At 36.9% G+C, this 288358-nt stretch overlaps 1 protein-coding gene and 2 pseudogenes across 6 annotated transcripts; 1 reads left to right on the forward strand and 2 right to left on the reverse strand.

Moving 5' to 3' along the window:
* Positions 1-62274: 62274 nt before the first annotated feature.
* On the forward strand, positions 62275-230322 carry ASXL3 (ASXL transcriptional regulator 3). Of its 4 annotated transcripts, XM_079109312.1 has the most exons (12): positions 62275-62460; positions 95123-95205; positions 128793-128901; positions 130118-130226; positions 146359-146480; positions 157265-157382; positions 158346-158465; positions 168992-169155; positions 210298-210394; positions 212464-212569; positions 217002-218961; positions 222147-230322. In XM_079109312.1, exons 1-12 carry the CDS (start codon positions 62407-62409, stop codon positions 225864-225866), a joined length of 6762 nt encoding a protein of 2253 aa, XP_078965438.1. In that variant the 5' UTR covers positions 62275-62406; the 3' UTR covers positions 225867-230322. The 4 variants fall into 4 exon arrangements, with proteins under 4 accessions (XP_078965438.1, XP_078965435.1, XP_078965436.1 ...); XM_079109309.1 differs by lacking the exons at positions 62275-62460; positions 95123-95205 and adding an exon at positions 123783-125775; XM_079109310.1 differs by lacking the exons at positions 62275-62460; positions 95123-95205; positions 128793-128901; ... (1 more) ...; positions 146359-146480; positions 157265-157382 and adding an exon at positions 157408-157746.
* Positions 230323-243392: 13070 nt separating this feature from the next.
* LOC306642836 (large ribosomal subunit protein uL23-like) lies at positions 243393-243937 on the reverse strand (annotated as a pseudogene). The gene has a single exon. The product of its transcript is annotated as a large ribosomal subunit protein uL23-like (transcript).
* Positions 243938-250673: 6736 nt separating this feature from the next.
* Positions 250674-251179, reverse strand: LOC306642893 (small ribosomal subunit protein eS24-like; annotated as a pseudogene). The gene has a single exon. The product of its transcript is annotated as a small ribosomal subunit protein eS24-like (transcript).
* Between the last annotated feature and the right edge of the window lie 37179 nt (positions 251180-288358).

Here is a 288358-nt window from a genome sequence, read left to right on the forward strand (position 1 = left end):
CTTGTCTTGAAAATTTGAAGAATGAAATCCACAGACAATAACAGAAGGCAAGAATGAAAGGAGTAGGATTTATGTAAGTGAGAAGAAAAGAGATAACTCCTGCAACATGAGAGGGAACCTAATAGCAGGTTTTCCCCTTAAATGTCAATATAGCTTCTAGATAGGGACAATGATCAAAATCAGTCCTAAATAGGTATTGGAAAAATGTTAAGGCTACAGGTTAAAAATCAATGTTAAACAAGTGTTTAAAAAGTACCATAGGGATTGACTCAGTCATGACCTTCTAAATGGCTGTGTCCTTTAGTCCTTAAATTCCAACTTTCCTCTAACTTCCATTAGGATCTGCCCCCACTTTCATTTTCTAGTAGCTCCAGGACAAAGGAATTGGTTGGAATGTTTCTACAGATGAACCTTGTGGAGTGGTCTTTACAGTTGAACAAAAAACTTAATTGGATTTTTATCTTGACCCCCTGACCATTTTATTATCTATTCTATCTTATTCATCAGGTCTTCTTGGACAGTTAAACTTTTATTATTATGCAATGTCCCAAATTGTCCTTGTTTACTTGTTCTAAAATATGCTATGTCTAAAATTAGTACTGCTACTTTCACTAACTTTTGCTTACTGTTATAATAGTGTATCCATCATTTTACTTTTCTATTTGCTTCCTTGTATTGAAGCAAGTTTTTGTAAATAACATAGATCAATATTATCCTCCTCACCTCTGATACTGAAAGTCTCTGACTTTGTGTGGGAATATTTAGTCCACTCATATTTATAGTTATTGATATAGCTGGATTAAAATGTACCATGTGTGTAGGCTTTTCTTTATTAATTAAAATTATTTTTATATTCCCCTCATTTTTTTCCATCTCTAGTTTTAATAGAGCATTTTTTATCCTTTTACTTATTTTTATTTTTTTTTATTTTGGTACTGGGAATTTAACCTGGGGCACGTTACCACTAAACTGCATCCCAAACCCTTTTAAAATATTTTTATTTTGAGACAAAACCTCATTAAGTTGCTTAGAATTCACTAAGTTGCTGAGGTTATCCTTAAATTTGTGACCCTCCTATCTCAGCCTCCCAAGATCCTGAGATTACAGACACGCATCGCTGCTTGTGGCTGTAATAGAGCATTTTGTGTGACTTATGTTTTATCCTCTCTTAGAATCTGAGGGGGCTGTGTTTACTATTTGCTGTAGGTAGATGCCAGAGGTTCCAACTTTTCTAGTGCCCTTGTTTTTTTCTCCCTTCTTGTGTCTGTGTCCCCAATACCAATTCAATAAAGAAGTCAAAGTTTTGAGAAAGACGAAAAAGAAGTTTTATTGCTTTGCTAGCAAAGGAGAAACCAGGGGACTCCTAACACAGAGGCTGCGATTCTGCCCATCAAGGGGAAAAGAGGGTTTTTAGAGAAGTACATTCCAGGTGTGTCCTGATGATACCGCTGTTTACCGGTAATAATCTTGCTTCCTCAGGTGTTAAAGTATAACACCAGAGAAGCAAGCCCAGGCAAGCGTAGAGTAGGAAGTAAGAAGCTTTATTAAAGAAAAGTACAATCAGACTTCTTCCGGGTAGAAGAAGGGGACCCAAAGGCGGAATCCCTCGGATTGAACAAATCTTGTCCTTTTTATAGTTTTACTCTCCTGTTCTTTCCCCCTTATCTCTTTCCTTCCCGCCTACAAGATTAGCCCGGTTTTACATAAAGTGAGAAGTGATGGGCAGGGGGAGGACCAAGGTGATTCAGACAGGTAAGGCCCACAGGGCATTAATTAGCATCTCCTTGCCTGTAGTCCCTGACAAGGGCAGGTAAATTTGGTTATCAATGGGCTCTGCAGGTCCTTGACATTCCATTCTCCCAGGGTGATCTCCAACTTTCAGAGGCAGATGGCTTTCACGGCCCCCATTTCCTAGATCTGACCTGATCCCCCGTTTCTACACTAACTGCCCGTCCCCAATTCTGGCTTCACTGACAGGGGTGGGGATAGAGTAGTGAGGTGCTGGTGTAATTCACTAGTTAATTTGGGTGATAGTCATTTCTTAGATCTTCTGGTACTGATCCCGAATCTGAATTACTTTATTCCTGTGGTGGATGTGGTCTCGAGAACAGATAACCTGGCCTAGGATGAGAAAGAAGGATAATCATGCTTCCCCCAAGGTTAGGGAGGAGTTAGGGAGAAGAGGGGGAAAATGTCCATTTAAAAATAAGGCTCAGTGGTAGAGCAATAAGGGCTAACTTCGAAGCATTAAGTGAACCACTGTTACATCTGGGTTTCCCTAAGAATTCTTTCTTAAACAGATTTTGTGTCTTCTAGTTCTTTTGGTTGCAACACATGGAATTATATTGTAGCCTTGTTGATGTGGTGAGACAGTGAAGTCTTTTAAAATATCTTGATCAAATTGAAGTTCCAGTGGGCCTGAATCCTTTCAAAATTGTGTGTGTGTGTGTGTGTGTGTGTGTGTATGTGTATTTCTTCTTTGGGAGAAACAGAAAGGTTAAAGTGTGCTGAGTTTTACTAATTGCCCTTTCCCCTTTCAGATAAGCCCTGGGAAAGTATTTTCCCTTAGAGAGGCCTTTTAGTGGAGAACACTCTGATTATATTTTGTAAGGAAAAATGCAGCTCAGCTCAGGACCCGCAGTAGCTCCAGCCCTTCCGACGGAACTGGCGCTCCATACGCCCGGTCTCAGTTGCGGCTCAACAATAGCTCCCAGAAATCCACGCTGGACACAGGGCCTCACGCAAGAGACTTTATTACGCAGACAACTAGCGCGTCCGCTCCGGGGTTGTAAAAGAAGGGAAAGAGAGACATGGCGTGGACGCTTCTCCCAGATATTGGAATCTCCTGGGCTGGAAGGAACCAATAGCAGAGGAGAATACTTGCAAGCTGACTGATGAACCAATAGCTAGCTAGCATGTTCAGACGGACAAGCTAGGATGTAACATGGGAAGCAGGAAATGGCTGTAGCGTAGGCCGGAAATTCCTGCAACGTAAGGTGTGGGCAGAGCAACTTTCAGACTGGCAAGTTAGGTTGTGGTGCAATGGAAGGTGCTGGAGATCGGCTTTGTATTACATATTTCAAAATGGAGTGCTGGCAATATAGCACATCACGCAAAGTGCCTGACTTGCATGCCAGAGGCCTGAGTTCGAGTCCCCAACATTGTGGGATTGTGGTAATAACAAACAAAATGGATACTTCCTCCCTCTCCCTGTCAGAAACAGAGGGGATTTTTGTTCCATCTTCACTATAAGCACCTGGAAAACTTCCTGGAGGTAAACCATGGAAGTATGGGGGCCCCCAAAATTTCTCACTCTCCAACTAGTTCATCCTCAACTTCCAGCAATTCATCAAAATGGTCATTTAAGTGTTGCTACCAGATTACAGCTCCAGAGGCTTTCTCTCCAGCTAAGGCAGATCTCAACTGTGGTTCAGTGTTCACTTCTGTCCAAATTTCAAAGTGGTGGTTTGCCTCTTGACTCCAATTTTTTGATTTGTCTAAGAAAAGTCATTGATTTTCCGTATATTCAGATTTTGTCTTATTCTAAGGGTGAGACTGACAATTTTGAAGGTCTTATCAGAGCAGAGGTCTGAAATTTTAATTCTTTACATTTTTAGTCCATGATTGTGTTACAGAGCGAGAGCCTTCTCAGAAACAAGTTCTCATTCAAACCCTGATTCTTGTAGCCAGGTCAGAAAGATTTCAGGCAAGTTGCTCAGAGTAACAGAAATGAATTTATTGAAGGGATAGGAAAGGGGAAGGGGACACTCTCAAGTAAGAGAGTGGGTACTCTCAGAGAGGAGAGGGACAATGTGCTCTAGTTTTATTCCCCAATTCCTGAGAAATTTCCAGAGTTCTGCTCAACTCCAACTCTTGACTTTTGACTGACAGCAGGGTGACATCAAACTTTCAAGTTCCCCCTATAATATAAAGCTGCTACCCCGCCCTTTCTGCTGGGGTCATTTCCCTGCCTCCCAACTACTTGTCAGTCTGTGAAAATCCTAGCTAGTTATTGGTTCATCAGTCAGCTTGCAAGTATCCTTCTCCGTTATTGGTCCCCTGTTAGCGTGGCAGAATTCAACTGATAGCTCCCCCGCCATCTTTTCTCATGCTTTCTCTCTCCTACTCACTTTCTTTCTCTCTCCTCCTCGCTTTTCACACTCTCCCTTGCACGCGCCCTTTCTCTTTTCCTCTCGTTTTCTCTCTTACCCTGCAGGGAGACACTCTGTTTGCTTAATAAACCCTCTTACGTCAATTCCCGTGTCCGGCGTGGTTTTCTGGGTTCTGACACCCACTGTCATGGCAGCTCTAGCAGGTCACTGTGACCCATGCTGACCGGTTCTAATTAAATTCTTAACCGTACATTCTTACAGATTTTATGGTTAGGAGGAACTATGCTTCTCTCCCAGAGTTGCAGGATCTGGTCACAAAAATCTCCTGGGTTCCTCCCATCAACATTATCTTGGGCCTGCATTTCTCCTGCAATGAACAGATAATTTGCTGAGGAATGTGACATATCCTGTTCACTGAGGCCAGGTAGGGCTGCAGTTAAATTTCTTCTTGGAAAAGAAAGCATGTGGGGGTCAGCACAGTGGGCCGGCCCATTTTATAGAATTATTCTCTTAGTCTTGTGTTTCCACCATCCTCATCTCTTTGCTCCCTAACAATTGAGGCAACACATTCTTACAGTTTCTGTTTAGCTGAAAACCTCTTCATTTCGCCTCCACAGAGGTATGCTGAAGAGTACTTTTCCTGGATAAGGAATTCCAAGTTGGCAACTTTTCTTTTTATCCTTTACCTGAGTCAATCTATTGTGCTCCCTTTTGAATCTCATCTTTCCTCCTTTGAAGGTCATGTGCCCTCAACCCCTTGTTGCTTTTAGAATTTTCTCTTGGTTTTTACTGTCCAACTGTTTTATTGTGATATATCTTGGATAGACTTTATCTTTTTAGTTATCCTTGTATGGATTTGTAGAGAGTTTTGAAGATACTCAATGATGGCTTTTTAAAATATTGCTTCTGATACATTCTCCTTTCTGTCTTGAGTTCTTATTGCATAGTCATCTCTTTGTGTATTAGTTTGGGTTTCCATTGATCTAGGCCTCATTTTAGTAATCCTGTATTCTGCTATTTGTAATCTGCTTTTAAACCTATTAGTTACATTTCTATTTTTAGTTATTATATTGTAAATTCTATAATTTCAGTTGTGTATTTTCTTTTCCTTCTACACTCCAATTTTCTAGTGAAACTTTGAAGATTTTAATGTACTTTTTTACAGTTTTTACCCTATTTTCCTGAATATATTAATTACAGTTATTTAAAAGTCTGCCTATTTACTTCAATATCTGGATTTTTTTTTTTTTTTTTTTTTTTTTTTGTGCTAATGATTGAACTCAAGGGCACTCAACCACTGAACCACATCCCCAGCCCTATTTTGTATTTTATTTGCAGACAAGGTCTCACTGAGTTGCTTAGCACCTCACTTTTGCTGAGGCTGGCTTTGAACTCCTGATCCTCTTGCCTCAAACTCCCTTATCCCCTAGGATTATAGATGCGCCAAAGCACCCAGCCTGGATTATTTTTATTTTTTTATTATTGTCTATTTCTCCTTGGATGTCTGGTCATATGGTTTTGTCTTGGAATATCTAATATCTGTTAAATATTTTGGATGCTATTATGTCCTTAAGAGTATTGGCCCCTTTATCCCTTTTAATTCTAGTCAAATGGTGTGTGTATATATATATATATATTTTTTTTTTTTAAATGGAAATGCAGGAGCACTCTACCACCAAGTTACAGCTCTAGTCCTTTACATTTTTATTTTTTTGAGACAGCCTCACTAAATTGCTGAGGCTAGCCTCATACTGTTGCTGAAAACTTGAACCTTGTCCCCGATGCTAAAGGTTTTGAGAAAAAAGAAAAAAGGTTTATTGCCTTGCTAGCAAAGGAGAAACACAAGGGACTCCTGTCCCAGAGGCTGTGATTCTGCTCATCAGCAAGAACAGGGGACTTTTAAAGAGAAGACTCAAGGGCTACATTCCACGTGTTCTCTGTTGGAGTTGTAATTCACTTGTTAATCTAGGAGATAATCATTTCTGAGATCTTCTGGTACCATCCCCAAAGTCTCCATTACTTCCTTCCAAAGATGGGTGTGTACTCAGGGACAGATAACTCTGCCTAGGATGGGGAAGAAAGGTAATCCTGTTTCCCCTGAGATTAGGGAGGGGGAGAGATTCAGGAGGAGCAAGAAAGAGAAAGAAGCATGTCCATTTAAAAAAATCTCTCTCCCTCTGCTTCCTGATGATGCAAGCTGCTTCCCTCCGTCACACTCTTCTGCCATGATGTTCTGCCTCACCTCAAGTCCTGAGGAATGGAGCCAGCCTTCTATGAACTAAGACCTCTGAAACCGTGAGCCCTCAAGTAAACCTTTTATCCTCTACTATTGTGCTGGCCAGATCCTTTTAGTCACAGCAGTGAAATAGCTGACTTAAACAGAAACTGGTATCGAGAAGTGGGGTCATTGCTGTGACTAACTTGACCATGTGGTTCAGAAGTTTTTGGAGCTTCCTGGAATTGGTGGGAGGAATTTTGAGATACTTAGCAATACAAGCTGGAAATGCTTTAGACTGTTGTAAGTGGATACTAGTGGCTGATTCTGGTGGGAGCTCAGAAGACCAGAATGGCAATAGGACTGTGGTCAGTGAAGACAGGGCTCAAGAGGACTCAGAAAAGGAGGACTCCATTGGAATTTGGACTAGAGGTCATTCGTGTTACGTTTTGGCTGAGAAGTTGTCTGAATTTTGCCCGTGTCCAGAGACTTTCTGTGAGGCTGATTTTAGAAGTGATGGACTTCTTAATCTGGTGGAAGAAATGTCTAGGCAGCATAGCATTCAGGAAGTGGCCTGGATATTGCTGGTGGCTTTTAGCCAAATTTATTGTGATAATCAGGAGCAGAAAAGAGAGCAGAAAGATTTGGAAAAAATGAACTTGAAAGGCAGGAGTAAAACTAGGGCTAAGAAAGTTGCAGCTGTTAGAGACACTACTGCCACTAAAGGAATGCTAAAGACTTTTCCTAGAGACAATAAAAAAGGTAGCTGGAGGCCATCTCAGGAACTGGCAAGACCACACCCATCTCAAACTCAAGGGAATAAAGGTGGAAATTCTCTTGAGAAGAGGCCAGTGGGGCACCCTTCTTTCACAAGGGGGCCTAGGAAGTTTTATCAATGTGCTCATCCACCCAGACCCTCAGAGGCTGCTGCAGCAAGGGTTCCTGGAGGCTTGGCTATTGTTCGAGATGGCGGCAGACTTTGGTGTCAACCACATGGTGCTGGTTCTGCAGGAATGCAGGATGCTGGAGTTAGGGGATCGAGGAGGCTTCCACCTAGATTTCAAAGGAAAGTCTGGGAGGCCAGGCAAAGTGCAGCAGGGCTGAAGTCCCTGCAGGCACCCCCTGAGAAGTCAAAGTGTGGAGATGTGAGAAGGAAGTCAAAGCTGTGGTGGAAACCCCTGAGATTAAGAAATGCCAGTAACATGGGACATCATCCTAAGAAAACTGCAGGGAAACAAGCAGAGACAAACCAACAGGAAGGCCGTTTAGGCTGCAACAAACAAGGCCACAGGGATGGAGCTACACAAGCCATTTATAGAGAACATCAAGATGCCACGTGCCCCAGGTGCCCCAGGTGCCCCAGGTGCCGGACATGGAGCTACAGGACCTGTTGGTCCAGCTGGATTTTGGTCTTGCTTTGGTCCTATCCCTTCTTTCAATGCCTCTATTTTTGTAAATGGAAATGTTTACTCAGTTCCTTTATAGGTTGGATATTTGTAAGTTACTTTTAATTTTATAGGAGCTCACAATTTGAGAGTGCCTGAGCCTGAGGGAAGACTGTGGCTTGAACTTTGAGCAATCTTGGAACTATAGGGACTCTTGAAAATGGACTAAATGTATTTTGAATTGTCAGATGAGTGTGAGCTTTTGGGAGCCAGGGGTGAAATGTTATGGTTTGGATGTGAGGTTTCCCCCAAAGCTCACGTGTGAGACAATGCAGGAAGATTCAGAGGAGAAATGATTGGGTCTTAAGAGTCCTAACCCAATCAGTGAATTAATCCCAGATGGGATTCATTGAAATGGTAGGGTGTGCAAGGAGCAGATTGGAATTTGGGTGTGACTCTTAGGCATACATTTTGTATCTGGAGAGTGGAAACTCTCTGTCCCTCTGCTTCCTGATGATGCAAGCTGCTTCCCTCTGCCACACTCTTCTGCCATGATGTTCTGCCTCTGGCCTTCTGTGGACTAAGACCTCTGAAACCACGAGCCCGCAAATGAACCTATTCTGTTCTACTATTGTGCTGGTCAGATCCTTTTAGTCAATGAAATAGCTGAGTAAAACAGTAGCTTTACAATAGGGCTCAATATTGAATCGTAGGATTCCTTAAACATTACTTGGTATCTCAGGTTAGGTGGTTACAATTCTTTTTTCTTTACCTGTATCTAGCGGAATTAGCTTGTCTATGTCTACAAAGTCTTTAGATTTTAATAGAAATTGTAATAAATCTATAACATTTAAAGGACTGATATAATTGCTATGTTGAATCCTTAAGCCTTGAAAATAATGCCTTTCTTATTTACTGTAGTCTTTTATAATTAATTTCATCGGTGTTTTGTGGTTTTGAGGGTAAGGATGTTGTTACATACACAAACTAAGCATTTCATATTTAATGTATATTATAAATAATGTTGGGTTTTACTTTCCAATTTTATATTCCAAGTTTTCACAAATACGATTGATTGAGATATTAAATTAATACTCTGCAACCTTACCTTAAATAAATAATTGCTTTAAAAAATTTAAAAAAATAAAAAATCAATTGTAGTGGCAGAGCAGCAAGGGTTATATTCCAAGCATAAAGTGGACCACCATTAAAAATTTTTGTGATCCTCCTGCCTCGGCTTCCTGAGATGCTGAGATTACAGGCATGCACAATCATGCCCCACCTTCTTGAGCCTTTCAATGAGGTTACATTTGTATTCACTTGGGCCCATTCTGCTTATTAGACTCAGGCCTCTAAGCACTATAAAATGACAAAAAATTCTTTGTTCCTTTTAGATTTTTGGTTTAATGTTTATTTTTCGGCAACTGAAGAGATACAGAATTATGTAAATGTTTAGAAGGAAGCTGTAAGGAAAAATGCAGCTCGGCTTGGGACTTGGCAGTTCCAGCCCCCTCCCGCTGAACTGCCGCTCCGCCCGCCCGTCTCAGTTGCAGCTCGACAATAGCTCCCAGAAAAATCCACGATGGACACAGGGCCTCACGCAAGAGACTTTATTATGCGGACAACTAGCCCAACCGCTCCAGGGTGAAAAGAAAGGAAAAGAGAAAGATGGTGTGGAGGCTTCTCCCAATATTGGAATCTCACGGGCTGGAAGGAACCAATAGCGGAGGAGAATACTTGCAAACTGACTGGTGAACCAGTGCTAGCTAGCATGTTAGGACTTAACGTGGGAAGCAGGAAAATGGCTGTAGGGTAGGCGGGAAATTCCTGTAACAGAAGAGGCAGGTGGAGCACAGATTGACAAGTGGTTGGGAGGCGGGGAGAAATGACTGCACCTGGAAGTGCGGAATATCGGTTTTGTATTACAGAAGCCACTTCTGTATGGGAGTCTGCGCATTTCTGCTTTTGTCTCTCCAATCTTGTGTGTTGACTGAAATCATATCCTTCTCTGCAGAAGCACCCTGCCCTACCATGCCAGGAATTCCAGCACATAGCACTAGCCTCCTCAAACTGCAGCAGTCCTGTTCTGTTCACTGGAGCCTTTTCACCTGAAAGGTCTGTTTCCTGAGATTACACAGTTTAGCTCTGGTTTTCATTTTAGCTCATGGGCTTCTCACCTCACCGGGCTTTGAAACTCTGCAAGTGCGCCATGTTTTCAGCTCTACTAGTGTCCATTTAGGGCACTTCAGCTAATTTGATGACCCAAGGCTTTACTATTTCCCTGGAAGGACTTGCCTGCTGGAGAAACCTGTACCTGCTGTGTACCAACCCAGTGCAGGGGAAGAAGCAAAAGCAGAACTGGATCTACTCCTTCTCTCATTTGACCTCCCACAATAACTTCAAGCTGCCTCCTATCCTGGCTGAAGTCCGGAACTGACCCCTTCCTAAACATAATTTCAGAACAACCCTCACCACCACCCTTGAAGAATCATTCCTTTCTTCTTTTCTTCATGTTTTCCCTGTCTTCTGTAGTTGCTCTTAAAGGAGACAGACAACTATTATGCCATTTTAGTATCTCCACTAGAAAACCAATCTAGAACTCCTCTTAAGTTAATTATACTAGCTTATTTTTGTAGTCATTTTATTAGTTTATAGGTTCACTCACATTACTATCTAAAGATAATTAAATCTCACTACCTAGCAATGAAATCACTTTAAAAATACATTCTCTATAAAGATAAAAAACAAATGCTAATCACAATCGATAATATAACAATTCTTATTTTTAATTCATGTTTTACTTCTTGAGCCATATTCTGGAAGTGCTATCTACCCAATCCCTACAAATAGTGGACTTAAATTTCTGAGGAGTAGGACCCAAGAACTGATCTGTTTAACAAGACTCTTCTCCTAAGATTTTGATTTATGTTACACTTTGAGAATCACTATTCTGAGTCTCTGATATACACATATTTCTTTTCCAACATGTTCACTCAAATGTAAATGCAAAAAAATGTTATTAACATCATTGTCATAATTAATTTAAAATGATTAATGAACTTGACTTCAGTTTTCCTGGTTTAATTATTTGCTAATGACACCAGTTTAATTAATTGTTCATGTCAACAAATATATGATTCCTGTTTTCATAGATTTTCATAATCCCATCCAGAAAAGCAGATCTTTTATCAGTGCATGGCACAGCTCACCTGTCACCATTTTTATTACACTGATCTGCTAATTTGATACTCTTTATATAGTGCTCTATTCAGTTCTGCTTTCAGCCTTTTCATTTGCAAGTTTCTCTAGTCTAAATATTTTCAAAGGATTTATTTCTAGTAAATTTCACCTAATGCATACACAAGCATCATTTCCACTTGTGAAAAGAGATAACTTCAGTAATGCAGATAAACACATGTTTGTCATAGGATAGCAAGTGGAGACTGTGGAGTTAGATTTATTTTTAATATTCTCCCTGGGGAATCTATTCCTTAGATGTTAGGCCTTTTTCCCCCCATCCCTAGAAAAAAAAGTTCTCATTAAGTTTCCCAAGACAACTGAAGTAAACAGTTTGTTGCTTCCAGGTCCTTAAATTTTTTTCTTTAGAGAGTGGAAGGGCTTTATTCAGTGATTCTGCTGAGGTGTTTGGCATCTCTATAGAGAAGAGTAAAGTAACCCAAACATTTTACATCTCTGGGGCATCCTGATGAAATGTATTAATTTGTGTGCTTGTTTGGTTAGTCTTTATAACATGTCTGGTTTGTTCACTATTGTACAGCTGGCCATAGTACAGTCTGCACCATTGTAGGTACCTGATCAACATATCTGGAATCTCTGATTTTAGGGTAAGAATTTTAGAGGTAATTTCACTGTCATCATCCCTATTTACAGCATAAAGGCAAGTTGTCATTTCCTGCTGAATTTCAAGAATGTAGCAAATCGCATCTTAACCTGAAATTTGTATGCAAAATAAACTACTGATTATTTTTCCTTTCTTCTTTTTAACTGCCATAATTTTGGCTCAGAGTCCCTGTTCTACTAGGTTGGTGGGAAATTTCCATCTTCTCACAGGGCCATTTTCACTAGGTCAGCAACCAAACTATGAACTTCACAGAGCACTCAGAACTGAAAGGCAGAGTTGGAGAAGAGAAGTTTTAAAGGCATAAATGATTGCCAACATATGAATAAAATGCATCTCCCCCAAAAGTTCATTGACGTATAACCTCACATATCTGGGAAAGACATCTGGCTTCAAGATGGCAGGCTAAGCACATGAAGAAACTGAGAACAGATGAAATCTAGATATTAAAAAAAAAAAAAATCCAATCCTGCATTCGTAATAAAGTTTAAAGCAAATAACTACCTCAGAAAGAAACTGTAAAACTTCCATATACACAGAAAAGTAAAGAGAACAAAGAACATGTAATCAGGCAAATAATAGACAAAATGTTTTTAAAAAAGAAAAAGACAGTCTCATAAATATGAAACATCAAGTAAGATGGCAGGAATAAGTTCAAATAAATTAACAATAACAATAAATTGGGTTTAAGTATGTTCGCTCTTTGTATTTAATCTATCTACATTTGATTTTCTAGACACATGCCTAAAGCAAAGGGAAATAGGATTATCAAAAATAAAGAAGTAGGAAAAAAGTCTAGCAAATGCTAACAAAAGGAAAATGGTTAGACTCTATTAACAGTCAGAATTTGAGGCACAAAGCATTAAAAGGATCAAAGAGAGGTATTTCCTTTTGACAAAATGAATACTTCTCAAAACAATGTAATGGTCAGAAGCCTTACAAAATAACTAAACTGGTTGAGTTTGATAAGAATATAGCCCCTATCACACACCTCCAACCTGTTTCACACTGTACAATGTAGTAAGAGCTACAAATTAAACTTCATGGTGGTAAGCCAAACCCTCCCCAACCCCCAAAACCAACAAATATCGAAAACAAAAACAAAACAACAAAAAAAACTAAAATGACAAACCTAGTTGTACTGAGAGATTTTTAAATATCTCAGATTAATGGACATAAGGAAAGTAAAACACTAGAAATCTTAGATCCAAATAAGTGTAGAATTATTTGCTCGAATAAAGATACTCTTTTAAACATTCAAGAATTTAAAAAGAATTTTAAGTGTGTACCAGCATCATAATAAACTTCATCAAATTTCCAAAACATTAGAGACAATATAAAATATGCATTGTTTGTCCTGAACAAAATGCGATAAATATAAAAGTAGATTAGGGAAAATGAATGCCAAACATCTTGCCAAATAACAGTGCTGTCCAGTGAACTTGGAAATAATAAGTCATGAAGTCATGAGTCAAAGAGGACATCAAAGTGGGAATTGTTAATGTTTAGAAGTTAATGACAACTAAGCACTGATACATCAGCACATGTGGGATATTGCAGCTCAGGCAAAAATGCAGAGCTGAAATATATTGAGTAGAAAACAAAAAAATGAACTATATAAACTGTTTTCATCTGATTAGTAGAATGGTTGTGATAGTTTTTGCTCCCAAGCTAACACTGACATCAAGAGACATTTAGAGATGAAAGACAACCCTTTTAGTTGAGTATAGAGCTTAGGCATTTTCTAATGGAGTGAGTACCATTCAGGCAGGTGGAGTATCAATGTGCTGTAGAGAGACATTACAGGAATGACAGGTCAGTTGGGTTGGGGGAATATATCAAGCTCTGGAAGAGTTCTAAACTCCAAAATAAAGGGAGCAACCCCAAAAATTCATTCATACCGCATGTCCCCTCCCTCTCTAAATTTTGCACAGAAAGCAGGAATGGAAAAGGTGTTGAAAGCAGAGGGAAATTCCTGTGCACTGATGTGGTGATTGCCTTCTAAGGCCCTGACTGAGTTGAATTCAAAGGTGAACTAGATGACCTGAAAACCCAGGTACTCTGTCCCCGTTCTAACAGTGACTACATGGAGAGGCAGGTACGGAGAGGTTGGGTGTTGGGAACATAATTGGAGAAACCAATCTGATTAAAACTAAGGAATAACACCAACTCAACTTGACTCTAAGATTAATCTGAATAATCATTCCTTCATCTTTACTCTCATAGGACTTGTACTATCTGAGGAAAACACACACATAAAATCTTCCACTTCAATATCCTTTGTTCTTGTATACATAATACCTGAACTAAAATAAAAATTTATGAGACATGAAATTTTCCCTCAGTTCTTCAGATATGGTTTCCAGTTGTTCTTTGTGCATATTTAAAACACCCCTTTTAAATCTTCATCTAGTGAATCCAGTGTAGGCATCTGCAGGTAGTTTCGGTTAACTGCATTTTCCATCCCCTGAGTATGGACAATGTATCTTCTTGTTTTTCTGTATTCCTCATAAGTCTTTTGAACATTGAACATTTGAACTGTTTGTTATTGTTATTGTTTTGATTCTTGCTGTTTGCATGTTAAATTCTTTTAAATTGGGATTCTCCTTAATGTGTGGCCACCAAAGTGTGCTCAATTAGGTTAATGGTTAAATAACAATTAACAGAGACATCTTTAAAAGTCTGAGGTAGTGATTTTTTCAAATTTTGCCCAAAGTGCCTACATGATGTGGGGGACATTATTTTTTATTTACTTATTTATTTAAGTTTATATGCAGTGCTGAGACTTGAACCCAGTGCTTCACACATGCTAGGCAAGCACTCTACCACTGAGCTCCAGCTGCAGCCCCAGGACATTATTTTATTATTCAGGTAGATGCTATACAAGTCCACCTAACTTTCATTTCCTATTTATGCAGAACTTCAATTTCAAATAGAGGTGTGTTGGGGTCTTTAGCCCCCTTGCTCTTCTCGACCAGCGACAAGGGAAGGGGGCACTCCCCAACAAGGCCAGACTGCGAAAGGTAGGGCCGGCTGACCACCCACACCCAGCCCTCCGGGGGAGGACAATCAAATGTGCCAGGTAGACCAGTCACAGCAGGAACTCATTTATTGAGGAAGTCACACAGCTTTTATGTAGGGTGGAGGCTAGGCAGGGACCAATCAGTTTAAAGGTCAGCAAGGCAGGGGGAGTGGTTCACGCAGGTGAGAATCCCATAAGACCATATGGCAAGCAGGAGCTGATCACGTTTGCGGAACTGTTGTTAACCAATCCCTGACGGCGGTCCGATTTATCATCATTAACTATTGAAACCGCCTTTAAGGCCCTGATCTTGCTCACTCGCCAGGGAGTAAGGAGTCAGCCTGAGTTAGTTAATGTGTCATTAGTCCAACAGAGGTGAGAACTTCTGGCAAACTCTAGTCTTTCATGGCATGCCAACAGACCTAGGGAGCACATGACCTTCCAGATTTTAGGAATATGTCAGAGCTTTTTAGTCAACTGTGTACATCTTATTCCCGAGCTTTGTCTTTTAAAGATTTGGATCGATTTGTTGTTTATTCTAATTGTTATTGTCACCTGAGGCCACTGGAATATTAACAAATTGTGGCTGAATGATTTGACACACATCTTTAGGAAAAGGACTGTTTACAGCTCTGTGTCAGGTCAAATAATTATAAGCCATGTTGGTGGGATTGCTCCGGAGACTGCCAGATTGGTCAAATAAAGACAGTTATCTGCGAATGAGGCATTCAAAGATATCTAGTGCTTTTCTTTCCCTTTGGTAGACTGCAAGGTTGTTTCATGATCACCAGGGAAGGCCATTCACCATGATTTTGGAGTTGTTGTTTTTCGCAGCATGTGGTTGATGCAAGAGTTGGAGGACTAGAAGAGTCAAATAGTACAATGCTCACTGTTCTTATCAAATTTCAGCTAAGTTTCTTGAATAAACCATTCCTAGGTTGTTGAATGTCTTTGGTTAATTTCTACAGGTTAATTTGTCTTTGGTTAATTTCTAGAGTTGACTTTGACAATTTTTACCAATGTTACCAATGCTTTTATGTAGGAGAGGATTGTTGGAGGTCCTTGCTAAGTCATTCCTGTTGACATTGGCAAAATATTCTTAGATTTGATACCAGAAAGCATGATCTATAAAATGAAAAACTGGTAAGTTGGACCTCATCTACATGAAATCATTTCTCTGTGGAAGACTATTAAGGAAACAATAGAACAAGTCTGTGTAGGAAATATCTGCATATTACACATCTGTCACAGGACTTACACATAGAATATATGAAGAATTCTCAAACTTCAACTTTAAAAAATGAATATCCAAATTAGAAAGTGGGGGGAAAAATTGAACTATTTCAGCAAAGAGGATATATAGGTTAAAAATAAATACATTAAAATATTCAACCTCATTAGCCACTAGATAATAAAAAACTAAATTCACATTGAAAAAGTAATTCACAACTATCTGAATATCCAAAGTAGAAAATGGTAGTAATAACAAATATTGGTGAGGACACGGCACACCAGATTTCTTATCTATCACTGGTGGGAATACAAAACATTACAGGCACTCTGGAAAACAGTCTGGCAGTTTATCTTAAATCTAAAAATTGACTTACCAAACATTCCAGTCATTGCACATTTGTACAAATATACCACAAAAATGAACTAAGGGGCTGGGGAGATAGCTCAGTTGGTAGAGCGCTTGCCTTGCAAGTACAAGGTTCTGAGTTCAATCCCTGGCACCGCAAAAAAAAAAAAAAAAGAAAAAAGAAAAGAAAAGAAAAAGAAATGAACTTAGATCTAGACAGAACCTTGTACATAGGTGTTCACAGTAACTTTATTATAGTAGCCATAAGCCAGAAAATATCTGAATGTCCTTCAGTGGGCGAATGGTTAATGAAGCATAGTATGTCCACACAAAGGAATACTCCTTAGGAATAAAAAGGAACAAACTATTGAAGCATGCCATAAGTTGTATGAACCTGAAGAAAATGATAGTGAAAAAGTCATTTTGAGATTCCATCCATTGAACATCTCACTCACAAAATAATAATCACAGTGATGGAGGAAAAATCAGTGATTACTAGGACTAGGCTAGGCAGACACAAGTCAGTGCACCTATAAAAAAGTAGAAAGGAGAAATCTGCTGATGGTGCAATCATGTATCTTGACTGGGGTGATGGTTACCCACAGCTACCCTTGTGATAGAATTGCATCCTCTCCTCCCCCACATGAACCAGTGCTTATATAACAGTGAGACCTGAATAAACTGTGTGGATTGTACTGACAATGATGAAAAATTACAATTTGTTATTTGAATAGAGCAACGTGTTAAAAGAAAAGTGCATTATGACTGGTGAGGATTATTAATTACCTGCTAAAAACTCATTTCTCTAGTGTCAAAACCTAGATTTTAATCCAGTCACTTACACAAGCAGCTTAAGTATATTCCTCTTCATCTTTTTTGAGTTTGAATAGCTAATCAAATGTAAGGAAAAATTGTGGGTTGTGACTTTTGGGAAACCATTGTCGACTTCCCTTTTAGTCGTTTCTCCTGCCTCTCAGGAGGACATGAGTGGATCTCACCAGTGGTAATCTTGGGACTGTGGGGAAAATTCAAGCAAAAATAGAAAACAGAAACCTTCTTTTTATATCCACTAGCTGCTGAACCAATCCCAGAAACTGGTTTACTCTAGACTTCTGATTACCTCAGAAATATAAGCTCCTGTGTATTTAGTCCACTGTAGCTGAGTCGTGCTTTTTAGTAGCTCAATTCAATTCCAAACTGAGACGTTAACAAAAATGGCTTATCCATGCAGTATAAAGATGGATCAGTAAGCAGTTCTTTCAAGGTAATACTCTTTGTTAATACACTGAAGGGGAAATTATATGATTATTTTAATGATGTGGACAAATAATTTTATAAAGTCTAACACATTAATATTAACAACTCTAAATGAGAAATAGAACATTTTTTCTTAATCCATTAAAATCATCTATGCATACATCATATTTAATAATGAAATGTTAGAAACATGCCTCCTCTCTCCTTGCCAGTCAACCTATAATAAAGCACTGATAATTTGCAAAAGCCAGAGTCATAATATTGGTTTCTAAGTGATTCAGGCACCAAGCACTTGCTAGGTAACATTAGTGAAAGAACACACCTGGTAATTAAAGAATTGATCAGAGACAACAGAAATTTCTTAAAACTTTGAAGGAAGGATTCAATCAAGGAAATATGCAGATTTATACATGTTTCAACAACATCTCTGGAAGCCAGATGATGATAAAATATCTTGAAAATATTAGAAGAAAAAACTTGAACATGCATATTGAGATTCAGCCAACTCATTCAAATACTAGAACATGATTTTTTTAAACCCCCAGTGTCCCTGGCTCTTTGCGGTTCCAAAATATTTGTCACCGCCTGCAGCAACAACCTGCACGGGTCTTATGGGTGGTGGAGTGGAAACTGAGGCACTTCTATCTTTCTCCTTAGTGCACTGCTTCCCTGCCCATCTACGAGGATAGAGGAAATGAGGTCTACTTGCTTTGAGAGGAGAGAGAGACACTTTGTTTCTTGCTTGTTCATTTATAGAGGGTAGAGGAAATGAGGTTTACTTGCTTTGAGAGGAGAGAGAGAGAGAGACCCCGCTTAACAGAAAGAAAGAAATCTTGCTTAAGAGAGAAACTTTGAAAGAAAGACAGGCTTTCCTCCGTTCCGTGATCTGCCTTCCGCTGCTGCCCCTACTCGCTGCTGTGTTCTTTCTTCTCCTGCTTTTTTGCTAATGGCTGCTGTCCATGTTTTTCCCTCTGGCTGCTTCTAATGGCTGCTATGGCGTGTCTTCTTCTCTGGCTACTGCTGCGCCCGCGTGTCTTTCCCTCTGGCTGCTTCTAATGGCTGCTATGTCTCTGTCTCGCTCTGCCTACGCTTATATCACCTCCAGGATACGGAGAGCAGGGCCACACCTCTTACGCAAAGATTAGGCAAGACGCTGGAGCAGGCAATTAGTGCTCGAGAACACATGCACATACATTGTGTGCATGGACGAGAAAATCACCTGAGTGTGCTTATGTCAATTAACCTCCTCGCTGCCGATGTGATCAGGCGCCATCCCGGCACCGCCAACATGGCACAGCCCCCAATACCCAGAAATTCAAAATCTCAGTTTTTTTAAAAAAAAGACTCACTTTAAAAATAGTTTTGGAAACAGAAACAAGATGTATCCCATTTGTTTACAATACAAATAAATTAAAAAATAAAATTAAAATAAAAAATAGTTTTGGAGAACATTTTAAATAGTACTTTTAAAGTATAACATTTAATAAATCTATGAGATGCTATAAAAGATATAAAAGAACAAATTAAATATGTCATCAAAGTTTGCAGTTTTCTTTAAAAACATAGTGAGGACCTGAGAAAAGAATATATATCCCCATTGTCCCCAAATTAAAATCTAGATAACAAATTTATAAGGAGGAGGAAGGGTAAATGAGAAAGTAACGTGAATAAGCTATTGTTAGAGATAAGATTTAGATAACATTTGAAAAGAAGTAAAATAAGATTTAAGGGAGACACAGAAAACAGAATAATATAATAAACTGGAATCTTAAAATTAGATACAAACACATAGCAAACTAGATTATAAATTATCTAACTTCACTATTGACATGTTTTCAGACTGTATTTTAAACATAACAAATCAAGATACATGCTGTTATAAGAGAGACCTCAAAAATAAAGGCGTGAAAAGATGTATACATTTTTAAAAAGTGAAAGCATTCTATCAGATAAATGGTAACCAAAAACCATATGGTTTAGGTAAGTTACCTTTAGGAAATTGTACCCAAAACATAGTAATCTGTACAAAACAAGGTATACCCTACTCTGTCCCTAGTTTTTTGCCTCAAGATGTTTTCTGAGGTGTAACTCAAAGGAGGAGACGCAAAGCAGGGTCTTACTAGGTGGCTGTCACAGAGCTTAGTTTGGGAAGCAGAGGTAGCTGGAAATTGTAAGACACAGTAACAAAGACAAGGGAATGACACAGGAAAAGAGCTCCAGATGCCTCAATTCTGTTCAAAGAATGACCAGAAAGGTGTAAGCCATACACTTATCCCATGATGCTCAAATGGAGCTGGATAGGATAGCATTCCCACAGCCAAAATACGGGATCTGCAGAGAACCTCTGAAAACTTCAGAAGAGACCCCTTAAGAGTCAGGCATTAGTAGGGGGCTAAATTAGCTGCAGAAAAAACACTACTATAAATGCACCTTTTTTTTTTTTTTTTTTTTTTTGCGGTACTAGGGATCGAACTCAGGGCCTTGTCATTGCAAAGCAAGCACTCTACCAGGTGAGCTATCTCCCCAGCCCCTAAATGCACCTTAAGAATCTTTTTTAAATTAATTTTTTATTTGTTCTAATTTGTTGTACACAACAGTAGAATGCATTTATACATTTTGATAGATCATATGTAAATGGAGTGTAATCTCTCATTTTTCTGATTATACATACTATAGGATCACGTTGGTCATGCATATATGTACATGAGGTAATAATGTTTGTTTCATTCTACTATCATTCCTTCCCCCATACCCCTTCCTCTCCCTTCATTCCCCTTTACCTAATATAAAGTAACTTGTTAAGAAACTTAAAAACAAACTTTCAATGATAAACTAAAAAATCCAATCTGCCCTACATCTGTTTAAGGAATTGAATTCATAAGTAAATCAGCTATCACAAAAAGACTCCATCCCAGATGGTAAATTCTAACCAACATGTCATGTGGAATAATACTAGTCCTACACAAAATCTTACAGAAAATAGAGGAAGAACACATGTCAAGTTACTTAATGAGAAAGCATTAACTTGAAGCACAAAGCAGAAAAATGTATTACAAAATAAAAAGAAAGAAAAATACAGAGCAATTGCTTTGATTAATAGTTAAAAGGCACTTACCATAAACAATGTTTTAGATCATCTCTTTTTTAAGTACCTAAGAGAGGTGATGTCTTGAAGGCAATGTACCATCATAGACTTCAGGAGGTGAAGGGCTACTGTGAAAATTGGTGATGAAAAAGACCAATCAACATTTTTGCAAAGGGCAAATGTGGAAGTTTGTGATCAAGAAATTGATGCCCTTAAAATTCTTGTTATCCCTGAACTGAAATGCTAATAATATTACACAAGTTATCTACATTGTTGCCTTAATGGACTTTACAGTCTTCAGAAAGGAGATCTAGTCTTCTAGAACTCTGTTCTGCTATCTTTTCCATAGCTTGCAATTGTATTTTATTTACTTTTTGCTTGCACTAGATCATTTTAACTCAAAGACTTAAAAAGCATAGAGATAATGTCATAAAGACATCTCCATTATAATGTTATCTTGAAATACTTAATGCAGTTGTTAGTTTATTTAGGCTTGAGAATTCTGTTCCCCATCTGATTTGTCATTTACCTAATCATGTTGTTAGAATATTGTAGCATCTGCTTCCAATAAAAGTTTCATGCAAAGTACTTTCATCATAATTCCTTATGGACAGAGGAGTGAGACTTAACCAAGTTTTAAAAAAATAGAAAAAATAGGTTGTTTAGTGTTTGTATGCTTGCCTGCTAATAAATATTTAATTGTGGCACAATTTGCCTGAAAATCGCTTTTATTATATCATGAAACCTAGCTGAAAGATTGTGGGGGAAGTCCCTAAAGCACTCAGGTGCCTCCGATGTTTGATGCCAAACTGGCTTGGATTGGCTGGGTTGATCTCCCTAAAATGAGAAGTAAGAAAGCAATCTTCTTACTGCTTTTTCCCCCCCTTGTCTTCCTTCCCCCTATTAATATTGCACAGACATTCTAAGTGCATCCATATAAATGTTCCAGTGTATTTAATCCTCATTAAGTAGGCTCTTAATGATTTTTCCAGCTCTAAACAACCACCTAAAAATAAATAGAGCATTTTGAAAATTCATCACTGGAGTCTCTCTTACTGGAATGATACAGTAGCCAAAAGATGTCTCAATATTTTTAAATAATTTAATTGAAATTTTAAAATATTTAAGCATTAGTAGAACCAATTTTAAAATGCTGATTAATTACAGCAATTATTTTTCAGTACCATTTGTGTAATCATCTGTTCATTCAAGCAAAAATCAAGAAAAAAGTTTGGTACATAAAAACACATACCATATCTTTTCCTTCTTTGCAACTGTATCCTTAGCAGCCAATAGAAGTTCCTTGGGGGGTTTTAAAACATCAATCAGTTCCACAGCTGGAGAGAGAGAGTATTTTCTTAGAGAACAATTTTAGCTAAAAGAAGAATAAGCTTTGTCATTTTTGAAAGCACACAACCAGTTAAGTTTAAGAAATTGCAAGAAACAGCTTTTCACTCACAACTGACTTGATTTGAACTGAAAGAGAGAGAGGTAAAGTAATCACTTACCTAAGTTCTTCACATCCTGGTTATACTCTGCACTACAAGACTGAACTCTGGTGATTGCCACCAAGCAAACTGGGCCCAGGGATGCTGTCTGTTCAGTTCTGAAAAAAAGCTTTACTCATAAACATAATAAACACAAACGCATATTGTCTAGCAACCTCCATTATAACTTTATCTTGAAATACTCATTATAGTTGTTATTACTAGTTCATTTAGGCAGAACACAGTAGTCTATTAATTGTATCTCCTTTGTATTTAAAAGGAAAATATAATTTTTTCAAAAGAGATAATTATTTGACATATCTAATAAAACTTGGTTCATGGAAATTTGTTTTTACCAGTATTTGAAATGGGGTTTCTTTCCCTATGTCACTGTCACAATATTTTGATGAATATGCAAAAGAATCAAGGGGATACTTTTAGTCAATTAACATAAATGTAAAAATGTACTATTGAACAAGGCTCATTCATTTTTTATTGGTTCATGCATATGAAAGAAAACTACCATGCTATATAACAATTGAGCTATTGCTCTTTTAAAAGTTAATATATCTGTGTGCAAAATGCATTCATTCGTGGCTGAAATATGAAGTAATAATTTGGTAATTAACATTTAATTTCACCCAAAGAATTGTTTTAAATAAACCATAGAGATTTCCCTCAGAAAAATCTATCAAATTTGGAAGCAAAGAATAATGTTTTATTTCTTTTGTAAGTTTTACTAGCTTCTATGTCTGAAAATGGAGAAAAAAACCATAAATTATAAAGATGGATTAATGCTAATAAAATCATTTAAAACTCTTATTTTGATTTTTATTGTATATATGTATATAAATGCATGACTAATGAGGACTCAAATGTACTTTGAAAGGACAGCTTGAGGTCTTCTTTATTACAGCTGTTTGCTCTTATTATTTATCTTGTGCTATTTGTTCTAATTCTAGTCTTTGAAATTATTCATTTTGCTCCAAATTTATTTGCCAGAATTCTAAAAATTCAAATGTGTCATTTTTATGTCATTTATTTAAAGTGATTTTTTTCTGTTAACAATAATAAAAATTTACTGAATTGGAAATAAGTTATACCAGTGATGAGTGTGGAAGCCAGTGGGGGAAAATTGGAGAAGTAGTAAGGGGCATAAAGAAGAAAAGTGTAAGTTGAGCAGCTACATGAAATGACTTAGGACATTTTAATTTTAACCTTCATAGATTCACTCCTGCCAGATAATTATCATTTCCTGATTTTACAAATAAGAGAACTAGAGGTCAAGAAGATCTCTTCATACTTGTTGAGCTCAAACATACAAAGTCAGGCCCCACTGACCCCAAGGTCTGTGAACTTGAGATGTGATCCGTTTTTATAGTCCAATAAAGGTGAGCCAGGACCTTTTCCAGTAGCAGCTGGAGAATAGATATAGAGGTGACCCAATAGGAGTTGCTGCTTGAGTGTCTTATTCTAGGGGTTTATATAATTCTTGGGTCAATGCTGTTGGTCCAAATTTTTGCTAACAAGGTCTTGGAAAAGTACCAGGGCTATTGGTCAGCCCTCGGGTTTGAACTATGTATTCTCCATTCAGGTCTCCCCTCAATTCTGTTTTCTCAATGCTGCAAAAGACTTGCATTCAGAACTAATCAAAGGAACAAAAAGAGATGGTAATCTGCAGTAACCTTTACAGATAATGGGTCAGGGCTGAAATATAAAGTAGATATATAGAGAGGTAGATTAAGAAGAGTCTTGACTAGCAAAATAAACCGTGTCATCTGTCTGCAAATCTCTAGCTCCTTGAGAGAGGATACCCCCTGGGACTCATTTATTATTTATTTGTGCATCATCACAACACCTAGCAGCATGTGTTACACATTGTATGCATTCTGTAATGTTTGTTGAATGAAAGTAGCAAGGAGAAGAGATAGTCATAATGTCTGATTTTAATGTCATATATTAGTGCTATGCACGTTGGTAAGTGTCTTTATAATCTCATGCCCTTTGGCTTCCACAGTAATGGTGACTTGAGAGATCTGTTTGCAGCTTTCAACTTTTGGGCTGGTTTTCTGTAGTAAACAAAAGTTCATTGTAATTATTTCTACCCACAGAAAACTTCTGACATTGAATGAGGAGGGCTTTTTTCCTCGCACCAAAGACCATTGCTTCAACTTTCCAGACACTAACTGGGTGTTCTACAATTTAATTCAATTCTACCACTAATTACCTGAAGTTAGCATTAGACCCCACAAATTAAGGACTCAGTCCCTCAAAACTACCTCCACTAGAGATATCAGTTCCAAGTCCTGAGCCACCAGGAATTCTGACCTTCTGACTATAAATCCAAAGGGTTCCCACAACTCTCTTCAGGTTCAGTCATTTTCTAGAACAGCTAACAGAATTCAGAAAAATGCTTACATTTACCAATTTATTATAAAAGATGAACATGATTCACTGGGTAAGGTACAGAAGGATCCTGAGCCTAGGAGCTTCTATCCCACAGAATTAGGGTGTGCCACCCTCCCTGAACAAGGATATATTCCCCAAACCAAAAGATTTCCAAACCTCATAATTTACACATTTTGTGGAGGTTTCAATATGTAGGCATGATGGATCATTAACAATCTCTAGCAGTTCTTTCTTCCCTGGAGGCTGGATGGAGTAGAACTGAATGTTCTTGGCTTCTGATCAAAGTTTGGTCTTTCTTGGATCAGGCCCCACCTGAATCTATGTAGGGTTCCACTGACAGTTGCTTCATTAGAACAAGAAAAGGATCCTATCACTCAAGAGATATCCATAGATTTAGGAGCTCTTTATCAGAAACCAAAAACATTTCTGTCATCACTAACACTTAGGAAATCACAAGGGTGTTAAGGGCTCTGTATTAGGAACTGAAGTCAAAGATCAAATATAGATTTCCTATTATGCCCCATCCATATATTAGTCAGTGCCAAGATTTTTCAGCTCTGGACTAAACTGTGAAACGTGAATGTCTGTAATATGAAAATTTCTTGAAGTCCATGACGACACTGGTACTTTCTTGACTTTTTACCCTGCACCCCTCAAATCTTGGGTATATTGAGCTGGATACTAAGCATTTGAATCAGGTTGACCATTCAAAGGCACACTAGCCATGTTTAAAATAATCCTATAGGTTATGTTCTCGCCAACAACCTCTATTTCCCTGCACCAATCCAGTGTAACCTCGATTTTTGAACTTTGGTTTGGTCTCCTTTCTCTGGTACCATGCATAAACATTGCCCTGAAGAAAATTTAGTTCTTATAGTTGAACCTCAGAACTCTCTGGGTCAGGGTTTAAGCTCACTCTTCAGTTTCTTCTGCTCTTTGGATATTCAAAACATGTAACCCAATTTCTATTCCTGGATCCAAAGTTCAGTCAATAAGGCCGGATACTCTTTTTGGGCCTATTCTAGCTCCTTAGGAAGAGGAATTAAATTCTCATGCTGCCTATGTAGGTAAACATCTTGAATCTTGTAATTAGATTGAATTCCACTGTTCTTTCTCACCATGGATTAAGCTCATCTTCACCTTTGGACTTAAATTCTCATTTTCCATCTTGTTCCCTTTTATCTCCTCAGGTTTGACTTTGACCGTTATGTCAGTTCCAATGATAGATATCAGGCTTTTCTCAGTCAGAATATTTCATTTTCTGTTGTTCAAACTCTGTGCCTTAACATACTATGGAACTATCTGGAAAACCAATTGACTCTAAATTCTGTGGGTTACCAAGTCAGAGAGTATGGTTAGCCAATTTTCCCAATAAAAACCTAGTAAAAGATATGGAGTAAGCTTTACCATTTTATAATCATAAGAATACAAGATTTTGCTCTAAAAAAGTAATTGAAGAATAGAGAAAATAATGGAAGTCCAGTGCTTTCTCTTTCCTCAGTTTATAATTGTTATTCTCAAATTTAAAAAGGACATAGGGGGCTGGGGAGATAGCTTAGTTTGTAGAGTGCTTGCCTTGCAAGTACAAGGCCCTGGGTTCAATCCCCAGCACCGCAAAAAAATAAATAAATAAATAAATAAAAATAAAAAGCACATAGAAGGGAGCTAGAGATATAATTTTGTGGTAGGACACTTGTCTTTGCATGACATTCTGGGTTCCATCCCCAGTACTACAAAATAAAACAAAAAACTCGAAAACATAAAAATACTAGAAGTTATCTTCCTCATGACTCTGTATTATCAAGTCAAATGTTAACACGAATGTTGTTATACATCTTTGTTCTCACTGGTCTCTCTCCAGGATTGCAGAAAATTGAAAAGAATTGAGTCAATGCAGTAGTTATTTATTTCTGTGAGGCTGGTACAAATTTATTCAAGTAGCAAAAGGTCTTTCAGTTCCATGGGGCACCAGAACTAAAGTATCTGAATACTTACCTGAAGGATTTCATCAAGTAAGACAGACTTACTTAAGAGAAAAAAATAGTAAGTTCATCCAAAGGAATCTTTTAGTTTGAATTCCAGAATATAATTGTGCCAAAGCATGTTACCATTCTTCAGTATTCAATTTATAACCATATATTTGTATATATCCATGTGTGTTTGTGTATATATATCTCTATGAATATTTCTTTATTGCCTAACGGGAATGTTATATATCTTTCTCCACTGAATAAATGCATATTTAGCTGTGTTTATAGAACAGAGAACATTTGGGCAGAAAAAAAGAAGGGTACTCAAGGGCAAGTGTGACTCTCTGACCTGAGATTTACAGCCTCCCCTTGATGTGGAGACAGTTATGCACGTAAATCTTTTTGCACTGAGAAGTGAATCTATTCCCTATGCTCTGTGTTAGGTGGGGGAAAGAGTGCTCAGCAAGAACAGATGTGGCCATTCGCTTAGTTGCCCAATGAAAACAAGTAATTGCCATGGTAACTAGAAAATACCATGTGGGACATGAACTGACCCCTAAGACTCAGGATGCTTTACGCTATAGGAATTGCATATGTATGCTTGCTTGTAATGTAGATTTCCTTCCTATGTGAGTGCTTCAGTGTTAAAACAGTTATTTCTTTTTCTCCCTCTTATACCCTCTAGCTTTACTTCCATCTGAAACTGAACAAACTAGTCCTTGATGTCAGAACTAGAAAAGGTACTATTAAAAGATGTAAATAAATGCTGAACTACCATGAAAAGATGAAAGAACTCCTACTTACAAACAGCTTGAGGAATAAAAAGCTCTGATTGTGTCTGAGAGCATTTTAGCTGCCCTTCAAAATGGTTACACACCGACCCAAGCTGTATTTTTTAATCATATTTATTTAATCCCTGTACCAACCATAAATTCTTTCAGCTGGAAAAGTAACAACAAAGCTGAATGAATAAAATGATTGCTGTAACTAATGGATGCGTACATATAATGTAGATACACTAAAGGTAAAACTAAGTAATTAAGCGTTTACAGTGTTTAGTACTTTTCCAGTTACAGGAATTTGTTATAAGCATAGGACTCTAACAGGATAATTACAGTGTCATTACTCTGAGGTTAATGTTCTCCATAACATGAACAATATCTAAAACTGAACTTTTGCATGTGGAAAACTGGTCAGGCTTTGCAAGAAAATTTCTCTGTGATGGAGAACAGGTTCCTGGGAGGTGAAACTGGTCAACTTCTGCAAGTTAGATTCATTTTCATTTGGTTTCCCTACCACCTGCAGAGTGTGGCCCACAGGAAAAGGAGAATGTGTGGTTAGTGAACACATTTGCTCTTCTCCTTAGCTCACTAGTTGAAAGAGCCTATTTTAATTTTTGTGTTCTTACCCTCTCCTATGTTAAAGAAAGTTGATGTTATCTGAAGTCTGAGTACTGATTGTCCAGTGACACTTAATTCTGGAAGGAAAAGAAACATGTTTGTTAGTAATACCATTAACTTTGATTCTGAAATGTGAAATCCATCTACTTTTTCTTGGAGATGTTTTGATTGAGATGCAATAGAAACTGCCCTGAACTAGGAATGGACTTTGGTTCTAGCTGCATGCCTCAAGATCCTGGGACCTTGCTTACAACATTCCCTGTAGTTTTGTATTGTGTAAAGTAAGGAAAAGATTATCACTAAAGGCTCTTTCAGTCCTAAGATGTAGCAATTATCCGAAACTAGTTTTTAATCAGTAAAGAAATTTCCATATCCTTTAAGAATTCAAAGCTTACAGGGCACTGTGGCACATGCCTGTAATTTCAGCAACTCAGGAGGCTGAGGCAGGAGGATCTCAAATATAAGACCAACCTCAGCAACTTGGCAAGGCCCTAAACAACTTAGCAAGACCCGTCTCAAAATAAAAAATAAAAAGGGCTAGGGATGTGGCTCAGTGGTTAAACACTCCTGGATTCAATCCCCAGTACCAAAAAGAGAATTAAAAGATCACTAATGTTATTCATCAAAGTAGTATAATAATCACAATATATTCTCAATAAGGTAATGGTTTCAAACAAATTTTTCCTAGAAGTTGAAATATTACTTCTCAAACTGAATGCCAAGTAGGAATTATGTCAAGAAGAATTGAAACAAGAATTATTGATATTATACTTTCATAGTCAATGAGAAGAAACATTATAATCTATATATTTAATAATTAAAAACAAATCATATATATAGAACATAATCAAATTTAAAATGTAAGCAATACATTGAAAGATATTTGCAACATGGTACACAAAGACATTCTATCTAGAATATATAAAGATTTCCTGCATATAAATAAGAAAAAGAAAAAAAATACAAATAGGAAATTCATGAGAGAAAGTCTGAGTATCAGAAAAAGTACAATTAATATAATGAAATCTGTTACTCATCATGCTGAAAAATGTTAAATGTTTGACATATATATTGGCTAATAAGTGAAGAAACTGAAATTTGTTCATAACTGGTGGTATACATTATTCAACACATTAATGGAATCTAACAAAATTGAAAATATGCATACTCTATGGCCCAATTTTCAAAATATCTACTCTAAGGCAAAAATACTATTTACATGTTATACAAAGACATGTATGTATATAAAATTGTTCATTGTAATATTTCTAATTAGCACAAAACAAATTATCAGTTGGAACATGAATTTTAAAATATTGTTTGTATAATCAGAAAATAATCGTTTCAACAAATATGTAAGAATATGGTTCTAACCAGGCAGGGTGGCACACACATGTAATCCCAGCTGTTCAGAAGGTTGAAGCAGGAGAATCACAAGTTCAAAGTCAGTCTCAGCAACTTGGTAAGGCCCGAAGCAATTTAGTGAGAACTATCTCTAAATAAAACATTTAAAAGGGCTGGGGATGTGGCTCAGTGGGTAAGCGTTCCTGGATTCAATCCCCAGTACCAAAAAATAATAAATAAATAAGCATCATTGTATATCACAGGAAACAGTTTACTGGCACTATGTGATGTTGTATCAGTCCAGTCCTGGATAATAATTACTCAGCCAAAGGAAAAGTGAATTGAATTGGGAGAATTTAAAGTATGATACAAAAGAATCTCTAGAGATATATGACATTTCCATTGTTTCAGAAAAGACCGAGAGAAAATATGGTGATCCTGTGTACATATTAGGGCACTGAAATGGCACTATATTTCCTGAACATTAAACCCTTCAAAATAATCTGAATAATATCTCTTAAAAGAACAAGGAAAACAAAAACAAAAACAAATCTTGTACTTTATTAACAATGATAAGGAGAGGGTAGGAGCCCATTCATTAGAGGACAGTTTTTTCTAAGCTTTCTGGCTTTGAGAGCTTACCCTCAAAAAATAATAAACCATTAAGCAAGCAGAGAAGGTGGGTGGGGAAGCCCAGCGATCGAGTTCTCAATGGGGCAAGATTTTTATTTTCCTGCTTATCTGAAACCAAAACCAATAATCTCATTATTTTTAATGTTTTAATGTGTTTCTCTGAACAGAATCAGTCCATTAACAGTCAGTACAATGATCTATGAAGGAGCCTGTTTTCAAATGCGAGTCTTAAAAGAGTAAACATAAGATCTCCTTAATTGAAGCCAGCCAGTGCATGACAAAACAAACCAGGATAAAATGAGGGGAGGGGAAAGTGGTAGGATTAGAGCAAAAAGGAAGGTGGGAAATAAAAATGAAATTCAGGTCAAATAGAAAGAGATGTTTTGGATAAGAATCCAAACAGAAAGGAAAGAAGCAGAAGTATCTGGGAAAGATAGGAGAGAAGGCCAACTACACTTGATTTTGTGGGAGTTTATAATTAGGGAAACTTACTTTTCTTAAATAGATGCAGCCAATGATAACACAGGAGCAGCCCAATTCAGGTGTAATCACATTTACAACAAAGAAATATTTTTTCCAAATTAATTCCTGAAGAATGGCAAAGAAGGAATTTCATGGAAGGGCAGAGGGGATGGGATTAGGAAAGTTGGTAGAATGAATCTAACATGACTTTCCTACATTCATAAATGAATAGACAACCAGTGTAACTCCACATCACGCACAGCCACAAGAATGGGATCCTAATTAGGATAAGTTATACTCCATGCATGGATAATATGTTAAAATACACTCTACTATCATGTATGTCTAAAAAGAAAACATTTAAAAATATATTAAAACAACAAAAAGAAGGAATTTCATTAAGATAAAATTTTGTCATGTATATCTAAAAAGAACAAATTTTTAAAAAGACTTAAATTTTAGTTTAAAGAGACCTCCCTCATATAAAAATGTGAGAACAAGGAACTCAAAAGCAAAAATTTCTGAAAGGGACCTCTCATGCTTTGTTAACTACAAAGTAAATACCTTTCTAACACTCTTGAAATTCAGATTTACTTGTGTTGGGTTTAAAGTGAAAAATTAAATATAGTTGAAGTGACTCAAAAACTTTGGAGGACTCAGGAAACACTTTCTCAATGGAATGAATTTATCCTGGAAGTACTCAATCGGATGTTTAAGAGAAAAAAAAAAAAAAAAGTAGATGGCATTTGAACATTTTGATTAATATAAGAGAAAAAACAAAAAAACAAAAAAAAAAAAAACAGGAGAAAATCTTTCCAGGTAGGGAATGAACACTTTTTAAAATATGTTTTAGATGTTGATAGACCTTTATTATTTTATTCATTTATTTATATATGGTGCTGAGAATTGAACCCAGTGCCTCACACATGCTAGGCAAGCGCTCCACCACTAAGCCTCAATCCCATCTCAGAAAGAATATTGAGAACAATTTTGCTGGCAGCTCTTTCTGAAGTCTGATTCAACAAATCAATGGAATGCTCCCTTTCCCCAAAAAAGTCCTTACACTTTAAAAATCGTTGTTCTAAGACAGTGATTTTCAAACTTGAACCTATAACATCTTCACGTGGAGAATTTATTAAAACACAGACTCATAGGGCCCACCCAAAACTTTTTAGCTCAAAATGTGTGAGGTGGGATCAGAAAATCCATTAGCAAGTGCTACCACTTCGGCTTTATTATCTTTCTTTGAGCACTACTGGTCTATAAGATACACACTGTTAACCACCGTCAATTTTATAAACAGAAATTCTAAGACTTTTACCTAGATATTTGAACAGGATTTTGATTTCTCCCTGTTTCCAGCCTTATACTTTATGGTGATGATGATACAGGAAACCAGGGATACCAAAGCAGAAAAGACTACAAATATCAGAAAAGAAGGATTTTTTTTTTTTTTTCTCATTGAAGGATATATCTCAATATTTCAATGAAAAAACAGGCCTCAGAGGTCAAGGGTATGTTCTGTTAAAGCAGACTTATTCACAAGACCCTACAGAAAGGCCTTCACCAAAAACGATTAGGAATTGCCATGGTATATCATGGCATATGATCATCCAGGCACAGGAGGGTCAAATGCCAAGGATGAATTGTGAGTTTACAGAAAATGTTTCCAGTTCACAGAGTTTAAATTGTTGTAGAAACAATGTGCTGGATTTCTCCAATATTCATCCTTGTAAAACATGTTGGAAATACCAACTCCAGAGAAAAAAACTACATTGCTCTCTATTCCAACCATTACAATTTATTAATCTGTGTGAAGACAAAGGACAAGAAACAAGGAACATCAGAAATGAAGGTCAAATAGGTAAGCAGTTAGATGTCCATTGCATCAAAGCTATACTGCAAACATCTGCCTATAGACATCCATTAGTGCTCCCTTTGTCTGAATTCTCCTTCACACTAGATTGTCAGTTTCCGGAAAACAGAGAGCATGTCTAAGTTGTCTTTAATATTTTACCATGACCATTACTAAGTTCTGATTTTGAGAAAGAAATCCTATTTGTGAAATATAAAGACGACCTCTTTTACTCAAACTCAGAAGGTATATGTTAACTTGGAGTACCATAAGCAATCCTATTTATTGTGGCACAATGTCAATCAAATGTCTCAACTTGGCTGATTGGTTAATTCAGAGTACTACTACTGAAAGTTTTCTGGTAAAATAGGGGAGAGTATTCATCTCTCTAGTTTTACATTCTCTGATCTTAAACTGTAATTATGGAATGGTTGAAAACACCAAGGGACCCAGGTAAGATAAAAAAGATAATATAAATCCAAAAGTGTATACTCTTTAGTCAGTTTTTCCATTGCTGTGACTAAAGGACCCAACCAGAACAATTGTAGAGGAAGAAAGTTTTATTTAGGCGCTCATGGTTTCAGAGGTCTCAATCCACAGATAGGATCCATTTTCCATTTCCTGAGGACTGCCCATTCAGAGAGTTTCAAAATGGAAAAAAAATCAAAACAAAACAAAACAAAAAAAACCTCTCTCTTAAAGCATTTGTGGGATTCCACAAAGTGATGGTGGAATATCTAGTTTTAAAATGTCAATATCAAAAAAAAAAAAAAAAATGTCAATATCAGGGCTGGGGTTGTAGCTCAGTGGTAGAGTGCTTACCTAGCATGTGTGAGGCAGTGGGTTCAATACTCATTAAAAAAAAAAATAAAAGTCAATATCGGATGTTTGTTTTATGCAAGTAGCAACAATTTTTCTTGAAATCACTTAAAAAATAAACTTTTTTTACACAAAAAACTTCATAGCGATACGATCTTATTTTATGTGATATAAACCCTCTTCAAATCCTGTTTTTCAATCTTTAAAACAAAAAGGAAAATCACTTCTTTGTTTATCTTAAAATGTTATTGTAACCATCAAAAGAGATAATGGACGTGAAAGTGCTAAGTAAACTTAAATAATATGCACATATGTACTGTGCAAGACATTTCTTGAAAGTAGGAAAGATAGCCATATGTTTCTTCTTATCTATAATTCATATTTAAAAAATAACACTTGTATTCCTACAGCTATATAATGCAATTTCTTTCTACTTTGGATACTCTTTGGATGTTTTCATTATTGTCACAGCAACATCATATACAATTTACATATGTTTTGAAGAAATTAGTGAAATCATTCTAGGTCAAAATAACAAGAGATAGGACTGGGGATATAGCTCAGTTGGTTGAGTGCTTGCCTGGCAAGCACAAGACCCTGGTTTCAATCCCCAACACTAAAAAAAAAAAAAAAAAAAAAAAAATTAAAAAAATAACAAGAGATAAAATAAAACTACCAATCTAATATTTAAAGAGATAAAGACACAGAAGAAAGGTTAATGACAGAAGTTTATATTTTCACTTGCAAGATTTCAAAATACTTGGCAAATGATAAGATTATCTATACCTTCCAATATTTATAGTATTTATTTTCTTCAAACTTGCCTCCATATAATGAACTAAGCCACTTACTTAACTTCCTAGTGCACTTCATTAAATTAACTCTAAAATGTCTTGTTAGAGGTAATTTAGACAAGAAAAAGCTCAATATTGTATTCATTAACATCCATTTATTTAAAGAGACTGGTGGATTTATCCATAGACTAACCCAGAATGCGTAGGAGAACTACAAAGACAAAGTAATACATCGATTTGGAGATGAGGCAAATACATTTGTTTTTAAAATCTGAATCACCTGGCCAATTAGCATAAAATCTGGCTGTGGCTCTGACTTTTGCAATCAAATGATTCTCAGTTCAATTTGCCAAAGGATGGTTTTGCCTGAAGCTCAGTATTCTGAATGTATAGCTACATTCAAATGTAATTCAAATAATGAAAGTGTGTGTTCTGTTTGAAACTGCCATGTGGCTGGTTGTATACAGAAGATACCATCATGACAAAAAGTTTCAGAAGTGAAGTGAACTACTCTAATATTTCTAGCTCAAAACAATTGCAGTGAAGCCATCTACAGTTCGTCATATATCAGAGATACTAACCCTTTAGCTGAGTTGTAAATTGTACATTTTTCTCCAGTTCACCATTTGTGCCTTTTTAAATATGCCTTTTTCTGGTTTTGCCACGGAAAAAGTATTGCTTTTTTTTTAATGTAGCAGACTACCAATTTTTAAAGATTACATCTGGATTTTGACTCATGTTTAGAAGCCTCTTTTATCCCCACATTATTGAAAAACATACATTTGTTTCATTTTACTATTTGTATGTAATTTTTATATTTAGGTCACTGATGCATTTGGGGATTTTTTTCCCCTTATGTGTGATACAAGGCATGAATCTTCATCTTTTCCAAAATGGATAACCAGTTATCTCAACATCATTTATTTAAAAGCTTATCTTTGCCCCAGCAATTTGTATGACATCTCCATCCCTTAAATTTCATATGTATCTTGGCCTGTTTCTGAAATTTTTGTTCTCCACTGGTCTGCTTATGGCTCAATTCCATACTGCTTTACAGAGATTATTTCACTTGTCTTTTCTTATGAGGCTAATTTCTTATCATTTTACTTTTTCATTGTCCTTCTAACTATTCTTTATTCTTGCATGATTATTTTTCCACGTTAAATTTTTTAAGTTTCCTGGCTACACAAAACTAGTTTGTTGTTACTTGAACTGTATAAAATGTACAAATTAATTTCAGGAGCATCGGCATCTTAGTGATGTTGACTAATCATATCAAAGAACAAGTGGATGGATTTTCTTTGTATAAATCCACATCTGTGACTTTTAAGAATGTTTTAAACTTCTCTTTATAGCTTTTGTCATTTCTTGTTAAATTTATTTTTAAGCCTTTATTTTCTTTAGGAATAGAAAACAGTTTTCACTACTATTTAAACTTCTGATTTTTATCTATGAAGGGTATTGATTTTTATACATTATATATTACCACCTTACTCATTTTAAAAATTTGACAGTATTATTGATTCTTGCCTGTTTTCTAGGTGTACTATTTTATCTTTTGCTAACAGAATCCTTTTAACTTCCTTTCTAATTCACATGGTTTTATTGATTTATTTAACTGACTTGGACAAAATCTGCAGTACAGTGTTAATAACTAGAGAGGGTGGTGGAAATATTTACCTTATTCCTGATATATAAACACACACACACACACATATATATATATATGCATATAAGTATATAAACACACACATGTATGCATATAAGTATATATACATATATACATACACAAACACAAATATGTCTGGAATATTATCTATTTTGCTATCCTAAAATAAATACCATTGCAATGGTATTTATTATATAGAGTATCTTCACAGATATTTTATTTACTGGTTTGCAGCTTTATTTTTTGTGCTATCTTCATGAGTTTTAATTATTTTTGAATTTGCTTCAAGAAATGCTGGGACATACACCATTCAATACACATTGTGCAGCACTATGATTATCTTTAGAGATTTGTTAGATTTCCTCTGGGAAACTAACTGGGCATGGTGCTTAATTGTAGAGAATTTTCTTAAAAACTTTAACTTTCTCTTCTACAGAAATTAGTGTGTTTAAACTTTCTATCTCTAATTGGACCAATTTCAATAAAAGTCATCTTCTAATCAATGTATTGATTTCAACTAGGTTCTAAAGTTTATTTACATAAAGTTCTTCAAAGTAACCTTTTTCAGTGTTCTTTAAAATGTTTCTTCTGCTTCAATATTGTTACCCTCATGTCATCTCTTTGTCTATGTTCTCTATTGTTTTACCTTGGTTAGAATTTGAAGATTTTGCTTTTCAAATACCAATATTTCTATATATTAGTTAGAGCTATCAATTTTCTGGGCTTCACCTCATTACTTTCTGCTTTTATTCTTATTATTTCTACCTTGTACTATATTTTGGTGTTCTTTATTCTTGATTTTCTAGTTTTGATTAGAGATTTAATGCACTTATTTTAACCTTTCATTTTTCCTGTTGTGATCTTAAGGCTATATTTTCAATATTTCCCATTAGGTCTGCTATGTAGTATTTCCATTTTTATAATTTAAAAAGATAATTCTATAATATTGGATTTTATTTCCCCTTTCACCCAGAAGTTGTTTCATAGAGGTTTTAAAATTTCTAGAAATGGAGGCTCTTTTGTGTTTTCAATTGTTAAAATTTATAGCTTTATCGCATGGAGATCTTGAGTGTTATTTAACACTTCCTTATGAAAAATAATGATAGATATTTGTTGACCTACTCTATGATTGACTTTTTCAAAACTTTTTGCTAGTTGGACTAATTTTATTCTCCTTTTTTATGGTGTAATATATATATATATCACATATATTCATTTATATGTATCATATATATATACACCAATTAATTGTGAATTGTATTTTGCAGTTCTTCTGTATATGACCATACCATATTCTTGTGTCACGAGTAATATGTTTAAAATCTCCTATTATTAGTAGTAGTATTCGTAAGCAAAAAATAACCAAAATGGGAGTAGGCCTCAATGGATCAGCAAGCTGTCTTTATTAAGCAGTAGTGGAATGGCACATTTTCAGGGGAGAAAATGGTAACTCATTACAAGCAGGGTCTGTTTTTTATAGGTTTTAATGAGAGTTAATCATAGCAGAATGTTTAGTGTGATTTAATCATTAGAGACTTGGGCATTCAGGAAACTAGTTGTGCAGGTTCAAAGTCTAAATCAGGAAAACAGTTGTAAAAGTTTGAAACCCATTGTTACTAGGAAGAAAGTCCAGAGCATAGAGCCCATTATTTGCCTTCTTTCTCCCTGGGGGTTGTTGTTCCATATCCTTCAGTATTTATTTTATCTTCCCATTTTCTTCTTCTTAAAGGTGGATGCTAAGTTATTTGAATTTTAAGTATTCTTGACAGTTATGTTTGTGTTGTAAAGTATGGCCTTTAGCAGTAAAACGTGTCTTCCTTTGTTACCATTGAATGGTTTTTGACTTGAATTCGACTTGACCCCACACTGGCAAGAAAGGCAGGGGGCACTTTATTACACCCAGTCACAGTGAAGGTCCAGGCTCCCGTGGGATCTCCACCAACACTGTGGAGGTGGAGAACCTCGGTTACACTTGGCATGGATGAGGGTCCCAGATCTCTACTCAACCTTTTCTGACACAACACTGGCTTGAGGGTAAGGAAAGAAACAAATGAAGGAAATAGAGGAGAGGCAACTCAACAGTAACACTGGTTTATTCAAGACAAACCCGTGGAGGGGGGCCCAGTGGAGAGTGGAACCCATCTTTCCCTTACACCCTGGGGGAGATATAGGTGAGTGAGACAGGGGGAGTTTTTGCGGTTAGGCCATTGCTAGGGCATTGCCAGGGAAGGGTCCCTGTTGTTTCACCTTCATAATGAACTTGGTGTTTTTAGGATTTCAGTCCCAGATAACAATTGCCTTTCTTATGACTGAGGGAGTATTGTCTGGGGTTAGGTGAGGCTGTCAGAGTGACCTCAAGGCAACTTGTTCAAAGATGGAGGATATGTTTCAAAATGGTGTAGCCTATGTCAAGGTCTATTTAACAAAGGGCAAGCAGGCTTGGGGCACCTCATTACACTCAGGGGATGGTGAGGATCCCCACATGGCCTTCAATGGGATAGGTCAGGGTAAAGTCACTTTCTTTTTTTCTTGGAGTATTAGGCAGGTACATCACAGTTATTGTCTAAAAGTGTTGTGTCTTGCTTGGTTGGCACTCTTCTGGTCCTTTAGCCGAAGAGAGCAGGCCTTTATTGAAATCTTTTTTTTTTTTTTTTTTTTTGGTGTGCTTTGTCATTTCTTGGTAGTCAGCTTCTCTAATACTGTCTGCGATGTATGAGGCAAAAAACAAAACCCAGGGAACTCATCATTATGTTGGTTCTTGTGTCCCAAAGTTCCTAGACAATCTGCCTCCTTCTCTCCATTTTCCAAAGTCTTCGGATGCCTGTTTATATATAATGCCTAGGGAATTAAGCTTTACTTACCAGGAAGAATTGAGAAACATATCTAATTTATGCTCCTTTTCCAGCAATGCAGTCTACCAGACCACTGTAATTCCAGTGGCTTGGGAGTCTACTATAATAAAGAGGTTTAGCATAAGCCTACATAGTAAGTTTTTAAAATATAAATATTTGAAATTAGATATATGTTCTCTTTCATTCATCTATTGTTGAGGTTTTTTGGTTTTGCTTTGTTTTGTCTTTTGGTACTGGGGAGTGAATCCAGGGCTGCTTAACCACTGAGCCACATTCCCAACCCCTTTTTGTATTTTACTTGGAGACAGTCTCACTGAGTTACTTAGGGCCTCGCTAAATTGCTGAGACTGACTTTGAACTCCCAATCCTCCTGCCTCAGACTCCCAAGCCACTGGAATTATAGGCGTGCTCTACCACACCGGGTGAATATTGAGATCTTGAGAATACAATAGCAGTGAAACTTTATTAAGTACTTCTGTGTTTGTCAAGCACTGTGTTAAGAGCTTCAGAAATACTATATTTAATCTGGAGAGGAAATGCGTAAGACAGGGGTCATTATTCTCACTTTACATTTAAGGAAACTGAGGCTCACGACAGCTCTTCCCCTTCCTTAGTTTACACAGATGGCAAATGGTGGCACTTGGCTCCAAATCCAGGTCAGAATCTGAAGTTGTTTTATTCAGTAACTCTGTAATTGTCCTTAGGAAATCATAATCTAGTGGATACAAATAAGCATATAAACCAGCTTGACAGTTCCACTGAAATATGAAGTTTGACTGAGTTAGTAGCTTTCATCATAATACTTTACAATCTTACGAAGTGTTAGTGCAATTATAATCCTGTTGTAATTAATCTTTTTCTTGGCGCTTTCTCTCATGTACTACAGGCACATTCATATCCACAGCCAAACCTGACTAAGGAAAGGGGTATGAAGCATCTCCTCTGTTATGACATCCAATGGGTATTGGAATAGTCCAACTCATGCTTGGGATTGTTACTGACATTTCAGTCCTTGTTCCTGATGCCAATCCAACAAAGAGGACACAATTTTCAGAAAATAAAAAGAAAAACAAATTTTATTGCTTTGCTAGCAAAGGAGACAAACAAAGGACTTCTGTCCCAAAGGCTATGTATGATTCTACCCAGTAGGGGGAACAGAAGGTTTTTTAAAGAATAATTCAAAGGTTACATTCCAGGTATGTCCTGATGGGTGGTAATTCACTTGTTAACTTAGTAGACATCTTAGATCTTCTGGAGCCGTCCTCCAAATCTGAATTGTTTCATTCCTATGGTGGGTGTATGTACTCAAGAACAGATAAATCTGTCTAGGACAGGGAAGAAAGGTAATCCTGTTTCCTTGAGATTAGGGAGGTGGAGAGAAGGGAAAAGAAAGAAACATGTCCTTTTTGGGGGAGGGGAGTGCTGGGGATTGAACCCAGGGCCTCATGCTTGCAAGGCAAGCACTCTACCAACTGAGCTACCTCCCCAGCCCAAGAAATATGTCCATTTTAAAAACAAGTCACAGTGACAAAGCGGCAAGAGCTATATTCTAAGCATAAAGTGGACGCCTGTCACAGGATCTAATGGCCTATCACAGATACTGGGCTCCTTCACACCCTCCTGCTGTTCTCCAATCAGACTTCTGAACTGAGAGCTAAAGGCGGACTGAACGTGGCCAGGCAAGCCCCACCTGCACACCTGACCGCTGGTTTCCGCATACCCCATCTCACTGCTATTGTCTTGATTCCTGGTTCTCAAAGGCTCCTGGCACAATGTTCTCCGGTGGCATGAATGACAATTCCTGTGAATGACAAGCCCCATTCTTCCTTGCCAGCCTCCCTTCCCACAGGGCTCCATCTGCTTTCTCTCTCTTCCTTGTGGGCAGATGTCCTGGAAAGACACCTTCCTGTGCCTTGATGCACAGTGAACATTTCTGACACAGATGTTGTCCAAAGCCTGTTGTACCTCCTGCTCCTCAGGAATGCCTGCATCATACCCAGACTCTCCAAGAGAAGGATGTGAGATTTTGTATGGAGGAGCCAGAAATACATATTAACTTATCAATATTTATAAGGGTTTTTTTTTTTTTTTTTTTTTTGGAAAAAAGAAGACAGAAAAATTTTTCTTTTCCTACAATTTAATACATAGAATGACACAGGTACATGTCGAAGACAATGTGAAGTGCCTTGAAGGAGAACGTTAGTTGTACAGGAAAGGGCTGGCAGTGACCTTCTAACTCAATCAGTGTCAAGTCTTTCAGTATACTAAGAAGTAGCCGTTTGATGAAATATGTGATTTTAAGTGGCAGAATCTTTATAAAAGTTTGTAAGGAAGTCAGGAGTAGTAATGAAACCTTCTGTACTGTATGTGTGTTTGAAGATTATATGACATAAAATTACTTTGAAAAGTCAGTTAAAAAACTGGACACGCCTGTAATGCACGCCTGCATGCCTGTAATCCCAGCTGCTCAAGAGGCTGAGACAGGAGGATTTCAAGTTCAAAACCAGCCTCAGCAATTTAGTGAGGCCCTAAGGAACGTATCAAGACCCTGTCTCAGCATGTAAAATTAAAAGGACTGGGGATGTGGCTTAGTGGTTAAGGGACCTTGGGTTCAATACCTGGTACCAAAAAAAAAAAAAAAAAAAAAAAAGGAAAAACAAAGAACAACAACAAAGTCAGCTTAAAGATAATTTGCATAGTGTTTTTTAACAAAAATTCATTTGTTCTAACTTTGCATATCTTGTTTTTAGTAATACATAGCTATCAGCAGTAGGTTATCTACAGGTATTCTTTATGTAGCTATATCTTTTTAAAAACAATTGAGAAAAAGTTGTTTCTTTAGGAGTCTTGTAGAATAAAAGAAGACAATAAAAATGTAAGTTCGAAATGTTACTACCATTATTCAATTTTTGTTCCCAAAATAATGTCTTTCAATTTTATAGAAAATATTTTCATCTTTAGCCAAATTTTAAAAGTTGGACACTATTTTATAACATGTTATTTTGCAAATGAAGAATTTCAGGAATTTCTTTTTTAACCAATTTGCTAAAATTATTAAAATCCAACATCTTTCAATTAATTTGCTTAAACAATTGATTGACATTGGGGAAGACAAATGTTTTATCTAAACTTCAACCAAAACCCTTGCATTGTTTTTGAGCATAGTTTAAAAGAAATACATATTATGATTTAGTAAGTGCATCAAAGAAACTTTTATACAATTAGTTTATGCAACTTTGTGAAATACCTTTTCCAACTCTACTATCCATCAGAAGCAAAACTTGAAGTAAGTCTAATTTAGAACAAAATAGCTTTGGTTCCAATTTAGTTAATTAATTTAGAATTATGAAAGCCTTCACGAAAAGTACTTTTTTTTAACCGTGCTCTCACAGAAATCTAATATTAATTGATATTTTAATGAGAAAAAAATATTTGGTATTGTTAGTAAATTAACCAAAATGAAAAATAACAATACTTAGTTTCTAAAACTTCCTTTATAATCTGTTTTTTAAGTGTTTGTGAAAGAATGGACATTTTTTTAAGCTGTCTATTTTATCTCAACTCCCTAAGGTCTCCCTCCCAGTGATGGGAACAAAGCCCTTAAAGCTGTTCCAGGAAACAGCCCCAAACAGAGAGTAAAAGAGTAATTGGAGCAAAATAGTATTCAGGCAGTTAAGACACCAGAATCTACGCCCTGTTGTAAAACATTGTGAAACATGTTGTATGTTATCAGCCAACTCAGACCCCCTTTGGAATTTCCCAGCAGCTTTGTTCCCCTTTTTCCTTTCATGTGCGACCCCTCCCGATGTGTGGTCTCTGCCTTTATAAACCTACAAGATTTTTTGCTCAGGACTCAACTCCTTGACTCCTGCGTGAGTCACCAGTTGGGTCCCAGGGCGCTGGAATAAACACCTCTTGCGGTTTGCATCAAGTGACACCTCCTACGGTTGATTGGGGTTGCCGTTGATCCATGGGACAGAGTTGGGGTTTCCTTTTTGGGGGCCTTACATTTGCTAACATGTAAACTTGCTACTGTACTAACACAGTATACAGTAGCATATAGATCATACAGGGAATTTTAGTTCATTATTTTAACTCTTTGGAATGTTGCTTAGGAAAATATATTGTAAGACCATGACACTGAATGTGCTCTCTACGTTTCTCTCTGAGACTGATGTACCCTGAAACTCCACAAAAATATGAAGAGGAGACCAAAAAAATAGGACTCCTCACCACTAAATCACAAACTTAAAGCTAGGCTATTAACACAAATACACAAATATTCTCACATAGAACAAGTGCAAAAGTAGCTCTATATTGACAATAACATTAAATCTAGATGTTACTGAAAGTTTGGTTCTTGTCCCCAAGGCCAATCAAATAAGGAGGACACAATTTTGAGAAAAAGGAAAAGGAAGGTGTGTTGATTTGCTAGCAAAGAAACTCCTACCCATCAGGAGGAACAGGAGGTTTCTAAAGAGGTGATTCAAAGGCTACATTCCAAGTGATCTCTGTCTGAGTTGTAATTCACTTGTTAATTTGGGAGACAATCATTTCTGAGATCTGGTACCATCCCCAAAGTCTGGATTACTTCATTCCTAAAGTGGGTATGTACTCAAGGACAGCTATCTCTGCCTGGGATGGAGAAGAAAGGTTTCCTCTGAGATTAGGGAGGGGGAGAGAATGGGAGGAGCAGGGAGAGGGGAAGAGAAAGAAACATGTCCAAAAAATGTATTTTTTGTTTGTTTGTTTTGCAGTGCTGGGGATTGGACCCAGGGCCTTAGTGCATGCTAGACAAGCACTCTACCAACTGAGCTATATCCCCAGCCCAAAAAGATGTCCATTTTAAAAATAAGTTGTAGGGGCAGAGCAGCAAAGGCTATATTCAAAGCATAAAGTAGACCACTCTTACACAGATAGACAACATGTGCTTATTCTTTCAGCTTTAATCTTCATTTAAATATGTTTCCCTTCAAGTTAAAATATTTGCAGCTTAAAGCTCTTTGTTGAATCCTCTAGAATGAAAAATAAATTTTCATTGTATTCCCTAAATACCACCTGTATTTAACAAGTAATTGTTGGGGTCCTGTTACATGAAGTCACTTAAAGGAAAAGAGATCTTTATGATATTTTTCACTTAAGTTTGTGTGTGTATATATTACCCAAACTTGGTTGTTGTTCCTTATGGCAATCCAATAACAAGGACATGGCTTTGAGAAAAAGGAAAAATAAGCTGTATTGCTAGCAAAGGAGAAACACAGGGAAATACTGTCTCAGAGGCTATGATTCTGCCCATCTGGGGGAAACAAAGTTTTTTTAAGAAGGTGATTCAAAGACTACATTACACATGCTCTCTGTCAGAGTTGTAATTCACTTGTTAATTTGGGAGATAGTCATTACTGAGATCTTCTGGTGCTAACTCCAAAGTATTTCTTTACAGTGGTGGGTGTGTGCTCAAGGTCAGTAACTCTGCCTAGGATGGGGAAGAAAGGTAAACCTGTTTTTCATGAGACTAGGGAGGGGAGAGATTAGGGAGGAGCAGGAACAGAGAAAAAGAAATAAGTAGATCTCTAAAATGACAACTACAGAACATTAAAGAAATTAAAGAAGACCTTAGAAGATGGAAAGATCTCCCATGTTCTTGGATAGGCAGAATTAATATTATCAAAATGGTCATACTTCCAAAGGCGCTATACAGATTTAAAGCAATTCCAATTAAAATCCCTATGACATTTCTCATAGAAACAGAGAAAGCCATCATGAAATTCATCTGGAAGAACAAAAGACCCAGAATAACCAAAGCAGTCCTGAGCAGGAAGATGCAGGAGGTATCACAATACCAGAACTTAAACTCTACTCTAGAGCAATAGTAACAAAAATGGCATGGTATTGACACCAAAATAGACAAATAGACAACAGGTATAGGATAGAAGACATGGAGACATACCCACATAAATACAGTTACCTCATACTAGACAAAGGTGCCAAAAACTTGCAATGGACAAAAGATAGTCTCTTCAACAAATGGTGCTGGAAAAACTGGAAATCCATATACAGTGAAATGAAATTAAACCCCTATCTCTCACTCTTTACAAAACTCAACTCAAAATGGATCAAAGATCTAGGAATTAGGCCTGAGATCCTTTATCAAACAGAAGAAAAAGTAGGCCCGAATCTCCATCATGTTGGTTTAGGGCCAGACTTCCTTGACAAGACCCCCATACCACAAGAAATAAAAACAAGAATCAATAAATAGGATAGATTCAAACTAAGAAGTTTTTTCTCAGCACAGGAAATAATCAATAATGTGAAAAGAGAGCCTATAGGGTGGGAGAAGATCTTTTCCACACACACTTCAGACAGAGCACTCATCTCCAAAGTTTATAAAGAACTTAAAAAACTTTACACCCAAAATATAAAGAACCCAATCAATAAATGGGCCAAGGAAATGGGCAGACATTTCACAGAAGAAGATAGACGGATGATCAACACATACATGAAAAAGTGCTCAGCATCCCTGATAATTAAAGAAATGCAAATTAAAACCACCCTAAGATTTCATCTTACTCCAATTCAAATGGCCTTTATCAAGAATACAAGCAATAATAAATGTTGGTGTGGATGTGGGAAAAAGGCACACTCATACACTGCTGGTGGAGTTGCAAATTGGTGCAGCCACTCTGGAAAGCAGTATGGAGATTCCTCAGAAAACTTGGAATGGACCCACCATTTGACCCAGCTATCCCACTCCTCGGTTTATACCCAAAGGACTTAAAATCAGTGTACTACAGTGATGCAGCCACATCAATAGCAGCTCAATTCACAATAGCTAGATTGTCGAACCAACTTAGATGCCCTTCAATTGATGAATGGATAAAGAAACTGTAGTATATATACACGATGGAATATTACTCAGTCATAAAGAAGAATGAAATTATGGCATTTGCTTGTAAATGGATGAAGTTGGAAAATATCATGCTAAGTGAAATAGGCCAAGCCCAAAAAACCGAAGGCCGAATGTTTTCTCTAAGTGGATGATGATATATAATGGGGGTAGTGAGCGGGTAGGGGGAAGAGAAGAATGAAGGAATCTTGGATGGTGTAGAGGAAAATAGGGTGGGAGGGGATGGAAAGATAGTAGAATGAAACAGACAGTATTGCCCTGTGTATATGTATGATTACATGAATGGTGTGAATCTACACTGTGTACAACCATAGAAATGAAAAGTTGTACCCCATTTGTGTACAGTGAATCAAAATTCAGTCTGTAAAAATAAAAAAGATTTTAATAAAAAAAAAAAAGTCACATTGGCAAAGCAGCAAGGGCTTTATTCCAAGCATAAAGTAAACCAACATTACACACACACACACACACACACACACACACACACACACACACATACATATACATGGTCCCTAATTATAACTACAGCACAGTGGAGTCTTCACTGAGTAAGAAATGTTTTAAAATTTTTGTTTTACTGTTAGTTTGTTTATCTATTTTACTATGACACAGTTTTAATATATTAGTTTTCTAACAGGATTTATTCATGGTGGAATATATTCTGTAGTTGCTACTTGTATGCATTATATTTTAATATTTTCTTTATCAATTTGTAAACAGAAGCCCAGATTTTTTTTTTAAAGATGAAAAACTCAAAGGGGTTGATGTTGAATAAAAAAAGAAAAAAGATGCTGAATACTGCTCACCATGGGAACCATCCAGAATACAAAAATGTACACAAATTTTTCAAAATACCCTTTCAAATCTTTGATGCCATTAAAGGTGAATTTTATGGGTCCCCCCACCTTGTACATATGCATAAAACTGAGAATAGAAGCTATTCTCAGTAAGGAGGCTTCTATACATATATCAAAGGATTTCGGTGACATTATAGTAACCAATAGAGTGGAGCTGGGGCAGTTTATGATGATTTTAGAATCTCAAGACATTTCCTTCTTATTATGAAATATTAATGCAACAGCTGACATGCTAACAAAATAATAAAGGAGCATATCTCATAGGAAAGAAATTTGGTGGCAGTGATTTGGACTCCAAAGTGGGTTTTATGACAGCTTTTTTTAGTTGTGTATTTAATGAAGAGAAGCAAGGTTTTCAGGGAAGACATCAGTGTGGCCTCTCATTAGTCGTGATTATCAGAGCGGGGAGGCGGCAGAGCATAGGTGGGGGCTGTCTTTACTTACCTTTAAACAGAAGTGATTTGTTTTGTAAAAACAAATGTGGACAAATGTGGATAGGTTTTTGTGTTTTGCTGTTAGATAATTTTGACTTGAAATTCTTCTTCTTCTTTTTTTTTTTTTTCTTTCTTTTTCCTCTTTTCTTTTTTTGGTACCGGGAATTGAATGTAGGGGCACTTAACCACTGAGCCACATCCCCCACCCTTTTTATTTTTTATTCAGAAACAGGGTCTTGCTAAATTGCTGAGGCTGGCTTTGAACGTGCAATCCTTCGGCCTCAGCCTCCAGAATTGCTGGGATTACAGGCAATTATTACCAACTGGACTTGAAATACTTGATGGAAGCAGGAACTGGAGGGCATGGTATTTTTATCAGGAAAGGAAAATAAAAATGCCTGATTGTGATCAGAGATACTTTCATCCACCCAGGGGTATAGTAGCACAAATTGCAAGAAAGCTGACTCCTAAGTAATGGGAGCTAGAAAGTGCTGGAATAAGTACTGCCGCTGAAGGTTGTCTTTTTTTTTTCTTTTCCTTTCGTTCTTCAAGTCACCGGTTCCCGGAGCTCCAGGGATGAGGATGATGAGCTGAGTGTCAAAAGTAGCCAATCATCCACTGGATACCAGAAAAGGACGACTTATTTCCAGTGTGCTCAAAACTACTCAGGCTACTAATTCAGCACAGGCTCACCTATGTCCTGGCTGTTCATTTTGTTTTCTTTTATACCAACAAGTCAATAAAGACCAATAATTTTTACAGTGTGTCCTTTGTGGTACTGGGCTTTGCCTAAGTTACTTAGAATATTTTCTCTTTATAAACAAGAATGTACATCTGAAAATGAACAGGCAGAGGTATAAGTCTGGAAAACTCCCATCGCACAGAGGCACATGTGTCCAAAACATTATATGAATCCAGTTTGTCTACCATTTAACTTCAAAGTTGACCTTGTAAGGAATCCCACGGAAACCACACCGGACATGGGAAATCATATAAGGGAGTTTATTAAGCAGAGTGTCTCCCTGCACAGTAAGAGAGAAAATGAGAGGAAAAGAGAAAGGACGTGTGCTAGAGAGAGTGGAAAGTAAGGAGGAGAAAGAAAGTGAATCAGGGGGAGAGAAAAGCAAGAGAGAAAAGATGTCAGGGTAGCTACCGTGAAGCAGTTGAATTCCACAAGGCTAACAGGGGACCAATAACAGAGAAGGATACTTGCAAGCTGACTGATGAACCAATAGCTAGCTAGGATGTTCACAGACTGACAGTAGTTGGGAGGCGGGGAAATGGCTGCAATGGAAAGGGCGGGGAGCAGCTTTGTACGTTAGGGACCTCATTAGCACAATGTTCTGAACATGAGAATTAACTACATCCATATATTAAGTAATAATATCTCAAGTGAAGGCATTTTGATGAAGAAAGAATAGAATTTCCAACACAGTGCTAGAGCAATTAGGTATGAACGTGCAAAAGAAAAAGAAAAAAAATCGACCTATACCTATGACTTTTACAAAAATTAATTCAAAATGGATCACGGCACAAAAGGTAAAATACAAAACTATAGAACATCAGAAAGAAACATGGAGGATATCTATGTGTTATCGAGTTTGGTGATGAATTTTTAGCTTTAACACAAAGAACAGAATTTGAAAAACAAAAAGGTGACTTGGTGGTACATACCTGTAATTCCAGCCACTCTGGAGGCTGAGGCAGGAGGATCTCAAGTTCAAAGCCAGCCTCAGCAATTTAATGAGGCCCTAACCAACTTAGTAAGATCTTGTCTCAAAATAAAAAATAAAAAAGGGCTGAGGATGTGGCTTAGTGGTTAAGCACCCCTGGATTCAATCCCTCATACAAATAAAGAAAAAAAGGGGTGCATTGGACTTAATTAAATTTAAATTTTCTGCTCTGAGAAAGATTCTATTAAGAAGAAAAAATACAAGTCACAGACCAGGAAACAATATTTGCAAAACATACATATGATAAAGGACTTATACCCAAAGTATGTTAAAAAAAAATCTCTCTCTTTTTTTTTTTTTTTGGCGGGGGTCACTGGGGATTGAACTCAGGGGCATTCAACCAAAGAACCACATCCCCAGCCCTATCTTGTATTTTATTTAGAGACAGGGTCTCACCGAGTTGCTTAGCCCTTCCCTTTTGCTGAGGCTGGCTTTGAACTCGCAATCCTCCTGCCGCAGCCTTCCTAATTGCTGAGATTACAGGTGCACGCCACCACGCAGAGCTAAAAAACAAAAACAAACTTAAAACTCAACAATAAAAAAGGAAAAAAATGGACAAAAGATTCGCACAAACTCAACAATCAGTCAAAGATCATACACAGATGGCAAATAAGCATATAAAAGTGTTCGGCATCACTTGTCTTTATGAAAATGCAAATTTAAACAATGAGATACTACTACATATCTATTTAGATGTCTAAAACCCAGAAAAACTGACAGTAACAATTTCTGGCAAAGATGCAAAATACATAGGGATTTTCATTCATGACTGGAGAGAATATAAAATTATACAGAATTCTTGAAAGACAGTTTGGCATTTTCTTACAAAGAGAAAAAGTACTTTTGCCATATGGCCCAACAATAGTATTTCTAAGTATTTACTCAATTGAGTTGAAAATTTATGTTCAGACAATAATAAAGTGTTTATAGCAGTGTTATTTATTCATAATTGGCAAAAATTAAGCAATCAAAATGCCTTTCAATAGATGAATGAAGAAACTGTGGTACATTCTTACAATGGAATATTATTCGGCAATAAAAAGGAAAGTTTCAAGCCAAGAGAAGATATGGAAGAAACTTAAAAGCATATTGCTCAGTGAATGAAGCCAGTGTGAATAAGTTAAATACCGTATGATTCCAATTATATGACATTCTGAAAAAGGCTAAAGTATAAAGACTGTAAACATCTAACTAACTCATTGTCATGGATCTGGGGAGGGACTGGTTTGAATTACATGAGCATTTTTTAGGATTTTTTAGGACAGTGAAACTACTAGGGATGATATTACATTGGTGGATACATCACATTACAGAACACAACGCAGAATGCAAACTGTCACAAAGGAATCAACCACATCATGGAAGGCAGTAGAGGGAAGCATTGTTGACCTAATTAACTTCAGTGTTTGTTTGTTTTCTGACCTAATTAACTTTGAAGATGAGTGGAATTTATAAGAATAAAAAGAAAAAAAAAATCTGTACCTAAGGACTGTGGTCTACTACTCAAGTTGTTTTTCCCCTCCCCCATGGGGATATTCCCTAACAATTCTGATATAGCTATGGGTGAATAACGGACTTGAAGGATTAGATAGAGGGAAGATGATGGGAGTCATTTTTTTCATTGCCAGTAAATAGAACTGGAGAATATCATGCTGAAGTGAAAATAAGTCAATTTCCAAAAACCAAGGGATGAATGTCTTCTCTGGTATGTGGAGCTAATTCACCATGGCGGTGGTCAGTAGGGAAGAATAGAAGTACTTTGGAATAGACAAAGAGGAATGAAGGGAAGGGAGGGGGAATGGGAACAGGATAGATAGAAGGATGAACTGGACATTACTATCCTATGTGCAGATATGATTACACGACCAATGTAACTCTACATCATGTACAACCAGAAGAGCGAGAAGTTACGCTCCATATACGTATAACAGATCAAAATACATTCTACTATCACATATAACTAATTAGAAGACATTTAAAAAAAAATGGTTAAAAAGAAAAAAAAAATAATGGATGTAGCATTTCCAAGTAAGAAGACAGTGAACAGCCTGGGAAAGGATGACTTATTAGAAACTTCATCCTTGGGGCTGGGGTTGTGGCTCAGTGGTAGAGCATTTGCCTAGCATGTGTGAGGCACTGGGTTCGATTCACAGCACTGCATATAAATGGATAAAATAAAGGTCCATCCTCAACTAAAATATATTTTTTTTTAAAAAAGAAACTTCTTCCTCCCCTGTTTGGGGTAGAAATTGACAAGTTGATTTTAAATTTTATATGAAATTTAATTAAACCTAAATAGTTGTATAAACTACTGAAGAAGAAGGAAGAGGAGGAAGAGGAGGAAGGGGGGAGGAGGAGGAGGAAATTTGGAGATTTCATTCTAGAGGTTTTCAAAATTTGGAATATGCTACAGTAGTCAAGACAGTATATATCAATTAGTAGTCCAGAAAAAACTCATATAATGATGGCCAATTAATTTTTCATATATGTTCCAAGATGCCTCAATAGGGAAAAGGATAATCTCTACAAAAAAAGATTCTGAAAACAACTGCATATTCATATGTCAAAAAAAGATAAATGTGATATTTTTATCTCACACAGTCTATAAAATCCACACTATAATTCAAAATCAATCATATACATAAATTTAAGAGCTAAAACTAGAATACTTTTAGAAAGCATAAGGTAAATATATGACTTTAATTTAAGCAAAGTTTTCTTAGATATGACACTATAAGCTTATGTCACAGAAGAAAGATTAACAATTAGGTTTTATCAACTTGCAATATTTGGTCTCCAAAAGATACCATTAAGAAAATTTTAAAAAGACATAGACTGAGAGAAAATATCTATAAATTTTATATCTAATGAAGAACTTATGTTTAAAATATAGCAAGAATTCTTAAAAATTGATAATAGGAAGAAAAATGACACAATAAAAATAGGTAAATGTTTTCTATGTAAATTTCACCAAAAAATGTGGTGCCAACTTGGGAACACATACTTAAAATAAAATGCATCAATTTGAAAACCTAAAGGTATATTTAACATAAGATACAATGATTTTACTTGAGAGTATTTACCAAGAAAATATGAAAACAAGCCGGTAAGATTAAGGTTTTCTTTTTTATGAAAGTCAAACCTGTAATGTAACACACAAACATGTTTAATTTAACTTAAATTTCATGAGGTATAATAAAGACATTTTAAGTTAGGAAACCATGTGGTCAAAATGTAGCCACTTTTAAACTCCATAATAGGCATCCAATCATAACTATAGAACTTTCCTGTGCCCTCCTCAATTTTAAAGCAGCTAATCATGTAGACTGTAACTCCCAAACTCCTCCTATCTGAGCAAGGGGCAGTATTACCTTAGCAACAAAAGTAGGTGGACTGCCTGCCCAGGTATGCTTGCTGACCAGATTCTTTTTGGTGGCATGCTTTTCAGGGGAAGTGAAGTTTGCCTTGCTGACCCACTTCTGAGCACACGTATGGTTCCTTATGGTACTCAGGTATTCCCAACATGTCCACAATGAGGATTTATATCTGAATTCTTAGCATTGTTTATAATAGCCAGAAACTGGAAATAGTCTAAATGTTCTTCCACATCCATGAATAAATAACATGTTGTATATTCATCAGACTGGATACTACGTAGAAATAAAAAGAAACAAATTACTGATACATGCAATAAAATGGACACAAGTAAAATAGATTATGCTACATTAAAGAAGCCAGACATAAAAGTTTACACACTATGTGATTCCACACCCTGGAGATGGGAACTCAGTTACGGTTTAGGTATGATGTGTCTCAAAAAAACTCATATGAAGTACTACTCAGCCATAAAGAAGAATAAAATTATGGCATTTGCAGGCAAATGAATGAAGTTGGAGAATATCATGCTAAGTGAGATAAGCCAATCCCAAAAAACTAAAGGCCGAATGATCTCTGATAAGCAGATGATGATACATAAAGGGGGGTGGGAGGGAGACAAGAATGGAGGAAGGATGGATTGTATAGAGGAAAGAGGGGTGGGAGGAGTGGGAGGAAGGAAAAATAACAGAATGAGACAAACATCATTACCCTATGTACATGTATGATTACAAAAATAGTACGACTCTGCTTCATGTACAACCAGAGAAACAAGTTGTACCCCATTTGTTTACAAGGAATCAAAATAAATAAATTACTTTTTAAAAGTAAGTGAACCCGGAAATAAAATACTAAAAAAAAAAAAAAAAAAAAAAAAAAAAAAAAAAAAAAAAAAACTCATGTGTGAGAGAATGCAAAAATGTTCAGAGGTGAAATGATCATTAGGAGAACCTTAACCTAATCAGTGGATTAATCCACCGATATGGATTAACTGAGCACTAACTATAGGCAGGTAGGATATGACTGGAAGAAATAGAGGTCACTGAGGGTGTGCCTTTGGGGTTTATATTTTGTCCTTGGTGAGGTGAGCCTTCTCTCTGCTTCAAGCCATGATGTTTTGCCTCACCTTGACTCCAGAGCTATGGTGTCTGCAAACCATGGACTGAACTTCTGAAACAGTGAGCCAAAACAAACTTCTCCTTTAAGTTGTTCTGGTCAGTTTTTTTGGTCACAACCATGCAAAAGCTGAAGGAAACAAGCTCCAAATGAAGAGGGGGTACATTTGAGGGGTAGGGGACCGGTTGTAAAATTAGATTAAGGTTACCATTTCACAAAGGTATAAATTCACAAAAACAAAAACATTAAACTATGTTGTTACAATGTCTGAGTGTCATACAAATTGCATGAATTTAAAAATTCTAGTAAAATTGATGAAAATTATGGAAATCAGAAAAGCAAGACAGAAAATGAAGTCTTTCATATATAACAGAAACAGAATTTGCTATCAAAATCCTTCACACACACACACACACAATTACAATTATACTTCTACGTAATTTCAACAATGAACTCTAGAAAAGAAAGAAAGAATACTAATCACAGGGATAGGGTGTGGTGGCACATTCCTGTAATCCCAGTAACTCAGAAGGTTGAGGCAGGAGGATCAAAAATTTGAGAGTAGCCTCAGCAACTTAGAGAGACCCTGTCTGAAACTGAGAAATAAAGGGCTGGTGTTGTAGCTCAGTGGTAGAGCGCTTGCCTACCCATGTGTGAGGCACAGGGTTCAATTCTCAATTCTGTATATAAATAAATAAAAATAAAAGTCCACTGACAACTACAAAAGCATTTCAAAAAAAGAGAGAGAGAAAAATAACTGGGGATGCAGCTTAGTGAGTTGTAAAGCAACCCTGAGTTCAATTCCTGGTACCAAAGGGGGAAAAACAGAAAGAAATAATATGAATTCAACAAAAACTCTTTCAGTATTTCAGAAAACAAAGGAGGAACAAACTTTCCAACTTATTTTACAAGTTCACTGATACCATGACATATATAAATCTCAAAGACATAGAAAGAAAATTAAAAATCAATATTCATCTTCAGCATAAGGATAAAATTCATTAACAAAATAATGGAAAAATGAATCCAGTAACACATAACCATATACTTAAAACAATGAAATGAGATTTATTGTAAAAATGGTTTCAAATTCAATGTGACATACTACGTTAGCAGAAAAATAAGAGAAAAATCTTTTGATACTCTCAAAGATGCAGAAGATCTTTTAATACAATGTAAAGCCTACTCGCAGGAGGGAAGGGAAGAACTGTTATCTTTCTAGGAAAAGAAGAGAATATTTCTCAATCAGATAAATGGCATCTGTGAAAGTCAAACAGCTAACATGATATTTAATAGAAACACGTATCTCTTTACTCTGCAATTTGGAAAATGGCCAAGTGTGTTTCCTATATCACTTGTATTCAGAATTATTCTGGATGTCCCAGACAATGTAATAAAGCAAGAAAAAGGAATAAAATGCATTAACTCAGAAAAAAAATATAACATTGTTTGTAAGCAATAAAATTATAAATATAGAAATTCTATAGTAATACCAATAAATAAATTTGGCAGAGTTAACAGTATTCAAGATTGATATTTAAAAATCAATTTTATTTCTGTACATTATTGGGAAAAAAAACCAAAATGAAATTAAAATTATATTTCAAACAGCAAATAAAATATCAGGATGGGAATAAATATAGCAAATATGTCTAAGAGTTGTATATTAAAATTTAAATACACAACTAAGAAAAATCAAATAAGTTAGCACCAAATGAATTCAACTTTATGGATATTTTCAATATTGTCAATATTTTCAATATTGTCAATATACCCATTCATTTAAATTAGTCTACCTATCCAATGCCATCCATATGAAAATGTCTGATTCTTTGTATGGAAACAAGGTTCTAGAAAATCCATAATGAACTTGAAAACTAACATTAAAGGTTCAGGATTTACATACCTAATTTTAAGATTGCTATAAAGCTACAATGATCAAGAATGTTTGTTGTTCGTACACATATTTCCAAATAGGCAAGTAGAATAAAATAGACCAGAAATAGAGTCACACATGTGTGGTCAATTGATATCTAATCACATCTCCAATTCATTTCATAGAGCAAATGATTAATCATAATATATAAAAATGAGTCACTATCTTATTCTACATATAAAATTACTTGTAGTTAAATCATAGACAAAAATCTAAAACCTAGACCCAAAACTCCTAGAAGAAAAACAGGAGAAGTCTTCTTGATCAGGTAGACAAGGATTTGTTAGACTATACCTGAAAGACTTAACCATAAAAGAAAACACATATATGAATTGGACTTCAGTAAATGCGCCAGACATCATTACAAAAATGAATAGGCAAGCTACTAATGGTAAAATATTAATCATCCACTAACAGTCAAGCTCATTTATAGTGATGGAAGTCTAAAAGTGCTTGTTTCTGTAGGGAGTGAGGAATGACTGGAAATGGCCTAAGGAAACACTCAGAGGTTATGGAAATGTTCTGCGCCTTGTTTTGAATGATAGTTATTAGGGTATATAAAATTATCCAAAGTCATCAAACTGAACACTCGAGACCTATGCATTTAATTTTAATTATACCTCAAGTAAAAAAAAAAAAAAAATTAAAAAAATATTTTAGAAATCTTACCAACACGAAATACTCCTTGCCTGAATAGAGAACTCAGCAATAAGCCCATGAAGAGCCAAAGGTGGAGGGAAAGTGGGCAGATAGTCTTATTAAATGGAAATTAACGAGATGATTATGGGTTAGGTAAAAAGGTTGTGATCAAGATATTATGGATCTTTCTACAGTGTTAATCACCTCTTGGTCTGAAAATGGGGAGTATCTCCAGAGAAAAGAATTTTCTACTAAAAAATGCGCATTGATCAAAATTCTTATCAGCAACTCAATACAGGTATTGTTAAAAGGCATGATTCATTATTTTGACATCTAAATGTCATAACTATCTTTGATTCTTTTCCTTGGGGATATCTTGCCTAAATGTGATAGAGTGGTGGAAAGTCAGGGGGAGTGGGTGAACAAAAATCTCTTTTTCTGGATCTTTCTATCATCACACACAAAAACAAATATGCAGAGCTCCATCCTCACCCCTAGCTTCACTGGGGCTAATCCTGCACAGATTTTGGACACTGCAGGTCATTGTTTCTTTTTCCCAAAAATATAGTCCTGCTGCCTTTCCTCCCTGATCAGTGGGACTCACTGGTGGTGGTGGGGGGGGGGGGTGTAGAAATTCCTGCATGCCCCTCCACTTGGTTTGCTCTTGTCACGTAAGCCAGTGGACAATTGGAAGGCATTTCCTTGGCCACAATGGGCTCCTAAGAGATCTTCCAGTTATTCCTGCTATTTAGCTAATCAATCACGTCACCCCATGGTTACTGGAAGTGTGTTGGCTACGATGATCAGCCCTGTCCTCTGCAATAAAACTTAACAGGAAAGCAATAAGAATTCTTCAGTTACAAAAGAAGCCCTTTCTCCCCATCACTGCAATCCCTCCTTGTAAATGTTGCAGAATAGCCTTATATCTTCTTTTGAGCTTTAAGTGCTATGTGTAGAATGAAGAGGAAGTTACTGTACAACTTAAAATTGTAGCTACTTGAAAAATTACTGGATTATTGGACTGGGACTGTAGTTCAGTGGTAAAGCATTTGCCTAGCATGTGTGAGGCATTGGGTTTGATCCTCAGCACCACATAAAAATAAATAAATTAATTAAATAAAGGTATTGTGTCTATCTACAACTAAAAAAAAAAAAAAGATTTACTGGAATAAACTTACTTGTTCATGATTCCTCTGAAAATTCTTTTGTGGGGTTCTCAGTCACAAAACATACCCTTTTGGTAAGCATGGAAACTGGTAGAAACAGAACATCGGTAACATGACTGAGATTCCACTGAATTATAGTGTTTGAACAGTAGTGGTAATCAGAATTCTAGTCTTTTTCATGAACTAAGAACATTCTTTTCACATAAAGATGAATTTAGCAGCATGTAATTTTCCTTCTTATCCACTAAATGTGGGATTGAATTAGAGTTTACCTAGAGAAATCTAATTTGTAGTTTTGAAAATAAGCAAAAAGCTGTTCCACTGCAATGTTGAAATTCTGATCACATTACATATGCATAAGAAGATAGTATCAAGCAAAGCTTTATTTACATTTCCTAAGTGGTTTTTTTTTCTTTTCCCCTTCATTTTGTATAAACTAATGAGTGGTGCTGTTAGGGAATATGTGTATCCTTCTTTGTGTAATGGATTAAGTGTGAGTCCTGTTAAACACTAAGCCATAAATCACACTGTGTTCTCTATGCCTAATTAAGGGTTTAAAGGGGGAAAAGGTAAATTCTTGAATGAAGGGTTCTACTCAGAAGCCCAGTCAGTTATTGCACTAAGGAAGTAGAGAGATAAAGCAGGGAAAAAAGAGAGCAATTTAAGCAAGTGAAAAAGAAGTAAACTGCAAATATTTTTACCTAATTTATTGTGTTTCTCCTCTGTTTCTCCTTTAGCTACTATGTGTCTGGATATATCATCAAAACTTTCAATTAGTGCAATGTATGTAAGAAAAATTCAAATTAACCAGAGGAATATGAGGAAGTCTCAAAATATCTCCAATTGGTAAGAAAGAAAATGATGGGGGCTGGGGCTATAGCTCAGTTGTTAGAGTGGTTGCCTCACATGCACAAGGCCCTGGGCCACAAAAAAAAAAAAAGATGTGCATTGACGATGCAAATAAAATAATCTACAGAAAAGTTTGAAGAAAATAAAAATGTCTTTTTTTTCTTTGCTGCACATGTCCACAATTAAAGTATGTTAAAATCTTAAAAATTAGACTGTTAAAGATTTGGAGAAAAATAAAATGATCACAGTTAAGTCATTCATTTCCTAGTGGAAGAAGTGTCCCAAAATTAGATGAAATTAGTGTCAGCAATATTATATTACCTCTGTATGTTCCCAGAGTGTAGCAAATATTTATAATAGCACAGACTGACTTTAAGTGGATATATTGAAAACCTTAAAATACGTTATATAGGATATGTACAATGATAATAGGGCAAGTCGGGCCCTTAAACAACATCACCCAGTAGTGTCTGGGTATACATAATTAATAACACTGATATTTAGCTTTATTTTACTTCATTTCATAGAATACCTGAACTGTTTGGTAAAAGTAAGGGAAAAGATGTTATCAAGAGGAAAAATATGAAAATACATTTTGATTCACTGGATTTTACTGTACCACAATAAAAGGGAGCTGTTTACTATATTTCCAAAGTTTTTTTTTTTTTTTTTTAAATTCAGTAAATACTGTGTCCTCAATTATGACAAGTAATTTGGTTAGTGCCAGAGATTTAGTGAATGGAGTAGTGGACAAAGAATACAAGTTGACCACCTTCGTGGATTATCCAGACTTGTTAGATCCTAAGTGATTATTATCAAAAGATTTTTAGGGAAAACAAGATTACTAAATGTGCTTATTTGTAACATTCAGAGATCCCCAAGTTGAACATAATGAACATATTTCAGAAACAAAACCCATGTTAGATGGTCATCAAGACCCCCTAAAACCTCTTCGATCTTCCCTGCAACCCTTGCCTCCATCTTTTCCCCTCATCTTTTTTTGGAGGGGTACTCAGGGGCACTTGACCACTGAGCCACATCCCCAGCCCTATTTTGTATTTTATTTAGAGACAGAGTCTCACTGAGTTGCTTAAGCCTTCGCTAAATTGCTGAGGCTGGCTTTGAACTTGAGATCCTCCTGCCCCAGCCTCCCAAGCCTGGGATTACAGGTATGCACCACTGGGTCCAGTTCCCCTCATGTTTTATTGCTTCCTCCCTATAGGACTCCTTTCCCACTTTCCCCTTGGTGTGCTGCCTGCTGGGGGATATGTGTGTAGGAGGAATGGGAGAGATTTCTATTCGTTCTAGGTTTTCTCACGTAATGGGCACCTCTGGGGATGGCAGCTATGTACACAAGGGAGTTGAATGCCAGAATAATTGCAGCCTCATGCTCTTCTGAAACATTTAAACTCTTCCATATTTTGTGAACTCTTTGATTAGGATCCATGGTGAAATCTTGTCTCTCCTGAGGGACCAGAGACATGGCACACTAACTTCTGTCCCCAAATTCTTTTCTTTTTTTTTTTTTTTTATTTTTCTTTTCTTCCTTCCTTTCTTTCTTTCTTTCTTTCTTTCTTTCTTTCTTTCTTTCTTTCTTTCTTTCTTTCTTTCTTTCTTTTTTTTCTTTTTTTCTTTTTTTGGTACCATAGATTGAACCCACAGATGCTTAACTACTGCGCCACAACTCCAGCGCTTTTGGCTTTTTAAATTTTGAGATAGGGTCTCTCTAAGTTGCTTGGGGCCTCAACGGATTGTGGAGGTTGGTTTTGAACTTGTGGTCTTCCTGCCTCAGCCTTCCAAAATGCTGGGATTACAGACATGCACCATGCCCAGCTGTCCCCAAATTCTTAAATCCTTGTTCTCTTGGTTTTGGAGTCTCATATGAACTTTGACCATTTTCCAGCATACCATCGCCTCTATTTGGTCTTATGTAAATTGACATGTATTATTGCTAGGGTTTACTATTTATGGAGTGATCATCAATTGTTAAACATGTTGCAAAACTTAAAAAATAGTATTGCAAGAGATGTAAAATCTGTTGAAATTAATGAGAGAAGACATGCACCAAAGAAATTTGAATTGTTGAATTCAGAACAGCAGGAAAGGAAATGAAGAAAGCAGGGGAATTCATAAAAGGTGTTGCAACATGCCAGATGAACACTGGAGCAATCACAATTGCCCTATAATTGGGAAGGGGACTCAGAGAAGAATTTATAGGCAGTTCTTACTGGAACTTGTGCTTTAAATTATTATTATTCCTCGCTCCTTGTTTAAAGGAAAGTTTCAGGAAATTCATGAGATTTGTTATGAACTTAATGTCAACAGCACTTGGTAGATGTCATCTATCTGTTGGGTTATTTTTCTAGTTTTTAATTTTTTTAACTGACTTTAAAGCATTTGTGTTTGGAAGGGTTTTTCACCATTCCTACAAATGTGAATGTTCCAGTCCTACCCGTTCTTCAAATTCCATTCCAAAGGGCCTCTCTTTTACCAACAGCTTCTTTAATTACCCCAGCAGAGAGCTATTTTTCTTACTAAATTCACATAATTTTACTTGGACATTTCTTGTGGAGTTTATCACATTCTATTTGAAAAATATTCCTAGGATTTATCAAACTAAAAAGATCTATAATTAACATAGATTTTCCCTCCCTCTTGTCATAAACATACAGTGAGAAAATGAGTGAGTCCTAAGGGAAAGTAATGGCTGAATGTACTTAGGTAAACATAGAAGAAAGAAATAACAACAGTGGCCACTCTGAAATGGTATCCTGTTTCTAGTCTGGCCTATCTCTAAAATATGTTATTTGGCACTGAATATTCACCAGCTCTTTAACCAGACTTACCTGCCATGGACTATTTATGTTCAAGTACCTGAAAGAAGAGGAAAAAACCAAGAGTCAGTTCATAATACTGGTTATTTATGCTCACCGTCAGAGAATGGGTGCATGAGCAATAGTTTTTTTTTTTTTTTTTTTTTAATCAAATTACATTTGCTTAAGAGGGATGATACGTTGTCTCTTTTTTAAATAACTGATTATGTATGTTTTTCTTTTACTGGCTCCAAAACTTCTTATTAAGCACTATTTCACAGAAAAATAACAAATTATATGTTACAGTCTGATTGCCTAAAATAGGTATTTCTGAGTAGGAGAAAAAACATGAGAATAAAAATACTTTGAAAATATGTCAATTACTTTAGTCATAAAGAGTATTCTTGAGAGTAAAAGCAGATATGAGCATGACTCAAATTCAATATATTTGAAATGTAAAGTAAAAATATAATAAACCCGGATAGTTATGCAAATTGCATGGATCAAATTCTTCCCTAGGGATAACTTCAGTGTATTTTCTGAAACCTGTTTTTTCAAAAAGAAAAAGTGGAGATGATCTTTATTTCTTTTAACAGATGCATAGCTTCTTCTTAGTTTAGTGAACTAATAAAAACAAATTATTTGAAGAATTAGTATGCAACTCTTTATGATTATTAATTGATTATGCTTAATTTTTGGTAATCAAACATTTTTATTACTTCAGTCACTTGTCAGTGTTCTCAAAGGAATCGTCTTACAACAATCAGCCTTATTTATAGGCACATGTCTTAACTAAACTTGTGTTCACTTCTTAGACATGGGCATTTAGTTTTAAGCACAGAAGTACAGGATAGTACAAACAATGTGGAATTTGGATCAAAAGACTTGAGTCTAGTTCTTAAAGATGATTTAGCAAGAGAACTTGGATACATTGTAATGCTTTCGATTTCCTCATTTGGTACAGATAGGAAAAATATGCTTAACTGCTTTGTTTTGAGAACCAGATGAGATAATGTATCTGAAAAAAACCCACAAAGTACTATTTACATATCATTATTATTATGTTCAGGAAGTAACTTTAGGTAAATAATCTCCTACAGTGACCTTCTTCCCTTTTGTTTTTAGGTACTTAAGACATAATTAAAGTGTGGGTCAAAGCGTCATTTCTTACTTTGCTTAACAACACTTTATTGATCTAAACAATTTACCAGAAATGTTAAGAAGTTGGAAAGGTTACCAAAACTTTTTAAGTCTTGACACATTCCTTTTTGTAGTTCACAAATAACCAATTCCCTATGCATCCCAGACCTGGTGGTTATAAATAATTTTAAAAGATATGCAAGCGTTAACTGTTCAGTCTTCTGCACATGCTGTATTTTACGCTGTGAATGACGCCTATATACTATTTAAAAATAATTAGCGCTACGGGATGGCATTGCATTGATCCCCGGAAATGGCTCTTCGGTCTTGCATTGTTTAAGATGATGTAGGTGCCTCAATGTTGTGTCAAGTTGCACGTTCAGTATTACTTCTGTCTCAGAAGCGGCTGGTTCTGTTTAACAAGGCTCTGAGAAACCACCCAGTCATGCAGGAACAGGGTTAAGAAAGTCCAGTAGAGGGGAGTAGTACGGCGTGTGTGTGTGTGTGTGTGTGTGTGTGAGTCAGAGACAGGAGAGGGAGACACAGCGCGAGCGAGCGCACAGGACACAGCGCCGAGTTGCGGAGCTGACTCCTACACAAGTTCCAAAGGCCACGGTGTCCGCGGCTTTCGGCCCTAGCGGGACAGCGGGACCGAGGTGGAACGGCCTGCCCGGAGTGGGCTGGGTTGGGAGGAGAGGGGTCTCGCGAGGGTTTCAGGGCGTGGCTGGAGTAGGGGGCGCGCGGCGAGTGTGCGCGGGTGTGCGCGCGCGGAGGGCGAGTGTGAGCGCGGCGAGTGTGAGCGAGGCGAGTGTGCGGCCGCGTCGCCATTCCCCGTGACGTCAGAGTGTATTGTTGTGAGCCGGGCCGAGCGGAGCATCCCCGGAGCTGTCACCGCGGCGGCCGCGGCGGCGGCGCAGCGCGAGCCCCGCACGAGCGAGCCCGGCCGGCACCGCCCCCGCCGCTGGCCCGGGCCCCGCCGCCGCGGCTGCCGCCGCCCCCGCCCCCGGCCGGCCCGCCCGCCGCGCGGCGCCGCCGCCGCCGCCGCCGCGCGCCCCCACCCACCTACCCCACCCCCTCGCTCCATCCCTCCCACCCGCCGCCGCCGCCGCCCGCGCGCCTCCCCCCGCGGAGCGAGTGCGGGTCACCGGGTCACTGGGTCATTGTCTCGGCGCCCGAACCCCGAGCACCCCGTGGAATCCCCCACGTCATCATCAGAACCATCAATGAGATGCAAACATGAAAGACAAGAGGAAGAAGAAGGACCGCACCTGGGCCGAGGCTGCCCGCCTGGTACGTACCGCCCCCCGCCCGCCGCCCGCGCGTCCTGCCGGCCCCGCCGCTCGCCCCGCGCCGGCCCGCGGCGGCGGAGACGGCCACTTCCAGCCCGAGCCGCCGCCCGCTCGCCGGGCTCCTGCTCTTTGTTATTCTGCGGGAGTGGGCTCGCCCAGGGTCCCCTGTGTGTGTGCGTGTGCGCGCGGAGGGGAGCAGCGATTATCTCCGGGAGCCCCGCGCCCGCCGCGCCCGGGACTGCCCGGCACACTTCTCCCGGTACTTCGCGCTCCGGGCTCGGCTGTGTCTTCTCCACCGGTGAATTTCCGAGCGCTCGGCTCCGCTCGACTTCCCTCTCTGCCGCTCCGGAGACCTTTGTGTGGCAATTACCACTCCCTCCTGGCCCCTCCACCCCCCGGAATTTCATCAATAACTCTGTGCACGGTCTGTGTGTATGTTCGGCGTTTGTGAGTTCAAACATTTTACACGTGCATGCACGCTGTGTGTCCGACACGGACTTGTGGGGCGTGTGCTTGTGGGCTAGGTTGTTGCGTGTCTGTGTGCCGTGTCGTGTGCATTATGTATGCACACTGATACGTACATGTTTTGTGTGGATCCAGTTCGCTGTATTTGTAGGTATTGTGTTCCGCTCGATGTTTGTGTGTACATTATGTGCACGTGTGTGCAATTCGTGAGTGTGTGTGTCGATGTGTGTGTGTTTGGTGAAGTTGGGTCAGTGTCATCTGTCGTGGGAGGTTAAGAGTGTACAGATAGGTGTGTTTTTACTGCTGGCTTTCTGGGCGGTGTTACTTGGCTGCTTTTCCTTTTCTTTAACCTTTCGGAGCTTACGTTTTAATCATCGAAAGAATGTCTCTATAGAAATGCTGGTTGGCAGAGGGGCGTCGGCGTCTTTGGTTTGATGCATGTATATATGTTGGTTTTTCTTTTCTTTTTTCCTTTCCCCCTCCCCATCTTCTTTTAAAGGATAGCTGTAAACGTTTTTTTTTTTTTTTTTTAAGGGTATTTCTGAACAGTGCATCTCACGGGAATGCAAGGCATTGCATTTGAAGCTGAGCCTTTCAGGGTTTTGGCTACATGAATTAAATATTTATTCACCAACTTACTATCTTTATAATTCGGCCAGCAGAGAGCTGGCTGCATGCAGCAGGATGGGGGTGGGGGGCCCAGGACATGTTATTGGGTTGACTTTGTAAAGATTGTTTTACTATAACTGTAGTCATTTTTAAAAGCTATTGAGTAACTACATTATGCTCAAGGAGAACATTTGTCAAAAGTAATTATCTGAGTTTCCTTGAAGGGCCTTGCTCCTATGTCTATGGATTCTAGCAGAGGGTTTTAGATAATTGGTCCTATTGCCCTGCGAAGAAGTGACAAAAGTCCTTTTTAATTGCAATCTAGTTATTGGTAGCGGGAGTGGCCAGGCTCTTTTACTTATTCATCTCTTAATTTGGTAGTGGTGTATGTTATCATTTCTCCCCTTATCTGTGACTGTGTAAATCGCTAAATCACTCTCTGTGGATGAATGGGCAGGTGATAGCCATTCTCTAATGAACTGCTTCTGGAAGAGGAAACTTAGTTGTGGGGAATATGTGAGAAGTAAGCAGTAAGTGTTAAGTGGATGCCAGATTGATGTTATCACTGAGTTTTGCCAGAGCACAGTACATTACTTATTGTTTGCTCGGCCATTAATTCAGAATTGTGTGGGGGTGTACAAGGCTTCTGAAAATGCATTATTCAGGTTCCTTGGAGTGGCAATCAAGTACTATTACAGAGCTTCAGTGTATGTATTTTAAACAAGTGAACAACGAGTTGATTTATAAATATTTAAAAAATAATGATTCTTGAATTAGCCATATCTGCTTGCAGAGATTTATTTAATAGATAACATTATTCTGATGGAATTTAAAGCTTAGCCATGTGTGTTCAATCAGTGTATGTTACTATTCTCAAAAGTACTGAGCTTTATTTGATTGAATCATGATATATCTGTATTGATATATCCTGCAATAGATTTCTAAGTCACAGTTTTTTGTTGAAAGTTAAATTTTCTTCTTGCAAAGTTCTTTAATAGGAAAAGACACACTAGGAGTCATCAACACAAAAGAATTAATGATAGACCAGATGTCTCTATTTTAACCAGACATATTGAACTAGTAGTTATGGTAATTTTTCAATTTGGTTCAAGTTATTTTTCCCCTGGTAGTTGTACAAATGTGTGTGTGTTCAAAATGTGACAGCTGAAATAAAATACTGAATGAAATAGCAAGTGATTGTGCTGGAAATATCATTTTCAGAGATTTGTGATTTGTAAAAGTGAATTATGATAATTCTTAACTTAGTTAATGAGGAAAGGAGAAATTGGTCCATTTGAGTAATAGTAACCATTTTTATGTTCTTTATGATTGCACGAATGCATATAGACTTGAACTCTTTCAAACTTGTAAGATAGGATATTTTTACTTTTATAATTGTTGGCATTAATTTACACTCAATGAAAAAGGGATTTTTTTAGCCTTTCTGTGATACAGATATTATCTTTCATATGCTGCTGATTTTGCTGTTGTTCAGGATTTTTAGTCTCGTCTCCACAAAATATTAAACCAGGAATCAGATTTTAAAAGTAAAAATGATTAGGAATGGATGGTAAATATGCAACTCAATATGTGGCTGTGCTAATATGTGAACTAAAGAAGGCATACTCAGATTAACGTTAAAAAGCAAGCTTCCAGTTCATACTCTGTGTGTGTGTGTGTGTGTGTGTGTGTGTGTGTGTGTAAACTCTCTTGCTGGAGTGTGTGTGTGTTTGTATAAACTCTCTTGCTGGAGTGTGTTTGTGTGTATGTGTGTGATTTTTCTTAAAAGGGAGGACGCAAGAGGGAAGGAAATGCAAACTAGATATTTTGAATTGTGACCAAGAGCTTGTTTAAATGTAGCTTTGTCTTCATGTTAAGAAAAACATATCTGGAAGAATAATTCTTCCTAGACTAAGTAAGAATTTCTATTCGACAACAATTTTTTTTTCTTTGTGAGAAAAGTATATAGTCTGCAAATCTCTAAACTCTGAGTGGCAACTCCTGGGATTTTTGTTTTAGCTATGGGTGCAGCTACCAAGCCCTACCCTTTCCTTCAGAGAGTATGCAATACTTATATGTGGTGGACTTGCTCAGCTTTTGAAAGAAGGAGTGGTGGTATAATTTGCCTGTATTTTCAGGAATGCAGTGATTATTAACTGGCTGCCATCTTAAAACAGTAATACCACCCCCCTCCCCTTTTCCTTTCTGCCCTGCATCAGTTGCAGAATTTCAGCCTTTAGCCTCCTCCCCTCCCCCACGGCCTTCTGCAGTTGTAGTCGTTACTTTGCGCATTGCCATTTAATATGGAGGCTGCTCCCAAACCAGATGCATTTTCATCTGTTTTATCTGCTCTTCTGAGGTTGTAGAGTCTCAGAGGACCCCACAATCAAATGGAAGTATCTTCTGTCTTAATATTTGTAGACCACAATAAGAATAAAAATCAAAACCATAACTCATGTTGAGCTGGGGCTTTGACTTTAATCCTTTTGACTTTTATCTCAAGTCTTCACTCTGTTACTATAAATACAGTTTAAACCATTGTGAAAGGATCTTCATGCTTCTTTGTAAAAAATGGGGATTTGACAGGACTTTGTTTTACTGCACTAAGGGGTTTCTTTGTTACTGGCTTAACACAGAACATACTGTTATTTATATATTTATTCTAGGTTAATTCTTTTTTTGACATGCAAAAATGTTGTTGCTTTGAGCAGTGCTTTTTGATAGTTTCATCACTTTGTTCTATAGGGAATGCAGCTTTTAAGATAATGATTCAATGTATTAATTTGCTCCCTGAGTTTCATTCTATTTGTTTTATTCTTTACAATCTTTGTTTAGTCTCAGTGGCACCTGAAAACCTGGAAATAAATCTTAGCAATTTCAATAGCTTTGTGCTTTGTAACATGGCTGATTTATTTACTCAGAGCTTAGATATGTTCATACAGATAATAAACATCAGTTTGTTGTTATTTATTTATTTTTTTTGTAGTTCAAGGTGACCTTTGGGGGGATTTTTTTTTAATATAGCAAATTTATCTCACTGTTAGAAGAAAACAGACATATATCCCTTTATGCCAAAGTAGGATTACTGAAGGTTTTAAGTAAATTGAAGTTGCTAAACCATGTTGTTTTAAAAATTAAGTATGTGGGTTTATTAAAGGAAATCTGTGTGAATCTTTTGCGCAATAAATATTCTTTTCAATAATGCATTACATCCCAAATAAACTGTTAGTGTTTCTATAAAATGAAGTCGAATATTGTTGCTACCTATTAAAATACAAAACAGTTTAATAGTTGACTGCTTGCTTTGCCTTTTGTCTTTGTATTTTATAAATAAACATAATTTATCAGGATGATAAGCCAGAAAATTGGGAAAGGTATTGGAACTGCTTTTGGAATCCTTTCATTGTGTTTAAATTCTAGGTTATGACTGGCCTCCTTAACAGTAAAGACAGTTTTGACTTGTGATTTGGGGGTCACCCCAAAGGTGCACCTGAGCATAATTGTGAAAATTCTTATTGAATCCTGAGCCTGACATCTATTTCTGCAAATGGAGTTTATTTTCAATCACTCACATTTCACTTGGTTTGATTCAGCTGTTTTCTGTGATCCACACATAGCATCTTTTCTTTATGTCTATATCTCATCATCTCCTCTTTCAAATGTGGAACTTAAATTTCCATTTTGCAATTTGAAGATAGAAGAGAGTTTAGTGATCTGTATGCCTATTTAGAAAGAAAATGAGCTTTAAGTTTGAAAAAAAAATGTATTTGAAATTATGAGTAATGTTAAGTTAGGCCTATTGTTTAGCTAATTTTTACCCCGACTGACATGACAGTGAATTTTAAGAATTTAGTGTTAGGTCTTTCTCTCCTCTGACAAATTCTTTCCTGACAGATCATTCCTTGGCTGTCAGACATGAACTACATTCTTGGTAGACCTACAGAGTCATACCTGTAAAGGAATTTCATTCCAGAAAAGTTAACCAGTAAAGGAATTAAAGTCAATATTTAATAATGAAATAGTTATAAAACTTCACCGAAATGCTTTGGAAATGTGAAATATGGCCTCCAAACATTTTGTGGGCTCTTGTGTAGATGGTTCAAATGCTGGGGAGGATGCAAAGATATATCCTTGAGGAGTATCAAGTTCAGAAGGGGAGAGAGCAAGAAGTTGGAGGATGACTGAGCAGACACCATCTGTAGGTGACACATGAATGATCAAGCAGGTGCAGGTTTACAGATTTGCAGAAGGGTGAAGCTGTGCGGTATATGTCGACTGTGGAATGCTTAGTGGATTAGATGAAGCTGGGTTTGGTCTTGAAATAGGACTAAGTTTAAACAGTTGATCGAGGAGAACATTCTAAGAGAGAACTGCATGGGCAAAGGTATAATGTTGGGCAAGAGGATGGATTCTGGTGCCAGTGAGTAGGTGAGTGTAGAAATACCAGAAGACTGAAAGAGTAGGCTGTATGATACAATTGAAAATTAAGTTGTGATCAGATTTGAGAGTTTTGAAAATCATTTGAAGGCAGTGAGTTGTAGCATGGGACTCATGGGCCAGGTGGTAGTAGTAGGAAAATTCAAACACCCCACCTGCCAACATTCATGAAGAAGCACACAACAGAATGAATATCCCTTATATGTATTTGTACAGTGAGAGAGAGGGGGTGTACCATTGAATGCTCCCATTAATTCCCACTAAAGAGTCTGAAAACAGTTAAACGATCTAACTCTATTCTATCCTATGTTCTTTACTAAATGAGGCATAGTAGAAATCTGTAAATAATATACATTACATTGTAGAAAGAGACTTTATACAGAGTGCTCCATTCGTTCCTTAAAATACCCTCTTGAGATCAGTAGATAGATGGGATTATCTCAGCGACTGACTGAGTGTGGTTTACTGACACCTCCAATATCCTTACTCTGTCTGAATAGGACTGAGCAGAATTTTTTCCCCCTGTGCTGCCTCCAATTTTTAAAAACAATATGGATATTTTAACTGATTTATTGGGAGGATCCAAGCCTACATCAGATTTATTCCCTGCCTTTATTTCCCTCCCCCACTCTCTCTCTTCTGTCTTCCCTCTCTGCATCAAAATTGTATAAGTTGTTACTATTGTTATTTTACATCTTCAGCTTTCTCCCTAAGGCTTGGGAGTAGCAGCTCCTGATTCCTTCCTGATGGGGCTGGGAGGAGGGGTGTCCTTGTGGAACCACTTTCAGCTATTTGCCAGCACTGAGTGCCTTGATTATTCTGCTTTTGTCCCTGCACAGTTGGTAGCTGCCGAAATCTAGCCCTGACGGAAACTTTTCTTGAAGAGCCCTTGGGGAACAAATAGAAACATTATATGATTAGCCACATTGTTTTCATTATTAAACAAATCTACATAAAAGGGTGGCAATTAACAGCTTTATCGGCCTGAACTTAAGACACCTTCCTCTCCTCTTCCCTCAGTATTCCACTTGAAGTGGTTACAATTAACTGTTGCTGGTTTTAATGTCAGCAACTGACAACACTAAATTGGGAATAGGCACTTCTCCTGGTTGATTGACATATAGCCCTCTGACACATTCTTATGTCGGTTTAAGGCAAATTCATGCCCTGGGGTTAGAGCCAAAGGGCTTGTCAGAACATTGAATTTAATAGCTGAAATATATAACTTAAATGACATCCAAGACCTTAGCTTTGGAGGAACTTTTAGAACCGGAGAAATTCTCCAAGGTGGTGCAATTTATACTTTGTGGACAAGTTTAAAACTCATAAGATTTTTCTGAAGATGTACATGTGTAAATTTAATTTATGGTATAATTATTTGTCACTGGTTTACTTTGCATAACTCTAACATGGATTAGTTCAGATAAAAGTAGATTGTGGTTTTAAAAATACAGTTGATATGTTTTGGCAAGTGTTTCTTTATGCAACTATTATGCAACAGTTGGTTTTTGAATAAATTAGAAAATCAATAATAAATTGTATTTATTTAAAGTGGACTCTGTTCATTTAGTCACAAGATACATGGTTTTTCTTTTTGTGCTGGGAAGTGAAGCCAGGGCCTTCAGTGTGCTAAGCAAGTATTCTACCATTGAGCCATACTTCAACCTTTTTTATTTTATTTTTTGTTATTTCCACAATCCCAGAGTGCTGGGGACTCGAACCCGGGCCTCCAGCATGAGAGGCAGGCACTCTGCAAGATGGGCTATATGGCCTGCACCTTTATTTTATTTTTTAAATTTTATTTTGAGACATGGTCTCACTAAATTACCCAGGCTGCCCTTGAACTTGTGATCTTCCTCCCTTAGACTTCCAGGTAGCTGGAATTGCAGGCATGTACCACCATGTCCAGCTGACAGATGGTATTTCTAAGATTTTACTAACTAAAATATATGAAACCTATTTTAGTAATTTCAGTGGCTCAGAAGTTGAAATTGGATCCTTGGGTTTGTTTTCATGCACAGTCATTGGGAGTCATGATATAGTGAAACTGTGGTTTATTATGCTATTTTTTTATGTTAAAAATAATGATTACATATGTAATTTGTATATACATCAAATCTTTTTAACATAGCCACTGAAATAAGGTATTCTCTGGACCATTAGGACTGTTTATGACCCTCTATACCTCCTTACCCACCCCCCACACAGATAAACTCTTACTTAGAAAAAAATTCATAAGAAAATTTCCATTCTTTAAAAATGTGTTAACTTCAAAATCTGGTAAGCAGAAAGTGTCTTAATGTCTTCCCTAAGTACTGTCCATTTAATTTTATCTTTCTCCTTTAAGTCAAGCCTAGACATTTAATTAAATATATTTTTTAATTAAAAATTTGATACTTTGATACTTTCCTTGTTTTCTTCCCTTCTGTCGTCTTATACTTTCCGGCTCACTCGAGTTTCCTGTTCTCCTCTCCATTGCCCCTTGGATGCCAACACATTTCAGGATTCTGCCTGTTTCCCCCTTTTAATTCTCACTGCCCTTCTCCCTTGGCAGTCAACTTGGTGATTGTCCCATGACAAGGATTGCAGCCATAATCTTCTCCCTGAATTTCAGACTTATATTAGCAGTTCCTATCATTTATCTCTATGTACTGTGGATATTTCAAATGAAATAAACACTTATTGAACACTTCCTATGCATATGCCATGCGTTGGGCGCACAAAGAGAATGTGACAGCATTCTTCTCTGGAGGGACTTATCTATGTGTACCTAAATACTCAGAGTCCCTGGAGGGTGGTGAATTCTGTCTTCTGAATATAGCTCACATTTAGATCCTCTTCTTTTCGTCCTCTACATTTTACGTAGTTCAGACCTTCCAAATAGTTTTTGTCTCTAATCTCTTTTCCAGTTCTTCCTGAAACTATGTGTATGTCTAGAACAGAACTGATCTTACTGAGACATTGTTCTGCCTAAACACTTTTATAGATCAGCAGGCCATGAGGATCCCTTTTTAATATTGGCAATGTTTTTTAAAAAATGGATAATTGTTATCCCTAATATCTGTGGAATTGAGGGTATTATGTCCATTATTTGTTAGACCAGTCCTCTCTTTTTGTGGTACTTTCTACAGCCTTAAATTTATTTTGTATTCATTTAAAATACAACAGACTGGTTATTTTAACATTGGTTAGTTGATTAAACTTATCAGCATATTATATCAGCTTTACTCAATTTGATTCCTTATGTTGTACTTCCCCTCCTTTCTAAATTGCCTCCTTTAACAGCTTTAATTATGTTAAGATTTTTGGGTCTAGACACTTATTGTTAGCACATCTAAAATGTGCTTTCACTTTAAAAAATTTATTAATTTTGAGACATAGACTCATGATGTGGAGTTAGAAAAGGACCAGTAGATGGTCACTTACTCTTTCTGCCATCCATACCCTCTCCTGAGATATCTTTCTTAGCCTTTGAAATTAAGTCTGAGTACAGTCAAGATTTGATACAAAAGTGGTCAGAAGCAGCTGTTTTGAAGGATTATTCCCTAAATACATGAATTACAATTCAAAAAAAGAACTCTGTGTAAAGTGCAGCACATTTTTTATTTTTAAAAATGGAGAAATTTAGGGAAAAAAACTGAGTTCCCATATTGTCCTTAATTCAGAATGATAATTTAGCTAGTTACAAAAGCCTCAGTTGACTATCCTTAGCACTTTAGAAATGTTTATTCATTATGTTCATATATCATTGAATGTGAGACTTGGTTTAATGTGGGTTCTGTTGTTATTCTTTAGGGAGGTAATAGGCTTTTTGTATCTTACATTTGTTACATATTCTCTGAAGTTTTTTGCAGTTTTTCTTTTCCCTCCAGGGCTTGGGACCGAACTCAGAGCCTTGCGTGTGCTAGTCATGTGCTCTGCCACTGAGCTAAATTCTCAAACTTAGTTTTTTGTCATTTTAATACTGTCTTAATGGGTGGATTTGTCTTTATTATACTTGGTACTTAGAGTATATTTGTCACCACTTTTTTTTTTTTTTTTTTTTTTTTTTTTTTTTTTTTTTTTTTGCAGTGCGGGGGATTGAACCCAGGGCCTTGTGCTTGCAAGCACTCTACCAACTGAGCTATCTCCCCAGCCCTTGTCACCACTTTTATACTTTAATATATGAATCATATTGTATAGAACTTGCTTATTGCAATGTATCCCTGCCAAACTGAATTATTTGAAATCTTTTAAAAAATATTTTTAGTTGTAGATGGACACAATACCTTTGTTTTATTTATTTTTATGTGGTGCTGAGGATCGAACCCAGTGCCTCACACGTGCTAGGCAAGTGCTCTACCACTGAACTACAACCCCAGCCAATTTGAAATCTTTTTTTATTTTTTTTTATTTTTTTAGTTGTTGATGGACCTTTATTTTATTCATTTATTTATATGCAGTGCTGAGGATTGAACCCAGTGCCTCACACATGTGAGACAAGCACTCTGCCACTGAGTCACAACCTTAGTCCTGAAACCTTTTAAGAGTTCTCTTAACATATAGTAAATATGGCATCTCTAGCTTTATGGGTTAGAAATTGTATTAGAGCAATAGGGAAAGGACTCCTTTAATACTGAGCAGAATACAATGCTGGCTGTGTTAACTTTGTCAGGATTGTGGGCTTCAGCCAGCAATGAGTAACTGATCATTTAGGTAGAAAAAAAGGGTTTTTTGTTTGTTTGTGCTATAAAGTAGTTCCTGTAAACTATCAGAAGGGATCTGGAGAATCAAGCTAGAATTATATTCAGGAGTCAGTAGAGGCTCGGCAGGAAAAGCACATAGTCTAGGTCATGCCACAGAAACTGCCACAGAAACCACTCACACGGGTGATGGTCCCTGCTGTGACTCACTGGGTCCCTGCACTGCTGCCAGTGTATCATGAATGTGTCATAATCTGCTGTCTTTGCATCCTGTGTTCAGGATTCATGGTCACAGGCAGAAGCTTGAAATTGGCAGACTGGAGGTCCCATGTATGTTCCTTAGCTGCTAGGAAGTGGCGAGAGGGCTTATGTGGTCCCTGTAAATCCTGGAGTAGAAACATATCCATTTACATTTTCATAGCACATAAGGTCTACAAGATTAAAGCTGAATGTCTTGTCTCTCCCCATCTCCTGTTCTCAGCAACTCTGCTCCCCTTTCTTTCATTTCTGTGAAAGCCACCCTTAGCTTCACAGTTGTTCCAGCTGCAAACCCTGTTGTCATCATTAATACCTTCTATTTTTACCTTTTACCCAGAAATCACTGATTTCTACCATTTTGTCTCTTCAACTCTTCCAATCCTAATCTTTAAATTTTGTACTTATATCCATTTCCATTGTCATTTACCTGTAATTCAGTCATTTATGAGGTTTATGAAGACAGTATGGATTAATGATAGACCCCAAAGGAAGGCCTATTTATTTGTCTTTGAATGCAAATTCAGTCCCTTAATTTGGTGTTTGACTTGGGCAAGTTATTTAAGAGCTCTCCATTTTAGTTGTATTGTCTAATGTGATAGAGTGGGAGAAAATCTTTTCCACACACCCTTCAGATCACCGATTTCCAAAATTTATAAAGAACTTACAAAACTTTACACCAGAAATACAAAGAACCCAGTCAATAAATGGGCTAAGGAAGTGGACAGACACTTTACAGAAGAAGACATACAGGTGATAAACAAATATATGAAAAAGTGCTCATCATCCCTAGTAATTAGAGAAGTGCAAATTAAAATCACCTTAAGATTTCATCTTACTCCAATTCAAATGGCTATTATCAAGAACATAAGCAATAATAGATGTTGGCCTGGATGTGGGGAAAAAGGCACACTTTTACATTGCTGTGGAGTTGCAAATTGCTGCAGCCATTCTGGAAAGCAGTGTGGAGATTCCTCAGAAAACTTGGAATGGACCCACCTTTTGCCTCAGTTATCCCACTCCCTGGTTTATAACCAAAGGACTTAAAGTCAGCATACTACAGTAACATAGCCACATCAATGTTTATAGCAGCTCAGTTCACAACAGCTAGATTGTAGACCCAACCTCGATGCCCTTCAACAGATGAATGAATAAAGAAACTGTGGTATGTGTACACAATAGATTATTATTCAGCCATAAAGGAGAATAATAATATGGCATTTGCAGGTAAATGGATGAAATAAACTAACCCTCAAAAACCAAAGGCCAAATGTTTTCTTTGATAAGTGTGTGATGATACATAATAGGGGTGGAGTGTTGGGGGTCTGTAAGAGAAGAATGGAGGAACTTTGAATTATATAGAGGGAAATGAGAGTGGGGAGAGGGTGGGGGTGTGAAAGATGGTGGAATGAGACAGACATCATTACCCTATATATGTATGATTACAGAAATGATGTGAATTTACATCATGACAACTGTAGAAATGAAAAGTTATATCCCTTTTTGTGTACAATGAATCAAGATGCAGTCTGAAAAAAAAAAAAAAAAAAGGAATAATGCAGGACTGGAGTTGTAGCTCAGTGCTAGACTGCCTAGCATGTGTGAGGCACTGGGTTAGATCCTCAGTACCACATAAAAAGGCATTGTGTCCATATACAATGAAAATAATATGAAAAAAGAAGAAATAGTGCTAATATCTACTTTAAAGAGTAACTTAAAAATTTACGCAAGATAATATTCTTATTTAAATGTATTTAGTACAGTGTCTGAAGTTATAAGATGCCAGTTAATATTAGTGTCTGGCCACCTTCATCTTCTAGTCCAGCTGCTAACAGCCGGTTTGTAACTTGTTTCAGTCTCTTCTGAGACCCTCCTCCTTGCATCTATAATGTCTTACTTAAAAGTAAAACTAACTTCTATTACCTTCCTTGAGTCTGTCGTGGTCTCTCATGGAAACAGATGGTGTTATCTTAAAGGGGTGATTAAGAAATTTTAGGGTATAGTAAAGAAAATAACAAGGGATGGTGAGGCAAACCAGGGCTTATATAACATCAGGAAGAAGTTACATCCTTAGACTTGGAGGACTAAGAATAATGGAGTGGCTGTTGACATAAGTGGGCAGAGGTGGTCACAGAAGACTTTCTGACAGAAGCTGTGGCATTTCTGAATGGAATATAGCCTCAATCCCTGCAAGAGGAAACCTGGCAGTCATATTCTGACACCTCTCTCCTATTCTCTGATCTCTAGTTGGTGCCTCCTATCCACCAAATCATCCAGAAGCCAAAGGACAGGAGAATCCATTGAGGAAATTCACAGACATTGTCCTGCTGACACGTAGAACTAGGCGAACGGGGTAGATGACGGATCCGGAGGTGCTAATGGAGACTGTTCAACATACCTATTAAAATGCTTTTAAATAGATTTCCATTATTCCAGGAGTCTAGTTCCCAGATGAAAACCTTCAGAACCCCGTGGCCTCTTCTGTGTTCCTGTGGTGTCACTGCTGGCTATTCCTGCCACTGGCATTCCATACTCCAATCGTGAAAGTGCTATTAGGTCTTTGTACTGGTCCTGCTGTCCATAATTTGCCTCCACTTTGTACATGTTGTTTCCTCTTGGAAAATCTTCTCTTTCCACCTTTTCCCTTCTTTTTTATCTGGTAAATTTTTAGGCTTTCTTCGGATTTCAGCTCCCTTTGAGATAGATGCATTTATGTGCTCCCAAAGCACTTTGTAGTTGTGTGGTATATTATAATTTTCTGCTTACTTTCTTGTTTATACTTTTTGCCCTACCTAAGTTGGTTTAGATTATAGTTGAATTCAGTGAATAAGCCAAAGGAGACTTTTCAGAGGAGCTGATAGAGCCAGGTCTTTAGAAGTTTTTCAACAGATCTGTAAAAATGGAGGAGAGTGTTTCCACAAAACTTATGCTTTCTTGATTTATTTCTGTGTCATTGGTACTGGACAGTGTAGACGGATCAAGTTTTCCAAGAGTCAGTCAGATAACTTATGAATTTTGAAAGTCTATGACTACTTTCAACTCACTAGTGGCACTTCTTATTTCATTGGGATTATAATTTGATAGTCATTATAATTAATAGCATTGGAAGAATATTCAGTTCCTGCCATTAATATGTTGGGCATGATGTGAATGAAATAAGATATGTGCCTTGACCTTTGGGTAATTAACTTAAAAAAAGAAAAAAAAAAAAAACCCCTTAGGGCCCAAATGAGATTTTTCTCTGTAAATTTAAAGTTGTGCAGTAGTAGAAGTTCAGTAACTTAAAAGTAATCTTATGTGTTTGATTTTTAATAAGGTAGGATGATAAACTATAAAGGCTTGCTCTGATTTCCAAATCAAAAGAATTACCTAGTATACTGATTGATTACAACACATTTTAGATATGTTTGCAAAGTTAATCATTTTTTGTATAAGTTAATGAAATATTCATAAACCTGATATTATAGCCTCTATTTGAGAATATAGGAATTTGACATGATATAGCTTTAGTATATCAATTATATAAAATATTAGTATCAGTAAACTATTGTGCTGTAATTTAGATCTGGAATGTTCCCCAAGGGCCATATTGAAGGCTTGATCCCCAAGCTGTGACATTTTTGGGAGGTGGTAGAATGTCTTAAGAGATGAGGACTAGCAAGAGGTCTCATATTATTGAGGCTGTGCCCTCTGTGGGGGATTGTGGAATGCTGGTGGTCTCTTAGCTTTTTTGGGGTGGTGGTGGTGGTGGTGGTACTAGGGATTGAACCTAGGGTCTTGTGCTTATGAGGCAAGTAATGTATCAGCTGAGCTTTATCCCCAGCCTTCCTCTCTTAGCTTTTGTTCTGGCTGTGAGGCTAATGGTTTTTTCCCTTGAGCACCACTCACCATGATATGCTGCCTTGACCTAGGTCCCAAAGCAGTGGGGGTCAATCAGTCATGGGTCGAAACCTCCAAAACTGTGAGCCATAATAAGCATTTTTTTTTCTTTTTTCTTCATAATTGGATTATTTCAGGTATTTGTTTTGGAAAGCTATATAATAGAAAGCTGAATAACTAATAAAAACTAATAGTTTTGGGGTACTTGTATGCCTAACACTGAAGTAAACTTTGTATATCAGTCTTCAACTGCCTAATCCTATGATTAAAGTAGGAGATATTTTGCAGTATTGTCCATGTTTTTCTAATGAAGAAATTTAGATATAGTAATTTTGTTAGTTGAGTTTTTGTCAATCGAAGCAAAATAAATGTAGCTTTAACTAGTTTAAGGGGAAAAGGCTCACATAACTGAGATATGGACTTCAATTTTAAGTGGATATAGAGATCAGAGAATATCATCCAGGTATTTGCTTTCTCAGTCTTTTTTCTTTTTCTTTCTTTTTTTTTTTTTTCTCATGGCTTCACACTGCAGATGGAGTTCTATCCAGGTTTTGGAGAGGATGGTCATGGGCACTATAGGCTTGCGTGCTCCAAGCTTAGCAATGCCAGCTTAAGAGAATCAACCTCAGTCTCCATCCCTGTCTCCAGTCAATTTCAAAGTGCCTGTCCCAGGGAAAATTTTACCTTGTCCTTGCTTGGCTGACATGCCTATTCCTGCACCAGCAGTAATGGTTATGATCAGGTATTATGACTAATTGTCATACAAGGATCGTGTGGAACAGAGGAAAATTACGCAGAAGCACCAGTAAAAGGCAGATGGAAGTATGTTTGAAAAATAAATTAGAAATGCTATTGCCTTTGCTACAGAAAGTGAGTTAACTTGTTCCACTGGTAAGTGGGAGAGGAATGACAAAAACATACATCTCAATGACTTCAGTGCTCTGGACCTTAAGTATTCTCATATAGGTGCTTTCTCATTCATTATTTCTGGGTTATTTTTATGATAATTATTTTACACTAAAAACATGTTAAAGCCAAGGCAGCCATTGCAATGATCCTAAATATATCTTTGGTCTGTTTCCACTGAAACCTACTGTCCTAATTTAGAGGCTAGAAATTACCATGGATGATTTCAGTCCTATTCCCCCCCCCCACACACACACTAGTTTCTTAGAATTATATATCAATAACTATATAATATTTGTGACATAGTTTAATACCATTCAGAATCTGGTCTGTTTAGATCTTAACACACCAAAGTGTGTATTTCTGCATGAAGCTTCCAGATAGTTTCTAGATGTAAGTAAATGTTTTTATTCACTGCCTTAAAATGCCAAGTTTCTGAGTTGATCATCACCCTTAGAGGATGTTAACTTAGTCAAAGAGAACATGCTTTTCTTCTCTTTGGAGTGAATCCCCACTCCTTCCTCTGAGTGTTGAGATGAGTTTGGCTGAATTGGATGATGACTCCTTATTTCACACAGAAGGCTCTAGACTCCACAGTGTCATTATTGCCACATACTGATACTTGACATTGCTCTAGAGCCCAGATGAAGCAGATACAGTGCTTTAGAAAACTTCTGCCTCCTTAATTCCTACCCCTTAGCGCTTTCTGGAAATTTTCTTATATCTTTCAGCTTGGATGGAGTTGGATGTGCTGAGGATGTTTATTCACGCTCAGCTCTAGGTAGACGCGCCCACTATGCATAGATAGTAAAACACGCCCTGGCACGGTGGAGCATGCCTGTAAATCCCCGGAGCTCACGAGGCCGAGGCAGGAGAATCGTGAGTTCAAAGCCACTCTCAGCAATTTAGCGAGACCCTGAGCAACTCAGTGAGACCTGGTCTCTAAATAAATACAAAAAAGGGATGGGGATGTGGCTTAGCGATTAAGCACCCCTGGGTTCAATGCCTGGGATCCCCCAAAAAGAGTAAAACATATTTAGTCGAGACCTATCAGAATCTTTAAGGAGAGAATGAAAGAAAGACACTATTCAACATAAACAAAAATGTTATCTCCTTATTCTCAACCCTTTTCCAATTTTTATGTTTCTCATCACTTTTTACTAATGTTGCCTTCTCCAGCCAACTTCAGGAATTAAATAGGGATAGTTGGATTGTCAGCAAGAAAAAGAAAAATGGATGGTAAATACAGATATTGCATTTCCTTTAATCTTCAAATGACTCTACTTTTTTTGTTTTCAGAATTCATTATTCACTGAGCTCAGCTTCATAGCACAAAATGCATTCATGAAAGTTAAAACACTTTTATTTGTTAAAAGCTTTTTGGAGATTGAAACTTTTTCTTAGTTGACTCCACCCACTTCATCTTTTTATGAAATTTTATCTCTTGTTCTCTCAGTATTAGGTGCTAGTGGGAGGCAGTTTTAGTGCAAAAAGCAACTTGTAAGCACATGAAAGATATGATCTAGAAAATATGAATGATGTAGAAACCAACAGGACGTCATGAAGCTTACTGTTTCGTTATAATGCTTTCCATATGTGCTTCAGCGTCTATCTTTATATTAATGAAGAACATCTACAAAGAAGAAAGATTGTCTTCTATTAAGTCCTTCCTTAAGAATCTCTCTGTCTTCCATACATAGGCAGGGAGATGTTTTCTTTTAGGCAGTAGATTGGTGCACAATTCTTTCACATTTTCTCCCGAGGACATGTGTAGGATTGTACTCCATTGCTGCCTTGAAGTCAGGCCAGGAGCCTATGGATTGTTTTGTTACTTTTGTCTTGAATCTTTTCAGGACAATGTTTGAGTCTCCTAATTTCTTTCTTAACTGTGTTGATCACAGAAACCAGTGGAAAATTGGGACCAGGTTAGTTAGGTTTGTGGTTAGACATACAGCTGTGAGTGAAAAGCATGTTTTACTATACTGTGATTTGGGTTTGATCTTGCATCTCTCTGCCTATCCTGACAGATACGGTCCTTCTAGCAAATCAGGTATTTTATTCCAGGCCACTTTTTTTTTTTCCCCTTACAAGACTCTAAGTGTATAATTACGTACTAAAAGGTAGATTAGACAAATAAGGTTAAGTCCCCCTTTTTCTCCATCTGCATTACATAAAATTGATTTATAAAATTTTCCTTTCTACTATTTGCGCTCATATGTTGTTATACCAGTAAACAATAAAGAATTTTATTAGTAGGAAAGTTCTTTTGTATTTCATTTTAGATATTTATTTTTGCTTAATAAAATAATTGCTTTCCCTCTCATCTGCCTCTTGAGGAGGAGCATTTTCTGATCAGAAAGAATAGAACAATTACTGTTAACAGGAATTGAATTCTACAATAGTTGAAGAGATAGAAAAAGGGCACCTGGATATTTTAAATGTGTTCAAGTTTCCAAGTGCAGACAAATTGTGTTTCACTGAAAAGGGGTGGGAAGAGGACAGCAGTGTCGCGTGCAGCGACTAAGAGAGGAATCAAGTTTGGTTCCAACAAGTGGATTTTATTGATACAATACACACTCAACTTAACATTCCTAATAATAGCAACTCACAAATACATTGAAGATTCACTCCCATATTTACCTAGAGTCCACTCCCTATGGACTCGATGCTAAGTCTCTTAGCCCAGAAGTCAGTCAGTAAGACTAGGGGATTCTTCTCAGCCTACGTAGCCTCTTTCAGCTCCTCAGATGTCTTCGGATGGATGTCTTTGGACCTCCAATGAGTCGGAGGCTGGATGGCAGTCATCATCGCGGGAGTGGTGGTTAGTTGTCTGGCCTTACTGACAATGGTCGATCAGCAATCAGCGATAGTATGGTCGGCAGCCAGGGCAGTCGAAAGAGACAGCAACGTGGAGTCTTCTAGTTATGGTGCTGCTGACAAGTTTGCTCCAAAAGTGCAGGAGTTAAAGTAGTGATTTTCAGCCCAGTCATGCTCTGGTCTTTATTGATAAAGACCAGAACAGGACTAGACTAGGAGCCACCACTCAAATCATAGATAAAGGTTCATATGGGCATTGTTCAGGAGTGTCATCGTGCCACACAGCAAGTTTGTCACCAGGCGCCTTTTATTTTAGTTTTACAAGTCCAGGCAAATACCAAATATAGCTTATTATTACTACATAACATACAACTATAGCAATCCCTATTATTTCCTTGTCTCATTCCAAGCAGACACTGTCTCAATACTCCTTTTTTCTTTTCTTTTCTTTCTCACACTCCCTCCCGCCACCTCTTGGCAGAGGGGAGTGCTGGTCCAGAAGTACCCCCATGAACAGATTATATTTCCCCACCATGCTGTCTCAGAGAGTCCCGGCTACCTTTCCAGTCCACTGAGGTCTCAGTCACCCTCCAGCTGTTTCCCCCTAATCCCCACTCTTCCCTAGATACAGTGTACGGCAACTCCTGAAAGCTGACAGACTCCCCATTGAGCCCTACTCCTTCATGTAGGAATAGAAAAAAAAAAGGAGAAGAAGAAAAGCAGTCTTGAAAGCCTGCACACTTTCATACCGTGAGGAATGTGTCGGCCATGTGCATCCTGAACCAGATGGACCTTGTTTGTTCAGCTCTGCAGTCACCAGCAGCCAGCCATTTCTGTTCTATGCAGCAAACCCAAAACCCAAAACCAGAAGTTTCCTGAAATTTTCTTCTTTTTTGTTAACATCTATTAATTATACCAATTAATATATATCACTGTGATATTACCATGCATGTGTTCATCTTCAATGATCATGTCCACTTTCCTTTTTTTCTGGAATTTTCTGCCAATCCTTTCCTCAAATGGTGATGGAGTTGTAAATATATAATCACTGACTTGTTAAATTGTACTTTTTAAAATTTCTTTTAAACTCTGGCATAATTTATCTGCAGAAGGCACAGATTTTCACAGTGAGTTCCTTATCTATGAAAATTTTGACCTTTTCATGGGGGTATAGCCATTTAATTATTATAGGTAAGGCCACCTATAAATTGCTTGGGTCACAAAACAATTTTATCTTCCCATTTTAATTTCCCTTCATATACCACTGATATGTTTTACTTTACTCCCTGTACTAGAATATATACAGATTATCCATGTATTCATCATCTAATGTGTTTTCTTCACCTGATGGCAGGTGTTTTTATACCTAAAACCTGAATGCCACGGTGGTTAACAGCACTCTCCAAACTCTTCCTATAGTTTGTTTGCATTGGGAGGACTGACTCCTTGTGTGCTTACTGTCTGTGGTTGAGCGAATGCAAGAGAACAACATCTGGTCTAATTTATCTTCAGGCCTAATCTAATAATGCTGAATGGTAACCTCTGGGAACAATCTAAGTAAGAGTTTATGTGAGTGCTAATTTAGGGTTGTCTAATAGGTAACTCTTCTTCTTTGCAAAGGATAGAAATTTTGATCACATCAAAGTTGGTCATTTTTCTTTATTCTGACATCAAAATGCGGTATCATAGAGTCATGAGCTCCCAGCCTGGTGGAAAGTAGAACTCAACTTGTAAAGTCAGAACTGTGGAATGCCAGGAAGCAACCAGGACTCTTTTTTGTTGGCCAAGTTTTATTATTTCATTGCCTCCTTAAAGAGACCTATCCCATATTTCAAATCAACAAATATTGACTGATTGAAACCAGTTCTGCTTGCTGGGCACCCTAATGAATATGGCCTTTATTCTTCTGACATATGGCTTAAAAGGCAGGACCAGAAAGAGGGATATGAGGGGGAGAGGGTTGGAAAACTTGGCTAATATTAAGATGGGTAGTATATCAATTAACATATAAAAATAATCTAAGAATTTATTCTGCATAAATCTAAATGTAGATATTTCAGTGTATCACAATTACTTGAGTATAGTAAACCAGGGTGAGAGGTCTTTGAGTTGATTTTTCTATTAACTATGATGGTAGATTTTTATGCATGACTCCTATTAGAAACAGGGATGCAGTACTGCATAAGCCTACTTATCTGGAGAGAGATCTCTAGGTCATATTTCTAAAATCTTAGGCTACCTGCTCATATGTTAAAAATGTTGGAAGTCTTTCTGAAGCTTTGTGATCAGTAATTCTTTCAACTATTACTCATCAAATTTAAGTTTGAGATGAAGAATTTTTACTATTGGAATTATTTATAGCTTTGCCTGGTAAGCTCCCAATATTATAAAATTGTTCAAATTTTAATATATCACCCTTGGATGGATCAAAGTGCATGTTTAACAAAGGGGTACACTCTATCTTTCCAGTGTTTTTGTTTATTAAGAGCTTGGGTTGCGAGTGATGATGAGGTTTTAGCAGTGGTTACTCTTCTATTCATCTTCAAAAACCATCAGAAAAATTAGCATCTGACTTACAAGCATTTATTATGTTTCCTACTTTTTTTTGGCCGGGGGTGGGGGGTACTGGGGATTGAATTTAGGGGCACTTGACCACTGAACCACATCCCCAGCCCTATTTTGTATTTATTTAGAGACAGGGTCTTACTGAGTTGCTTATTAGCACCTTGCGTTTGCAGAGGCTGGCTTTGAACTCAAGATCCTCCTGCCTCAGTCTCCTGAGCTGCTGGGATTACAGGCATGCACCACCGTACCTGGCTTGTTTTGTATTTTAAAATTTTATTATTATTATTATTATTATTATTATTATTATTATTATTATTTTATTGTTTGTGGCATTTGGGCTCAAACCCCAGCCCTTTATTTGATATCATGTGAAAGGAACCAAGTATGGGCTTCATAATTAGTGTAACAGAGCCATGGTAAAATTTGCTTATCTAACCAATTTAATGAAAAGAACATGTCAAAGATGCTCTTAACTCTGCTACTCTCTGGACAGTGCCTTATTTTCTGAGGTTGGCTTTTTCCCACAACGAGGAATGTGGCTTCCAGCAAATCAAGGCCCCATCACATGGTGTCATTACCAGAAAGCTAATGAGATGTGTTTTTGTCAGAAGATCAGTGATTGACTCTCTTGTGTACCCAACCCCAGACATCCTCCCATCCCATTGTTGGTAGTCAGGTTTTCAGTGTCTGTGACAAAATGACACCTCCTGTTGAAACTGAAATGGCAAAGGGTATTCCTCAGAAGAGAGTAAGGAGTTGTGCACACAATCTAGTAAATTGGGTGCATCAGTAATTCTTTGTCATTTGTTCATCATGTTTCCATTAATCAGGCAAGTTTTTATTAAGTTCCTACCATGTGCTGTGCAAACACACAAACACCATGATAATCACACTTGCACACAATCAGAATTATAATACTGCTGCTAGAAACAGGAAAGGTAGAGGTTATTTCTGTGTAGACTAGATTAGCATTTTGAATGAAGATGAAAGAAGATGTGGTTTAGTGTCCTTCCTTTTATTTTAAATCTACTTTTAAGTAAATTAGATTCTTGCTTACCTCCCCTCCCCCACTGCAGTAAGCCAGAGAATAAGTGTCTCTAGAGAATGGTGATGGCTTGTTTTATTGTATTTCATTTTGGAGTATGTGTGTGCTTGGCAAATATTTGTTAAATCAATGAATTATTGAGGAGGTGATGCTGTTGTCCAACTATAGTCAGGGTAAAAGGGTTACTATTAACTGTGACAAAATAAGCATCATTATCTTTGTCATTCTTCAACATTTAAGTGGGCAGAATTGAGTAATTCCATACAGCAAAGTGATTTTATACAGTTATCTAAAGATATATTTTGCAACTAATTCCTTCTGGCAGATACATCTGGATGCTGTGTCATTTCAGTCTATTTTGTGGGAATAAGGACTGAAGAAGTTTCCTGACTCAGATTGAATGATGATTAATGTTTGCTTTAGGGAAAAAAAAATCACTCTACCTGTATTTTATTTTCTCCACTGTGCTTCACAGTATAGTCATATAACTGTTTCATTGTTGGAGTATTCACTTTTGGTTCTTTTTGGAACAGATTTTTTAATTAGTTAATAACCATTTTCATAACATGCATAAATAGTATAATTTATATAATAGAGATTTGCACAATGTACAATTTAAAGATTATGAAAGCCTTTAGTGCATTTAAATACAAAAGCATAAAAGAGTATGAAATTTCCTTCTTTGACTTTTTTCTTCTATACTTTAGGGTAACAGTTGTCGACTGAATTTTTTTAATACGATGTGCATGAGAATGGGGATTTGTGGGTGTGTGTGAATACCACATACATTCAGATATATACTTTCTCCACACATATCTTTAATTTGCTTATTTTTACTTATCATTTTTTCACAGACATCCTTCCATGTCAGTACATATTTTCTTATTCCTTACCCTATTTTTTCTAATGACTGCATTATTTTATGACATTTATGTACTTTCATTTAACTGTTTCTCTTAGATTGTATCTTGTTTGGTATAATTTCATATAAAGTTTCATTAAAGATGTGGCATGGGTTATGGATTCCTGTAAGGAAGGTGCACTAGATTCCGTAAATGGGACTGCCTACCTTTTCTATTTTAATAGTAGTGCTAAATTACCCTCCACATATATTTGCACAATTTGATCCAAGAGGGTATATTGTGACGGCTAAACACTTGGTCTAGGAATCATGGGTTTGAATCTTAGCTCTGTTTCTTACTTGGGAATAGATTGGTGTCTTGGTTCTCTGATGTACAAAAAGCAATAATACCTACCTTAATGGGTGATTACGGAATTAAATGTGTTAACTTAAGTTCTTAGAAAAGTGCCTGACCTACTTCTATTACAAAGTGCTTTCTGGCATCATGTAACCATTAGCTGCTATTATTAACACCAGCGCCTTGTAAGGCTTCCTAAAGTCTCTAATGATTGCTGCTTTAGAATGTTATCCTGCAGCCAGGTGCAGTTTGTTCACACATGTAATTCCAGTTACTCGGAAGGCTGAGGCAGGAAAATCATAAGTTCAAGGCCAAAGTTAGCAATGCCCGAAGCAACTTAACAATACTCTGTCTCAAAATAAAAAATAAAAAGGCCTGAGGATGTAGCTCAGTGGTAAAGTACTCCTGGACTCATCTTAATCCCCAGTACCAAAACAAAACAAAACAAAACAGAAAAACAAAACAAAACAAAAAGTCATCCTGCAGAGGATAATGCTGGTTTTGACCATCAGTATTCCTGTTGTCCATTTCCATATGGGCACAGTTTTGTCTCCATATGTGAGCAAAAATATCCATGAAACACCATTGACCCCACCATTGGCAAATCTGTTTTTAAGAGTTACCTATCTATCCATAGTTAGTAATAAAATATAAATAAACTTTAGTTTGATGGAGCATTTGATTGATTTAATCATATTAGCTTGTGGGAAGATTATCTACTTGGATTATTTCACCTAGTATTTTCATTTATTTCTGTTATATAAATATACAACATGTTATAAATACTATATATTTATGTGTATAAATATATATATAAATATTTTTAATAGGAGTTTCACAACACAATATATGTGTATTCTGTGTTTGCTTTTACAAAAGCCTCAGTGGGGGTGATTGTCTATTACTACTGAGGACTATGAATTTGATATGAGATAATTCCTTTGGTTTAGAACTAGAAAAGCCTTAATCTGCTCTGACAAACTCTTGTTCTTTTACTAAACTAAATTAACAAACTCTGCTTTTTAACTACCATGAAATTAGGATATGTTCTAGATCAAACATGGCAACTTTATCATCAGTCATGATTTAGTTTTGAAACATTTTATTTGTCTCTAAATTACTGTGTTTCTTTTAAGGAGGTGTGATAAGTAATATAGAAGTTATATTGACTCCATGTGGGATAAGTAATAAGTAATCAAATATGAGCTTAATGACATGACTAATGCAGATAGGACCTGAGAGTGCTGCTGATAACCATTGGAAGAACCATCGCAAACAGGAGAATAGTTGTCCAGATGACCTAGATTCAAATCTTGTTCTGCCTCTTTTAGCTGTATAACTTCGAGCAAATTAACACTGCTGTGCCTTAGTTGTTCCTCTGTGGTTTTTAAAATGAGGGTGATAATAGGCCCTACATGATAGAGTTTTTATTAGCATTGAGTGAGATTGTATACATCATAGAATTAAGGCCTACTTCAGAGTAACTGTTATGTAAATATTTCCTATTATTTAGAAAAAAAGGGCAAAGTTTTTGAAATCATAGCTTTATCTCAACCCTCAGTAAAATTCTGGAGTATATTAAACATGTGACTATGAGCATTTAGAAATGAAAGTAAAGATCCTTGAATGGCATTATGGATTCTCTCAGTTAATTTATGTCAAACTAAATTAATCTATTTTGATAGGATTATTAGACTTATACATCAGGAAGATGTACCTGTTAGAGCTATGCTTCAGCCAGTTATTTCACATTAGTCTATGTGAAACTCTTTTAGAGGTGATGGACAATAATGATCTGGGTGATAGCATTATTAAATGGATTTGTAGCAGATTGAACATCTATAGGCAAAAAATATTGATCGAGTAACCCAGTATCAGTCTATAAGAAGATTCCAGCAGCAACCACAAGTTTGTTTTCACTGCCTTCTGTGGCTCTGCCATGGATCACTTGAAGGCCTGCAATTAGAATCCTACTGGTCAATTGTGTGGGTATCACAGAATGAAAAGGGAACTTCTTGTGGTTCAGATGTGAGGTGTCCCCCAAAAGTTCATGTGTGAGGCAGTGCAAGAAGGTTTGGAGGAGAAATGATTGGGTCATAGCCTTAACCTCATCAGCAGATTAATCCCTGATGGGATTAACTGAGTGAACTGGAGGCGGGTGGAGTGTGGCTGGAGGAAATGAATCATTGGGGGTGTGGCTGTGGGGTATATATTTTTTATCTGGAGGGTGCAGTCTCTCTCTGCTTTCTGATCATCATGTGAACCACTTCCCTCTACAACACTCTGCTGCCATGCTGTGCAGCCTCACCTTGAGCCCTTTGGCATGGAGCCTGCTGTCTGTGAACTGAGACCTGAAACCATGAGCCCCCAAATAAACTTTTCCTCCTAAAATTGTTCTGGTCAGATCTTTTAGTCACAGCAGCAAAATTTACTCAAGTTAACAGTATTCTTTTTTTTTGTAGGCCTTTTTCCTGGGGTATGTAGAAATCTGGGGGAGATTTCTTGGATGAATTGACCTTGGATAATCAAATACTTGTGACTAATAAGATTTCAGAGGCTGCACAAATGGATTGAAACAAACACAAGTGCGTTAAACAGAGATGTTTGGCAAGTTCAGAAAATGCACCACAGAACCGTGGATGTAATTTCAGAAGCAAATGTTGAAAGATTTGAAAGTTTTCATTGACAGGGTGAGGTGGCTGCTAAAAAGAGAAAGTGTCATATTAGGTTCTATTAATGTAGTTATTGGAGATAGAAAAAGGGATTTAAGAGTTTCATTATATTGTGTTTTGATTAAACTGTAGAGTATTTATCAGTGATATTTAATTTATTGTAGTGAGTATAATTTTAAAAAAATTTTAAATTTGTTTTAATTAGAGTATAATTCTTTTTTTTTTCTTTTTGCGGTACTGGGGATCGAACCCAGGGCCTTGTGCATGCAAGGCAAGCACCATTCTACCAACTGAGCTATCTCCCCAGTCCTAGAGTATAATTCTTAGAGACAGTTTTTTTTTTTTTTTTTTTTTTTTTTGTGGTGCTGGGGCTTGAACCCAGGGCCTTGTGCTTATAAGGCAAGCACTCTACCAATTGAGCTATCTCCCCAGCCTTAAAGACACAGTGTTTTAAAAGTGACATTGGGAATCTAAAGAATATTTAAAGGGTGATGATGGCATTTTTGCAAGCCATTGAATTTGAGGACCGATGGAGGAAACTAAAGATCCATTAACCTGGAAAAATGGGGAGTCTTGGCTCCTACTAGTATTAAAAACGTGGCAATATGTCATGAGTAGCAATTTAACATTTATATAACACAGTTGCCTTTTAAACTTATGTGTGAGGACAGTGCTTATAATTTAATATTAAATAATTGTTATATCCAAGGGCAAAAATTAGGAGTCTTGGTAGAAATTAAAGGGAAGCAGAATTTTTACTTGATACATGTAAAGACTTAATAATTTAAGTAATTATTATGATTTTGCCTTTTTAGAACGTTGGATAAGTTCTGGGTGTCTCTTGCTTTCCATTTTTCTTTCTGTGTACCAAGTAATGTCAACTGTGTCATGAAATTGGGCACCTTGTGGTGCAGATTTTCCTTTGACTCTATGGTACAATATGTTTGGCCATGGTCAGGGGATGAGGGATGGGCATATATGATTACCTGATTTGTAGAAACTGCTGTAGTTTACTCAGAAGTTCTCAAAGAGACCACTTCTAATGTCCTTTATTTTCTTATAGCTCTATTCTGTTTTGACAAGATCTGTTTCTAGACTGAGTACAAAGGGGTCTTTATTTTTTTCCAATAGTACAAGCTAATGTTTATTAACTCTCACTGCTGTAGGCAGTCATTTGGCTCATTGGAATAATAAGTACTTTACATTCATTATCTCATTAGTTCTCACAACATTTTTGTGAATGACAGAATGAAGAAACAGACTCAAGGAGGTTAAACATGTAACACCCGTCAGCTAATGAGGAAGGGCTCCTGGTTCACCTGATTGGGAAGCTCACAGCCTCCATTATTCTAAAAAATTCCAAATACTGAATGAATCGGTATACCTCCCCAAATTACTTGGTTTTTATTTATTAGAGCCTGTTTAGCAGTACTACAGTCTGGGGATATAGATGTGAATGAGAACTAAGGCCTTTGGTCTCATGAGGCTTGCAGTGTAGCAGAGATACATTAAACAGGTTATACTAATTAATGACAATTTTGACAGGTGCTATCGAGGGAGCATATAGTTTAAACCATTATCTGAGAACTCAAGAAAATGTCTGATTGTTCTTAAGAGTGAGATTGCTGTAGTGGTCTTTTGAAAAAAAATCCTGTGTATAGTATCTTGATTATAGGATCTCCATTTCTGTAAAAGTCCTGTGCTCATGATCAGGAGCAGTTTAACTGGGTTGAGAGAGCAAAATGGACTAGTCCTATCATTTACTAGTTATACCATCTTGGAGCACATTACCTTCTCAGAGGTTTCTGTTCTTGTATGCAGTAGGGCTGACTCTCACAGCTTTTATTCCTGTCAAGTCACACAGTCATGAATACTTCAGTAGGTACAGTTTTCTCATAAAATACATTAAATGGAAAATTGTAAGTATCATCTTTAGCCCCTTAATTAGTAACCACGTACACTGACATTGGAGAAAAACGTAGGTGAACTGTAAATACTGGCAGCTGGCAAGGTGCTGTAACTTTTTATTGATTTATTTTTTTATCTGAAGACTATCAGTGATCCAAATTCATGTTTCATCAAAATGACATGGACCTTTGAGATTTTTCAAGAGTAATAGAAATAGGAAATGTTATGTGTGGGAATTCTGGAGTCTACTATAATAACAAGAAGCTCCTAATGAGGATGTAGCACATAAAAATTGAAGGAAGTACTAGCTACTCTTATTATATTTAAACATTGCCATTGTCAGTAACATCATATGTACAAGTCCTCTTCACCCACTTACTAGCTTTATGGCCTTGTTCAACTCTGTTTTTCCCACAGAATGTTAATGATACTATTTTTATGCATCTCACGGAATTGCTGTGAAGATCAAATAAAAAAATATGTTGTGGGAAAACAAATGAAATACTATATGTTGTTTGAAAACCCTCTACCATTGTGGAGAGCTGTATAATGGCTTATTGTTGTTATAACCCCATAATCATTTACCCAGGACACAGGCCTTAAACATCTAAACACTTTAATGAACTGCCACTGTGGATTAGGGGAAGACACAGTAGGTTAGAAAAAGGGAGACAGCCTGGTCATTGATATCCATTTAGGATTTCACAGTTGTAAACACTGAAATGATTTTTAAATTCTATAGATTTTTTTCTTTTTTGCAATCAAATAAATAAACTCTCTGAAAGTTTAATTTAGGACCTGGAAGGCCAAAAATTTAACCTTTATGTGAATACTGTGCTAGTGTGTTTATCTTATAGACACTTATAGTGAGTTTTCTGTTTGAAAGGCACTAAGGAATTCTTGTATAAGCCTTAAAATGTCTGAGCCAGTGTTCCTGGATCAGAAAAGTACTTAAGAGACTGAACCTAATACATAGAAAGACACATTCTTCACATGGCCTGTGCCCTGAATGATTTGGCGGACCAACACTGCCCTTCCCTTAGCTGTGTTGCTGGGGATGTGGATAATGAGGTGGGGGGAATATCTGGGATGAGTCTGTCTTGCTTCAGTTGTATGAATTTAGATGTCTTTGACATGAGCTCTGATATAGTAAGTCAAGAAGGTGAAATCCAGTGGTGTTATCTGCACATTTGTTCACTTCCTGGGGGTGGGGGGAAAGACCTGTCACTAGAAAGTTAGATGATAATATGTATCCTTTGTGTCCCTGGCCGTGGGGAGCTCCCATTTTTGGAGAGCATGAATTTGAAACTTTTCCTATAGTTGCAATGCTGAGGAAAGAAAGTAGCTAAGAACTGAAAGGATTTGAGGGTTGCAAGGTAACCCTGGAGAGTGAGAATGAAGAAGAATCACAAATATGGCTGTGTCGTAGGAGAGCAGTTATTGAAAAAGAAAGGGCATTTTATGTAAAGATTGATCACTGGTATAGACTGATTTGTGTAGAAGGGACAGTAATGTGTCTGACTAGGTTTTCTAATTGCCCTCTTCTCTTGGCAGTGCTTATGCTAATAATTCTGGCTGCAATTCATCCTTAGTGAAATGCTGCAGTTTTAGGGGCCTGTTTTTGAGGAAACAAATGATAAGTTAGCTCAAATTTTCAGCAAAATTGTTTTGAAATGAGCTAGAAAACTTTCTAACCAAAGTATATAGGAAAGAGAAATAAAACAAATATTAGAAAGAAGATAAAACTTGTATCATTGGTTAGAAAAATGCCATTCAAACTATTAAGAATTCAATTAGCTGTTTTATTTAGATAATTATCAATTCTATGGCTTTTGTATGCATTAGCAATAAAATGTTAAACTATTATATTAAAAAGTTTATTCGTAGTTGAAGCTGAAAATACAAAACAATAAAGAGGTTTTTATGGATTTTCAAAAATAAAATTCAAATGAAATAATGTATGTAAGTTCGTTCTAGATGTAATCAGATTATTTTGTTCAATTCCAGTTTCAGTTTCGTCTGGAAAAATAAATAAATGCATAATCAGAAACTTAAGAAGGAATAATGAGAGCAGTGTCCAGAGTACAATGTGCTGTATCTAGTGTGACAGCAGTTACAACAGTATAGTCAGTCCTGACAGCAATTGTCTGAAAGATCAGTGAAACCCAGAGGAATCTCTGCATAAGCCACAAGACTGTGCTTTGCAGTTTTGAGACCCACAGGATTTTATGTACCTTTGGCCATAAATGTGGGGGCCCGTACCTCTTTTATATCCAGCTCAGCATGAACAGCTCTGTTCGTATGTTTTATATGTTGGGTCCCCACATTTATATATAGGTTTCACATTTTGAAAACTTTTCATTATCCTTGTATTTATATAAGGCAGAGGATGCTTTACTTGCCAATGGAACAAATCCCATTGGGGGAAATGTGGCTTTTAACAGGAAATGGGCATTTAAGTCAATGTTCACCTTTGCATAAAATGTAAATTTCGGAAGAATTAAAAAGTATATAAAATGCTTGAGAGAAACATTTGCAGATATTTGCATGCTCACTGGGTAAAAGAAATTTCTATGCATTTAAACAGAAGCCAGTGGAAAAGACTGATGGACTTGCTTGCATAAAAATATAAAACTTGGCATGTATAGCTAAAATATCTAAAACAGGTCAACACGAAGGCCAAGGCATGCCTCACAGCCATAAGTCTACTGGTACAGTGGGTGGTACTCAATCTGGTGCTTGCACCTGAGAGCCTAGGATGCTCTTGTATTTGGCTGGGGCATCCTAGAGTATTTTAGAGTATGACTGCCTGTGAGTCTGTTCATGTCTCTGCCATGTGTCACATTATTTTGATGGTATCAATGTTTTGTTCTGTGCAGGTAATTTTCTATCTTTTGTTCCCCTCATGTGTACACAGCTAGAGCTCAGTACAGCTTGCTTGTACCCAGGAACATGTCCTCCTCTGTCTTCTTTCTCTGTCTTGCAGGAACTGAGGGTGGCTTCTGGTGTCTGTGTGGCTTCATCATTTCCTTCCTGCCTCTCTTCCACTTCATGATGTAATTCTTGGCACTTTTACTTCCTTTGTAGAGTAGGATGTGATGTCATAGAGAAGGGGACAGGGCTATCCAAATTCTCTCAATTGCTGGGAGGAGCTGCCCAGGTGTGCTGAGGGGCCTGTACTCAGGAAGAGAAACAGGGAATCCTCCACAGTGAGTAACCCCACTTTCGAGTGCACCCAAATTTCTGTTAAAATATTGTCCAGTACACTGGAGTTTCTTCTTTGGCCCTTTCTAGACTGAATCATTTTGCCTTTAGACCTTCCCAGTTCAGCTCAATTTTCCTCCTTCTTCCCCTTCTTCCCTCTTCCCCCTCTTCCCCCTCTTCCCACCATCCTGTGCCTCTTCCCTCGGTTCCCCTCATCCTCGCTTGGTGTGTGTCTGTGTCTATTGACCTTCTCTCCATATCTTTTAGGAGAGACCGTTGGTGTTCCCAGCATTGCCTCGCATCCGGGTTATGCCCAATCTATGTGTAGTACATGTGACCATAGCATCTCCTTTCAGTAATTTGTAATTATGCACTGTTAAACTTACAATTCCTCTTTTTTTTGAAAATTCTGTCAGCTTTATTTTTTGTTTTCATGTCTATTTCTTTCTCCCTTTCTATGTGATAAAATCTTTTCCCCTTTTCAGCTTTTTAATGCAGTTTCCTTATTGCCTTTTTTCCAAGATTTTTATCCTTCAGTCCTCTTCCCTGTGCAGCTTTGCCTGTTTCTTTTACCCCCTTTCCGAGTTTTCAGTGCAGCTCTCAGTGTCCTCCGCTGTGAGGACTGTTGTCCATCTTTCCTGTGGACATACCTGTTGCCATGCTCCCTTTCTGGTGTGGCTCATATGTCTGTATCCTTTAAAGTACTTATCAGCAATGAGTAAGGGACTGATCAAGATTGGGAAAGTGGGGGAATTGCCTGGGAACTGGAAAGGGGAGAACAGGAAGTGACCTGAATGTGAAGGTGGGCAGGTTGTATGTGACTCTTTGGAGGACCTCAATGGACAGAGCTTTTGCTAGTAAACTAGTTGCAATTTGGCCAATGATAGTCGAAGAGACCTCAGAGCTGTTTTAAATGGACTGGGAAGCCTTTTAGGGTGACCCTGTTAATTCTTAATAACTGTGATCCTTCTAATAAATAACTATAAATTAGAACTCTAGTATCTTTAAGTTGTATGGGGCCATGACTTGTGCATGGTGCTCCAGTATAACATATATAATTAGGCGTCATCTACCCTTGACAGAGGTCATTGTGAAGATTTGTGTAGACTTGCTTCTTTTACCCATGTGTGGTCCCTGGGGTCCAGGTGGGTGAGCAATGTGGGCTCTGCTACTTACCACTTCCACTCCTTGGTGTTAAGTCCCTGGATTAGTAAAGGAACCTGATTACTAGGGCTGATGGTCTAATGCCTATGGAAATAATGAGCTATGTTTCATGTATTCCCATTCCCTTTGTTTAGGGTATACTACTTCCCAAAAGAACAAGTAGGGCAGAAGAGGAAAGAAAATGGGATTGAGGTCCTGAAATTGAGATGGGCTGAATGGAAAGAGGAAAGGATTTACTTGAAATTAATTGGAAAAGGCAAAAGAAAGGAAACTGAGCTGAACTGGAAAACACTTAGCAATGAGTGACTTTGGCTCCTAAATGCTTCTTTCAACATTTTAGCCATGAAGGTTTTATCTTCTTTCTCATTTTTTAAAAAATATAAACAAGGTTGATCAAAATATGAATCCCATGATATTGTTTCTGACCAATATTCTGTTCTCTGCTACTGATTGCATTCAGGCTCCATGTTTCCAAGGTCCTGGGAACTTAGGAAAGATTTTAACAGCCTGAAGACATGACTTTAACCATAAAATATTAGCGATTTTTCACATAAAGGAAATTACATACATTTATTGACTTGTTTCTTTAGGTTTCATATTTCTTTTTTCTTTTTGGTGTGTATGCTTTTGTGACATTTTTTGAAGAATGGCCCCTATATGTTGCAGAAATTGCCATTTTAAAAGTCCAGAAAAAAATCTGGACCCCTGAGTTGTGTGATGGGAACGTAACTTTCCCGTAAAGCCCCTTTCTTCCTTAAAACTTTAAATAAAGACTGCATGATTCACACACACATTTCCATTTTAGATACTTCTGTATAATAAATCTAGAAATTTTATGTTCATTTTTATTTTTTAGGCATTAGAAAAACATCCCAACTCACCAATGACAGCAAAGCAGATATTGGAAGTCATTCAGAAAGAAGGATTAAAAGAAACAAGGTGAGTATTCACATTTAAAACATTTTCTTTTTTCATTGACTTATAATTGTCACTAGTTGTGCAAAACAATAGGTGTACCTGGATTTTGACATTGCAGCTGATGGTGAATTAAGTACTATCTGCAATTTTTTTTTCTGTGATTTCAGAATATTTGGATGACCTAAGATTTCCTTGGAACTGCCTGTTAATAAATTACATTAGGTGGATTCATAGTTAACAAGGGGAAGCACTGTGGGATTTAACCCCTGATTGCAGTTAGTCTTGTTTCTCTTTTTTGTTAAGTGGAGATTGTATTTCTGAAATTAAGCAGTGAAAGTGAAACTTTTACAGGCTTAACAGATAGGTCCAGGATATAAAGATGAACTGACACTGATAAAATTCAAGTGCCAATAAGTGTGGCTGGGAATTTAGTCCTCCTATTTTAAAGAACTCTACTTGTAGTGTATTTTATCATCTGTTGAGCCTTTTAAAAAATAACAGCTTTATTGGGATAGGATTCACAGACTACAAAATATGCCCTTTTAAAATGTACATTTCAGTGGTTCATATTATATTCACAGAGTTTTGCAATTATCACTGCTAACTTCAGAACATTTCATCACCCTAAAATGAAACTCTATGCCCACTAGAAGCTACTTCCATTCCCCATTTCCCTTGCTTCTGGTAAACACTAATCTTTACTGTCTGTATGGATTTGCTATTCTGGACATTTTATCTAAATGGAATTCATGTAAATGTAGCCTTTTGGATTTTTACACTTAGCATGTTTTCAACATTGATCCATGTTTTAGCAAAATCATCACAATTCTTTTTTGTTGCCAGATATTATTACATTGTATGGATATATTGCAATTTTTTTACTTCTAATGGTCCTTTGTCTTTATCTATATAAATGTTACAGTTTGGACCTTAACCAGCAGTGTAGGACTATGTATGTATTACTCAAAGACACAGAAAAAGGAGATATGTTATAAAAGGGAATAACTATGATGATATCAGATGTAGGCCATCGGCCACATTTATCAAGTAGATTTTTTTGCATGACCTGTCTGTCTACTGGCCATTGAGCTAGCAACATCATAGTGGCAGTGATTGTAATTTGGTGAAAATTCAACCTACCGAGCAATCTTTTCAATGTTTTGATTGATACAGAAATAGAATTGCTAAGAGAAATGACTATTTTCCTGAGGCCAGCCTTTCCTAAAAAATGAGTTTCACCTATAAATCCTGTAACTTTAAAGTGTGGGTAGCATCAAACTCTAGCTATTTAAAACATGTCTTTTGCCAGTTAGATCCATCGGGTATAGGACACTGATGGCCAGATTTTCATCTCTGTTTTGGAGACTTTTCTGCCCGGGATGATGTGACCAGACCAGTGCTTTCGGTCGTAGCTTCCCCAGGCATTGGTGGTAGTTTCTGTGGGAGCCTGACAGCCCTGTTGAAGGAGATCTTGTTCTCAACCCAGGGTCAGTGTGAGGAGTTAGGGAACAAAAGGTGGAAAACTGGAAATTAATTTTCTCTTGGCCACCTGTCAATAATCCTGAAAATATTTATGGCATTTAGCACTGAAAATGTATGTGCCACAGCCAAAAGAAAAGAGGGAGTAAATGTCTAAGGATATGCACTCCTGTCAAATGGGAACTCTGTGCCAGAGAAATCTGACAGCACAGACACGAGCTGCATCTCTTACAAGCAGATGTTTGAAATTTGTTCATTAAGATAGTCTTCTCCACAGGAGTCACTCTGCTGCTATTTATTGTTAGGAACTGTGAGATCTGAAATTCCTATACTGGCTCTCAGCAGCATTTTAATTATACTTATTATCATAACAGCACTATTTCACATTTTTCAAAATGCTGTTCCTCCCCGAATGGTATTTGAAAGGGTTTTAAGTATATGTAGTTAGCAGAAACAAGCAAACACCAAACAAAACAACTTCCTTTTTTTTCTATTTTTCTTTTTACTTTCTTCTTTGTGGTACTGTGTGTAGATGAAACCCAGGGGCACTCTACCACTGAGCTACATTCTCAGCCCTTTTTATTTTATTTTTTTTAAGACAGGGTCTCACTAAGTTGCCCAGGCTGACTCAAACTTACGGTGCTCCTGCCTTAGCCAAGTTGCTAGGATTACAGGCATGTGCCACCACACCTGGCAAAACGATTTCTTTAAGATTAAAGAACATTAAAGTGGGAAACATAAACTCATGTTCTTCTAAATGTACTTTCTGCCCCCTTCTGTGTGTCATCATTGTATCTTATAAGGGAAAAATAAAGTCCCTTATTTCAAATACTGATGGACTGGTATAGTGTTAAAGTACTACCTACAAGCAATTCCCACATTGAATAGGAAAGGAAAAAAGCAGTGCTTCTTTTTACGTTCTCACCTTAAAATCAGCTCTGCATCAAGTAGCCTCAGACAATGCATTTTGTGTTCTCATTTCTCGTCATTGTTTCTTTAACTCCTCCCTCTTGTCATTTGTGACCTGTTATAAGTGGCCCACATGTCTCTGCTCACTCTTCCCTGATTTTCTAGTTCAAGTTTGCTTATTAGACTCACCTCTAAAATAAACATGTATAGATTTGGAGTGCATTTGGGACTGTCCTATGTATGTTGTTGTAGGAAGCAGATGCTGACATTTTGCCTACTTAATGTACTGTTTTGCTACTTTTCAAGTTCTTAAATGTTTTCCAAATATTTAAGGTAGCTGAGTAAATGAAGTGTAACTGTATGTATTTTTCTTAAGTAAAGTTTAGAAATTCCATCATCAGAAGGTCAAACATGGATGATTAATTGCTAGGTATTTATTTAATGATGTGTTTTTCAAGAAATGCAGATTGGTGATATGCCTGATTAAATACAGGGAATTGATTGTCAAGTTACCAATGTGGCCATGGCCCTCCAGTCCCTGTGGATGACAGTTAATTGTAGTAGTCTTCTCCCAAATAGTCCACTGCTGTACTGGGTGTTTCTAGGAAAGAGAAGATAGGGTGTTTATCTGTCATCATTCCAATCTGTAAGGTTGCTGGTGTCAAGTACTATGGGTATCTTCATTCTCTATGTTAGATAGGTCCTCTCGCTTGGGTTGACCTCCTGGTCTGTAATTTTGTCCTTGTGTGTCTGCCTTGATGTCTGTGGGTTCCTTCAGAGCAGGCTACCCTAGCACTCCTAGCACTCTGCAGATACTCAATAAATAGCTGTTGAACCAGTAATCTTCTTTCTTGTGATGTTAATTTGCTGATGTTTAGTGATGACTTTGGCCTGCTTTCAAGGTTAAAAGCTTCAAATCAAAAGGAAACTAACAACTTTTTGGGAATCCCTTTTAATATGTGCATGCTGATAGGCTTCAGAAGATTATCTGAACAAGTAAAGTCATTGTTTGTTGCCTGTTTTCAAACCCTGTAAGAGCCACTGGTTTAAATTTGTAACTTATAATTAAAAGGGAAAACTACACTAGGAATTTTAGCAAAGCTAATGTGTGTAGATGAATATGTTCGGTATATAAGATCTCGTTACTTTGAGATGGAATTCTTGACATTTTATGCTAACTTTTCCTCCTTTCAAGTGACACTTTAAATCACATATTTTTTACTTAGATATGATAAAAAGAGGATGGTTTTTTATATCACATTGTGTGTATCATTTTTATGTTATTGATGAAATGTGTAGAGTATGATTAAATTCTGCTTGGAAAAGCCAGAATGGAATAAATACTTTTCACATGGATTTAAAAAGATACCTGCATATAATAAGTTGTCAGGATATGTGGTTTTATTGACAAAGATTAATGACATGGTCATAGCATGATTTTTTTAGACCCAGTTCTCTTTTTAGTGAAAATACATTTTGTAAATTTTACTTCACCTTTACATAAAGGGATAAAAGAATTTATCAGTTAAACTTTGTATTATAAAACATCTGGTTCATCTATGCTTTTGTTTTACTGGTTATGAGACTTTCAGGCTTCTGTTCCTTTATGTGTATGGGTTGTCAACAGTTGGTCAGTCACAGTTGTTTGGAATGCTTTTCAGATGATCAGAATCTTATAATCCATCAAGTAGCTGTGCTACTTGGATTAGATGAGATTATGTGCATATTGCAGTTCACTGATTTTGTGGATGGATATTTGATATTCTTGTGGACCCCTTAGCTAAACATTCCCACTTCCTCAGGGAGTGAAATAGGCTACTGTTGCAGAATACATTCTTGTCTGCAATCAGTAACAATATTTATGTGGAAAAAGAAGAGTAACATCAGTTAGCATGCTTTGGGTGATTGGGGTGGAGGGTTATCTCAGTGCTGCTTTTTTGTTTTTGATTTGCTTATTCAGAAGTTATCATTTCTTTATGAGGAGGAACTGAGTCATTTTTGATATCTGGGGATGTTTTCTCTGCCCCCTCTCAGTAATTTTCAAAGAGATTGTAATGATTTGGATGTGAGGCATCCCCCAAAAGTTTACATGTGAGACAATGCATGGAGGGTTAGAAGAGAAATTATTGGGTTATGAGAACCTTAACCCACTTAGTGATACCTTGATAGGGATTAATTGGGTGATTACTGTAGGTAGGTAGGGTGTGGCTGGAGGAGATGGGTCCCTAATGGCATGCCTTGGGGTTTATATTTTGTCCTTGTTGAGCAGAGCTCTCTCTGTGCTTCCCAGTGCCATGTTCCCAGCTACTTTCTTCCACCACACATTCAGCCATGATCTTCACCTCAAGCCCCAAGGAATGGAGCCAGCTGTCTTTGGACTAAGACCTGAAATCTTGAGCCCCCAAATAAACTTTTCCTCCTTGGTTTTAGTCATCTTTTTTGCTTCTGTGACCAGACGACATGACAAGAAATACTTCCAAGAAATGTGTGTTCAGTCATTGTCACATATCCAGGGTTGCAGATTGTGGAATAAGGCCTGCCTCATTTACTTGCTGTGAACAAAAAAACAACCATCCACAAGGACTAGATTTTTATGTACTGGGCATACTTCAAAAAATACTTGTTACTAATGTGGCATGAACTGTGATGTAGATTTTATGTTATCTGATAGTAGATAAACAGTTTCTAATGAGGGCAAGAGGATCATAAAGTATAACCACAAAAAGCAATGAAAAAAAAAATCTGTTTGGTTCAAGATAGGTCATATTTATGAGGTACATTTTTGCAATATTACAGATGCCTTACCTACATAAAGATCTGTTAGATTTCATCAGCTGGTTACAGAGCAGCAGCCTATAATCACATATTCCAGTAGGGACATTGAAAAACTTATATACACAATCTCTATTGGACTTAGTGTTACCTAGAAAATAAATGTATTTTAGATTTTGCAATGTGGAACATCCACTTGTCAACCCAAGGTTTTATAATTATTTTAGTATGAATGAATGTTTTTTATTCCTGCTGATAATTCTTAGAATAAGTTTTTTTCCTGCTAGTTTAAGGATTTTTATGTTTTCTGTTTTGCTTTTTCTGTGATGATGTGCTGAAATTGGAATCTCCACTTCTTATTATGGTTTATTAAAGATGTTGCATTTTTTAGGGGAATAAAATGTCAAAAATTCTATTTCCATGTATAGTGACAAACAATGCAATCTTTTGGCATTGCTCCTGGTGAGATTTATGTTGCTAATTAGTGCTATAGGAGATGATTCTTTTTTGCTGCTGAAATGTTTTGTCTAGAGATAAGAAAGAGACACAAATAATTTCTATTGCAAAATCAATTCTTATCTCCAGTCTCCATGTTGGCATTCCTTCTTTCACACTGAAATGGTGGTCTAGTTTGTTTGTGTTGGGGCATTTTAGAATTACAGTGTTAGCACACAGTGTCATCCCTGCCATTTGTTAACATCTAATTCTCTCATTGTGTAAATGGTGTGCACAGTCAGCTACTGAGAGAGGGATGTATGAAACAATGGCGTTATTAAGCAGAAACATAGGGTAATTTGCATATGTTTATGTGTGTGTCCATGTGTCTAAGCAAGCCTCTAGAATAATCTGGCTCTTGGTTGATAGCAAGATTTTACTTGTCATCACTACTGAGATTAGAAGTCTCCACTGGAATCATTCTTAACTCTTGTCTCCCAGCCCTTATGGCCAGTTGGTATATTTCTTTCTCTGTATCCTGCTTTTGGCCATTCTTTAAGCACTCTTATTTCTTACCTTATTGCACCGTCTTCTTATCTGGTGACCACACTCCCAGTTCTCCCTTTTCAGATCTATTTTTTTCCCACTCAACCAATGTCATTCATTGTAGCATTTCTTAAGTAATAATCCATAATATTTTAGCATCAGTATCACACTTGGTGAATTATGAATCAAAAGCTACTTCCTGTAACTGTATGTTTGAGGATAATTAAGATAAAATTAAGTATGGTATTTTATCCTATTTTATGATCTGTGGATAAATTATATTTCTGATAAAATATATGAATGATGAAGGCATATGTTATATTTTACATGTAGGTGAAATTTTGAATTTCCAATTTTGTCATTTTTGTATACATGTAGTTTTTCCCAAAATATGTCATTTAAAATATTTGTTGACATTGTATATTTTCTGTAGTTTTCAATTAAAATGGTATAGTATTGATAAATTAGTAGTCATAGTTTATACATGAATATTACTAATTGTTTAAGATTAATTTTGTACTGTCATAAATTAAGCTTTTGTTAAACTTAAAATTACTTTTTTATATAGTGACAAAATAATTGAAGTAATTTCGTGAGGGGGATACAGCTACATATAACTGTGGAAGCAGTTCCTAAGTTAAAAGTAATTATGTGAAACATTACCCTACAAGATCAGGTTCCAGATCCTCAGTACAACCCTAATCAGCTTGGACTTTGGCAGCTGTAGAGCCTTTAAAGTCAAGTAACTGACATTGCAGCCACAGTTGATGATCTGTCTTTTATTGTGAAACTTCCCCCATTATTTCTTTCATGGTTTGAAAAGTAGAAGTAGAGCTCACAAGGCATTCTTGAACTATGTTGTGTGTGTGTTTTGTGTGTGTGTATGTGTGTGTGTGTGTGTGTGTGTGTGTGTGTGTGTATGCATATACCCATGTACTTTTGGCAGTTATCACATTTTTGATATAAGATTGAGTTGCTGAGTGGGGATAACGTACTTTTCACATGCATTGCTTCACAGTAATATAGTAAGTTTGAAACAGGACTCTCCTAGGTTCCCAGATCAAAGTCATATTAATAATGATTGTCTTAGTTTGTGTATGCCACCTTAACAAAATGTCATAGCCTGGGTGGCTGAAGTAGTAGAAATCTATTTGCTTTTTGGAAACCAGAAGTCCCAGATGAGAGTCTGGCTAGGGCTCTCTTCCTTGCTTGTAACTGGCCATCTTCTTGCAGTGTCCTTATATTGCCTTTCCTCAGTACAGTTTGCAAAGAAACAGAGTGTTCACTTTGTCACTTCTTGTAAGAACATTAATTCTATCAGATCAGGACCTCTTTCTCATTTAACTTTAGTTATTTCCTTAGAGGACCAAATATAATCACATTGAGGACTGAGGGTTCAACATGTGAATCTTGGGGAGGGAAAACAACATTCTGTTCATAATAATGATTCCAAATTTGGAAACTAATGAATTCATGACATGGCATAAGAATATTTCTAGAATTTTTAGTGTCTGACTATTTTGGAGTGTATTCATACTAATGTGATTATTAACACAGTACCATACTTCCATTTTGTGTACTGCTAGTATGTGTTTTTCTGTTATTCCTAACATAGAAAGCAATGAAATACTTGGCTTAAGAACTTTCATGTTCAAGTATAATGTGTATGTTCACATAACATAAATTGATTTGGATTTTATTTGAAGCCTTTGGTAAAAATAGCTGTGGTGACTGCATATAGCCCTTGAGGCATCAATATCCACTAAGCTATGCAATTATAGCTATGAAATGGCCATTGCTTAATACATCTTTTTATTCTGTCAAGCTTTCTTTCTCCATTCTTCCAAATAATTGAGCAAAAAAGGTAATTTAAGTGATTTTAGCTTTACCAAGATCTAGGTATAATTTACTCCAGAAATACTGAGCACTCTATAAATATTTCAGTGCAGAAATAGAACCAGAAATGGATATAAAATTACACTGTGCATGAGTCTTTCTAAGTATCCTGTACAGGTGAAAATCTTTGGGGAGGAGCAGGCTTGTAAGTGGGGTGATTTTATTTCATTTTTTCCTAAGTGGTGCTTTTCTCTTCTTTCATTCCTTGTGCTCTTAATTGCCACACGCCTAAATGATTTTAGTTTTGCTTCATTGTTTTGAACTTGACAACATAATTCAAATGCAAAACAGTTGATATGCTGACATAGGGACTTCTTTTTATAGTTGATTTGTTTTTGGAAGGAATAAAAATCATGGTATTTGGTTGAGCCAGGTTTTCTAAAAGCTATAGTGCTTAATTCCTAAGAATAAGTCTTACTTCTCTTAGGAAAAAAAAAAAGTATTTATCTTATGCTTCCTCACATAACCAAGCAAAATTAAATTGCTAATTGTTGACTGAAGCATTTTATGAATTCAGGTGATTATTCTGTTAAACTTTTTATTTATTTTTTTAATAATTTAAGGCCTGTGCTAGGTGTAGCGTAAGATTTTGTATTTGGTCCCTAGTCTCTTCAGTCTGTTGGTTATCATCTTTTGGGCTGTTCTTAGTATGTAAATATGTGTATTCAGGAGGCATAGGAGTCACATTAGAGGACATAAGAGAAATTATAGGGCATCGAGGAAATTAAAGTTGTAGAGATATAGCTATCATTGCACAAAGCTAGCTAGTTAAGGGCTTGCTCAATGTTTACTTATAAGATCCTGGGGCCTTTGAGGAAGTTTTGTCTTTTTTTTTTTTTTTTTTTTGGTGCTGGGGATCGAACCCAGGGCCTTATGCTTGCAAGGCAAGCACTGTACCGACTGAGCTATCTCCCCAGCCCTTTGAGGAAGTTTTGAGGCAAGTATTCTCTCTGGTAGTATTTCTAAGCCCATGATGGGGTTAATAGAGGAACAAAATGGTGGTCTCTGCTTTGGGGTGGTTTGACAGTGCGGTTCCAGATCTGTTACTTAATTAGATCTTCTAATCTCTATGAAGCATGTCTTAAACCTAGTGCATAATGTTTAACTTTTATACTTGGGAATTCCTAAACTCTTGGATTTTTTCATAAATATGTGATATTCCAACGTGACATAAGGATTGTCTTTCCATTACAAATCTAGTATCATTAACGTAAGAAACTGATACACTTATCTATTAATTTTCTTAGCAGAGTGCTGAGACATTGTGTTTTATGTAGCATGTCAGGCAAATTAATGAGTAGAGACTTGATTATAAAAAGAATACTGATGTTTATTGCTCCTTTATATTCGGTTAAGGACTTTATGTGAATTACCTTTTTTAAAAAAAGTTTTATAGACTGTTTTGATTCATTGTGCACAAATGGGGGTATAGCTTTTCGTTTCTATGGTTGTACACGATTTAGATTATCTATTTAAAATAAGCGTTAAGATGTATAGATACTCCATTGTACCCCATGTTACAGTGAAAGAAATGGAGGCAGATAAGGTTAAGTACCTTGAGATAATTCTTCCAGTGACCAGTGATAAACCTGGAATTTCAACTTTACAAAGTTAAAAGTTGTAAGATTCTATTAGTAAACACTCCCCCGTCTCCTTTAGCAACTTTTCTGGCTCATTGTTGATGTCTTGTATTATTACTCACCAAGATTAAAATCTAGCTTATGGTAGGTGTGCTGAAATACTTTGTTTATAGTGTATTTGTAATTAGGGTGGACGGGTGAAAAAAAGCCTTCCCCTAACCCACTGAGATTTGTATGATGCCATGCCAAAGATAGACATTGATGGCTATGCTTGTCATATGTGAGGAGACAATTTTGAATGAAGAATCAGACTTATGGACAACAGCAAGATATATTTCAAATGAAACTTCTTTTTCTTTTTTTTTTTTTTTGTGGTGCTGGGAATTGAACCCAGGGCCTTGTGCATTCGAGGCAAGTACTCTACTAACTGAGCTATATCCCCAGCCCCTCAAATGAAACTTCTTACTTTTTTTTTTTTTTTTAAAGAAGAGAATGCTGTGAGAAGTGAAATGTACTGAATAAAGGGAAAACTGAGGACTGTCATAGGAATATCACTATTTTACTGTTGATCTTGGACTTAGAGATTAAAATTCTTTTCTAAAGAACTGGCTGACTGTGACCAGTGAAAGCATAATTGCTAACAAAATGTAGATAATCCAAAAGAAAATTTTAGAGGGTAGCAGTCTGTCCATTTGTGGAAACAACTGAATGAAAATAGATGGTATTGTTTAAACCATGTTTAGGTGGAGGTACCAGAACACTGGGTTATTAATACCATTTTTCTTTTAGGAGAGGCAAGTAGGGAAAGACACTAGGAGAGTCAGGGTCATAAGTGAGTGTAGTTTCAGAAGCACCATCATTGCCTCCTTTAGGGGATTTTTTAAGCAGAGAATGACCAGAGAGAATTCAGTGTTATTTGTGATCTGTATCAGGATCACTCATCCATCAGCCCTCCTGCACTCCTGTGAGTCACAAGATCATTCCTCTTTCCTTTCTATTTTTACTTTTACAATAGACATGTAAAATCTCCAGGCCGTGGTTCTCCTGAATTCATGACTTAATTCTTTTCTAACATGTCTGCATGAAGTGCAATGATTCATATAACAGTTTTCCAATTTGTTGTTTAGTTTTGTGTTCTTTAAAGGAGACCTGCTGGTTGCTAGAAAAATGTTATTGCTGAAGATTTCTTGGAACAGGCAGTTGCGAGTGGGATAGTTGAAAGAATGCATCCAATCTGAAGTTGCTAAGTGTTGGGGTTATTAGCAAAGTGTACTTTGGAATCCCCTACATGCTCACTCCAAGAAAAGAAAAGTGCACAACTAAGAACAGAAGTCCTATTAGGCATCACCAAACCAGTTTCTACTGCTCACTTTTTAACTTTTATTTATTTAATTTTTATGGTGCTGGGGATTGAACCCAGGACCTTGTGCATGCTAGGCAAGTGTTAGAATGCTGAACCATATATCCAGCCTTCCGTCTTTTAAAACAAAAATGCCAACTTTAATATTGGAAATTTTAGCTTGATTTTTAAGATTATCATTTATTGATTATTTTTACAAATTATTATTCCATCATTTTTCTGAAAAAGCCAGTTACAAATTTTAATTTTTATACTTTGATAAATTACTTTGTATAATAGGCACAGTGGTACAGTCTTCTTCTAAGGAAGGGGTGAGGACTTATGAAATAGTCTGAGGCATTTTGAGTAACTAGGAACAGATAATGATCTAAAATTTAAAGGTCTATCAACATCTTTTAAAAAAAAAATTAAAATCCAATCTTCCCTTTACCCAACTTCCAATTACCTAGTTTTCCAAAATTTCCAGTCTTTATTTAAACAGTGTGGCCCTATGAAAACAAAGTGGAAGGTTCTGTAACTCTCAGTAGTAATAGGGAGATTAAGTGCTTTGGTAAAGAGGAGCTCAGGACAAGTTTTACTGTTGCCATTTGCATATCAATCTTAAACCATACTTTTTTGAGAACTGAGGTGAAGCACAAACTACCTTCTAGAAGCAGATCCTTCAGACAGTTCCTACTATATTAGGATGCAATTTAAGATGTGATAAAGTTTAATTTGGAATTATAGCATTTTGTTTCTGGGGAGGTCTCCACAAATCATATCTTTTTAGATTCTTATTTTACAAATAGTAAACTAAGGCTTTGAAAATATAAATCACTTGTCTAGAATAGTAGAGTTAGTGAATATTTGACTCATCTTTCAACTTAGAAGCGGCCGATCATTTTGAGGTTTGAGTAGAATATACAAAAGCCCAGTAGTGAGTGAAGGCTAGACTGTATAAAGAAAACAGATTGTTTTCATCTAAGATAAGTGTTTTCATCTAAGGATCATGCCTTTCAGTGTTTTTGAACTGAAGTGTTGAGTTTACTGTGATCTAGTCATCTTTTATTACCTGATTTCATTTGCCTCCATAGTACTCCTGGCAGGAGTTAGGGGTACAAGAGAGATGGTACTGTGGTTTATAATAGTGAGCTAAAGGTCTTGGTTCTGGTCTCATTACCTCCTTGTTGCCATCAAGATTGCCCCCAGAGGAGGGCTAGGAGGACAGACTGCCCTTACTGTGGGCTGATCAAGAGAGAGCCAGTGAGCTTAGCCAGGCTCAGTGAAAAAAAATGAAAATGGAATAGATAATTTTATTGACTATTCCTATTCTAGTTATTCTTTGGAATGCACATGAGAATAAGGTACGTGAAGCAATGGCCAATAGATTTGCCTGCAGATAGTTTGAATAAAAAGGTTCCATCCAGCATCCATGATTTTCTCGATTTCAGTTTTTCCAAGTAGATTTGCAGCCTACTGTGTTTTTATGTATTAATTTTCTTAAATATTATACTGCTTTATGCTTACTTATTATATTTTCCTTCTGCTCTCTAGAAACCCAAAATGGATAGCAATTAAATAAATATAAAAATAATTAAATATATAAATATAATCAGTAACATTGAGTTGTCTGAAAAGTCCAGTGGGTAAATGAAAACATAGACTAATTTGAACCTACAACAAAAATTAAGTTTTCATTCATTGATTCCTATTTTTCTCATATTAATAACTTATTTGACTTAATGAATAGGTCTTTAGGTATCAGTGTAGCATGGAATATATGTAATGATTATTTTAATTGATTAAATGAGGTTAAATTCAGTACAATTTGAGGCTATCAAATACCTTTTGTAATTAATTCATTACATGTTTTCTTATTCCTCACATATAAAATAATATTGATCCCTGAACTTTCTAAGGTTTATGGCTGTTATATAGATTAAAATTTAAAAATACACTTAAGAATATTTACAACTGCATGTTGCAGGTTTTATTTTAGCCCTTGCAAATAATTTAAATATTTCCATATTGTTTTTATTAGATATTGAGAATTGAGAGCAAAAAAATTACTTTTGATTGCTATTTACTGTCATAACCTATTGTAATAAGCTAATGTTTAAGTTTGCTTGGGTATTATGGAATCCCTACATAAGTACCTTAATCAAATAGAAGTTCATTTCTCTTGTTGGTGTTTGAATGGGTAGTTCCAGGAGTGACGAGTTTAGCTTTGCTCTACCATGGAACCAGGTCCTTGCAGCTTGTTGCTTTGCCATCTGTGTGATTTTTCTTCTCCTCTCAGTGATCTGACAGAGCTTGCAATTAAAAGAAGGAGGACATATAATCCCTGTAAAGATTTGTTCTGGACATTGAGGGCATCGGTTCTCTCCTTATGTCCCATTGGCCTTACATATACTTGTACTGAGCTGAAAGAGAAGTTGCAGAGTACAGTAATTATTGCAGGAGGCATGTTCCCAGCTAAATAGTGGATGGGTCTTAAGTGCAGGGAAGGGTCCTTATTGGGGGAAAAATACCAGCCTCTCCCATCCTGTTTTTTCATTTAATCTCATGTGTGGGCTTGATTTGTGTTAAATATGTGTTATTATTATTATTTTTTTTACATTTGAAAAAAAAATAACTGCATACTTTATACAAACCTTCCATGTATTTTCAGGTCTTATACTGCCAGCCTGTAATGACCTTCACTGTTTCTTGCCTTCCCTATCTTCAAGGCCCAATTCAGATGTGAAGTCTACCTTCTCAGTGTAGAATTCTTTTAACTCCTTTACCTTCAGTTCATCATCTTATCCTTGCTATTCCATTATAACATGATGTGTATGTTCCTTTGCTGTAGTATCTAATAAACTCTCTCAAATTTTCTCTTTTTTGTAATAGGACTGCAATTTCCTTAATGGTGAAGTTCATGTCTCATTGATCCTTTTCTTCCCTATGGTGCCCTTCATATAATAGGCTCATGATGTTTTCTGATTGAGTGAATGGAAATTCGAATTCCAGATTTATTTCTGCTTCTAACATAATGTGTTATCCTGGATAAGTCAGTCAGTCTGTCTCATTTCTTTCTCATCTTTCCAGTAAAATAGGAGAAATTTAATTTTATTTGCCTTATAAGGCTATAATAAAGATAAAATAATTTGGAAAATTTTGGAAAATATGCTGCCAATTGTAAGATACTTGGTTTATGAGATTTCGTTGTTGGCCACTTTGTTAGCAATTTGGAGGCAGTTAATCAAGATGGGATGAAGTCCAGTTTATATTATTCTAAGATATTTACAGTAGTATTTTGGCACACTGGTGCCAAATGTTTCACATTTCAGTGAGAAATGTATAATGTCATCTACCAGTTAAGTTCTATCTAAAATTTTATCAGAGGTTGGAAAAGGGATTCTAGTTAGTTTCTTAATTCAGACTCCATGACAAGATTTGAAATTACTATTAGTTGGTGGAGAAAAGCCTAGTTGTTCTTAGTATGAAACATGCCAGGGGCAAATGTTGGGAGTGTGGGATCAGGAATTTTCCTGGGATACAGATACCAGGAAATATATTATTTTTTGTTAAATAAGATGCTTTTCTAGGTCTTTTTAAAAATTAATTAATTAATGTATTTTTGGTATGGGGGATTGAACTCGGAGCTGCTCAACCACGGAGCCACATCCCCAGTCCTTTTTGTATTTTATTTAGAGACAAGGTCTCATGGGGTTGCCTAGAGCCCTGCTAAGTTGCTGAGACTGGCTTTTAACTTGCCATCCTCCTGCCTTAACCTCCTGAGCCACTATTATAGGCATGGGCCTGGGTACCTGGATTCTAGTTCCTATTTGCAATTCAGAGAGTATATTTTCTTAGGTAGCTACCACTGTTTAGGTACCTCAGCCTTCTGAATGAACAATCTTGGTAGAATTTCCTCTGTTCTAAACTCATGTATGTTAACATACAATATCCTCACTATATACTCCTGCTAATTATCTAATTGGCATGTTTTTATTTGGGGGGGGTGGAGAGAGAAAAGTTGTGTCTTAATGTCCTGTGATTTTACATATTACTTAAATTTTGTTTGAAGTTCAATTATGAAATTTGAAATACACAAAATGAAATTTTGGAGAGCAGACTTCAGTGAACAATCCCACTTTGCTCTTTCTTATGAGCTGTAAATTTATATATGTTGGAAATAATTAATTTATTGGAACATCTGTGTCATTATTTGAACTTCAGTCACTGAGATTCTCAGTTTATGTATTTGAATGTTCATAGGAGTTTTCTGTTATACTGAAATAGTTTGCTGCCTGTTAAACTAAATGTAGCATAATATACATTTTAGTTGTGAGTATTGAACTGATTTCCAAGATTCTTGTAAATTGCATAGACCCTAATGGCTTAGCTTCTGTGGGTTATTACTGTCACTGTCACTTGAATTCCTGTTTATTATCATTTAAGATACAGATTGTCACTTCCCTGAGGAAACTTTCCCCATAGCATCGAGGCAGAATTAAATTTTCTTCCTTTGTATTCCATAGGAATTTTTTACTGTACCATTATCATGTTTTATTTACATCTCTCTCTCCCAACTTATTTATGAATTCCTCAATGGTGAATGGCATACCTTATGCTTGCACATCCTGTACATTTCCTAGTTCATAGTAGGCATCAGAGCAAATGTTTATTAACAAACCTACATTACTTACAGATAACCTTTAGCCAATATCTGCATAAGTGATGATTTGAAAGGCTGATAAACTTACTGTGCTTTGGTCAGAACATCAGGTAATGGTGCAGGGTTCAATTTGAGGACCTAAAGTTTAGGAGGAAAAACACTATGTTGCTAAGCACCAAGCAGGCTTTGAGCTTAAACTAAGCAACCAAGTAGGCTGTTCTTTCATTTTTGTATCCCTATAAATTCTTAATATTTTTTGAGTCTTACCTAGGTGAGTGATCCTTAATGAGGGACATGTCAATTTTATGAGATGTAGTGAGGTAGTGAGAACTGTGCAGAAAAACATAATGAGTATTACGTTTGATAAAAATCTCAGGTCCAAATCTGTCTAAAAGAATTCTGGATATTTGAGGTCCACAGAAGTAATGGAGTTGGGAGTGAATATGCATACCAAGTGGATAGGGGAGGCAATCTAGCAGATGGACATTTCCAGGCTCTTTTAATATAAACTCAATGTAACTGACAAGGATGGAGTGGGTCTGGCCAGTAGAGCAAGTGAAATGGAGATGAGAAGGCAGAATTCTACTAACTTTTAAATGGAATTACATGCGACAAGCGTTTTCATAGATAGCTATTTTCTTGATACAAAATAATTTAGGGTAAGTACATAGAAAATAATTCTGCAGTGACGTAACTCATTTTAAACACATTCTGGAAATAGAAACTTGGTAAAATTTTGTGGTGGGATTGAAAGTTGTAGTTGCATGTATTTTCTTTTAGGGGAAGGGGTAATGTAAAAGGAATAGTCTTCAATATTTTAACAAAGCGTCCAAGACAATAAAAATGGTGACTCTTTGGTTAAACTTTGCATACCCTATGCAGTGTCTATCACCTTTTTTCTAAAAAGTCTGTTTATTAAGGAGAGAAGGAAAATTGATTTTTTTAAAAAGTTGGTTTGAATTCTTTTTTTTTTTTTTTAAAGGTATAATAGATCTTGGGGCTTGATTGATCACTTTCTATTTTTCTTCCCATTTGAAGTTGTTGTTCATTCTAAGGTTCCTAGCCCTGTCTCCATGATGAGCAAGCGCAGTTGATTTAGAGCTCTTTGATCTGCACAATCTGATAATGCAATTAAGGTGGTGGTAGTTAGGATCATGAAAGCAGTATCTACCCAGTGGGATTCAGGAGTCAAGGCACAATTGGTAATACCAAATAGAGCTTCAGGAATTAATGTGGCACTATATTCTGCCCTCTGAAAATGCCAAGGCTTTTTAAACAATCAGAATAGTTTGATCCTGTCCACCAAGTTTAGAAAATTAGCCTTGGAAACCAATATTGTGTTTTCTCTCTTCCCTTCAGGACAAAAAGTATGTTCCATTTGGGATCGCCTCAACTACCTTACCAGGCAGCACCAGGTCTTCATGTGCTTTAAGTTTACATTCTACTGTGGAAAGGATCTTTCCTTGAATGGTCATATTTTCACCTTGCAAAGGTGATGCATAGAGGATGGAATTAGTAGCTGTAAATAAATATGACAAAGTAGAAGAGTGATTTGTGGGAGTTTTACTATATATATATACACATATATAATATTTTCCAGTCTGGTTTCAGACCCCGGCATGGCTTGGAGACAGCGTTGGTGTGTATGAAGGATCTTCCTCGAATGAAGGATTTGGGACAACTTTCCATGATGATTATATTAGAGCCTCAGCTGCTTTCGTGTTGGTCATGAGGTGATGCTGAACCGAATGCTTGAACTAGCAGGAGTGGCTGGGATTACATTGGAGTGGTTCCGTTCATTCCTTCCGGGTAGGTACCAGCTAGCGATGTGGGTGAAATGGACATTGAGGGTCTTCCCATATGGAACCCCATAGTGGTCACTCATTCCCAGTTCATGTTTAGTGGACATGAGAGGACAACTGGGCACCCAAAGGCCAGGCAGTGTGATCTGAATGACTGGGTAGAAGGTTATGAGAGTGATTCCCAGAATGATGTCGCTCACATATGCTATTTCCGTTTTGTCAGTGTGGCGGAGCAGTCTGGAATGGAAACTGAGAAAGGGTAACTTGTAGGAAAGTGAAAATACGTGAGGCTCTGGTGTGCTTTCTAATTTCTCTGTCAGAATTATAGTTTGTGTAAACTGTGGTCATACTTTAAGTACAAATTTATCTCATCATAAAAACCCCATTACAATTTGAGTAATATTTTATTTTTCTTTCTGGCATATATCCGGAACATTCTTCCCTGTGAACATTGACTACGTCTCCATAATCTTTCTTACTGAAGTTGTAGTCTACTTGTTCACCCTTTTGCTTGGGGCTCTTTGAAGTAAAGTAGCCTGATGACATTAATCAATATTCTTGAGGCTGATGGCTGATTTTTTTTCCCAGCAAGTGTTTTGTTTTTTCTTCATTGCAAGCATTTCATTATTCTGACTCTGTTTTACTGAGAGTCAAATTGGGCTGTACTTTTAAGGAATTCTGCAACATAATTTTCCTTAAACTTCTCAGGCATTTTAAGTTTTTACAAGCAATATGCTATAGTTTCTTCAATTTTTGACATGTTCCTTAGAAATTTGGTACCTCTTTTGGGTGTTTTTTTTTTTTTTTAATATATATATATATTATGGTTTCAGTTATTTTCCTTTGGAATAATGAAAATCTTGTTGAGTGCTGAACATAAAAGAATTTTATTAGACCTGAGAATGGAATACAGGTAAAGAACTGAAAAGAAACACAGATGTATGTGTCTGTAAATATCATTAGAATTGTCTGTTGAATGTCATTTTGGCAAAAGGGCAGGAAACTAACATTTATGCAGTAAGTGATCAGTGTCAGGCACTGAGCCAAGCATTTTCTATTTTTTAGCTCATTTAATCCTCAAAGTAACATTGAAGAAGTGGATGGTGTTTCTTCATTTTACATATGAGGAAATTGATGCTGAGAGAAGTTGGGTATGTTGCCTAACTTCACAGTTAGAAGTGGAAGATCTGGTATTTGAGTCTGGGTTGGCTGATTCTGAACTCAATCTTTTTGTCACATTGGGATGTAAGCCAATGTTAGACTTGAAGTGGAGTCCCCAGAGAAAAGAACAAAAAGACAAAAAAAGAAAAACATGCCTATTAGGAGGCATGAACAAACCAAGGAGGAAATGGGAGACGCAGGAATGTACTAGCTTAATGTTTGTTTTGAAAACTTCCAGAGTTTTTCTTACAACCCAGTTTGACAAGCCAAGTGACAAAAAGGAATAATTTTTAGGTTCAGCAAATGTTTTACCATTTAAGAGATGAATAGGTGTAGAGTTTGGATTTTATATCTTTGTTCTGACATTTGTTCACTGTTTGTGCCGAAAATGAAGTAAAGATATCCCTATATTGGATCCTAGGAAACTACTTTTAAAGATCAGTGCATGAAGTACTCAGATGGCAATTATTTGAGGAAAGACAACATCTGACGGCAAATACAAGGTGTTTACTGTGAATAAAGGCTTTTTAAAAAATCTGCAGAATTTTTCTGTGTGGAATCTCTGCTTACACTGTTCTTGCATGTGAACGCGGTAGACGTGGCAGAAGGTGTGTTGAATTTTTGGGTTTTGCTAAAGGTAATACGTATAGTGTATTTTAGTAAATGGTTGTCTTTATCTTTGAAGTTTGGATTCATATTGGTAGTTTTCCTTTTTATATTGATGGGTAGCTATCTCTCACCATCGCAATGGATTTATTTCAGGCACAGCCAGAATGTTGTGTCTATGCTTATAAACTGGCATCTGGAAATAGGAAGGTACTATGTAATAAAGTTGTTATTGTTATTCTAGCATAGTATGTTGTTATTAATTACTTTATTGGAACCTTAGAAAACAAACCTCTTGCCATAAAGAGAGGTAAAGCTCTTTGATGGTGTTGAGTGTCATTGCTATCTTAGCAACTCATAAAGTAGCATTCATAGTTGAATTCAGTGCCTTAGGATTTCCCGGTTTGGCTCAAATGAAATACTGATTTCATGGAATTGGGTGGCAGGAACATCAAGGAAATATTTCCTGAAAGCTGTAAGAAAGTGGCAGTATAAAACTTCAGGAATATGAATTCAAGATAATGATTGGATTGGAGTTGTGTTTACTTCAATAAGGTGTTTGACACATTGCTTAAAACCATGATAGCCCAAGTTGTGTTTTTAAATAGATTAAGAAATGAAGACAGAAAAATGTTTCTCTTATTATTAAGTAAACATAAATAGTTTTCTGTAATTTTAACAATTCTTTAATCAGTTGCGATTTGGTTAGTTGGTTAAATAGGGCCATGGGTTTAAAGTAGTTTTTTCTTGAATTATTACTTTAGCTTACCAGTTCTCTTCCTTGCCACCCCAATTTTGTTTACATATTATTCTCCCTCTTCCTGACTGCAGTTGTTCTCTGGGGATTCTCTGTGTGCCTGGTTGGAACATTGATATTACTGTCAAATAATGTATAGGAAATCTTGTTTTATCTAAACATTCATTTCTCCTCATGGGTCATCAAAATGTATATATTTCCTGAGGAAGATATTTATCACTATAAAACACCAGTAATACCTACAATACCTATTAGTAGCATTACTTTTGGAATTTATTAATATGTATGTACATATAATTTTATAGATTCAAAACTAATAGCCCGAAACATTATTTGTTTATTTTAAACATTTGCATTGATTGTGTCCATCCTGAACCTTATTTTACTTTTTCTTTTTCTGTATGGAAGAGTATTACTGTGGGTTATAGCAAACAGAAGCATTTCTGCAATCCCTGCTTCCCATTTATCTCTCTCATGAATCCTATTTCCCGTAGGGTGAAATTACAGTAAGAACTAGGTGTGTTTTGCATTTCTTTTAGACCTACTGCTGATTCTTAAGATATATTTTTAAGTGTTACATTGCTAAGTTTGGGAAAAGGAAGGATGTTTCTTCAAATCATTGGTCTTTGTATTTATACTTCTTTCCAAAGCACACTATTTCCATAAGAAGTGTTATCTTGCAGTTAGGCCTTTAGTAAAATGAACTTTGTTTTTGCATTATAATTCTATCAAAAATTTACAGATACTCCTCATATCATCCTAAATAACTATGGTGTTTGAATTTTACAAAACACATTTTATAACAGAGTTACTTTTTTCCCCCTAAAAGGTTATCTTTATTAAATATTTTTGTGTTAACACTTCTAATCAAGTAGAAGGCATTATGAACAAAGAAAGAATTTAAGTGGACAAAGAGAAGGGAGAGAGGAGGGAAGAAAGCTAAATCAAATTGGCATTTGTCTTGTGTTTTGAATGCCAGTCTTAGCAGTAGTGGTCCGTGTAGTTATTTTTAGACATTTCCTTTATCAAACATTTAAAGGTAAAATTTTCCCATACCCAGCAAAATTCTGAGCTGAATTCTTTTGACATTCTGCTGATCAAGGAATTTCAGAGAAGTAGTGCCAGAGTCTTTTGCAGAGAAGGAGTGGGAGGATGAATTTGAACTGAAGTAATGGACAAGGGAACTATATACCTTTTCTTTCTGAATCATAGAAAGCCATTACAAATGGTAAATTTTTATTGAACATGTAATGTGGTAGTTGTGTTTTATGTTGAAGAAGATACAAGCCTGATAGAATATTCAAATATGAAACATTCATACCATTGGGAAAAAATTAGAAAAAAATCAAATCTAACATTTAAATTCATCACTGATAGAGAAATAGCTCTTCACGGAAGCTATAAAACAAAGCATGAGGAAAAAGGTGAATGTAATTGGCTTATAATATGCCTGCATATAAAAATGACAATAAACCCATGAAGAACATATTTTAGTGCCCACGTTAGAAGGGTTATATAAAGAAATTATTAAAACAATAAGAAAAAATAATGACTGTAGAGCATCACAGTGAAAAGACATGAACAGAGGACCTCCAGTGGATAAGATTAATGAGTAGTAAACAAATAGGTGGATAAGCATCAGGTCTTACTAACAGTCATAAAAATGCAAGTTAGAACATTCTTGGAGATTATGTTTTTGGTGTACAATAATAAATTAACCAGCCCACGCCTTTGCCCTGATTCTAAATGGTGCTTTTCTTGCTAATAGAGTTTAAACCCACACAACTCATTGAAAAGTCAGTTGACATAATTCACCAAAGGTCATTAAATAACCTCTATCTCATGAATTAATAATGGCACTTCTGCAAACCCATCTTAAGAAAGTATTCTTCATTCTCAGAAAAAGATATTATATGCACTATGAGGCTCAAATCAATGCTATTTCAATTGTAAATAAAGAACATAATATATTCACTGGTGATATCAGTGGTTATCAAATTTGGGTGTACATTGGAATCATTTGGAAAGGTTTAAGAAAATGCTAATGTCCAGACTCACCCAGAGATTTTTTATTTAATAGATAGGTGATGGGTCCTGAAATTCACATTTTTGAAGAGTTCACCTAAAATTCCAATATGCAGCCAGATTGAAGACCCCTGCCTTGGAACAAGTTGATAGAAAATGTTCAACCATATATGATATGATGTTAATGGTGGTTTTGTGGTAGTATGGAAGAACATATCATGAGTTGCAATATGCAATATTTAGGTAAATTATAACTTTAAAATAGGGGAAAAAATAAAAACAGTCTAGAAGAAAATTCACAAAATGCCAAAAGTATTTTAAGGAGTTGTGATATTGAGTGATTTTTCTCATCTTTCTTTTTTTTTTCAATTGGCAGATGTTTTGTAATATTCTTGTATTACTTTGAAAAAGAAGACTATGTTAAAGGAAGGGTTCCTGCTGGCAAGATCCTTTAGATAACATCCTATTTATAAGTTGTTTCTCCTTGTGAATTCAGAGATCTGTTCTGGCTTATAAAATAATCATATGCTCATGTTAGAATAGATCTTACAATATTACAATGAAATCTTTATAGGATTTTTCCATTCTTTGATCTCATAAATATTTGATCTCTGATATAGTTTTCAGAAGTTGGAATATAATAAACTCAGATGAGTAATTTTTCTTTTCTTTCAGTACTCTACAAGTGTGCCTGTCAGTTGTCACCATTCTAAATGCCATCTAGGAAATGGTAGTTCCCAATGTTTATCTCTAACCCCAATATTGACTCTGTGATGTGTGTGTCTCTCTGAATTTTGGATGCATACCTTTGAGCTAGAAAGTCCAGAACGAAATTCACCATATTGTTTTCAGGTCATTCTCCTTATTGCCCATCTTAATTATACCACTATTCACTTCTAGTGCCTGAAGCAATCCTGACTTTTTTCTTCTCCTTTATTTCATACATCTGGTCATTGTCTACCCTACTGCTTCTCCCCCATGTATTTCCTGACTTTTATCCACATTTTTGTCCTAACACATTTTTATACTAACATCATTGTCTGTTGAAGCTTTCCATCTTTCCTGCAGCCCAGTCTTACAGGTTTCTAATTGGTCTGTTTTTAATTGTGACTCAGTTTAATTCTGTTCTGGTGCTGGCTGACGGACAAGAGCATTTTCTGTGTTGAAATCCTCTGGGGCTCACCATCACCTTCTGCGTGAAGTATAAGCTGCTTGCTCTGGCATTCAGACTGAGTTACTAAACATCATGCACTATGATGGAATGCATGCCTTCCATCTGGAATCTGATCCCTACCCTAGTCTCTCTCATATTCTGCTCTGGAAATGCCAACTAGTCATGTTGCTGCACTGGACATTTTGTCCTTTCCATTTATGCTCCTTCATGCTGCTCCCTCTACTTGGAATGATCTCTTCACTCCTATCTTTGATTGGCTTATCAAAAATTCAAAGATTAATACTGTCCTTCATTAACTAGGTACTCTCATTGGATGGTAGCCATCAACTTTTTTTTTTGTAGTTGTAGATAGACGGTATGCCTTTATTTTATTTGCTTATTTTTGTGTGTGGTGCTAAGGATTGAACCCAGTGCCTCACACGTGCTTGGCAAGTGCTTTGCCACTGGGCCCCAGCCCCAGCCCCAGCCCCAGCCCCAGCCCCAGCCCCTGCCCCAGCCCCTGCCCCAGCCCCAGCCCCTGCCCCAGCCCCTGCCCCAGCCGCTGACCGCCATCAACGTTTTTAAAGCGTTCTTCAAATTAGAGAGAGAGGTATGAACAGGTCTCTTTATTGCTGCCCTATTTAAAAGGGCAAAATTATATGCAAACTAATTATTCTATAATAAGGAAATACTTAAGCCATGATGCAGTATATGTATTCTATAGACTCTTGAGAGCTTTATGAATATTAAAGGAATTCAAAATTCTATAGACTGTTAAGAACAAAAAAATGTTCTGTGGGGAAACGTTCCAATCATGTTAAGTACAAAAGCATACCTACTTTTATGCTCTTGTTTTGAAAAACAAAACCTTTAAACCATTTGAATATATGCATATATGAATGTAAATGCAGAAAGAGCTAAAAGAAAACATGGTAGATTTTTCAGTTGTTATTCTGAAACAGTGGGTAGGATTGAGGAGAGGTGAATGGGACTTTTAATCAGCTATAATGATTTGCCTTTATACTTTCTGTGTACATAAATATTAATTTGCTTGCATAAAAATTAACCATTAACAAAAATTGAATCAAGCAGAAAATCTGATAGAATTAGGGAGAGACTGAATTGTTGGTAAAGGAACAGTAACAACAATCAATTATATTTTTTTTATTTTGAAAATACTGTAGAGTGCCCATATACCAGCAGAAATTAGCAGTTCTGGACATGTTGCCATAATTGTTTCAGGTTTTTTTTTTTTTTTTTTTTTTTTTTTAAATAAAGTAACAGAAAAAGCTGAAATTCCTTTGATTTCCTTTTCTTTCTCCTCAGGCAGCAACTGTTATAGACTTATTATGTATTACTGAAGTTTGGAACTTTACATTTTACTTCGATTATCTGGGTAAAAAGTTTGTCTATATCTATATCCACTGAACTTTTAGGATATTTATAGCTCCTGCCCAACCACCATAATAAGTAACATCTCTTTGTAAAAGTGTGAGTTTCTCTAGAGTTAGACCAAAAAGTGGAATTACTGATCTGTAGTGCATATATGCTTGTTTTCACTAGATATTGCCAAATGTCTTTCCAAATTGTTTATATCAGTTTATGTTCTCACTAGAGTATTTCATAATTCCCATGTCTGGACATCCTTAGCCAATACTTGGAATCCTCAAGGTTTAAATTTTGTTCTTCTCTGCAAATTGTGAAATGTTAGCTTTTCAATGAGCCTTGAATGTTTTCTAGTCATGCCATGTTTAAGGCCAGCAGGGTCTTATGAGAGGAACAGAAGAATCATTAATAAAGTCAGAGTCCTCCAGCAGTTACTGCTACGAGCAGTGCAGTGTTAGACTGGCCAGAGCTAAGTGCTACAATAGCAGCACAGGCTGTGCTGCCTGCAGAGGTGCAGAGAGGATCCTTAGAGGCTGGAGAGGTAATTAGCAGGTTATATGAGCAAAGAGCAGTGAGAATGAGGGAAGCATGTAGACAGGCAGCCCAAGTGGAATGAGCTTTGGAAAGCTAATAGTCAAACCACTAGCTGCCTTTAAAACCTTAGCCAGAAAGAGATTAACAGAGCCTTAAAACATACCTGTTTTAAACTCATCATTTTACAGATGAGGAAATTGAAGCACATAAAAATAAGGTCAGCTTATATAAGTCACTTAGGCTATTAGCCAGGTGTTGAAAATAAAATTAGCTGGGGATTTATTGGCTTATTTAACTTCAACATCTAATGGGTTGATCTTCAACATGACTACATAATGCAGTAGATCTGGTGGGATCATTTTCCACCCTCTTCCTTTGTTTTACTCTGCTTTCCTCTGGGTAGCCTTACTCTCAGCAGGATCTATCCTTGTGGAGGCAGAGAAATACACCAGCTAATATTTATGTCTTTACAGATGATGTTCCTACTGAAAATAACTTACACTCTTTCCCTTTGTTTGTTTATTAATTTTCAAAAAAAAAAACCAAAAAACAAAAAACAAACCTCAAATTCCCATGGACCTATCACTATGACCAGGGACATAGTGTAATTTGATCAGTCTTCTTGGTGGGAAAATAGGACCATTTCATTGATTGCTGTACTGAAATCACATTAATAAGGAAGGAAGAATTTCCACAAGAAAGAACTGCAGGGCATGCCAATGTAAGACGACCTCTTCAGATGGGTATGTGGAGGGTTTACAGACATGATGGGAGCCATTATGATATTCATCATAGGCGTTCGATGTCTATGCATCCATAGTTGCAACACATTTTGAGTACATTGGAATGACTTGTCAAGTAATACAGAGATAAATATGTACCTGTCCCCTATGGAGTTTCCAGACATTTTAGAAGTAGGAAGAGCAGCAAAGTTAGAGGTATAAGCAGTTTTTGAAGACAAAAAAACACGAGAGAGATGCCCAGTGTTGAGATTTTCCAGAGGAACGGGGATATCTTTGGTCACAAAGGGCTTTACTATACAGGCAGTAGTTAAAATCTTTAAAAAAAATTGTACTGGAGTGGCAAAATGAAGCCTAGTCCCAAGCTAAAGCAGAGATGGAAAACCCCAGAGTCAGGGTTACTGAGTTGGATGGGACTGGGAGAATGTCTGAGGTTGGAGCAAATGAAGTAAAGGGGAGCCAAGTGTGTTGTACAGGACTCCACTGTTGGCGTGGTGAGTTGGTACTTAACTTTGGTGGGCAAAAAACCACAAATTAAAAAACAAAGCCAGTGAATGGTTTAGCCCATTAAAAAAGCAGTCTGAGCAGAGTTTTTTTTTTTTGTTGTTGTTGTTTGTTTGTTTTTAAATAGGAAAAGTGGCACTAGTGTATTGGATGAATTGGAGCAGGGAGATATTGAAGGCAGAGAAAACAATTGGAGGCTGTAGAATTATCCTCTTGTGAGTGAGGCAAAGATTGGATGAGGATATGAGAAAGTAAAAAAAAAAAAAATGTAAATTTAAGATAACTTTGTGAAGGCAGAATAGTTGGAATAGTCTAAGAAATATTTGTCTCAAGGGGGGGCGGTGAAAGGAGGAGAAGGAGGATGAGGAGGATGAATAGCATGATTTTCCTGTTCACCGTATCATCCATTGGGTAATTTAATTTTGAAAATCCACAATATTTCAATTATATATGAATACTGTTTGTAATTTTTCAAAGCTATTTAAAATTCTTATTTTTCAATTTTATAAATTTACACAGGGAAAAATCACATTGCATTATGTTTTCATGGAAAAATACATATATTGTATCCTTTTAAAATAATCTTTTTAAGATTTCATAGAATGATGCATGCTGGGAATGATGACTACTAGGTACTTTCCTGCTAATGATCTTAACCATATAAATATAGTATAGCATTTTTTCCATGTGTTTTGTTTTCTTTTTTTTTTTTTTTTTGGCATATAATTGGAAACATTGCTAAATATTGTGCTGTGGAGAATTCTTTTATTATGTGGGTAGGAAATAAGGAGTTAATCAGGATTTTTCAGAGATTTTAATATATATTGCTAATATACTTGGTAAATTTGTCAGGGGAAAATACAGCATATTTTGTGTTCCAAATACATTCGTCAGTTTTTGGAGCATCACTTGGGACTAATATGCCACAGAACAGATTTTGGAAATGGAGTAGTGGTCTTAACTCTTGCTAACGAGATGGAAGGTGATGCATAAGGACTAGTAAAGTGTAGAAATTTTCGTTTTGATCAGACAGTATTTCTTTGGGCTTGCATGGCTGGGGAAAAAGTATATAGACCCAGAGAATCACCAGTGGACATGGATTGACTGTAGCTGCATTTGGAATTGATGATATGAGAAATTCACACATGATCACATGGCAGTCACCTCCTTAGAATAAACTAAGGGCAACATTTCAATTCTAAATGGTTCACCCCACATTTGCAACGTGCCTCCAGGCTGCCTTTCTCCCGAATCCTAGTGCTTTTATATATATTTTCAGAAAATTCACTTCAGTTCAGCCTACATGCAAAACACTGTCAGAGTGTAAATTTATTTCAAGATTAACTTGACATATATAGTGTTTGAATAAATGTTTGTTCAATGAATGGGTTGTTTTTCTTTAATGATCCAATTCCAGAAAGGCATCTCAATTATACGTCTGTATTCTCTGTCATTTTTTCTCAAAGTTCATTCTTCCTTAGTTTCTAGGGATAGCATTACAGGAAGACAATGGACAAAATCTTCTATTGCCTAGGTCTTTATTTATAATATTTAAAATCTGCACTGTGGAATTCAGTGCCATATACAGTATTGACTTCAGATGGAGTCAACCACCTTACTGTTCAAGCAACATCTGGCTTTTCTTGGTGTGTTTCCTTCAAGTGCTAAATATTATTCTTTTTGTTATCACGGTAGATGAAGTAGAGCAGGCAATTTTGTGGAGACAGAATATAAGATAGTGTAAAACTTTGGAATCAGATTCAATTTTGGATTTCACTTTATCCCTTAGTTATTATTACATCAATAAGAGTCTTAATATTTGAGCCTCAGCCGCATCTGTAAAACTGAGAATCATGCTTACATCTTATGTAGCTGTCAGGAATATAAGGAATAAGGATCAGTTGTGAAAGCCCAGTCACATTATAGATGTTCTTAATAGTCAGTAATATAATAATCATTTGTTGCTATTGTTTTCCCTCTACTGATTGCAAAAGTTATCTTAGTATCTTAGAAAATTATAAAATAGATTATATGCTTTATTTACACTTACAGTGATATTTCTTAATGTCCTTATAGGACCTATTTTAAAATAATACTAATTAAACTCTTGTCTTTCCATTAAAGTTTTGAAATGTTTGTTTCCTAATTATCATTAATTTAGTAACTGTATGAATTATTATGTTTAGTAGTAGTGTGATAGTCTATAGAAATGGATAAAAGGTCTAAGTTTAAATATCTGTTTATAGTCTAAGAACGTCTTTTTATATATTCAAGTCAATCAGATGTGTGTTAAGGTTGAAGTCTGAACTTGCACAATATATGGTATTTGACAATCATTTCTTGCTTTAATATCATCATCTGATAAAAAGGGTACTAGGATTACATTTCTACCTGTACCTTACAGAAATGTCAAATACTAAAAAATCACATAAATATGTTTACCTAGAAATTTACCCAATTTAAATTGAACCCATCTCTTATTTGAGTTTCTGGGTTATTCCTATGTTTTTCTAACCTTTAATCTTTCTTATTCCTCATTTGTTCTTCAAACTATCTGTAGTGATCTTCTTGGGAGGAAATGTGCAGTTTAGGATACTGTTCTTAAAAATCAAATTCAAGCTTATTGTCATTTTTGTGCACATTTTGTACAGAGATTATTCAGAAAGTAATTACATAATTTATCTTACATACATGTACTATTCATATAACATACAAAAAACTGTAGGATTTAATAAAGATTTTATTTGTAGTCATTTTAGAAAATCTCTTACTAGTAGTAATATTTCTTAAGAGTAGAAGTTAGTTTGGTCTTGACTTTTAGGGTTCTTTTTATTAATGTAGGCTACTGCTTTATCAGCAGCAGATATATACCGTAAATTACTTTGTGTGCTTAGATGTTATCCTCATTCACTGGTAAAAAAATAGTTTATTCTCCACTGGTAGGAACATGCCCATTAAATATGAAAACAAATAGGCAAATCCAAAGGTACATTATTCACTTTTTAGCATTCAAAAAATTTTTTTGTGAGAAGTATAACATATTGATATAAGTGCACAAATCCAAAGTATAAACAATTTAATTTTCATAATGCAAACACAGAGATCCTATATCAACAGCTAAAATCATATTTGCACTGCCAGAGGCCCACATAATTTTCACTTAAAGATCTATCCTTTATAATTAAGATATTTTCTCAAAGCTGATACTGGAAATACTTGAATAAAGCTCTTATATTTTTTCAGAGAGTGAGCATATAATTGTTCATATTAATAGTATTTATCATAGCAACTAATAGTGCTTAACAATTGCTTGTTTAATTTATTGGGTTTTTAGACTTATGTTGCATAGGATTAATGTTCTATACTTCCACATCTGAAAATGAGATTTAAAAATGTTTATGAGAAATGGCTTCCATCTAAAGTTTTGATAAAGTAATAACCACATTTATATAAAGTTTAAGATTTAGGTTACTTCAATACTGTCTTATAAAGCATTATTATTTTACATATAAAGGAATGGAGGCTCATGATTATGATATTTCTCTGTCATGTTTACAAATAGTCTTTCAGTCACATTCTCCACTATTCTTCCTGGTTTTTAAAGTTATTTAAATACACAGGCTATTCATTCCCTTCACCAAGTGCCTACTTACTATTAGTAAAATGTTGTGTGTCCCATCAGCAATTTGAGGGTATAAAGCAATGGTTTTTCTGTGTTTCACACAGCACCAGGGCTCTGCAAAGTGTCTCTGGGGGTTCTTTGATGTCTAGACAGTTTAAATTATGCCTGCTCCCCTGCCTCCAAATTCCACCCCTGTTCTGCTTCAGGGGTTGTGGGAAATGAAAACAAACCAGAAGGGTTCCACAATCCTACAGTCTAGGGGGAAAAACAAATAAATAGAATAAGCTGTATATCTACCCTGGCAGGTGTATAGGAAAAGTCCCAGTTATAGAGGATGGAAGAAAGAAAAGAATTGGTGACATATATTGTCCTGCTTCTTTATTTCTTATTATATTTATAATATGGAAATATATGTGCATTCTGAACAAAATGAAAACATTATAGAAGAATTAGGAAAGAAAGCAAAGTCACTTTTAGCCCAGTGATCTTTTTTCCTTCCCATCTCCCCATAGGCAGCAAATCTAAGGCTTTGGTCTAGTTCTTACACATTATCCTATGTATGGAAATAATAAAATATGGAATCATGTTTTATGTTGGAAAACTAACTTTCTTCTTTCCTTTGTCTTTAATTTCCTTAAATGAATTGGGACATCATGATTCCTTCAATTCATCTTGTTAGAAAGTAAGTAACTTCTGAACTCTTAGATATTTTGTTAAAATATTGATATTTTATTGTTTTATATATGTATATATGTGTATATATATGAATATGTACATGCAGAGACACAATTTTAAACTTTGTAATTCTAAGTGGGGTGATTAACCTTTGCATTAACTATAATTTTTTAAAATAAGTTAAAAATAAGAAATGTTACGTAGGTGTTCCTGATATCTAAGAATACAGTCGTCAGAATCGTATTTGCTTTATTTTATTTCAAACCCATAGTTAATCTTTGTGTTTTAAGTACATTTAGTTATATAGAATGTACACTTGCTAATTCTATTATTTTCTGAATATAAAAATAACAAAAAATGCATGTCTCTAACTTATTCTCAGTCAATAGCAGTTAACTGAGATCATCTATTTCCTCAAAAAAAGGAGTCCAGATTTTCTAGACTTCATGTTGAGAATAATAGCAATAAGTAAAAATGATATGCAAGATTTTTAAAATATATTTTCCTATTGTATCTGCTGTTGCTTTGGATGAATCATTCACTTTTTAATAAGCATTAAATAAACACTTGATAATTTTCAATTGTTTTTAAATAAGATAGATCAGAATAATGAGGTATTTTTCCCAATAAAGAAATACCCTTAATGTGTTTAAAACAAGTGATGTATCATTGAATGATTTGAGTTGTCAAATGTTATCTAATTCTTAAATACATATGTTGAGTACTTCCAAAATAAAATTTCGTATGTTTATTTTGGGTGAAAGAGTTGAGGAAATGACAGTAGTCATTGAATCTTTTGGAGATATGTGTTCATGTGATTGTGAATGACCATTTTTAATTTTTTCTATAGTAAATCTCGATTTTTATGAAGTTAATAAACAGTATAATTTAATAATATATTCATGCTCAGTAGTGCTTATTATTCATACGAAACTGGGTACTTAGCACATGTGTTTCCAGCAAGCACAGCATCAAACTGCTACTTAATAGCCAATTCATCTACATTTACCTTTAATATAGAAAGAAAATGTAAACTAAAATGATATTTTATTTAGTATTTCTTAGTTTTTCTATATTGTTCCTTAATGTTCTAAATATGAGTTCTTGGAATTGTATACATTAGGAGTTTAGTAATCAAGAGCAGGAGGAATATCATGAGGTTTCATGTTAGGTGGACAGTTTTTTTTTTTTTTTTTTTACATCTACATTTCATAGTTTTTATGTATTATATTTTATACTTGTCCTGTTACAATCTTCTTTTCAAGTCTCTATGGAAATTCTGTATTTTTAACAGTTTCACTAAACTAAAACGCCAAAAATCTGACATAATCATTCCCAGCTTCTAATTTTCTGTGCTTTTGTCTGAAGAGTATAATGTGAAAGTATATGTTTTGCAGAGTTCTGTATAACACACATTGCATTATTTATCTGGAATTCATTCATTGACCTTTCAGCAGAGATGAATGTATTTTACTTTATAGGCATGCCTGCACCCACATAAATATGAATAAAACTCTTTTGTAAGAGAAAATCATGAGACGATTTTCTTGCTTCACAAGAAAAGGTAGTGCATCAGCACACAGATTATTGTTCTGTGTACTTTAGTGTTACAGTTGCATTGTTCTATGACCAAATTTATATTTGGACTCTTATTTCCTGTCAGAACCAGTGGAATCATATTTATGTGACAGCACAGAGAAACTGCTTCCTAAAGTAATGCAGATTACTTATATTATTATAATATTGATAAACCTTTTTAACTGTGAGATATCTATCTATCTATCTATCTATCTATCTATCTATCTATCTATCTATATATATATATATATATACTGATTTGTTAGAGTGTTTTGGCAACTCAGCCAATTCAACTTTTCCATTTTACTGGTGAGTTTTAGTAGTTAGTAAGAAATTTGATAATTTTTTTTAGAAAAGTTTTAATTTAATAACAATGACATTTTTACCCCAGAAATTCAAAATTTGAACACTCGATATCTTCAAGGCCTTCTTGTCCCAGAATATTTTAGGTTAAAGACCTGTAAGAGACATAAGGTTATCGTCAAAATTGGTTTGATCAAACTTTTTTTTTAAAGCATATTGGGAAGTTTAATGTACATAGAAACACAAATAAGTGCAGTAATTTTGGCTTTAAATTCTGGCTTGCAAAAATATTGGTTTGTAAGCAAAACAAAAAATGGTCTAAAATTTACCTCAAGAAATATATATATATATATTATACATTTCATAACCATCTTTGCAAGTTTATGAATTAATTGCATTAATGTTTGCAGATATGTGTTGATATTTTAATCATTAGTTTAATATTGTTAGATTTCTTTAAGAAAACTAATTTCATAATTCAGTCACTTGCATCTTTACTGCAGAACATAATTATTAGTTGGGCAGAATCCCCAAACACATATTTTTTTATTTGACCTATCTGAGAAAAAGATGTCATTGTATGAGCTGTATCAGAGAATGAACACATGTATATTCCTATTTGGCCATGTGAAAAATGCAGTCCTGTAAGTTAAATACTTATAATTTCAAATCAGTTCTTCCCGGTTCTTATTATTCTTTTGTTGCTTTTCGACCTATGAGATGGAGCTGCCCTTGAACTTGGGTTTTTTTTTTTTTCCCTGATCATTCAAGTGCAACCATCAACTTGTCTGTAATATTTTAAATCTGAGGCTTCATAGTGTTATTTTACAAAATAACACCACATGAAAGTTCGGACTTTGGTTTCTTTAAAATACAGTGGTGGTTGCTTTATGAATAAAAGTATAATTTCAATTTAGGAGACTTTTTGCCTGAAGCCTGTAAGACAGATGCATCTGATTAACTTTGGGGAAACTGGACTGGCCTGTTATTGTAATGTAGATGTTTTCAGGGTTGGGAGGATATTTTAAAAAGGCATGCAAGAAGGTCTCTCTCTCTTTTTTTTTCTTAAGCGAGTCAGAGAACAGTTTTGCTACAGAAGCTACATCTCAGATCACTTCATTTTTGCACACTTTTATTTTCTAGTGGAACCTCTCCATTAGCCTGTCTGAATGCAATGCTTCACACTAACACTCGGATAGGGGATGGAACATTCTTCAAAATCCCTGGAAAGTCAGGCCTCTATGCTCTCAAAGTAAGTCGTATTGTTCTGCATGTTATGTGTGTTATTACCATGTGTCATGCATTTTTTTCAAACATGTGAAGGTAAACAAAATTAAATTTGAGTAAAGGGTAGAATGCCCCTATGCCTTTTGAAATGTTTTCAGATGTAAGAATGATTTCATATTGAGAATAAGCAATGGCATTTTTCTTTAAGGAAAGCTTATCTGTGGTTTCACTCCACGGCTATGGAAAATAGCCGTGACTTCCTTAAAATTCTAGATTCTTCAAAATTTACAGGGAGGAGTGTCACGGTAATCAGTGAGGAGTTTAAGATGATCACAGTTGGCATAAACTCTTTGACCTAATGACTATCAACTGACAGGTCTTCACACCTGTAATCCTTTCTGACTTTTGTAAAAATAAAAGTTTATTCCTTCTGCTTGAAAACGTACTGATTTAAGTTGGGTGTTCAATTTGAAAACAAGCGGTGACCTCAAGGAAGTTTTACTAATAACTCATACCTATTATAAGAGGGAAGAAAAGGAATAAAATAGAAAAAGCTTAAGATAATTGATTCTTAATTTTTTTAGTGGAATTTTGGATGGCATTTCCTATAATTCAGAATTCCAGAGGACAAACACTTATGATCTAGATATGGTTGTGTCACTTAGAACAGATACATTTAATGTATAGATTAAAAATAAATTATCACTTTAGTAAATGATATACTTAAAGTTCATTAATTTTCTTTGAGAAGATTTATTTTTAATGCCAAACGTTATACCCCCCTAAGAAAGTAGGGATTCTCCCTCACTATGATGCATCAGATTCTTGTCACTAGGTATGTTTCAGAAAGTAGCACAGGTTCATCAAAATAATTTTTTTTCCAGTTGCTTTTTGTGGCTGCTTGGGTGTTCAGAGCACTGATGGAAATTCAGAATTGTTAAGCCATTTATTTATATCTGGAAGAAAGTAGACTTGAAAACAAATTGGAAACAATATGTCAAAAGAAGCCTTTTTGTGGGTGGGGGATAGATTTAAAAGGTTATACAGTAATACCTGTAGTGGCAATGGGCCTTTCCTAAGGCCCCCTCCCCAAAGAAATGACTTTTACATGAAAATGTACACCTGTATTGAAATTCCAAATGTCATATAACTGAAAATCCTTTAGGATGCTCAAAGTATTTAAAATCATTTTAGTTGCTAATATATCTCTATTTATCATCATGAAAAAAAAAATAATATAGAAAGAGGAGTCATCATGCCCAGCAGATGGAACTCTGGATTTAGTCTGTGACTCTGAGGTGGATGGCACAGAGATGGCTGAGGCAAACACCAACGGAGAGGAAAACGGAGGTGAGTATGACAAACTTCAAATATACTCCCTGGTTCTCTTAAGTTATGTAGAATTCCAATAATTTACTAATTGAAATCCCCATTATATGATATTCTTATGATTTTATCCCTTACCAAGTTTTATCATTGGTCATTTTTATTTAAAAAGGTTAGCACTTAAGAAAAATACACAGTTCTTTGCTTTATTTTTTCCTTATTCTCATGTTGTTTATTCTTGTTGAAATATTATTTTCATTCTACTGTCTTTTTTGTTTTTTAAAAGCATTTTTTCATGTATGTATATAGGGTACTACTGTCTGTCTCATTCTACTGTCCTTCCCATCCCTACCAACCCACCCCTCCCATCATTCCCCTTTGCATAATTCATACAGTTCTGTGCTTTTTTGTGTGTATTTTCATGAATAAATTTTCTGAAGTATTATCAGTATATTTCTCATGTAAAGTAAGATAGTTACTAGCGGTATCTTATGGTTAGAACTTAAAATGTGCAGTTCAGTGACTAATTGTGCTGCTTTTTCCTGTAATCACTTCTCCTCATATCCACTGATACTCCTTTCACTCAAATCAGTATCATCTCTTCTCCTGCCCTTTAAACTGGTGTGCTGTCTGACAGTCCCCATAAGACCAATGTGACTTCATTTGTATCTGATCTGCAGCAGAAGTTGTGAATTTAACATAGGAAATGCAGATTCTTGTCTTAGTCCAATGGAAGCAGATGGTTTTATAGATTGTTTTACCAACTTGGACTTGTCTTGATATCCCTATTTCTACCCCACCAGCATTGTTTTAGTGCTTTGAAGCTTGAAAGGTTCTTGAGGTTAGACAGAGAACAAACAGAGATGCACAATTTCTGGCATTCTGGAAGGGCTTGCGAATGGGCATCCTCTCCGCAGAATGAAGGAGAACCTGACTGAGGTCATGCCCCTTGTGGTACTGCCTCCTATGTGAGCACTTGTGTGTTCTCTCAAAATGTATATTGAGCTGCTATTGTGTGCCAAGTTCTGTTCTTGGCATTGCAGTTCAGCAGTAAATAACAAAAACAGATCTCTCATGGAGCTTATGTTCTTTGAGAGATAGATAGTAAGCAAAATAGATCTTTAAAATTTGTACCTCATTCACTGGTAACAGTGAGGAAAAATAAATCAAGGAGTAGAATAGGGAAGAGGAGTATGTTTTGAAAAAAAAAAAAAAAACTGAGTGGAGTGGGAAGAGCAATCACAAAAGACTTTGAGGCAGGAAGATGCTGAAATGTTTCCGAAACAGAGGTGAATATAAATTGGAGGCCAGAGTGAACAAGGGAGAGTGGTAAGATACAAAGCCAGAGAAGTTGTGGGGGCCAGTTTATAGAGTACCTTGCTAATGACTCTCGTTTTGAGTGAAATATTAAACCATTGTAAGTCTTGAGTCAGAAAGACAATTTCATATTTTGGGAGGATAACTGAGTATAAGAAAAAGATGAGAAGCAAGGACAGAAACAGGGAGATGAGAGAAAATTTGTTGCCATAGTCTGGAGAAGAGATGATACTGATTTGAGTGAAAGGAGTATCAGTGGATATGATGAGAAGTGATTGAATTCTGAATATATTTGGATTCCTTCATTATTTTTACTTCTTTTTTTGGTGGTGCTGGGGGTTGAACAGGGCCTCACACATGCTAGGCAAGCGCTTTACCACTGAGCCACAACTCCAACCCCTGGATATATTTGAAGGTAGATTCAACAGGATCTGTTGATAGATAGGAGATGAAGGAGTTGGAGATAACTCCAAAGTTTTGAGTGTGAACAAGCAGAAGAATAGTGTTATCTTTAGCTTAGATGGAAGAATTTCCAAGAAAAGTAGTTTTGGATCATTCTGGACATTGATTGTAAGATTACAGTTCACCATGTAGGCAGGTTTGCTCAGTGACTCACTCACCTGTCTAAAACTCAAGTGGAAGACCTTGCTGGAGATGCACAATTGAAAACGGTCAGTTTATGGATAGTATTTATAGCATGAAACAGGATGAGATCACCAAGGAACTGAAAGTGCATTGAAAAGAGAAGAAGCTTTAAGACTGAGCTGAGGGGCACTTGAATTTCAGGAGATTAGAGAGATTGTAGGAAACAGCAAATGAAACTGTGGGTAAATGGACCTGAGAACAGGTTTTCTGTCTTGGAAACCAATTGAAGATCAGTGTTTTTGAGAAGAAAGTGATTCAGACATGTCAGGAATTTTGATATGTTATGATGAAGATTAAGAAAGTTTTACTGGATTTAGTTTTATGAGATGTTTTGCTTTTCATCACTGTGACCAAAATACCAACAAGAACAACTTACAGGAGGGAGAGTTTATTTGGGGCTCACAGTTTTAGAAGTCTCAGTCCATAGACAGCTGAATTTAATGCTCTGGACCCAAGGTGAGGCAGTACCTCATGGGGGAAGGGCTCAGTGGAGGAAAGCTGCTCAGCTTACGCAGGGTCAGCAAGCAGAGGAAGGTGTGGGGGATGGAGATGTTCCACCTCCTCCAGCTGCCCCCAATCAATCTATTCAAACCAGGACTGGCTGATTAGGTTACAGCTCAGCATCCAATCATTTCTCCTCCCAATATTGCTGCATTAACAGGAACTTTATATCCGAATCACAACATTGAGGGTATTGACAAACTTGGCATTGACAACTTCTGTGGAATGTTAAGACCCTAACCCTGAATGGAGTGGGTTCAAGAGAATGTGAGGAGAAAAGGGAAAGTCGAATCCAGAGAGGGGGTGTTTTTTTTCCTTATAGAAATTAAATATTAGGATAATTGTTCACTGATAGGAAAATTCCAGTTGAGGAAGAGAAATTGGTGATGGGTGAAAGGTACTGTGTTGCTCTGTGCTTGATGAGATGAGTGAGGTCAGGACCCAATCAGATGAAGAGACTGGTCTTTGCCAGGAGTATAGACAGGTGCTGGAAAGGAGGCATAGGAAGAGGCAGCTTATTTCACTAGAAGTGAATGTCAGGGAGTACTTGTGGAGGAAGCTCATGGAATTTTGCTTCTTATTGCCTTCTTTTTCTCTATGAAAAGGGAAATAAGTTAATTAACTGTGGTCAAGAATAGGGGACGGGGGTTTGTACATAAAAGGAGAAGATGTGAAATATTTGTCTAAGACCGTCTTGTTGCATTAAGGGCAATCATTAAGGTATTAGTCTTGGGCTGGGGTTGTAGCTCAGTTGGTAGAGTGCTTGTCTTGAAAGCACAAGGCCTTAGGTTCAATTCCAGCACCACAAAAAAAAAAAAAATGGTTATTAGTCTTGAATTTAATATGAGCCCAGTCAGCATGGTTGTACAGTTTTCTCCTGTTATGTTCAGGATCACTGTATATGTACAGACAAGTACACACCTGGATTTGACTGGAGTTGAGGTTTTGCCAGATGAAGTAGTAGGATGAAAGAGTTGAGAGTGTGTGAACTGGGGAAGTTAAGGTGAAAGTTCGAAGAATTTCAATTGGATATGGAGGTAAGTGAAGACACAATTGAGGGATGGTGTGGAAGTCTCATTGAGGTGGAAGGATTGTTGATTTGGTATGATAGAGAAAATGAGAAGCTTGTGAGAGTGTAGTGCATGACTCCGAGTTTAGGGTAATATTATGGACTGTGTCTGATATGAAAAGAAAGAAAAAGGTTAGGTTTAATGGTTTCATGAATAGTTAGGCATAGTGCACATTCTGGATGAGGGGACCATCAGTGGCTGGAATCGAGCACCCCTTCATTTGCTCAACCTAGTGTCAGGGGATTGGGCTGGTCTACCTGGAGGAAAGGTTGCCTTTTCTTATTTGAACAAAGATGTTGTAAAAACTGATGGTGGTCCTGGCATAAGAATATTAGAGAATCATCTGCATGGCTATTAAAACAGATAATTATGATAGAAATAGTATTGACAAGGTCTTACATTTAAGAGTCAAAATCTTCAAAAAATGAGAGTAACCTACCCAGTAGTTGGCAGATAAGCTCAGTAGGGGGTAATTGTTGGTAATGTCCTCCGATGAAATGAGACACACTACTGGAGGCATCTAAGAAACAGGGAGGGAGAAAGTATGTCACCTATCTAGGTTCCAGGCCCAGTGGTATAAGACGTGGAAAAAAGACTTCCTTCTACCTGAGTGTCTTCCAGGGAACTGGTGTCCGTAGGAGACAGTCAGGTAGACAAAGAAGTGGAAGGGAGTGTTCTGAAGAGAAGTGGAGGTTGCAGAAGATTTTGCTAGTGGCTCCTCCTGAATCAATCCTAAAGGAGATGGAGGGGAGGGTATTAGGAATTGGGAAGGGGTGGAAGACAGGTCGGGGCTTAGCCACTAGGGGTAAGCAAAAGGGGTAAGCAAACCCCCTAATTTTAACATGTGAAAAGGTGCTGTACCGAATAACCCAGATACACACATCTGACTAATGTGACCTGGATAGATTTCCTGGCCTCTCCTTTGAAGTTGCATTAGGGAAATTGTTATGGGAAATCACTGAAAGAATAGTAAATAGCTTATTTCCTTGAGTATTCCTTGGCTTGCCCACTTTTGTATCTTATTGCAAACCACAATTGCTTCTTGCAAGACAAACATATTTCTTCTTCATCTCTGTGTCACGTACCTTTGGTGTAGCCTATTAATCTAGTTTCAGGATACATTTTCAAACCAAGAAGCTGAAAATCTGTTGAGTGTGTACAATGTCTGACCTTTGTAAACTGTTTACTTCCATACATTTTAATCTTTGCAACATTTCTCTGAAGTAGGTAATATTTTTAGGCTCTGTTATTTTATTATCAGTGAGCAAACAGACTTAAAGAAATTAAATGACTCATTCACATCACAAGCCCAGGTATGCGTGACACCAAAGATGAGGTTCCCACTACTTGGATACTCTGTCCTGGTACCATAGGGACACTGTAGCTGGTAGTTGCTGATGTAATTTGCCTTTCTTACACTAGACCATGTCTATTTTGTTCATAAACTTGAAGACTTTGACAAAGAGGAACCCCTGGCTAAAAAAACAAATGCCTGGCTAAAAAAAAATGAAGGAGTGGGATACCACATGATTGCTTACAAATCAGTAATAAATTCCAGGAAAGCGAACTACTTTAGGTGATTTTCTTGCTCTGATATATATTTGAACCAGAAGTTAGAATGGATAGACCTTCCATACTTTTTACAGCTGTACAAATACATGTTGAAAGTCTGATCAAAGAAAGAAGGTGGGGTACATGTGTGAATGTGGGTGTGAGGGGGTTAGGGAGAGAGAGGAGGGAGGCTCCCACCATCTGTGTATTCTCCTCCCCCTCCTCTTCCTTTGGGGTGAGAAAGTGGGGGGTATTGAGGTGAATAATAGCCCTTAATTGGTAAGATACCCTTGACGCAATTGAAAGAATAAGCCTCTGATACCATAAAGTTATTTCAAATTAATGAAGATTAATTGACATTTGCTGGACCATTAGAGAGGCAGGCAGAGAAGCATGTGAGAAGAAAGCATTTTACAAAAACAGATAACAAGAGAAGCCTTAGTGCTTGATGCTAGGCATTAACACTGGAGTTCTTAGGTAGAGTTAAGATAACAATAGTAGAGCTTTAGTCGTCTTCTTGGAACCATTGGCCAGGGAAACATTCTTTGAAAAAGAGAGATGCTTTGTCAAGATAATTTTTAAAGATTCATTGAAAATTTTTACAATGTGGGAAAAGGAGTATATTATTGATTGTAGCATTTATGAGACACAGTACTGTGGTTATGGGTATGTTTCTTTGACTTCTGAACAGTCTGTCAATAAGCATTGAAAGTATAGACTGAGAAAGTAAACTGTTCAAATTTTATAAGCTTAGTCTAGAGATCAAAAAGTGATTTAAGTGAATCACTTGATATATCTGTGTTGACAACCCATGACCATTTATGCCTATGTAAGTATGGATCTGTGTCACCCAAAGAAATTATTATGAATTTTATGGTCTATTTTAGTCAGAGATTTATGGGTGTGTTTGTGCCTGAGTTTTTTTTCCCCCAAGCTTAATATGTTGGTAAATCATGAGTTTCCTCACACATATTAAATTGACTTACACTGTGCTACTGGTTTGCAGAACCCATGCATATTTTATAGGAAAGGATACCACCAGTAGACAGTCTTCATTCTGTTCAACCTTTACACAGATTAACAAGAAAAAAAAATGAGTTTCCCTTTTTGTGGTCATCATATATTTCAAGTTTAAAATCAACAATAACCATCCTATTTATTTTTTTAAATGAGGAAACTGGAGAATGTACAATTTTCATCCACAGAGATCAAAAAAGGTTCTGCTTGCTATTAACCCTAATGGCTTTCAGGGAGGAAGCAGCACTCAAGCAAGGGAATTAGTATTTTAAAAGTCTTCATTTAGGGGGAAAAAATTAGAGAACACATATCCTATGTTTTAGACCTTAGATCCCAGGGTAAATAATGATTCCAACATTTCAAGAATTTTATATGGCCTTTTTTCATTCTTCTTTATGGCTAGTTTTATAAGTGGGTTTCTGATTGTGTGATTCTTGGCAGAGTTCTGTTAACTTAATGAAACGTTATTCAGCTCACTCTTTGTTTTCATTGGCTCAGAGGCCACAGTTTGAGGGGTCTTTTATCAAAAGTGAAAAGTACTTTAAGATGGCCTGAAGTGTGTGGCTAGGATCTCTGTTGAGACATCAATTACATACAGATGAGGGGCTTCCTGGGGAAAGTGAGGGGGCACTATCCAGGCTCTGACCCCCAGGGAGTAGTTACTCTGAGAGTTTATAGAGCATTTTCACACAACAGGAAAGGAAAGCAAAATGACAAGGATACTGGAGTCAGGAAGGGAATGTCCCGAATACTGTTAGTTTGCGCGCCTATTTGGGGTCTCTTTCCCCATGGTCTTGATTTGCTGGAGATTTTCCAGTAGCCTACCTATGAATGCCCTAGTGTGGTTTTTTTTTTTTTTTTTTATAGGATGGTGTCTTTGGGGTGGGGTGTGCTGGGAGGCATTGGTAGGTTTGAGAGTTTTCATGGAGGAAGAAGAGAAAATACGATCAATTTCCACTTGGCAGCCTTTCCAAAGAACCTTGTAGGTGAGTAAAGAAAACTCCTTCAGGATCTATACCAGCTCCCCTGATTTTCCTGGGTTAAGTTAATTTGTCTTTCATTCAACATCTCTGCATTTCAGTCAAAATCTTGTTAGCTCATGGAGACACCTGCTCCACATTGGTGGCCTAGAGAAACTTAAGTATGTGAAAATTATGTTGTTTTAGTTACACATGGAAGAAAGTACAGAGGAACGAGAACAATCTCTACAGTTAGAAATGACCGTTGGAAGGATATAAAACTTCCTCTGCCCACTCTTTCTCATTCTCCCTCCTTTCATCCCTGCCCACAGATTTCACAGCTCACAAGAAGCATGAGAGATTTCAAAAGATCATTCAGCCCCGGGTTCTCTCTCATGCCAGTGTTTGTCTTAAACCAGTCAATTCAATCAGACATTATTCCAATAGCAGATGTCCAACAGGATAGAAATCTCACAGTCTCCTTATATTTGTCCCTCTGTGTTTTTGATAACCTGTATAGTAAAGAGTTTTTTCCCTCTGTTGAAATCTTTTGGGCTTTTAATTAAACTAATTTCCTCCCCCGCGGCGCCCCCCCCCCCGTGATGGAGAACAGCTGGTCACCATCTAGTCACCACCCGCTCCACCTCAACTTCTCCCAGTGACTTACTTGGACTCTTTCAGACACTACTTATAGATACTATTTTCCATTTCTTGTATCCATTAGGGGCCTCTTTTTTTTTTTTTTTTAACATACTTCCTTTTGAACTGTGAACTTTGTTCTTGTATAAATGGATTTTAGTGAGTTTTAACAGTCCAGAGACATGGAAGAAAAGAAAGTTTTCTTTTCAGTGCAGATAAAGTGACCCATTTAAACATTCTTTCCCCCTTGTGTTACAGGAGAACTATTTCATAATAAGGAGATAAAAATTGGAAAGAGTATGATCTCATAATAAAAACAAACTCCCTTTCAAATAAAAACAAAATTAAAGGTATTCCTCCAATTACTCATCTTAACTAGCCAATGTTCTGTTTGATTTATATAGTCTGTGATTTGTATGTAGGAACAAAGGACCCATGCTCTTAAAAAAAAAAAAAAAAAAAAACAAAAAAAAAAACACTTCATTGATACCAGGTGATCCGTTCTCTCTTCTGTTTTTAAGTGACCATACGTAACCATTTCTCAGTCAGCCACCTTGGTACCTTACCTAACTCCCTTTTGTTGTTCATTGGAGTTGATATTTTATATGTTGTGGTATACAGTAATTAGTAATGATGCCCATGAGTGAAGCATTTACTCTTGACCCATGCTAATCTTTTGCTGATAGCCTTTCTACTTTTTCTGTTTCTCGTTTTCTAGGTTGATTGCTTTAAGTCTGTTCCAGCTGTGTTAGGATACTGACGCAGCATGAAAGATCACAGGTGTTGTGCCAGGGTAAAAGCAATAGCCTCTGATATTTTTACCTCACACAAGCAGTGGAGGCTGTTATTACACTCCAAAGTTCTGAGAGGGAAAATCCTACTGGTTCTATAGTGGAAGGAGGGTTAGGTGGCCAAAGTTGGCACCAATAGGACATGGTTTTCCTACTAAATATGTTGATTTTCAGTTTGAATTTTCTCTTTTTCTAGTCTGTATTTGAAGGCTATGTTTAGAGATATCCAGAGATATTAGTATCATTAAATTGACTTGGCTGAGAAATCAAGTGCTGGTAGGAAGTATTTCTATAGCTACATCTTCCATGTGTAGAATGTTCTTCCTAGTTACCTGTGTAGTTACAGCGTCCTATCCAGTGCAAACTGCAGTATTGATGAACCGTTCCTGGACATTGTAATGAAGTTGTGGTATATCCAGTTCTGGGACAGGTGAGCATCATTTGCAGTATTTGTATTAGCCATGAAAATCATTTAGGTGTCACCATGATACATTTTGTAGGAACCAATAGACATATACACACACATACATTTTCTTCTTTGCTAGTTTAATGATCATCTTATAACCATTTTACATATACATACATGTATATATGAATAATTTATTTATATATGAATAATTTATTTATTTTATTTGATACCAGGGATTGAACTGAGGAACAGTTTACCACTAAGCTACATCTTCAGCCCTTTTTTATTTTTTATTTTGAGATCAGGTCTCAATAAATCACTTAGGGCTTGTCCAAATTGCAGAGGCTGGCCTCGAATTTGTGATTTTTCTGCCTTAGCCTCCTGAGTTACTGAGATTATAGGTGTGCAGTACTGTGCCCAACTTACTTTTAATTTAATTTTTTTCCTGCAAACCTCTCCTGAAGAAGAAAAGAGTTTTATTAGACTTCAGAAGCACAAAATATAAAATATTGTAAAAATTTCAGTTATAGTAGGTCTCTTCATAAAAAAGTATGTTCTAAATGTTATCAAGGACATCAATAGTTACAATGTTTTGACTCCTTGTCCTTTGAAAGTTTCTTAGGGAAAAATTGCTATTTCCATTATTTTATTGCTAGTATTGCTTTATGTAATTGCTAGTTTTTCTTGGCATATCCTTTGAATGTTTTCTTTTAATGCAACAAGAAAAATGGCTAAAGCCCAAATGCCTATACCTATCTTGGAACAAGGAATGTTTTTAAGCAGGGCAGCTCTCCATAGACTGGATCCAAAATGGATTAAGGAATTATCTTTCTTTGAAAGAAATGGAGTCCAAGAAAGATTTAATTGGGGTCAAATGGTCTTCTCTGTTCTTTTTTAGGTCAATTTTTACAATTTGGGGCATGTATTTGGTTACTACTTATATTCAGAATATTTGATGTATACAATTTCAGATGTAAATTCTGTACATAAAACATATTAAAATCCAAACTAAATTCTTCTGATTACTTGCCATTTGGGGATATTTTTGAATTATCTGCTTATTGATCTTTCAAAATAGTTTAATTATCACCACTATGTTGTTACAGGCTAGTTTTCCTCAGACAGAATTAACGGTTCTACACCACTGTTCTTTGAAAAAAAAAACTCTTAAAAAATCCCTCATGGCCTCAACGTCACATCTTGGTTCTTGTTCTGTTTCCCTCCCTGCATCTTCCCTGGTGCTCGACATGAAGAAAAGTGCTCAATAAAAGTTTTATGGTTGGTAAAGGCCACTCTGATAAGTGAATGATGATACATAACAAGGGAGGGTGATGGGGGTGGTGAAGAGAAGAATAGAGGAACTTTGGATGGTGTAGAGGAAAATGAGGTGGGAGTGAGTTGGAAAAGGAAAGATACAGACCGAGACAGTATTACCCTGTGTACATGTATGATTACATGAATGCTATGAATCTACATTGTGTACAACCATAGAAATGAAAAGTTGTACCCCATTTGTGTTCAATGAATCAAAGTGCAGTCTGTAAGGGCTGGGGAGATAGCTCAGTTGGTAAAGTGCTTGCCTTGCAGGCACAGGGCCCTGGGTTCAATCCCCAGCATCGCAAAAAAAAAAAAAAAAAATGCAGTCTGTAAAAATAAAAATTAAAAAAAAGTTATATGGTTGAATTAATAATAAATGAAAAAACAAACTTCTAATATCCAACCCTCTTTAAAAATATAATTGAACCTGGACTTGGTGGTGTACACCTGTAATCCCAGCAGCTCAGGAGGCTGAAGCAGGAGGATTGCAAGTTCAAAGCCAGCCTCAGCAACCTGGCAAGGCCCTGAGCTATTTTAGCGAGACCTGTTTCAAATTTGAAAAAGGGCCGGGGATGTGGCTCAGTGTTTAAGCGCCCCTGGGTTTAATCCCTTGTACCTTAAAAAAAAATTTGAACCATTTGTCACAGTGCTTGAATTAATTTTTTTTAATTCATTAAGGCATTATTAAATCTAAATTTTTACAGGAAGCTTTGAGAGCATATGGTTTTATTATTCAGAAAATCAAAAGGTAGTATTTAGAGGGACAACTGATAGAAATGAAACCAGTCAGAGGATGTACTCTTACTTGACTTTATTACATGTTTGAGCATCAGTTGCCTGGGGGATGTGTGGCTTAGTGGGACATATAGCAATTAATACTACAGATATCTGTGTGGCATCGACTGTATAATGATAATGCCCAGATTCTGGTCTGTACTCCAGTTCTGCCATCTTACATGGCATAATGATTTCTAATTTTGACTTTTAAATTTTATTTATTTTTATTCTCCCAATGCAAAACCATAAAACCCCAACTTTCCTCTTAAAATAAAGCAATGAGTAAGGACAGCAGAGGGAAATAGATCTATAATTAGTGGCAAGTCATACAGCTTCCCACAGACTTTCATAGGAAGGTCTGTGGTTGACTTTCATATTTTTTCCCTAATTGACTTTAGGATAATTTTAAATGTTTTTTTTTTTTTTTCCTCCGAAATAGACTTCTGTTTTCAACATTTTAAAATTCTCTTTTTATATATGCTTTTGCATAATAAAAACTAGCTTTGCTGACCTCCTCTTTCATGAATTCTTGTTAAAAAAAATTGTTAGCTTCAATAATAGATTCTTTAAATAAATTCAATGAAAGTCAGATTCAAAAATGTAGTTTAATAAACGTTTATAGTTTGACTGCTCTGAACCCATCTTTGCACAGATCCCAGTTTTGTGTGGACTCAAGTCCCTGAGTTGCTGAGCCAGTGGCCTCTGACAGGGACACAGATCCCAGTACTGCAGTTCATGAGTTCAACCAGTAGGTTCCAAAGAAGTGTGGACAGTGGAGAAGCAAGATGGCCTCAGGCATAGTCTAGGAAGCTTTGCGGGAAGCTCTTTGAAGTTTGATCTGCCCAGATGAGTTTGCTAGGTAGAGTAATGGGGAAGGAGAATCTGGAGGAGGGACCATCAGAGCCACTGCAGTAAGAATAGCAGGTAAATGGATCAGGGATGGTGGGACTTGGGAGGTTGGGAAGATGTGAGATAGAAATAGAGACAGAGCAAGTGATATGTTCTGATCTCTACCCTTTTTTGTGTGTCTTGAGTTAAAAGTCAAAGAATTGTGGGTGTCCACAAACCAGTTAGTGGATTAGTACTCATATTAGGAGGGGATACCACCTGTGTCTTGGGTCCAGCAGCAACTCAAACATATGGGTCCTAACCCACATTTCCTAGTTCACTTGCATGTTCAAGTTGAGTAGTGAGTGAAAAAGGAGACAAGATAGCAACTTGGAGATACTGAGAGAAAAGAAGTAAAATCACATTTTTACTAGAATATACTCACCAATCTCCCTGGGCTTTGAGGTTGCCTCATGGTTCCATGTGATCTTCTACTTGCCTTTGCTCTGGGATCTTTTAAACAGGATATTTTGATGGAGGGGTTTGGGAGTGTGAGGTGGATGAGAGGCTAGCCTAATACCAGAAGATTGTCTGTAACTATGTGTTTTGCTCACTTAATTTTGGGAGGCAAGCAAAAGTAGGCAGAAATATTGTTTCTACACCTTTTAAAAAAACGTTAGTAATAAAAGTTCTAGGGAAAACCAGTGTTCTTGTTTTTGTTTCTTCATCTGCAGTTTGTGTACCTATGAAAAGGGCAGACTGTCTTTTGGGGTTTCAAGGTATAAAGTTCTGGCAGTAGTTTTGTGATCATGCCAATTGCCAATTAAAAAAAATAGCTCCCATTCTGTCCTGAATGCCAAGAAGATATCAGTTTCTAAACTGCATGTCATTGTTTGATATTTATTGGATAAAACATCTGTCCTAATTCTTCAGTTTCCTGGCTCCTGTTGTAGTTTTACTTACAGGGGATTTCCCTTGATCATCCTTCCTTTAGCATTAATTTTTCTTTGACTCAAATTTCAGAGGCTACACTCAGTCCTTCAGATAAATATTCAGGCAACAGTTTGAAATAGGCCCTTAATTATTTATGTATCACATCTATTAATAAGAAAGCTCCAAAAATAAGTTTAAAAAGAGGTGAAAACTTTGTGTTTTGTCAAAGAATGAATCTGCTTTAACCTGTGCAGTTCAATTACTCAGTGACAGAGTATTTTTTTGATTCAGCCACCTTCAAGCAACTCGTATATTCATGATAAGGGTCTGTATTTGTCATTACTTAAAAGAACACACACACACACACACATACACATATACATACACACACCCTTCTTGGAACTTGTATAAGAATTATTTCCATAATTTTCTTTCTTGATTTTTTTTTCCTTAAAAATCAGAATTTTAGCCCAAAGACAAAGTTATGTGTATATTTATTTTCTGATACATTTCACTTTTCTTTAAGATTCTGTAATTATTCTATCAGAAGACAATAATTAGGGGGAAAATGGTTTGACCCCAGAGAAATGTGTCAGGACCAAGTTCCAGAAGGAGCAATCAGGGAGAAAAATGGCTGCTTAGTACAGGAATATTCATAGTCCTTCATTGGGTCTGGAATGAAATGTACGATAAAGCAAATAGAGTTGGGTAGAAGAAGATGAATCATTTTCAGAACTAGGCTCATAGTATTCATTAAGGTTGTCTCAACTCCATTGTCCTGTCTTCCCTCTAAAGTTCTGGGCTGTAAATTGAACAGAATCTTTCTTTTGGAAACAACGTGTATAAGTGTATATGAATCACTGTGAACACAGTGCAATCATAAATTTAAATCATGTGGTTTCCCAATATTGGATGGTTTCCTAGGTCAGAAAGAAATAGAGCAAAATGGTGAGCTAATGTTATCCTCAGGAGAGTTGATCGTGCACTGCTTAGTTAGCAGTCAGAAAATAGGAGGGACACAAAGGCTTTAATTGTATAGACAGAATTTGTTGTTATTTGATCCTGCTGTACTGCAGTTTACCTTTGAAAGACATGAATAAAAGCGTTTCCCAAGTAAATTGGTAGTAAATTTGAATTTAGAGGTCCAGCACACAGAAACATTCTCATATTTTCCATAAATTCCTTAATACCCATGGACTGCATTTGGTTCTCCTTTCTAATCAATCAGTTTTCAGTTTTCTGGGTGGAAGTGTTGCTAAGAATACGAAAGTAATAAAAAAAATTTGCTAATGTGTACTTTTTTTTTTTAACATCATATCCATTTCTGTCTATTCACTTGGGATTATGTATCTGTCTGCCACCTTTCTGTCACCTCCCTGAGTTGTTACACTTCATAGAGACTTTAAAACATTGAAAAGACCATCTATATAAACCAGTATATATAAAATAGATTTATCTTTAGAGTATAAATTGATGACTATTTTTAATATTTCTTGATAAGTAAGCTTTGGTGAAGTATTATGAAATACTCTAGTGATAATTTCAAGAAGAGGTGCTAGAAACCATAGATAGTTTATGCAGGTAGTGTTATAAAATGTACTTAACTAGAACATTTACTCCATCTTAATGAAAAATGTCAATATGTATAAAGTAGAAAAAAAATCACTTGATCTTTAATTCAAGGACTTCTGTCACTATATGTGCATTTTTTAAAAAAAAATCATACTTTTTTTTTTAACCTACAGTTCTTAATTTTTTCATCCTAGGGGCTGAATGACTTGTTCCCTTTTGACCTTATTAACTTTGTTTCAGTACTTCCAGCATCATGCACTTCAGTTACACTTCTTTAGACTTGAAAATTTTCTGCATCTGATCTTGACTTTCAAGGCCAAAATAGTTTACATGGAAAAATGCTGAGCTCCAGAACTAGACAGGGCTTGCTCTGGATTCAGCTCTGCTTTGTCATTGCCTCTGTGACCATGGGTGACTTATTTAGCCTTTCTGAACTCTGGCTTTCTCTCTCCAACATGAATATAATACCCATTTGTCTTATGAGAAAGCTGTAAGAATTAAATGAGATCACATATGTAAATTAATGATTAACAACCATTTTCCTAAACTCATTCATATGACTGGCTTCCTGATTGCTTTCTGTATTAAAACAAAGCTTGATTAATGCTTGTTTTCCCCAAATTCTCTTCTTATGAGCCACATGTTCATTTCTAGGCAAGATTTGCTAGAGTTTGTCGAAAGCAACTCGACTCTTCTCAGCACTATGTATGTGCAGAGGTTCCATTTTTGACTGCAACTATTATTGGTGCTGGGGATTGTTAATAGTTTTCATTCCTCCACATACCTTTAGAACCCTGTTCAGAATTCCCCCATGTTACCATTACTCGGAAAGTTTTCTTGACTTGGCATTTACCCCCGTGCCCTTAAAAAGTCATGTTTTGAGGTTTTACAATATGTTCTTAAGTTTTTTTCTTCTATCTGACTTCCCCTTGCCTCCTGCCTTTGACATATGCCTTCATTCTGCTACTGATCACAGTACTTCCTCACCGTGATTCTCCAAACGCCTCCCTTTCCTCCAGTATACACAGGGCGAGGCCTGCAGTGCTTCCGCCACGCTCGCTGTGGTGTCGAACCTTGCCTGCCTGTGGGAGAGGGCTGAAGGGAGCGTTGTAACTTCCAGGTGTCCAGGCCTCAGTTCTCCTAAAAAGCAGTCTTTTGGGAGAGCGTGTCTGTTTTAGAACAGGACCAAGTATAAAATCTGACTCTGGTAAAAATGGGCAGATTACATTGAAATTGGTAGAGAGCGCCATTTCTTAAAAGAATTGGTCTTGAGTTGAAACAAGCATCTTAGATTTCATTTTTCCTTCTCCATTCTACATATCTTGTCCCATAGGAGAACAGAAATATGTCCCAGCAGGTCACAGATTCTGTAGAGGCAGGGTCGTTAAATAGAGAGGAAACATTATATCTGTGAAACTGGGTGGATTTGAAACAATTTTATTCATGTGGATAGTTACTTCAGAACACTGTGCATTGTTCAGTCACCATATTCAGATTCAGATAGTGTCTGTTGACTCCCAACTCCAACTCTCGCGCGGCAGGTATTGTTCTATTTTTTATGTCCATACAATAGCTCCATGACACAGAAATTATCATCAATTAGTGGGTAAGGCAACATGGAGTCCCAGAGAGGTTAAATTGAACTGTGGCCACACAGTTATTAAATGATACCTTCTCTTCGAATCTGGATACTTTTCTTTTTACTGTGCTCTTTTGCTTTATTTTAAGTATCCATTTTCAATAAGAGAAAAAGCTCCAAGTGAGTTAATTACAGTGGAGGTAAAAAAAGGAATTCAAATTAGTAATATCATTATCTCTCTCTGTTCCTAGTGTGTACGAAGCAGGTACCTGATGAAGCATCTTCCACCCGAGATTCAGGCCTCACGAACACAGCAGTGCAGGGCAAGCTAGTGTCTTCCTTTCAGCAGCACACCAAAAAGGCGCTCAAGCAGGTAAGAGAGCTGCCCTCTGTCCTCTTCCTTTAGTTCTGCCTTCTGAAGTTAACGGGTGTTCTGCTGATCAGGTAAAATAAATAAGAACCAAACTGCCAAAGAGCAACAGAAATATCCTAAGTTCAACTTCTTCTGTGATATTTAATATAATCATTTTAGTCCACACTAAAAGTTGGGGAGGCTTGACTGACAACTCATATGTGAAACAGAAGAGGAATGTGCTTGGAAACGTATAAAAACTTTTTTATGGATGTGTGGTTCATAGTAAACCAGTTGGGTTCATAAACACATTGTATAATTAGAAAATAATATCTCTGTGATCTCATTCTGCTTATCTGATAGTTGTATAAAAATAAATAATTTCTTTTTCATTATTGAGATGTGCTAAGTTACACCTATCTACTTACATCTAGAATATCCATCAGTATGTGTTGTTGGATGCTGTATGAAGTTACATGGTACCATGCTAATGTCATGTGCGCCATCTTGTTACATGGTTTTGTGTTCAGGTGGTGGTGAGAGGTAAGGGTTTCAAGGTTGGCTCTGGGCTCTGATATACCTCGGTTGGAATCATTGTTACTCCCTCTGTGGATCTAGGTAAGCTGCTCTTCCTCTCTGATTCTCAAAGGTGTACTCTAGAGAATGTGGAAATCATGTTACATTGGGTTGATCTGAGAGTTTAGTAGGGTGACACACTGGAAGCACATGGTTGTGTGTGGGTCTAAGTAATCACTCAGAAAGCCTTAGCTACTGCCGTCACTCCAGCAAGTGCTGAATTGTGTGAAGAAGGGGAAGAGATGCTGTGGTTAAATGGGACCATCGTGTGAGGATCATATTGATCATTGTGGTAGTGTGTGGAAGGCCCACCTACTGAACCCCTAGTTCCTGCTTTGTCCTTGTTCAATTGCTTTCCTCTTATAACTTCCTTATGATCAGAATTCTGTCCCAATATCCTTTAATCTACCCTCTATTGACCCTAACCAGGTAGTAAACAAAGGTATCATTGTAGTGATATGAGTAAAAAAGAGAAACCATGTTTTCTAAAATAATTAAAAAACAAGCCTCACCAACCTCTGAGACTTCTCAATGCTCACACCTAGCCTCTGAGACTTGGAAAGTCCTCCCCCACCTTCTCCTCTGTATCACATAAGCAAGCACAGAAAAAAAACCTTAAGATTTTTGGACAGAAGTATGTTACCATTCTATTCTGAATTATTAAAATTGTGTCATTTTCTTTCTCAGTGTTATATTTCAGGTAATAATAGTATTTCATCCTGTACAGAATTTGGGGGAGCTTGCAATTAATACCATGGCTTCTTTGAAACATTTTAGAGACCAGAGAACAAAACTACAATCAGTTTCAAAATTCCTTTTTAAATGGTGAAATAAAGGATGGAATAGATAGGGAAATCAGAGCAAATGCTTTCTTGGGCAGAAAATAGGATGCAGGTAATAAATAGTAAGCAGGACTGAGCAGAGGATACAAAATTGGACACTTGTAGCCATGACACATAAGAAACATGAACGGGATCATAAATGAAACACACTTGTGAAGTGCAGTGATTTGGAAAATGTGCACAGTATGAAATCTTCCCATATATGGATGGAAAAATAGAGATTCAAGTCTGTACTGTTATGTGTCATTATTTTTTATTTTCTTTGTTTCAGTTTTATACTATTCACACAATTTTTACAAGTCCTAAAGTGCTGTACAACGTGGGGTTAATAGTGTTTTGTTTTCTTGTGGAGCATGTGCTCATGAGAAGGGCCACTTGCTTGGTATCTAAGCCCTGCCTTAAAAACTTGTCCTGTAAGCTTCTTAAGGTCCCGAAACAGTTATTATTCATTTCTTAAAACTTGTATTTTATAACCAAGTAGCAAATTAGCAAGAGAATATGGCTCAATATGTAGCAGATATGCTAATGTTTGATTAATAATCAAATTTATATTGGAAATACGCTTAGGAGAAAAGCTGTCCTTGTAGAATTTTGCCCAGATTCCCTGTAATTGCTGAATTTTTTAAGACAGCATTTCAAAAATTGATTGAACATATGGCATTTTAATTTGTAACAGCCACAGCAAGTTCACAGCTTTTTTTTCTTTTGGATAGTTGAATGACTGTGACCATGTATAATATTTTTTGTAAAGTGTATTATATAAATTTAATATATGTCCATATACATGCTTTGTGCTTAGGAATTTGTTTCGTGTCTATGTATATAAGTACCAGTCATTATCACATAAACATAGTCAGCTGAATGACCTTAATGATAATTACATTAGCTGATGCTTTCATTATGTCTTTATTTTTCCAAGTACACTTAATCCTTATATGAATTCTTTTGAAGTGTGTACTCTTATCCCTGTTTTTCAAATAAACAAACTAAGGCTCAGAGAAGTCATATAATTTTTCTCAGATCACACAGCAGTCAAATATTGGAAATGATATTTGCATCCAGAATTATGGTTTCATATTCTACCCTTTTCACCAGTAATGCCTTTCAGCATATAGTACGTAGTAGGGCAGATCAATTTTTGGTGCCATTCAAAGAAGTTTATATACTTGTCTATTTGTATAGCATTAGGACAGCAATACAAGGTAGTCATTTAGAATACCACTTCTAAATACAGACTGCTCATGTTTAGGACCAGCATGTATTAATGACTCACACTCAAATATATTAGCCACTGTACTTTATTAGAAATATATTCTGCTTCAGTAGGTCTTTAGTGATCCATCTATAGCTTTGCTGGTGTAGATTTTTGAAAGAAGTAGGTGAGAACAAAAACAAACAATCCCTTAAGAACCCAGTAACTTAAAATCGTCAAGTATAGTGAAAAATAATAACATAAACCCCCTTGCAAACCCCCTGGCATGAACTAGTTATAATTTCATAGCTCAGCCTTTTCCCCGCCTAAAGCATGCTGCCATAGCAAGTGGGTTCTTTGACGTCCCGGTGTTGTTGATTGCATTGTAGGTACAGGTTGGACAGTATGGAAACTCTAATGCCCTGGCTCTTCACGTGGAATATTCTCATTGCTCCAATTATTGGGCTCCCTTTAACTTTCTAATCATCAAAACACTAGTTAATACCACATGTTGAGCATGATTGCATGGATGCTGTGTTGTCATTTCTTTCTGCGTAAGCACATTCAGAAGTCTGTGGAGAGGAACAGGTTCATGATTACCTCGTTCCCTGTCTTCTTTCTGCTTTGATACTTTAGATGTCATGATCCTAAAAAAGCATAAAATGGTTGGATTTTGGATTTTAAAGATGGATAATTAAGAAAGATTAGGTTTTGGAACTTTTTAAGCAAAGAAGATGAAAGAAGGGCTAGCTCTGCTGCGGGGGTGAGGTGCAGGTGGGCACCGCCTTTCCACATCGTCTCTCTTGCCTCCTTGCACGTCCTTTACTGTGCATTTAGGGTGGGAGAATTCATCCATAAAGTCGCAAGGCAGCTAGAGTCTTGGTGCGTTGCTTTAGGTTGGTGTGTTTGACCAGCTCTGTGACACTCCCAAGACTGTGGTGCACCAGAGTGGTTTCTCATCACGGCGGCGGCGTTGGGCATACTAGTAGCAGTGCATGTTGTGGTTCCTGACACAGCCAGCTGTGTTCTGTGTATGGATCTCTGATTATTTAAGCGTTAGCATTCACAGCCTGTGATGTTTTCAGATTTTCAGTGAAGGGCTAATTGCATTTAGTGCATCCTTAAGTCACTTTGTCGATGATGTTTCTCTACCAAAGTAAGGCAAGTATAAGTTAATTTAAAATTCCAAATTAACACAAAAACTTCTGATTCTCCATTTTAAGTTTTCCATTAGGGTAGACCCTAGAACCATTTCTTTCTTTCTTTTTTTTGGGGGTACCTTCCTGAAATATCTGACAATAGTTCTATGTAAAAATGAAATATTTATTTAGGATTTTTTTTTTTCTCTTTTTACACGAAAATATTGCAGGGCTGGGGAGATAGCTCATTTGGTAGAGTGCTCACCTCGCAAGCACTAAGGCCCTGAGTTCAATCCCCAGCACTGCAAAAAAAAAAAAAAAAAAAAAAAAAAGAAAAGAAAATATTGCAGTGTCTCTTGAGAGAAGCAGTTTGGTCAGCATCTTTTGATTTTTCTTTCCTTTCACTTAAAGCCAGAATTGAATTGATGTGAGTGTGATATAATCTTTATTTTCCTAGACCAATTTAGCTCTGTTGTTTTCCACTAATTGTAAAGTTTAATGTAAGTTTCTTTTCAAGTTTAAGCCTGTAAATATCATTCCCATTGAATAGTACCTAGAAGTATCAAACTTGGTAAGTCTAATTATAGTCCTCCTGATAACATTATGGATACAGAAATTTTGCTTTCTCTAGTTTGAGCAGTAGAACATTATAATGTGACCAGCTTGAAGGTACATTCCTTCCTAGTAGACTGCATTTACACTTGCCATCTGCTTATGCATTTAGGTATGGTATTGCCTCTTTCTGGGTTTAAAATGATAGGATATAAAATGATCAGGAAGATAACCATTAGCATAGTAAATTATAGCTAAGGCTGTTGGAGGTACCTTAGTGATATCATACCTCTGGGTGAATGTTGACTGAAATAGTAAGACTGACGATATAAAATTGATGTCAAAACCATGCTATAGGAGGCTGATGTTGTGGCTCAGTGGTAGAGTTTACCTAGCATGTGTGAGGCACTGGGCTCGATTCTCAGCACTGCATATAGATAAATGAATAAAATAAAGGTCCATCAACATCTAAAAAAAATTTAAAAAAAAAAAAAAAAAAACATGTTATAGGCTACCTGATCAGGCCTGGTGTAGAGTAGAAAAGACCCCCACTCCCAAAGATGGCACAACAGAAAGCACCAAAACCATCTTTTAAGGTGCTCTTGTGCAGGGGACACTCCCATAGCTGTCTAAAGTAGCCCTCCTAGTCCTGTTTTCTTGAATGTTCCATGGACTTATACTTTTCAGGCCATGGGTCTCTCATATTTAAATAATTTTAAATTAAATTGCATGTAACAGATATCCGTAACATAATATGTAATAGAATTGTCTTTCTTGGATTTTTTGTGAAAACTCAAAGCTGAAAATGTGATACAAATATTCCTTATTTTGAAGAGGTGCTAGACACAGCCTCAGAAGACTTAAGAGAGGCCAGATGGTCTATTGATCATCCCCCAACAGCTATATAAAAAATAGCTCAAGACTGATCACACACACACACACACACACATACACACACACACACACATACACACACACACACAGAATGGGGGAGGGAGGGAAGAAAAATTCTGTACCTTGTATTCTTATATTTTGAAGGATTATGAGACTTTATGAATTCCACAGTCAGAGGGCTTACCATAATGACTGGGCAGAAGGAGTCAAGATATGTTATATGCAGTGGAGCAAGTATACTGAGTGTACTTCTGGCCTGAACAGTTAGACAGTCATGGTGGATTTGTAAAGAACTTGCCCAGGAAGCCTGCCTCTCTAGATATAAGAGCCCAGGTGTATAGATCTTAAGCTTAGGGGAGTCCTGGAGGTGGGTCATGGGCTGCCCACTAGTACAGCTCCTAAGAATCTTGCAGGAGGCCACTTGCTCCCAGAAGGTTCAGATGTCATAACTATGACAGTGCTGGTTAAAACAAATTTACCTATATTTTCACTCCTCATTCTCAGTGCTGGTACTGGGGAACCTAGAAAGAGAAGAGAGGAAATGGGGGATGAGAAAAATCAGGAATCATTTTCCTTATAACATTTCTGACTTGAGGTGTAGGTATAGCTTAGGTAGAGCAGAGGGAATCTTTTTATTTGACTCCATGTTTTCAGACTTGAAAATGAGACTGTAGAAATACTCACAGGTGACCCAAGAAACTATACAGTCTACATAAAATATTCTTCAGAAATGGGCAGAATTGGTCAGAACATTGTGAACAGAATATTAGAAGAATAAAGTTAATTATTGATTATTCCTTACTGATTTCAGTCATGTTGATAAATCAGGGATTTTAGAGAAATGAGGGCTTTTCTATTTTGGTAAACTTTTTGAGAATTTTCATTTTTGATTCAGTAAACATTTACTGAGCACCTAATATGTTCTAGGCATTCTTCTGTATATTTGGTGTATGTCAGTGAACAAAACAAAGAAACCCCTGTCTTCCATAGGGTTTATCTTCCAGGATGGGGAAGGGGATGTTTTACAGCATACAAGAAGGTGATAAATCCTAAAGAAAAATAAAGCACAGTAGGTGGTGGGGATGGAGACACAGTGGGAAAGTGTTCTGAGCAGAGTCTTCAAGTGTTTGAGGAAATGAGTGACTCAGGTTTCTGAGGGAAGAGTGTATCAGGTGGAGAAGAGCTAAAGCAAAGGGTATTCTGTGCCTGATACAGAAGGGACAGTTCAAAATGATCAGAATTACTAAGACACGTGTCTAATGTGTGAGACGCAGTGCATTTCATACAACGGAGCCTTCGCATAAGAACCAAGTAAATGAACGAAGGCAAATAGCAGTTAGTTGTTGGGAGATACCCTGTGCTTCCTCTTTTCTGCTCCTGGTTTCCATTTTGGGGCTGAAGTGTGAATATGGTAATATCAAGCTGTGGGGAAAGGGCCAGGTTCTCAGGGCTGCCTTTGCAGGGAACCTAAGCCCACTGTTCCTTATGGCCTTTGGGCAGCCATTCTGGGAGTAGTTCTTTGTCATCTCTGTAAACTTCCCAGTCCTTGTTCACAGCCAACCTGGCTTTCATTTTATTCCTCAAACCACCATAGACCAGTCCTGCTAGAGGTCCGGTCACTGCTTCTTTTACTGATAATGGAGGCCACAATGTTCACATGACTGGTGGTTCTTGTTGCTTAGGTCTCATTATCTTTGTCACCTCCAGAGAGCTGCCTCTTCTGATCTCCCAGTTTAGGTTGGTTCACCTGTCCCCACACTCCGCTCCAGCTATCTTTACTTTTTCCTGGCATGATTTTCTTAGTACTTGTATATGTGTGAAATTATTTTGCTTATTTTATGCATTTCTTTATCAGTCCTTCATGAAAATATAAAATAATTAAAACTTTGTCATGTTCACAACTTGAATCAGCGATACTTATACTGTAGGACAGCAGAATAAATCCTCAAGAAATAATTTTTTGCAGAATGGATAAATTATAGAAATGTCAAAACAGCATATATTGAGTATTTACTTTGTGCTATATTTTGCTAAAATACTATTCTGTATATTTCCTATTTGAAGCCCACACTGTTGCCCAGGGTTTTTAAGGAAAATTTGTCCAAGTAAGTTACCCAGCATTACACATCTAGTTAAGTCTCTCTTTGCCTCTGTAACCTTGTAACCATTGTACCACACAACCATTAAGAGAACTCTGCAAGGGCTGGAGTTGTAGCTCAGTGTAGAGCACTTGCCCAGCATGTGTGAGACACTGGGTTCTATTCTCAACCCTGCATGTAAATAAATAAATAAAATAAAGGTCCATCCACAACTTAAAAAAAAAAAAAAAAAAGCTCTGCAGAGTCCTCAGTTTCTCTGCACATCAGCACTTTCGAAGACTTATACTGGCCAGTACCTATACAGGGTATTTTATTTTAATACCCATGTTGTATAAACTTGTTTATTTTGATGTCGGAGAGTGGTATTTGGTAGAAATTAAAGATGGCTGCCCTTTGACTGAATTTGGCCCATAGTCGTCTCTGTTTGTCTGGTAACATTATTTCAAAACAGGAAAACTCATCTAAAAATCTAGACTTGAGGTTGCTCTTGAGTAGCTACAGCTCCTTCTGATGGGGTGTATGTGTGTGTTCTTGCCCACTGCAGTGTCCCCCTCTGTTCTGCTCTTGCTTGCCAGCCACCCTGGTCCCAAAGGAATTTCATGTATTTTAGAGGATCTTGAAAAAGAGACACGCAGCATGTTTGAGTGGTTGATGTACATGAAGTTGCAGACATAGTTACATTAAACAAACAAACAAACAAACAAAGAACAGGAAACCTCCATGCAGCTAGCCCTCTTTACTTGAAGGGTGCACATCCCACCACAGAGACCAGGAGCCTCGTAGACAAAGTACCCAAGTGTTCTTAAGTAGAGTCACCCAGACTGTCCCAGGCATCTCAATGGAGGTGACATTATTTTTCTCCCTCAATCAATATTCTGATATCAACAATGTTAATATATTAATTCTGTGTGAATTGTATATCTAAATGTGAGTGGACAGACTTGAAAATACTTTAAAAAAATTCTGATATGCTTGGAAGGAACCCTACTGTTCCCGAGTCAGATGAATCTTGCTTCCAAGATAGTGAATTGGACTCTTTAAGACAGCCACAGATTCACTCTCACCTGTGAGTCTAGATACAAAATGGGGATGCCCCTTTCCCATTCTTATGACTGAGCTCTGACCTACCTGAGTTTGCTGAACTGCCTGTTGCTTTACTATTGTCACTAGGCATCATAATAAGCAGATACTAATGAACTTCTGCTTTTCTAAGCCCCTACAAATATCATTTAGAAATAACAAATTTAATACCTATTTGTCAGAGGTAAAACAAAAAATGCATGAATACTTTTAATACATTTAGAAAACTTATTTTTGTTACATGATGGGCATTTGGTTTTTGTCCATGCAAGCAACTGGTATAAAAAATATTGTGTTGAGAAATATTGCTTGAGTTGTCTAAGTAGGAAGTACATATTTAGAAAAAAAATTATTCAAATGGACTCCATGTTGGTTAGCATTCGATAGCATTCTTCAATCCTGGTCAGATCCTAAAATTCACAATTGTTCCTTTCTTGTTCTTTTTATATTTTTCTATCATGATTTATTTCTACTAAGTTTTTATACTAGAGTCCTCTCAGCTCTAGAAATTGAGTCCAAAATTTTTGTTATTTAAATTATTATTTACCACAAATGTTTCAAAAAGGCATACCATCTTGGACTTTCTGATTGTGTAGATTCTAGACCTTTAGTGTGTTCCTCTTTTTTCCTTAACCCAGTATTATCTAAAATAAATTCTGTAACTTCACACGTGTGTACACACACACACACACACACTCTCTCTCTCTCTCTCTCTCTCTCTCTCTGAATATTTTTTTAGTGCATAATATTTTGCCAAGAGAAATAGCTGAACAAATTTGTGATGCATAGACTTATAAAAATTTACTACTGTTTGTACAGGCTTTCTTCTTTTGTGAAGTCTTACATTGTGAATAGAGGTGGATTTAATTGTAATTTAAATCACCATGTTACCTCATTTGGTTGTATTATTGGATTGTTAGGTTAATGTATATAAAGTGCTTTGAGTTCTTATACAAGACTAGAGAGATTTATGCAAATATATACACAATTTATGTGCAATTATGTATATAAAAGAGTAAATGTCTTAAATATTTTATAGCACGTATGCTCTCATTTGCCATATTATTGACAGCAGGCTAAAGGTGAGAAGGATGGCATCTTATTAATCTTTATATCTCTTGTCCCCCCACAGTGCCTGATACTTTTAAAAAGCTCTGTAAATTTAAGAATCAAAGGGAACGTGTCTTGTGTAATCATCAGCATCTGCATCATTTATGATAGATTACCCCAGCCTTTCTCATCTGGCTTTAACTCTTATCTGAATATGTCTTCTCTCATTTAAGTGGTATTTAAGTTTTCACCTCTGTAATTGTTTGATTGCTAAATCTTATGGTCAACAAGTTGAACGTTTAGCCAATACCCTGTGCAAATAAACTGACATCATTTTTGACAGCAAGGGAATATACAGTCAATGCAGTATTTCAGGAAATTCTGACAACTGTTAGTCAAAGATCATTAATCAAGTAACTGAGATACTATAAAATTGGTAGAAATTACACAGAAATCAGGAATAAAAAGGCTTGAGACAGTCTGTGGCCAGCCTTTTAACCTTTTGAGGAGTCTTGGCATTCCTGTAACTATGAATTTAATGGCTCTTCCGTTTCATGTGCTTAAGACCCTTTTTATTACAGGTAATTTTCTGCATAAAGCGATCAGCTAGATAAAGCTGTATTTCAAAACTTTTAAATGTCTTTTATTACATTATTATCACCATGGCTGATTCATTTATGAAACACAAAGCACTCCCATTTGGACAGATTTATTCTCGTATCTGTTTTTTTTCCTGGATTTGCCAGAACCCCATCCTGTTCGTGTTCTGAAGGTTAATGCCCAAAGTCAAGCAGACAGAAGCCAAGTGCTGCAAGGTTTCCAAGATTAGGACTGATTCCCTTCACAGAAATAAATGATTCCTGCCATGTTCAGTGATTTTGTGCAGCACTCCCCACGGCTGAGTGAATGCATCAATACTGTAGTTCTTACATGCTGTACATACTGATGACACTCGGTGTTAACTGATTGAGCCGTGCACTGGAGACGACGCACCTGCAAGAGGAGTGCAGACACATATATTTTTATCCTGGTTTTGAAACATTTATTTTACATTTATTTTACTTGGGAGTCACAGTTTCCAATTCCATGGGCTCTCAAGCCACACTGCTAAGGTAGAACAAACCGTTAAGTACTGCTTTGTTGTCAGAATTATACTGAAAATGGTCTCAGGTTTATACCCTTTGCCACAGCCCGATCTTATGCTTTTGAGAGAAAATGATATGAAGGTGACTGTTGAGAGTCCTGACAAATTAGAGGCTCTGTGGAATTTAAGTCTCATAAGAGGTTCTAGCTAATGATGGGCAAGTGGATCATTTAATTCAATTATGAGGAGTCATTTTGGCTACATTTTTATGTTATATTTTATTATCATGTTTTATAGGCTTTGAGGCAGCAGCAGAAAAGAAGAAATGGAGTCTCAATGATGGTAAACAAGACTGTTCCTCGTGTTGTTTTGACACCATTAAAGGTGTCTGATGAGCAGTCGGATCCGCCTTCAGGTAAAGAGCTAAAATATTGTATGCTTGGCCAGTTTCTTCCCGGAGGAGACTTTCTCACTGAAAGAGATGTCATGATTTTTTTTTTTTTAATTAATAATACTTCCACTTGAAGTTTGGTTTAATTTTTTTTTACCATCTTCAGCTCTTCAGTGATTCAAAAATAGAGTCCTACCCAGTTTAAAAAAAAAAAAATAGAAAAGGCACCAGCTCACTCATCATGAAATGACTTCATTTGCTATTGTCAGTAGGTGTGAGAAAATACGTGGTAAATCTAGGTGGATTTTGTTGCCGCTTTGGCTTTTGTTTGTTGAACTTTAATGGTGGAGCACATGCTGATGTGAAACACCAGAAAAGCAGTTCTTCCGTGAGTGTGAATTTGTTTTTTCAGTCCTCTCCTGCAAAATCTGGAATCCTTTATTAGTTTTTGTGTTCCAGCAACATTTTTCTCACCTCGGTGCAGCCCTGACCTTTCCTTCCAATTTACCTCCTGTCACTTTGTCAGCTATGTACCATTGTATTTATTATTCTATTAATGTTTGCATTTTCTGTTCCTGCTTCAACATAAAGTTATTCCTAAAGGTCTGATCTCTCCCTTTCTTCAAGAATCCCTTCTTCCCTCCTCTGTCTGTCTCTGTCTTGTATCATCTCTAAATGGCATCCTACTGTTCAAGATTATTCATGTATTTTTACAAAAGATTAGACTATTTCTTTTAAAAGCTTTCAAATCAGTGACTGTGTTTTTGATTCTGCTATTAAGCCATCTGTTCTTGCTTTTGGTCCTATTTGATTGATTTATTGGGCTTTTCTCTTTTTATCCAGTAAGGGAATCAGATTGTGGCCAAAGGTAGTATATTAACTCTTAGACAAAAAGATTGTATCTGTGATTCTTAAAACAATTTTAGATTTTTCTTTTCAAGGACAGCAGAAGGAAGATAATGGCATAATAACTATTTCCTTTTTTAGGATCGGAATCTAAAAATGGTGAAGCAGACAGTTCAGATAAAGAAATGAAACATGGGCAAAAATCTCCCACTGGAAAACAAACAAATCAGCACTTAAAACGATTAAAAAAGTCTGGTTTAGGTGAGTGATCAACAGATTAACATGTTACATTTTAGAGGTGTACATCTGTTCAAATAAGTTATGGAGCATTCCAAAAACTTTTTAAAATGGTCAAACAAATTAAAATATCCTTCTATTTGTCTAAAAAATAAAGGAGAGAGAAATATTATAGTTACATTGGGAATGATCTTCAGCTTATAGCTAAATTTGTGAATGGTGTTATTGAATTAAGCAGAAGGTAAAGATAACAAACTTGAAATATGTATTCAGATAATTATCTTCCTAGTTGTAACTTTATCTAATGTGTAAATTTTTGTCTAAGCAACTAGGTTTCCTTGTATTATTTACTTTATGGGGGAAAATGCCACTCTTAGGAAGGCTTCCTTGAACTGGATAATACTTTATCATTGGGGTCTGCTGCAGGAAAACTGTTCTGCTTTGCGTTTTGTCTGTGCTGCTTAAAATATTTAGTAGTGTGTGTCTGAATAGTGAGCATGGCTGAGAAACAGGACACAGTCCCCGGATCTTGCCAGTTAGCACCAGGTTTTCTCCTAAATGCTTCCTTCCCAATAACTCTTCACTGGGGACCCAACTGCAGCTTCCAGGAACATTAGAATTAAAAAAGACAAAAATAAATGCATCCTGGACTGGACATGATAATTCTCCATCACTGTGTCTTGTTGAATGACCTGGACCTAATGACTTCATTCCCGTCTTTTAGTTATTTCACTTGTGAATAAGAGTAATGATAATAACCTGGATCACTATAATATTTTGTAAAATGGTTGGTAGAAACTACAAACTTAATTTCTGGTTCTGCCTTTTACCTTTTTCGCAACTTAGGATCTTCCTTATTTGCAGAGTTTATCTTTTTTTATCATTCAAGTTGATTTTAATACATTTATTTAATTTTTGATAAAATTTTTTTTTTCTGTTGCCTACGTTATACCAGGCATTTTCCTAAATACTGGGAACATGCTTTCAATAAAAAAGCCTTTTAACAGTATTTATATATCCAGGAAAACAGAAGTTATTTTCATTTAAATTCTTTAAATATAGTATAATTACCTATTTCACATTATTTCTAAGACTAAATAATTTTATAGTTACCGTCAAACCCCAGATGTGTATTTTGTATAATCGCATGCACATGTAGTCAGACATATTTTTTTTCCTAGTCTTTTGGGTGTGGTAAATAGCTCCCAAAATGGAAAATGATAGTGGGAGAATGACAAAGAAGGTACTGAAAAGTACATAACTCTCCAAACAAAGCCATGTTACCATACACAAAGTGATTAAAAAGTCAATGACCTTTAGTTAGAAAGGCCTGCTGCCAACTTCAATAAAGTCAATGTTATGCAATGGGAGTAAGAAAATTCATGGCACAATGTCACATTCGACCACCACCCCACCACCACCCCTCATTTACTTACTTAACTAACTTCAGGGCTGGAGTGACAGTTTACTGTGCTATGTCATCAGGATCCTCATGGCTCTGGATTGCTTCCATTCTACTTGAGACACCTTGAAATCCATACTCAGTAAGATAGAGAATCAGAATTTTTTTCTTTTTTCTTTTTAACATCCCAATCAAGTCTGCTCCTAGAAAATCCTGCATACCACTAAACATTTTTTCTGTTCAAATTTGTACTGCCAGAGTATTTTGGCTGACTTGTGAGCCAATGGAAAGGGTGCTAAGGGAGGCCACCAGGGTCTTTTTAAGGTGCTTTGTGTTAGACCACAAAATAGGAGAAATAATGAAGCTACTTTGTGGAGGAAAGGAGAAAGGAAGTTAGATTCACTGGTCATATTTAATGCAGTGGTCTAGGCATTTTGATATGTTATTTCAGTTAAATCTTTAACTTTGTATAGTAGAATGATTTCCATTTTATAGTTGAAGAGGCTGAGGCCCAGAAAGGTTAAGGAGGTTGCTCGTAAATGGCACAGCTAACATACAAGCCAAGGCATAGCTAACTCCACAGTCTCAGCCATTCATTTTGGATAGAATCCAAATGTCAAATCACCTAGCCTGTAATTTACCCATTAGGCATCACTGAGGAGCACCCAGCTCTGTAATGTCATGAGGAGTCTACCTCGTGTTGACAGTGTAGGTGCTGGAACTGTAGATCTCCTGTATCCTGTGTGATAAGGGCAAGAAAATGGTGGGATCTAAGATAAGTCAATTAGGGTAGAAACCTGTCCATAACAAACTGCAGGTGATTACCAGGAAGGATGGCAATTGACTGCCTAACCTGGCAAGCAGCAGAATGGAGTGGCTTCTTTTGTGTTAGTGAGGTCGGTAGTGCTTTTTAAGCTAGCAGTTTATGCCCTGCAGTATAAAATGAAAAAAATAAATAAATAAATAAAGTGGGAGAAAGATCCTTAAATATAACCATTCCCAGACAGTGTCTTTTTTAGACACTGATAATCTTGATGTTCTGTTAGAATCAGGAGGTTTAGTACCCTGTAAGGCATCTTTGTGAACATTCTGCTCTCTTTGCCATTAAGTTGTTAGCTCCTTGGAATCAGTGACCTTCTTCTGCATCTTTGTGGTCCATTATATCCCTCCTGTTTAATATTTGCTGAATAAGTTTTGAATGAATGAATAGTTCAGATTAACTGAATGAGCTATTCAGTCCATCTGAACGATACCTCCTGTAGGTTTCAGCTACTTATGTCTCCTTGGATAAAAATGACCCTATGTATTCGAGTAAGGTCATTCTTCGTGAGCCCATGTATAGCTGTTGAACCAGTACACAGGAGTGATCCCACCCCTCAGCCCTTAGCCAGCCAAAAAGCAATAGGTGGCTCTTCCTCATCTGTTTCTCCCACTTAAGCCCCATGTCTAATTCAAATAGTATCAGAACTATGGTTTTAACTTTCTTCCCCTCCTTTTTGTAGGGGTAGCTGCATGTAGGTCCTAACCTATGGAACACACATTCTGAATGAAAACAAATGCCATAGTCTGTTCTAATTTAAATTGAGAGTTCTGAAACAAAGTCCAGTCAAAATTGAACTTCTGAGTGCACGTCTAAATTTTCATTCTCATTGTGAGATTTCCCTAATAGGAAACAAAACAAATACTTCTAATCATCTCCCAAGTACTTCCTCTTGATAACTACTTAATTTGTCAAGTTCTAGGATAATCACCCTGTTTAGGGTACAGTTTTCACTTGGTTCTTAGAATCTAGTGAGCCAGTGTGACTAAGCACACAGTAGACCCCTATGTTTTCCTGAGGACTAAATAAAGGACCTACCACAGCCCCTTCCAGACCCTTTCATATGCCCACCTTCTTTGGAGAGGATTCCCAGCTACACAATTTAAAAAATTAGTAGCAGTAGTAGTAGTAACAGCAACAGCAACAACTACTACAGTGACTTTCAGCTTCCTCAGACATTCTAGTTCTGAATGTCATCTTGATGTTCACATGAGAATTAAGTCACTCAGTGTGAGAACCCACTGCTCTTGACCTAGGCGTTTCGCTCCTTTACTCTCGGCCAAGGTTAAGTGTGAAAACTGAGTATTTCCCTGAGGAGCCCTCTGATTGAATAGACTTGGTAATCTGGGATGAGTGAGTGCAGCTGGAAAAAATAATGGTTCTAAGTAGTACTTCTCTGACGATGGAATAGTCAAACAAAAACTTTATTGGTCCCTCTCCTGTTTCTGCATCAAGCATGGTAGAAAACAATTCCAATATGCATAAAAACAAATTCTAACCACATCTGCAAGGGTTCTTTTATTATCACAGGCCACTAAACATTAGTTTACCAAATAACCATGGAGCAGAAACCTCAAGATAGGTATGACTGCAAATGAGGTTGAAGATACATATTTTTCTTGTCTAATCAGAGTTTTCAGTGTTCTCTGTCCTTATCTTATCAAAGGATAAGACTTATTATTTAAGGCCTCCCCCATGAAGTTTCTGAGAAAACCTTAGTACTTTATCACATCACTGTCTTTATAGCACTTAGAGCATGGATTTGTTAATATTTCAAAAAGTTTCTTAGTGCTACACTGTCTTCTCACTTGCTTCATATGTTTTTAATTATTTAACTTTATGTTTAGAGCAGTTTTAAGTTCAGAGTAAAATTGAGCTGGTGCACAGAGACCCCCATGCCCCTAACCCCACATGCACAACCTTCTCCGCTGTTGACATCCTATGCCACAGGGTGCGTGTGTTATTACAGTGGGTGAACCTACGTTGACTCTTCATCACCGCAATGGTTTACTTAGGGTTCACCCTTGGTGTGCTTGTTCTTTGGGTTCTCAGAAGCAGAAAATGTCTTTGCCCTTATATTATTGTACAGAAGAGTTTTGCTGCTCAAATATCCTCTTTGCCCTTATATTATTGTACAGAAGAGTTTTGCTGCTCAAATATCCTCTGTGTTCTGCTTATCCCTTTCTCTCTTGTATTTCTTTTTCTAACATTTTCCCCTAAAATGTTAAGTTCCTTGATTTCAGGGTCATGGACCTAAACTAATTTTTAGTTGTATTTCTTCTTACCCAATCACATAGGAGTTTTAAAAAGTGCTTGCTAAGCAAACCCAAGCTGCTTATGAATGTCTCTGAGGGTGTTTTCATAATGTCCTCATTGAGCCCAACTTCCAAAATTCATTCATATATTCATATGAACATATTTGGCTTAATATTTTTATAGTAAAGTATTGTACCTTTTCTGGTTTTTAAAATGGTTACACATTCTTTAAATAAATCAATACAGAAAAGTACAAATGAAATTTGAACAATAACCTCCATCCTCTCATCCAAAATTATTATTCCCTGTGTTTTATAAGCATCAACATTTCTTAATGTGCATCTAAAGCCAGAGATCATCTTATTTTATACTATTGTTTGTTTCCATTTTAATTAGAGGTACTAAATTTAATTAATTTTAGACTAAATAAGAAACAGAAAACCAAAACCCAAAATTGTTAAATATTGCCCCAAGACATATTCATATCTCTCCAAGATATTAGAAACAGGAAAAACCAAAATAGAAGTGATTGCTTAACTGTTCATTTCGATTTGGGGCAGTATAGTATGAAAGGGAAATAATTATCTTTACAGTCTTACCTACTTCCATGTTTTTGTTGTATTATTATTATTATTATTTTTGCAGTGCTGGGGATTGAGCCCAGGGCCTTGTGCTCTACCAACTGAGCTATCTCCCCAGCCCTGTTGTATTATTTTTTAAACATGAAGGTTGATGACATTTGTATTTTATTAGTTTAACCTTAATGGCTATAGTTCTTTAACCCTGGTACTATATTTTAATGAATTCAGTGTGCCATTCCTTTTGTTTATGATGATATTTTTGTCTTCTTTTTCCCTTCCTTCCTTTTTTCTCTCCCTGTGAGCTCTGTTTCAGAATCATTTCTCTCCATTTTCTTGGAGACAATAAAGAACTCCTTGGTTTTGAATTTTCCCTGTGTGTTTGGGCAGTTCTTTCGTCTGTCTGGTCTGCCTGACATTTGTGCCCCCCCCCTTTTTTTTTTGGTCTTTGTGTGTACATATTTAATGTATACTTTCTATGTTTATTCCCTTCTGGAAATGTTAACAACAGAGCATCCCTCATCAAGAAGTACTCCAGGCTGGGGAGATAGCTCAGTTGGTAGAGTGCTTGCCTTATAAGCATAAGGCCCTGGGTTCGATCCCCAGAACGGCAAAAAAAAAAAAAAAAAAAAAAAAAAAAAGAAGTACTCCAGAGTCTAACTATTCCAGAGAATACTTAGGTTCTGAGACCAGATTGGTGGTTTCAGACCTACCCTCTATCTGAAATAGCAGAGAATTAGCCTGACCCTGATTGGGTGCAGACCCCATGATTTTTATCATGAGACCACCCTTTTGTATAGCCTGGACCCTTATTGTGGCAGTTCAGCCACCGCTGCTTCTCCTCTCTCCTTCACCCTGCCTCTGCTACTTCAGACCCTATAGGCTAAATGTCTGGGAATTAGACACTAAAATGGCTACATCTTTTTCCTTCTCTGGGTACTATAGGGAGATATGAAGTACCAGCTTTAATGAGATAAGACAATCATATGTAATTGGATTGTTCTTAAGCCAATTAAGAGTACATGTGTAAGGATAATTAAAATGGAATTAAACATCCTCTGTGGCAACACATTTGGTTCAGCTGCTCTGTCTTTTTCCCAACATTCTAAAACATATTTTCGCTTAGGTGGTCAACTTTGAAATAGCTCCTCTATTGGCTTTGTCATGAAAGACGTGCCTCTGATGCTTCCTTTTTTCTATGATACTCTTGAAAGATTTTGAAGCATACTACATAGTAACAGTATGGGTCCTACTTCTCACATTGCTTGACATGGAATATGTTTCAGAATTTTTTAAAACAAATACCCCAGTGTTCCTTTCCAATTAGATCTGTCAATATCTTTATATGAGAATATTTAGGCTCTGAAATAAGAATTAAACAAACTCCCTTTTTTATTTTCCAGCATTTATTTAGCTCTTGTCTCTTCCTCAATTGCTGAGAAAAGAAAGGTCTTCCAAATTCTCTCTCTGATGATCTAGGGTTTTTTATTTTTTGAATTGTGAAATATTTCAAAAATATAGATGCTAATAAAATGGCCACCAGTGTAACCATCAATGTGACTCAACAATGTTAGATTTTTAGAAACAAATGCAATTTATAAGAGTTTTGTGTTGAGAATGATGATTTTATTTTCTCATACGGTACTTATTTCAGAATAAAGATTATAATAATTTTAAAAAGTGAAATGAGAAATGTGTTTCTTTACCTTTTCTTTGAAGTCTATGTTGTAAAGTAGTGGAAGAGCTTCAGAAAGGAGGTAAAGAAAGAGAGTCCCCAAGCCCACATCTTTAGAGCCATTTTTAATTCCTACTTTGTGTATACATGCTAGGGATTGCCAGCTGATCCATTTTTAAAAAAAATTTTTATGATTTATTTGTATTTCTATTTCTAAGCTATATGTGAAAACTCATAAACTTAATTTTTTATCCTACAAATGTATTGACAAAAGTCACAGTATTATATTACATTCTATAAGATCTGGTTTTCATTATATCTGCCTTTTAAATCTGTGTTATATCCAGTATTATGTCCTTTTAAAAACTCCTATATATAATTGTGCCATCTTTCACTAGGAATATCAATTTTATTAGTTTAATTTAAAAAACCTTTTAATTATTGATGGTCTTCATTGTTCTTTTGTTCCGCGAATGTCTAGTATTATACTTTATTATCTCTCCTTTCTTGAGTGTTTATTCTTTTGTTGATTTATTAACTTTACAACTTGAACAGATGACTCTTGAATTTATCAACCTTTTCCACTACTCTTTATTAGGTACAATTTACCTTTAAAACCAGTTGAGGAGCGTTTTACAGATTTTGTCATTATCACTTAAATTTCCATTACAACGTTTTCTCCTTTAACTTGTGAAGTACTTGAAATGTGCTTTTGAATGTCCAAAAGTGCAATAGATATATGGGGCATCAAAGAGTTGCTATCTTTGTATTTTGATACCTAACTGTATTTTTCTCTGGACAGAGACAAGATTTTATATTAACTCTTCAGTGTTTGTTAAGATTCATAATGGTGATTTATTTTTTTCCTTACTTCTTTAAGTTCTGAAAAAAAATTTCTCTGAAGGCTCTATGCAGCAGTCTCTGTTAAATTCATTGGTTCAAGAGTGATAATTGAGTTAAGAAAGTCCTCTGTGTTTGTAAGATACTTTTAAAGCCAAGTCATTGGTTTTTAGCTTCGTGACTTCAATTTCCTTGTTTTTCTCCCACTTTTACATTTTTGAGGCTCTCACACTAAAATGAATGCAGGTTCAAGGTCATTATGTTTCCAGTGAATCATTTCTTACACATTTAGAGAATGATTATTCTCATTCCCAATAATGTTTTTTGTGTTTGTTTTTCTTTCTGATGTTAATCTTGTGTTATTGGATTTTTTTTGTTGTTGTTGTTGTTTGGAATCTCTGATTTGTATTTCTTAGTTTATCTCCTAATTTTTATCCTTTCCATATAATTTTTGTTTTAAGCCTCTCTCTCAAAAGCAGCATGTAACTGGAGTTTATTACTTTAAGTCTAACATAAAAAGCAAGTCACATTTATCATGATTATGCTGGACTTTTATTTTTTATGCCTTCCCTTTGATTTACTAAGTTTTCCTTCCATCCATTTATTGGGAGGTTATAGTTTTCTTCTTTCAAGGCTACCTATGGTTTTAACAAAAAAAAAAAATTAGTTTGTATGTATTTTGTTCTCAGTGTCAGTTTTTTGTAGTGCTCTTGTATGAGTCACATCTTGCATGCAATTACTGTTAAGTATTTTATTTCCACATTTTCTTCACTCTCATCTGTCATTGTATTATTTTTTACAATTAGTGTTTGGAGCAATTCATGCCTATTAGTCTTTTAGTTTACCATTGCTTTTGCAGCCCTGTCATTCCTTCCTTGATAGAATTTCTTTATTTGGCAAGAACATCCACTAGTGGTTATTTCAGCAAGATTCTCTAAGGAATAGAATTCAATTTTGGGCCCTGAAAATGTTCTTACTTCATTGCCAATTTTTGAGAGACAGTTGCAGATGAAATTCTACATTGTCATTTGTTTCCTCTTGGCCCTTTGAAGATATTCCAGTGTCTTCTGTTATTTATTCATAAAGTTTCTGTCCTTCTCATTGTCATCTCTCTGGAGATGATGTGTCTTTTCTTCCAAATGGCTTTAAGATACTCTTTTTTATTTTTGATGTTCGGAGATTTCAACATTTCAGATGGAGGAATGGAAATGGGCATTTATCTTTCTCGAGATCGTGTGTGGCTTTTTATGAGAACTCATATTTTAAAATATCTCATCCATTAACTGACTATTCAAATATTGCCTCTTTGCCATCCCCTGTTTTTTTCTTTCTGAAACTCTTATAGATAGGCATTGTGACTACTTATCCATTCTCTGTATTTCTGCCCTATTCTAAATTGACTCATCATTTAATTTAATTTTGTCTTCGAGGTACTGGGGATTGAATCAAGGGCCTCAAGTATGCTAGCCATGTACTCTACCAGTAAGCTGCAAGTCCAACCTTTTATATATTTTTAAACTTGCTGAATAGTTTAAATTCATTGATTGCATTATTTTTTATTTTCTAGCATTTAAAAAGAATCATTATTATTTTTACTTTGAGAGAGGGCTTCATTAAATTGCCCACTCTGCCCTAGAACATGAGATCCTCCAGCCTGTAGCCTCTCAAATAGCTGGGATGACTGGGGTGTGCTACATACCCCACAGACTTATCATATTTATACTACATTCTAGATATTTTCTTCACCTCTGTATCATGATTATTTAATAATTATTTCGTGCTGTGTCCACCAAATGTTTCTGTTAATTTCTAAAAACTAAATTTCATTTCTGGAAGTTCTATTTCTGTTTAAGATATGACTATTCTTTTATCATAGTGTTCTGCTTATTCTTTTTTTCTTTTCTTGTGTTTAATTTTTTAAAACAAAGATTAATAACCTTTCTCAGTGAAGGATCAGAGGGCAAATACTGCAGGTTTTTTAGACCATTATATCTGTTTCAACTCTGCAACTCTGTATTATACTGCAAAGTAGACCTAGACAGTGTATAAACAACTGGGCATGATTATATTCCAGCAAAACTGTATTTATCAAAACAGGCATTGGACTTGCAATAGCTCATGGATCATAATTTGCTGACCTGTGATTTAAAACATACTCTTTATAATCACAGGCAAGCAGTTCTCTTAGCTCAAGTAACTGAGCATAGTCATTCTTTTCAGCTGATTCTTATGGTGGATCATTTTGTGGTTTGTCCTGATTTTGAGTTGTGTAGCCTTCTGTTGGACATGAGCGTGCCTTGAGTTGTGAAATTATCCCTCAAAGCACTTTTGAGATTCAGGCCTGCATCTGATATTTTTATCAAGATTTGCATTTTAGATTATTGCCTTCAGAAATTTGCTGAATAATAGCAAATTTCTGAAATCATTCAGTATTTAGTGCACTACTTGAAACATGGTGAACATACAGCTACTATTGCTGCTATTTTCTCTGTTAAAGTTAACAGTATCTGGCTGGGAATATAGTTCAGTGGAGCAATTCCTTAGTGTGCTCGAAGTTTAGTCCCCGGCACCACCAAAAATAAAAATGAAAATAAAATTAACACTATTTTTGTTATTATCATAGATTTTGAGTCTTACAGAATTTATATCAATTGTAGTTGTTACCATTTATGCTTCCAAAGTTTCTAAAAATTCTGATTAATTACAAGTTCTTCATTAAAATATTTTTTTATTAGGACATCTGTTGAGTTAAAAAATTAGAAGACATTGAGTGAAATGTTTCTTATGGAAATTAAGGATAGCCAATGCCAGACAAACATAAAGGAGCTTCGTAGCCTCCTCTTCTGATATATCATTTTCAAAGGGTTAGAATTAAACATATGATTGAGTATATATGTTCAATATATACATATATGTGTGTGTGCATGTATATTTTCCTCAATCTGTAGTAAATTCGTACCTCTTGCTTGTTCATCACAGGACACTTGAAATGGACCAAAGCTGAGGACATTGACATAGAAACCCCAGGATCTATTCTTGTCAACACTAACTTGAGGGCATTAATAAATAAACATACGTTTGCTTCCTTACCTCAGCATTTTCAGCAATACCTCCTGCTTTTGCTTCCAGAAGTGGATAGGCAGGTAAGTAGAAGTTTTAGACATTTGGTATCAGTCACTAGTTACCTTATGAAGTGGCAGGTCTGTTCTCAAAGATGACTGATATCTCAATGGTCTGTTTCATAATAATGTAGTACATTTATATAATTGATTTGTATCTACTTATTTATTGCTGTCATTGGCTTAGTTGTTTAATCTGCCAAGAACAGAGCCATATTTTTATTCTTAAAAGTGAGCCAGTTCTAATTTTAAAATGCAGTGTACTGCAGTAGAGTGAAAACTGTAGACCTTCACATTGGGAAGGGAAAGCAAAGAAATCAAACATTCCGCTATCAAATAAATCTTTGAAGTAGCTGCTCCTTTGCCTGGAGGGAATATTGAAATTCAGTAATAAAAAGCCAGGGTTTCTAAGAAATTATGTAAATGTTTTTATTCTCAACTCTTTCCAAAAGGCATTTAAAATTTATGTTTGCATTTGCTTTCTGAGAGTCTATCATCATGAATGTGATTGCCTATAAATAATCACCTTTTATCTTTCTTTTTAGTGTAACTGGAAATGCTCTTAAGTATATTTTTGAAAAGCTTCTAAAATAAGGAAATACAAATATAGGCCCGTAATAGCAGGCATCAATCATCTTCTAAAGCCATTTCCTTAGAAAAGCAAAGGGAAAAAAATTTTCATCACATAAACTTTTATTAAGTTTCACTGAAATTATTGAGTGGTATCATGAAACATTCTTTTGTTATTCTTATTTCATTAAATTCTGACACTGTATATTGTTTCCATTTGATGGACTTAACTAATAGATATGTATTTATGAATTTGTATCTAAAAATGATAGGTACATTCATGATTCAAAGTGGGCAAATTTCCATATTACCTTAAAAAAGTTTTCTTAGGTTTTTATTTGATTCTGTTTTCTATTAACTTACCCATCTCCTTTCATAATATTTAAATATGATAAGCAATAGTTTATTATAGTTCCTATATATCTCTTTTGTTCATACTAAGAAAAAGATGGTTTTGTTTTCAGATATATTTTCATTTGGGAATTGGCCTTCATGAAACAAAAATTTACTTACCATTTACTGTTAACATACTTCACGTGCTCTGGGAAAATAGAAAGACAGTAAATGGTTAATGAGTGGTTATAGAATTAATGATTAAATATACCCTAGTTGCATGCATATACTTTTTGTGAATAACTAAACCATGGAGTGGAGACAGGTAAGCTTAGAGGAAAAAGACAAAGGTAAATTGCAATTTTTTTTTTATCATACCCGAGATTGAACCCAGGGTTACTTAACCACTGAGCCATATCTGCAGCCCTTTTTTTATATTTTATTTAGAGACAGGATCTTGCTGAGTTGCCTAGGGCCTTGCTGAGTTACTGAGGCTGACTTCGAACTCATAATCCTTCTGCCTCAGCTTCCTAAGCCTCTGGGATTATAGGTGTGCACCGTGGCACCCGGTGAGCGATTTTTTTATGTGAGTTGCAATTTTTTATGCAAAGAGAAAAAATTCAGACAAATTCAAGATCCTTGAGTTGAATATTAATATACAGATAGAATATGAATAAAATAGATGAAAAAGTACCAAAAGGTCCAAAGACATAAAAATCAAAAGCTAATTTGGCAAGAGTCTGAAATGGAGGAAGAACAGTACAGATATTTCTGGAAAGACATTGGAAGTAGATTTTGGAAGAGTCCTGGAGTTTGAAGCTGGAATCTGAACTGTGCTCCCCGGGTATGTGCAGTAAGAAGCCACTGAGGGCCTTTGGGTAGAGCTGTGATGTCTTGACAGCATTGCTTTGCAAAGAACAGCATTCTGGCAGTACTGCAAGTCAGGGTTGGGGTGAGGAATGAGAGTGGAAAGAATAGCTAGTGAGCAAAGTTAGTTATTTCCGAAGATGGCACACTAAGGCCTTTGGGAAGATGGACTTGAAATCATCTAGGAGGAGGAGAACGCAGTCATCCGCCTTGTCATTGTCATCGTCACCCTTCTTCTCCTAGCGGTTTTTAAAAATTATTATTTTTCATACTGGGGATTGAACTGAGGAAGCTTTACAACTGAGTTATATCTCCAGTCATTTTTTTTTTTTTTTTTTTTGAGATGGAGACTCACTGAGTTGCCAAGGCTGGCCTCAAACCTCCTCTTGCATCAGCTTCCCAAGTAGCTGGGATTACAAGTGTGTGCCACTGCACCCAGCCTCTTACCAATTTTAAAGTTTGTTAAATAACCCTTGAAGCAAGAAATAAGGAGGAGTCACTGTTGATTCTCTGGTTATAAGCATGCTTGAGAATAGAGTTCAGATGTCAAGAAAAACTTTTCGAGAGGATTGACTTCTTAGCTTAATATAGCTGTTTTCCTCACTTCAACATATGTGAGGTTTATCTTGTTTTGAGTTTTGTCTCCAGCCCCTGGAATAGGGTTTGGCATATACAAGGTGTTCAGTTAATATTTTTGGAATGAAGAAATAACATATTGTCCTAGGTTTAGCCAAAGATTCAGTAACTCAGGAGGCCAGAATCCAAGCCTAATATCTTATTCAAGCTGTAGCAGTTCATGTGACTCAGTATTTTTCTAGTCACTGTGAAAAATACACACAAATAAGTCGTAATACCTATCCTTAAATAACATTTAGTCCTTTGGGAAATTACTTATTTATTCAAGAATATTTACAGAGCATGTATTGAGTGCTATTTGCTTTGCTAAATACAGAGGATACAAGAATGAATCTTGGGGAGGACTAACAGAGTAGAAAGGCATACTGGAATATGGTCACTTTGAGCACTAGTAGGAAAGAAGTTTAATAACTAGCTAGGTCTATACCCAATTTAGAATAAGACAAGGCTGAGTTACATAAATGTCAGAAAAGAAGTATGAAGAAAAAGGATAAAGAAACGTAACCCAAATGTAGTACTGTAGAGGATTTTATGCTAGAGACGATGTTTAAGTTGAACCTTGAACCTCTTAGAGACAAAGTAAAGAGCATTTACAGAGGGAGGCATAGCATGTCCAAAGTCTTGTTGCTTATTATCCTCATAGATGCAGTGGGTTTGTAGGACTAGAACAGTCCACAGGAAGAGAATGATTCAAGATGCCTGGTTGGGACACTGTGTTCTACAACCTCAATGACTTGTTTATAGACCATGCATTTTGAACCTTTTCTGAAACCATTAAGTTCCATCAAAGAATTTTCAAATCAGAAGTATCATGCATAGAATAATTTAAACAAATATTCTAGTGTCTGGACAGAGGGGAGGGCAAGAGAATACAAAGAATAAGTAAATAAAATATAGTCATTATTTTCTCTAAAGTGCCAGTAGCCCTGTGAATGACAGATTGGACAGGCAGAAAGATAAGGCACAGAGAGACTGAGGAAGAGACAATCTCAGTAGTTGAAATAAGAGATAAAGGTCTAACCTTGTGTATTGACCTTGGAAATGAAAAGAGTGAATTCCAAATATATTTTCAACCCAGAATTAGTAGGAATGAATGACAGACTGCCTATAGTATGGGTTGTTAAAGGCGTGAAAGGCAACAGAAGATTTTATCTAGGGTGATTGAGGAGGACAGAGGCTCTGTGGGCATGTCAGCATTTGAAAACAAGAAGTTTGGAGTTCCTTCTCTCCCATACTTCCTTTCTGCCTTTACTCATCTTCCTCCATCTTTTTTTGAAGCCTGTTTATCTTCTTTTTTTTTTTTAACTTCTAGTTGTTTTATAAAATTGTTACATCTAGTTCTATATTTGATTTTACTCTTTATGAATTATATTGCAAGTAATAGAAAATCCAACCCAAACTGACTTTAAATATCAAGGGGATTTATTAGCTCAGGTAAGTGGAAGACAGAGGTTAGGGTGTAATTTTGGTCATTAGTCCTGGCATTCCATTATTATGAAGGGCCCATTTAATTATTATTCAAATAGTTAATTAAAAGAAATCTTCTCCCTTCTTGTTGACAGTATTCTAAATTTGACTCCTTCTGTGATAGTATGCTACCTAAATTTAAAAAAAAATAATGGATAATTGCCTCTTGGTTCATGTGCATGGGGAAAACATATCTTTCCCAGTATTTCAACTAAAGCCTAAGATTCACATCAATAGTGCTGACCATTTCTTAAGCAGTATCTCCAGCTAAAGTAATGGAATATGCAACTTGGTTTAAGCCAACTAGACCTACTTCTGGAATGAAATGATACAGTTATGTTGGAGCTCAGAGATTCATTAAAGATCTGATATTTAGTAAGTTTTATTAAATGATATGTGATTGGGGGTATGTGGGTGATTTTTAGGCAACTAATTCTACCCACTGAAGTGGGGTGGAAATTGAGCTTGGCTTTTAACATGTTGGGTTAACATGTGTGTATTGAAGGAAATGTCCAGAAAGTGATGCTGTATTTAGGTTTGAAGACTGGAGAAGGTAGTGTTCATAAAATGTATATAGATTATCATGTCAGCTGTGTGTTTGATGAGATTGTCATTCCAGAGGAACATATACATTAAGAAAGAGTATGGGAAGCAATCAGGGAAGAGAGAGAAAATAGCAAATCCATGAGAGATCATCAGCATGGAGATCATATACAAACTTTGGTTTCCCCCTTCAATATTCTTTACTCTGCTTTGCTTCAGAAACAAACCTGTGGATGAAATACTACAAAAGTATGACCTGTGCCCTCTGTCTTCTATTTTTGCTTTTTAATTTTGGAATAGTTGTAAACTTTCAGAAAATTTTAAGGTACATTTGAGGTGTTTCCAGTATGATGATTCAGTCTTCCTCCCAACCAGTATGTTTTGACTTTAGGGTATATTTCTACAAATAAGGACATTCGTTTATATAAAATAACAGTGATGATTACCATGTGATCCTTAGACTATATTCATATTCAGCCAGTTATGCCAATAATATCATTTAACAACAAGATCTATAACCAAATTTATCTTAGTGCATTTTCTCCAGTTTCCTTTTTTTTTTTTTTTTTTTTTTGGGGGGGGGTATTGGGGATTGAACCCAGGGCCTTGGGCTTGCAAGGCAAGCACTCTACCAACTGAGCTATCTCCCCAGCCTTTTCTCCAAATTCTCATCTTCTCTTTCTATAATAGTTCTCTTGTCTTTAATGACCATGACACTTTTGAAGATCAGAAGTCAGTTTGAATTTGCATGATGTTTCCTTGTGATAGTATTTCAGATTATGTACCTTTGGGAGGGATACAGTAAATGGCATTGTGTTCTTGTCCTTGCATCCAGTTTGGTGGCACAAAGTTTTGATTTGTTTCAATAATAAGGTTGTTCATTTCATCATTCAATTTAAGGTGTATCTGTCAAGCTTTTCCAGTATAAACTTGCTCCTTCCCTCTTTGCACTTAAGTTGTATTTTATGAGGAAATCTTTTTAACTGTGTAAATAGCATGCTTCTCTTCAAATTTTCCACTTACTAATTTACTTATATCTGTATGACTTCATTGTTTCCTTTTTAAAAAAAGGTTTCTATGCTTAAGTTGTCCAACCTTTGTTCCTGGGCAGCCTGTTAAAGCTGCCTCCTATGTCCTCTGACATGTCTCTGTCATCCTTTGAACTCATTCTTGCTTTAAAACACATCAAGATATTCCAGTGTAGGAATGAACCCTTTCTCCAAGAAGCTCTGGTTCCCTTTAGTGCAGGATGGAATTTACTGTCTCATGAAAGGTGTGCTCTTTGCTGTTTGGGTGTTGCTGTTCTTGGATCTAGTTCAGATTTTAGGGGGGAAAGCACACCCCCCCCACACACACACTCATGAGTACTACATTATGCATGTGTGTGTGAATACCTCCTTGCAGAGGAGTCTTGTTGACAAGGAAAATTATGTAGAAGGAAGAGAGCAAGCCTAATATCTAAACATTATACAATTTTGCCTACATTTATTTCTACATATAGTTTTCTGCCTTGTAAATCATGAATTTCTACCAATGCCTTCAATTATAATCTAATAATTTATAGCTCATTCTAATTTTCTCTTTCCATAGTTGTCTCTTAGTTCTCAGACAGCCAGAAATTGGCTTCTATTACTAATACACCTAATTATCTACTTGTTGGTAGCCAGTCTTCCGTCATGGCCATCATCCTGCACCCGTGTGGATGGTCTATTCATTGCACTCTGGCTTGATGACAGGCCATGCATTCACCCACACCCACCTACCTACCTTACTTGGACACCTTCCCCTTTCTGCTTAACAGCTGATCCTCTAAACCAGGCCATTCCTCCATGCAGGTGTCTCTTGACCATGCTTAAAATTCAAAACTTCTTTCCAGGCCTCCCTTCAACATGGGTGCCTATCTACCTCCCCCTATTAGACGCTGATTCATTGGGCCATCATGGACCCCAGGGTGTGTACATACACCTATATTGTTTTAAGCTATAGAGCTGAATTATTCAGAAGGGGAAAGAGAAGGCCCTCTGGTTTCTGATTGGATTCAGCTCTTCAGGAACCCCGATAGTGGATTGGATGGAGAAAGGAGAGAGGTTGAGCCCTGCGCTGCCCCTGTATGGCTAGCACAGGCTGCCTCTGCCAGGTGGTCCTCTGCACTCAGCCCTCTCTCAGCCAAGTTCCAGCAGCTCTTCTTCCCTTCGCTCTTCAGGGCAAATACTACCTCTCATTATTTGCTCTGGTTTCCTGCACAGTCCTCTGTGGTTTTGCTATACCTTGACCATGGCTTTGTAAATCTCACCTCACGTCTACTCTCCTCAAGTGATCCTAACTTGAATGAACCATCTATCTTCTGGGACTCCTGAATGACAGACCTTTTGAGGAAGATGAATAATGTGGATGTAAGCAAGCAGGAACAGGTTATCTAATTTATTCAGTTATTCAATCAGTGTTTATTTAACACCTGTTATGTGACAGGCTCTGCTAAGCACTATGATACAAACATTAGTAAGTCTCAGTTCCTATCTGAGAGAAATGGAAAAGCCTGCAGCTGCAGAACTACGCTATAGTGGCAGTATATGCATCACGCCACGGAAATGTAGAGGATGCGATTGTATTCTGTTTGTGAGGGAGGAATCCTGAAAGTAGAAGTGTCATTCAGGCTGGGTCTGGAAAGATTCAGAGTTTGCCAGCCAAAAAATTGTGGGTGTTCCAAGTAGAAGAAACAATATATGTTAGTAATAATGTTAATTACTTACAATGCTTGGCTGACTACGTCGATTATTTCTAGCTCTTATAGTAATGTTGCAGACAGTGTTATAAACCCACTTTATTCATGTGGAAACTAAGGCTCAAGGGGGAGAAAAACCTTACCCAACTTTTTCGAAGTAAAAACGATGGGAGAATCTGAACACAATTTTTTCCAACTTCAAATTCATCCTCTTTCCCTTACACGATGTCCCTTGACCCCAAGACACAAAGAGAAGTGAATGAGGTCTAGCAACATATAATTTGAGGTGGCTGGTGTATAAGGTGAATAAGTTGAGGCTAGAAAGGCAGGTTGGAAGAACCATATCAAAAAGACCTCAGCTGTCAGTAAGCTGATACCTGAGATCAGGGGGAAGGAGGAAAGGGGTAAAGAAACAATGGAATGTGAAATCTCCAGTGCTAAGTGAGGGTATTGATATCGAGGGTGTGTTTGTCTGCTTAGAGAATAGAGGATGCGGGTTGGACAGGAGTAAATAAATGACTGTGGAAGACAGCCTGCTGAATCATAACAGGGTTTCACCCTGCTCAAAAAAGAGATTGCTGATGAGCACTGAGGGCCCAGTCAAAGTTTGACAGTGATGAACACATAACGGTCTACTTGTTTTTCCCACCCCAGCAATGCTAAATATTTGTGTATTGAATTTTGGTCATAGATATGCCAGAAGTTGGATCTTGAAAGTGTTGGGAGATTTGCCAAGACTCATATGGAAAGAGTTGCGGAATTTTAGGGGACTTGTGAGATGCTTGTTGGATTAATTGATTATGGGCTTCAGGCTAAAAGGAAGCCAAAGTAAGGTTGAAGAGGACGGAATGGGTGGACATTCAGAGTGAAGGAAACGTGAGTTTGAAGGAAGGAAGGTGTGTTGAATGAACTGTTAGAGTCTCAAAATAACACACTTTGGATATGATCAGGTTTAGGCAAGCAAATAGGTTTAGGCAAACACAAAATTCCTGTTCTTGGCAGGAATTTTGACCCACAGTCAAAATTTTGGTCCAGGGTTCAACAACAAAGAATTGAAATGGTCCAGATGACATTACTCAGGGCTAGCAAACAGGTAGAATTATTCTAGTCCATCATTATAAAGTCCTTACTTTGGATTATTGATTTAATAAACCCCATACTTGGGTTTGTAGCCAGACATGCCTTTGTGCAAAACTCTGCAAGATGTGCTTGGAGAATTTTTAGAACCTCTTTGACTATATGCAGAGATTCTTCTTTAAGAATTTGTACTTTGCAAACTAGTCTACATAGAAAAATTTTGTGACCTTTTAAAAATATATGGCAGCTGGTGGAATAAATGTCAACCAAAGTGGATTCATATTTAGGTTTTTATTGCACGTTCAGATTGAACCTCATTGATGAATAGGTTGTTGTCATTTCTGTTGTGGATATAATTTTTAAATGATCTTTTTGCTGCCTCCTTTTGGTGGTATCAGGGCTAAATAGGGCTGTCTGCAAATACTTGTTAAAACCATCTCCCAGCTACTTCTAAATAAATTATACCTCTTACTTTTTGTCCAAATGGTAATTGCAGCATTTCTGTCCATTCTTACTAATCTCCCTATTTTGTTCTGCATTCATATCTGTGTCTGTGGTCTGTTAAATGACGAGCCACTGAAGGATATGTACTGTGTAGACTCTTTAAAATCCTATCTGGCTTTGTGCTCCTCAGGTTTTGCACTCACTGGCAATAATGCACATAATTTTAACTGTGGAGAATGTCATTAAACTAAAATGGAACATTTACACAGTCTCTTTTACAGAGAATTTTGGACTAGGAAAATGAATGTGTGTGTCAGACATTTACAGCGCACAAGAATGTGATTTATTGATTTCTGATGGCTCTGTTGGCATCAGTGTATATATTTAAAGAAGCCTTTATAAATGCAAATGGGAAAGGGCTTTCCATCCTTTTCCTCCATGGAAAAAGCTCATACATTTTCAATAACTCAGGCTTCTCTTAGAGATTGCTCTACGTACTGTATATATTGATTTTAAAATTATACTGTTATTTTATTCTACAAATAGGGTATATAATGAAATGTCAATTTACCTAAAAGATTATAAAATTCAAATGAATTAAAGATATGGAAAATACTAGTATCTTAAGCCTTTAGGTAAAAGTAAGTATGTGCTTGAGATGTAATTATTTTAATGGAACTGACACTCTGGCTTTTCCTCTGCTTCTGAAAGCATATCTTGAAGTACTTAGGAAATCCATTATTCCTTCTTGCCTAAGTCACTTACTGGTGATAGTAAATCAAACATAGCCAAAGATATCCTTGCAGACCATATCTGGATATTTCCATTCTCACCAATGGCTTTATGGAGGCATGTATAATTTATTTAATAATATGAAAATCACTTATGAAGGAAATTGATTCATCTGTGCATTCAATTCTTAGCTAACTGATACTTAACATCAAGTCCTATTTATCAGTATCTGCTTCAACATATGTCAAATAACGTATAGATTAGATTGAATTACAGGTAATAGGCAATCTAACAAGCAGAGCTTTTTTAATCCCATGCATGTGGTGATTAATAGAAGAGACAAACTCATTCAACCTAGAAAACATTCCATTCTGTGCATTAAAACACTTTCTGCTTTTGTTATAGTGTACTCAGTGGCAACTTCATGGCCTCTAAGTGTATCTTTGGCCATGTATAATCCATTACCACTAGCATTTTGCACTACTGAATATTTAATATTGTAATGTTTACATAATAACCCTGGTGTTGTTTGATTTATTTGGTAAGATGTGTATAGGCAATACTTAACTGCCAGTTTACATATGAAGGAAGGATAAAGGTCTTTAAACTTGTTTTATCATCAGTGTGGAAAAGGGATAGTAGTAGAGTTTGGTCAAGGGAGTTATTCATGTGGAACGTTGCACCTTAGTGCCTGTGATTTTAATAAGGAACATTTTCTTTCTGAGGTCACTGTAGACTGTTATGAACACAGGACATACAGTGACTTCTAAATTAGGGTAAAAGGTAGAAGGAAGAAAAACAATTTCACTCATGAAATCACCTTTAGGACATCTAGTAGTTATTAAACCCTATTCAAAAAATATAGTTGTGGGAGAAAATACTTGGATTCAATCTGTAATATTTATTGAAGATCCTGTAAAGGAATTACAAATCAATTATGAGAAGGAAGTCAATGATGTAGTAATGTTTGCATCTTTTTATTAAGGAGGCAGTTACAAGTATGCATATTTAATCTCCTTCAGTGCTTCTAATTTTCCATTAAAGCAACATTGGCTTTTGCCCATTAATGTATTTATCAGTCTTGGAACTTAGAGGAAGAATGCCGTTCAGATTCCATAAATCATGAGGAATTTCTTCAGGAGATAATGAAGATGAGATGAGTGAAATGATGAATGAGTGCGTTTTAGAAGGAAAACTCTGTGAACTTTTCTCAAAGGGACTGTAGATGTATCCTGTACATCTCTTGAGACTAAGAATATTTTCAGTTTAGGACAGGTTGAATCTGAGATTCCTGTGAGAAATCTACATGGAAATTGCCAGTAAGAAGTTGATTATGTTGGTCTGAGGTTAAACATAGTTCTAAGCTGAAGTTTAAAAAACATTGAAACCACTGGTGTATGCATGTTAATTAAAACTGTAGATATTAGTCTGGGGAGGAGCTCAGTGTTAGAGCCCTTCATCCGTCATGCGTAAGGCCCTGGGTTCAGTACGCAGCACTGCAAAATAAAACGTGGATATAAGTGATATTGGCTATAGAATAGAATGATAAGAGGGCTTAAGACTAAGGCTTGAGATTCTAAAATCTTAATGGCTGAATAAAGGAGAATGAGCTTGCACAGGAGACTGAAAAGTAACAGCCAGAAAGGGAGGGATAGTGTGCGTCATTGGAGCCAAGGGAAGTGAATGTTTGAAGAGTCAGGCATGTCTTATATTTAAATGAAGCACTGATTGAGGTGAGGACTGACGGTTACCCATCAGATTTCAGATCCATTGTGGTTCATTGGTGATCTTGACAAACACACACAATTTTTATGGTATTGTAGGGTGAAGTACCAGTTTGGAGACTGACAAAATTAGCAGAAGCAGAGTGTTTGTATAGAACTCTTTCATGTTCTCCTAGCTAACAGAGATGGAGCAGTGGATCTCAGAATTTCTTGTTGAATTCATTTAGGCCATTAGTCTTTTTAAATTGCTACTATAAATGACATCTTTTCTTCCATAATATAGTTGTTGTGTTTTGTATACGAAAGCTATTTTTTTCTCAGCCATGGTACTAAATTTTTGATCATTTTAAATTATCAAAATTATTTTTATCCTCTTGAGTTTTAAAGATGAATAACTATATTATTTACTAAGAATTCTAATTTGGTCTTAATCTTTCTGATTTGTATGCTTTTTGAGAATTATTTTATTTATTTGATATGGGAGAAATCCAGATTGGTATTAGATGAGATGTGAGTCAAAGAAAAAAGGAAGTGGAGGATACTTCACGTCCTTAAAAAATTTGGTATAAAATGGCATAAGAGGACTGTTTCCAGAAAACTGGAAGGGAGAAAGTGGGGGAATAAAATGCATTTTGAAATCTGGCCATAAAAAGCTTAGGGCGTTCCTGCTTGATTACCACAGGTTCTTTTCGCCCCAGGAAAGCAAAAATCCAGATCAGAAGTAGAATGAGGGTGGGTAGTAAGTGAAGAAAGGCTGGGGAGATGGAGTCTGGCATAGTGACTGAGGGGTGAGACAGTGAGCTAATAAAGGGGCACATGGGCTAGCTGGTGCTAGGGCCTGGAGATGGAAGACAGCTGTCCAAGGTGAGTGCTGGCTATAGAATGGGAAGGTCCACCATGAGCTGGACTTTGTCAGGTGGGTGTACCCAAATGACAAGAGGCAAGAATCTTGTGAACTCCATGGCCCGAGCCTAAACTTTCACAGAGGGGAATGAAGAAAGGAGAGTCAGGGACTGGTTGAAGGTAGAGGGTTGAGTGGACAGCGGGTGTAATGAATTCAGTGGCCACCACAGGAGCATGTGAAAACCCAGTAGCTGGAAGGAGGGAGGAATAGTTAAAGTGATAGAGCATTTTAGGGGACTTTTCCAAAAAGACTTTTGTCTCTTTTTAAGTTATTAGTAAGTTTGCAGAAAAATTAAGTTTTCCTTTAAAAAGATTGGAGGCTTTCTGTCTAGTGTAAGAATGTGTCTCCACATCAGTGTTGTACAGATGTCCTCCAAAATATTCTAATCTTTAGATTCAAGATTTTTCCACTTTAGATTTTCAGACGAGTGAGTTCTGCGATTTTGTTTTCTTTTTCAGTGTGTTTTTGTCTGTTCTGAATCCCTGCATTTCCCTATCAATGCCCTTGTCAATTTCTGTAAAGAAGCCAGCTGGAATTTTAATAGAATTTTTTGGAATCTATAGATCACTTTGGGGAGAGTATTGCCATTGCTGAACAGCATCAAGTCCTGGGATCCATCAGCATAAAATGTCTTTGCATTTACATAGATCATGTAATTTCTTTCAGTAATGTTTTGATTTTCAGTATGTGTTTTATATATCTTTTGTCAGATTTGTTCCTTGCAGCTTTATTCTTTTTAATGTTGTTGTAAGTTGATTTTTCCCCCCATTTCATTTCATTTTTTGGATTGTTGAGAATTTGGCTGTAAATATCATCGTGGTTGCCTTCTACTTGATGAGTCATTTTTCTCTTACCATTTGCAAAATTTTCTTTTTAGTTTTTCAGAAATTCTTTAATTTGTAGGTTGTTTTTCTTTGAATTTGGCCAGTCAGTCAGTATTTCTTCAAATGTTTACTTCCTCTTTCTTCTCTTTGTGTTACACCAATTACCTATACATCAGTATACTTCATTGTGTTCCACATTTCTCTGAGACTCTCTTCATTTTAAAAAGTTTTTCTTCTCACTGTTCTTTGGAATTCTTTGTTCATTTTCTGTTACTATAACAGAATATCCCAGACTGGGTAATTTATTTAAAAATAAATTTATTTCTCACAGTTCTGGAGACTGGGAAATCCAATATCAAGTCACTGGCATCCGTTGAGAGTCTCTTTGCTGTGATGTGTGACCGATGGCATCACATGCCCTGAGAATGTGCCAGAGAGGAGAGTGTAGGAGCAACAGAGTGTGTGCACCAGGGAGCTCACGTTTACAGCAGAGCTGTCCCAGGCATCCAGACATTAATCCATGCGTGAGGACAGAGCTCCTGTGATCTAGTCACCTTTCAAAAGGTTCCACCTCTTAATCTCACCTTGGTAATTAAATTTCAACATGGGTTTTAAAGGAAACATTCAAACCATAGCAAATACATAATTTCTGTTGCTTTGTCTTCATACTTATTGATTCACCAATTCAGATTTATCATCAAGCCCTTTAGTAAAATTCCCATTTTAGTTATTTTACTTTTCAACCCAGGATTTCATTTGGCTTTTTCCAGTAACAGTCTTATTGTCGTTCTGCTCTATTTGTTGAGACATGGGCCTCATACATTCCTTAATTTATTTGAGCATGGGTTCCTTTGGTTAATTGAAGATATTTAGAAGGGGTGCACTGAACCCTTTTTCTGTTAACTCCACCATCAGGGCTCCCACAGGTGGGTTTCTTGCCTGACCATTTTCTACTCTGCCATCCACCCCGCCCCCCTCCTCTCCTCACTTTTACTCTCTACTGCTTTCTTAAAGTGGGAATTTTAGGTTATATCTTATAGCATTCTGTATACTAATACCCCCTTCTCCAGGGCTTGTTTTGTTGCTCTGTTTTCTTACTAATTTGTCTAGAGACTTGACTGGATTATTTTAGCGTGCTGGTTTTCCTGCAGCGCGAAGCCTGCGATGCTGCTGCTCACAGGGATGGCCTTGACCATGTGCACACCCTGTCCTTTCCTTTGATCTTTCTGTTAAGCCATTGTAAGTACCTGTATGAAATGCAATAATTACTTAAAATCTTTGTTCCTTAAGAAGGAAAATATTTCTTTTGGTTGTACCTTTATTTCATTGTTCACCATGATAATTAGTTCTTTCATCATATTTGTGCTGGGAATGGGATAATTAATTTATTCAAGTTTTCAGTGACCACAATATAATGACATTTGCCACTTAAATGCATTGTGATCTTGTTATTAAATGTTTTATTTCTTTGTGAGCAATGGGGATACAATTATTGGATTGGCAGTGTCACCGGAAGCGGGTCCGAGGAGGTCTATATGAACACCACAGAAAAGAATTTAAGGCTGCACCAGATTTTAGCAGAGGAGGAGCTTTATTTGAAATTGAGGGTATGTACTCCTAGGGCTAAATGTGCGTTATCAGGAACAAGTTACAATGCCAGGGCTTGTTGGATTTTTTATTAGGATACGGTCTTTTTATTAGGATATGTAATTAGGTAGTGTATATATGATCCAAAGGGGTTGAACTTCCCTCAGATTGGGAAGCACTGATTAAGATCATGTTTCCCTATCAGGGATTCTGGTCTGTTTGCAGGTTTCACTTACATTATCGTTTCTGTCTCTGGCGGGTTGCATGGTTGATGTGGTCACTGGGCCAGAGGGTTATGGTCCAGTCAGATGTTAGCCCCTAGCTTTAAGACGTTAATGGTCTCTTTCTGTTGAGGTCTTGTTTCTGCTTTGCCACATTCCAGAAAACTTACAAGGAGTTGAAAAGACACAGAGTAGTGTATGGGTTGTTTAGTGTGCTCTTATTTTGGTCTCTTTCTATCCCTTAGGCTTCTTTGACTCCAGCAATTTTCCACAAGCCTTCCATTTTATATTCCAACAGGAACGTCTCTCCTTTAGAGACTCAGTTTTCTCCCTATATTCCTAAATTTCTTTATCAGTCCAACTGTGCTCAAGATTTTGGGACTTCCTTTGGTATCACACCAGCCCGTTGGTTCTGTTAATTGCTTGCCTGGTTGCTTTATTGTTTTCAACAGGTTTACAGTCTGATCCAATTAATTTAGGGCACCATTGCAGGATAGTTTTGAGGGCAGATTTTGAGGTGATTCAGATCCCTAGAAGGTTCTTCATAGCTAAATCTTTTCTGGTTCTGCTAAGTAAATCAGCCTGTGGTTTAGCTTGTTGCTTCATAGAGCTCCTGTTCTGGGATCTCCATGGTATACAGGGCCCTCTTCCTCTTGAACTTCCCTGTACTCTGTTTTGAATAAAGTTAGTTCTTCTGGGAGACCTTAAAAACTCTGTTCTAATGAACTACTCTGCCTGGGAAAAATCTGGGTCAGTGCTCTGGAGCTAGGGATTGGAGTGGCCCTCTGCTTTAGAAGCAGGGTGGTGTCAAGTGGGGCTCTCTTAGTAGCAGGGCTCTGGTTTTCTCAGCTTGCCTCTCCTGGAATGGAGCCTCCAGTCTATGAGTGGGAGTGAGGGTCTCAGTACTCTTGGACTGATGCATGTGGGTAGAGTCTCCACCCCATAGCGCTCATTGCGTGAAAGAAAGGAGCCCTTACTTCTTAGGGGCACTTGCCAGGAATTTAGTAGGGGAGTGATAGAAATGCTGGTGACCTTCACCTCCCATTGAGGTCCTAGATCCCTTGACTGGGAGCTGAGGAGAGAGAGACCCTCTCCTTTGGGCAGCAGCTGCCCGGAGAGGAGCTTCCCTCACTGTGACTGGAGCATGTTGTATGGAGGGGAGGGGGTTAGGGCGCCAGTGGCACAGACTCTTGCTGTGTTTACAAGATTTAGCAGACTGAATACTGTTTCTTCACTCACTAGATGCCAATAGGACAGATTCCAGAGACTTTAAATGGTTATTTCTCTAAGTAATTTTTACCATTATAGGTGTTTTGCTGAGGAACAGATCCACAGAGTTCCTCACAGGAGGAGCTCGTCTACAAGTGGAACTCTGCTGCCTTTACATTTTTAATGTTATGTTTATATATGGTGATAAATATCAGTTTAGTCTTTTCCTCTGTATTACCAAGCATTTCAAAGCCATCTATTAAATAAATCAGTCTTCCCAAAAGTCACGTATTAATAATGCATAGATATTTTAGTATGTGCTGTTGTGTAGGTATTCAATAGTTATTTTTGAACGAAATTCAGATGAACATCTTATTTGTGAGTAAAAGCATCAAAAAAAAAAAAAACTGCTTTATATTCTTCCTATCGTCTTAGATTACATTTCACATTCAGACTTCAGAAAGAAAAGTTTTAGTTTTGCTAAGCTTTTTTATATTTCAGAAGCCTCTTAAAGAGAAGATTAAAGTATAAATTATCTGGAAAACAACACAGGAAGTCTAACAGTTTCTAGTATAAATTCCTATATTAATGTAGCAGTTATTTAAAGTGTTTCTTCCTCAAAGAAGATGGTGCTTTTTTTCTTCAAATCAATCTTTTCCATAATTTTGAGGAGTTTGCTTATGTTTCTTTGGAGAGTGAGATAATCATTAAATTTTCAGTGGTCACGATTAAATTGCAGTTAGCTATTCATAACCACTGAGCCTGTGTCTGAATGTCCTGTATTTTCTTAGCGAGGCGGTGGGGATAAAGCTAGTGAGTGGCCACAGTGTCTGTGCTCAGGGATCTTACAATCTAGAGGGAGAGTCAGATCAGCAATCTCAGAAAATGGTGTGATAAATCGTAAGACGGAAGTGTGTCACTGACAGAGCATCCGAAACGTCAGTGACACGGAGAACGTTTTTCTTGCATTAGTAATTTTGCACCACACTATTACAGATATGTTCTTATTAATTTACATTTTAATTTACCTTATTTAAATTGGTGTTTTAGACATTAGAGGTATCATTAAATAAAGGAATACGAAGGAAAGAAGGGATGCATCGATGGAGGGGAGGGTTGAGGGAACGCTCCCAGTGGTTCAGTTTTCCCGCTTGCTTTACTCTCTCCTTGGGTTAGTTACCAGAGTGTTTCTGTACTCTATTCTCATTTAAAATCCACTGATAATGTTTTTTAGTCATTCAGAAATTCCACTGAAGGAAAAGAAGAAGAAAAAATAAAACAGGAAAAATTTAAACAGAATTGAATAAGCTGTGATTGATGCTGAGCTCTTATTTGATATTTTAATGCCTTAGATACGTTTCTTATGTTATTTTTATATAGCAGTATAATTGGGAACATTCCTAAGAAATTAGGAATGTTTTTGTTTTCTGAATATTTTGAAGTAAGTTCATAACAGTTTTATATTACGAAAGGCAAAATAAGTTTAGAGCAACAGTGAAGCTAACCTTTAATGGGTTTTTAATGTTTTGAACATATTTACATGGAGAAGCAGTAGTATTGGGACACTATCCCACCAGCTTTCTACAGACCTGTTTCCAAAACTCGAGGATATGCTGCATTTTTTAAATTTAACTTAAAATATTTTCTTTATACCGTGTGTATGTGAATTTTATTAAGTGTAATTGATTAAATAAGTTTTAAATGTATATAAAATAAGCCATTTTCAGCAGCAGAATCAAGTTTGACTCTTGATGTTTGCTCAGAACTGATCTGCCAAACCTCAGATTATTGTAGAAAAATGTTATTCTATAAAAATGTAATGCTGCATTATATTAAGCAAGCCTCAAAATTGATACCCAGTTGGCCAAACATGTTTTATTGAAAAGGCCGTCTTTCCTCACTGCAATGTACATGCCACTTTTGTCAGTGGACACGTTATATGTGCTTCTCTTTACAGATGCTCCTCTTTTCATTGGTCTTTCACATTAGCACCAAAACTGTGTTATGCTTTTTGTTGTTGGTGGCTTGATAGTAGAGGCAGCTCACTGGCTTGGTTGTTTTTCCCTTGTATTTTCATAGAAATTTTCGAATAACTGTCAATTTCTATGAAATTATATGGATTTTGATTAGGTAATCCATCTACTACATAGACTAATTTAGGGAAGAAGCAACACATTTCCCACAGAATTTTCTAATCTGTGACTATAATTTATCTTTCATTTATTTAGGTTTTCTTTAATTTTTCTCAATAATATTTCATAGTTCCCTCAGGAAAGATTCTGTGCTCCTGTTAATTGACCCATTCCTATGTATTTGCTTACTTTTTTTTGCTACTCTTCTAACTCGTTTCTATTTTTATTGATAATGTAGAGTCAATTTTTGTGTAGTTTTTTTTCTAGTGAGTATGCTCATTTATTAATTCTAATAGTATATATATTTTTTTAGTGTGAGATTACCTAAGTATATGATTGCTGTGATAATTTTTGTTTTGTTTATTATTTTTAAATGCCTGTATTTCTCTTGCTTTTTTCCACTAGATAAAATATTCAGTAGTGATGACTGAAGTCAATATCATGTTTTAATCTCAGGGGTAAAGATTTTTTACTATTTCACCTTTATGCAGGAGGCTTAAAGCAGGTTTCCTTTATAGATGCTTTTTATCTTATTAAGAAAGTTTCATTCTATTCCTTGTTTTCTGAGTTTAATCATGAATAATATTTTCTTCATGTACTAAGATGATCACTTTTACCCTTGGATTCCTAGAATAAACTTTTACCCACAAACACACACATGCAATTTGCTAGTATTTTCTGTAAGATTCATACATTTATAATAGAGTTTCATCCTTAACATTCCTTTTTTGTTATATCCTTGACAAGTTTTGATAATAAAAGTAACGCTGGCCTCTTAAAATCAGAAAATAGGCTATTTGATGCAAAAGTTTGTGTAATATTCACTTACCTTTTCAAAATGTTAGAAGAAACTCACTTATAAAGTTACTGGGGCCTATAGGTCTTCTTGAAAACTTTTAGTTACAGACTTAATTTCTTCGATAGTTGTAAAACTTTGGTATCTTCTCTTAAAGTTAAATTTTGTTATTTTTGAGAAGTAAAAAACATTAATGACTTTTTTGATATATAACTGACATAAAATAGTACATGCTGAAAATGTACAAGCTGATGAATTTTGAAATAGGAACACACCTCTGGAACCATGACTACAATCCAGGTAGTGAACATACCTGTCATCCCACAGAGTTTTCTCATACCTTTCTGACATCTGTGCAATGTTGGTTTCCAATCCATCAGTATTGTATAATACCTCATCTGCTTATGTCTTATTTAATTTTTTTCTTTATCATTTTACACTTTCCCATATATAACAGGTTTTTCAACATCAGCACTGAGAATATCTTGTGCTACATGATCGTTTGTGGTGGGGGTGGAGTGGGCCAGCTGTCCTGTGCATCACAGGGAGTCTTCTGGCATACTTGGCCTCCACCTACTAGGCATCAATACCATCCTCTACCTGGAGTTCACTCAAAAATCTTCTCTAGACATTGTCAGATGACCCCCTGGGATTGAATTCCCCACGGTAGAGAGGTTGAGAACCACTCATGCAGAGGTTTCACACATCTTTCACTTAAATTTGATTATTCAAGCCAGGTGTGTTGGGACATAACCTTTAATGCCAGCAACTCTGGAGGCTAAGGAAGGAAGATTGCAAGTTCAAGGCCAGTCTGGACAACTTAATGAGAACCTGTGTCAAAATTAAAACTATGAAGGACTGGGGATATAGCTTAGCGATGGTACTCCTCTGGGTTCAATCTCCATTATCACTGGAAAACAACAATAATAATATTTTTTTTTGATTATTCAAAGATGTTTTGCATGCTATTTATGTAATTTCCTATTATCTTCTTTCTTATATGGTGCTGTCATGAGCAAAGACATTGTTTTTTTAATCAATAATATTATAATTCATCAGTTGAGCTAACTTTACTTGTTAATGCTAATAATTTTTATCAGTTTGGGAAGCTGGCACTTCAAGAAGCCTGATAACCAAACGGCCAATAAACCTATGAAAAGTTGCTCCATGTCACAAGACATCAAGTAACATGATAAAACCAAAGTTCAATACAACTACATATCCAAGAGGATACGTAGGGTTATAAACAACAAATGCAGAAAACAGACAACAATAGATATTGATGAGGAAGTGAAGGAAACAAAACTCTCAAGTTTATGAGAATATAAACTACTCTGAAAAAAAAAAAATGGTCTGATAGCATTTACTTAAGTTGATCCAGCATTTAAACTCCCAGTGGAAATAGTAGATATATTTACCCAAAGACATAAGCAGAAATGTTACAGCCATATTGTTCACCATTATATGTACAGTGTGATCCTATTTTTATGAAGATCAAAAAGAAGTACAACTGGGCTAGGGCTGTGGCTCAGTGGAAGAGCACTTGCCTCGCGCATGCAAGGCACTGGGTTCAATCCTCAGCACCACATAAAAATAAATAAATAAAGATATTGTGTCTGTCTACAACTAAAAAATGTTTTGGAAAAAAAAGCACAACTGATCTGTGTGGATTACCCTCGGGATCGGCACCTGGGAGGGAGTGCTTCTGATTGTTGTTAATGATCTGTTATTTCTTAATCCTTTAATCTGGTCCTTAATCTGTAAGATTTCAATTAAAATACTTTGTGGGCTGATGTAGCTCGGTGGTGGAGCACTTCCTAGCATGCACAGGGCTCTGTGTCTGATCCCCAGTGGATGTTGTACAAACACACATGCACATGTATATACACACTTTTCTTTTCCCCTTTGTGCTGGGAATGGAACCTTAGAGGTACTCCACTGAATGAATATAGATATGTTTTTTCTTGAATTGGTTTCTAAATAAGTGAAATCACATCTTATTTTATAAACAGATGTTCATGTTTGTTTTATTGCTATAATTGCTCTGTTCCTTTGGGCAACATACATTATGTTTTATTTCTAATGTCTGTGACATTCACATTTGCATGATTTCTCTCTCTCCCTCTCTCTCTCTCTCTCTCTCTTACTCTCTCATTTTCTCTCATTTTGCTTTTATATATAAATTTGATGAATATTTTCTCATTTTAATTTTTGATTTGATTTTGTGCCATCTGCCTAAAACTTGCTTTCAAAATACACACATGCTCTTCTTTCAAAATTGGATTTGACTGCCCCTTTTCAATTGTTTACAGTATTTATATTAACTCCACTTATTCCAGTTTATGAGATTAAAAACCATAGCATGAGTGATTTGAATTCCCACATGACTAATTGTTCACTTATCAGTATATGGTTATTATTTAATCAAATGGAAACACTTTTCAGTTATTATCATAATGAATTGTGTCACTGGTAACTGATTTTTAAACAGCTTGAATTTTAAAAGCCATTCCTCCCTTTTATCATTTGAATAAAATTAGATGGTTGCCTTGATTGTTTGCACAGAGAGCATACATGTCCTGTGGGTGAGAGCATATGGTGTGGTTAGATCACTCCAGTCCCGGAGGGACCGTGAGGACCCTTGCAGAATCAGGCTGCACTGTTACAGCAGTCACTTTCCTACGAAGTCCTCTCAGGACTCACACTGTCAAATTTTAGGGGCAGGCTTTTACATGGTCCTCAGCAATATAAAACTTCAGTTAAAAAAGACTAAAATTTTACACATTCCTTCAGTTGCTTGAAAAAAATGACTGCACAGTCATAAAATATTCTGGGCTGATTTTCTTACATTTCATTCTATATAAAATGAATTAGTTCCACATATGCTTCCAATTTCCAGTTTATAAACAATGGATTATTCTTTAGGTGTTACAATTACTTATTAAGATGAGATATAAAATTAAAGGGAAAATGGGTGTTTGGGCAAAAATTTGAGATCTCTTGGTGAACCTGCTGTTGCTGCTATTTTGTGTAAGTTCTCACATTCTTTAAGTGTAGTTTTTCCATAGTGGTTAATTATAAAGTATGATTTTGCCTCTTTGTCTACCTCCTTGTATATTTATTGCAAGAAATGTTGGCCGTAGAATTTCATCCTTTATTAATGACAGAAGGAGAAAGTAGATGATGATGTTTAATGATTTCTTTAATTTAAAGAATTGTATTATAGCTTTAGAGTCTAAATGATTGTTGCCTCTGGTATTTACAGCAACACACTTAAATAAACTTTGACATTCATTAAGATGACTTGCTTTCAGGTCTGAAAATAGAGATGAGATATGAAAGAATTTAGGTTACTGAGAAAGGACCCAATCATTTAATCTTGTCGCATGTTTCAGATGACTCTCCTGTTGCACCTGTGTATTATAATTCTGGCTGACAAAATGAGGTTCCCTGTAAGTGCCTCAAAACCAAAGCTCCTCAGATGTTTTTAAAGCTGGTTTTCCTTAGAGACTTAGCTATTCCCAATTACTCTAAAATGTTTAGTCAGAGTACCAAGGAAGTATTCAAGGGTTCATGAAATTTATCTGCCTCTCCCAAATCTTCATGCATGTGTTTGATGGTTTGTTTCCAGGGTGCCTTAATCAAGATAGAGGCTATGTTGTTGTATCAAAGATTCCCAGAAAAAGATGGCTTCAACGTGGTAGCAGATTTTATTTCACTTACCAGTCTGCAAGTAAACAGTGTGCCCATGGCGTCATAGCAGTTTTACCCCTTAGGGTTGTGCAGTACCTCAGTTTCTTCCCTCTCTTGTCCCACATCTCAGCAGGCTCTTGCCTCATTCCCAGTGATTAAAGCTGGCTCATCTATGTTCTAGCTGGAAGGCTTGGTGGGGGTAGTTTACAGAAGTAATGCACAAGTTGCACACATTTCATTTGTTTATCTTCCTTTGTTGAGAACTTAGACACATGGCCACAGTAACTGTGAGAGTCTGGGAAACATCACCTTGAGGCTGCTCAAACACAGAGGAAGTGTTTGTTACTGTACAAGAACGAAGGGGAGAATGGATACTGGAAGACAATTAGCAGTCTGCCACATGGAGTTTTCTATCCATGGGCTTCATCAAATATAATAGAAAAGGCACAACACACTCAAAACATTTAAAATCTCTCTTGTAGAGTAGAAGCTGTCAGAAGCAGTACTCCTTTTTAAAAATGCTTATTTTGTAAAGTTCTTTTGTTGTCTTTAAACAAAAGTCATGGAAAATGTAACTTAAATTCACATATATTCTTAAAACACAAATAGTATTATATGTTTAATTATAATAATATATCTCCTATATGAGGAGGAAATTAAAATTAATAATTAAACCTTTTGTGTTCCACTATGTCAGTGGTCAGGCATGAGCTTTCACTGTGGCATGATAGAGAGTAGTATACCTGGGCTACTGTGTGTGTACATCTGTCCAAGCTGCAGTTGGAGCTTGCTAACCATATAGTAGAGTATCAATAGAAATACCACTTGTGGTGTTAACTTCAGTGACAGAATTATTCATGAAAAACTATTCTAAAATTTCTGAACATAGTGAAGTATAATATTTTCTCGAAATACAGGTTAGGTACATTCCTAGAAAAAAAATTCAGTATATATTAAAACCTATGCATGATGGTGTTATATTCCATCTCCCGTCATCATAGTAGGTATTTTACTTGCATGCATGTTCAGTGAGTCATTGGTAAGGCATATGGCATGCAAAGCAGTTCCCCACGCTGTGTAATTAACTATATGTGCAATGCAAGCCCTCTACATCTTTTCTCTTAGTCCACGCGAGACCCAGATATACCACCCCAATTGTGGAAAGTACCCCATACACATTCAAATGGCAAGTCTTATTTTTAGAAAGTTTTTCTCCTGAAAGTCATTATTGCCATTTTCTGTCAGTTCTTTTGGTGGGAAACACGGATTTCCACTCACTCTAGTGCTTTGCCTCTCACCTGTGTCCATGTGTTTTAGTATAGGATTCAAATTACATTCAGTGCAGGCAGGTCAGACGCTCATAGAATCATACCACCAGTGAGCTCGGCATTGAGCTTGACAGCACCTAGTTCCTAACTCTGTTCACTGTTTCCATTAACTTTGACATAGCTTAGACCTAATTGTTGTAACTTTTTTCCTCTTTGATCTATGTATGTCATAGAACATTGGGTCTAGAAGCATTAGAGATCTTCCATTTCAGTTGCTTTCATGTCATTAGAGTAACTTGTCCAGACACATATGGTTGGTGCTAATTCTGAAATGGGCCAAGGGTTCTTCCTTATTGCTCCCATTTTTCCTTGAGTCACAGGTGTTCATTTTATTCTGCTCAAGTTGCCTCTAACTTACTTTAGACCACCACTCATTATCTGAGTTACTAGTGTCCTCTTGACCCATGGCAGATATGTTCCTTGAGCCCTCCTCACTCTTTCCCCACTCTCCTAGTTCCTGATCCTTCTCTCCATATGGTGCATGAGGAATTCAAACTAGAAGTAGGCGAAATTGATTGTTAGTGTTATGTTGATTCCATTTTCTTTGGGGGTGGGTTGGGTAGGAACCTTTCCAATCCCCTTATGCATTTATTTGAGGATATGTTTAGTTACAATCTGTAACTCGTAAAGTTCAACAAGCTGAGTAATTCTTTGAAGCATGTTGAGAGGGAAGGAAGGAAGCAGGTTTCTTGTAATTGGTGGAGGCCCCTCACTTTTCCTCAGCACACCTACTGCAGTAAGTGACTCAGGTAATGGAAGTGAAGGTTAAGTGAAGTCTCTGTTTTGACATTTGACTGCATTTCTGCTTTCTACAGGGTTGTCGTGTCTCCATTCTGGAATGGAATACCATAAGTAGCTTGTGCATGTACAGATATTTTTTGTTTGTTTTTGGTATGAGGGATTGAACCCAGAGGTGCTTACCCACTGAGCCACATTCCCAGAACCCCCCCCCCCCCTTTTAATTTTATTTAGAGACAGGGTCCCTCTAAATTGCTTAGGGCCTCAGTAAGTTGCCAATACTGGCTTTGAACTTGTGATCCTTAGCCTCTTGAGCCACTGGGATTACAGGTGTGCACCCCTGCTCCTGGCTGCAGATGTGTTTTTAGAATACCCTGGATTGTGTGACCTTACTGTGACTTCCCGAGCTCATTTTCAGGATTTTGTCCTTTTTCCTATTCCTGAATTAGTAAACTCTTATTAATTCTTTGCTAACACTCCAAAACCATTCTGTAATATACAGCTGTATCATATACATACATTAACATAGTTTTAAAAAACTCACATAGACCTATATATTCTGCCCCAGTATCTCCTTGCTTTTCACATTTGACTTTAAAAATGTCATTTATGTTTTTTTCACCTTAACTTAGCCTTCTGGTATCCCTTAACCTACAGTAAGGAAGGAAGTACAATTTTGCTGGAGGGAATAGGCCCAATACTGATCGTAATAATTGAAAAATTCAATGTAATTGATGTCTGAATGTGATCCATGAGATTGGTCATCTTTAAAATTTTTGTTAGAAGTGAGGATGTTTACATTTTTATCTTTAGTTTTAGGATAAACATTTTTAATCAAATAGCTACAGAAAATCTGAGTGTTAAAAACTGTTTTTATTATTTATAATATCTTTACATTCAGAAAACATTTTAAATGAAACTTTAGAGAAGTAGGTAAAGAGACAAAGGGCAGGTAATGAAGAGGAAGGGGCTAGAAGCTATCACTGTATCAGCAATGCCCTGAGTGAAGGCTGTGCATTTGAGTATACACTTACAAAAGAGGCTCAGGAGAGGTAAAATAAAGGACAGAATCAAAAACAGTGTAGACCTATACCTTGTTTTTTTTTTTTATATTTATTTTTATTGTAAACAAATGGGATACATGTTGTTTCTCTGTACCTGAAGTAGAGGCATACCATTTGTGTAATCATACATTTACCTAGGGTAATGGTGTTTGATTCAGTCTGTTACTTTTTCCTCCCCCCCCCACCTCTCCCACCCCTCTTTTCCCTCTATACAGTCCCTCCTTCCTCCATTCTTGTCCCCCTCCCACCCCCCATTATGTGTCATCATCCCCTTATCAGCGAGATCATTCATTTGGTTTTTTGAGATTGGCTTATCTCACTTAGCATGATATTCTCCAATTTCATCCATTTGCCTGCAAATGCCATAATTTTATTATTCTTTATGACTGAGTAATATTCCATTGTATTATATACCACCATTTCTTTATCTATTCATCAATTGAAGGACATCTAGATGGGTTCTCAGCCGAGTTCTACAAAACCTTTAAAGAAGAGCTCATTCCAATACTTCTCAAAGTATTCCATGAAATAGAAGAGGAGGGAAGCCTCCCAAACTCATTCTATGAAGCCAGTATCACCCTGATACCTAAATCAAACAGAGACACATCAAGGAAAGAAAATTTCAGACCAATATCCTTAGTGAACATTGATGCAAAAATTCTCAACAAAAGTTTAGCAAATCGCACACAAAAACATATTAAAAAGATAGTGCACCATGATCAAGTGGGTTTTATCCCAGGGATGCAAGGTTGGTTCAACATCCGGAAATCAATAAATATAATTCACCATATCAACAGACTTAAAGTCAAGAATCACATGATTATTTCAATAGATGGAGAAAAAGCATTTGATAAAATACAGCATCCCTTCATCCTCAAAATACTAGAAAAAATAGGGATAGTGGGAACATTCCTTAACATTGTAAAGGCCATCTGTGCTAAGCCCATGGCCAATATCATTCTAAATGGAGAAAAACTGAAAGCATTCCCCCTAAAAACTGGAACAAGGCAGGGATGCCCTCTTTCACCACTTCTATTTAACATCATTCTTGAGACTCTAGCCAGAGCAATTAGACAAACCAAAGAAATTAAAGGGATACGAATTGGAAAAGAAGAACTCAAACTATCCCTATTTGCTAATGACATGATTATATATTTAGAGGAACCAGGAAATTCCACCAGAAAGCTTTTAGAACTCATAAGTGAATTCAGTAAAGTAGCAGGTTATAAGATCAATGTTTATAAATCTAATGCATTTTTATACATAAGTGATGAATCTTCAGAAAGAGAAGTTAGGAAAACTACCCCATTTACAATAACCTCGAAAAAAATAAAATACTTGGGAATCAATCTAACAAAAGAGGTGAAAGACCTCTACAATGAGAACTACATAACACTAAAGAAAGAAATTAAAGAAAATCTTAGAAGATGGAAAGATCTCCCATGTTCTTGGATAGGCAGAATTAATATTGTCAAAATGGCCATACTACCAAAAGTGCTGTACAGATTCGATATAAGTTCAATTAAAATCCCAATGACGTACCTTACAGAAATAGAGCAAGCAATCATGAAATTCATCTGGAAGAAAAAAAAAACCCACAATAGCTAAGGCAATCCTTAGCAGGAAGAGTGAAACAGTGGGTATCACAATACCAGAACTTCAACTCTACTACAAAGCAATAGTAACAAAAATGGCATGGTATTCGTACCAAAACAGACAGGTAGATCAGTGGTACCGAATAGAGGACATGGACACAAACCCAAATAAATTCAATTTTCTCATACTAGAGAAAGGTGCTAAAAATATGCAATGGAGAAAAAATAGCCTCTTCAACAAATGGTGCTGGGAAAACTGGAAATCCATATGCAGCAGAATGAAACTAAACCCTCTCTCTTGCCCTGCACAAAACTCAACTCAAAATGGATCAGGGACCTCCAAATCAGACCAGAGGTCTTATAGAAGAAAAAGTAGGTCCAAGTCTTCGACATGTCAGCTTAGGATCAGACTCCCTTAACAGGACTCCCATAGCACAAGAAATAAAAGCAAGAATCAATAACCGGGATAGATTCAAACTGAAAAACTTTCTTTCAGCAAAGGAAACTATCAGCAATGTGAAGAAAGAGCCTACAGAGTGGGAGAAAATCTTTGCCACTCATACTTCAGATAGAGCACTAATTTCCAGAATATGTAAAGAACTCAAAAAACACTACACCAAAAATACAAATAATCCAATCAACAAATGGGCTAAGGAAATGAACAGACACTTCACAGAAGAAGATGTACAAGCAATCAACAGATAAATGAAAAAATGTTCAACATCTCTAGTAATAAGAGAAATGCAAATCAAAACTACACTTAGATTCCATCTCACCCCAATTAGAATGGCGATTATCAAGAATACAAGCAACAATAGGTGTTGGCGAGGATGTGGGGAAAAAGGTATACTCATACATTGCTGGTGGGGTTGCAAATTAGTGCAGCCGCTCTGGAAAGCAATGTGGAGATTCCTTAGAAAACTTGGAATGGACCCTCCATTTGACCCAGCTATCCCACTCCTTGGCCTATACCCAAAGGACTTAAAATCAGCATACTACAGTGATGCAGTCACATCAATGTTCATAGCTGCTCTATTCACAATAGCCAGATTGTGGTACCTTGTGTCTTTATAACAAATTATTAGTTTGCATGTCAGAAATACTACACAACATTTGAATGATGTTTCAGTGACAATTTTGTTAAAAATGGCCAGGGTGGTTTTCATAAGGGTCATTTCTTATTCTGGCCTATAAGAGTGTTGAGAGTTCATTAAGTTGAAGTTCATGAGACTGTGTCAATTCAGGTCTAGAATGACCAAGTAGATTCTAGGTCTATAATTCCACAGGTCTGTAAGCCACCACAGTTTAGACAGTATAAGGCAACAGTTTCTAGAGTGAACATGTCATAGAACATTCTAGGGAGAGCAGTGTTCTGAGCTCTCATTTGTCTGGGAAATGTTGTGCACAATTGCATCCTAGCATGTGCGAGGCACTGGGTTTGATTCTTTGCACCACATATAAACAAATGAATAAAATAAAGGACTATCAACATCTAAAATACTTTTGAAAAATTCTCGAGCTTTACAGTGAAGGAGATTGGTGAATTTTATGTAAATGGTGTTTCTCAAGCTTAATTGATCATAAAATCTTTCATTTTCTTAGGAAAACCTTTTCTTGAGTTGCTATAATGAAATCTTTTGGGGAAACAGAGAAATAAAAGAACAAAGGCTTGAAGTGTTTCTAATCTGTAATCCTGTGTTTCAGGATTTCCATCTAGACAGTGTCAGCATGATATAGGCATTTTGTTAGGAACATTTGAGGGTTGACTTTGAGATTTGATGAAACTTTACCATCATAGTATCCTTTAAGTGGAACTGTTGGCTTGTTATTAGTTTATTAGTTTCTGCAGTCCAACTTTTTTCATGGTTTTTGGCTTTTGTTGCAAAAGAAATTTCTGTCTCCAGTGAACTGTGCATTATCTTCAAAGTGGAAAGTGTTTAGTAGCTTACTTCATGCTTACTGTAATACTTCCTGGTTGTGTTAGTTTGGCCTTTCTCAGATTGCAAGGAGTGGAGATCTTCTGGGGGAGGGGAACCCTTAAGTAATTGGGTGGGAGAGATGGAACCTGCATCAGCTGTTGACCTCCACTTTTTAAATATATGTTTGCTATATATGTGTTTGTTCCTCTCACAGTATCTCCTCTGGTGTTTAGACTCTACATCTTTGCCCTTCACCTGGAAGAGATAATAAGCAGATTATCTGAAAGTGCAGAGTATCGCTCTAGGATAGCTTCATCTCTGACACTAATCTCTACACCCATGATCAATGACCTGAGTGGTAGGACTAAGTTTCTCAAGGCTGAGGTCCTGATTTCTCACTAGGGGACAGCAGAAGTCATGTGATCAGCTAGCACTAAGGCAATATGACTAGATTCCCCAGCTGTGATACCTAGTTTCAACACAGATAGTCCCTTCCAAATGTCACTTCCTTAGATATCATATCTGTGTTCAAATTCATGGACACACTTGAGAGTTCTGAGATTTAAAAGATCACAATGCACTTAATAAAATACAATCAGTATTATTATATTTCAGTCTTATAGAATTCTCCTTATATATTATTTATTAGTATGTCAGGTTTTTTACATTTATTATTTCTGATTCATATTAGTAGCTTTCCAATTATGTTTATTTTTTCCATTTGAATAATGAGAAAGAACTAAAAACTGTTACAAAACTGGATCATCTTCAGATAGGTGGGAAGATGCAGAGCTGGTGTAGTAGACAATTTTTAAACTTTAAGTCCATTTCCTTTTCTACTGACATGCCAAATTAATGATGGAGAATAGAGTGAAGCATCTCGTGTATTTCTAGTCTGTTGGGATTATCTTTTCTTTCCTTAGAGAATATTAGAGGAATTGGGGTGTACATAAAATTTAAATTGTGCCAGATTTAGTAGAAGGAACAGTACCTCCATTTTCTGGATTGCCTAAAGCGGAATGATTTAATTGGAAGAGATACATTGTCCACACTTGGATATGTTGTGTTACAGTAACATGACTGTGGTCTTGATAACCTCCAGGCAGAAGCTAAAATCCATTGTGCTTTCTTTTTCTCTTCATTACTTTACATAGAAGACTGTGACTGAAAGTAACCCCTGCTATCTGTTCTTTATAAAATCACTTGCTTGTACACTAACAAAAGTATCTTTGGGGCACCTTCATCAGATGACTGACTGGGATTAAGCGGTTGCATCAAATAGAGACACTACTAAACCACAACAAAATCAGTTCATTCATCATTTACTAAGCTCCTACTCCATCATGGGGCACCACTCCCTGCCCTCTAGGGATTATAGCCTGCTCTTTATAATCTTTCTCTTTGGTACTTTGACCAAACTGCTCCCAGTTCTGTGTTCTCTTCACCTATCCTCTGAACACAGACACACACCCACTCAAATACTCGTGGGTTGTGAACAGATCATTTTGTCTCTCAAATGATAAAGGAAAAGCAATCAGTTGAGTTTTCTTCATCTCCTGCTTCATATTTGTCTTTTTGTGCTGTGTAGCAAGTTACCACAAACTTAGCAGCCTAAAGTAGCACACATTTAGTGTCTCCATGCTCAGGAATTAGGTTATTTCCTATGGATCAGGAGTCTGGACACAGGTGAGTGGTCCTCTGTGCAGGGTCTTAACAGGGGGAAACCAAGTGGTGGGTGGCTACATTCTCATTTGCAGCATGAGGCCATCTTTTAAGTCCCTTCAGGTTGCTGGCAGCTATCTGGCTGAAGTTCTCACCTCTTAAGGGCCACACTGTCTGTAAGCAGTTTACATAATGTGATTGGTTGGCTTTTGTATGACTGCTTACGTAGCACATCATCATTAAAGAGTGACCATCTATCACCTTCCCCATTTTTCATGACCTGGAAGCAGGGCACAGATCCTTCCTTCTTTCAAAGGGGGAAAAAGGGGTATACATACTTAGACTCACTGGGGGACACACTAGAATGTGTGTCCCACCTCCCACCAAATAATTATTATATCTAAACTTCTTGAGAACTTTCTCTAAATCAGTATCATTTAATGCATTTTATACTTGCTCATTCATTTAATCCTCACAAAAACTATGAAGTAAATAATTTGTTATTCATAGTTCACAAATGATGAAGCTGAACTGTGGAGAGATGAGTCCTTGTCAGCTAAGAATATCCATCCAAAGAGAATTCAAGAGGCAGCAATACCAGCGACTGTGATGAGGCCACATAACCCTTCAGCTGCCACACATGTCATTTCCCTTTATAACTAGATTCGTCACTGGCCTCCTCAGAGTTGTGGTGACTGCTGCTGCTTCTGTCCTTTTTCTGTCCCTGTTCAGTTTTGGTGGCTCACTTCTCGCCATTCTTCACATACATCTCTACTTAGAAGTGGGTACCTCAGAGAGGCCTTTCTGTACGCATGCACCCAGAATTGTCTCATTGACTCCCCTCCCCCTTTGGAGACCTTAACACAATTTGAAATTATATATAACTCAGTAGGACGGGGGATCCTGCTTTTGTGTTTACTGCTGCATTCCAAGCAACTGCATGTAAACCCTTTGAGTAGAAAACCATATTGCCCATGTTAATCAAAGAACCCTAATTGGTATAATGGGGAAAAGTGTCGTTTTGATTCTGCTCCTGCCTACTATTTCGGTCTGAATGTTATGTCCCTCCCACATTTACTCGCTGACATCCTAACCTTCAGGGTGAAGGTGTTAGAAGTGGGGACTTGGGATGTGATGGGGTCATGAGAGGAGAACCTTGATTGAGATTCCCACCTGTTAAGAAACCCCAGAGAGTGAATCAGTCCCTTTTACAATTGGCACATAAAGTACCATCTATGAACCAGGAAATGGGCCTACACCAGATGATAAGTCTTCTGCCACCTTGATCTTAAACTTTCTAGCCTACAAAACTGAGAAGTAAAATTTTGTTGTTTCTTAGCTAACCTATACATGGTATTTTGTTTTAGCCACTCAAAGAGACTTAGGAAACATTCCATTAAGGGCTGCTGTAAGTGCTCAATTCATGATACTTATTATGATTGCAGATTTTATTGAACAGTATGTAGATTGGGGCCATAGTTAACCAGGAGAAATAAAAAAAAAAAAAAAGAAAAAGAAAAAACAAGTGCTTTTGGGCATAAATATTAAAGGGCTACAAAGGAGGGAACGAGGGCCCAGCGGCTCCTGAGCTTGAAGGGTCCTCACATCCCTTCCTTCTCTGGGCACTTCTCATGCTGCCGTGATGGCGTTTCGTCCTTTTCTGTCTCACTGTGTATGCAGTACCCTCAGGCAGCAGAAGTTGTCTGTCCGTTTCACAGTTCCTGGCACGTTGCAGAAATGTTTGTTAAAGAAATGAGTGACTAATAGCTACTCACTAAACACAGCTGTTCAGTGCATTACAAATGGAAACAGTGACTCATTGATTCCCACCACATTATGACACAGCCTCATTTTATCTACATAAGAACATGAGCTGGAGTTTCACTAAATAAAACATTAGTGTTCTGTTTCATGGATGAGTACATTGGAAGCTTGCTTTTTCCCTCCCCTCCTGCAGAGGGAACATGGATAAAAATACAATAATAAGAGTACTCTCTTTTTAAGACATGTACGCATTTTCATGTTTGCCAAAACTTATTCAGATTTTATCCAGCTTTGGGTCATTTTGAAAACTACACTTCTAGTCAAGGCTTATCAGATTGTTACAAAGTGTGGCATGTGACTGCAGATTAGTCATAAAGTAGATCTATTGTGAACATCAAAATAGCCTTCTCATCTTAGATTGAAGCTTGATCTGTCTTCAGATGTATTTATTTCATTTATTTTCACTGATTTTTCTACAGGCTGCATCTCTCTTTTTGAGCAGGCTACTCAAGCATTGGAGAAATTACTGTACTCTGAATAACAATTGCTTTCCTTTTGAAATTTGAAAACAGTGCGCCTTAGGAAAGGTGTCAGAATATGGAGAATACCGTCATTGGAAAATGATTATTGTTTTTTAATAATGTGTTTTTATTAATCTTGACTAAATCACATGTAGCTACACTAGTTGAAAACAACTAAACTCTTTTAAGAAAGAATATTGAGATTCTCCTTTTCTTATTTGTTTCTAACATAGTTTACATTCCTCAAACATGGTCTTCCTAATTATGTGTGCTGAAATACAGCACTGAAATTATGAGAAAAACTTACTTCTTTTTGCTACACAATTGCTTTTTCCTATTAATTGGAGCCTGAGAAATTACTTGCCAGTGCATCTTGTCCTTAGGAATGTCCTCTCCTACATTTGGTTGATTGTTTTCTTTGCATACTTGGAGATTTGGGCAGGTTATCTGGTGGAAAGGAGAAGCAAGAGTTTCTATTCCAGAGGAGACCATCATGTTAACCAAATGGTTGGATTGCTTACAAATTGTATTTTCAGAGGAAAAAATTGTGTGTGTGTATGCACATATATGTGTGTGTATAAATAAGTTAATGCATATGTATATGCAGACATAGATGTACACATGCATATGTATATAGTTATGTATACACATGTACATATGTATCTCTATTAACTATAACTACACATGTGAATGTATTTGTTATTTTTGGTATTAAGAGGATAATCGTTTCCCACAAGATTAGTTACCATTATGTCATCTTAGAGTTTTCCTTAGTTTTCAGAATATATTCACAAATTCACATATTCACATATTATGTGAATAAATTCACATATTCACAAATCTCATTTAATAATTAAATGTCACCAGTGTTTCTCTTGCCCACGCCACTGCCTAAAGAACTTAATTGTAGTTGAGAATTAGCCCTGACATCATCCTGGGTATGTCAGAACTTTCATCTTTCACATTCTTCCAAGCTGAACCTCAAAGCTTGTGATTTCTTCCCTGGTGCTCAGCAGTGATCACAGAAACCTCATGTAGTGGCAAGGAAAGAATTCATATCAGCTCAGAAGAAGTGAGGCTTTTACTATGAAAATCTGCTTTAAATCCCCAAACAACTATGACACAAAAGCCTTCCATTTTTCCATCTAAATGTTGATTTTTTTTCATAATAATGTCTCTGAAATTTCCCTTTTTTTCATTTTAACTTGATTTTTTAAAATCAGGTGGTAGAAGAATGAAAATGATATAACATTTTTTTGTCCCCATATGACTGGAAATAATTTTGATTACATATTTATAATGAAAATCTCTAATTTTGGAGTTCTTATGCACATACTGATTTTCAACAAAAGGAATAGAAAATAATCAAAGTTACCTGCAGTGAGCTTTGAACTTGAGATTGCTGAGACTTGTGGTTAAGGCTTATTATATCTTTCTTTATAATTTTTCACTATTTCATTTATTTATTTTGAATAATTTTGCAGTGTACTAAAAGTTATCCATGTTTCATTGATTTGTTACACAAAACATTTTCAAATTCATCATTCCAATTTTATCTCACTTGGCTCCTTCTGATAATGACACTTTCCCAGATTGTAATGTATCATTTCCCAAACTGTATTCTGGAAGATACTTGTTTCATAAGATAGTTTTCATTGTTCTTTGAGATGATTACAAGTCTAAGAAGTTTGGAAAATGCCACATAATCCACTCCTAAGTGTTTAAAATAAATTCTAGCATGTTAGAGAACGCTTAAAGAAAATGAACCGTATTTATTAAGTATATACAATATTGATTGGAAGGAAGAATGAATTTCCTTTTAGATGAATTTACCCATTAAATTTGCCTATTAAAATACCTATTTTTTAAAGCATAGTTTAAATAATAGTCTTACTTTAATTTGAGAAATAGCTCTTAAGACTTACTTGCAACATAGTCTTTAATATATTGCTGGTTCTATTTCCTTCAGTGATGCTGTTTCTTCTCTTAGCAACCTTCTTGCATTTTTATAACTATATGTTAATCTAAAGAATAAAATTTTCTTCTTTGGATATAACTTGAACTTACTTACAGAGTCTCCTGAGCCATCTGAATCATACTAAGTTCTAAGGTGAAAAATGAAAGCTTACTTTTGAAAGAGAATGACTCTTCTGGGCTTAGTTCATACTGGAGTATAGATTATAAGGGCACTGGATTCTTGATCTCACAGATTGTAAGTGGCTTAGTGATAACAACTAATAGTTCATATGCTCTTTAAAGACTTTTTTTTAAGTGTGGTAGATGGACACAATACCTTTATCTTATGTGGTACTGAGAATTGAACCCAGTGCCTCACATGCTAGGCAAGCACTCCACCACTGAGCCACAACCCCTTCCCTAAAGACTCTTTTGATACTGAATTATATTCCTGTTTAGTGTCTCTCTATCTAGGTTGACTTTGCTCTAAAAACATTATTGATTTTTTTTTTATTGGACACAGCAGCTAACATAGTGTACTGCACACAATGTGTTGACCTAAATAATTCTAAGTGGTTAGATAGATATTAGCACATGCACAGTTCAGACCATCTTCTGAATATGCTTTGTTCCTTACGTCTGTGATGCCCTTTGCTCTGATTTTCTACCTGCTTCTGGCTGTTTTACTTAGTCTTCTCAGAGGATTCACTTCGCCCTATTCCTTGTTTATTAGTGCTCTCCAGGGCTCTGCTGTAAGCTGTCTTTTCTTTTAGTAAATACTCTTTGGATGTTCTCATACATACCTGTACATTCAACTACACTTTTTTTTCTTTTTGCTGTTAATTCCTATGTTTTAAAAAAATTCTCTCTCACTCTGAATTTTTTGCCCCTATTCTCAGTTTTTAACTCACCATCTTTATTTGGATGCCCTCAAGATGCACGTACACCAGCCTATCCAATGCCAAACTCATCATTTCTTTGTCTAAAATACTGTTCCTTATAGTGCCCTTTCCTGTCCTGATGTCTGCTACCAGTGTGTACCCACTCATTTAAGCCTTATCCCTCGGAGTCGTCTTTCACCCTCCCCACTCCATCCCACATACATGCTTTCTCCGTGCCATTGATTCTAGTTCCTATACTTCTCTCCTTCCTCTTTATTCCTGTTGGGACACTCTTAAGTCTTGTTACAAGTCTCCTGGCTTTGTTTTCATGCTTCTTGATAGGAGGTCCTGTCTAAAGTCTTGCTTTTGCTCAGGGCACCCTTTACACTTTACAGCAGGAGTGATGTATCTGTTACATCTACTGGAAGTTATGATCAGCACCCCAACCATAAATGGGTGACACCAAGTCCCCTTCTCTGAGAATCATCTTTGTTTTAGCAAATAGCAGCCTTGTAGTTTTCATTGCCATAGTTCCCAGTCCCTGGTGTCATCCCTGTGCATTTTCTTTCATACCACACTTACAGTTCATTATCAAGCCCTGGTAGTTCAACCTTTGGAATATAATCAGACCCCAACTATCTCTTTGCACTGAGTCCAAGCTCCTATTTTCTAGTTTCTACATTAAGCCTTCATGTTCTGAAGATGTGCTATCTAATATGGTCACCACTAAACACCTAGGAACGTCGATCACTAGGAATATTGCTGCTCTGAATTGAGATGTACTGCAAGAAGACACACAGAATATTGAAATATTAGTATTCAAAGAGAAAGTAAACTATTTCATGAACTATTTTGTATCAGGCACATGTTGAAATAACATTTTGGACAGGTTTAATAAAATATATGATTGGAATTAATTTCATATTTTCGTCTTTTTCAGTGTGATTGCTAGAAAAATTAAAATCACACGACTCATATTTTATTACTACTGGATAACCCTACTCTGAGGTTTTTCCAAACATAGCATCAAAGCCATTTTTTGAAATGTCAGATTTTATCCTTCCTCTGGCTAAAACCCCCTGAAGGCTTTCCAGCTCCCTGGGAGAAGCCAGACTTTATAGTGGGATACAAAACCTAGTAGATCCTATGCTCTTTGGCCCTGTTCCTCCAGCTCTCTAGTTATTCTCCAACTCTGAGAGCCTCTGTTTTAGTCGACTTTGCATTAGTGCAACCTTAAAGACATGACAAGAACAACATAGAGGAGGAAATTTTATTCTGGCTCATGGTTTCAGGGGTTCAGTCCATGATTGGCTGACTTCATAGCTCTGGGCCCGAGGAGAGGCAGAACATCATGGATGGAAGGATGTGGTAGAGGAAAGCATATTAGGATATGGCAGTCAGAAAGCAGAAAGTGAACTTCGCTCACCAGTGACAGAATATAAACCCAAAAGGCACACCCCCAGTGACCTTCCACCTCCATCCATACCCTACCTGCCTACAGTTGCAGACTTGTTAATGCATATTAGCATTTTAATCCACTGATTCAGTAAAAATTCTTAGTCATTTCACCTCTGAAACTATAACAGCCTCCTCACACCATCACCTGAGGGTCTTTGCATTTTCATTTCCTTTTGCTTAACTCTTTTTCAGGTCTCTCTGTGGCTTACTTTCACACTTCTTCAGGTGTCTGCTCCAGTGTCCCTTATTAGTAGCATCGGGAGACCCATCCTGAAACCCTGTCTAAATCAGTGGTCTGCTTGTCTGCCCACATTAAGTGAATCTTTTCATCAGGTTTTGGCTGAACTTTGAAGAACCCCCCATTGACTGTAGACTGAATTCCAAACTACCTGTAATTCTGGATGCTCCATTATTATTTACCCATTTACTAACTCCAGCACATTTCTTACTGTTCCTCCAATTAGCCCTCTTCCTGTACATTTAGAATCACTTGCAACAACTACAAAATAAGAAAAAGTGATGAATTTAGTGTACAGGTTTAAAGGATTATAATGAGATGTTAATATATTCTTATACTGAATTAATATTTATCCACTTCAAGCATTGGATAGGATGCAAATAGCAACATTTGTTTAACCCTTTGAATTCCACTTGGTATTCATCCCATAAATGCATGTTAATATAGCCAATATCAAAGGCAAGTGATAGCTCATCAAGGTTTAAACCCTGGCTAACCGCCCCCCCTCCCACCTACCAAAGGCTTTCCAATAAAACGATCCCTGTTTGAGTAAGTTTTCCTTTACTAATATTATTTTCCTTTGAAAGCATTATTTCAGTCAGTTTCCTTTGTTACTTTAAAAGAAGATATAACTTATCAATAGCTTAGTTAGACAGTTAATTAAAGTTAGGTGATCTTTTTAAAAAAAGAATGAATGCTTCTATCGTGGCTAATGAGAAATACAAGAATTTATAGCTCAGCAACAAATAAATCTCTCAGAAATGTTTATTGTTCCAGTTCATTAAAATGTTATATCTTTTAGACAGTATTTCTTAAAGGCTATAAAATTAATATTGTGTTTTTAAAGTTTTATTGGCATGTATTTCCTAGGTCTCATTTAGCCCTTGTGTTTAATTGTGCTGTCTCCTATAGGCTAGGGATCTGGCAGTTTGTATTATTCTTCTGTTTTAAAAGAAAAAATGTTTCCCCCCAGGGCTAGCTTTTGTATTCTTGAGTGTGTTTATGTCACACTGCCTTGCATTTTCGTGTGCTGAAATCTTGAGAATCTGTCAGAGTGAATCTGGATCTGCTATTTCTTTGTGTTTTAAAATTATGCTGAAATTTCATTTAGTAACTAATCAAGTCCCTCGCCTGGCAACATACACAAAACTACAATTCTGTACATCAGCTACCAGAGTTTAATCTTAAACCTTCACTATCCAAAATAAAGACAGAACAATAAGGTATTATAGAAGTCCTGCACGACACTAAGCATTGCACAGATTTTGAAGAACGTAAATGCCGCAAACATGCCCTCAAATGTTGAATAATTCCGACCCTTTCCACTGTGCCTTCCATAAATCATTTCCATAGTGCGTAGTCCTTTTACCTTTTCATGGACCTCTGCCCGCTGGTCCTAACTGAAATCTACGTATCAGTAGGAGTACCTCTTCCGTTTGGGACTTCCTCAGTGGAATAACTGTTTTCCTAAGGCTCCTGAACCACCAACACAGACATTCAGAGCCTGTGTCTGCAGAAAACTTTCATCCTTCCTAGAGGCCTGTTCAGATGACTGTCCTCATCCTCATCATCGTTGCTCAGCATCCTTGAAGACTTGTACTCAAGGGTGGACATCCTTTTCATCCACCCCATCTCCCACAATCCTCATGAGAAATTTTTGTGTTTCCTGAAACAGTCTCTCAGAGTCTTTACTTCCTCCGTCCTGAAGACCTTCATCAGATCTTGAGTTCCTTCCAGATATGCTTTTCTTTCATCATCTTTTACTGATATACTCTAATAACATTTCTAGTGACATCTCTGAATACATCATTCCCTTTCTTTCCCATCTTTTACACAGCTCCTAAAATCATCTTTTGAGTCACAAATCTTTTTAGATTTTTCTAGGACTTCAACATTTTGGATAGTTTTCCGCTGCCTAGAACGTGCTTCACAACTTTCCCACGTTATGCACACATTGAAGAAAGGTAATAAAATGGGGAGGTAAATCAGAGGGAAACCTTGTGTGAACCTGTGCGACTCCAAGGTAGAGGTTAAAGCTCAAACTTTCTGACTTAGCTCTCTTATTTAGGATCTTCCCTGGTCCCTTTGCTCCCAAAGCAGAGGCTGAACAAGAACTTGAGTACCATTAGTTTGGAGGCAGAAGCCAGGGTTCCATGCGGAACCCAGGTGGACCCAGAAAGAGACATACAAGAACCAGAAGCATCTGCCCTGTGAGAATATACTCAGAACAGTAGGACAGTGGGTTTTTCTTTATCATCCTGTATTGCCAGCACCATAGATGTGCCAGGCAAATAGGTTCACGTGGGTGTTCTAATAAGTGTCTGTTGAATAAAGGTGAAAATTAAGAGAGAGCAAACAATGAATCGATAAACTTTTGCCTTAAGTTTTCCAAGTGTAGTTACCAGTTTCTTCTTAGATGAAGAAACCACAGATTTACATCTTTGGTCATCAAGCAGCATATCTTATTTATTCTTTGAATTCTCCCCCCCCCCCCTTTTTCTTTTGGCTGGGGATTGAACTCAGGGGCACTTGACCACTGAGCCACATCCCCAGCCCCCTTTTTTTTTTGTATTTTCTTTAGAGACAGAGTCTCACCGACTTGCTTAGCACCTCACTAAATTGCTGAGGCTGGCTTGAATTCACAATCTCCTGCCTCAGCCTCCTGAGCCACTAGAATTTCATTTATTCTTGATGTCTCTCTTTTCTGGGTTTGATTTTAGAATAGATAGTATAATGCTCATTTTTAGATTTGATAGTCTCCTTTGCTCTGGAAAGATGGTTTCACAGATATTCATGAAAGCATTGAGTTAAACTTTAAAAGGAGGTTAGTATTTCAATCATTGAAGATGGAGAACAGAGAAGATAACAAATACATGGGAAACAAGGGGGGCAAGAAATCTGAATGTGTTCTCAGGTATTAGTGATACCTAGAATAAGAGGAAATCTTTGAAACTAGTTGGGCCCACAGTTTGCCAGGTCTTTGAGTACAAGACGAAAGGGCCCTCATATCTTTAGTACTGCTTATGATGTCATTGTCCTGCCTCTGCAAGAAGCTCATGCCCTTAGACACTACACTACATGCCTAGAACTTCCATCCTTCTGTTCAAATCCTGTTAACCTCTCAACCCTGCCCCAATTCCACCTCTTACATCAAGTTCTTCCCAAGCACTCATGTGTACTCCGATATCTCCCATAGCTTTTACTTTTTGCATTTCCTGATTCCCACTCACCTAGTGCCTGGCATTGTTTATCCTTTCATGTTTTTATCTGCTCTCCACAACTGCATAAGGAGCCAGTCAGGGACAGCATTGTTCTTTCCATGCCCCGTATCAGCAAGCAGGATGCATAGTTTTTATGCTAGGAGATTTCCCTTTTGTTGGGTTCCTTTTCCTTTCCTCCCTCTCTCCTACCTCATTCCCCTTCACAGACAGACAGACAGACACACACACACACACACACACACACACACACACCCCATCATTCAGTTTTTGGCGCTTTTCTGCATACTTTTGCTTTGAATTATTCCTGATGGGATCTTATTTTTGTCGGCTTATTTCCTAGATGGGAAGTGATGGAATCTTACGCCTCAGCACTTCGGCTCTAAATAATGAATTCTTTGCATATGCAGCACAAGGATGGAAACAGCGACTGGCAGAAGGTAAATTCCAGTTTTCTGTTATGATGTGACATGTTGGAGTTCACATACTGTTTTGAGCTTTGTATCTTTCTCTGATTCCCAGGTCTTTCCTCCCTCAAATATGCTTTAATTTAGTCAAAACCTCACAGACGACTTCACTGGTTCTTTTGTTTGTACTTGGCATTTTGCTGTCAGATAGTTTTGAAGAAAGCATGATATTACCTGGGAGATCGTAAACATTTTTGATGCAGCATGATTTTCTTTGAAATGATAATTTTAATTACCCATTTTGATCCTCATGTATTCTAAGTGTCCCAGAGTCTAAGGCAACTTCTTTTAGTACTTTTTTCTCCCTGAAGCTTCCACTTTACCTTGTCCTTCCTTTAGTCACCAAGCTTCTTGAAAGTGTAAACATCCAGTGCTTCCACATGTTTACACCCCTCCATATACAACTGAAATACCTTTAGAGAATGGGAGTGCCTGCAGATGGCAAAGTTCAGCTTCTTCTTCCTGTCCTTACACATCATGTTCTGTCCCCAGTACCTTCTTTCTCTTTTACCCTAATGTGATACCACCTACCCTAGACATCCATAATATAGTTTAAATTGTTTCCAGGGGCTACATTTCTGGCAGTCCTCTCAGTTTCCTGCAGGCCCTCCTATCCTTCCGTTTGGTGGTAAATGATGTTTCCAGCATTTTCTTTTTTAATCATACATATTCTCCAAGCAGCCGTATTTACCACCTTGGTGTTAACTGCAGCCCACATGCCAAGAATTTCCAAATCTGACTCTCACCTGCTCTTATCTCCAGTGTCCCATTTCAAACTCCTACCAGATATCATGGTTGATGCCAGACAGCTTACAAAGCACTCAGTGTTAAATTTACTATTTTCCTTTTCATTTGCTCCTCCTCCTGCTTGCTTCCTTCCTTCCTTCCTTCCTTCCTTCCTTTCATTCAGTTTTTTCCCTCCCTCCCTCCTTCCCTCCCCCCCCCCTTTTTCTTTTTTTTTTTTTTAAAACCAGAGATTGAATCCAGGGGTGCTCACCACTGAGCTGCATCCCTAGCCCTCCCCCTTTTTTTATTATTATATTTAGAGACAGGATCTTGCTGAGTTGCTTAGGGCCTTGCTAAGTTGCTGAGGCTGGCTTTGAACTTGCAGTCCTCCTTCCTCAGCCTCCTGAGCCTCTGGGATTACACACATGTGCCACTCTGCCCTGTCTGCTTTTTCTTTCTATACTGTCACCACTGTCCTCACAGGTCCCCAGTTTAAAGCCTTACTGCTGTCTTTGGCCCTCTTTTCTGGTCATAACTGTTAATTGTGCTGACTCCTCCCCAACATTGCCACTGTGGCTGGCACATCTCTCAGTTGCCTCCAAACTGGAGTTCTGCAGTTTCTTCACCATATTGGAAGACCCGTCATCCTAAGCCCTTTATGTGTCCATGTTCCTCCCTCGCTGGATGTCACCACTGGGACTTCCTTCATTCTCTTTTAGACAAGTGTAGAACTCTCTTTGGAACTTACATTGAGTAATTGGCCTTAGCCATCCTTGCCTATTCATTTCATGCCATGTTCTGCTCACAATTTGCCACTGAAAAGAACATAAGTGTACACACACATATCTGCGCTTTGTGATTTATTAAAGCCTGGTTATCCTTCAAAAGTTAACTCAAGAATCAACTCCTATATATAAACTCCCTTAATTGACATGGGCAGAATTTAATGTTTTCCCATCTCTACTTTCACAACATATATTATTCTTACAGCCCGTACAGGACATTTGACATTATTTCCTAGTCAGTTATGTGCCTCTGCTCCCAGCAGACTGATCTCCTTTAAGGATGGTGAATACGCATGCTTCCATTTGGAGCCCGTAGCATGCAATACATTCGCTGAATGTTTTAGAGTTCATCCAAGATGAAATGACTATTGGAGTGATACTCATAAAGAGAAAGTATAGAAATGTTATCATTACTCATCCTTCTACTTTTCAACATCCAGAAAAACTTGCTTGAATGAATTACATGTTTTCTTTATTTAGTGGCAAAAGATGTGACCACGTTTACTCAATATATTACCATTTTCTTTCCAGGAGAATTTACCCCAGAAATGCAATTACGAATACGACAAGAAATTGAGAAGGAAAAGAAAACAGAACCTTGGAAAGAAAAATTCTTTGAGAGATTTTATGGAGAAAAGTAAGTATTAGAGCATTTTTTCTCATTTCTCTTAGAAGGAAATGAAAATGTAATTCTCCGCTTCACATAGCACACTCATATGCTGTAAAACTTAATAAACCTGTGATAAAAGGCAATAGTCCCTCAGTGTATGAAATTGCGGGTAAAATTATACTGGCATATCAGCACTTAAATATTTTAAAATGCATTTTCAAGGGTTTATAACTTGTTCATGAAAATTCATTTTGGACTGAAAATAGCACATGAAATCCTATAGAGGTCAATTTTGGCTTTCATAAGTGGATTTTAGTAAAATTTCCCTGGTTTTTATCCAAGTATTTTCATTAGTAAATTTTTTGAAGATAAGTAGTTTTAGGCACATATTTAATTCTCACACCATTTCCCAAAAATATTGGCTTAGCATGTCCACTTTAATATTTAATTAGTTTTGTTTTAGAGAATACCTGAGAGTTTTATCCTTCACTTTGTCCACCTTTCTCTCAGTTGTTACCTGTTTTTAACTTATTGTTTGTGTGTGCACATACACTTTTTTAAAAAAAGTGATACCAGCCAATCTAAGTGTCGTAGTAACTGAACTAATCTGAGAGGAGTTTCAACTCTTGCCTCACATTTAGCATAGGTATTTTCTACTTGGACAGAATTCGTGTCTCAGTTGCTCAGCCCCTCAGGAAAGGAAAGATAATGGGAGTTCACCTTTGACAGAGACTTCAGGTCTTGCTCAGAAGAGTTTGGGCTTTAATACCACTTTCAAAACCAAGACTTGAAAATTGTTATTTTGTGCAAAGAACACCAAGGTGGTTGCAGGTAACAAAACCTGTGCCATGCACTCTGATTTCACAGAATTGCCCCTGTAAATGGGGAAAACCAAGCTAGAAGGAGCCTATAGGTGAGCTATTCTGGAAAGGACTCCAATGTTAGAGAGACTGCTTACTTGGAAGAGGGCAGCCTGGGTGAATTGTCCTCTGTAGCAGCTCTCTTGAGCCATGAGGCCTATTTTTAATTGCTGTGCCAGCCCAGGATGCATATGCTTATTTATGCAAGCTTACTGGAAATAATCCATGTATTTTCTCAAAGATTGAATGTGAAGCAGGCTAGTTATATGTCTTCACCTATAGTCACTAGCAGTATCACTCAAGCCTGGCTGCATCAGAATCCCCTCTGGAGATCGGAAATAGAGACAAATTAAGATTACTGATTGAGAATCTCCAGGAGTTGAGCTCAGAAATCCACATTGGTGGAAGCTTTCCAGGTCATGCCAGAGCCCAGCAGGATTAAGAATCATGAGGACCAGACTGAAGACCACTCAGGAGCCCACTACTTTTGTACATGAAAGTGAATTTTGGTGGCACTATTTTCAGTAATGGCAGAAACATAACTGAGTTAGCGACCTCCAGAGCACTGGTCCTTAATTCTTGATAAGTGAGCCACCTGTTCTTTTAGTATTTGAGCAATATTTTATCTAGCCCCTCTCCTCTGTGACTGACACTCTTCTCAGTGCCAGGGGCATGGTCACTTGCAGAGTTTCTGAGACTCTGCCCTCAGTGAGCCCACATTAACGGAGCTTTGCATTAAAGGACTTTCCTTTGTTTGGCAAGTCATTATTGAGCATATACTGACTGTTATGTTTTCTAAGAATTTTGCAGTGTTATTTCATTCAGTCCTTTCAATAATTCTGTAACATGGATATTATCATTATTATTATTAAAAATTAAAAACTGAGAAAAAGTGAATCTAAATAATTTTCTCAGGCTTATACAGCAAGGTTAAGTATTTAATCCTGTAAATAGCTCTTAGAAAAAATTCACATACCTGCACAGTTTTTGCATGAAATTTGGGGACTTCACAAATTTCCATGAATATTAGGTTAAGGGCCACTGTCCTAGAAAGTGACAGCTACAATGCTCTGAGTAAGTGGGACTCCTCATCACCTCATGAAAATGTGAGCACAAAGAAATCTTACTATGGACCCTTTCTTTTCTGTAGTTTATGAATAGTATTTTATTAATCACTTTTTAAAATTTATTTTTATTTGTTCTTTTTAGTAATACATGTCAATAGAGTCTATTTTGACATATTTATAAAAACATGGAGTATATCTTATTCTAACTAAAATTCCAGTCTTGTGGATGTACACAGTGTTGAGATCCACTATGGTGTGGATCATATGTTCATAGGAAAGTTGTGTCAGGTTCATTCTACTGTCTTTCCTATTCCTATTCCCCCTCCCTTCTCTTCATTCCCCTTTGTCTAATCCAGTGAACTTCCATTCTTCCCTTCTCTACCCCTTGTAGTGTGTTAGCATCCACATATCAAAGAGACCTATTTGACCTTTGGTTTTTTGGGGATTGGCTATTTCACTTAGCATGATAGTCTCCAGATCCTTCCATTTACCAGCAAATGTCATAGAGTCATTCTTCTATATAGCTGAGTAATATTCCATTGTGTATGTATACCACATTTTCTTTATCCATTCACCTATTGAAGGACACCTAGGTTGGTTCTGTAGCTTAGCTATTGTGAATTGAGTCTCTTGTTCTTTTCTTCTTTTGCGTATTGATTGACAGATACATTGTGGATTTGTCATCAACTTCTCTTCTCATTCTTTTACTCTTAGATTACATATATTTCCCCAATAGGAGGGATTTCCCCCAGCATCATAAAATTTTTTCTTGACTGACACCATGGGCTTCTCATTGCTCTAAGTTTTTCTAAGAATATTTCCATCTAAACTTGTCTCTAAGTTCTATCCAGTATGGTCTTTTGTGACTTGTGTTAGATAGTTATTATAATTCTTTTTGGCTTAATTTGCTTATAATATAGTACTGGCCTATATTAGTTTTAGTTACTTAGACATCACTCATCTCTATACCAGCTCAGAATTATAGTGGTTCTCTGAATTAGTGGTGTGAGCTCTTGTGGTCAGGTTTCCCTTTGTGAGGAATATGGTATGCGCTGTTCTTTCTTAAGTGCCTGTGTCATCTTACACCTATTGTCCCATGAAAATAACCAGATGTTAGCATAAGCAAATTTTATACAATGTCATTTTTCACAATCACATGTATCCTTATCTGTATTTGTATTTAATACTATTGTTTTTAGCCAACTAACAAATTTGGCTGCTAGTGCCTAGATTTCTATCTGTTCTAAACCTAACTAATATCAAAGGCATCTCTGCTTGACCCGGTCCTGATGGATTTTATTTCTAGATGATTTTTGTGCTTTAAATTTTCTGCAATATAGTTGTTCTTCTCTCAGTATAGTATAGTTATAAACTGTAGCTCAGTTTGAACCCATCCTAGGGAAAGTTGAAAGAAAACTGTGAAGGCAGTATTGTCCAATCTTTTCAGAGTCTTCTGAATTACAGGACAGAAAACAATGATCAGATACCCCAAAAGTGTATTCAGTTTTATTTCCTATTCATTTTGAGGATTTCATTTAAGTAAAAGATTAAAATGGATTTCACTGACATATCTTATATCAATATTACTATTACTGTATTTCTTCACTTAACTGTTTCTTCGTTAATATTCTCTCTTGTACTTACATTTATCATTGCTTATGCCCTGATTTAACTTCATTTAGGATAGCACATATCTCTACCATCTGATGCTGATGTTATAATTTAATATGACCAAAACCAGAGACTTAGGATATGCATGATTATAATTCTTAATAGCTTTCCCTGCTGAATCTTAAGCTGGATTATTTCTTGATTTTCTTTACTATCTCATATGGAATATCTTTACAGTAAGTCATATACATGAATGCATTCAAAAGTTTTGCTTCATACAAATGGATTCTGTTAGAATAACTTTGACAAACCCAAATGTTTTCTTATTCTGTAATGGAGTTTCCATATTTTAAATTATATACTAAGATAAAGTGATTGAGTAGCATTTCTTATATTGCTTTAAGAGAACTAATCTTTGAAAATCATTTCAGTTTCAGAATTTGAAGTATTTCATTCATTTTCTATTGATCTTAATTATTGGACTGTGTTGCATCATCTGAAGTCCACGTAATTTTCTACTATAAGGGCATCTTTCTATAATCTGACTTCAAAAAAATGTATATCTTATACATTCCTTTGCTTTTCTGCCTAATTTTTCCATCTTTTTTATTTGGGATTTTATTATTGCCTTTACAGACTCTTGTTAGGGTTTGTATTTCCTTGCTTACACCATAAAAATCTCTTTCTTATCCAGAAGTGGTACATATTTTAGTTGTGATTGTAAAAGTAGTGGAGAAACTACATCATCATAAACTATTTTACATAAATTAGTTTACTTAGTTGGTTATAAGATTAATTCAATTCATTTATTTCTATTGAATATAGAAATATTGAATATTTCTATTGAATGTGAGAAATCCAAATTGTACCTTTCATGTTTTGTGACTGAGCAATAATTTAGTGTATCTAATTTCACTTCAGGTTGGGCATGTCGAGAGAGGAGTCTATGAAGCTTACTTCTGGACCAAACAGTGATGGTGCTGAAGGTAGTTCCTCATGTGGGACCTCTGGTCTTCCGGGTTCTTCTGCACAGACCCCCTTGGAAGAACATCAGCCAAAAAGCATGCAAAATTCTGCTTCCCCAGAGCCTGATTTCTGTGCAACAGTGTGTCCAATGGTAGAAGTTCCAGCTAAAGATGTAATGGCAGACTCAGAATCAGAGGATATTTTGATCCCTGAGGAAGCTGTGATTCAGGAAGAAATTGCAGAAGAAGTAGAGACTAGTATCTGTGACTGCCAAGATGAAAATCACAAGACCATGAATGAATTTTCTGAGGAGTCTGAAAGTCCAACCACCTCTCATGAAGAGACCCAAATAGCACCCCCTGATGGCAACTTGGAATCCTGTGTTGTGATGAATGATGTTTTAGAAACTTTGCCTCATATTGAAGTTAAGATAGAAGAGAAATCAGAATCTCCACAGGAAGAAATGTCAGTTGTTATTGATCAATTAGAAGTGTGTGATTCTCTTGTTCCTTCCACTTCATCTGTGACTCATGTCAGTGACGCAGAACATAAGGAACCAGAAACTGCAATAGAGACCAATACTACAAAAATAAAAACAGGGTCATCTTCTTTAGAAGGCCAGTTTCCACATGAAGGAATCACTGTAGATATGGAGTTGCAGAGTGATCCTGATGAACAGCTTTCTGAAAATGCATGCATCTCTGAAACTTCCTTCTCTTCTGAGAGCCCAGAGGGAGCCTGTACCAGCCTACCATCCCCAGGAGGAGAGACCCAATCCACATCTGAAGAATCATGTACTCCAGCCTCCCTTGAAACAACATTTTGTTCTGAGGTGTCCAGCACTGAAAATACAGACAAATATAGTCAGAGAAATCTGACGGATGAAAACCTTCATACATCTTTGATGTCGGAAATATCTCCAATATCCACTTCACCTGAAATATCAGAAGCATCTCTGATGTCTAACTTACCATTGCCATCTGAAGCATCGCCAGCGTCCAATTTACCTTTAACTTCAGAAGCATCGCCGATGTCTGATTTACCTTTGACATCAGAAACTTCTTCAGTGTCTTCCATGCTTCTCACTTCTGAGACCACTTTTGTATCCAGTGTGCCACTTCCTGCAGACACATCTCCAATTTCTAATTCTTCCATGAGTGAAAGAATGGTTCATCAACCAAGAAAGTCACCTTCAGTATCTGAAGAAGCACTCTCCCCACAGAAAGATGAACCTTCTGCTCCTGCCAAACCCCTGGGAGAGAACCTTATCTCTCAGCAGAAGCCTCTGTCCAATACTCCTGAGCCCATCAAAATGGGTTCTTCTTCCATTGCTCCTGAAGTGTTTCCATCTGAAGAACTGCACAGTAAGACCCTGGGTCAGCAACCCTGTAAATCACATGTTGAAATTGAGAAGCCTTATCCTCCTTCCGTCTCAGAACTTTCTTCTGCAGAAATGATGAAAGTTAAAAATCATAGTGTACTGCAAAGAACAGAAAAGAAAGGGCTGTCCTCTCCATTGGAATTATCTGTCTTCTCTGAAGAGACAGAGAGTAAGGGAAATGAGCCTCCCTCAGCTAAATTACAGGACAAGCAGTACATCCCATCAGTGGATAAAGCATCATTTTCAGAAGGCTCTAGAAATAAAACACACAAGCAAGGGAGCACACAAAATCGGTTGGAGATCTCACATACTTCCAAGTCATCAGAGCCCTCCAAGTCACCAGATGGGATAAGAAACGAGAGTAGAGAATCAGAATTATCAAAGAGGAAGACTGCCGAACAGCATAGCTTTGGAATCTGTAAAGAAAAGAGGGCTAGGATAGAAGATGATCAGTCAACCCGGAACATATCATCCAGCAGCTCACCTGAGAAAGAGCAGCCTCCAAGAGAGGAACCCAGGGTTCCCCCTCTCAAGGTATGACATATTTTTTTAAGGTCTGATTTTTTTTTTTTAAAGGAAATTCTATAAGAGGCTTACCTTATTAAGAAACAACTTTCCAGGCATGGTGGTGCATACCCGTAATCCCAGTGGCTTGGAAGTCTGAGGCAGGAAGATCATAAATTCAAAGCTAGTCTTAGCTGTTTAACAGGTCATCAGCAACTTAGCCAAACATTGTGTCCAAAAAAAAAAAGGACTGGACATGGGTTTAGTGGTTAAGTGTCCCTGGATTCAATTCTTGGTATAAAAGACAAAAGGAAAAAAAAAAAAAAAGAGAGGCTTAACTTTCAAGAATGAATTAGGTGTTTCTCTTTCTAGGTTTTATACAGCAATTTACAGTTAATCCTTCCAGAACCCAGTATAATAGTAAAGGATCCTTTTTAAAACTATGTATTAAGCTTATACAAGAAATTCAGATACATATATTTAAACATCAGTATTTAAGTGAAAAAGTTAAGAAGAGGGAACAGGATGTGATGTGGAGAAACCTAGAGTCCACTAAGGCACTAGGACTTTAGTGGATTCCAAGGCATAGAACTACACAAACTTGGGGAAAATGTCAGGGATAATTAAGTGTCATATAAAACTTCAGTAGTACTAGGGAAAGTAGTCAGAAGTCAGAGGGCAGCATTGAGGACATGAAGGTACATGTTATTCCTTCCTTCATTTTCCTGCTCACATTGAAAATCATCATTGCTTAGCAAAGATGACCTGGTTTATGACCTCATTAACTATTTCTTGAATAAATTTATAAAATTTTCTTATGAACTGTAAGGGAGAACACTACAGATGCAGAGACATAGAAATCCTGGTGTTTATTTCTAAGGTAGAAAAAGGGTCTTTAATTTTACAAAATAACAAATCCACTGGGTACACACTTGCAAATCCCAGCAAGTTGGGAAGCTGAAGTAGGAGGACCACAAATTTGATCAAGTCCAGCCTGGATAATTTACCAAGACCCTTTCTCCAAATAAAAAGGACTGAGAATATAGCTCAGTACTTACCCAGCATGTGGAAGGCCCTGTGTTCAATCCCCAGTACTGTAAAATAATATTTGCTAGTATTACTATTAGTACCACCACTCCTACTAATGATAAAGTCTTATGATTCTAGGTAAATTTTAATTCTCATAAAACTTTTTATATAAATTGGATCTACCTAAGTAAACTGAAAATTAAGGTTAATTAAAAAAAACTGTTTAATTAATTAAACCCTCTTTAATTAATGAACTGATGTCATTTTGATTTGATGCTTTTATATAAGCCCATTTATATTTTTGTATAACAAATTGGAGTATTCCTGTAGTAAAGGATTGGTTGAGAGTTATAAACATCTCAAGCTCTTTAAAAATATCTTTCTTTATTCTCTTATGTCTTTTTATAGTCAACTCATGATCTTCACAAGATTGACTTGTTTGTAAGAATATGGCTGTAGTTATTCTATTTAACAAAGCAATGTCTATTAAATAAGATTCTAGAGATATAAAAGATGAACACTAAATTCCATTTAAAAATCCACTATGTATTTTAATTTCTGAACCCTGGAAAGAAAAATATAAATATAATTTTTAGAGAAAATATTTTTAAATATACCAGCCTGATTTTTTTTTTTTTTGGTTGAAATCTCATTTTCAAAATGATATGTACTTTGTTTAAAGATTGATTAGATAGATAGATGGATGGGTGTTAGAGACATTAAACACATATTTGATGTTTGACCTTAGACTCTTTATATTAAAGAGTGTGTTAGGTTTAATTTTTAAATATATTTGATTTTTTTAGACTATGGGAAATATTTAAAAGGAACAATTTAATCCCCTTGCCAAATTCACCTCTTCTTGTTCATAGAGGCTTCATAAGCGATTCAAAAGTGAGAGGAAATAGCTCAGGCAGATGATAATTTCACTTATCAAAGTTCCCCAAAGCATAGTTACAAATCAAAATGATCATGTAGTTAGTGTCACAGTTATAGTGTAAATATATGTATATTAGGAGAGTGTGAGGAGGACGTTTTCTAGAAAAAGCTTATTTCAGAGAGGTTTCGTACTTGTGAACAGCCTGACTTGGGAGCCCACAGACACTCTGTCACTGACTGGTTTATGTGACTCCATGGCAGATGACTCTGCCTCTACAGGGCTCAGTTTTTCAACTGGAAAATGAAGACTTTAACCAGGTCCCTTCCAGCTTCACAAACCAATGACTCTGAGAATTCCCTTATTGACTGGAGCATCGCAGCATTTCCGAGGGGTGCTGGGTGCTGGGTCTTGTGCCTCATGAATTTGGCAATGATTTCATGAGCCTCTTCATTAGCATAAGTAGGCAAAAAGTATAGAATGGGACATGTTCCAAGTTCAGCTGATTGTGGATTACCAACATCAAAAGAAACTGCCCACTCCATACTTTCTGGGAAAGGCAGAAAATCAGTGTTGCCCTTGCTTTTATGAAGATGTAATGATGTAATGATAATGTAATCCCTTTGGAAAACAGTGCTCTCACAAATACAGCCTCATGCAATCTTTATAACAGCTCTGTGAAGGAAATAGACCAGAAATAACTCATTTCATTTTACAACTGAGTTTACAAACTCATGTAGTGTGCTTATTACACACCTATAAGGCAGCACACCAGGTGGTATAGGCATAGAGTCCTGGGCTCAGAGAGTTACTGGAGAAACTGAGGTACTTAGTAATTTGCTAACGTAACACAATACCTTTGTGTAATAGATTTGTGTGAAGCCAGGATAATTCTAGTCTCCCATCTTCATTACCAGGACTTTTTTTTTTTTTTTTTTGGGTCAGATTAAGTCAGGTCACCTCATATAGAGTAAGTGTCCCAGTTTTTTCCTACTACAGCAGGTAGGATAATTTAAAAACTAAGTTTGTCCAAATCTTTTTAGCTAATCTTATTGTTTGAAACATGGATTTGTTTTCATTTATGTAAGATAATAAAACAGTTCTTTATTTCCATGCCAAAGCAAGTCAGTGGTTGATTTAAAAATTTGATTTCATATTCTTGCTACACTGTTGCTTTACATCCTATAGGTGTAGTTTGTTCTACATTGTGGGAGAGAACAGCTTGTTTTCCTCCTTGCGTTATGGCCTCCCGCATGCCTCTTCCACCGTCATATATGAAATGCTTTATCTTTCCATTCTTTCCTTGTAGATCCAGCTTTCCAAAATTGGACCACCCTTTATTATCAAGAGCCAGCCAGTCTCCAAACCAGAGTCTCGAGCATCCACTAGCACATCTGTCAGTGCGGGGAGGAACACAGGAGCCAGGACCCTTGCAGACATCAAGGCCCGTGCCCAACAAGCTAGGGCCCAGCGAGAGGCTGCTGCAGCTGCTGCAGTAGCTGCTGCAGCGAGCATCGTCTCTGGAGCCATGGGGAGCCCAGGCGAGGGTGGAAAGGCAAGAACGCTGGCACACATCAAAGAGCAGACCAAGGCTAAGCTCTTTGCAAAGCATCAAGCCCGAGCCCACCTCTTCCAAACTTCTAAAGAGACCCGGTTGCCTCCGATCAGCTCCAAGGAAGGGCCTCCAAACTTGGAAGTCTCTTCTACCCCTGAAACAAAAATGGAAGGTTCCACCGGGGTCATTATTGTCAATCCAAATTGCAGATCTCCTAGCAACAAGTCCGCACACCTCCGGGAGACCAGCACTGTTTTACAGCAGTCTCTTAACCCAACTCAACTTCCAGAAACCGCCACTGACTTATCTGTACATAGTTCGGATGAAAACATACCTGTGTCACATTTATCTGAGAAAATTGTTTCATCTACCTCTTCTGAAAATAGCAGTATGCCCATGCTTTTCAATAAAAATTCTGTCCCTGTGTCTGTTTGCAGCACTGCTATATCGGGAGCAATTAAAGAACATCCCTTTGTGAGTTCTGTTGACAAATCCTCTGTGCTGATGTCTGTTGACAGTGCAAACACTACAATTTCTGCTTGTAATATAAGCATGTTAAAAACCATCCAGGGAACTGACACTCCATGCATAGCCATTATACCAAAATGTATTGAAAGCACTCCTATTCCGGCCACGACAGAGGGCGCCGGTATATCAAGCTCCATGGATGAAAAGCCTCTGCTAATACCAAGCAGCAGTGCCACTAACTTAGTCTCCAGTCAGTACACCTCTGTGCCAACTCCCTCCATTGGAAATAATTTGCCAAACCATCTCTCCACTAGCTCTGTCTTGATTCCCCCCACGGGAATTAACAACAGATTTCCTTCTGAGAAAATAGCCATGCCTGGGAGTGAAGAACAGGCCACTGTATCCATGGGTACCACTGTGAGAGCAGCCCTCAGCTGCAGTGACTCAGTGGCAGTCACTGACACTCTGGTTGCACGCCCACCTGTCGCAATGTTTACTGGAAACATGCTAACTATAAACTCTTTCGATAGTCCTCCCAAGTTAAGTGCTGAAAGCTTGGACAAAAATTCAGCGCCTCGAAACAGGGCAGACAATTCTGGGAAACCTCAGCAGCCACCAGGGGGCTTTGCACCAGCAACCATAAACAGATCCATTCCCTGTAAAGTCATCGTTGACCACAGCACTACGCTGACCTCCAGTTTGTCACTGACTGTCTCCATTGAAAGTGCAGAAACCAGCTTGGACCTCCAGAGCAGATCTGTGAGGACAGAGGTATCCATCCAGCCCATGGCATGTCCTCAGGTCTCTGTAATTAGCAGGCCTGAACCAGTGACAAGTGAAAATATAGACCACAGTTCGAGTTTCATTGCTGCTTCTGCAGCCAAACAAGACTGTAAAACCCTGCAGGCCCCCTGCACCAGTCTCCGAGAACTGCCCCTTGTCGTTCCAGACAAATTAAATGAGGCGGCTGCTCCTAGCCATAGCTTTGCTGAGCAGACACGTAACCCAACTACTTTCAAGAGTGAAGCAGACACGACCTGTAGCAATCAGTATAACCCAGGAAACCGGATTTGCTGGAATGACGATGCCATGAGGAGCACAGGACAGCCTCTGGTCAGTCACTCCAGTTCAAGTAAACAGAAGGAGTATGCAGAGCAGAGCTGCCCAAAGGCCATCAAAACTGAACACGCCAGCTACTCTCACGTGTCAGAACTGCACCCCAGGAATCTCATAGCAAACGTCACTCTTCCTGTGAAATCCGAACCTCATGAAGTGGACAAGGGCTTTAGAATGGACACCGAAGACTTCCCTGGCCCTGGGCTGCCTCCGCCGACTGCAGAGGTAGCCACCAGCATACCACAAGCACAGAACCTGGACGCTCCTTCGTCCAGTGCCAGGGAAGAGGCCATTTCCTTGGCTCCAGATACCCTGAAAAGAGTTCCGAGTGCAGGAAGCTCAAGCTGTCGTCTGTCATCCGTGGAGGCTAACAACCCACTGGTGACACAGCTACTGCAGGGCAACCTGCCTTTGGAGAAAGTGTTGCCACAGCCCAGGTTGGGAGCCAAGCTCGAAATCAACAGGCTTCCTTTGCCCCTTCAAACTACCTCAGTGGGTAAAACACCACCAGAGAGGAACATCATTGAAATGCCTTCCAGCTCTCCAAACCCAGATGGTAAGGGCTACTTGGCAGGGACTCTTGCACCACTACAAATGAGAAAGCGAGAAAACCATCCCAAAAAGAGAGTAGCCAGGACTGTGGGGGAACACACTCAAGTTAAATGTGAACCAGGGAAACTGTTGGTGGATCCAGATGTAAAAGGGGTGCCATGTGTCATAAATTCAGGCATGAGTCAGCTAGGACACAGTCAGCCGTTTAAGCAAGAATGGCTGAACAAACACTCCATGCAGAACAGAATTGTCCACAGCCCTGAGGTTAAACAGCAAAAGCGGCTGCTTCCCGCGTGTAGCTTCCAGCAGAACCTATTTCATGTTGACAAAAATGGCGGCTTCCACCCTGATGCTGGTACCTCACACAGACAGCAGTTTTACCAAATGCCCATGGCTGCCAGGGGCCCCATTCCCACTGCAGCTCTCTTACAGGCCTCTTCCAAGCCCCCTGTGGGCTGTAATGCATTTGCCTTCAATAGGCATCTTGAACAAAAGGGATTGGGAGAGGTGAGTCTTCCTTCAGCACCCCACCAGCTAAGGTTAGCCAACATGTTGTCCCCCAATATGCCCATAAAGGAAGGTGATGATGTGGGAGGGGCTGCACACACAATGCCAAACAAAGCACTAGTGCATCCTCCACTGCCCCCACCCCCTCCACCCCCGCCCCCTCCGCCCTTGGCCTTGCCCCCGCCTCCCCCACCACCACCTCCACTACCTCCACCTCTCCCTAATGCAGAAGTCCCATCTGATCAAAAGCAACCGCCAGTTACCATGGAAACCACTAAGAGACTTAGTTGGCCACAGTCCACGGGCATATGTAGCAATATAAAATCGGAACCTCTTTCTTTTGAGGAAGGTTTAAGCAGCAGCTGTGAACTGGGCATGAAACAAGTTTCCTATGACCAGAATGAAATGAAAGAACAGTTAAAAGCATTTGCGTTAAAAAGTGCAGATTTCTCTTCCTATTTGCTTTCTGAGCCACAGAAGCCTTTTCCCCAATTAGCTGCTCAGAAAATGCAGGTGCAGCAACAACAGCAGCTCTGTGGAAATTATCCAACAATACACTTTGGTAGCACGAGCTTCAAAAGGGCAGCGTCTGCAATTGAAAAGTCCATTGGGATTTTGGGAAGTGGCTCTAGTCCTGCCACGGGCCTGCCTGGTCAGAACGCTCAGATGCCTGTTCAGAACTTTGCCGACAGCAGCAACGCGGACGAATTGGAACTGAAATGCTCTTGCCGCCTGAAAGCCATGATTGTGTGCAAAGGCTGTGGGGCCTTCTGCCATGATGACTGCATAGGTCCTTCAAAACTCTGTGTAGCTTGCTTGGTTGTACGATAAGAGCTGAGTGAAAGATGCAGTATCCCTTTTTGACACCGAAAAACCAAACAGCATCAGCAACAGCAAATTGAATAACCTAGTGACTTATTATATGCTAATTTATTTCACTTTGTAACAGGTTATCTTTATTCCATAGGATTATTATTTTCTTGCATTTTTTTTTATAATGGGAAGGACGCATACCAAATGACTGACTCAACAGCATGTCCTTTACATACTTAGTTGCCAGCTTCAAAAGTTTCTCTCTGTGCATATACAGGTTACTGCCCCACTCCCCTTTTAACCCAGATACAGATAGGAAAAGGACAGTTTTTATTGCTTCATCACCAGAAATGCAGATGTAGAAAGAGAATGATAAAAATAATGTGGACATGTATTTTTCCATCGATTAGCCATTACCGCAAATATTTCTGTACTTGCCTTTACCATAGTGATGAAGTCATATTTGGAATGGGGAATCTGATTTAAGTGTGCGATTCCTTGTATTTATTCATATCACAAAAGATAGATTAAAGAAAGCATGCCATTAATGAAATCCACTGTCCCTGTTCTCTTTCCTCCCTTCTTACTCTTTCTCAGATACTGTGGCAGAAAATATATATCTGCCTTGGATTTTGTACACAAATTGTACTAAAATGTGTCCTGTACCTGAAATTGCATCATGGGCCTTGTACCCAGTAAACTGGATCTAGCCCTTGGACACCTGATAATGTAAGACTGGTTGGCCAACATAGAGTCACAGGCCCAGAAAGTTTGGAGCATCATGTATGGCTTTTAATACCAAGTATGAAAAAATATCCTAAAAAGCAAATAAAACACTGAATGTGCATGTTTAAATGGTTTGATAATGTACATATTAATACTTCTACTCATTCTAATTAAATGACTAGGTATTAAAATTGGAGGGAAAATAATAGTAGCCCTTATTAATGACACCAGTGCATTCTGGTCTCCACCTCTGCAGAGGTTGGCCACCTCTTTTACAAGTGTCATTGATGATAAAAGGAACTTCAGAGGGTTGAAGTGTGACACTTTTCTGAACCTTTTTTTTTTTCTCATGATTCAGTCTAATTGTATTTGACTGCAAAATAACCCTTATTTTTTAAAAAGTGCATTTTTAGGTATTGCATGTTTTGTACCCCTACCCAATATCTGGGGCCATAAACTGCTTTCGAAAAAGGGATACTGCATCTTATAATTATCTTCAGTGTTTATCCAGTTAAGTCTGAGTGTCAAATACTTGAGCTACATTCCCTGTACGCTGGCCATCCTCATGCTGGAGAACAGCTGTAGTTCAGGAGGAGGCTCTGTTCCCTAAAGCAAGTTCAAAAGCACATGCACATGTGGGAAGATGAAAGAAAGCAAAAACCACACCCATTTAACTTCAGATTCCAGAGCACAAAATGTGGAATACCATTAATCCATTGATTGATTGTGGCTATAGAATTTTTTTTAAAACGGGGGAAATCATCTCTATCCAGGGTAAGAATGACAGATATTTTCACATGGGATCACTCTAATCAATGTAAACTCTTCAACATTCCCTGAAAACATGTCTTATATGTTAACTGGAATGTATAGAAGTTACATTCCTGAAGCAAAATACACCCGTAATTATTTTATAATCAACTATGATATTTTCCCTCCATATTTATTGTGATGTTGCCAAATTTTTTTTAGGTAGTAGAGGACATTGTTTTTTATTAGAAAATTGCTGATAGTGAAAGATACTTAAGAAAAGCAAAGAAGGTCCTGCCCTGTGGCCACATTTAGGTGCTTCAGTACTGTCACTTGTTATTCATATTAAAATTAACAAATTAATGACTGAGAAAATTAGCAATGCACTTAACCAGCCCTTCCCAAGGAATGCAGCATAAGTGCCAGCAGATCTGTAGTTAACTTCACTCAAGGATACATTTGGATGGTGTCCTTTTAGATGATGTCTTTATGGTCTGCTTGGCTCTGATTTCATCCTAATTTCAAAGATCATGTTCTTAGCCTCACAGTGGGGCACTCATAATATAGACAATTGCATGCCAACTTCTTCCAAATTCAGTTGCTGCTATACCAGTGTCAGATACTGTCTACACCAGCAAATTGAAAACTACCACATCAGTAACTGACACACATTGAAAGAAACTCCAGTCTACAAAACCTTTGCACTCTCTACGTGAGGTACAGTTGAGGCCAATGTGATACTGGGCTCATTGTCAGTTCCATCAGTGTTGAAGACTGCCTGCAAGTTGCTTACTGGGAATAAAGAAAAGTGTCCTTCTGTATGTTTGGAGTTTTCACATCATACGTTTGGAGAATCAATTGTTGATAGTGCATGAATTCTCTCACCCAGGTCCAAAGAGCATAACTTTTTGTGCCCTTACTCTTTTTTGACCCAATCCAAATTCCTACCTTTCTCATATGGTTTATATCACTGAAAAATGAAAATCTTTGGGCTAAAAAAAATAAATTGAGAAGTAAAATGGGGATCAGGTGTTTCAAAGGTGTCCATTTAATACATATGTACAAAAGCCAGTATATTTGAATTAGGTGAGTAGGTTCTTAGTTCCTTGATTTCTACATGTGTCTGCCTATGTACAAATAGAGTATGTTATTTACTGCATAGTTATTGTGCTGTAATGTGCAAATTTCATTGTGTGCATTATCCTGATTATTGAACACTTATATCCCTATCAGGAATAGAACTTGCACATGTAACATGTATTTTTTTTTGTTTTGTTTTTAATCACAAAGGATGTATTTCCCTAAGTAGCACTTTTGGAGCAGGGGAAGGAAGAAAACTGCTACTCCCTCATCCCCCTCCTATATGATATGCATATGCCTGAGTTGTATAAAGACATTTAGGTCGTTAATGGGCATGTTAATAAGAGCGTTCTGATGCAAATTCATTTTCAAAATGATAATATTTTTCCTTCCCCAAAGTGAAAAATGGCAGAAATGTTGGTGAACTGAGCACCATAGTTATATATAATATTTCCCTGTTGAGGTCTAGTTTGAAGAATAAACTTGAAAACAAACCTGTGAGGTTGAGCCTGGTTGCGATAAAGACTGGTGGTGTGTGCTTCTGGGATGAGCTGTAGAAGGCGTAGTTGACTTCCGGACCTTGGATATTCTTACTCAGTTCAATATAAACATAGAGAAATGAGCTGGTGCCCATGGTGCTTTATAGTGCAGTCAAGAGTAAAAATACATGTTGCTGCAGCCCCATTTCCTTCACAAACACTCGCACAATTTCAAAAGAGGAAGTTGCTGTGGCCTCTGGTTTCCCAGCTTCTCCGTGGTATGAAGTCCCAGGTTTTAGAAGCTGAAGCCAATCTTAGGGTGCATCGTCTCTGTGGTGTGGAGGCCCAGCACCGCACTAGCTGCCTAGGGGAATGACCCCCGCCGAACATGCAGAGCTCAGACTCATTGTCCATCTGTGTTCCCAGAGAACAATGTGAAGAGTCCTAGAACAGGAACTCATCAGACTGTCAGGGGCCTATGTAGCCAAAACGTCACTGAATATAAAACTCCTGTCGTCTTCAGCCCTCATGCTTTGTCACTGTAAAGCGAACAAAAAGCATTTTTACTATAATTTAAAGGAGCTGCTTTTTTATAGCACATACTATTTCGCTTTGTACTATATTTGATAGTTGCAGAATAATTTAGACTGTAGAAAAACTTTGTTGTATTTGTACTGTTCATGAATGTTCCAAGGAAAGTGCTTTACTTGGTTGCCATAATTTTCTTGTACTGCTGTAAACCCCCACCCCCCACGCTTCATGGAAACCTAATCTAATTCCTATTTTCAGTACAGTTTTTTTGTTTTTTAAATATGTTTGTATTTTTTTTTTTTTTTTTTGGTCAGTATTCTGAATGTTTACATCTGTTTGACATTAGCCATTTACTGCCTTTTTTGAAAGGCAGAATTACTCCTACAGTGTAACAGCAAAATGTGAAATCAACCCAAACATAACATGCATGACAAACAGATTGAGGGCGAAGGCCCTGAACGTACATAGACATTTTATATCAGCATACAGAGAAGTAAAACCCTCCTTCAGTCCTCTACCAAAGAATATATTATTCCCACAGGAAAAACTCAGAAAGGTGTGTAAAATCCTCAGAAGGGGGAGCAGTTGATTCAGTAAGACTGCTACAATTTAAAACTGTTATGCTTGCTTTGATACCTGACTAAATGTGACTGAGTACAACAAGCATTTAAAAAAATTTTTAGACAGTGTTTTGTTTAGAATTCAGGGATCATGCATTCTTTAATGGTGCTGTTTGTTTTTTTATTTCTTTTCTACAAAGAAAAAAGTGTTGCCTACAAAAGTGACTGCTCACAATACCATAAGTTAAATGAAACGTTTGTCTCTTCATGTTTCTCTGTTTTTCCCTTTCTCGGAGTAAAAATTTGGGTTTCAATATTAAAATATTCTGGAGAAAATAAAGAAATTAAACATCAAATATTGTCCGTTTTCATTTTTTAATGAGATAGTTGATATACATATGCAAAATGTACTAATGATACATTGAACATTTGACTAAGAAATATAGGGAAAACAAACTACTGTTAAATGATGTACACTTATTTTCGGTACAGTAAATTGACAACATGTGGTTATAACTTGTTAATACAGTAAAAACTAACACTGAAACCTCTGAAATTAATGTATTTGCTATGCTCAGCATTTAACACTATATTTGGACCTTCTTGTTTTCATAAAGATCTAAGTTCTTTATGCCAAAAGGCATTCAGGTCAAACAAATTGTTACTTCCATATTTAATTTTATCTTTCAAAATGAGTAGTACAGAAAATGATCTGGTTAATTTTTTTATCCTACATTAAATATTATTGCTATAGTTATTTGAATAAAATGCTGTGAACCATTAGAGCAAAATTGCCTCAGTTCTATTTACATAGGTTAAAGACATCTGCATATCTTTTCGGTAAGATGAATCAGAAAACATTAAACATAATTGGCTGTTGGAAATCTGAGTTCAGCGGTTTTCATCTACGTGGAAAATATTGTCTTTAGCCACCAGATGGCGAAAGAGGATGTTTACTTTTGGAAAGGGGGACAAAAAGAACAAAGCATGCTCCTTCCTTTTTCCACAACTGAAATGACTAATAGTGCAAGTCCAGCTTGTCCAAGGAAGTAGGAGAATGGATGTTTCTAAGTTTCATAAAATTATTTCCTCTACAATGATGGCATTTCTTTCTTGTGCCACTTTTTTCTTTCTATTAACCTATTTACAAAATGCTCTCATAATTCTATTTAGAATTGTAGATTTGTTTCTTTGCATCACATTATTCAATTAGTCCAAAATCCACAGATAAAATCAAAACGGCACTGTTTCAGCTGATGTTTATTGAAAATGATCTGAATGCTGTATGTGTTTTGATTCATGTATTCTCCTGGGTACAATTATATAATCTTTATTTTTTTAAAAAATCCATTATTTTTAATACATTAATGAGGCCTAATTTGAACAAAACTCTACCTTAGGATTTAAAGTGTCTACTTGTTTCTATCATAGCCCTTATCTAAGAGCAAGTGACTTTATCTGGTAATTCCTCATTTTTACATACATGCTTCATTGTAATCAAAGATAATTGTGTCATTAGAAGGCACCTAGCCAGGAGAGAAGTAGATAAAATAGTTTGGGACTTTTTTTCTGCATAAGATGAAAAGAAATCTTAGAAAGTAGTCCCCAGCCCATGAAAGTATTTGGAGTCTCCGAGTCTGCGTTTATCAGTGGTTAGGATTTATACTTGGTACAGTCATTGCATTTATGGGAAAGTTTGTATTTTTCTTAAGCAAAAAATGCCATTTACAATCTCATATATATATATATATATTTTTTTTTTTTTTTTTTTTTAAAGAAATTTGTTTGCAGGTGTTTCAAAGTTCTCACAATGAAAAGTCCAGGACTTTCAGTGGGTGATTCTCATATGAGTTGCTTTAGAAGGTCAAGGACACTTAAAGTTTATGTTAAGTCCATCTCGATTTCCATGTCTCAGCACAAAGTATTTTATAAGCTTCTAAGTGGAAAATAGATTTCATCTTCGATTCAAATATCTATCTCTAGTTTAAAATTATGGTTTATTTCAGGAAAACACTGCATTGAGAGTCCTCCTTCTTTAATGATTAGAAAACAGGGAATTCAGGGGTGTGCAGGACTGAGGTTCTGTTTTCCTTGATTTGTCTGGTTTTCAGTATCCAGTTCTGGAATGTGATAGCATCTTCCGGTTCTAGGAAAATGCTGTTGGCTTCAGTGACTCTAGGAAACACAGGAACTTCACTTGGGTATTCTCTCCTACACAGAAGTTACAACATTTACGTGATTCCACTTATGTAGAAATAATTTTTAAAAATTTGTGATATATAATTCATTGGCCAGTCAGTTTAAATCTCGAAGTGAGAACTTAAAAGCCTCGGATCACGAGTGGGGACAGTTCCCTATGATGGCTTCTAAGTTGAAGCTTCTAATACATTTTACATCTCTTTTCTTAACCCATGGATTCAACACAGATTTTTTTGGGTTGGTTTTTAACACTACCATGTTTTTTGATAAAATCTTTACATCAAAGATGAAGGAAAAAACTCCCCAAAGCTAGGGGAAATTCTATCTTCAAAAGAAACATTTAACAATTAAAAAATTTAACTGAGTGGGACTCTGGATAATTTATTACCTTTAATCTTCACTCACCTAATGCTAATATCCTTGCTAGAGCACGTTCAGAATAGCAATACACCTTTAAACCATCAGAAAGATAGTGTGACATTGGTAGCAGTCAGTCCCTCCCCTCCCCTTCCTTTCCATGTTTTGATACTAGAAAGATTCAGTAGTAAAAATCTGCTGTCCCACTTCTTTGCTTGACAAAAGAGTAATCAAGAATCTCTTTATAATCCCCGTTTTATACTTATGATTGTTTCAATAATAAATAATTACCAAGTCCATAACTCTATGGATATTTTTAAGGTTCTCTTCATATGAACAAACTTTTAATGTTTTAACTGCACCACACCAAATACCTCAAGTTCCCAGAGTTATTCCAGAAAGGTGGGCAGTTTTATTTTAAAAATAATAATAGATGACATTAGTAAAATACTGTATACCAGGTGCTACAAAGTACTTTACAATTTTTAATCTACTTATCCTCACCAATGTAAGGTCGGTCCTGTTATATCTGTGTAATAAACAAGAAAAATGAGGCTTTATAGAGCTTAAAGTAAAGAATACTCAGTTAAGATCTAGGCTATACGGTTTTGCAGAGGCCCCAGCCTGTCTCTTACTTGGTATAAGACATAATGGCTGTTACACAGATTCTGGTAGATTCTGGGGATGATGAGAAAAATGAGAAGATCCCAAATCTTGAAAAGATGTATAGGCTAATTCAAAGGATAATAAAATAATTTTAATGTGACCAAAGTATAACCAAGACATGTGCAAGGTACAGCAGAGAGGGAAGTAACCAAGTGTTTGAAGCCTTATAGGGTTGCCACCAGCAGAGAATGAGACTGGAAAGCATCTGTTCCCGTACGTGATGTGGTCTAAAGACAGTCCCACAGAATGGGGATCATGTTATTCCCCGTGAGCCTCCCAGTAATTCCCTGGATCAGGATTTATTAGTAAAGACAATGATCTCTTCAAGATGTCAGATCCTTTACATAGTTTAAGAGCTCTGTTGCCAAGCCCTTCTTTCACAAACTTAGAAGTACATTTAGATGTTGTCAACAATCGATTCTGTTTGGGGCTGGGAGTGTAGCCCAGTGGTTGAGTGCTGCTTGCCCAGAATGTGCAAGACCCTGGATAAGATCTGTAGTATTGCCAGGTAATAATAATTGATTTTGTAAAAGTTAACATACTAAAGTGATGTTCTTGATTCCTGATGTACTTGGTGGTCGTGAACTTTTTAAAATACATCAATGTAATAAATTTTCCTATATTAAAAAGTCAAAAAATATTACAGATACTATAGCAAAAGTTTTGAAATATATAAATAGCAACGTGGGATGTTACACTTTTTTAAAGAAGCAAATGTTGCTTCTGACAGTTCATATTATTCAAAGAGTTAAATAAGAAGAGGTAGTCTTGCATGTGCAAGTTACAAGTGTGAATAGAAGTCAGGGAACTTATTCATGTCTTGTCCAGTACTTTTAAGAAATAAAAGCTTCCCACCCTGCTGGTGATCACAGATGGGAAGCATTTTGGCCATTGGGGGGAAATGCAACCATCGGACAATACTGGAAAATATAGTGCCAGAAACAAACATCATCTGTATCAATACGTTTCTAAGCAAATTTTGCCTGAATAAGTGAATCCTACTGCTCCCTTAATTTCACATTGGGAACTGGGAATCTAAGCATCGCTTGTTTGTACAGAGAAGCCTTGTCTCTAGCACAAGACGGTGCCGTGTATCACGCTCAGCTTGAGAGAGCGTGGCTCTGGGTTATTCACACTCCCGCTCACCAAGTGAGTCACCAACTTCCCCCAAAAGACAAAACCATCTTACATATAAATATTTCTTTTAAAGCCATCTGGCAACCTAATATTTTAAGCATTTTGATAAGTACACATTTGAAGATATTGTGAAATGAAGAAATTTATTTGGAGATTACATTCAGTGAGAAATTATGTTTTCCTGTTTCCAACAAGATATATTTTAAGTTCCTTTCTACTAAGGAAAATGTATCATCTCAATAATTACACGGAGAGAGTTTACTCCCTGACCCTCAGTGCTTGTAAGGGGATTTTAAAGAAGTCACTTTCCATCCAACATTCAATGAACCAAAATCCATCTGAGATTCAATGAGCAAACATTTTTTGATCATCGCCTCTGTGCTAGGTGCTGTATTATATGGAATACCAAAATTTTACTGATGACTTGATTCTTCCAGAAAAATGAAGTTATCAATGTTTCTTTAGTGTGTTGTGCACCAGCATTGTACAGTGACACATCCTCATAAGATGAAGGGATTTGCTCAGAAAATGCCATTCAAATGTACCTTTCCAGGACATTCGATTTCTCAGCAGCTTGGATGGATGGGGCAGGGTAGAGGGGGAAATAATTGAAGGATGAAAGTTTTGGAAAGATAAATCTCCTTTGAAATTTAATTTCCAGACTACTTTATTCGAGTTCAATGTAGAAATAGCAATATAGTGTAAGAAAGAAAACAAAAAAGGCTTTTTTTGCATCTTCTATTGGAGGAACTACACTTTTCTCATTTAAAATAGAAAAATAAAAAGAAAGAAAAACTCCCATGTAGGGAGAGTGGTTTATCATCAAATTTGGTTCATCCGGAAAAAAACAGCACAGATGGTCTACTTGCTCCAGGATTGTGGTTTCGTGCCATGCATGATTCACCAAGAAGGTAAATCAGCATCTGCTCATTTCATTTTGTGTTCACTATTGTAGTAATAGGTAGTAATGTGCATTAACACTCTTTTGTCACTAGAGCCTAAGCAAGAAAATGAATATTATCTTCTAGCTAAATTAAAATTATTTTTCTTTAATTTTGCATTCAAATTGAGAGGATGCTAAAAATAAAATACAAGGAAAAAAAAAAAAAGAAAAACAGAAAAGATAGGAGAGAAACCTTTGCCAGTTTAATAAAATTTGATGCTTCTTCAATTGGAAAGCTCTTTGGCCAAGACCCAGTAAGTAAATTTTTTTTAATGAATATCAAACTAAGAGATCAGGAAGGAAAAACAGGACTAGGTAATTGGCTATTCTTACATGGTTGTTTATTAAAGGATCATCATGGAATATTTCTGTTTCTGCTTTTGAGGATGGATATTTAAAGTGCCTGTCAACACATAGATTTCACCTGTTTTTATGGTTTACAGTTGGTTTATAAAAATATTGCTGGGAGTGAATGATAACTTTAATAATGGGAAATCTGATTTCCTGACCCATAGTTTGGCAAATAGATTTATGCAAATCTGATGTTAGTTTCTGCATGGGAAACAAATGTCTCCCTGGACTGTGAACAATACAGATCCCTCTATTCCTTTTTTCATCATTTCCAGGGTTATACTTTATAGTTATGGAGAGCTATCTTTTATTTATGATGAGTCCATGTTTGTAGATGCGCTGAAAGCTACCGAAGAGCAGGTGTGGTAGCTGATCTCTGTTGGCGGTGCTAACAGCTTCCATCAGGCATAACATAGGCTAGTGCATTTCTGCACACAATAAAGGTGTACACCAGCTTCCTCTGTGCCAGGCTGCCAAAGGTGCCACGAATACTGTAATGAATACTCAAAAATACCTGAGTTTTGATTCTAGAGAAGGGAAACAGACAACAAAGAGCTAGGTAGCACAGATAATAACCTTTGAAAGTGATAAGTTCTACAAAAGAAAAATAAATAAAGCATAGCAAGGGCACAGGGAATATCAGTGTAGAGGTGGTGAGTGTCACAGATGGATATGCAGTTCTTAGGGAAGGCCCCATTGAGAAAGTGCTATGGACTTAATTGCGCTCCCCCAATTCCTATGTTGAAGCCCGAACCCCCAATGTGACTGTATTTGAAAATAGGACCTGTAAAGAGGTAATCCAGTCTAAATAAAGTCATAGGGTGGGACCCTAATCCAATAGCACTGGTGTCTGTGAAAAGGAAACAGACACATCTCTCTTTCTGCATAAGCACAGAGGACAGGTCATGTGAGGACACAGAAGGCAACCATCAATAAGCCAGGAAGACAGGTCTCACCAGAAACCATCCCTGGAAACTTGACCTTGACTTGCAGCCTCTGTAACTATGTCTGTTGTTTCACCTACCCTGTCCATGCCATTCTGCTGTAGCACTCCAAACAGACTAACGCAGAAGGTAACTTCTGAGTAGCAAATAGAATAAGGTGTGAAGGAGCTGGAGCATGTAAATCGACATCTAATGGAGAGACCTTCTGGCAAAGACCAAAGTAAACATAAGACCTACCAGTATGCTATGGTAGGTCACTTGCATAAAAATTATCTCTCATTCTCAGAATCTCCCTCTTAAAAGAGTAGGATCTTCTGCAAGGTAAAATAATGAATTTTCCAGGCCTTCCATTGAACAAGAGTTTTGCATGACCAATAGGAACACCTATTTCCGTAGGTCCAACTTGAGAAGAAAGTGTAGATAATTAAAATCAATTATTTTTCCATTGCCTATGTTGTTAGATTTCTAATAAAAAGTGAATATTTATCCACCATGCAAGATATTAAAAACCTATGTGTCACTTTATCTACAGCCTTTCTGAGAACTAATAAGTTGATAATATTCCCATCTGCAGATAGGGAAAGTAAGAGTCAAATATATTAAGTAACTGGAAAGAACTCATTGCCCAAAGATCAAGTCTTTGATAAACCATGATATTCTGGGTAAATTTCAGTGTACATCAACTGTTCCAGAATTAGCATTTTTGTCATAGTCACTTTCTAATTGTACCTGTAAGTCTTAAGGAAAGTGTTAGCAGAGAAATGTTCTTGTTTGGTGAAGTATTTAATTACGTATATTTAAACCTCTGAACAACACACATCACTCTCTGACCTCTTGCTGACCACCCAAATGCAAAAGCTTAAAATCCAAACAGTAAATTAATTCAAGGTTTGCCTCTCAGTAAACTCTATTAAATCTATAACAACATTAGCCCTGAAATGCTCTGTGTCATGTTTAAGTAGCACAGAGAAGAAACAAAACAGCAACCCTACAATAACTCTTTATTGAATGAACCAGGAAGAATCCATCTGCCTTTCTAGAAATCTACCTTCCTGCACAGAGCCTGACAGAATATTAGAGTTGGATGATCACAATCATAGGACCTGAAAAACTTGTTAAAATTCAGGACACTTTGACACTTAAGACAATGTAACCTGCCTTAATTGACTTAACCCCTCTGACTGAACTCATCTACGAAGATGGAATTATAGTAACCTGGCAAGATTGTTGTGAGAAATACATGTAAACTGCTAGCATAATGTTTGTTGTATATTGTGCAATATAATATGCAATGAATGCTTTTTGTATTGAAAAAGGGATATTCTTTCCCACAGTGTTCTAAAGCTTGCATTTTGAATTTGGAAATGAATTCTTGATAAACATCAGCATTCCTTTGACATTAGCCAGACCTTAGGTAACATTAAGATACATGACTCTTTCTACTTATTAAAGGAAGCAACAGAGACCACTGAAGTGTAAGTTTGTGCATTTTCTACTATTTATTGTTGATTATACAGTTTTGTCAGATTGCCAATGGTTCTGAAACATTGAAATAGCTCAGTGGGCTTATTAAGATGCAGAATTCTGGGCTTCACTCCTGATGTTGGACCATGCCTAGTGATTCTAATAAGAAAACTCTGATCAGAAAGTGTCAAGTGCATTGCTCTGGGATCTCATCTACTTATAAAATATTAATTTACTGCTTAATATTGGAAGACTGAAAATCCAGCTACCTATCCTCCAAATTAGCAGTTGTCGATGAGTAAATGTTAGAAAAACTGGCAAAATTTTACAAAGTGGGACTAGTTATATAAATCGATCTAGGGGATATTATGCAATCATTAAACAATATTGTGAAAGAGTATTTAATGACAAGACAGTATGATTTGTACTATATTAAAAGAAAAAAGAAACCAGAAGTTCTACAACATTATGTAAAACAATGACTGCATTATTATTGAAAAAATAACTACACTTTGAAAATAACAGTAACTAAAATAGCAAGTGACCATTAAAGTTTAAATTTGGAGACTTTGATTAATTTTATTCTGTCTTTTCTGAATTTTTTTGACATTTTCCCCTCTATTAATATGTATAACATCTGTGAGCAGATTTACAGCTATTAAAATAGAACTTTTTAATAATTAGGAAACCAGTCTATGCTAACCTACAAAGTCATCCTGAGTAATTTTAAAAATGTATATTATGTTCATAGAATATTGGGTGGTAAAGTTTATCATTTTAAATGTTTATTTTCTCATCATTGAATATGTTGGCTTACATTATGGTGAAAAATCGGATGATATCATCTATCAAAAGATATTTTGTTGAAAAAGAAACATTTCGTTGTCTTTTAGTATGCTAAACAATGGGTAAAGGAAAACAATAAGAAATTATATTCATGCAGTGTATTTATCAAATTTCTGCTGCCACCCAGTGGCTGTTCAAACTGTTTTACATATACTAGTAATTAACTAGTAATGTTCTCCTGAAGAACACATTAGTAGACAGAATCAGATGGCCACAAAAAAAGCAATGATTTTATAGGTCTTAGAAGAACCAGCCAAAGCACATCAAATCAGGGAAGAATCTAAGATGTTCAGGGTCCACATGAGTAACCTAACAGCACACCCTGCTGATTCCACAGAATCTAGAATCTTTTTCATATTATATGGGGATCCTTCTTCAGTTAATGTTCCATGAGTCCTATGCAAAAGACAGTTCCACCCAACAGCAACTGGCAACAAAAGTCATTTGCTGAATCGAATTCAGTAGCCCTGAATTCTAAGAAAAGAGAACAAAGTCAAGTTACACTTGGACATCTCTCAGGGCCAGCATGAGAGGGAAGCCAGCTGCAGCTCAGGGCAGAACTAGACAAAAAGGACAGGCAGGTCTGCTAAGAGCTGAGAAAGGTCTCCAGAGGATGATTTAAATGAAAATATGTCAAAGCACAGAGGGAAAAAAAAAAAAGAAAAAGAAAAAGTTGTAATTCTAGTGCAAAGAAACTTTAGGAAACAAATGAAGTAAGAAGTGTAAAGATCAAGTAGGTAAGTCATAGTTTGGGTAGGTTTAGCAAAAGTCATGAGATATGAATGGAAGTTTACATGATAAGGGTCATGCACTTCTGTTTCGTGACTTGTTAACAGTGAGTGTACACAATAATAAATATAATTTATTAAAGTCTAGAAAACATTCACTGTGAATTAGAAGGAAAATACAATGAGTATAGGGCTAATGTCTCCTTGCTTTTCTTTGGATAGGAGAGAAAAATAGCCTTTGGGACTGTAAAAGGTTCACTTTTCCCAAGGAGGACATAAATGTAAGAAAGGACAGAGATTGAGATTCCTCAATACAAAGCAAGGCTATTTGGGGTCAAGGAGCAACCAGGTGAACAAATGTAAAATGGAGCTATCTTTTGATTAAAAAGGCAACTCACAAAGTTAAAGCCAATACTAAATGGAGTTTTTGAAAGGGCAATGTCAAAAAGTAATTTATGAGCTGGCGGAAAATGAATAAAAAGTCACTTGTATGGAATAATGTTAAATTTCAAATTCTGATTGAGCCACAGTGACCTATAAAAGTTGCTCTGAACAGGGAAGCCTGGGAAATCCTTCAGTGATTGTGAAAATCAGACTCGTGCTGGATGCCCTTATGAGTTATTAATTATAAAGGAGGGAAGTGGGATTTGGAGAATTCAAAGGGCGGAGCAAAGACTTGGATCTCGGAGGTTTTCATTTCTACATAGTTCTTTTGTTTGGATTTGATTTTTTAAAGATTTTTATTTTTGGTTGCTAGGTCTTGGCTTTATGTTACCCATTTAGTTTGACGTGTTTATATTTGATTTGGACTTTGGAAGGATATGAACGTAAAGGCAAATGGAGATCTGGTTTTTATTACTCTGGAAAATCAGCTCCCTTTGCACTTCAAAGGAATAAATTTCTAATTGCTCTCTATTGGTCCATTTGGAGAAATAACTGATTTATATTGTATTAAATTAAGAATACGTAAAGTGCCTTGTGTACTTAACATGTTGCTCAACTGTTTTAAAATCATTCAAAATTTGTGTAGTTTCAGAATGGTAATGACATAAATTTATAGTACTGATGAAACTATCAATGTTGTATAAACAAGATGAGAAATATATTGACTAATTAAAGTATTGGTTTCTATGTCTTTATAAATATTTGTCAATCACTTGTATTCAATCACCTTCTCCACTCACCTCAACGCCTCTTTATCTTTCTCTATAGAATTATCATTTTAAAGTTTGAAGACTTGGGGTAAGAATAAAAGCACAATAACCAGCTAGACAACACTGATTTGGTGCTTAAATATATTTTTAAATCTCAAAGTCAGACCCATTAGTGATTGCTTCACTTTTTCTTAAGAAAGAGAGAGGCAGAGAGGAGGAAGGCAGGCAGGAAGGAACTATTTTCCAATTGTTCAAACTGTGCTGCAATCCACTTGAGACCCATCTGTGCTGCTATTTTTTATTTATATTATGATATTCTTAGACACATTTTATTTTACTCTATAAATAAAAAAATTCAGGTGTTCAATCAATAAGTCTTATTTCCGACTTTAGTTCCCATTCAGAAATTATCTTATACTATTATCAACCAACTAGTCCAGAGCAAAATTTCCCAAATATTAGCATGCCAAGTAACTTAGCAACTTGTTGAAGATGTTGATTCTGGGTCTCTGCCATCAGAATTGGTGTACCAGGAATGGAACTCTAGAATTTACATGTATTGTAAGTAACTCAGGTAATTCCGATATACAGGGTCTAGGGATTCAGAGTATATGATTATTATCTGCTATTACTACATCCCGACAGGTAATGTAGCTCTAGTAATCCCTGGGGAATTTAATAATTGCTGGAGAAGAGTGGATAGTGAAAGCTATCATATGAATACCTTGGGACAGGTGACCTTGCATTGAGGAAAATGTTTATATGGTTTGTGGAACTGATATGGGACTTGTAAACACATAAAATTAGCTCAGCTCACAGTTCGTACACAAGCAAAAAGACATTTATCCTTTTCTTGGCCTTTTAAATTTGTCAGATCCAGAGCTTCTGCCTCTTCCATTTTATCTTTTTAATTTATTTGACTGTTCTGTACATTGGGTAGGGGGATAAAAACAAGTTTTTGACAAATTAAAATCCACCATATGAGTTTTAATGTACTTAATAATTATTTTCTATTAGCCTTTTCACTCAAGAGCATTTCACTTGAAAAGAAAATGTGCTCTGCTGGTTAAAAGTAAAGACTTTTAGCTTTAATTTATTTTCCATCTTATTATTAGCCCCTCTTCTGAATCAACTGGAACTGTGCAATTACTTAGGTCTTCTTAAATAAACCAGGAGTATATATTTCTTGACAGAAAATTTTCATCATTGAACAAGTATGTGTTATTCTAAATATCTTATAGCATATTTGTTTACATACATGTGGAGTCATATACTACAAATTTATCTGGAGGTAATTTTGCTGTGCTTCATTTGGTTAATACTGTTATATTCTGGTGATCTTTTAGATAACTTTCGAATTTTCACAGCTGATCACTAAACAGGATTTTGGCTAATTGTGTCATTTTCCTCTATCATATTTTTGCCAATATAAAATTTAACAATCTCAAGTTTTCTTCTCTAATTTTCCTACTTATGATTTGAGAATAAGTACTTAGAGTTACTGTTTAAAAAGAGGGTACTTCAGACAGTGGATAATTAACTGCTGCAGTGTTAAACATGGGCTGCTGTAAAGTGAACTAATCACATTCTTCATATCCTCTGGATTTGGAAACGGTGATGAACCATAGCAAATTAGATTATAGGTGAGGCCTTTGAGCTTGGATTCACATTGATCAGAAGGCTTCAGACAAAGCTCATAAAAGATACAGCAACAAACATTTCTTTTATATGAATAATTGAATTTGCTCTCATTTCATTCCTATGTGTGGATCTTTGACTCATTTTTTTTTTTGACACAGATCTTTTTTTTTTTATTGTAAACAAATGGGATACATGTTGTTTCTGTTTGTACATGGGGTAACAGCATACCATTTGCATAATCATACATTTACATAGGGTAATGATGTTTGATTCATTCTGTTATTTTTTCCTTCCCCCCACCCCTCCCACCCCTCTTTTCCCTCTATACAGTCCCTCCTTCCTCCATTTTTGCCCCCCTCCCACTCCCCATTATGTGTCATCATCCTCTTATCAGTGAGATCATTCGCCTTTTGGATTTTTGAGATTGGCTTTTATCTCACTTAGCATGATATTCTCCAATTTCATCCATTTGCCTGCAAATGCCATAATTTTATTATTCTTTATAGCTGAGTAATATTCCATTGTGTGTGTATGTGTATATATATATATGTGTGTGTGTGTGTGTGTGTGTGTGTGTATATATATATATATATATATATATGCCAGTTTCTTTATCCATTCATCAATTGAAGGGCATCTAGGTTGGTTCCACAGTCTGGCTATTGTGAACTGAGCAGCTATGAACATTGATGTGGCTGTATCTCTGTAGTATGCTGATTTTAAGTCCTTTGGGTATAGGCCCAGGAGTGGGATAGCTGGGTCAAATGGTGGTTCCATTCCCAGTTTTCTAAGGAATCTCCACACTGCTTTCCAGAGTGGCTGCACTAATCTGCAGCCCCACCAGCAATGTATGAGTGTACCTTTCTCCCCACATCCTCGCCAACACCTATTGTTGCTTGTATTCTTGATAATCGCCATTCTAATTGGGGTGAGATGGAATCTTAGTGTAGTTTTGATTTGCATTTCTCTCTCTTTTTTTTTTTTTTTTAGGTTGAAAAAAAAAGGGGGGGGTATATTTAGAATTAGACAGCTGGACTCTGTTTAGATGATCCCAATTTTGTTGGCAACATCCAAAGCATCATAATCAGGAGCCATTCGAACATACGCCTTCTTCTCTCCATCAGGCCTAATCAGGGTGTTAACCTTGGCCACATCAATGTCATGGAGCTTCTTTACAGCTTGTTTGATCTGGTGTTTGTTGGCCTTGACATCCACAGTGTACACAGTGTGTTGTTGTCTTCAATCTTCTCCATGGCTGACTCAGTGGTCAGGGGGAACTTAATGATGGCATAGTGGTGAAGCTTGTTTCTCCCGGGGGTGCTCTTCTGAGGATATTTGGGCTGCCTCCGGAGCCGCAACGTCTTGGGTCGCCAGAAGGTAGGTAATGTGCGGATCTTCTTCTTTTTATGGCAGTGGACACCCTTCAGCACTGCCTTCTTGGCCTTCAAAGCTTTTGATTTTGCTTCAGCTTTGGGAGGGGCAGGAGCTTCCTTCTTAGCTTTCGGCGCCATCTTGGTGAAAAGCTGCATTTCTCTTATTACTAAAGATGGTGAACATTTTTTCATGTTTGTTGATTGCTTGTAGATCTTCTGTGAAGCGTCTGTTCATTTCCTTAGCCCATTTGTCGATTGGGTTATTTGTATTCTTGGTGTAGAGTTTTTTGAGTTCTTTATATATTCTGGAAATTAGTGCTCTATCTGAAGTATGAGTGGCAAAGATATTCTCCCACTCGACACAGATCTTCTTATGTTCTGTATCTACACCTGGCTCTCTCTGTCCCATCCTCAGGTGACAGAGGCCTAGATAACTCAGACAGTCTTAAATTTACTATTTCACATGCTCAAGTGGATCTGCTCTAATAGCATAGCATAGCTTGTTTGAAGAAGATTGTTCCATTTTTGGTTATCTTCCTAAGGTCCTTTTATAGTTAAATTGAACTTTAAAGGCTAGAGATCTGGGATTTTTGTCAGAGCTGTACCACTGAGTCTGTGGTTTCTATTTCTTCATTTCCTTGGATGGTGACACATGCTGTACTCAGGAGTACGAAGAAAATGTGTCACCTTTAAGGTCTAGCCAAAGACAGCTAGCATGAGGGGAATTCAAAAGTTAAATTTAGTTAAATCTGATAACCTCAATCTGATCTAGTAATTTAAAATTATTTTTAAAGTAATGCCACCTCTTTTTATATAATAGCCTTTATATTTTATGAGGATTCAGATTTAAGAAAATTTGAAGGAACAGTACAAAGAGCTCTCTGAACTCAGTTTGCCTATTATTGACAACTTATATTAGTGTGCCATATTTGTAATCATTAATAAACTAATGTAAATGACTTATTATTAACTAAAAAGCCTCTTTTATATTCATATTCATTCAGTTTTACCTGTTTTGTTCTGTCCCAGGATTCCCTCGAGGGGACATTACCTGTAGTTGACATGTCTCCTTAAGCTCCTGTTGGCTGGAGGAATTTCCAGACCCTTCTAGGTTTTGGTGACTATTACAGTTTTGAGGAGTACTGTGAAGGTATTTTCTAGAATGCCCCTCTGGTGTCTTTTTCATGGTTAGACTGAGCAAGTGTGGTTTGAGGAGGAAGGAAGGAGCTCAGGAAGGAGCCAGGAAGGAGCCTGGAAGGAGCCTGGAAGGAGCCGCCATTCTTATCACATCACCATGGTTCAACACCATTGGTGTTGACTTGTTCTGATTAACGTAATGCTCATAAGGTTTCTCTACAAAAATGTTATTTTCCCCATTTCCATTCTGTACTCTTCAAACAGGTTAAATCTCTGCACAGTACTTAGTACAGTGGTGGGGATTTGTATTCCCCCTCTTCTATTAGTTTCCCAGGACTCCCCAGGGGGAGGAGAGGTCTGTTTGTATTTGTTTGTTTGTTCATTTTTGTTGTTGTGCTTTGTTTTGTCTGAGCACTTCCTTTCTTTCTGGGAATACAAAATGAGGCTCACTTGGTATAATTCCCGCCCCAGTCCTAAAATCAGTCTCTTCTCCAAGGAGCCCTGATTCCTTTCATTGGTGAAGGAGGCAAAGGTCTGGGCACTTGATGTGCTTGTGGTCACTGGGTTGTCAACCCATTGAGTCCTTTTGATAAGAAAGCAAGGAAGTATATGTGGGTACAATGAATCATGTATGAACAGCAACATATAAATATTTCTATATGTCAGCATTTGTATCTATGTTAATGTAAACATGAGTTCATACTGATAGTTCTAACTAATCCACTGCCACAGGGGCCACCCTACCCTGTTCCTATTGCTTATTTCTAAGTTCTAACTCAACTGCACAGTGAGAAAACTGGCTCACCATGTATTTAATCCATTGGTTCCAGGCTACACATGTAGCAACATCAGAAGTGTAACTCCTATCACAGTGGGAAATAAGTTCATCAATTAGCGTACAGTACTTATGTGGCATTCTCTTTAGTTTAACAAACTCCACTTGTGCCAAGTTACTTAAGTCAGCACATTTCCCACCCAACCCCCATCATAAGGTCATTTAACATATTCATATGCAGTTAGATTCTTTTGATGCACTCTGCATTCCATCCTGTCATCCCCAACCTCCTTAAATCTTTTTCCTTTATTTGCCTACTTTAATGTTATTCTTTGTGCTGTCAAGTTCTATGGGTTTTGACAGATGCATAGTCAAGTGCCTACCATTAGAGTACATGCCGAATAACTTTGCTGTCCAAAATACATCTTGTACTTTACCTATCAACCCTTTATTTTTTCCCTCCAAACCTGTGACAACCTCTGATGTTTTCACCATTTCCATAGTTCTGTTTTTTCCAGACTGTTGTGTACAGGGAATCATATAGTATGTAGTCTTTTCAGAATAACTGCCTTCACGTGGCAGGATGTATGCTCATGTTTTTATTATCTTGACTTTCTAGCCCATGTCTTTAATTGCTAAGTAATATTCCATTGCATGCTTGTACTACAGTTCATCTATGCATTCATCTATTGAAGAACAGCTCCATCGATTGAAATTCTGGTGATTATGAATAAAGCAACAGTAAACATTCATGTGCAGGGTTTTGTGTGGGCCCAAATGTTGAAATTGTTGGGTAAATACATTGGAGCATAATTGTTGGATTGTAGAAGAATGTGTTTAGTTTTATTAAAAACTGTCAAACTGTCTTCTAAAATGGCTATACCATTCTGTGTTCCTACCTACAATAAACAAGCACTGTCACTGTGCACAGGTACCAGCATTTGATACAGTCATATTTTTTAATTTTAGCCATTCGTAGTACATGTGTAGTGGTATATTGTTATTAATTTTCGATTGTCTAATGACATTTGAAATTGAGCATATTTTCTTATACTTATTTGCTAACTAAATCTGTTCTTTGGTGGGTCTTCTGTTCAGATCCTTTGGCCATTTGTAAGATGAATTTTTATCATTAAAGCATTGTTTGTATATTAGATATATACAAACAATTTGTGTTTTGAATACATTTTCTCCAAAATCATAGCTTGTAAATCATTTTATATTCATACTCATTTACCGAGTAATAATTTGACCAAAGTCCTACTTGTTATTCTTTCACACATCTCACTCTTGGTATTGTATCTCAAAGCTAATCTGAATATCAACAATCACACAGATTTTTCTTCTGTATTTCCTCTACAAGTTTCATAGTTTTAATTTTAAGATTTAGGTATTTGATTTATTTTGAATTAAGTTTAGTGAAAGAAATGAGTTTTATATCTAGTTTATTTTAGTACATGAATGTCCAGTTGTTCTAGCTCCATGTGTTGACAAGACTGTCTTTTCTCTATTGATTTTCCTTTGCTCCTTTATCAAAGGTCAGATGATTCTATTGTGTGGGTCTAGTTCTGGATTCTTTATTTTGTTCCATTGATTGATGTCTCATTTTTTGCAAATACAATTGGCTACTTTTTCTGTATGGATTGATATGATTATATGCTTTTTCCCTTTAGCCTGATCATATAGTGGATTGCATTGATCCTTGTACATTGAACCAGTTTTATACATCTGGAATAAATTTCACTTGAACACTATATATAGTCAATTTTACATTGTTATATTAAATTTGCTAACATTTTGTTAAGAAATTTGGCATCTATGCTCATGAGAGCTGTATATTAAGCTAATGCAATTACTTTAATTCGGGGTGTTTATTCTGTAGGTTTAATATATGGTAAGATTTTAGCAAAGGAGGAGGTACCATCTTGACCTATGGAAATTCATAAACTGGCTAATTTAATGAAGGAAAAGGCTAATAGTAAATATTAGAAAGGCAGAGAGGGATAATATTAGGATAGTCCTTAGTTTTTAGAGTTGGGTGCATAACAGCACCAATATCTAAGTTATGAAATGAAGGAGGAAAATACCATCAGGGAAAAATGGCATAAAACTCAATTTGTCATATATTGACTGATTTGCCTATGAGAAATCATGACTGTAATTGTAGGAGGCAATTGAATAAATGATTCTGCAGCTCTGGGAAAAGATGTGAGCCAAAGATAAATATTAGAGTGTCATCAGCTAATAAATGATAGCTCAAACCTTTGGAATCTGTGGCAGGGTTCAAGGACAGTGTGTTGAGAGAAGGAACCAGTCAACCAGGGAAAGAATCTTGGGAAATCTCTCTCTGTAGATGCATGAGACACAGCCATGTCTCATTGTGACTAAGAATAATGGAATGAGTAAAAGAGCAAGAGGAGATATCATGGAAGGTCAATGTCACCAGTACCTGATAAAGGTAAAATTGCTCATAAAATTCAGGATCTAAGAATTTCCTGTGGATTTGAAATCATGGACTTCAGAATTTCCAAAGTGCTTTGTGATATGTAATAAATATGTTCAATGACTGAATGAGCAGAAAAATAAAGTTTTATAATAATTCAGGTTACTTTGATGGGCCAGAGGTACAACACAAGCTGTTGAGGAGTAAATTAATCAATACAGTAAAAACAGACAAAACTTCTCAAAATTGAGAAGAGTGGGAAGGAAAAAGCAATAGAGATGGGGTGATGCAAAGTGAAGAAGGTTTTGTTTTTATTTATTTATGTTCAAATATATTTTTTTCAATGAAACTTTATTTTATTTATTTATATGTGGTGCTGAGAATTGAACCCAGTGCCTCACACATGCCAGGCAAGGACTCTACCACTGAGCCACAACACCAGGCCCTTGTTTTTATTTTAAATGGAAGAGATGTTAGCGCGTTTATGAACTGAATTTTCTTCTACCAGGGGAGAAAGATGTTGAGGATAGAACGAAGGAAGGAAATACTAGAAAAAAAAAAAAAGAAGAAGAGGAGAAAGTGCTGTAGACATGCATTGAGAACACTGGATTTTAAAGGGACTCAGAGGGAAAGAAGTTAGGACTGCTGCGGTATAGACAGGCTGGAGTTAAATCAGTCAGTTCACTCTTGGTGGCAAAAACGTGACTCCCTGAGAGTGAGGGGCTTGGGCATTGGGTGCCTATGTAAATTTTTCATAAATCTTGCTAGGTACGAAGTGCCTGTTAAACCATTTAATTAGAAGTGCTAGTGAATCAATGCTTCAGAGCTCTGAGGCTTTGTGTTCTCAAAGATACCCAGAATTAAAGCCTTTTATCTGAATTGTCAGGCAGAAATATAAAAACAAGCAGTCACAATATTGACTTTTCTTCTGATTAACAGTCCAGACCATTTTAGAGGGAAGAATGAAAATAGTGTGTTATGTTAGAGAGCTCTTTGTCCATCGCTCCTCAGTTCGTATACACTACCTGTTTACCTTCTGTGCTTCCCACTAGAGGCAGAGAGGCATGCTGGGAGGAACCTGTGCTTTGGGGTTAGAGACACCAGTCACCTCTTACCCTTTTTGTTTAGTTGCAGAATGCCCTTCATGTCTCTGATGCTTAATGTCCTTGTGGTTTGGATATGAGGTATCCCTGAAAGCTCATGTGTAGGATAGTGCAAAAATGTTCAGAAGTGAAATGATCAAATCATGAAAGCTGTAACCTAATCAATGGATTAATCCACTGATGGTTTACTGGATGGTAACCATAGGCAGGTAGGGTAGGGCTGGAGGAAGAGGGTCACTGGGTGATCATTTGAGGGTTGATATTTTGTCCCTGTTGAGTGGAACTCTCTCCGCTTCCCTGTTGCTAGGTCCTGAGCTCCTCTCCTCTGCCAAGTCCTTCTCCCATGATGTTCTGCCTCATCTGCAGCCCAGAGCAATGAAATTGGCTATCTGTGGACTGAGACCTCTGAAACCATGGGCCCCAAGTAAACTTTCTTTCCTCTATCTGTGAGGGATTGACATATTTGACTCCATGGAAATGTTATAGGCCAGGCTATATGGGCAATGACTGAACAGTCTCCATGTGATGTGGGAAATGCTTCTCCCATGGGAACACCCCGCCTCTGTACCCATCATCAGTTGCTTAGCATGATTCGTTTGGCAACACAAAATGGCAATTCTTGTATAATGAAAAATTGTTCTCTTTTTGATTCCTAGTTTCCTAAACAATGTACCATGTTAACAGCGATGTCAATAGTGCTGGTTTAGATGTTAGTAACCATTCTTTAGTTTTTACTTAAGTAAGTTCATTTTGACCCACTTCCCCCTCTGCTAATGGTTTCAGATCCCATGATGTTAGTTTGTAATTTTGAATCATAGCAACAGACACTTATGATTGGTGTACTGATTTATGGTATAAAACTCCCCTACATACATGGTCAGAGCTGTTCTCCCAGTAACCATTTTTGGGGCATTGTGTGAGACAGTCAGCTGGCCCCTTAATAAAGACTCTCAAATTTGTACTTCTCAGTGGTGATCCATCGATTCTTAAGTTGTGCCCCATAAAATACCTTGTTCTTATTAGTTCTATTGGTCACAGAGATGAAAACTGACTAAAACAGTCCTCACTTATAAAATGTAGTTCACAAACCTACCAGATATGCTTGGTGCAAGATACAAACGGGTAACTCTACATTGCCCAGTGTTTGACACTCAGCAGGGCAATTAGCCTCAGTTCCTTTCATACTCTGTATAAATTCCTAAGGGTAAGAGGAATCTTAATTCCTAGATTCCTAGTTCTTTTTTTTTTTTTTTTTAAATTTTAGTTGTAGATGGACACAATACCTTTATTTTTATCTATCTATCTTTCTATTTATTTGTTTATGTAGTGCTGAGGATCAAACTCAGTGCCTCACACATGCTAGGCAAGTAATCTACCACTGAGCCACAACCCCAGGCCAGATTCCTAGTTCTTTTTTTTTTTTTTTCTTAAAGTTTTTACAATTTATTAATCCTCATGAAAAAATCTCATGATCACCACAGATACAGTCACTGCAGAATCTTGACTCCTTTGGCTGTTATCCAATCTCCAGCTCACTTTTTGCCAGCACCAACATTGGCCTCCACAGGCCCCTGACTTTCTTCATTCTGTTCTTGTGTTCCTTTTGCTATTTCCTTGAGGTCTTTTTCTTTCTTACAGGCTGTGTCTTGCCAGTCTCTGTTTGGGTTCATTTTTCTTTGCATAATCCAATGAATCATAGATCATGCCAAAGCCAGTTGTCTTGCCACCTCCAAAATGGGTTCTGAATCCAAACACAAAGATGACATCTGGTGTGGTCTTATACATTTTGGCTATTTTTTCTCGAATTTCTGTCTTAGGTACTGTTGTTTTCCCAGTGTGAAGAACATCAATGACCATTTGTTTCCTGTGAAGTAGTCGGTTGGTCATGAGCTTCCCAGTTGGGATAGTTACTATGTCATTCATGAAGGTGGTAGATCCTCAGAAACCCAGGGAGGAAAAGAGAACTAAAAAGAATTCTTGGGTTTTTCAAGATGGCGGCCTAGAAGGTGGCTGCATTTCATGTTGCTTCAGGACTCAGGATTCAAAAGAGGAGAAATTGAGACACTTGGGACCAACTCAAAGCAGCCGGGTGAGTCTCTCCCATTGGGGAGGCGTCCCGGATGGGACGGTAGTCCCGGAATGCAGGGAACTTGTGAAGTAGAGCTGCCGGCGAGACGCCCCTCCCCGCGCTGGAGCAGTGAACTCAAACAACTGGGAGCATCGGAGAGGAGGCCGCTCAGCACAGCGCTGGGACTCAGAGCCACCACTGGGGCTCCGGAGGCTGCCTAGGGGAGGAGCGGCGAGGACAGCTGTGTGGACTCAGGACACCGGGGCCTGCCCTGAGGAGGAGGAGGAGGAACGTGGCCGCTGGATTCGGAGTGACTACACCAGAGCTACAGGCAGTTGCCAGAGGAGAAGCTGCGCGGCGAGCTGTTTGGACTTAGAGGGACCGCTTCTGAACACTGGGGCCTGCCCTGAGGACGAGGAGGAGGAGCGCGACCGCTTGGATTCGGAGTGACTGCACCAGAGCTACAGGCGGTTGCCAGAGGAGGGGCTGCATGGCGAGCTGTTTGGACTCAGACCACTTCTGAACACCGAGGCCTGCCCGGAGGAGTAGGAGGAGGAGGAGGAGGAGCGCGGCAGGGCGTTTGGACTTGCAGTGACTGCACTGGAGCTCCAGGCGGCTGCTCAGAGGAGAAGGCGAGTGGTGAGTTGTTTGGACTTAAAGCGACCGCTCCTGAACACAGGGGGGCTGCCTGGAGGAGAAGCGCGGTGGGTCGCTTGGTCTCCAGTGGCCACACCAGAGCTCCGGGCGGCTGCCCAGAGGACGCGTGCAGCGGGTCACGTGGATTCAGAGCCACTCAGAGTGACCGCTCCTGAACACCCGGGGGGTTACCTGGAGGAGGAGGAGGAACAGGGAGGGTCATTTTGACTCGGAGTGATTGATTGCCCCGGGCTACGGGTGGTCGGTGGGAGGAGGAGGCACGCAGTGAGTTGCTTGGACTCCTAGTGACCGCACAGGAATACTGGGCGGCTGTCTGGAGGAAGAGGCGTGTGGCGGCTCTCTGGGACTCAGAGCGATTGTACCCCTAGTTCTTAACACAGTCCTGCACACACACACACACACACACCCCAACACACACACCCACACACACCCACATGCACTTCGTAATGTTGGTTGATTGCTTAAATGAACAAATAAACTAAGGAAGTTCTGTAGCACTTAATATTTTATAATTGAAAAAACTCAATTATTTCTATAATTGAAAAAATAAGAGACATTGATTTGTTTTGAAAATATTTTGGTCAGTGACTTTCCAGGATTCTGACTTCCTCACAATGCCTTGTACAATTAGCATATGGTAATTTTTTTGTGGATTTCAATATAGTAACTTTACTAAGAACAACTGCGACCCCTAAAAATAACTCTGTCCACTTCATTTTTTAAAATCTTTTGGTATACTCTCTGAATAGCTAATGAATAGTCTAATGTAAAGAAAGTCAGAACAGGTAAAATCGGTTTGTGCATCCCTGAATCATAGAGTTGACCAAGTGTCTTTTTTTCTGTATAATTTTTGTAACTATGAACTTTCTCCCTAGACTGCCAATTAGACCTGAAAATAGCATTATACAAAGATGATGTACGGTTCTCTGTTTCATTTTAAAAGTTTCCCAGACACTGTAACAGAGCTCCCAAAGGAAGCTGATTAAAACCTGTCCTGATTATAGGGTTTTGTTCCTGGAGTATCAGAAAATAGGTGTAGGAGGAGGGATCGATATAAAGAGGGAACCAGTCCGTAGCAATACAAAGCACTAACCCTCATAAAGAGCAAATATATATATATATATATATATGTATATATATATATACACACACACACATACATATACATATATATGTATATATATTAAGTATTGGCCCTTATTTCCATGGTTACAGTCAATTTAGTTATTTTTTCTTTATGTACAGAGAAATTCAGTAACAGCATGGTCAGTCTGAGTGGTGGTTACTGTTTTCATGCACAGAAAGACACTGTGAGAGGGAGATCGTGGCATTTGCTTATGTGACCATGTCTGGATCTGCTTCCTTATGAGTGAGAAAGGAGACATTTGATGAAAATAAAAGTCTGCATTCTGATACTGTTTCTTCTTTTGCTTCCAGTAAAGGAGCCTGGTGGATTTGCCCTCTCTCTCTCTCTGTTTTTCCTTCTGCTCATAACCCACAGCGTTGACTCAGCCTGTACACTCAGTTTGCAGTCAATTAGCCTGTTCATGAGATGCAAATCATAACTGACATTCCTGGTGCAGCATAGAGGCCAGTGGAAGGAAGCTGTCAGTCTGCCACCTTGCTCGGGAAACTGCCCTCCTTTCAGGCGTGGCCAATGCGTTTGAGGAGCACAGGCTCCAAATGGGCAGCAGTGGTGAGCTGAAAATATAAGGCATTTTCCTACTTAATAGGGGATTTCTAGTAGGTGATTTAGGCTTCTTCCCATCTCTGTTTATGATGTATGGCATCCTGAGGGAGCATTACCACATGGTCTTATTGCACCAAATTTCACTCACTAGCCATTATAACTCTGCTCTGTACAGGAAGATGCTTGCAGCAATAAATGTTTGAGCAGTTGTGATTGTGTCAGATAATTTCTTTGGACTAATATTATGTCAGAAAAGGGAAACAGAATAGAAACGGTTGGTTTGGTTTTATTTTCTGTAGCTTAATGGATCATTAAAAAAATGAAACTGAGCTGGGCATGGTGATGCATGCCTGTAATTCTAACAGCTCTGGAGGCTGAGGCAGGAGGATCGCAAGTTCAAGGTCAGCCTCAGCAACTTAGCGAGACCCTGCCTCAAAATAAAAATTTTAAAAAAGGGCTGGGGATGTGGCTCAGTATTTAAGCAACCCTGGATTCAATCCCTGGTACCAAAAAGAAAAAGATAAATAAAAAAGAAGGAAGAAAGAAATTGAGATATACCTCCTTTTTGGTATTTAGGGGAAAAAATAATCTCTGTATGGAAGGACTTCATTTATTTTAAGAAAGCCTACAATTTGTCTGGTCATCAGGTTTTTCTGCTTTTGAGGCAAAAATCTTAATCCTTTTCTGAACATGTTCCCCACTCCCAATCTTATTTTCTTTCTATAAGAGTTTCATTTATTTGAAATGGTCTTCTCCATGAAGAAAAAAATTGATGATGTAATATTTCAGTTCAATTTCTTGATATTGATGCTGACTGCTTCAGAAATGTAAAAGTAAAACTGATTTTTCATTATACTAGGGCTATGCTTTTTACATATGATTACACTGATTGTTGCTCTAATCACATTTTGGTTGTTAATAATTTTTTAAATTTGATATTTTTGTGGTCCTCACTCTCCTTCTAATCAATATTTCTACAATGATAACAATAGTACCTAGAAATTACCAACCACCTATTAAATATAAAGTGCTTCACAAACATTCTATTTAATCTTCACAATAATTATGAAGCACAGAATTGATACAATACCTAATTTAACACCCCCAAAGAAGTTTCATACAGCTGCTACATAGCCAGTCTGGGATTCATGGCCACATAATGGTTAAGTTCCTTCCACTGCATTTCATGAAGCATTTCAACGTGTACAATTCTGCATTAAATATTTTAGAAACCAAACACTTTGATCAAAAAGCAAGCTTAATTTTAGGCATATAAATAATGACTAATACATTTGTATAAATCACTACTGGGCAGAAAATATGAGAGCTAAACCATTAAATCAAATGCAATGGCTGTAATATTTTTTGAGCTTACGAAGTCGCCTTTTTACCTAGTAAAGTCTACATTTCCTAGAAATGTTTAAAGGTATAATTTAAAAAATCTCAGTGTATTAAAAAAATGGAAGCAATCTAAATGGCTAGCAGTGGAGGATCGTTACTAAAATTGTGGTTTTCCCGCACAAAGGCAATTAAAAAGAAAAAAGACCTATGTATTTTGATTTGGAAAACACATTATAGAGCAATATGTGTTGTATTAATCCATTTTATGAATAAAAACATAGATGTGCATGCGAGTATGCCTCTCTATTAGTGTAGCAAAAAAATCCAATAAGGAAATGCCTTTCATTGTATTTGCCAAAATTATAATCCCTGGGATCTGAAATTGGAAAAGCTGAGTGTTAAGTTCACTTCTTAATATAAATACTTTAAAGGAAGGGGGGATTAACAATGGGTTTTTTAGTTTTTTTTAATTAATTAAAAAATTTTATTATTCTACCCTTTCTTTGATCAAGGTATTCTCTGTATTTAGGCAGGAACATGCTATATCTTGTAGGCCTTATATAATCTTTATATATTTTTCTCACTCCCATTGAAAGAAGAAATCGCCAGATAACAACAACAACAACAAAAAAAAAGCCAAAAAATTCACACTCTTCTTTAAAACTTATGAAGAAGTATGGCTACAAAGAAATCTAAAAGGACTAAGTTCTGGAGGAAGGAAGCCTTTTTCATGAGAAAGAGACAGCTCATGTTTTCATACTTGGGGCAACTACTGGGCAGCCTGCTTGCTAGAGGATGGAACCTGGACCAAATTTTCTTGGACGAGGAGAAAACAGCCACTTTGAACAAATCCACGACCTGGGATGCTGGATTTGAAACTGTAGGATCTTGGAAAGCAGCCATACAGTTCTGTCAACTCATTCTCTGACATGGAAATTTGAAGAATAACAGAAGCTGAGGATGGGACTCAAAAGCAGAAAGAGATCTCAAAGTCTCCCAGTCAATATCTATAGCCTTATAACCCTGCGTTCCTATAGTCTTGAAGTCACGTGATCTCATAGTCTCACTATTTCATAAGTATGCAGTTTTTTTGAATTGTAAACAAATGGGATACATGTTGTTTCTCTGTTTGTACATGGAGTAATGGCGTACCAGTTGTATAATCATAAATTTACATAGGGTAATGTTGTTTGATTCATTCTGTTATTTTTCCCTTCCCCCACCCCTCCCACTCCTCTTTTCCCTCTACACAGTCCTTCCTTCCTCCATTCTTGCCCCCCTCCCTAACCCTAACTCTAACTCTAACACTAACCCCTCCCACCCCCGATTATGTGTCATCATCCACTTATCAGCGAGATCATTCGTCCTTTGGTTTTTTGAGATTGGCTTATCTCATTTAGCATGATATTCTCCAATTTCATCCATTTGCCTGCAAATGCCATGATTTTATCATTCTTTGTGGCTGAGTAATATTCCATTGTGTATATATATATATATATATATATATACCACAGTTTCTTTATTCATTCATCAATTGAAGGACATCTAGATTGGTTCCACAATCTGGCTATTGTGAATTGAGCAGCTATGAACATTGATGTGGCTGTATCTCTGTAGTATGCTGATTTTAAGTCCTTTGGGTATAGGCCAAGAAGTGGGATAGCTGGGTCAAATGGTGGTTCCATTCCCAGTTTTCTAAGGAATCTCCATACTGCTTTCCAGAGTGGCTGCACTAATCTGCAGCCCCACCAGCAATGTATGAGTGTACCTTTCTCCCCACATCCTCGCCAACACCTGTTGTTGCTTGTATTCTCAATAATCGCCATTCTAATTGGGGTGAGATGGAATCTTAGGGTGGTTTTGATTTGCATTTCTCTTATTACTAGAGATGTTGAACATTTTTCCATATGTTTGTTGATTGCTTATAGATCTTCTTCAGTGAAGTGTCTGTTCATTTCCTTAGCCCATTTGTCGATTGGGTTATTTGCATTCTTGGTGTAGAGTTTTTTGAGTTCTTTATAGATTTTGGAGATTAGTGCTCTATCTGAAGTATGATTTGCAAAGATTTTCTCCCACTCTGTAGGCTCTTTCTTCGCATTGCTGATAGTTTCCTTTGCTGAGAGAAACTTTTTAGTTTGAATCTATCCCAGTCATTGATTCTTGCTTTTATTTCTTGTGCTATGGGAGTCCTGCTGAGGAAGTCTGGAACTAAGCCGATATGTTGAAGATCTGGACCTACTTTTTCTTCTATAAGATGCAGGGTCTCTGGTCTGATTCCAAGGTCCTTAATAAGTATGCAGTTTTGAGGCTTAGCAGTTTTATGATTTGGTCTCAGGGTCTTGCTATAGGGAGAAGACTAACTCAACTTCAAACCGCTTGAAGCTAGAAAAGAAAGGAGTCTAACCAAACTTGTAAACTCTCACCCAATTCAATTTCTGAGAAGGTCGAATGCATCAGTGCTGTGGTAGTTAATGAAGTGGGTCTGTAGTACAAAGAGAGATCTCTTCGATTCCTTGTGTTCTAATTCCAAGGACTTGCTAAAGGAATTAAAGCCACAGTTTCTGAACCAACTCAACCTTGACTGAATCAAATAGAACTCCTCACTTTAATCCACGCAAACTACCTCACCTAACAGGACAAAGTAGTGTTTCTTATTTTAATAAATAGTGAAATAAAGCACAAGCTCACATACTGTTGGGATAAACACTAGCCAGTGTCTAGGAAAGCTTTTTGTTCAGGGCAGTGAGATAAGTTCGGGGCAGTGACTTAAGGACTCTAAAGAATGTGATAATGAACAACACTGCCCATTTCCCTTGTCTCTAATCTTTAGGTGATGATTAAAGTAGAGGGACCTTCATTACAAAGTAGAAGAATATACTGATAAGACATCTGAAGAAATCCACCTTTCCGGTTCAGTAACATATGCCTGTTAATCTCAGCAACTTGGGAGGCTGAGAAAGAAGGATCACAGGTTTAAGCCCAGCCTCAGCACCTTAGTGAAACTCTGAACAACTTAAAAAGACCATCCCTTAAAATAAAAAAATAAAAAGAGCAAGGGATGTGACTCCATAGTACAGTGGTAAAGTACCTCTGGGTTCAATTCCTAGTACCAAAAAAATTAAAAATAAATAAATAAATAAATCCATCTGCTGAGTGAGTATGCAACCTAGCCTGTAAATTTCCCCTGCCTGTAGATGTGGGGCAGCCCCCAACTATGTCCCCATCTGTTGCTACCAAGGAGAACATGAGTAATAAAATGTCCAGAGCGCCTCTCCCTTAAATCCTCCAAGTTCTTCCTTTGGGATTAGAAAACACCACGTTGGGGCCTTTGCAGCTCAGGGTAGAAAACACACACACACACACACACACACACACACACACACACACACACACACACACGTTTTAGATACAGTATCCAATGTACAGTAAAAAATAATAAAAAAAACATGCAAAAAAGCAGAGTGATCCACAGTTAAGGAGAAAAATCAATTAAGATATAAATACACAGAAAATGAAGATGTAGAGAGTCCCAAAGAACTTTAAAACTGTCATAACACAAATAATAGCATAATAATTATGTCCAGGAATCTACAGAAAATCATAGACGTGATAAGTGAAGAGAGAATTTTAGAAGATAATTTGAAGACGTAAAAGGGACCGAATGGAAGCTCAAATACTGATGGATATAATATTCAGAATAACAATATTTACTGGGGGAGAGGGTAACACCAGACAAGACAAGAAAAAAATCATTAAAATTGAAAAAAAGGTCAATAAAAATCATCCAAATGGAAGCAAAGGGAGAAAAAGACAAAAAACACGAGAATGCAGCCTCCACAGGATAACCGCAAACAGTTTAACATTCATGTAATTGGAATGCAAAAAGAAAAAAAAAAGAAGAAGAAAGAGAATGAATGAGAAAAAGAACATTTGAAAAAATATTGAATAAAAATTTCCAGATCTGATTTAAAAACAAAGTAGCACCTTTTGTATTCAGAACAAATACAGAGAAAATCACACTGAGGCACAGTCTAGTAATACTCTGAAAACAATCCATATAAAGATAAATCTTAATCTTAGGCAGAGGGAAAATATCACAATACATACAGAAGAACAATCAGAATGAAACCCAGTCTCTTGCCAGAAACAAAGGATGCTAGAAGATGATGTCATGACAAGTTTTAAGTGCCAAACTTCAAAAGAGAAAACTCAGCCAATCTAAAAATTCTACATATCAGATGGCCTGTTTCTGCTTGGGATGTAGAAAGTTAGAAAAAGAAATTTGAAGTGCTAGTAGGCTTGCTCTGTTTCACAAAAAGATTGAGAAGAGTCTCAGGAAAATGTCCCTCTTGGCACAGGACAGGATGAGGCAAATAGGACCTACTTATAGTTTTTTTTTTTTTTTTTTTTTTTTTTTTTTTTTTTGCGGTGCTGGGTTCAATCCCCCAGGGCCTTGTGCTCGAGAGGCAAGCACTCTATCAACTGAGCTATATTCCCAACCCTGGACCTACTTATAGAAGGGCAGGGCATCCCACCCAGATCCTTCTCTCATTCTCTCCAACAGAACCAGAGCTATAAAGTGAGGTGGGGTGAGGCAGGTAGGGAGTGGCAGCCACTGCTGACTCCCTTAGTGTCTTGGCGAAAACCTTTTATACTTGTGAGTACAGGAATGACCTCCCCTTTTGATGGATGTATAGTGTTACACCCAGAATAATTGTTTAAGGAGAGGTAGAAACTCTGAGAAGGCCACAACCATGACACTGGGGACACAAGTGTCTGTTTAAGACTAAAGCATAATGAAAAGAACAGAAAATGCCCCCAGGCTCTGCCCCAGTTACCAAACTTGTCTTTGCTATTCTAGTTCCTTTGACATTCCATACAAATTTTGGGATCGGCTTATTGAAACTACTTTTTAAAGGCCTTCAGAATTTTAAAGGGCATTGCATAAAATCTATAGGTAAATCAGGTGAGAACTGACAGAGGAAAAAGATAAATAAGGTACATCTAACATTTATTTAGGTCTTCCTTAGTTTCTTTGGTGCTTGGTAGTTTTTAAAAATGCAATGTGCACATGGTTTTGTTGGACTAAAACCAAAGTATTTCATGGTTGGGAGCTACTACAAATGATGCTATTTTTGACATTTTGAATGCTAATTTTTCATTGTGAGAATATAGAAATATAGTAGAATTTCATACATCAGCTTTATATCCTACAACATTACTTAACTCGCTAATTTCAAGCGTGTTCTGTAGATTCCTTTGGGAAGTCGTTCCTCTGCAGGTATCCTGCTGATGACTTTGTGCTGTGAAATCACCTGCAGGCACTTCTTGGGATGCCGTTGGTTGCAGAAGACTGAGGAAGACATGTGTGCTCCAGGAACCTGGAGGGAGAAACATGTTTCTTTCTCCACTGTTCCTCCATCAACTTCGGCTGAATGTTAAGGTGTTGCAGAGGAAGGGCCTACCATGGAGCCTAGGCAGCTGCAGAGATCCACTGTTAGAAGTTCTTGTGATCTGCTGGAAAGATTTCAGAAGTGTCATACGGAGTAGCAGGCATGACTTTATTAGGAAGAATAGGAAAATTGAACACACTCTGGAGAGTGTGTCTTCTCAGAGAGGAGAGGGACTGTGTACCCTTCTTCACTCCCTTGTTATTGAGGGTCCCAGGGAAGTTCCAGGCAATCCTGCCCAGGTTCACTTTTTGACTTCAGACTGATGGCAGGCTTGTATCAGACTTAAAAGTCCCCTTTAAAGTCCCCACTGAACCTAGTCTTACCCCATGGATGAAAGACTTTTTACTAATGACATGCCGAAGATCCAAGATAACTCTGGGTAACTTTGGTCTATGGTAATTGGAACTTGTTCCTACAGATTTGATCGTTAAAATACTTGCTTCAAATGATCATATCTCCTGGAGTTCTGGAATCTGGCATGTGTAAAGGTCATAAAAGTACCCTCACTTCTATTCAGGGTAATTTGGATCCTTCTTAACAGCAGGGAGAAGCCTTTGGAGACTGCATATCTCCTGAAGATAACAGGTTTTTTGTTGAAGAATGTAGCATATCCTTTTGACTTAAGCCAGATAGGGATGCAGGTAAATTGTTTTTTTTAAAGGAAAGTGTATGGGGGTCTGTACAGTAGGCCCAGGTTATAGAATTATACATTAATTTCATGTTCTCATCTATTCACTACTCATATTGAAACCTAATCAATAAACGGGCCAAGGAACTGGACAGATACTTTACAGAAGAAGACATACAGGCGATTAATAAATATATAAAAAAGTGTTCAACATCTCTAGTAATTAGAGAAATGCAAGTTAAAAAAACTCTAAGATTTCATCTTACTCCAATCAGAATGGCTTTTATCAAGAACACAAACAATAATAGACGTTGGTGTGGATGTGGGGAAAAAAAAGCACACATTGCTGGTGGAGTTGCAAATTGGTGCAGCCATTCTGGAAAGCAATGTGGAGAATCCTCAGAAAACTTGGAATGGAACCACCTTCTGACCCAGTTATCCCACTCCTCGGTTTATACACAAAGGACTTAAAATCAGCAAACTACAGTAACACAGCCACGTCAATGTTATAGCAGCTCAGTTCACAATAGCTAGATTGTGGAACCAACCTAGATGCCCTTCAACAGATGAATGGATAAAGAAACTGTGGTATATATACACAATGGAATATTATTCATCCAAAAAGAAGAATAATATTATGGCATTTGCAGATAAATGGATGAAATTGGAGAATATCATGCTAAGTGAATAAACCAAGCCCCAAAAACCAAAGGCCGAACATTTCCCCTGATAAGTGGATGATGATCTATAATGGGGGTGGAGAAGTGGGGGGTGAGAGAAGAATGGAACTTTAGATTATGTTGAGGGAAATGAGAGGGAGGAAGGTATAAAAAATGGTGGAATGAGACAGACATCATTATCCTATGTACATGTATGATTACACGAATAATATGCATCTACATCCTGCACAACCATAGAAATGAAATGATGTACCCCATTTGTGTACAATGAATCAAAATGCAGTCTGTAAAAAATAAAAGTAAAAAAAAAATTAGAAATATTTACCAGGCAGGCACAGGTCCATTATTGTAGAGTAGGCAGTGAAACATGGATTTGGAGGTGAGAGAAAATGTTATTAATTGGTACAGTGTACCCCTTTGGCTACTTGAGTCTTGTAAGCATCATTCTGTTCATAGTGATACTTCCATACAACAGTGAAAACTTTGTATTTCCACCTATCCAGATCCAACTCTACTTTCTTGTGTGCATGTGTGCACCCTCTAGTTCACATATGTGTTACTGAGGCATCTAAAATGTTTATTGATTTCAGACCACTGTATCTAATAAGCATAATATCACCAATAGAGTAGACAGGTACAATGTTTTGCTGAATGTTAAAAAAGTCAAAGATCTCCAAGAGTTCTACATTTGCAGAGAACAACTGGATCTCTGAAAGTATACTGTTGGTTGAGCCATGTCAATAGATATGTATCAATTGACAGGACCCAAATTCTTCTAGTAAAGAGGTGATATATGGAAAAACAGCTATATTTGAAGTCACCAACATAGTAAGCTTACAACAGCCCTTGTCAGTCTCCAATATCCACCTGATTTTTTCACAGGTCAAATTGTTGGGTTATATAGGGATAGGATAGATTTCATTTCTGCTTCTTTTATTTTTTATTGTGCATTAATATTCGAAATTCCCCAGCAATGCATCATTGCTTCTGGGATCCTATCTTAGTAATGAAAGGGAAGTTCTAAGGATTTTCACTTAGCCTTTCTATGATAATGGTCCACACCTTTTGTTTTAGTCAGCTTTTTTCACTGCTGTGACTAAAGGATGTGACCAGAACAATTTTAGGAGGAAAGGTTTATTTGAGGGCACACGGTTTCAGAGGTCTGGGTCCACAGAAGGCTGGCTCCATTCCTTGGACTGGAGGTGAGACTGAACATCATGAAGGACGAGTATGGTGGAAGGAAGCAGCTTACATGTTGGTTAGGAAACAGAGAGAGACTCCACTCTCCAGATACAAATTATATACCCCATAGCCACACCCCAATTCCCACCTCCTCCAGCCACGTCCGACCACTTCAATTAATCCCATCAGGGATTAATTCACTGATTGGGTTAAGACTCTTACAACCCAATCATTTCTCCTCTGCACCTTCCTGCATTGTCTCACATGTTAGCTTTTGGGGGACACCTCACAGCCAAACCATAATACTTAAGAACCAAAGAGTCAATATGTGGATTCTGACAATTGCTGAGTGTCTCTACTATAATCACACATATAGGAACTGGGCAGATAAGCATGAGTGTAGCTGTAGATCAACTGGACTAACTTGAAGTTGGGCTTGAGTTAATACTCCATTACTTGACCCCACTGGTGTTTTAGGTCCCCAGGAATTAGCTTCAATTCAGAGTCCAATGTCCAGTAATCCTTTAAAATTTTTGTACACTTCATTTTTGCTTAGTCACAGAATTCACAAATAGCCATGGGGTTCTTTTTGATAATTATTGGTATATAACTGTGGTTGTGCCGAAGGGCCTTTGTTTATGGGGACCAGAAACTCTCCTCAGTTAGGGGCTCTTGGCCCGTGAAGTAACTCAGATCTAGAAGCTGGATAAGAAGGTATGACTCCATGATAGTGAATAAAGCTATGCATTTGGCTGCCAGTTTTGGAGATTTTTGTGGTATTAACTATCTCAGTAAGGATTTAAGCAGAAGATAAAATTCATATAGTAAATTAAACGTGGAAAGTTTAATATGCAGAATTACACATTTAACAGGAACAGGAGGAGCAGGGATAGTGTAGTTAAAAGTAAAAAGAAATCTTTTTACTTATTTCATTATATCTTTCATACACATGGGGCTAAGACAGGGTGTTCAAAGAAGAGACATTCCCTCCAAGCCTTCCTCAACCAAGGAAGAAACCTTCGTAAACCTGGCTGTATCTCATTAGATAGCAGGAAAAAAAACGTTTAAAGTGCTGTTCTGGTGGGATTGGTTAAAAGTAGAGTCTCTGTGCTGTAGGATAAGTTGGCCATAGAGAAGGACTGACTATTGAACTCACTGCAAAGCCTGCTCTGGAGTACCAGGGGAACTGCTGGCCACCGACATTGGAGCAACCACATTTTGCAAAAGCCTAGAGAAAGGAGCATCCTGTGTTTGTTACCTTCTAGAAAAACTCAATATGGTATGTATAAATTTGCATAAGAAAAATATTTATAGGTTCAACTACATTACCACAGAGCAAGCAAAGAAGGGTGAATTTATAACCAAGTGAGTGAACAGATTGATAAGCAGCATAGGAGGAAATGAAAGTATATTCTTGAAAAATTTATAATTTATATATGAAGTAGTATACTCCATGACTGTAGACTGTAACAGCTTTTCTGGTGCCTCAGAAAATTAGCCTTTTTCTATTTTAAAGTCCTTTGATAACCTTAACTAGAACAAATGCATTGAAAATGTAAACCTGGTTCATACGTAAAAATAAGTAAGTAAGCCAACTGTCATGGTTTGGATCTGGAATGTCCCCCACAGGCTTACACATTGAAGTTAACATCCCCAGTGTAGCAATGTCCAGAGATGGAACTTTCAGGAAGGTGACTGTATCACAGGGACTCCCACCACATTAATGGATGAATCCATAATGGATTCATAATTTTATAGCATTATAGTAGGTAGAGCCTAATTGGAAGAAGTAGATCATTGGAGGAATGCTCTGGTAGAGAATATCTTGTCCCTAGTCCTTCCTCGTGTTCCCTCTCTCCCTCCCCACTCCTTCCCTCCCTCCTTCCCAGTTGCTATGAGGTGAGCAACTTCACTCTACTATGCCTTTCCACCATAATGTACTGCCTCACCACAGGACCAGAAACAATGGAGACAGCCAGCCAAGAAGTGAAACCCTCTGAAACCCTGAGCCAAATAAATCTTTTCTTCTTTAAGTTGTTTTTTTTTTCTTCTTTAAGTTGTTTTCAGGTATTTTGTCACAGTGATTAAAAGGTGATTAACACACACACACACACACTCACACTATATATATATATATATATTATTAAACATTTGAGAATGGTCTCATTTCAGGAAGAACTATTATTTTAAGAAGTTTTGTTTATGTTGTGAGTTTAGAAAAGATATGGCTGTATCTATGTTAAAAAAAAAACCATTGCAAACATAGAGAAGCACAAATAAATTTTCAGCATTTATTGTTATCCCTGTCAATTATTTCATACAGTAGTCCCTTGAAGGTGAATTTTTTATTGTCTTTGATTCTGAAGCTTATGAAAATTATGAATCTCAGAAGGCTAAATGGTTTTTAACTTCACATATCAAAATACAAGAACATATATACATACACACACACACACAGCTAATAGGCCAAAAAAGAAATAAAATAAAATGTAATTATATGTGTTCCATTAATTCCAAGAAAACAGGAAAACGGGAGACAGAGAATAATATGAATATTATAGATAACATTATGCCAATAAACTTGAGAAGTTAAGTGAAAATTTAGCTCATGAATATTTGCATTTAAGTGATTATTGCATCCTATTCATAGTAGCCAAGAATTGGAAGCAACCCAAATGTATTTTAATGAATGAATAAATAATGTAGAGTATATTAATACAACAGAACAGTATTCAGCTATAACAGTGAATGAACTACTGATACACAAAATAACATGGATAAATCTCACAAATGTGTTGGGAAAAAGTCTAGAAAAGAATTTATACTGTATACTTTCATAGTTACAGAAATTGGATGAGTGTTTGAATGTTGGAGATGGGAGGGGAAGTGGAAATTATTTGCATGAGTGTTATAGTTTGGATGTGAGGTGTCCCCCAAAAGTTCATGTGTGAGACAATGTAAGAAGGTTTAGAGAAGAAACGATTATAAACTGAGTGACAACTGAATGTTATGGGTAAGGTGAGGCTGGAGAAGGTAGGTTATTGGGAGCTCTACTTTGGGATATATATTTTGTATCTGGCAAGTGGAATATCTTTCTCTCTCTCTCTCTCTCTCTGCTTTCTGATTATCATGTGAGCTGCTTCCCTCTGCCATACTCTTCTGCCATGATGTTCTGCCTCAACTCAAGTCCTGAGGAATGGACTGAGATTTCTGAAACAGTGAGCCCCTAAATAAACTTTCCTCCCATAAGATTGTTCTAGTCAGGTCTTTTAGTCCCAGCAACATGAAAAGAGACAGAGAGAGAGAGAGAGAGAGAGAGAGAGAGAGAGAGAGAGAGAGAGAGAGAGAGAGAGAGAGAGAGAGAGAGAGAGAAAGAGAGAGAGAAACTAAAACAGTGAGTGAACTTTATTATGTAACAGAAATATTCCATACCTTGATTATGATGGCAGTTATTTAAGTGCATACCTTTGTTAAAATTTATTTAGCTGCATAATTTAAAATCTGTGTATTTTATCATAAGTAAATTATAACTCATCAAAACCTGATAAAATATTCAATTCAGCAATTATTTAGGTTTCATTATGTGTTAGGGTGTAAGACCTTAACCATTTCATAGAACTTACAAAAGATATCTTTTTTTCTATGTAAATGTTGTTCTCCTCTAAAACAATGTTTATTAATCCCTTCTTCCTGCCTTCTACGGTTCTCATCTACATGCAGCCTCAATTATCGTTTTTTTTTAAATTATTAAACATTTGAGAATGGTCTCATTTAAGGGAGAACTATTATTTTAAGAAGTTTTGTTTATGTTGTGAGTTTAGAAAAGATATGGCTGTATCTATGTTAAAAAAAAAACCATTGCAAACATAGAGAAGCACAAATAAATTTTCAGCATTTATTGTTATCCCTGTCAATTATTTCATACAGTAGTCCCTTGAAGGTGAATTTTTTATTGTCTTTGATTCTGAAGCTTATGAAAATTATGAATCTCAGAAGGCTAAATGGTTTTTAACTTCACATATCAAAATACAAGAACTTGGAGATTCAGGTGCCATACTGCCCTGCCTTCATCTTTCTGAATGTTTCATTTTTACAATATGAATCTACTTGCATACTTTAACTACTTGTCTATATGTTTCAGGAATAAAGAATGCTTCTTCTGCCCTCCTGCATCAGAACAAGTCATAAGATTAGGTTTGTTCTAGAGCCCAGTTTATTATTGGTTATGTACTGATTTAAAACAGAGGACATCGACATTGTAAATGCTATCTATGCTAAGCCCAAGGTCAACATCATGTAAAATGGAGAAAAATTGAAAACATTCTCCCTAAAAACTGGATCAAGATATGACTTCTTTTACCACTTCTATTCAACATTGTCCTTGAAACTCTAGCCAGAGAAATCAGACAGACGAAAGAAATAAAGGGTTATTGAAAGCACCCAGAAACCACTTCTAATGCAAAAACTCACAAAAGAGATTTTATTAAGCAAACAGGCAATGTGTCTCCCTGCAGGGAGAAAGAGAGAGAAAATGAGAGGAAAAGAGAGAGAGCGTGTGCACGCAGAGAGAGAGTGAAAGCCAGGAGGAGACAGCATGAAAGCAAGGAGGAGAGAGAGAAAATGGCGAGGGAGCTATTCTTAAGTAGTTAGTAGGCTAATAACAGACCAATGACTGATGAGAATGTTCACAGGCTAACAATCTGGACCAATGACTGCCAAGAATGTTCACAGGCTGATGAGTGGACCAATGACTGCCGAGAATGTTCACAGGATGACAATCTGGACCAATGACTGCTGAGAACGTTCACAAGCTGACGAGTGGACCAATAGCTGGGTGGGATGTTCACAGACTGACAATCTGGATTGTAAAATGGTGTGGGGTAGGGAGAATAATAGCAGATCGGATGCCAACAGATATGAATAGGAAAAGAAGAACTTAAATTATCACTATTTGCTGATGACATGATTCTATATTTAGAAGATCCAAAAGATTCCACCAGAAAACTTCTAGAACTCATAAATGAATCCAGCAAAGTAGCAGGATATAAAATCAATACCCATAAATCAAATGCATTCCTATACATAGGTGATGAATCCACTGCAAGAGAAATTAGGAAAACTACCCCATTCACAATAGCCTCAACAAAAATAAAATACTTGGGAATCAATTTAACAAACAAGGTGAAAATCCTGTGCAATGAAAATTACAGAATTATAAAGAAAAAATTGAAGAAGACCTTAGAAGATGGAAAGATCTCCCATTCTCTCAGATAGGCAGAAATAATATTGTCAAAATAATATTGTCAAAATGACCATACTACCAAAAATGTTATACAGATTTAATGCAATTCTTATTAAAATCCCAATGGCATTCTTAATAGAAATAGAAAAAGCAATCATGAAATTAATTTGGAAACATAAGAGACCCAGGATAGCCAAAGCAATCCTTAGCAAGAAGAGTGAAGCAGGAGACATCACACTACCAGACCTTAAACAATACTGCAGAGCTATAGTAATAAAAATGGCATGGTATTGGCACCAAAATAGACATGTAGATCAATGGTACAAAATAGAAGACACAGAGACAAACCCACATAAATACAGTTATCTCATACTAAACAAAGGCACCAAAAACATACATTGAAGAAAAGATAGCCTCTTCAACAAATAGTTCTGGGAAAACTGGAAATCCATATGTAATGAAATGAAATTAAACCTCTATCTCTCACCCTGCACAAAACTCAACTCAAAATGGATCAAAGACTTAGGCACTAAAACAGAGACTGTACCTAACAGAAGAAAAAGTAGGCCCAAATCTTCATCATGTCAGTTTAGGATCTGACTTCCATAACAAGATTCCTGAAGCACAAGAAGTAAAATTAAGAATCAATAAATGGGATAGATTCAAACTAAAAAGCTTCTACTCAGCAAAGGAAACAATCAATAATGTAAAGACAGAGCCTACAGAATGGGTGAAAATTTTTACCACATGCACCTCAGATAGAGCACCAATCTCCAGGATATATAAAGAACTCAAAAAACGTAACATCAAAAAAAAAAAAAAAAAGCAAATAACCCAATCAATAAATGGGCTAAGGAACTGAACAGACACTTCACAGAAGAAGAAATGCAATCAACAAACATATGAAAAAATGATCATCATCTCTAGCAATTAGAGAAATGCAAATCAAAATCAAGATTCATCTCACTCCAGTCAGAATGGCAATTATCAATAATACAAGCAACAATAAATGTTAGTGAGGATATGGGGGAAAAGGTACACTCATACATTGCTGGTGGGACTGCAGATTAATGTAACCACTATGGAAAGGAACTAGAGAATATCATGTTAAGTGAGATAAGCCAATCCAAAAACCAAAGACCGAATATTTTCTCTGAAAAGTGGATGCTGATCCATGGTTGTGGGGGCATAGGGAAGAATTAAGGAACTTTGGATTGTGCAGAGGGGAGTGAGGGGAAGTGTGGGGTGGTGGGGATGGGAAGGATAGTAGAATGAGACACACATTATTACCCTATGTACATGTATGATTACACTACTGGTGTGACTCAGCACCATGGACAATCAGAGGAATGAGAAGTTATGCTCCATTTGTGTGCAATGTGTCAGAATGAATTCTACTGTCATGTGCAACCAATTAGAATTTTTAAAAAATTATTTTTGAAAAACCTACAAAACTTCTCATTTATCATATGCTTAGAAGATTTTTGAATGATATCAGCAACACTGACTTGATATAGCTACCTTTTTATATTTTGGATCTGGAGTGTCCAACAAAAGCTCAGGTGCTGAAGGCTTGGTTCCCAGCGTGGCCATGTTCAGAGGTGGGACTTTGGGGAAGTTTGGATCACAAGGGTTCTGACCTCATCAGTGGATTAATAATTTGGTCACAGTTTTGGGAGGTAGAAGAAACTGGGAGGTGGGACCGAGTTAGGTCCTTGGATGTATGTCTTGGGGACTATATCTTGTCCCTGGCCCCTTCTTCTCTTTACTGGCTGCCTTGAGGTTGAGTAGCCTCCTCTTTCACACACTCCTGCTGCCATGATATTCAGCCTTGCATTAGGCCAAAAGCATGGAGCCAGTGGCCATGGACTAACACCTCCGAACAATGAGTCATGAGCCAAAATAAATCTTCCCCCTTCAACTTATTTTTCTCAGGTATTTTGGTCATAGCAGTGTAAAGCTGAATAACATGTACCTCAAATTTTTAAAAATTTATTTTATTGTAAACAAATGGGATACATCTTGTTTCTCTGTACATGAAGTAGAGGCATACCATTTGTATAATCATATATTTACCTAGGGTAATAGTTTTTGACTCATTCTGTTATTTTTTTCCATCCCCCCACCCCCCTCAAATTTTTAACCTCTTTTAAACCTATTTTAGATTATTTTTCACTTAAAAATGAATACTTCCCTATGTGTATATATAGGATAAAAAAAAAACAAGGGACATTACATAAAACAGAATCAAATAATGTTTATAAACTTCAAGACTCGTAAATCCTAATACAAGCCATTTCACAAAACTGGCCTTATTTTATATCTTAAATATTTGTTTTCCTTATGATGTTGCTGCAGATGGTGAAGGACATGGTAAGCACGAGATAAGGTTAGAGTAAGGTTTTGCTGATAAAAACACTTTATAGTATAATCTATGGATCTTGGCAAAAACTGTTAATTGTTTTTTGGAACTTTGATTGGCTAGATTCAACAAGCTCCTAGAGAATTCCCCATTAATTTCTGAGTGTCTCTCTGTGTGTCATACTATAGAGAGTCTTTTAGTAGTTAGCATGAATGATCCAAGAGATGGTCTAAAATTGATAATTTGCTTTCTTATCATTATGCTTCATTAGTTTTGTATCTGACACATCACTTATAGGTTACTTTATTTAAAATACATGAATATTTGTGTTTGATATAGTAAATTGAGGGCTGCCTCAAGCACATTATAAAACTAGTTTTTAGGCTTAATGACAACTTTGAGGAGGTTTCTTTTTTTTTTTTTAAATAATTCTTAGAAATGTTGAAGTAGAAAAAGAAATGTACTTTGATTTTGCAGAAATTCTGTCCTAAATCAATAGTAATAACTAATTTATCCCATTGGAAAAATTCCTCAACTGCCAACAGATTCACAATTGCATTATTCTTTTTGATCAAAATGGTATAAACAAGCCATAGGCAAAACACTCTGCTGGTTTTAGGATTCGAAACAGACTTTTGATCATTTGCCCACAGTGCAATCTTTGTTCTACTAGGTTAAGTATTCTGTGTCTGGCGATGAAAATTAAAGAACCTGAAACCCATTCTGCTATATTTCACCGATGATTCACAGTATGCCTTCTTCTCCCTCATCTCCAGGCCCCCCTTATGCTATTTTGTGCTTTCCTTTGTTAAAAATGTAGCACTTCTCTGATAAACTGAGGCCCTCTGGCATTACCATTTTTAGAACATTTTGGAACACAAACTACAAGAAGACTTGTTTTGGAGATTAAAGGACACACAAATAAACTCATACTAAACCTCAGTTATCTTCATCTTAGGCCCTGGAGACTATCGAGTGATTTCCTCTCTGAATTAGTGTTATGTCCTTCCTCTTTCCCCACCTAGAAGCAGTGACAGGCATGTGCATGTTGCAGTCACACACAATGCTGAATTGACTAAGAGACTCAAAGAACTTGTAGAAGCTGCAAACAAAGGGGTATTGCTCATGATCATCTTGGGGCTGGGTTTTTCCATTGTCCCTGGCTTCTCCATTTTTGTACCCTATATTCTCAAAAGCCTGAATTGTGTTTCTACTTAGTCTTGAACTGACCTTGCTAAAAGTCTCAGAGAAGTGAATCCATTATGTGCAGGGTGGAAGGGACTACCCAGTGGGAGACAGTTAAATGTGGCTTTACTTCTAGGGGCTGGGCTTGTGGCTCAGTGGTAGAGCACTTACCTAGCATGTGTGAGGCACTGGGTTCCATGCTCAGCAACACATAAAAATAAATAAATAAAATAAAGTTATAAAAATATTGAGCCTCTAGCTTTGCCTTCACAGCAAGCAGATACCTACACACAGTCATAAAACACCGAAAAATATATTATTTGAAAAACCCAGCTGGAATATTTGTATATAAACATATTTTGTTCCAATCTTTCATTCTCCTGTTCATGGAGGCAGAAGCTTGTGTCGTTGGTGAGTGGTAGAATGTTCTTTTGCCCCACTCCCGTTCTCCATTGCTTAACTCTAAATGGGTATTGTTGAGAACACAGAAAATGGTAAATGAGGGCCAAGATATCTTCCTCATTCCCATCTTTAAAAGAAGGCAGAGGATGGGAGGAAGGAGAACTAGAAGAAAGCAGCCATAAGGCAACTTTAATTATTCAGATTTTCATATGGAAAGGTTGAATTAAATTCCCTCCAGAGGTAACGACAGGGCAAATATTACATATCCCAGGGAAAGAATCAATACTGATGGATGGCTACTAATCTGCTAGGCTACTTGCATTAGCACAGTCAGCCTGAGTTACCTGGGTGCCACCTGATTGGTCAATATTAAGGTCAGGACTGTGTTCCAGCAGGTGCAAAACCTGTTGTTTACTTTACAATGTTGGCAGCAGCTGCTGTTGCTTGTGCTGTTTCAAAGCAATTAAAGAGTGTGCTGTTTATTAGGAGGTTGCCAGGTGCTGGCTGCCCTCTGTGCTGTGACAGGAGGGGCAAAATTTCATGGAAACACCTGCCAACCTTCAAGACAGACCTGTGCTAACTGGCTATTATGTACATAGCATTTAATCTTTTGTGAGTTTAGCTGACAGAGCAGGAAGCAGAGTGACCACACCCTCCACCAAGGGCTACAGGGACATGGTAGGTAAGCACTACCTGGTTTGCCACTGTGGACAAGCAAATTTTGGATACTTTGAGGATTTTATGACTTTCCACTTATCAGCTGTATTTGGAGAACACAGAAAACACCCCAAGTACAAAAAAAGTGTTATTTTGAGATATAAAATGTTAATTATTTATCATTAATTACCAGGTTTATAAAACTATAAATACAATCAGTTTTCTTCTGGTGCTGAAAAGCTCCTATCTTTCCCTTTAGTTATAATTTTATTCTTCTTACAATAGTAGCCTTAGGAATAATTCCTTTATATTCACATTAGAAATAAAATAAATGAAAAGAATCACTATAGTTTTTGAATTTATGAATGTTCCTTGGTTTATGATGGGGTTATATCCTGAGAGGTCCATCAGAAATTGAAAACAGCAGAGATCAAAAATGCATTTAATAAGCAAGGTAAGGTGGCGCATGCCTATAATCCCAGCCAGTTTGGAGGCTGAGGTAGGAGGATTGTGAGTTCAAAGCCAACTTCAGCAATAGCCAGGCGCTAAGCAACTCAGTGAGACTGTCTCTACATGAAACACAAAACAGGGGTGGGGATGTGGCTTAGTGGCCCAGTGCCCCTCAGTTCAATCCTCTATACCAAAAGAGAAAACAAAAAACATTTAATATACCTAACCCATCAAATATCATATCTTAGCCTAGTTAACATAGACATGCTCTTATCTTAGCCTACAGTTGGGCAATGCTAGAATATTCTACCATATACTGCTAGCCCAGGAAATGATCAGGATTCAAAATCTGAAGTACAATTTCCACTGCAAGCATGTCACATTTGCATTATTGTAAAGTTGAACAATCGTGAGTTAAACCATTGTAAGTCAGGGACTGCTTTTTTTTTTTTTTTTTTTTTGACCACATGTATGACAGAGTCTTCATTTGTCCCTTCACAGGCAGTGAGAAACTCCATGTGGAAGAAATAAAAGCCTAGAGATTTTCCAAAAGTAAGATCATGCTTTTTTCTCTTTGGTAAAACAATCCAGGAGACACGTATAGACTTCCTTTTAAAACATGCTTAGCCATCTACCAGGAAGAAATTCTTCCACCCAGGGCAGAGGATGGAAACTCTTAATAAAGAGTTCTAAGGATGAACCCTTGGAGCTGTGTCTTCTGCTATTCCGACTTTCTATGGAAAAGGTGCCTGTTATTTTGTCACAGACCAGGGAGTCACACAGAGCTAATGATTTGGAGTATCTTCAACTCACCCCTAATGCCTCCCTCACCTCCATCTAATATCCAGTACTAAAAGTTGTCTCTCTCAATACATTCACAAACTAATGTGTCCTAAAGCATCAATGACAGTTACAGATGATTCTGTTACTTATCCCTAGAATGTTTGTTTGCCTTTTAGGAGAAAACAATACATATGAGACAAAGGTAAATACAGAAAACCAAATTGTGAAGTGTTAAGGAGAGCAAAAAGAGAGTTGGTATTAGGGAAGCAAAGGCATTCCTGATTAACAACTGACCCTTTCGCATCAGTACTTGATGAAGCTCATGTCTTTCCTCAGGAGAGGCTGGGTGTTGCGAAGAGCAGTGACTTGAACCCCAGGTCAGTCACTTGCCAATTGAGTCAGCCTTCTTCAACCTCTGTTCTGTCATCTGTTAAATGGAGATCACAACATCAGCACATTCAGCAGCAGGCTGTTGAGGGAATTTCAATGAACTGACAGTATATGTGCACGTATGTCTAGGATAGTACAGCAAAAGTGATTTTTCTTCCTTTGGTTGACTTCAAATCCAGGTGAAGTCCCCTCAGCAGACAAAGTCCACTCTAAGTGCGCCCTTGCTGGTTTATATTCACTGAGGTAGAAAATGGCCGCACGTTGGCATTTATAGTTGTAGGGGAACACTCAGCCTATGATTTATTACTTCCTGCAGAAAAGAGCTGTGTGTGAAATGTGAGTCTTTGAAGCTCTCTTCCTCATCTGTCAAGGGAATAGTTCATAACCATGTGATTTAATGCTCATGAAACTCAAAGTTAGTTTTGTGAAGTATATGAAACCTCATGGAACCTTCAACTTCCCATTTCCTCTGCCACAAACTTTCATTAATGTTCACCGCTGTAATTAAGGTGGCATTTAAAAACTGTCAAAAAATAATCCAGAGGCTATTATATCTGAGGGAAAATGTGCTGCCATTTGCACGTTTCTGCTAAGAATCTACCTTGCCTTCATCAAAAATTCTTTTAAACCATGTTGAGAAGCTGATTTCTTTAATCAGGAAAAGTACTGGGTGACAAACATACATTTGATATACAATAGCACTGACCTTTTTGCCATTGCTGAACACAGAGAGAGAAGGATTAAAGGATGTGGAGTAGAAGCAGATTGACTTCACATAGGAAAAGATGGTTTTCTCTTGGGATCGTCCAGAGATGTACCCCTGATGGAAGCCACATGAAGTTCATGTTATCAAATAGAGATTTAAAAGACAGTGGAGCTATGGAAAAAGCAGGACTGTGTTTTTATAGGGAACAACATAGCAGAACTGAAGTGATTTTCTTCCTTTCAGGAGGAAAAAGAATGATGAACTACATATTGAACAAGAATATCGGAATGGGCAGAACACAAAAGTCAGGGAACATGTATATTTAGAAAATTCCTAAAGTCGTATTTAAAAATACTAGACATGAAATAGATGAAAAAAAATCACCCTTGTTTACTTTAGGTTTTAAAAAGTCAACAACGTGGGCTTGGCATATAGGACCTGATTTTAGGATTTTACTTCATTGTTGCTGTTTTGCTGGTACCTGCTGCAGCTGAGCAAGGACATGAGTTGAGAACTGTACCCTAGAGTATATTTGAGGACAGGATGGTAGAGGATTCAAAGGCAAACCGAACCAAACCAGACTGACTTTGATCTCTTGCAATTCCAGTGGCGTACTTTGGGCAAGTTAGGTACCCTCTCTGTTTATCAGTTTTGACTTCGGTTAAATTTTATACTTCATAGGCTTACTGAAAAGATTAGATAATGGAAGCAAAGTATTTTAAACAGAGCCCTGTTCTCAGTAAATAAGCAGTAATTGCTAACTATTGTTGATAACTATTAAGATTAGATTTTAACTCTTTTAACATATACTAAATGTAGAAATTATTTCTAAAAAATGCAAAGCACACAGTTCTTTATTTTCTTTCTGACTCACTGATCCTCAGAATCCTGTTTTTTTTTCTTTTTTAGGTAAAATGCAAAAACTTTAAATCAATGCCTAATCTCCTAATTGTTTTTGTTCTAATATAGTAACTGATGAAGATGAAACCTGAATTTATATTAGAATATTAATGTTTTAAAGTTATGAAATTTCCAGTTCAGGTAGTCAATGAAGTACTAAAAACAATGCTGAGAAGAGTGATTATCATAATTAAAAGTGATATTAATGATTATGGACCTGTGTGCATGGGAGAAAAAGAACAACTAATTAATACACATATATCACCTCATCATAAAGAAATTACCATCCAAGTTAGCTTATATAGTTTTGATTGGAGAAGAAAGAAATAATTAAAATTGTGCCAAAAAACATATAGAGGATGACTTTGTATATAACTCTCAAAGAATTTTGCATTAAGATGAGATTGTGATCTGCTAGAGGCAATGTTATGTTTTATTTCTAATCTAAGGAAGAAAACTAGACCCAGGGGCCTGAGTGTTTTTCTGGCTAACAGAATAGCCCACATAATTTATCTATTGATACACAAGGCGGGTCAGTTCATCTTCAATTTAAATGGAAATACTACATTTCCTGTAACAAATGTATCCTATAGACCAAATTAAAAATTCAAAGTTTGTATGCCTTGTGAAGGTTGAACATTCTCTTCCTGGGAAAGGAAACAAGAAATATTCAATGTTCTAGGAAAAACAACATCCAACTAACTCATAATTCCCACAGAGGTTTTCCTGAACACTGGTGTTCCTTTTTCAGTATCACAATTAAGCCATAGCAAGAGACAGAGCATTCATAAATTTAAATAAAACATTTCTCCTTCTCTGCCCTGTCTCTTACCAGACATTTGGTTTACTCTGAGTCTATGATCACTGAATGAAGATAATATAAATATTAACTCTTCTATTAGAAGAGTTGGAAATGTCAAAGAACTGACAAGTAACACTTTACTTGATAAGACATTTTTGTGATCTATAGTTTTAGTTTTAACAACACTGGATTGAAATTTTAAGGTTATAATTTCAACTCCCAAAACGTGACCATTAAACCCCTGTAAAGTCATAAATGCTAGACAGTCACTCAAGTGTGTACCCAACAAGCTAAGAAAACCTCTGTCCCTTTCCTAGACAAATTCAAAGTGTGGAATCAAGGCCAAGAGCTTACAATTCTGGAGCACAAGCTAACATTGGGAAGATCCTCTTTAAGATTTATTATTAACCAACTATAATAAAAGCAAACCTTTCTCAGCAGATTTCCCTTCTTTGAATAATCTGTTCACTTTGTGATGTCCACAACTATACCATGTAAATATACATAAAAAAGAAACCCATCCGACTTTTAGTCGGGGTGTGATAAGGCCTTCCCAGGAATTTCTTTTAAGACAGCAGGTTGAAACTCAGAAGGCCATAGTTTAAGTGGGCGATATCAGTTAACTGTATCTAATTGACATCTATAAAGTACTTCATCCACCAACAGCAGAATAAAAATTCTTCTTAAGCTTGAAAGGAATATTCACCAAGATAGATCATATTATGAACCACGTACACATACAAAAAAAAAAACTTTAAAATTTTAAAGTCACACACACAAGCACACACATGTTATGGACCAGACTATATGGGCAATGACCAAACAGACTCCATTTTACCCCCAGACTCCATGTCTCATAAGAAATGCTTCTCCCATGAGAAAACACCACCTCTGCCATCTGATCCTGCTTAGCACACCTTGCTTAGAAACACAAACATTTCTGTTCTTCTTACACAATGTAAAATTGTTCTCTTTTGGTTCCCATTTTTCTTGGACAGTGTACACTGCAGAGAATGATTGTCTGGATGTTAGTAACCATTCTTTAACTTGTACTCAACTAGGGTCGTTTTGACCACTTCCCCTTTTGTTTATGATTCTAGACTTCATGATGTTTGTTTTTGGTTTTGAATGGTAGCAACAGCTACTTATGATTAATGTGGTTTTGGACTATAAAGGTGTAACCTAGCCCTTGGGGGAGGTTGAGGACTCTGCCCTCATCCTGCCAGTTGGCGGTCCACTAGCTGGTGAATAAAGATTGTTCCATCTTCTGCTTTAAGATTGACTCTGTGATCTGTGATTTATTGCAATCTCACCATAACACACACAAAGTATGCCCTCAGACCTAGTAGAATTAAACTAGATGTCAATAACAGCAAGAGATGAAAAAGTTCAAAATATTTGGAAATTATGCAAAATACTTCTAAATAGCACACAAGTAAAAAGTCTCAAAATAAATTTAAAAATATTTTGAACCAAAAAATAAAGGAAAGCAAAATTTATCAAAATTTGTGGGATACAGGGAAAGAGCTACTTAGAGAGATATTTATAGCTTTAAATATATTTATCAGAAAAGAAGAAAGATCTAAAATAGAATAACTTATCTTCCACCATAGGAAACTAAAAAAAAAAAAAAAAAGGAGTAAGTTAAACCCAAAGCACAAGAAAATAATAAAAAGAGTAAAACTCAATGAAATTAAAAATACAAGACTAATAGAGAAAAATCAATTAAAACATGAAATGTTTATTTGAAACGATCAATAAATATTATAAATATGTCTTTAGGTTAACCAAGAATAAAAAAGACACACATTTCTAATGAAAGAGGGACCGTGGCTGCTGATCCCACGTACATTAAATACTTTGAATAACTCTATGTACACAAATTTACAAACCTAGATGAGATGAACCAATTCTTTGAAAGACATGATCTACCAAACTCCACAAGAACTAGATAATCTAAATAGATCTAAATCAATTTCAGAATATAATCCGTAATTATTAACTTCACAAAGCAGAAAGAACCAGCCTCATATGGGTACTCTGGTAAATTAGAGCAAACATTTAAGGAAGCATTCATACCAATTTTCTACATTCTCTTTCAGAAAACAGAACCAGAGAAAATACTTCCTGACCCATTTTCTGAGACCAGCATTATCCTGGTACCAAAACCAGGCCAAGATATAACTAGAAAGACACACTACAAACCAACATCTCTCATGGATACAAATGCAAAAATAATCAGGACGCTATGTCAGAAAGACCAATACTACCTATTCCGTAAACAGAAATTTATTTCTCACCATGCTGGGAACTGGGAGTTAAAAGTACCAGCAGATTTAGTGTTTGGTGAGGATGATTATCTGGTTTCTCTTTATCTAACCATAGGGTCAAAAGTGTCTTTTAAACAGTGCCTTCCAGCTACATCCTCACAGGATAGAAGGGGTAGACAAGCTCTCTTGTGTGTGTGTGTGTGTGTGTGTGTGTGTGTGTGTGTGTGTGTGCGCGCGCGCGCACATGTGTATGTCTTTTAATAGACATTTATTTTGTTGATTTAGTTTTTTATGTGGTACTGGGGATTGAACCCAGTGCTTCATGCACGCTAGGCAAGCTGTCTACCACTAAGCCACAAACCCAGCCCACTCTTGTGTTTTATCCGGGCACTAGTCTCAGCCATGAAGACTCTACCCTCACACTCATCACCTCTCAACAGGGCCCACCTCCCAGCACCACAGCCCTGAAGTTTAAGATTTTACCCTATGAATATTGAGATGAAACACAGATCAACGTCACAGCAGATGACGTTTTATGGTACACCCCGGCAGTAAGTAGTGCACTCAGCCATTTCACGCCAAAAGTCTGTCTGACAGTAGCATTCTGGGAAGAAAGGCAAATCCACATCTAGATTACATATATATTTTTGTGGGATATGCAACCCTTGACAGAAGTGTTGTGAAGCAGGTAGAAGGGCAGGGGGTAAGAGCCTGACCTCCCTTTTCCTTTTAGTCTCCATCTCTCCTTGTGCCCTACATTAGTCAAACCCACATAAAAATCAGCAAGTAGGGATGTCAGTCTGCACAGAGTGATGCAGAGAAGGGGAAAAGGGCTAAGGAGAAGTAGAAAACTAGGAATAACAAAACACATTCATACCCTCATAGTCATCTAGCATCAACGGTATGTGCTGCATTCTGAATCTCTTGATTCGGTCTCCAGTACTGCATTGGAACCAGTAAAACTGTAATTGCAAAGAAGTAAATGGTATGAATTGTGTGTAACACAAACAAAGGTAGAAAAACACATTTGGACTAATTGTATGAGCAAATGTCCACAAGCACATGACCAACTAGAGCTGTCAATAAAGAATATAAATAGATCCTTCATGTAAAAGAGTGCTGTCATGGATCCAGTATGGTTATTGACATTTACTGCCTTCTCAGAATAACCAAATGCTAGAAGGCAAGTGATTATTGTGAATGGGAAATGTATTCTATTCACAATCAAATGAAATGAGGTGGGCTCAGAGCCAGAGAATATTCTTTGATTGGACTCTTATTTTATTGCCCTAAATTTAGCTAGTTAAATTTTGTTATGTATGTCCTTTTAAGTTTTTGAAATGAAAGATTTGGCATTTATCATAAAAATCTCATTTTCATTGCAAAGATATTATAGGGCTCTATAATTACTCTCACAGAAAGCAGACTTTTTTTTTTATTCAATACACTTAGCATATAGGGAAGTCCCAAATTATATTATCAACATGTTGCCGTGGCTGAATCTAGACACAGAGATTTGGAACGGCTGTGGCTTGGATGAGGCTTGTCCCCTAAGGGTCCATGTGTTGAGGGCTTAGTGCCCAGGCTGGCAGTATGGGGAGATCTCAAAGACCTTTAAGAGGTGGGTCCTAGTGGGAGTTAGGGATTAGTGTGGTGTGCCATTCAAAAGGTGAAGGCATTTCCTGTGGACCCTGGCTAGTTCTCTTGGGACAATTGTTGTAAAGCCTTGAGTTCTGACTTCCTTTTGGTCGATGTGATTCCTCCCTTCTACATGTGTGCCTCCATCTGCTTTGGGTTCCTGGCCACAGCCTATAGCATGCTTTTTGGACTTTCAGTCTCCAACACTGTGAGCTAAATAAAACTCTTATCTTTGTGAAGTTAGACTGTCTCAAGTATTTTGTTGCAGCGATTTAAAAATGAACTAATATAGGAACTTACTGAAAGGAAGTGGGTCAGACCTTTCTTTGGTGTTAGGGAAGCTCCAGAACCTAACCCTTTAGTTACACAAATATAAAACATACATCTACATATTATGAAGCAGAATGTTGTTTCCAGCACAAACTTAATATAGCTATTATATATTTATTTTGGTAAAATACTCTTTTTCTGGTGATAGGAATCATATCCAAGGAATCACATGTGCTTAGCAGCAAGAACCTCACCACTGAGCTACATCTCCAGGTCTTTTAATTTCATTTTGAGGCAGCGCATCACTAAGTTGCTAAGGCTGGCCTTCTATTTTCGATCCCCCTGCCTCAGCCTTGCCAGTTGCGGTGATTACAGGTGTGCACCACCATGTCTGGCCAATAAGATATTTTTGAGGTTTATTAGTCATTTCCATATTTTCTCCCCTCACAATTTTCTAAAATAATTTTCAAAAATCAAAAACTTAATATTTTAAAATAAACTTGATATTTTAAATAAATTTTAATCTTAGAGAAATGTTGCAAAATACTAGAGTTACTGTGAACCATTTAATCCGTTTTTCCTAAAGTGAATGTCTTTTGTAATCATAGCACAAGTATAAACTTAAGAAGTGATCATTGGTATAATGCTACTAACTAGACTACAGACTTAATTTGAGTTTACCAGTTTCTTCACTAACATTCTTTCCTTTTCCAGTATCTAATCTAGAAAATCCAATATTGCATTTAGCTGTCATGCCTACTTAATTTTCTACAATCTTTGATAGCTTGTCAGTCCTAATGTCTTTGAAGAGTATAGGCCAGTTTTTTAATACAAGGTACCTCGTTTTAAGTTTGTCTGATGAGTTCTAATGATCAGATGGAGGTTATGCATTTTCAGCAACAGCATCACAGAAATGATGTAACTCTGTGTCTCAGCACATCATAAGGCATATAAGATCAATATATATTATCAATGGTGATGCTAATCTTGATCACTAGAGAAAGGTTATGTCTGTCAAGTTTCCTATTTCTCAGTTTGACACTATCTGAATATCCTTTCTTCTCAAGTTGTTGCCCTATTGGTGGATCTTGACCATAATAATTATTACTGTGGTATTCTGACTCTGATTTTCTATTTCTCTTACTTCTTTTATATTTATTACTTGGCTTGCTGACGGGCTTTAGTGGAGACTGAAGGTCCATCAAGGGCCACTAAGTTACCATGTAGCCTGGTGTATGCAGACAGATCTAAGCAAGTCCTTAAGTCACACCTAAGTTACAAGAAAAAGTAGTCATAAAATGATCATGGTGTCTATTCCTGCAACACTATATTCTATCATCTGGCCTGCCCTGACAGTCTTGTGGGACATTCCCTACAATTGTGGATGGAGAGAGAAGTGTCAGGTCTTGTTTACCCTTGGCATGCATGCAACACAGGAAAATAGCTGCAGAACTATAGTCTTTTCCTGGGACATGCCTGGAAAAAAGTGATAAAGAGAATTCCTTCCTGAGGGCAGAAATCTGAATGGTGTACTAGGTTTGTTCATTTCATATGGAAGGAGAAAGGATTAGATATGTGATTATATGCTGATTCATGGACCATGACCAGTGGTTTAGCTGGATAGTCCGTGACTTTGATGGATAAGGAGTGGAAAAATAGTAAAACAGAACTCTGAGGAAGAGATATGTGAATACAACTTTCTGAATGGACAAAAATCTTGAAGTCATTGGTGTCCTATGTGAAAACTCATGAAAGGATAAACTCAACAGAGCAGGATTTTAGTGGTTAATGGAGTGACTCATTCTGTGGATACCAGTCAGCTTCTATATTAGTCAGCTTTTCATTGCTGTGACCAATAACCTAACAAGGACAGCTTAGAAGAGGAAAAGTTTATTTTTTTTTTTTAATCTTTTTTTTTTTATTGTAAACAAATGGGATACATGTTGTTTCTCTGTTTGTACATGGCGTAAAGGCATACCATTTGTGTAATCATAAATTTACATAGAGTAATGTTGTTTGATTCATTCTGTTATTTTTTCCCTTCCCCCCACCCCTCCCACCCCTCTTTACCCTCTATACAGTACTTCCTTCCTCCATACTTGCCCCCCTACCTAACCCTAACTCTAACCCTAACACTAACCCTTCCCTCCCCCCCATTATGTGTCATCCTCCACTTATTAGCGATATCATTCATCCTTTGGCTTTTTGAGATTGGCTTATCTCACTTAGCATGATATTCTCCAATTTCATCCATTTGCCTGCAAATGCCATGATTTTATCATTCTTTATGGCTGAGTAATATTCCATTGTATATATATACCACAGTTTCTTTATCCACTCATCAATTGAAGGGCATCCAGGTTGGTTCCACAGTCTGGCTATTGTGAATTGAGCAGCTATGAACATTGATGTGGCTGTATCTCTGTAGTATGCGGATTTTAAGTCCTTTGGGTATAGACCAAGGAGTGGGATAGCTGGGTCAAATGGAGGGTCCATTCCAAGTTTTCTAAGGAATCTCCACACTGCTTTCCAGAGTGGCTGCACTAATTTGCAGCCCCACCAGCAATGTATGAGTGTACCTTTCTCCCCACATCCACGCCAACACCTGTTGTTGCTCGTATTCTTGATAATCGCCATTCTAATTGGGGTGAGATGGAATCTTAGGGTGGTTTTGATTTGCATTTCTCTTATTACTAGAGATGTTGAGCATTTTTCCATATGTTTGTTGATTGCTTGTACACCTTCTTCTGTGAAGTGTCTATTCATTTCCTTAGCCCATTTGTCCACTGGATTATTTGAATTCTTGGAGTAGAGTTTTTTGAGTTCTTTATAGATTCTGGAGATTAGTGCTCTATCTGAAGTATGATTGGCAAAGATATTCTCCCACTCTGTAGGCTCTTTCTTCGCATTGCTGATAGTTTCCTTTGCTGAGAGAAAGCTTTTTAGTTTGAATCTATCCCAGTGGTTGATTCTAGCTTTTATTTCTTGTGCTATGGGAGTCCTGTTAAGGAAGTCTGATCCTAGACCAACAAGGTGAAGATTTGGGCCTACTTTTTCTTCTATAGTCTGCAGGGTCTCTGGTCTGATTCCGAGGTCCTTAATCCATTTTGAGTTTAGTTTCGTGCATGGTGAGAGATATGGGTTTAGTTTCATTCTGTTGCATATGGATTTCCAATTCTCCCAGCACCATTTGTTGAAGAGGCTATCTTTTCTCCATTGCATATTTTTGGCACCTTTGTCTAGTATGAGAAAATTGTATTTATTTGGGTTTGTGTCCGTGTCCTCTATTCTGTACCATTGATCTACCTTTCTATTTTGGTACCAATACCATGCCGTTTTTGTTACTATTGCTTTGTAGTAGAGTTGAAGATCTGGTATTGCAATACCCCCTGTTTCACTCTTCCTGCTAAGGATTGCTTTAGCTATTCTGGGTTTCTTATTCTTCCAGATGAATTTCATAATTGCTTGCTCTATTTCTGTAAGGTATGTCATTGGGATTTTAATGGGAATTGCATTGAATTTGTATAGCACTTTAGGTAGTATGGCCATTTTGACAATATTAATTCTTCCTATCCAAGAACATGGAAGATCTTTCCATCTTCTAAGGTGTTCTTTAATTTCTTTCTTTAGTGTTGTATAGTTCTCATTGTAGAGGTCTTTCACCTCTTTTGTGAGATTGATTCCCAAGTATTTTATTTTTTTCGAGGCTATTGTGAATGGGGTAGTTTTCCTAATTTCTCTTTCTGAAGATTCATCACTTATGTATAAAAATGCGTTTTGATTTATGGGCATTGATCTTGTAACCTGCTACTTTACTGAATTCACTTATGAGTTCTAAGAGTTTTCTGGTGGAATTTCCAGGTTCCTCTAAATATATAATCATGTCATCAGCGAACAGGGATAGTTTGAGTTCTTCTTTCCCAATTCGTATCCCTTTAATTTCTTTGGTTTGTCTAATTGCTCTGGCCAGAGTCTCAAGAACGATGTTGAATAGAAGTGGTGAAAGAGGGCATCCCTGCCTTGTTCCAGGTTTTAGGGGGAATGCTTTCAGTTTTTCACCATTTAGAATGATATTAGCCATGGGCTTAGCATAAATGGCCTTTACAATGTTAAGGAATGTTCCCACTATCCCTATTTTTTCTAGTGTTTTGAGCATGAAGGGGTGCTGTATTTTATCAAATGCTTTTTCTGCATCTATTGAAATAATCATGTGATTCTTGACTTTAAGTCTATTAATATGGTGAATTACGTTTATTGATTTCCTAATGTTGAACCAACCTTGCATCCCTGGGATGAAACCAACTTGATCATGGTGCACTATCTTTTTAATATGTTTTTGTATGCGATTTGCTAAAATTTTGTTGAGAATTTTTGCATCGATGTTCATTAAGGATATTGGTCTGAAATTTTCTTTCCTTGATGAGTCTCTATCTGGTTTAGGTATCAGGGTGATATTGGCTTCATAGAATGAGTTTGGGAGGGTTCCCTCCTCTTCTATTTTATGGAATACTTTGAGAAGTATTGGAATGAGCTCTTCTTTAAAGGTTTTGTAGAACTCGGCTGAGAACCCATCTGGTCCCGGACTTTTCTTTGTTGGTAGGCTTTTGATGACTTCTTCTATTTCAGTACTTGAAATTGGTCTATTTAAATTGTTTATGTCCTCCTCATTCAGTTTAGGCAATTCATATGTCTCTAGAAACCTGTTGATGTCTTCGAAATTTTCTATTTTGTTGGAGTATAGATTTTCAAAATAGCTTCTAATTATGTTTTGTATTTCAATCCTGTCTGTTGTGATATTTCCTTGTTCATTCCGAATTTTAGTGATTTGGGTTTTGTCTCGTCTTCTCTTTGTTAGTGTGGCTAAAGGTTTATCAATTTTGTTTATTTTTTCGAAGAACCAACTATTTATTTTGTCAATTTTTTGTATTGTTTCTTTTGTTTCAATTTCATTGATTTCAGCTCTGAGTTTAACTATTTCCTGTCTTCTACTACTTTTGGTGCTGTTCTGTTCTTCTTTTTCTAGGGCTTTGAGCTGTAGTGTTTGGTCGTTTATTTGTTGAGTTTTACTTCTTTTATTAAATGCGCTCCATGAAATAAATTTCCCTCTAAGTACGGCTTTCATAGTGTCCCAGAGATTTTGATATGATGTTTCTTTGTTCTCATTTACCTCTAAGAATTTTTTAATTTCCTTCCTAATATCTTCTGTTATCCATTCATCATATAATAGCATATTGTTTAATCTCCAGATGTTGGAATAGTTTCTGTGTTTTACTCTTTCATTTATTTCTAACTTCAATCCATTATGATCTGATAGAATACATGGTAGTGTCTCTATCTTCTTGTATTTGCTAACATTAGCTTTGTGGCATAATATATGGTCTATTTTAGAGAAGGATCCATGTGCTGCTGAGAAGAAAGTGTATTCGCTCTTGGTTGGATGGTATATTCTATAAATGTCCGTTAAGTCTAAATTATTGATTGTGTTATTGAGATCTATGGTTTCTTTGTTCAATTTTTGTCTGGAAGATCTGTCCAGTGGTGAGAGAGGCATGTTAAAATCACCTAGTATTATTGTGTTATGGTCTATTTGGTTTCTGAAATTGAGAAGGATTTGTTTGACATACATGGATGAGCCACTGTTTGGGGCATAGATGTTTATGATTGTTATATCTTGCTGATTTATGCTTCCCTTAAGCAGTATGAAGTGACCTTCTTTATCCCTTCTGACTAACTTTGGCTTGAAGTCCACATTATCGGAAATGAGGATGGATACTCCAGCTTTTTTGCTGAGTCCATGTGCATGGTATGTTTTTCCCCATCCTTTCACCTTTAGTATGGGTATCTTTTTCTATGAGGTGAGTCTCTTGCAGGCAACATATTGTTGGATCTTTCTTTTTAATCCAGTCTGCCAGTCTATGTCTTTTGATTGATGAATTCAGGCCATTAACATTCAGGGTTATTATAGAGATATGATTTGTTTTCCCAGTCATTTGGTTCATTTTTTAAATTTTATTTATTTATTTGTTTGACACAACTTGTTTCCTCCTTTATTTGACAATTCCTTTAGGATAATTCCTCCCTTTGCTGATTTGCTTCTTTGTTTTTCATCTCTTCCTCATGGAATATTTTGCTGAGAATGTTCTGTAATGCTGGCTTTCTTTTTGTAAATTCTTTTAGCTTTTTTTTATCATGGAAGGATTTTATTTCATCGTCAAATTTGAAGGTAAGTTTTGCTGGGTATAAGATTCTTGGTTGGCATCCATTTTCTTTCAGGGCTTGAAAAATGTTCCAGGCCCTTCTAGCTTTTATGGTATGGATTGAAAAATCCGCTGATATCCGTATTGGTTTCCCCCTGAATGTAATTTGGTTCTTTTCTCTGACAGCCTTTAAAATTCTGTCTTTATTTTGTATGTTAGGTATTTTCATTATAACGTGCCTTGGTGTGGGTCTATTGTAATTTTGTGTATTTGGAGTCCTATAAGCCTCTTGAACTTGATTTTCCATTTCATTCTTCAGATTTGGGAAATTTTCTGATATTATTTCATTGAATAAATTGTTCATTCCTTTGGCTTGTTTCTCTAGGCCTTCCTCAATCCCAATAATTCTTAAATTTGGCCTTTTCATGATATCCCATAGTTCTTGTAGATTCTGTTCATGATTTCTTACCATCTTCTCTGTTTGTTCAACTTTGTTTTCAAGGTTAAATATTTTGTCTTCAATGTGTGAGGTTCTGTCTTCCAGGTGTTCTATCCTATTGGATATGCTTTCTATGGAGTTCTTAATTTGGTTTATTGTTTCCTTCATGTCAAGGATTTCTGTTTGTTTTTTTTTCAATATCTCTAACTTTATTGAAATGATCTTTTGCTTCCTGTATTTGCTCTTTTAACTGTCGATTGGTGCAATCATTCAGTGCTTGCATTTGCTCTTTCATCTCATCATTCAGTGCGTGCATTTGCTCTTTCATCTCATCGTTTGCTTCTGTGATCATTTTAATTATGTCCATTCTGAACTCCTTTTCTGTCATTTCTTCTGCCATGCTGTCATTGGGTTTTATTGATGCAACATCTAGATTTGTTTGCAGCATTTTCTTTCCTTGTTTTCTCATATTGTTCAGGTATCAGTGGACCGCTGAGATATTGCAGATTTCCTCTATTGACTTACAATGTCCCTGAAGATTTCTATATATATATCCCCCCTTAGCCTTCAGTAGGCTGAAGTCTTGGAGGAAGTTGATAATGCGGTACTCCACAAGGTAGCTGCCTCTCTAGGAGTGGTGGCCTTCAGGTGGGGTATAATCCCTGCTAGTGGGCAGAGGTGCCTCCACTTGTTGATCAATGGTCATCCAAAGGGGACCTAGGCTGCGGGCT

Source organism: Sciurus vulgaris, assembly GCF_902686455.1.
Source record: "Sciurus vulgaris genome assembly, chromosome: 13".
NCBI classification, from domain to species: domain Eukaryota; kingdom Metazoa; phylum Chordata; class Mammalia; order Rodentia; family Sciuridae; genus Sciurus; species Sciurus vulgaris.

What these genes read in the sequence shown, in the direction of transcription:
- ASXL3 (XM_079109312.1), top strand. Translation starts at nt 62,407, where the DNA reads ATGAAAGACAAGAGGAAGAAGAAGGACCGCACCTGGGCCGAGGCTGCC. An exon ending in GGGCCGAGGCTGCCCGCCTG is followed by an intron (nt 62,461 to 95,122) that starts GTACGTACCGCC and finishes TTTATTTTTTAG; the next exon opens with GCATTAGAAAAACATCCCAA. An exon ending in CCAGGGTTCCCCCTCTCAAG is followed by an intron (nt 218,962 to 222,146) that starts GTATGACATATT and finishes CTTTCCTTGTAG; the next exon opens with ATCCAGCTTTCCAAAATTGG.